We start from the raw sequence: 239,126 nt of genomic DNA, 5'->3' as shown, positions 1-239,126 counted from the left end.
GATTACTTAATGTACATACATACATAAGAATGAAAGTATGACCTAGTGTAAAAATAACGTGTTGTGACGTTAATAACGTATGTAAAAGTAAAAATTATAATATCAATAGCACAGAGAATGGAAGGGGAGAAACAGAAGTTTACTGTTGTAGGATTGCAATGTAAGCGAAGTGGTATAATATCATTTGGAAGCAGACTGTGATACATTTGAGATGAGTACAGTAACTCCAGATAATTGACTAAAAATAATGCATGTTATTCTAAAAGACGTAAAAGTTTTTGTCACCCTACATTCATGAAGTGTAGGAGTAAAAATAGTCCTGAATTATATTTGGTGTTATTTTAAGATTTTTCATCTTATATGTATGCACGACATAGGTTCACACGTTTTTTTTTTTTTTTTAGACTTGTCATTCAATTTTGTAATTAAAAATAAGCTAAAGATAAGAACTATCTTACTACCATACAGAATCCTATATAATTATGATTGTTTAGACTCATATTTCCCAAACTCTTCTGTTTTATAGACCAGTAAAATATACTGACCATAATCAGTAGGCTGGTATATATTAAAATTTTTTTTTTTTTTTTTTTTATAAATAAGGTTTTACTTTTTTTTTTTTTTTTTTTTTTTAAGTTTATTTATTTTTGAGACAGAGAGAGAGCATGAACGGGAGAGGGGCAGAGAGAGAGGGAGACACAGAATCGGAAGCAGGCTCCAGGCTCTGAGCCATCAGCGCAGAGCCTGACGCGGGGCTGGAACTCACGGACTGCGAGATCGTGACCTGACCCGAAGTCAGACGCTTAACCGACTGAGCCACCCAGGCGCCCCTATTAAAATTTTTTTTAATGTTTATTTATTTTTGACAGAGAGAGAGAGAAAGAGAGAGAGCGAGCATGAGCGAGGGAGGGGCAGAGAGAGAGGGAGACACAGAATCCGAAGCAGGCTCCAGGCTGTCAGCACAGAGCCCGACGTGGGGCTTGAACTCACAGACCATGAGACCATGACCTGAGCCGAAATCGGACGCTCAACTGACTGAGCCACTCAGGCGCCCCTATGCTGGTATGTATTTATTAATTCTTTAGTTTGTCAGAGATGACATAAAAAATTAGTAACAATTATCTGTAACACTAGCATTTCATTTCATAAGGACATTTTAACAGCACAACTTTTCACGATAAAAGACTATGGTTGATTATCCATAAGAAACCTCAACTTTGATGCATTAATTTTTCTCACTTTTCTACTGACGGGCAAAAATTTCAGCACCAACTCATAGACGTTCATAAGCTAGTGTTTGTCACCCCCTGGTTTTCACCCTTTTCTCCCCTCCAGCCCCTGTTAGCTGGTTCATTCACCAGAGGGGCCCAAGTGTCCATCAAAATACTCGTTTCCCCTCCTAAAGTGCCCCATCACCTTTGCAAGCTTATTCTCCCCCATTTAAATTAAAGCTACCTATCTTTTCAGACTTTTTACCATGTTTGTCTGGCAACTCAAACGGTTTTCCCCCTAAGAAAATTTATGCCAACACCATCTTGGAAGAAATGTCTTTTCTTCCTGATAAAAACGAACAAAAAGACTGTTGGAACTAAAAAAGCGAATTCACTGAAGCTGTAGGATACAAAGTCAACACACAAAGATCAGTTGTGTTTCTACAGGCGAACAATGAACAACCCGAAGAGAAAAGTAAGAAAACAATTCCATTTGTAGTAGCATCAAAATGAATAAAATAGGAATAAACTTAACCATGAAAACAAAACACTTATACACTCAAAACTATACAATTATAAACTGAAAGAAATTGAAGAAGACACAAAATAAATGGAAAGGCATTCAGGTTCATGGATTGGAAGACTTAATATTGCTAAGGTGTCTTTGCCATCCAGAATGATCTACAGATTCAGAGCAACTCCTACAAAAATCCAAAAATAGAAAAATCTACCCTAAAATTAATATGGAACCTCAGGGACCCCCCAACTAGCCAAAACAACCTTAAAAAAGAACAATGTTGGAGGTCTCACACTTCCTGATTTCAAAACATATGACAAGGCTGTAGCAATAATCATAGTTTGGTGTTGACATACAGACATATATAGTGGGTACGCAGCTGACTCAGCGGGAAGAATGAGACTTTTGATCTCAAGTGTTTGAGCCCCATGTTGGGTGCCGAGATTATAATCAATTAATCAATCAATCAATCAATCCAGACATACAGACCAATGGAATAGAACACAGAACCCATAAACAAAGCCCCCTCTTATATGGTCAAATCAAGCATTCCATGGGGGAAAAGGCAGTCTTTCAACAAATGGCACTTGGAAAACTGGATATCCACATGCAAAAGAATGAGGTTGAACCCTCATGAACCCTTTATACCATATATAAAAATTAACTCACAATGGATCAGAGATTTACATGTAAGAATAAAACTGTAAGAATCTTAGGAGAAACATAGGGGAAAAAGCAGCTTTGCGACATTAGGTTCAGCAATGATTCCTTGAACATGGCACCCAAGAGCACAGGCAACAAAAGAAAACCAGATAAATCAGACTACATCAAAATTTAAAACTTCTGCATGAAGGGGCACTATCAACAGAATGAAAGGACAGCCCACAACGTGGGAGAAAATAGTAAATCATCTATCTGATAAGAGGTTAGTATCCAGCGGCACCTGGGTGGTTCAGTCTAACTCTTGATTTCAGCTCAGGTCGTGATCTCATGGTTGTGGGACTGAGCCCCACATCAGGCTCTGTGCTGACCGTGCAGAGCCTGCTTGGCATTCGCTCTCTCCCTCTCTCTCTGCCCCTTCCTTACTCCCACACTCTCTCTCAAAATAAATATAAAAAAAGGAGGGCAGTATCCAGAACATAGAAAGAACTCCTACAACTTAAAAAAAAGACCCAAACAACACAATTAAGAAACGGACAAAAGACGTGAAGAGACGTTTCTCCAAAGAAGATACACAAGCGGTCAGGAAGCTCGTGAAAAGATGCTCAGAGTCACTAGTCACAAAGGGAAATGCAAACCGAAGCCACAAAGGAGGTGGACGCCACTCTACACTGCTAGGATGGTTATTACAACAAAGGAAGAAGTGTCGAGGAGGACGGGGAGAAACTGGAACCCATGGCGAGGGTCTAAAGTGGCGCGGCGGCTACGGAAAACCATACGGCAGTCGTTCAAAAAGTTAAAAACAGAATTACCATTTGGTCCAGCAACTCCGCTTCTGTGGGTAGTCCTGGAAGACCCGAACGCCGGGGGTCCCGCAGGTATTTGCACACCGACGTTCACGGCAGCGTCATTCACAGTAACCAGAAGACAGGAGCAATCCAGGTGTCCGTAGACGGACGAACAAACAAAATACGGTACATCCATGCGACGCGATATCATCCAGCCTTAGAAAGGGAGTTCTTACACCTGCCACGACACAGAAGCACCTTGATGTATATGCTGAGGGAAGGAAGCCAGGCACGGGACAAATACCATGTGGTTCTACTTACAGGAAATTCCTAGACACATCCAGAGACAGAAAGTACAAGGGTGGGGGCTGGGGGCTGGGGGTCAGTGTTTAACGGGTGCAGAGTTTCAGTTTGGCAAGATGAAGGAAGTTCTGGAGACCGCCGGTGGTGGGGGTTACACGACAATGTGAATGTGCTTTATGTCCCTGAACTGGACACTCAGAAGCGGTTAAAATGGTGAATTTTATGTTTATTTTCCGATAATTAATAAGCGGCTAATAACCGCACTTACCTTGCAATAGTGCTTGGAGAACAAGGGGCACCCGCCACATGTGGCCCCCATAAACAAGCCTGTGCTCTGGCCTCCCAACTCCAGGTCCCTGATCTTTCCAGCTGGAGCTCCGCTGAGGAACACCCTCCTGCCTGTTCGAGGGCTGGCTTTCCTAGAAACCAGGGGCAGCACGGAGGGCACGGTGTCGTGAGCCTGGCACAGAACCCGGGGCCCTCAGTACACCAACTTCCCTTCTCCGAACACCATCCACACACGTCTGCAGCCACCACGCCCCCCGGCCGACTCTCCAAGGGCTACTCCCCACTCGGAGCTGGAAACCCATCCTCTGAGGGCCACCCCCTCGGGGCTCACGGACCCATCTGCCTCTGAGGACAAGCGCCCAGTATAACGGCCCCACCTGCGGCCACCCACACAAACCGGAGCCCCCACTATCGTCTACACTTCTTACGGCACACTGGTTTACATGCCTGGGACTGGACTTCGTGGTGAGACTGCATGAAATCAGCTGCAGGCTTCCCCTCTGTGCTCGCCTGGGGACAACAGGGCACAACGAGGAGTAAAAGAAAGGTGATGCCTGGGAAGGGCTTGGAGTTCTGGCCCTGGAAGGGGTCTTGCTGACCAGACCCTGACTTGGGTGAAGCTGTCCTCACAGCAGACGAAGCGCTTCCCAATGGAGTGAGTCCTTAAAATTCAGAATCCTCATTTTACGATTAAAGCAGCAACTGCCATCCCTCCCCAGTCCTGCTTCGCCGTTTCTCATCCTCGGACATGAGTTACACCGTGTGCTCAGGAACTGCCTCCCCCTCCATTCTGCACCGTCCACCCCACCCACAGGATGAAGGATGCACAGGGGGAAGGACACCACGCTGGTGGGGTGGGGCCGCCTCCCCCCTGCGTACACAGGTCCCTTGGCAGCCGCCCTGAGGTGGGGAAACCAAGCCGAAAGGGACCAGATTCCCAGACATGTCTCACACCGTCAGAGTCAGGACCAGCCTCATCGCCATCACAGATGATGCTGAGCGTGGGTCCGGACCCCCAAGTTCCAAGCCAAGACCCCTCCCAGGCGTCACCTGTCTGTCCATCCCCAGGAAGCCACCCTGAAGCACGGCTGTGTTGGCCCAGGGGGCTCGGTCCCCGAGGGGCTGAGGGACGCTCAGACAGAGGAAACAAGCATTTCCATACATGTAAGAGCAGACACATCCTTTTATAAAATATTTATTCTAAAAAAAAAAAAAAAAAAAAAATCACACTGTACAAATTTAGATAGAACATTCTCTCAATGCTCATATTTATAAAAATGTGAACATGACAGACTGGAGTGAACGGACAAACTTTTCTTGCTGTTTCTTTTTAAATTAGGAAGGAAAAGGTTTTTTTCCTGGTACAATGATAGTAAATGTCAAGAAGGCGTCCGAAGAGCCAGCCGATGAAAAGCCTCAGATTCACCTGCCGCCCCCGGGGCTCAGTTTTCTCCCGGCGGGATCTGAATCCACCGCGTGAGGAACGGCGTCCCTGCAGGGTGACGAGGCCATGCTGACCCACATCCAACGCGCAAGGAGATCCCGGAGCCAGTTACGTACAGCATAAAAGTCTGTGCTTAGAGAAAAACCAGCTCGACTTGTTCATAATTTCCTGTTTCTCTAACAAAGTGGGTTTTCTGTACACTTGTTACAAAGGTCTGTACAAAAGCACAAGGCTCCTGTGAGGTGTCATTTCTGGGTTAAAAACGGACAATATAGAATTGTCTCCTACAGTTCCATCTGTACACTCACACGCAGGAAGGAGTACGATAAAAAAGGTTTCACAAAGAAATTCCAGACCGGAGAGTCCTGGTTCCTACAAGGGAATTTTAAAAGCCTGGACGTTTCCGCTCTGCCGCCGTAACAGGCAGCTCCTCTAGAACTCCATTTACCCGCGTTTGCATACGGGCTGTCGGGGCCTCCATGAACACGGCCGGTGAAGCAGAGAGGAGGCCCAGCAGCCGGCGGGCATGCTTCCCATTCTGGGCGGCAGGGCGGGCGCGCTCACAGCCACGGGTGCCAGGCGGGGTCCATGCGGCACAGGTTGTCCAGGCTGTTCGCGGCGGCCACCAGGGTGTTCACTTTGCTCTCCCCGCCTTCGAACTGGGCCAAGTTGTGCAGGCGGGTCATGATGGCGGTGACGGCCTTCTGCACCAGGGAGACCAGCTGCTGGCTGTCCATGTTCTCAGGCTGGCCGGCGGCCGAGAGAGGAGAAGAGGTGTCCTCCTGCGTTTTTTTGTGCCAAGCAATGATCTCGTCCCTAAGCACGGTTTTCAGGATGCCATCCACCTGTGCCAAGAGAGAACGAGATGATCCTGGATTAACCAGGAGCGACCCAGAGGGGCAGCTCCCTAAGGAGACGGAGCCCGAGCACAGTGAGCCGTCGCGGCCGGTCAGCCCCAGCACCCGGGCCGCGGCGTGTGCCTGGCGGATGCGTGGGGCTGGCCCCCAGGGGTACAAACCACCTCCTCACTTAGAGCAGCGAGGGCCCAAAGGCACAGGGTTTGGTCTGGTCTTCTGCAAAGCCGGAGCACATGTGTCCAGGGGCACCTGCTGCTGTCATGCTGCTTCCTGGTGCCGAGCGTTTAAATGAGCACCTGCACACCTGACAGGGGCTTGGTTGGGCAGTCCCGTTCCCAGCACCGCAGCTTAGAGTGAACACCCCTTGCCCTTATGGAGGCTCTGGTACTAACAGAGAAATGTTCAACATGCCCGGTGGTGACGGGCACTGTGCAGAAACAGCAGGTAAGGCGGGCTCAGAGGGGTTTGCGGGGGGTGGGGCTGGTGACAAGATCACATTTGGGTGGAGACAGGAAGGAATCAAGTGGGTGTCACAGGACAGGTGTCTCACGTCAAGGAGGGCCATCCCCGGGCCTCCGCGTGGCCACGGCACAGACTCAGGTTCTAGCCCCAGCTCCACCTTCTTGCCTGGGTGACCTTGATCGATTTACTTAGCCCTCTGTGTCTCAATTTCCCTGTTTATATACTGGGCATAGTAAGAGAGCCTCCCAGATGTGTTTTTATTTAAATTTTTTTTTTTTTTAGCGTTTATTTATTTTTGAGACAGAGACAAAGCATGAACGGGGGAGGGTCAGAGAGAGGGAGACACAGAATCTGAAACAGGGTCCAGGCTCTGAGCTGTCAGCACAGAGCCCGACGCGGGGCTCGAACTCACAGACCGCGAGATCATGACCTGGGCCGAAGTCAGCCGCTTAACCGACTGAGCCACCCAGGCGCCCCCCGGATGTGTTTTTAAAAGACACTCCTGTACAAAATGGTCTATGTTTTAGTGAACTTAAAAGCATCCTCTACATTTAGGCTGTTAAGAAATCTGGGTCCAGAGTTTGGAGAAGGTGGCCCGACTCCTCCTCATCTTGGCCAGCACCATCTACACAAGGAACAATGCACGGTGCTACTCCACATTGTACCAGGCCCGTGAGAAATGGGTAGTGCTTCCTTCTTCGTTCTCTTTTAAGGTTTTCAAAGTAAATGCCAGTGTAAGGACTGCCCTATGATGTTTCCAGAAGTGTAACGTTGCTAAGTGAGGACTTCCTGTTCCAAGCCTTATGCCCCAGCTAAGTGATGGTCACAGCGCAGACCGCTCACTCATGGAAGAGCCACCGGGCTGCTTTTCCTCCTATTCGTACTCCTGTTCCAGGAAGCACTCCTCGCTAACAGACAACCCAGCACTGAAAGCACAAGATGTGTTTGATGTAAAGTCTGTCTTCACAGTTAAGCATTTAGCTGACAATCTTACAACTGTCCTGAGCAAATTTTTTGGAAAAGCAACTGGTATCTGCAGGCGTCTCTAGACACAAACTGCTCATCTGTGGGGAAAAAAGGTACGACCGGTCTCCTAAGTTAGAAGAAAAATAAGTTGCGTTCAGCCCCCCACCGTGAAGAGAGAATAACTGCAGTGGTGAAGACGGGCTTGGAGTCAGTGGGAATTGGATTCGAATCCCAGTCTGCCTTCTGCCGGCGGCACGAGCTCTGAGCTGCCCACCTTGCCCGCCAGCTGGACAACTGCTGGGAGAGTCTGAGGAGAGGCCGCCGAAGCAGCCGGTGCGGTGCTGGGCAGGGACGGCGCCGAGAGGAGGGCAGCGCCATTCCACACCCGCCTGCGGCCGGGGCATGTCCTACTGCCACGACTGTCCTCTAGGACCCATAACCGCGGTGCCAGGAAGGCGGCACAACCCTACAGACAGTATTTCTGCCCTTTTAGAGAAGAAAGATGTACATAAACACAAAACGGATACCAAATGGAATAAACGAAACCGGCAAGCAACAGTGATAGTTGGGGAAAATGATCAGTAGAGGCTTCTGACTCCTTTTTGTTAAGTGCTTTGAGACAGCAAAAACTTGAAACGCTTTTTCCAAAATGCAGAAGCTTTAACTGTGCAGCCGCAACACTCTCCCTCCGTACTGGCAGACCAGCAGCTGTGAGGCCGCGCGCATACAAGTGACCCCAGCCGCGCGCCACACCAACCAGCCACCGTGGCCTACCTTGAAGTTGGGCTGGGCGAAGCACCGGGCGACAGCGATCATGGAGGCTGTCAATGGGCCGGAGACGCCGATGGTGGTCAGAAACTCGGAAATGTTGGGGGTGAGGCGGAAAGGGACGGGACGGTTGGCATCTAAGTCCCCGGTCGCGTCGTTTATATCAAATCGGAAATAGGCCACGTTCAGTTTGCCGGTGTCCTAAACACCAGAAGGAGACACTTGTGGAACTGAAACCACACAGCAGAGGGGTCTGGGGAGAGGCGCCGTCTCCTCACACCCTTTACCTGAGCGATCTGTAACATCTCGGGGTTGAGTCTATTTAAATGCAAGACGAACTCTGCAAAGCCAATCAGGGCGAGCTGGATGGTGAACATCTTCCGGAACGTCCAGTAGTCCGTGGCGTTGGGGAACGTGTGCAGAGCCCACTCCTTGAGCATGCTGCGTGGTACCATGTTACTCTGAACCTCCTTGAGGATGTCTCGGAGGACCTGCAAGGATAGATCACCGCATGATACCTCCCTCCAATTCGGTCGTTTTTTTTTTTCCCCAAGAGGAAAACTCTCCAACTGTAGTTTTGTACTTGCTTGGCACCAACAGAATGAATTCTATTGAGAAATACGTATGTGATGTTGTCTGACTAAATACAGGGATGTCAATTTCCCTCTAGGGCTCCACACCGTATGCTCAAACCAACACCACTGCCATCTGAATAAAAGCCTTAAGAGCATGATGCGTGATATCTGTCCTGCCAAGAATTTAGGCAAAATCTGAATACCGTAACCTGCTAACCAGAGAAAACGCTACGCCGGTTAACAGAAAGAACAAATAGTTGGATGACAACAATTCACACCTTAGACTATTAAAGACGAAAGGTGTGTAACTGAAGGAGCTAGTCTATCAAAGTAGAGCAGGTGTTACACGACACTTTAAAGTGAATTCTGTGCTGGAGGACTCACAACACTATTTCAAACACCACTGATTCAGAGACAGTCTCAATAAAAAGTCTGCCGAGTTAATTCCATTCTTGTTAGACCAAATGGTAAAGGCACAGGTCTGTTCTGGGCTAAGTCCTACCCATGGGGTCTGACTAGCCACTAAAATGCAGGCCCTAAGCAACCAAGAACCACAAAGACCATCGAGAACATTAGCAAACATCAGAAACTTAAAAAACAAAACAACACAAAACAAAACAAAACAAAAAACCCTTATATATACCTTGGAAAACTTTTTTAATCTTTCTTTTTTTTAAACGTTTATTTATTTTTGAGACACAGCGAATACAGCATGAATGGGGGAGGGTCAGAGAGAGAGGGAAACACAGAATCCGAAGCAGGCTCTGAGCTGTCAGCACAGAGCCTGACGCGGGGCTCGAGCTCACGGACTGTGAGATCGTGACCTGAGCCGAAGTCGGACGTTTAACCGACTGAGCCATCCAGGCGCCCCTGGAAAACTTTTTTAAATTCTGGAAATTAAAGGCTTATTACAACAATCTGAGTAGCTTTCACTCAAGGGAAAAAAAAGGCTGAATCTTGTTGACAGTGATCTTTGTGGCCGTTTAATTATACCATTCCCATCTACCCAGCTCCACAGTGGCTTTGCGACCATGACAGCTGTAGAAACCAGCAGCCTAACAGCCAGGAGTGGGCAAAATGCGTTCAAAAACCTCATCTCCAGAGAAGTGTCACTATTTGACTTATCTGGCAGTTTCCTGTGGGTGGGGGGGGGGGGTGGGGGGGGGTGGGGCTGGGGGGAGGGAGAAGCCCCATTTATTGGGCTTGTGTCTGATCGAACTTCGAGTCCAGCCAGCGAGGAGCACCCTATCCGACAGGTGTTTGCCGAACGCAGTCAGTGACGACCACGTCATCCTGCAGATGCCCAAGGCAGTGATGCCAGCTGCAGCACAGAAGATGATGGCAGACAAGAGGAAGAGTGAGGGAGTAAGATGACCACAGGAGGCTTCGAAAAGCTTCGATATATTCTTGAGAATCTAGAAGGTCACTAGAAGGTCACGAAAAACCTCAGAAAGCCCAATGCTTCCACTTCTGGTTGACCCTGATCTGCACAACAGGAAGTAGAAGCTAAGGCAGAACATAAACTACTTGGCCAAGTGGAAAGCATGCCCCTCCCCCCATAGAGGCCCTCAAAAAAGGCGGAAGGAAGACTTATTGGTTTAAGCATTTAAGCATTTAAGAAAATCTGTCAAATCATTAGCTAAATGAGCAGAGACTTCAATGGCTGCATATGGCAAAAACAGAGAATTTACAAATCAGTCCAGGAAAGTCACTAAGCAAACAACAACAATAACAAACCTTAGGGAAAAGGATCTGATTTCTGGAGTTAACATATATTATTAAAAATGTCCAGTTTTCAGCAAAAACGAGATAAATGAAGGCTCAGGAAAACATAGCCAATACACAGGAAATAAAGTGAAACCACTCGTATCAAGTCACTTGCATCCAGAACATACAAAGAATTCTCAGCATCAAAAACAAAAAAAACAAATCATACAATTTAAAAATAAGCAGAGGGCTTTAATAAACATTTCCCCAAAGAAAATATGCAAACAGCCAATTCGCACACGAAAAGTTGCTCAACATCACTTGTTATCAACCAAAATGAATGAGAATGACGATAAGAAAAAGAGATAATAACTGTAGGCAAGAATGCAGGGAAAAGAGAACCCTCATACACTGCAATCACCTGGGAAAATAGTCTGGGAGTTCATGTAATGTTAGACATAAACCTTACCACGTGACCAATCAATTCTACTCCTAGGTATGCATCGGAGAGAAATGAAAACATATGTCCGTGTAAAAATATATACACAAATGCTTACAGTCCTTAGCACGGGCCATAAGTCAAAAAGTATCAACAATCCAAAAGTCTACCAACTGATGAACGGATCAATTACATGTGATATAGTCATACAAGGGACTATTATTAAGCAATAGAAAGGAACAAACTACTGATACAGAAGCAGGGTTCAATTTCACCACTACGGGATCATGACCTGAGGCGAAATCAAAAGTCAGGTGCTTAACCAACTGAGCCACCCAGGCGCCCCTCAACTGTTTTAAAGACAGATTGTGGTCATGACTGCACAACTCTGTGAATATGCCGGAAACACTGAATCGAACATTTTAAAGGGTGAATGTTCAGGGGCGCCTGGGTGGCTCAGTCAGTTGAGTGTCTGACTTGATTTTGGCTCAGGTCATGATCTCATGGTTCCTGGGATCAAGCCCTGGGTCTGGCTCTGTGCTGACAGCACAGAGACTGCTTGGGATTCTCTGTCCTCCTCCCCTACTCACATGTGCTCTCTCGCTCTCTCTCAGAATAAACAATATCACACAAATAGTTTGTAAAACACATGCAACGTCATGTAAATATGTATTTGCAGATAGAGGTCATCAGTTTCCATAATGTCAAAGACAAATAAATGCAGTCTTAAGAATAGAATCCATGCATCTTGCACAAACACCTCAGTACTGTCCTTGGTCCACAGAGTGACCAGGCAGTCACCTACACCCTGATGAAGCCCTGACACCAATTCCCAAGGGAGGCCACGAGGTCTGTCCACAGACACCCATCAACAGACAGGTTCCACTCGTTTTGCCTGCACAAAGGTAGGAGACTTGCAACAGAGCCCGAGGCCCGGACCACCTCAGGCCCTGCCTGTACCCTGAGCACTGCCCAGGCGGGTGAGGCAAGCACCCTGTGGGCTCCATCTTCCTAGAAACAGTCTTCCAGGTCCCAGGCTAACTGAAGCGAGTCCCTGGGAGGATAGAAGCAAGATCAGAGCTTCCAGCTTCGTGGCATCTCTCCTAAAAATCACGAGGCCCTCTCGGGAGCCACAGGAAGGACCACAGTGGCTTTGGGGGAGCAGGCCAAGATAGAGCTACCTTCTGGTGATGCACACAATCCCGCACAAAACCTCCTCACCCAGACCCCCACCTGCCCTGCTTTCTAGCAAGGGCAGGAATCTGCTGGTGGGGACGGCCCTCCACCCACCTGACGAGGCCAGAGCCGCGCGGGACTCCTGTGGGAGGCACTGTGCTCCCACACCAGGCGACCAAAACAACTGGGCCTGACTCGTTTCAGGGCTCGCCACTTTCCACATTTAAAAAAGCATACACAACACAGAGGCCGTGGTTCACCCCGGCCCTGGCCGCAAACCAGAGGAGCGTGAACGCGGACTGGATAAGCAGCCTCATGTCCCTCAGAGCAGGTCTGGCTGCCAGAGGAGTTTGCCGTCAAGTTATTCTGCAGCAAACGTCACCACATCAGGGGCCATGGTCGCCTAATTCTGACCACTCACAAGTCCAATGAGGGAGAAAGGTCCCTCTCAACCGCCCGCTACCCCTCTAAGCGCTCGTGTCGGGGGAGCCCCGCCACAGAGCGCAGCCGGCCCGATTCGGTACCTGGTGGCTGGCCTGGGTCCCGCGTGCCTGCACCGTGGCCAATCTGTCATAGTAGCGGGAGATGGGGTTGTCGTGCTCGATGCCCTTCTTCGCACAGCGCTGCTTGTAGATCTCCACGAGGGAAAGAGAAGAGGGGTTGTCCTCCACAAGGCGCATCTGAGGGGACACCGCCACAACTCGAGGAACTGAGGAGAAAGGAGGAAATGACTGAGACGACGCCAGGGGGCAGCGCTCGACTCCACCTCCAGGGCCGTCTTGGGAGGAGGTCACTGGGCCCTTCACGAGCAGAGGACGGGGGTGGGGGGAAAGCTGGAAGTCCCACACCGCGTACCCGCTCAGCACGTGGCACGAAGCCCAATCTGCTGAGCGACGGAGCCTGAGCCGCCAGCATCTTTTGCTTAAGACACAGATGAACGGAAATTCTTTAGAAAGCAATCTTTAAAAATCGGAGACTGCCAACCTCGTCCGCTCTTCAGAGGTCCCCCCCTCCATCGGCACCCTGTCAGGAGAAATCAATCCTCCCACTCACTCCGAGGCAGGAGTGTGATTTTGTCAGGCGGTCTTCTGGCGTCGGGGATGGCTGGGCCCCGTCTTCAGGAAATCAGGAAAACGATCCCTCACATCGTTTTCTGTGCCTCAGATAAGTTTCCAGAACCAACCTGGTCATTCTGCTCAGTCACTTTGTGGAGCTGTATGGGCAGTGATGGGCACTCTTTATGAAGCAATTCACCCCACATGAGGATAACCCACGTCATGACCACACTCAAGCAGAAAGTGTTGGGTATGGCTGCCCTGGAGCCAGATTGTCCACACTTACATCCCGAGGTCTGTTTTCCCAGTGACGTGACCTTGGGAATGGTCACTGGACTTGTATGAACTTCAGTTTCTTCATTTATAAGTGGGACTACAATATGTACCCATGGGGTTGCTGGTAGATTAAATAACACTTTAAAGATATTAGATCAATGGGGTACCTGGGTGGCTCAGTCGGTTAAGTGTCCGACTTCAGCTCAGGTCATAATCTCACAGTTCCTGAGTTCAAGCCCCGCATCAGGCTCTGCACTGACAGCTTGGAGCCTGGAGGCTGCGTTAAGTTCTGTGTCTCCCTTTCTCTCTGCCCCTCTCCGGCTTGCGTGTGCTCTCTCTTTCAAAAATGAACAAATGTGTGCTCGCTTTGGCAGCACATATACTAAAAATGAGCAAATGTTTAAAAAAAAAAGTTTAAGAAAGTTAAAAAAGATATTAGATCAAGGAAATATTATTAAAACTTTTTTTTTTTTTTTTTTTTTTAAAGCAAGCTCTATGCTCAACGTGGAGCTTGAACTCACAACCCTGTGATCGAGAGTCACATACTCTACTGACTCAGCTAGCCAGGTGCCCCTGAAGACATTTTGTTGAAGATATTTTGTAGAAAGCTGAGTAATTTCCAGAAGATAGCAAACAAAGTGTGCCAGCACAGGGTCACGGCAGCAGCCGCACTGGTGCTGCGGGGGTGGGGAGGGAGTGGGAGCTATGACCCAGTATCTGCACCAGCCTGTCCCTAGGCCACAATAACTGCTTGCGCCTGCCCTGAGTGTCAGCGTGGTACGTGTACACAAACACACCCTCCCTCTCCAAATACACACACACACACACACGCCTCTGACTTTTAACGAACATAGGTTTAATTTGGTCTAAGCTCAGTCAAACCACAGCTACTGGCTTGTTCCATGGTTTCAACCCATAAAGACATCCCACAGTGACTCAAGGGCATGTATTTGGACTGTCATTTGGTGCTGACCAAGAGGTTGTTTCTTTGGAAAAGACAAAGGATCATCTATTACCCACAGATGTAATCAACACTACAGATCACATCACGTGCATGTTAAAATGCATACAGTTTTCTGTATACTCTAGTTCCTCAATTGACTTATTTGGGGGATAGTGAACTTTAGGGTGAAAGATTTTAAGTCAAAACGGGTTGGATTCTTAGCCATCAGAAGAAAGTTCCCTATGGGACTGGCTAATATGCATTGCAGTAGGCTCCCAACCTCAGAGGTTAGATGCTAAAATGTTTCGACCGTGGTTCTCTTCTCTAAGCGGGATCACAGGCATCTCACCTCTGCCCGTTACAGACAGAAACGGCTCACTCATGAACCACCCAGGACAACTACGTATGGAAAGGCCTTACTCGGAGGCTACTGGTGGCCACCTGGCCACGACTTCTGTGGCGTTCACAGGCCTTGCTGACTTTCCCTTGCACCGCATTTCACTCCACGAAGGCTCGCTCCAGCAGGGGCCGTGCAGTGCACTGTGAGTTCCAGGAGTCGTTTGAAGACCGCACTTAAACACACTCACAACACGCTGCTAACACGCCCACGACAGGCCCGGTGCCAGCGCACGTTTCCCCAGAGCACGGGTTCCGGGCGAGGGAAACCAGCAGCGTGCACAGGCAGGCACCCCCCCTTTCCCAAACACTCATCAGAGCACCCGTCTTGCAGTGAGAAGGGAGCAGCTTCTTCCCGGCACAGGGTCCTCATTGCAGAACCCTCCCTGCTTGGTGAGCTTCAGGGCATTCTCAGTTCCCCAGACGGCACACGGGAAAATCCGCAAAGGCTAACGGGACCGGCTGTGTGCCCCCAAAGCGCACCTGTCATACCTGTGAAAAATAAGTGCCTCTTTGTGGTTTCCTTTCTCTTCTCCAAACAGGGGTTCAGCAGCCGGAGCAGCTGCAGGACGCGCTCCTCTCGCCGGGACTCCGTCAGGCAGGCGTCGTTCATGACGAGGTACGGGTAGATCTTGCCGTTGTGCCCGCGGATGTACAGTCTCCTGGCCGCCGTGTTGTGCTTCTGCACAATTTCCACCCTGGGCATAAACCTGCCCAAACAAGCACACGATGAAACACCAACTCCCCTTCCTGAGGCTCGACTTCCAATCCTCTTTGAGAAGAAAAGGGAACTTTACCAAGACAGCACTCGGAATCGTCACAAAAAGACAGAACGCGCAGCTACAGAGGTCACTCTGACCAGGTTTAAATGGTACGACGGGATTTTATGACATGGGGGAAGACATCGTGACACAGGGAAAATCAAAGGCGGAAGAGCAGAGGACGCTGTCGTCGTAAAACAATCGGGCCCCAGGCTCCGACTTCAGGAGCTCCAGATGGGCAGCTGACTGGGCTCTGAGCACCCAGCCACAGAGCCGGGGGACAGGACGGTCTGGCACAGGGGCCATTGGGGAGCAGCTGCCCCAGGAGCAGGCGTGAGGATGGACACACCCTCGCCCTCACCTCCCTCCCGTGCGCCCTGGCTACGGACGGAAGAGGAGGAGCATGGTGGGCGGCCGGAAGAGGGAGTCAGATTTGGAGGACTGGGAAATCCAAGTCCAGATGCACGAGAGAGCAGAGCTCCGGGTCTGATTACGACCATTTGTTACCACACCTTCTACGTTTAAAATAAGATACAGTATACACACTAATAAATTTTATAATTGCCCAATTCTGCTTTGACTGCTAAGCTTTAAAAGTTTTACAGACCGATAACCTATCATGTCCAGTTCTGTGGAAATTAGAAAAGAGCCTTTTAGAAACAAAAGAAACACAAAGGGGACACAAGCAAGACATTTACCCCAATCAGTTTGACCAGAACCCTCTACCGTGCTTGATGGCTCAGATCCGAGAACAATCTCTCGTTCTCCCACTTCAGGGGCCAGAAGTAACCAGAACGGCAGCCCCAGGTCTGCCCTGAGGCCAGTCGAGCAGCTCACTTACCTAGCAATCTTGATGTAATAATGTGTCGGCTTTGGCATCAGAAATTCCCCTGGAATTTCTACTTCAGCGGTCTGTGCTGAGAAATTGCTCAAAAACCGGCACTTTTCTTCTATGAGGAAGAACTTTGGAAGCTGCTTGGTTTTAGCCTCCAGGATTTTGATCCACTTTTTCAACTTAGAGATAAGATTATGTAGCTTCATGGATCCCGGAACGCTGAAGTCAAAATCTTCAAAATAAAACGCAATTAAAAACATTTTTAGTCATCTGGGGTGACCCGGAATTCACTACAAAATCACGCTCAAGAGCGTCCCAGAGAGGAAGCAGGAATGTTTTACTCTATACCTAACCTGGAGCAAAGCATTTTTGCCTCTCCCACTCTTTAAAGTGTAAGCTGAAGACTGACTGAGTGATGGGGACCCTCAGGTGGGACCGGTCTCCCCCCAAGGCTGGAGGAGGGAACACATGGAGCGCCGACAGGAAGTCTCACCCCCAACTGTCACAGGTTCCTTTCAGGAAAGGATGCGGGGAGCACCCTGAGGGGCACGGGAACCCAAGGGGCCGGCAGCCCTACCTGAGAGCAACCACCACAGTGAGGGGCCAAGGCAGTAATCCAATCCAGGCAAATGCTAGGTTATAAACCGGTTCATCAGAAGACATTTAGACAAGAAACTAAAGTGCCAAACATGGAAAGCATGCATTTTATATTTAAACAAATAAAAATCCCAGATGACTGTGTTCCTCAGATTTTACTGAGACTCAGTATTGAAAAGGCAATTAAACTGAAAAGTCCGTCTTCAAAAAAGACCTCGACCCCACACTGATGAGCGCCACTGGTGGGAGGGGCTCCACGTGACTCTCGCTCGCAGGAGCCCGAACATCAGGATAAGCCGCACCGTTTCTGTGGGAAACGGACCCCGAGGGAGCCACCATCCTCGCGCCGACAGGACCGGGATCTGTGATATGGCAGGGTGACCTCTGCACTCAAGCCGAAGGGCTCTCCGGAGCCTCTTGCAAACGCTCTTCTGCAGAGTTAGGTCGTGTGGGTGAGCCTGGTGCAGTCCTGAGAGGCACGCCCAGCCCAGACCCCGGTCCCCTATCCAACCTGCCTCCCCTACCAGGGTGCTGCAGGCTGGACCGATGCAGGAAGGCGATCGGGGGTAACCGATGTGCCCGGTGAGGGCCCCATCGACACCTACACGGGCGGCCCAAAGGCATCAGAGGGGCTGCGGCCGTCCAAATGCAAACCCAGCCTCCGCACACCCAGAAGCACCGAAATCCACAGACCCCCGGGTCAGCCCTGTGGCCACGCCCACCTCCACCCTGAATCCGAACACCTGGCCACCGACCCGATCTCGATCTCCACCCCCGTTATTACGTGATTTCACAAACGCTTAGTAACAATCTCTCGGCAGGCATCCCTTTGAATTGGCTTTTCACACTCGGCATAACCCAAGGCTCGTCCAAGTCACTCAATCAATGGCTAACTCCATTCTGTCAATCTTAAGCGAGCACGATGCATCACACACTCCCCATTCTTTTTTTTTTTTTCCTCATTAAACTTTTGTTTTAATGGGTCTCAAAATTCTGTGACAGATTTTTGGTCAAAGTTGTTTCCATTAAAAAGTACTGATTTTAAAAACTAATAACTTAAAACTGCCACACACACAAAAAACAAACGGTCCACAAAACATTCTCCTTTCCTTCTGAAGGTTTTACGATGCATTGTTATCATTAACCAGTCTTTTACCATTAAACTTAAATGGCCAATTGACACAAACAGTTCTGAGACCGTTCTTCCACCACTGATTAAGACTGGGGTGGCAGGTATTGGGGATAACATTCATTTAGCCTTCTGAGCTTTCTGGGCAGACTTGGTGACCTTGCCAGCTCCAGCTGCCTTCTTGTCCACTGCTTTGATGACACCCACAGCAACCGTCTGTCTCATGTCACGAACAGCAAAACGGCCCAGAGGAGGATAGTCAGAGAAGCTCTCAACACACATGGGCTTGCCAGGAACCATATCAACGATGGCAGCATCACCAGATTTTAAGAACTTGGGACCATCTTCCAGCTTTTTTCCAGAACGACGGTCAATCTTCTCCTTCAGCTCAGCAAACTTGCAGGCGATGTGAGCTGTGTGACAGTCCAGCACAGGTGCATATCCGGCACTGATTTGGCCTGGATGGTTCAGGATAATCACCTGAGCTGTGAAGCCAGCTGCTTCCATTGGTGGGTCATTTTTGCTATCACCAGCCACACTGCCACGACGAACATCTTTGACAGATACGTTCTTGACATCGAAGCCCACGTTGTCCCCAGGTAGAGTCTCACTCAAAGCTTCATGGTGCATTTCAACAGACTTTACTTCAGTTGTAACACTGACTGGAGCAAAAGTGACCACCATGCCTGGCTTAAGAACACCGGTCTCCACTCGACCCACAGGGACAGTACCAATACCACCAGTTTTGTAGACATCCTGGAGGGGCAGACGCAAGGGCTTGTCAGTTGGACGAGTAGGTGGCAGAATGCAATCCAGAGCTTCAGGCAGTGCGGTTCCACTGGCATTGCCATCTTTACGGGTGACTTTCCATCCCCTGAACCAAGGCATAGTAGCACTTGGCTCCGGCATGTTGTCACCATTCCAACCAGAAATTGGCACAAATGCTACGGTGTCGGGGTTGTAGCCAATTTTCTTAATGTAGGTGCTGACTTCCTTAACGATTTCCTCGTATCTCTTCTGGCTGTAGGGTGGCTCAGTGGAATCCATTTTGTTAACACCGACAATAAGTTGTTTTACACCCAGTGTGTAAGCCAGAAGGGCATGCTCACGGGTCTGCCCATTCTTAGAGATACCTGCTTCAAATTCGCCAACACCAGCAGCAACGATCAGGACAGCACGGTCAGCCTGAGATGTGCCAGTAATCATATTTTTGATAAAGTCTCTGTGTCCTGGGGCATCAGTCACATGGACTGATGTGTCACATAGCACTCGCTGGTCTCGAATTTCCACAGGGAGATATCAGTGGTGATACCACGTTCGACTTTCAGTTTATCCAAGACCCAGGCATACTTGAAGGAGCCCTTTCCCATCTCAGCAGCCTCCTTCTCAAATTTTTCGATAGTTCTTTTGTCGATCCCACCACATTTGTAGATCAGATGCCCAGTAGTGGTGGACTTGCCCGAATCTACGTGTCCAATGACGACGATGTTGATAGGAGTCTTTTCCTTTCCCATTTTGGTTTAGGTTTAGTGGTGGTTTTCACGACACCTGTGTTCTGGCGGCAAACCCATTGTGAAAAAGCACACACTCTCCATTCTTATTCTCAGTTTGGTGCCACTGCAAACAAAATGGCTGTGACATTCATGGACGAGTTCGTGCAGGGAAAGAAGTCTTCATTCTCTGGGATAAATCTGACCTGTTTTTGAGCTTTCTCCCACCTCCTCACTGGGTTAGGTAGCAGCCAGCACGTGCGATACTGGCCGAGGATGGGATTGGGCAACTCTTGCTCCCTTGTGGGAACTAGAACATGGTGCTTGGACCCAGAGATGGCCCTTCCTGGGAACGGGTGACCAGAGGGGATGCAGAGCTCGGAGTGAAGTATCTGAAACGCCCACACTTGGAAGAGGGTCAGAGCCTCACGGCGGTCGTCTCTCACAGTTCAGTTTTTCAAATTTTTTTTGCATCGACACCCAAATGACTTGTCTCCCTCTGAGTGTTCTGTTTCAGATGACATTTGATTTAACCAGCAGACATTTTAAGGTAAAGACATACTAAACAGGGGCACCTGGGTGTCTCAGTTGGTTAAGCATCCAATTCCTGATTGGGGCTCAGGTCATGATCTCACAGTTTGTGAGTTCGAGCCCCACATTGGGCTCTGTCTGCGCCGAGTGTGGAGCCTGCTTGGGATTCTCTCTCCCTCTCTCTTTTTGCCCCTCCCTCACTTGTGTTCTCTCTCTCAAAAATAAACTTAAAAAAAAAAAAAAAAAAAAAAAAAAGACAATGTCCTATTTTTTAAGTAAAATACAACAGTCTCCACAAAATTCACCTCAGACTTTTCCTTTTTCAGGAAAGACTGACAGCATGTCACGTGAACATCACAAGGAAAATAATCTAAGGTGACCAAAGTGCTTCAGGGTAAAAGATAGGAAAAGCTCGTATTTTATCGCTCAAAGAGCATCTTCTTCAGGGTGTGGGATCAGCAGGGGAAGCCCCTCGACCTTAAGGCGAGTCCAGTGTTACCTTTAATGCCCAGCTCACACAGCAGGGGAAGACACCCAGGGGCCCCGGGCTGCCTGGAATGATGGCAGGACGCACCCTATCCTGGATGGATCAAAAGTAAGTCATGGCTGTAGCTGCAAAGCACCCTGTGTAATTAGTGGGACATATTTTCTTTTATGTGATTTCAACAGAGTCTACACAGCACAGGTTTCTAGCCGTGTTCTCTGTGACGCAAGTTGTTAAAAGATACTTTAGACGCACTGAGCCCCGGTGCTCGCCTGGGCTCCTCCGCCAGAGGGCGGGCAGGTTGGCAGGGTGGTGGCAGGACACAGGTGGCAAAGACAGCCTGCGTGGGGGACACGGTCAGCCCCTGTGCACACACGCTGTGGGAACCAGGGCCCCCGTCTGGCAGATGAAGACTGAGGCCACGGGAGATCGGACCACCTCGCCTTCAATCACACCAGGCTGGAGCCAAGGTTCATACTCCTGGGGCTCTCGGAAAAGGCCTGGATCCAAACCAGGGACAAGTGATGACGATACGACCTCCTGGTCATTGTGCCACCTGAATCCACTATGAGTCTGAGCCCTACTTGTCACCTTGAGCCCACTGCCTCACCTCACACTGTTCAATTTTCCTACAAAAACCAAGTGTGGAGGGGGGGAGGGGAGGGAAGGGCAGGTTTAGCCTGAAACCCTCCTCTTCCCCACACCCTCCATCCCTCAGGCGGAGCCTGGTTCCAAACCTTAACCCTTCACTTCAGAGAAGGACGGGCAACCACAGGCTGGCGAGAGTCACCGTGACCTTGTGACCTGAGGCTACATTCTAAACAGGGTGCAACCAGCTCACCCAGTAGAGTGCTCACGAAAACAAAGAACTAGCTGGCTGAGATGTTAAAGACAGACCAAGAACAGCCAAGTGGAACTCTGTAGGTATAGGGAAGGGACTCACCGGTTGTGAACTGGCCCTTTAGCTTCTGGAAGACAGGGTCCTGGGCGGTGGCCTGTGCCCGCCTGGCCAGGGACTCAGAGGCCGCGCTGGAGAACATGGTCGAGACGTTGGACACGTTCTCTAGGCCCACTCCGAACGTGCTCACCAACTTCTTGACAAAATTTAGAGTGTGGGGGGTAATTTTGGCATCCGACACCGCTCCGCTTTTCTCAAATGCAACAGAGTAACATTTCGCCAGGCCCTGCTGGAGCTGCCTGAGAACCTAGTGGAAAGAGACCCAAGACAATGCGCAAAACAGAGCTCCCAAGTCAAGCGGCTAACCAACCACACGGCACCTGCTTGGCAGGTCCCACCACCGCCTCCCGGCACACAGCCCGTGTAAAATCAGACAGCACAGAAGGGACAGAACGCCTGTGCACTCCACGGTGTCAGCTGAGTTTTTAATGATGGGGACTAAGTGTCTTGAACATTAAAAAAAAAGAGAGAGAGAAAGAAAAAAACCCAAGCCAAAACTCCACTTTTTGGGTCACACACATACCCTTCTGTTGTCGGAAAACCCTTTCTATGCAGCTAGTTCTGAAGTTACTGCTGCATGTCTGACACACACACAGGTAACAGTAACAAGGGGGCCTCTGGGCCAACAAGATGAACATCTAGAGAACAGGGCTCATCACTCTGTCATCAGCTTGCACTGCTAACACCACTAAGGAGAGGGCCTGGCTGTGGAAAAGCTCACTGGAGGACCAACTCCGCCTCTGCTACCTATACCTGCACCCAGCGCACACCCACCACCACCGCGGCCCGGGGAACTGCTGCTAAGCGATACTTAATTGAGCACAGTAATAAGCACGTCAAGGCCAGCAGAACTTTCTCAACTTCACCTCCTTCTCAAGTTTCCTGTTTCAAATATTTGGGGCTGCATTAGTGCGCAAACGTTAACTATCTGCTTACTCTACGGCTCGATTCGACAACACAGACATAAATGAGCAGGCACCCAATCTGAAGGCAACACGGCCCAAAGCACACGGGACGACGGGTCCTCTGCACGTACCTCTTCGTGCCAGTTTTCTCTGAACCAGACCATCTGATCGACGATGCCTTCCAGGGAAGACAGAAGTGTTGGGTGCAGTTCTCGCTGCATGTGCATGATTCGGCTGCAGCGCCACATTGGTGCTGTTGCTCTTATGGGCCCTGGATCTGATGCAGAATGGGACTGGTTACCCACTGAACTTGGCTGCTGCTGTCCAGAATCTGAGAGCAACACACACAACGCCAATGTCAGCGCAAAACTGGCCCGATGCGAGAGCTCGGTGCTCTAGAGGACCCATCGGCCAAAGCAACGCTGTTCCTGCCGGCGCGTTAGCGCATCACGACAGCCGGCTCCCCGGGGGCTGGGTGGGAGCCGCCCCGGCTCCGCGGAGAGGTGCACCGAGGGACTCAGGCCCGCAGAACGCCACTGCCTACAGCCTGGCCTCCAATGTGTCGGCGGAAAGCGAACGGGCCCGTGTGCTGAGCGGTGAAGTGAGGTGAGGGTGCATGAGTGTTCGTGGTCCTCTCCTTTTTAACTTGGCTCAAAGCTTGAGCATTTTTTAAACGTTTGGAAAAAAATTCTTCACATTCCTTGCAGACAGGTCAGGGAATCTGAACGTACTTAATGGGCAAGTCTCCATGTTCTCATTGAGGAAAGCCAGACCATGTACGTTAAAAAGGTATTTTTAAAAAATACAGTCATCTGCCACGTGAGAAATACGTCGTAGAACCCAAGGGCCGTTTTTCTAGCTTCGGCTCAGTCAGAAGAAAAAAACCTTAATTTTCAAACGACCACACCACACATCCACCTGGGTGTGGTGGCCGCGAGGCCAGCACAGAGACGTGCGTGCAGTCCCTGGCTCACCCAGCCCATCAGCCGGGGATGCAAACGTGCCCAGTGGGTCAGGTCACCTTTTTAAATAGTCTCTGCCCTTGCAGCATAAACGACCGGCTGTTAAAACCGTCCTGAAGCGAAGGGGCTTCAACTGCTCACACGGTACCATGTGCAGTGGGCAACTGAAGCCATTAGTGAGTTATTCACATACGAGTACTGTTCAATATGGATTAAAACCCTTCTGGTTTGAGTAAATTTTCACAACTGGCAAGACTGCTTTCTATGCGGATTCTTCTGGCAGCAGAAGATATTTCTTACAAAGGACACGTACAGTAGGTGACACTTACATTGCTTACCAGGACGCGTTACTGAACTTTACAATTTGAGGTAAAAATTTCATATATTTTTTTCTACTTATGGCCCAAATCACTCAGGTAAACAAACCCTATTAAACCACAGCAACGGCAAACCATCGACTTCCCTCAGTGATCAGGTTTTGCCTCCCAGCCCCGAAGTGTCCTCTCACTGGCTAGAGACAGACAGGCTGAGGGCGGGAGCGTGTCCACAGCCGTCGGCACATGGAATGCCCCCACGCAATGAGCCCTCCGCGGTCTGGCCAGCTGGCCCCGCCCGAGACATACCGCTCTTGTAGCGTTCCCGCTGCTCTATTTTCAGGGTCAGGTACAGGGTCCGGATGGGAAAGTAGACCGCCTGGGGATACACGCGTCCAACCTGCTCAGAGACACGGAGCATAAAGAGCACTGCTCACCACTGTGCTTCTAGATGAGGACAATCTGTATGGAAAATAACTTGTCGTTCATAAATGGGCGGGGGTCTGCATCTGGACCAAGGAGGCAAAATACTATACCACTGAGCTAAGACATGAGTTTGGATTAAACAGCAGGTAAAATACCTAGTTTCCCTCGAAAGGTCTGAGAGAGATCAACGTGGTGCCCAACTGGTTCTGCCTAGGGACGGACGGTTAATGACAGAGAAACCACTTTCGTTTGATTTGGTAAATCTGAGGAGGGCAAAACACACTGGTCCCTGGATCCTACTTGGGTAAGTAACAGGGAAACACAAAATGACACCAGTCAGTCTTTCTGTTAGGCAATTCACTGGGAACCGATTCTATTAGGTTCATTAGTGAAGAACTTTACTGTACGTGACGTCAGCAAGGAGGATGCTGAAAATTTTCTATTTAAGATAAGAAACACCAGTCTTACCAAACTGGGGCTTTATGGCTTCCTCAAAAGGTCTGAATAGCTACTATGATGTTACTCACACTCTTCAAAATGTGCCCAGAAGACACCAATGACATCTAGCTCTAGACGTTCAATCAGGACAATACCAAATGGACTGAATCGAGCAGATAAACGTCAAGCAAAATGCCAGCATCCAGGAACATAGCTGCAGTCTCCCGAGGGAAAAAGTAAAACCATTTCTGGGTACAACGTGGATGATGCATCTCATGTAAAGACAGAGGAGTGTCATATTCCTAAACGCTCAGTTGGGAGCCACTTCATTCATGAAGTCAGTCGCGGGGCTAACTTGACAGAAAGAAACACAGTCAAGGGGACTGTACATGAGACAGAACAGTCTCCAAACGTCTACTGTCTGGGTCCTTCCTCTACCCAGCAGGCTTCTCACAGAAGAGGGACAATCTGAAATCATCTCAACTAATGGTCATGAGAGCCCACAGGACCCCAGTGTGTCCCATCTCCAAAGCCCGTCCCCAGTGCACACAGCTTTCACCCTGCACAACTGCACAAGGTGGGACAAGGCTACCATTATGCTGACTTCAGTTTGGAGGGAGGCTCCAAAGGGTTCCGGCACGATGATGGGAAACCAGCTACGATCAGATACGCATCTCACTGTATCTCAGAGTAACCACTAGTAACTGTTCATTTTAAGAGAACGCTTGTTTCATTTGCATCTTTATGTGGCATCATACGCAAGCAAAAAAATTGGCATTTTAACACGTAACAACCGAGTGGCTTATTTCACTGCGACCTTGACCTATTCTTCAATCGCTGCTTTTTTTTTTCCTTAAGGCTTTTATTTTTTGAGAGAGAGAGAGTGAGCGAGTGAGCAGGGGAGGGACAGAGAGAGAGGGAGACACAGAATCTAAAGAAGGCCCCAGGCCCTGAGCTGTCAGCACGGAGCTCAGAGCCCGACACGGGGCTCGAACTCACAAACTGCGAGATCATGACCTGAAGTGAAGTTGGATGCTTAACACACTGGGCCACCCAGGTGCCCCTAATTCTTCGATCACATCTAACTGTGCTTCAGATCAAGTGATGTCTAAATGTGTACATCTTCCTATCTTTCACTTATTTTCAGTGTTTTGAGCATGCACCTTCTTTCCAGAAAAAACAATGTGAAATGAAGACATAATTTTCTTGTGAACAAAGAGACCTTGTTATTCGCACCTGGCTAATAAGGTTCAAAAGCAGCTTCCCCTCGGAGCCAACCAGGCAGGTGAGCAGCTGGGGGATCCAGGCCAGCCACTGGATGGGCGGCACGCCGATGCAGTATTTGTCGACAGCATCTGCCAAAGTATTTTTGTCGTCATCAAAACTCAGAAGCCACAGCACCTAAGACAGGAGGAAAAATCCTAGAGGTGAATAAAGATTCTGAGGCCCTTAATCCGGTGCCTTTTCCCCAACATAGCACATAGAATAGCCTTATGGGCAATGTGTGAAAAGTACGTACGAAATGGCCAATGCTGCTAAACTTCACGTATAAATCACAGACGGATAAAACCCCAAGTGTGCACACGGTCCTTATGTAGACTCAGCATTACTGCCAATCATTAACTGCCCCAACCTGCCGGCGACCAGTGGCCAGTGACCTCCGAATTCACACTCATGACCTCACCAAAACAAAAGGGCCTTTTGCCAAAAATCTCTGATGAACAGCACCCCGGCGTCAGGTGGGCCACACGCGGCAGCCTGGTGTCCACTGTCTGCAACAATTATATTGAGAAGTAGGCAAATCCGAAGTCAGATACTTAGGCAGCTTCTCTGCATCACTATAGCTAGTCTGTGTTTCTAGGGTCACTTTTAAATACCAGGTGCTGACATTCATTCCAGATGTTGACGTCAAATCAAGGAATCCTAAGAAACCCAAACCCTTAACGGACAAAACAGAAAAGCAGAACTTACTCCTACGTTTTCTACAAGGACTAATTCTGGGTTTTGTTTCTGTTTCTTGAATAAATTGATAAGAATTACGTAAGTAAAAAGACGAGAAGCCACGCTGAGGAAGCAGCCTCAGGGTCAAGCAGTCACCCTCGGCATGGTCCATGGCACGGTGCTGGGGATATGGGACAAGAACTCTAGCAGCTGTGACCTCACCCTGCAGTGTCTGTGGAAGTCAGAGGATCTCACGCCCCCTGCGACTAGAGCTGGGCAGCTCTGTGACCATGCGCACCTTCCCTGCAGGTGAGATGTGAGCATCTATGGGGTGTCCGGCAGGTAAGCACCGCTCCCCCCACCCCGCCCGCCGACAGCCTCCCCGGCAGTCTCCAGAGGGAGACCCCACAGAGAACACTGGACTCAAGTTTTCTTAGTTCGCAAATGGAACCATGACAGATGCTGTCAAGAGTGATGGGGACCGATGGTGCAGGCGTGAGACAGTCCCCCCCCCACCCCAGCACGGATTAGGAAACAGCCGATTCCTCGTGGAAGCCTTAAGGCTACTGGAGGCCTTCGGGGAAAACCGGTTCTTTCGTTCTCACCTTGGCTAAGTATTTCCTCGATTTGCTCTCATTCTGATGCCGGCAGGCATGCAGGTAACAGGTGATGGCGGACACCCCGAGGTGCAGCTGCCGCTCCTTCACGAAGATGTTCTCCAGGTAGTCGCCCCACATGGCCCAAGCTTTCACCAGCACGTCGTGCATTTGTACAGCTGCAGAAAAGGCTTTGTTTGCTTCCTCAGATCTGAGAGGACACAAATCAGAGCATAATTATTTTTAGGTGAGCTTTGTGTAACATAAAACCAAGCATTTTAAGATGGATAATTCAATGGTGTTTAGTACACTCAAAATGTCATACAACTGCTACTCAATTGGGTTCCAAAACACTGTCATCATCCCAAAACGAAACCCACACCACGGAGCAGTCGGTCTCTGTTTCCCCCAACCTTCAGCCCCTGGTGACTGCCAGCCAGCTTTCTGGCTCTGTGCCTTGACCTTATCTGCATGGTTCGTATAAACGGGATTATGTATCACGTGATTTTGCGTCTGGCTTCTCTCAGCACAGCGCCTGAGGTTCACCTATGTTGTAGGCAGCGTCAGCCTCTTGTTCCTTTTTACGTCTCACTTCTGTCCGTTGCACTGCTTACCCATTCACTTGAGCTGTTTTGCCAAGTTTTGTCTGTGCCGGTACTGTGCATAGAGCTGCTATGAACACTCGTGAGCAAGTGCCTGCTTGAGCACCATTCCTTATTCTCTTGCCTATGCATCTAAGACTGGAATTCCCAGGTCATAGGATAATTCTGCATTTAATTTTTTGAGGAGCTGACAAACCATTTTCCACAGTGATTGCACCATGTCACTAGCTGCAAATAAGAGACGGTTTTGCATCTTCCAACAACGTACAAGACACGAAAGAACTAGATATTCCTGGCCCTTGTGAATCTAAATGCAGATCGAATCCAACCGCATGAAAAGGATCATACACCATGATCAAGGTCAAATGAGATTTATTGCAACACAAGGTGGTGATCAACAAACAAAAAGTCAGCCCATGTGACGCATCACATGAACAGAATGAAGAGGAAAAACATGGAGCCCATCAGTTGGTGCAGGAAAAGCATTTGATGAAATCCAACACCCTTTCATGATAAACACGGCCCACGAACTAGGTATGGAAGGAAACTACCCTAACAGAATAAAGGCCACACACAAAAAGCCCCTCGGTAACATCACAGTCAGTGCGGAAAGGCTGAAAGGTCTTCCTCTATGATTAGGAACAAGGCAAGAACTTTCACCACTTCTCCTGAACTCAGTATTCAAAGTCCCAGGTAGAGCAATTAGGCAAGAAAAAAGCAAAGGCATCCAGATTGGAGACGAAGATGTACAATTATCTCCATTTGCAGATGACGCGATCTTATGTAAAGAACACCCCCAAGAATACACACACACACACACACACACACACACACACACACACACACACACAAAACGATCAGAGTAAATAAACACTTCACAAAGTTGAAAATGTAAGAGAAGTATACAAAATTCAGTTGTATCTCTATACTTTAGCAATGGAGAATCTAGAAATAAAGTTAAGAAAATGATTTACAGTAACATTAAGATCTTTTAGGAATCATTTAACACCAAAAAATGCAAGACTTGGACGTTAAGAGCTATAAAACACTGTTAAATGAAACAAAGATAAACACCTCTTGTGTTCGTGAATGGGAAGATTTAATATCATTATGATGACAATATTCCCCAAGTTAACCTACGGATTCAAGCTCTACAATCCTGGCTGCCTCTTTTACAGAAATGGATAACCTAACGTTCACGTGGAAAAACGTTAGCAACTCCAAACAGCCAACAATATCGAACAAGAATCAAGCTGAAGAACACTTCCCTGTTTCAAACTTTACTGCAAAGCAACAGTGAGCAACACGGTGTGGCAGCCGTGTAAGGACAGACGTACATCAGGGGATGGAACCGAGTGTCCAGAAGCAAACCTGGATTCCTCTGGTCGACTAACTTTCAAAAAGGGTGCCAAGGTCATTCTACGGGGAAGTAAGTCTTTTCAAGGAATGGTGCTGGGACACAGTACGTACAAGTGCCAAAGAACGTATCTGGACCACTACCTCATGCCACGTATAAAAATTAACTCAAAATGGTTACAGACCTAAATGCGAGAGCTAAACCCGTAAGACTCTTTCAAGAAATCACAGAAGTAAATCTTGTGACCGTGGGTTCGGTGGTGGGGTCTTAGCTATGGCATCAGAAGTACGAGCAGCCTAAGAAAACGGATGCACTGGACTTCGAAACGAGAGGCTGTGTGCGTTGTGGGCACCGGCAAGAACATGAGGCGTTGCAGTGACACACCCGACAGAGAGACCTTCGTCCACACGTGTAAGAACTGGAGCTCGAAGGTAAAAAGTCAGATAATCCAACTAAGAAATGGGCAAAATAACCGAACACACGTCTCCGGGGAGAAGGATAGATGCTCAACACCACCCACCACCAGGAAAAGGACGGTCAACACTGCAGCGAGGCACCAGCATGGCCGTGATCAGCAAAGTGGGAAATAATGAGTGTTGGCAAAGATGCGGAGAAACTGGAAAGCATAGAGACTGCTGGTGGGAATGTAAAATGGAGCAGCCACTGTGTAAAACCGTTTGGCAGATTCTCAAAAAGGTAAGTGCCACGTGACCCAGTGATTTCACTCTGAAGTATGTGTCCCCAAGACCAGTGAAAGCACATGCTCACACAAAACCTTGTACGTGAATGTTCACAGCAACATGACTCACAGCAGCCACGAGCAGAAACCATCCAAATGCCCATTAACTGTTGAGCAGATAAATAAAACGTATAGACACACAGTGGAGCGTTCTTTACCCACAAAGTGGAGCAAAGCACTTGCATCGGCTGCAGCACAGACAACCCTTAAAACCATGATGCTGTGTGAGAAGCTGGGCACAAAAGGCCACAGACTGTATGGTTCCGTTTATACGAAATGTTGAGAATGGGCACGTCATAGAGATAGGAAAAGATTAGCAGCTGTCAGGGGACAAAGGAAGGAGAAAATAGGGAGTGACTGCTAACAGGTATGTGGTTTCTTTTGGGGATGATGGAAAGGTTTTAGAAATAGCAGGTGGTGATGTGTACAACTCTGTGAATGTACTAAAACCCACTGAACCGTATGCTTTCAAATGGGTTATTTTATGTCATATGAATTTAAAACACTAAAAACAACAAAAAAAAAAACCAAAAAAAAACCTTTTACTTTGACAAAATCACTTCCTTATTTAAAATAAGCTAAAGAAGTAACCCCTATTGTTGAAAACGTGAGAGTCTGAGAGCGCTTCAAACTCTACATACGGCATCGAGCAGCATCTTGTCAGTATATCTCATTTGTACACTTCTTATAAAACTTCATCTGATGTGCATTTCTGCAAAACAGGATTCTGTGACCTTTTTCTGTAATGCACCAGATGACAAGCAGGTTTAGGCTTCGTGGGCCCAACAATTTGTCACAACTGTGGCTGTAGTGTGAAAGTGGCCACACAGGCAGTGTCAGTGGGGATCGGTGTGTCCCAGCACATCACTTATAAAAACCAGATCCTGGCTGGGTTTGGCCTGCATGTTACTACCGACTGGTCCCCTGCTCTAAAACAGGAAATGTCTCCATAAAAGGAATGAAAGAAATCACCTCTGGTCCAAAATGTCATGCTGCGAAAATGGGGAAATGAATCCATGCCATCAGCATTTTTGTGTTCAAGCAACTCATTTTTAAAAAAAAAAAACGCCTCTAAGTTCTATACATCAAACTGGCTTACCAATCTGCCGCAACTTACGATCTTCACAGAGATAGGACACCTGAAACATCACACCTGACAACTGTCACCGAACCATACAGACTTTGAGCTTCACAGGCACTTCAAGTTATAAAAAACTATTTACATAATCTGACGAATTTTCCTCTTACTCTCCTTCTACGTAACATACATACTTGTTGATCTGAGCCAAGAACATTCCCTTCAGGGCGTAAAACTCAGCAGTCATCTCTTTTGTGAAGTATTTTAGGTTTGTAGATTCAATAACTTCAAGGCCCTGTTTAAAAACAAACAAACAAAAAAAGTAGGAAAAGAGTTACTGAAATTTCATCAAAATATTTAGCTAGGCGGTAAGCCCTAAAGGTCATCAACAAGTGTACGTGAAGTTGACAGCAGACCTCGCCCACCACAAACAGCTCTAGATGGACAGACAGACAGCTCCTAAGTGAATTGCTAAATGCCAGATTCAGCGCTGGACACCTTAAAGGATACTGTTTTTTTCTATAACTTTATGCGTCTAGTTCGTCTCTTCGTTTTTATTAACGTTCCTCTGATCGTCGTCAAAATCTCCCTTATACCCTCATAATCAGTTTTTCATTTTCTTTCCTTACATAACCTTAACCAAGCGTAGTATAGAGCTGAGACCATAAAATGTACTTCAAACGCTCCAGTGCTTTCCTTTCCCTTTCGGTTTTTGAAAGGACAGTCTCCCACTCGCGACGCTGTGCTTTCAGAAAGTTCTGGCTCGCTTTCCCTACAATTTGCACCAGGAGTTCGCACGTGGGCACTCGCTCTTCGCCAGACCGCCTCAGCAAAGGGGCTTCCGCTGTCACTGTACCTGCATACACTCGTTCTTCCCCATGACTCCTGCCAGCTGGAGGTAGCATTTGACTTGCTGTCGAATCTTCTGGAAGCAATCCACAATAGGCACAGTTGGAATAGTGTGAATACGACTTAGTATGTCCAGAGCTACATTGACCAGTCCTTGTTTTCGGGCAATTTTCCCATACTGGATGATCGCAGAAGCAGACGCATGCACCCCGAGCATGGCATTGTTTGAACTTGGATCGTGCTGAGAACTGTTTTCATATGCAGTTACAATCGCTAGAGAGCAAAGAAAAGAGCTATCAGTCTCCGCGAAACATTTCTCAAAGTGTTCCACGATAAGGCTTAAATAAAAAATGAAAAACACACACACATGGCTTATGAAAACGGGAAGCTCTGTGATAAACCCGTTACCTTTCCTTGCATTTTACACAAAGAAAGTATTTTACGCAAGAGTAAGGTGTAAAAAGCGCTGACTAGTGAGCTGAGCATTTACCATTGTGGCTAACTAAATGGCAAAGGTGGCTCTAAACAGAAGTCTGGCGGGGTGAGGGGATGAGCCAAAAGGCCCAGGAAAACTGGAGAAGCCTCCACACGGCCACCTTCAAGTGGCTCTTCCTCGGGGACCTTCACAACGAGCGCCACACCCCGGAGCTCCGATCCCCCGGCCTGCACCCCAGCAGCTCCTGTGCCAGCAAAGTGTTAACAGGGTGGGGAAATCTCCCCACCTTTCACTGCCTTCACTTCTACCCTTGCCATACCAACCACCACCTACCCAACCTGCCAGAAAATAGAAAATCTGGTAAAAGAAAAAAAAACACGACAAAACCAAGACATGAAACCAGAACAGTGGGGTGTCTGGAAAATTACATGATGAATGCATGCCGGACCAGGTAGGTTTACCCTGGTAATGATGCTGCCTCCACATGAACACGCTGCTCCAGTGGGACAAGTCATCAGACACGATGGGCAGCCGGTTCCTCCAAGTCTTCACCACCGTCTTCATGTCATGTAGGCTATTGTTCCGGCCCAGGTTGGTCGGCTGCAAGCCTGCGTTTATTTGTGCAGCTTCCTGAAGCTCAATGATTTGCTGGGCTGCCTGAATGGGACCGGCAGAAGGGATTCCACGGTAAGCATTGAAGGGCACATGAGGAACATAAACCAGAGCCCTTCAGCAATCCAACGACTGTCAGGCTGTCACAACTCACCGAGGAAGCTCTCCAGCTCGTATAGACACCTCAAGGCCACGCTTCACTTACTCTTCACCCCAAAGTGTGCTCTTGTGCTCCCCCGACTTTTAAAAGCTCAGCTCTGCGGCTACCGCGATAGGAGAGGGACGACAGTGGTGTGGGCAGCACACCTTGCTAACGGCAGTCCCCCCACACTAGTTCTTTCCCATTCCCTCTGCCACCAACGAAGTGTGGCTCTCCTACCGAGCTCAGACCACAGCAGCCTGGCCCCCTGCCCTCAGGCCCTCCTTCCAGCAACTTAAACCCATAGCCACACCATGCATCTGAAAACAGGATTCACAGGTGATCCCTTTGGGCTGGCACATACATCTTCAGTCATGTCTCTCGTGGGTCTGTCCAATTCATTGCCCTTTACACCCTGATGAGCTGCTGGCTCCAAACTGATGGAAATGCCCTGGCACAATCCCGATCCTATCCAAATCCTACCTGGAAGGTTCTACTCCCTCCCACAGGGATTTCTCCCTTCTCTGAATCCTGTGTTTACTCCCTGTCCTACCACACGGCACTGAATTCCTGTTTTAAGTTTTGCTTCTTATGGCTGCCCTCTCTCCAGCTGGATGCTCCTCTGGGGCAGAATTTTTGTTTCAAAAGTGTTACATCCTCGCCAACATGGCACTAGGCTTGGCACCTGCTAGCTCGTTGACTGAGCTTAGTGGTAGACACTGCCTGCATGAATCTCTGCTCTCTATCCGCACCTCAAGTTCAGGGCATTGCCTTCAGTGTCCTGAAACCTCCCTCTCACCAAAACCTCACCAGAAACCCAACAGTGGGGTATTTCTTTTACAACAGCTTTACAGACATACAATTAAAATATCACTGAAATCACTCAAGTTTTCAGTTCAGTAGTTTTTAATATATTCTCAGCACTGCAGAATCATCAACAGCACCTAAGTATGGAACATTCTCATCACTCCCCACAGCGGCCCTGGACCCGTTCAGCGGCCTCGCTGCATCCTTCCTCTCCACGAAGGTGACAATCACTGGCCTGCTCTGTCTCCGTGGAGTGCCCTATCCTGGGCACTTCTCGTAAGTGGAGTTAGACGGCATATGGCCTTCTGTGCCTGGCTTCTTCACTCAGGGTATTTCTAAGGCTCACCCACCTGTACCAGGACTCCACTCCTTCATACTGCCCAGACACGCCACTTTTTATCTACTCGTCAGTGGAGGGTCACGTGGCTAGTTTCCACATTTTGGCTATTTAATGTACACTATGCTGCTGGGAACATCGGCGTACAAGTATTTGTGTGGTTGTGTTTTAATTTCTCTAGGACTGAAACAGGTGTCATATGGTCATTCTACACTTCATATTCTGAAGAACCGGCAGACTGTTTCCAGGCTATTTTATAATCCCACCAGCAGTATAATGTGGGTTCTAATTCCTCCACATCCTCACCAACATGTTACTGCCTTTTTTATCCTAGTAGGTATGAAATAGTATCTTGCCATGGTTTTGATTTGCGTTTTCCTAATGACTGATGCTGAGCAGCTGTTCCCTTGCTTGTAAGATCATCTGTACATCTCCTTTGTAAATGAAATTGGGTTCCTTATCAAATTTGGGCAGTTTTCAGCCCTTATTTCTTCAAATGCCCCATCAGCCCCTTTTCTGGCTTCATTCCTTCTGGAATCCCTACTATGGTAAGTACGTTGGTACACTATTTCTATATTATTTGTAAAATGCACCCACTTAAGTCTCTGCTCAGTTAGCTCTGTGGTCAGCTAGCTAACCAGAGATTTCCCCAAAAGACCAAAACCAGTTAAGTCTCTCGGCCTTTGCTGAGGGGCCGTGTGCCTGCCCTGGCATGCATTTGACACTCAACCAGGCGATTTTCAGTCCTGCCTTAGCTGTCACTTCCTGCTTATACAGAGTCTCAAGGGCAGCCAGAGGGGTGGGAAGAAGGGGGGTCTATGGAGAGAAGCAGCACATGTGAGGGGCTGTGGGGAGAGACTGCGTCAGAGCTGAGCAGCTGAACAGGTGGCCTGTGTGGCTGGAACACACTGTCAGCAACAGGGAGATGACCCACAGAGGAAGAGGCTAAGGCACAGGCTAGACCGGCAATCTTAAGGGTCTCTGAGGACGCAGGACTTTTTAGGCTGTGCAGTGGCATCACACATTGATGGTGGCACAGGGGACGTGAAAGAAAATGCCTAGAGCAAAATTAAGAATCCTCAAAGTCACTCGTGGGATGTCATCTGTCATTTATAGGCCACAGAAGCTCCCAAAAGAGAAGCCACATTTCATCCCTCAGGATTGAGACTCTGGCCTTCCTTTCGCTGAGAACAGCTTGAATGAGAGAGGACAGGACAGGTGAGAGGATCTTCCTCTCGGTCATCCAGGTCAGTTTACGGACCTAAGCCTGGCCAGGGGGTGGCCTGCTGTGACGGCCCCCGAGACTGCCCGAGGACACGCGCGTACCCACCTGGAGAAGAGGCGTGTGCACGTGCGACACCACGTGCGGCAGCCGCCGCCACTCGCGGATGGCCAAGCTGCTGGCCATCTCCACCAGGCGCTCGATGAAGCTGAGCTGCTGCTCCTCGGGGTGGCAGATAGCCAGGTACCCGCGGTACATGTTGACCTTCCAAGCCATCTCTTTGGGGCAACTTACTTCCACCTGGTGGTGAAAACACAGTGCGTGGATGCAATGGGCAAACTTCCTTTCAGTGTGAAGGGTCAACATGGTAGGCCGATTGTTTGGGAGCCAATTTTACAAGGAGATAAACAGACATTAAGCCATGAATAGATGCTTCTTTTCTTTTCAGAAGTCAGGCATGTAGGTTACATTTCCTAGATACTCTCCTTTTCCCAAAACCAGTGAGCACCCAAGTCTCTACAGGGTCCTCACTTTAAGGTCATTAGTGATTCCAAAAAAGAGGGAAACTGATCGCTGTTGTGATAGAAAAGATTAACGACCACCGCTCGGCTACAAAGTCAGCCAGAGAATTTCCAAAGTATTAAATATACGTTCACCTCCACTCGGATCGATATAATTTTGAATTGTTTCCAGTTCATAACTGTTAGCCTGAGAAACTAATCTAACTTGTTCCATGTTATAGAAGGAAGCAAAAGTCGATGGTTTAGGTTAGGAATATGAGAAAACACTCATAAATTTCAGTGTCACTTAATTTCCCCTAGATTTCTTCTATCTTAGTTATCAGTTCTATTATGAAGCAGACTGAGCCCAGAGCGGTCACATTTCCTCTCGTTGGCTCTGACCCGGCCCCCCCTCCCCCCCCATGGCTCAGAGCCACGTAAAGGCTCCACATGCTCCCCCTTTCTGCCCTGGAAAGCTCTATTTGCCAACCACCTGCTGAAGAAAGCATTACAACTTGTCTCATTTGATCAGTCTCTTACAGAGCATTTAAAAACAAATGATAAAAAAATTAAGGTCTTTTCAAAATAATCTCTGTGTGTTAAGAAGAAAGCATCTCTCCGCTGAAGGTATTTTATAGGATTCGATGTGAGACCAACGTAACATTCGTTCTGAAGCATCGTTAGCAAATAAACCCGATACACATTTTAGTGCCCTGATACCACCTAAATCACGCAAGTATGACGAGGGTGGTGAAGACAGCGCCATCCTGCATTCATAGAACTCTCTGGCTTTTTTCTGACACCTCACTTCTTCAAGCATGCTCACATTCACAGCCTCTCTCGATCTCAATAACCCAATGATGGAAGAAATTCAGGAAGACAGACTTGTCGAAACATGTGCTTCTAATACAATCCTCTAAAATCACACCGACCTCACATTTTCTGGACTTAAACACTATTCAGGAAGATGGGCTTTTGTCAATCAGCACACCTATCCTCCGTAAACCAAGAACACAGGCATCTCTTCTGTTTCCTATGCCGTTTATTAACCCAAACCAAGAAATAATGGTACTTCTGCAAGCAGCCCTGGAATCACAATGCACAGGAACGAAAACAGAAGTCATTTGATTTTTTTCCTTTAAGTATTAGTAAACGAGTAAATAATTTTGGACTATGAAGACTACTTGAATTACTTGAATTTATTGCAGATTCCTAAGAATGTTTATTCACATACTTTGAGCTTTTTCCTAATCAGCATGTGCCTTACAAGTCTTTGGAAAATTATCAAGTGCTTCTGAAAGAAGAAATTCACTGATCAGGTTATGGATAGCATGACGCTGTATGTATTTGGCTAAGTGAAACCCTGGGAAGGGAGTAAAAAGGAAACATCAGATCGAGCTATAAATATTTACTCAGTAGAACGTAAATAAATTTTGTCAGAAAAAAAAAAAAAAAATCTGTATTTTACCCATAACACGAGACTGGTCATCTCTGGGAGTAACAAACTCCCTGCATCAGATGAGCAATTTCCAGATCCCAACCCCAAAGTCAAGCCCTGTTCACACGGTCTGCGACCATCTCAGTTCCATGACCTTCTACATGTTTGTTAAAGAGTAACATCAGGAACCACAGTAACCACAATACAGGTTAAAATTCTGGACTCCTCATTTGCGAGAAAGCAGCCCCATAATCCCACGTGCTCTTGCCATCTCCAAATGACAAGAGAAGAGGAAAATCAGTGGTGTGGATGTAACTAAACCCTACTGGGAAGAAGGGCAGGTGAGGACAGGACGGTAGCACTTCCTTCAGCTCAACCCCAAGCATGAACGTCACAGGGAAAAGGTGGAGAGCCGAGGAGGAGCAGGGAAGGAGGCCGAAGGGGAACAGGAGGAAGGGCCCAGATGACAAATGAGGAGCAAAAAGAACGGCTGCATCCGAGGACTGCCTAACGTGGGGTCCAGATGACACAGAGTCGTACCGTGCAATACTGCAGCTTTCGGGGCCTGATCTCCCCCAGTGGAGACAGAGGGAGCTGCACCTCTGTGCCCACCTTCCCGCTGGGTACTCAGTTCTGCTGGATGGAACTTCACCTTAAAAAACGTGGAGCTCAGGGCGCACCTGGGTGGCTCAGCTGGTTAAGCATCCGACTCTCAGGTCATGACCTCACAGTTCCCAGGATCCAGCCCTGTGTCGGGCTCTGCACTGACAGCATGGAGTCTGCTTGAGATTCTCTCTCTCCCTCTCTCTCTGCCCCTTCCCTGCACTTGTGTACCCACTGTCTCTCAAAATAAACTTAAAAAAAGAAGTGGGGCTCAACCAAGTTAATGACTCAAGTTCCGTTACACTACGCTGCTTTCACTCGTGCGACACAGAACACACTTTGTAACACCACATCACTCAGCAGACCTTACCGCCAGGCCCGGCCCGGGATGTGCCCTTGCTGCCTGCACTTCCAGCCGTGCTTCTGCACCAAGTCCGCCTCGACGGACTACTACTTAATCTAACGCCTAGATGGAACCGATCCAGGAAAGGGGTTAGAGACGACCAAAAATAATGCCTGCTTCCCAAGTGCTATTTTTCATCTGCCAAAATGCCCAGTTTGTTCTAAGTGAAGAGAACACTCTAGAGACTTAGGGCTTTGTGGAAGGGACCCATGCGGCTGTGGAGAACATAATCTGGGCCCAGTGAGTTATCAGGCAGCAGGAAAGTGGCCTCACCTGCACCAGTGCCTCCTTCATGGCGGTCCAGTTGGACACCCGCCAAGCACACTCGAGGACGAGGTAAGGGTTTATGTGCCCTTTGGACTGGCCATACTCCGTCAAGGCTTCCCATTGGTTCAACTCCTTCGAGCACCTAGAAGACCAGGGATTCAAGAGCACAAGGTCAGTTACCAACACACTCGCAGACTGAGACAGGGCAGGAGACAAGACATTAAGTCGTTTGTTGCCATTCCACAGAAGAAAACAGAAATTTTCCCCCCAGAGCAAATTTTTCCCCCAAGGTGCCCATGGCAGTGAGCCACCCGCTCTCTGAAATAACAGCTCCCCCAGAACACCAAGGGCTGCCCGCCACAACACAGTGGAGAGCTCGGAGAACTGGAAGAAGTTGTTCCTTTCTTCATAATAAGGCCATAGCGAAAGTAGCGAAGTCCCCTTTTAAAAACACACATGAGGAAATTTCAGAGACTTTTTTTACTGGATCTCTTCACGGACTCCTGAATGCATCAAGCACGCTGGCGTACCGAATCCAGTGGTCCTCCCAAAGCTGGTACTCTGGGAAGATAGCAGGGGACGCGTTACTCCTCTCATGCTCCTTCTTGGCTTTGTCCATTGCCTTCTCATAAGATTCTTGTGCCTGGAGAAGTTAATCACGCTCTCAATTATTTAGGACAACCTGGATCTCAGGCCTGGGGGTGCCCTAAGCTCTTCTCTAAGATCATTGCCACCCGAGAGGCTCCACGTCCACAGGGAACAGGGATGGCCCCCGTACCTCCCGCCCCCTCGCCCGTCACAACAGACAGTGTAGAGACCGCCGAGCCCCAGGATGAATCTCTCTGTCCCTCAGTGAGGACAGCAGAGCCCAAAGCTCGTGCCTGTTCTGGAGTTTCTGCGGCTCAGTGTCCTACACAAGGCCGAGAGCCATATCCTGGGACAGCGGCCCAGGCTACATACAAAGGACAAACACGAGGATTAAGATTTCAACACTGAATGTAATCTACCTGCCACTTCCAACAGGACCACTGACTGCAGATAAAAAGCATCCACGTTAGCAACTAACAGTAAAGGATCATGGACTGAGTTTCAAAAATGTTTGTGTCATGTATGTGTGTTTCTCTTCAACTGAGATTTCAATCAGAAGGCCTTTCTACGCAGGGTGTTTCAAATAAACACGTGAACTTATTTAACGTGAACTCTGACTTGACAATGTTAGAAACCACCTCTCCTCCTCCATCCGGCTCAGCCGGCTCATTGGACACTGGGTGGTGGCTACCTGCTCAAAGAATCCGTGCTGCTCGTAAGCAATGGCAGTCGCCGTCTCTGAATACTTGCAACGCTTCTGCCACAAACCAGCCCACATATCTTCCTCTTGTAACAGAGAGTACAGTTCAGCTAGGGAGTCCAGGATCTCCTGAAAACAGAGCATGGTTTCTTGAGTGCTCCTGATAAAAACCTTTCCTCTTCCTCCCAATAAAGCAACGTCACTGGGCTGTAACTTAAAATCGCTCAGGAGAGGCTTACTGAAACCGTGAGGCCCCAGGCCAGGAAGACGTGACCCAGAAGACAAGGTGGGCCTCACCTGCTGGGGTGGAGTTATGCTCTCCTGCTCATAAAATTCCGTGGTTTGCTTCGGCTTAATCTGCAGACTCAGACCTTTCTCAAAAGCCTGGTGCTCCAGCATTAACGTGGACCGGAACCAGAGGTTGTGTGTCTTCCCCAAATACTTCAGAACGCAGGGCCTGATGGGAATTGGGGGGACACACTGGGACATGGCCTCGACGAAGCAGTTCAGCGCGCTGGGCTGACAATCCCGCTGCACCTGGTGGCTGCCGCTGCACAGGAACGGGCTGATCTCACCAGCCAGAGCCTACAAGCGAAGCACACGTGAACTGAGGTCTTTGCTCTCTTACACAGCATCTGACAACATTTGGGGAGGATTCACCATTAGTGAATGAGGCGTGGTTGCCTCATCCTTTGAAACTGAGCCAAGATTGTTTTCTTTCACCGAGATTTATCAACACCGAAAACCACATCTTCCAAAACAGGATGTAAGACAGACTCACGTGCTGCTGTCTGTCGGACAGAATTTTCCACAATCTGGGAAAAAGCTGGACCCACGTCTTTTCTGCCAGTGTTGTGGAAATGTGACAGAGCTGGACAAAAGCGCTGAGCAGTGCTCCCGTCTACGGAAAGAACAAAGGTCCATGTAACCACGCAGGGGGTCTCATGTCCACGCTCAAGATACTGCTATCTCTGCTGTCTCATGCTTTATCAGACACTTATCCACTGTCAAATTTTCAAAGATCAAGCGTCACAGCAGAGCATAAACACAGATTCTGAGCATGAGGAACCCATGGGTGCTTAGGAGTCAGTGACGTGCCTACATATTTTTAACTTCTTTTAAATGTTTATTACTGAGAGAGTGAGCGTGCACACGTGGGGGGAGAAGCAGAGACAAGGAGACAGGATCCAAAGCAGGCTCTAGGCTCTGAACGGACAGAGAGCTTGATATAGGGGCTCAAACTCATGAACCATGAGATCATGACCTAAGTGGAAGGCAAATGCTTAACCGACTGAGCCACCCAGGCGCCTCTACATTTTTTGACTTTTAGGGCATTTTCTAACTTTTAAGGGCATTTTCTAACATGGTTCCACCACGTCCAAAAAGTATAAACGCAATGCTGACACAGATGTGTTAACAAGAGGCACAGGGACTCCATCAAAGCTGGAAACATGAAAGAGGAAAAGAGGAGGAGCACATGCACAGAAGGGAAGTTCTTGGCCAAAGAGTACAATTCTGCAGAACAGATCAAGAACTGAAGATCCAGAGTGTCTGCAGCTGACGGCCGGCGAGATGGAAAGAGCCAGGGTCAGGAACTAAAAGCCTGGATGGTGAATCAAATCCACAGATGCCTCTGACTTTGTCCACAGCTTTGCTGGTTTTCAAAGTCTGAATCGGCTGCCGATATTTCCTACAAACAGGCAGGTTTCAAGCCTGCTGGAAGCCCACTGGGCCCATGGGGCACACCTCCCCACAGAGACAGGGCTTCAGGGACACATGCGTCATGACCAGGCTCTCCTTTCTCCAACAGCAAACCGAGGAAGGGAAATCACCCTCATGTCCACATCTACTAAAAATGCAGAAAGCAAAGCTACGAACATTTCAAGGAACATGGGTGAAAACATTTAATAAGTGAAGAATGCTCCGGTTTGGTACTCGGGCTGCCCCATGAGGCAGACGGAGATGAAACGACCACGGAGGACCTCGGTGGCTGCCCCTTCCTCCCCGGCCTCGGGGGCCTCCTGCCTCCAAGTCAATCTAGCAGAGCCGGAGCGCTGAAGGGCCACACGTGTTCACACACCTGCTGCTCATCTCGAGCCGTGAGTCGGGGATTCCACAGGTCCCCGGCCTGTACTCATTCACACACTGTCACGGAGAGGCTGGTGGCTCTGCCAACGCCAAGGAGAACAGGAGGGGACGCTGGCGTCAACACGTTTCTCACAGGGAGGAAGACAGCCAATTCTGGGACAAGACGCCCAGGGCAGAGAAGAGGGCAGGAGCGCCTGGTTCCATGAAGGACCCGACCCATTCACGTGCCTCCTAGTCCCTCTGGACTTAGAAACAAACTGTCTGGAGGCACCGACTGGCCCCTGACCACTTCACGGGTGGAGGGGCCTCGGGAAGGAAAATGTCAAGGTCAAACAGACTTACAAACGCAGTGACTTATAACCCCACCTTGCTCTACAAAAAACAGAAATATGAAAAATAACGTCCATCAACACGTGATAAAATAACATGAACGCCACTCTGACTTCTGAAGCCTCCTGGTGGCTTTCACTGTTCTCCACAGCACTCACCAGCCCACACAGCCACACCGATTTTACCTCTGTTTATTATTTCCCCCAGTAGAACAGGAGCCCCACGGGGCTGGTCCTCTTGTCTGTTTCATTCAGTTACACGAACTGCTAAAATGTACTCTGATCTTTCACAATGAGCTGATCATTAAACTTACGCCAAAGCAACCAATGAGTCAGTATCTACATGGTGACTTATCATGGCGACTGTCAGCCAAGAAAGGCCTTTGGGTTTGGGGGCACTGACCCACCACCCTTCTTTCCAGCAGAAATGACAGGAGGGACAGGGGCCTATCAAGTCTTCAGTTGTGAACAAAAGTGTGTCACCTACATGTAAGAATGCTCTGCTTCCGTTCTGTGCACAGGAAGACGAAGTGTTATGTTTATCCACACATAAACACAGTGATCACTCAGATGCAAATTAAAAGTTTGATTTAACGCACAAATTCAGAATAGGTTACCAGAGAACTTTAAATGTACAAATTATCTGTGACAAGTAGTTTGTTTCTCGTTTTTTTCACCTAGGTCCTGATTTGAACAGAATCATTGCTGTTTCTTTGTAACACTCTTCAAAAACAACTTGGTGTACTGGCCTTAACCAATTCTTGTAGTCTTTAACTAAAAATCATCACTTCTATAATTAACCTAAGAGTCTGAGGAAGTCAAAAAGCTTCTAGCTGGCTATATCCCAAAACAGATGCATTTGGGGGCGCCTGGGTGGCTCGGTCGGTTGAGGGTCCGAGTCTTAATTTCGGCTCAGGTCATGAGATCGATGGAACCCCATGTAGGGTTCCGTGCTGAGCCAGAGCCTGCTTGGGATTCTTTCTCTCCCTCTGTCTCTGCACCTCCCCAACTTGTGCTTTCTCTCAAAAAAACCCAGAAAACAAAAAACAAAACAAAAGGTGCGTCTGGAGGACCTCTCCCTACAAAGTGAACTTCATTTACCATGTTAACCTATTCTCATTTTCTTTTTATTGCATTTGAAAAATAATTCAGCAGTGTCTCATCTTATATTTTTAGTAAACAATTTCATCCTTTCTTTCAAGGGACAGCAGTGGGAAAATTATTTTCTCCCATAAGATACTCTAATTCCTTCCTCAAATCTTTACACAGAGTATCCACTTTAGTCTCACAGAATTATGATAGCGTCAACTGAAAAAAGTGAGAAAATACGTCTAATTTGTAGAAGAAAACTTCACACTGCCGTGGGGTAATCCTGCTCTAGGATTCAAAATATTCAGGGGAGAAGACCACCACCGTCCCTCGGAAGCCACACAGACCTTCACCTCCCGAAGAGTGTCAAGGAATTTGTCGTGTCTGTTGGTTAACATGTGCAGTTGGTTTCCGATGTCCTTTTCAGAAAGCTCTTTGGTTTTGGGTGTGCTGGTCTGGTCTCCCGGGGCCAGCTCAATGTCAATCTCCACGTCCTGTGAAACAGAACACAAACAGGCAAAAACAAAAAGTCAGACAGTTAGAGAAAACCCAGTAAACAGCTCTTGCAAACTCCTTGTTACAGTTTTGGCAAGTAAAATTCTAGGCAGTTTCCCAGAATTTTAAAACTATGTAAATACTTTGAGCTCTAAAATAAACAAAGCAGATGGACTAGATCAGACTTCTCTCTCTCTAAATGACACTATGGAAAGATCACGGTTTTGCTCTTCTATTTGGATTGTGGAAAGCAAAATGAAAAAGTGCAAATTCTAAACAGTAAAAATAACAATGATAAGGAATTACAGCCTATCATTCCTCAAAATGCAGTACAGCTGCCTCGCTCATTCAGATTAAGAATATGGTCAGGGTCACTGCACAGAACCTGTTGGCACGATGTTTTATAGGACTCATTCCTAAAAAGGAATAAACCCTTCTTTCTGTCTGAAGCCTCTGAGAAGTCACAGCCAAAATTCAATCATCAAGCAAGCCTCTGAGTTATCAACCATTTGGTATGTGCCCCTGAAAAAGCACAACAATGACTTCCAAGTTGGCAATTTACTTCATACAGGAGAGTAAGAGGAAGCAAAGATTGTATCACTAGATCATTTAGTGTTCAGCAACAGAAGGAGATTTTAAATTCTTATTTGATAATAGAATGAGTAGATATCCCACATTCAGGAGTGGCATCAGACTACCCTTTCAGAGCAAAGAGGGTGCCTCCTTTTGCAATCCTGGGTGGCTGCTTCTAAAACCCAGCACTCCGGGGAAAGACTGAGCTTCCAAGAGCAAACAACCTAAAGGAGACCCAAGTTTAAAGGTCTATGCCTGGAGTAGTGGCGGCTACTCCTCATGGAGCACTGAGGGTCATCGGGACGAAGACCTCGGCCTTGCTAGCCAGTTCTGGGCTCCAGGGTTGCTCCCACCAGGACGAGGTGGAGACTTGGGAGGTTCACAGCAGACTGCTGGTAGAACCTGCTGGAGCCCTGGGAGGCGTCCCTCCCTAGGGCAGTGCTGTTAACACAACACGGCTTCTTCTCACTTGGGAGAGAAAAATCACCGAACAGTAGAATAATCTGTACTAAGCAAGACTAGCTCACAATAAAGTGATCTATCTCGAAATTAAATGGCAGTACGAGATGCTTATCAATTTAACCTAAGTGTCTATCAACAGATGAATGGATAAAGATGTGGTGTGTGTAAGTACAATGGAGTATTATTCAGCCATAAAAAGGAAAGAAATCTTGCCATTTGCAACAACATGGATGGATCTTGAAGGCATTCTGCTAAGTGAAAGAAGTCAGACAATGACAAAAACCATATGTTCTCACTTATATGTGGAATCTTAACAAAAAAAAAAAAAATCTTACGGAGAACAGACTGGTGCTTGCCAGAGGCAGCAGGATTAGGAGAGGGCAAAATGGGCCAAGGGCGGGGGGGGGGGGGGGGTCAAAAGGTATAAACTTCCAGTTATAAGTCAGTCATGGGAATGCAATCAATGTATAGCATGGTGACTATGGGTAATGCTACTGTATTGCATATCTGGAAGTTTCCAGGAGAGTAAATGTTAGAAGCTCTCATTAGAAAAAAAATCTGGTAACTGCATGGTGACACACCTTAACTAGAGGTATCCTGGTGATCATTTAGTAATATATACAAATATTGGATCGTTACATCGGACACTTGAAACTAACATAATGTTGTATGTCAGTTACACCTCAATAATAAAAAAAAAGAAACATCTAACTGAACGGAGGTACCACATCCAGAACTTTCAGGTAGAGACAGGTTTTAATACATTGCTCTTGCCCTCCCAACCCCCCCCAAAATCTAAGGCTGATATAAAATTCGTCCACAGAAATGGGAATTCTGCTGTGAAAAGGAAGGACCACACAATCTGGAGCATTACTTCCTCTTTGGACTCGCTGTTCTCTCGCTCCCGAGGCTCCTGCTTGACATGTGTGACCATGGCGAAGGCCGCTCGGTCGTGGCTGTCAGCCAGGTTGATGACATTGGTGATAGACGGGAGCATGGCTCCTTGGCAGCTGGTACCAATGGGAGTGCTCTTCTCACACACCGCCAGAAGCAGCTGAAAAGGATTTATGAAAAGAAGACAAACCTAGAACATTAGCCTGGCATTTGGGGTGCAGGGACCCATGGTTGACACCTAGTTCTCACAACTGGCACACATAGGGTGTTGACTCGTGAGCCCAGAGCTCTGCTTCTCCCCAGCTCAGCCAGACAAAGGGTCTGAACTTTTCCTCCAGACACCCCTCACTCGGCACCTCTGACTCAGTGTCTAAGCAGAAATTCAGTATTTTTCTCCCCTACCAGACGGGCTTCCTCCTGCCATCAACTCCTGCCCAGACTAAGTTCCTAACTCATGGACTTCCTCTTCCCAAATCATCTCCTCACACACAGCTGACTCAGTGCTCTTCTCCCTGTGGCCCCCAGTGGCTTCCATGGCCGCCAGGGGACAGCGCAAGCTACTCAGCATGGCTCACGAGCTCGTCCCTGACGTAACACTCGTACCCACACCCAATACTTCCACGACTATTCCCCACCTCCCAATATGCTTTGCCACCTGGCCTTTGCCTCTTGACCTGGCTGCCCCCCAAACTAAGCCACTCTTGCCCCTGCCCCGGTGGAGCTGAAGTGTCAGGGGGAAGGACAAGCCCAACATCAACACGTAAACAGACACATACTAACAAACAGAAACAGAAAACGACGACAACAACCAATAACCCAAAACCAAACCAAAAAAGATACATACTCACTGTAAGAACAGAGCCAAGAAAAAGGGAGACCAACAGAACAAAAGGGTGCCCCTTTTAGCTTAGGTGTTAAGAATGTGGCATGTCTGAGAACACAAAAGGCCAGTAGGGCTGGAGACCACTGAGGGAGGAGGGAGACAGGGAGGTCGGTATTGGGCTGGAGAGAGGAAAGGGTCTGGTCACATGGGGGCTGGAAAGACATGTCCTGGAGGCTGGATTTTGTGCCAAGTATAAAGGCAAGGAGTGACACACACAATCAGCATTATTAAGGACAATTTTGCAACAATAACAAAACTGGGGTGGTGAGCAATGATGGTGGCCCCAAGAGGGCAGAAGAAGAAAAAAGGGTGAGAAGCAGGTGGCCCTGAACTGGTAACCCCTGGCGACGGACCAGATGCACAGGACAAACGAGGCAAGGAATGGCAGATCCCCAGCTTGTGCCCCTAAAGAAGATTCCACAATCTTCTATCTCATTAGGCAAAGTAATTTGGTAACCTTCTAGCTTCACTTGTAAACAAGCAGACTAGAATTATCTGCATAGCATCGATAACTGATGGGAAACTAGGCTGCCTGGTGTAGTAAGCAGATAACTAAGCCAATGAAAGGCAGTGGATATGAACAACAAACAAGAAAACAGAAGTCTCCCCACAATCCTGTTAGAAACATCTGACCATCCACTGAATAGGTCTGATCATTTCACACAGGCCTCTGTCACTGGCATGCTGGCCCCTCACACTAGGGGATCAAAGTCCGTGGCTTTGTCAGGCTGGTCTGGCCTGGCTGCTCTACCTTCCTGCTCTAAGAATGATGAGACGTGACACAGTACATTAAATCTCCAAGGGTGCATAGACAGAATTTACAATTTTCACACTTGAGGAAAAACAAACCTCTGGCTACACACTGAAGAACACTATTCAATTTTCTAGGAGCTTAAGACCACCCCTTAAAAAACCCCTCGAGCTGAAAACAAAGCTTTAAAAGTCTTTTTTTTCTTCCTGGAAGAGAGGACAGCAGTTTATGGTGGAGGTTTCTAATTCATCTCAGACAATGTTGATGCCTCCTGCTTCAGTGCCCTGCCAGGGACGGCGAGCTGAGCCCGTCCTACCTCAATGCACTGCTTAATCCAGAAGTGGTTCCCCATGGCTTCCCAATTCTGGGAACAGGTAACGTAAAGCAGGCGCTCGTATACCCGACGTTTCATAGAGTTGTCAAAAACCTCGAAAAACTTTGCCCTGATGAGAGGCTGGGCGCAACGCAGCCCGGAGAGGAAGGCTGGCTCGAGTTTCGCAGTCAGCTCACTGCCAGACAGCGTCTCATCCCTGAAATGGAAAGAGGAACACGGGGTGGAAGAGCTACACCAGAGGGGGACTCTGCAAGCCGGAAGCAAACAGGCAGAAAACAAGAGGGCGAGAACGCTCCTAAATGCCGCTACGAAAGCCGAGAGTGGATCATGAATTACCACAGGCTGACGCAGCATTTGAGCAAAAGGTGCGTTAATGGCACAAAAATATGTTCTGGGATTAAGTGTAGGTATGTTTAAAATTTAACCATCATGAAGAGATTCAACGTTACGTAGGTTAATTAAAGAACATACTGTAGACACATACGTGCAATGTTTGGTTAACTGCTGTCATTCATTACCTGTAGACATAGTTAACGAGGTCTAAAAACTGGGCATTTAATTCAAGGTCTTCCGGAAAGCGCTTTTCTATGTAGGCCATCATTTTCACAAGCAAAATGGACTTCTCCCGGAGTGTAGGTGTCTGTATGAATTGGGTTTTTTTTAAAAGAAAAGGTCAATTACGTCTATTTGAGAAAAAATAAATTCAAAAGCATTTCAGCCATCTTCTTTATTTTTTAAGCTCCTAAAATTTTGTCAAGTAAAGTAAGACGAGTTCATTTCTAAATGGAAAGAGCCCGCCTCTGGCTGTCTGCAAATCCTTAAAATCAAGACAGCTGCCAATCTGATTTTCCTAGGGGCTGCAGCTCACTTTGGAGAGAAAGTAACTAAATTATCAAACAAATCAGAAGTTTACAATCATCTTACTAAATTCAGTAACAGTCCCATATCATTAATTTTTTGGATGCTTACCTTTAGCACCACAAAGACTAAGAAATAAGATTCATTTAACATCTTAATACAAATACACATTAAAAAGAGTGACCGGTCACCTTGAGCATCTATTTAAAATCTGTTAAGTGCCATGAGAGAAATCCATCTTAAGAAAAAATCCTGCGAATGCCAACATGGGAAAAAGCGTTTTGCCGGAGAAGCGTGAGGAGAAGAGCTGAGCAGGCCATGCTTGGACTTCTGCCTGCACAGCAGCAGGTGCCTGACCCGAGCACAGCCCTCTCGCTGCCCACCTGACTGGCTGCCATCGGGGAATTGTTTTTCACCCACTCTTCCACGATTTTCACTACAGCCCGGAGGATTTTGGCATCCGGCGACTTTTCAATGAGGGAGGTCAGGATGGCCTGAATGAAGTTCTTCCTCATCTCCATGCTCATGACGGCCAGGCGCGTTTTCACCAGCTCCAGACTCAGCATCACCAGCTCGCCTGTTCCTGCTTGTGCAGAGAAAAGGGGAGCACCCCAACAATCCACATGATGCATGATGTGGCACGTCAGATTCTGTCCCACCCTGCCCCCCAAATACTCTCCTGCAAGAGGGGCCTCATAAGCGCCTCTGCACGGGCAAGGGGACGATGGAGCGGATGGACCAGTGCCGGACACCCAGACACAGGCAGTCCTCAAGCCATGTTCACAGGACTTCTGCTCCGATGGGCCTCTAGCAGTGGTGCCAACTCTGGGCACACATGGCCCCGCCCCCGCAACCAACAACTTTATCCCTCAGGATCCTGGGGCCCACTGCTTGGGCCCAGAACCTGCAACTTCATTTTTCATAAGGCATAAAGATCTGATTATGCATTTGGTTTTACAGCAAAACCACTGGATAGCTCTCACTTAGCAGTGAATGCCCCACATAAATATCCAGCCCGCTTAAAAATTTCCTCATCCCTACATTCACAAATTTGGAATGTAATTCATGAAAAAAAAAATTTTAATGTTATTTTTGAGAGAGCAAGCGAGCACACGAGCAGGGGAGGGGCAGAGAGAAAGAGGGAGACACAGAATCCGAAGCAGGCTGCAGGCTCCAGGCTCTGAGCCATCAGCACAGAGCCCAACGCAGGGCTCGAACTCGCAGACTATGAGATCATGACCTGAGCCAAAGTCAGAGGCTTAACTGACTGAGCCACCCAGGTGCCCCTGGAATGTAATTCATTTTAAAAACGAGTCTCACTTTGGTTTTATATGAAATGCTCACAACTTCTTTTTTGAAAGCAAACGGAGAGTGGACTGCACAAAAAAAAAAACAGGAATTCACGTTGGTTTCAGAATTCAATCACACAGCAGCACCCTTTAGGTGTTCCATGAAGTCTGAGAAAAAGACGTGGGGGCCCTGGTTGTCACCTGAGGTAGCTTCTGTGCTGCCCGACGCTGCCTGTGGGTTCAGGTGCTCTCGGACCATCTTCTGCAGGGAGCGCATGAAGACCGAGATGAGCCGGTCGATGTAGCTCGGGTTGTTGCTGCAGGCGGACTTGAGGATCATAAGGGTCCCTAAGAGGTAGAAATCAGTGTGTTCAGTTTTAAGAAAAGTTTAAAACTCAGTAATCAACAAAAATGGGCTACTTAAAACATTTTAAAGTGTACTAAATAAAAATGTGTTGTTTCTGACCAAGTACGGATGAGCCCCAAGTGTCAACATTAGAAGCTTTTGTCCACACACATTATACTCTGGAGCACTGCATTTTCACTCCCAATTCTGAATTCACGGTCCACACCAAGCACGGGAGCCGATTTTTATGCTTTGGTAGATACAACGTTCGTACCTTCAGTTCTGGATTTTATCCTTGTTATAGCAAACCACCCTAAGTGAAATTTATTGTCCCATGATAAGTTTGGGCAAAAAAAAAAGAGGGGTGCCTGGGTGGCACCCCTGGGTTAAGCATCTGACTTCGGCTCAGGTCATGATCTTGCGGTTTGTGAGTTTGAGCCCCGCATTGGGCTCTGTGCTGACAGCTCAGAGCCTGGAGCCTGCTTCAGATCCTGTGTCTCCCTCCTTCTCTGCCCCTCCACTGCTTGCACTCTCCCACTCTCAAAAATAAAAAAAAATTGACATTAAAAAAAATTGAAAAAAAAAAAAAAAAAGAACAAGAAGAAAAAAGAAAATCCTTAAAAATAAATCTAGACTATTTGGACATGATAAATATTTTAGAATTCAATTTGTACCCCATTCTGAAAAACCGAGTAAGATCAGTAAAAATCCAGTAAAAGTCAACAAAACTAATATCAGAGCATGAACACTGAGTATGTGCAAAAAACGTAATCTTTCCTGACATTTTTTAGGAACATCCTAACCCTGACCTACACATGAAATTTTAAGTTTGTATTCACGGTTCCCATTATAGACCAATATAAGGGTATTCATTTGCCATTGATGGGTGCAATCATCACAGATTTGGACAATTTTAGGCTTGCTTTGTTAAAAGGCTGAGTCTCACGAGAGAGGTGACACTTGGTGATGAGTCAGTAACTGAGCCCTGGGTCTAGGGCAGGGAGACTGGTGTGACAAGACTCCAGGCTGTAGCCCCACTGCTGCCCCCGGCCTGCTGTCACCCCCACAAAGGAGGGAGGCAGGGCCAACGGTGGTCAGCTCTTCAGAGTCCTCCAGAGAATTAAGAAGACATTCAAACTCTGGAAGCCAGGCTGCGAAGCAGGACCTACTACACGACCCGCCTTAACAAAAGTCACAAAACGATTCCTCAACCATCTAAATCCACCCGGTTCCAGAAGAGAGCCGGCAAGCTTGAATACTAAGGGATACAATTTTAGATAAATTTATCTGGTTCCCGAATTTCAGATAGCAAGTAGCAAGGGTCTGGAGAGCAAGAAACTCATTAAGATGTAACGTATTCAGTTTGCAGATTCAGATGCAAGTGTGTGCATGATAAAGCTACCTATGTGTTTAGATACAAGTACACAGAAAAAAAGACACATCAAGACGTTAAGAGTGAATATTTACTAAGCAAAGAAACTTTTAGTTTTCCTTCTTTTGTATTTTCAAAATTTCATACAATGACTAAGTTAAAAGAGCATTTTTAAACTGCTAACCCTAAGTCCGTGACTTTCACAAAAAGCAGAGTAAAGTAGCTACGCATTTGACTTCTGAGTATCTGGAGGCCCAAGTCGTCCGGCTGCCCCGATTACCTGAAAAACCAACTCTTGTCTCACCTGGGGCAGCCAGAGCCTCACCACGTAGACAGGGACTAGTTCTCGTCTTGGGAGTGGCTTCAACACGGGTGACCGTATCGTGAAAGGCAGCAATTACACATCTGTGCACACTGCTTTAGCAGCGGCTCCGTGTGTGACGTGAAGCCGGGGCAGCAGGACCCGCACCACACGGGGCAGCTCCCCCACAACCCAATCCTGCACCTGAGGCTGGGGCGGGAGGAACCGAGGGAACACAGACGTTGGTTGGGTGGAGGCCGTTTCCCTCAAAGACCACAGGGGACTGGGGCCTCATGTGTACCAGGCCACACACGACACCTTCAGTGCATGTCAGCTCAAAGCTCCAGCTGACACCCTGAGCCTTTCCGAGAAGGAAAGCTCGTCCAGAGAGCACAGAGACCGACGCCAAAAGGAACCGCTGCTACAGAAAATCTAAATCGGACCCAAACTCACCAAAGAGCTGGGAGGGATTCGCATTGGTGGCCTTCTCATAGTTGGTGAGTCCTTCATAGATTACCTTTCCGACGGCCGCATAGAGGCACTCCAGCTCTTCGTACTTGGAGGCCACGCTGGAAGTGCCTGAAACAGAAGCGAGAACCTGGGCCCTACGGTTTAGGATCTCAGGCCCATCAGGGCACCGGGACATTGACCTTCCTCACACTAGGTCTGGAGCCTTAGTTATCTTGGGATGTGGAACAACTGGCATGGGTGCTTCTCTCACACTGCAGGACTTGTGGCGCTCATCTCGGAGAGGATTCCGACTTTACAGAGCTAAGTGACAACGTTTTATCCCCCAAGCTTTCCCGGAGTGCACCCAAGATCCACTCAATTACAGTATGCCAAAGTTTGACCTCGACCGTTTGACAGTGGACAAAACGCTGTAACCCAACTTCCTTTACTGCCTAAGGAAAGTCACGTTCGGCTGACGAGTAACAGCATTTCCAAAGCAAAACAAAAACATAATGCAACGACTGCCACCGTTAAGTTCTTAGGTCAAGAAAAATTTTTTTTCAAAGAAAGATGGAAAGCCCGAAGCAAACGCTCACTATAGTAACCGGAGGAGGAGCACTCTCGAGTGACAAGCTCCGTGCCCTCCCATCTACTGAGGCACCAGAGCAAAGGTCACCTACTTGGCTCTGTTGGGAAAATGCTCATTAGGCGGGAGAGAAGGCTATGGACCGCTCGGAGAACCTTGGTGTTCGCGCACGTCATGCACGCAGCGATCCCACGCTGCAGAGGTTTGAAGCTGCTGAGGATGGCTGGAGACTGCAAGACAGTGAGCAAGAAACCCAGAACTTCCAATCCCGTGCAAATATTTCCATAGTTGACTTGATTAGGCTGCTCCTGCGGTGGAGAACACAGGCCACACACAGATGACGTCAACACTCCGGTGCCATCCACTACACAAGGATCACATTTTATTAATACAGGAGGACTTCACATTTCTTTTAACAAATTTGCTTTAAATATTTAGTCAAACCCCTTTTTAAATGCTTATGAAAGACATTAATACTCAATATTAAAAATCTGAAAGTCATTAAAATCGGGTCTAAAAAATAAAATTCAAATATCCTTCCAAAAGGAAGTATCTTTGAAACTGTGGATCTTGAAATCAATCTAAAAGATGACGTCATAAAAAAAAACAGTATTAGAAAACAGAGTATTGCTTCTTGAAACTTTTGTCTCTGTGGTTTACACACATACACAGATGCCTTGTCTATGTACTGTGTGTACACACTGGGTTGTGAGATAAAATCTTCTCACACTTACTATGGGAAAAGAGTGGAAAGTCACCACGAGCTGGGCACGTTGTATGATGGAAATGTTAGCCTGTGACGTGGCAGAGGTCGTTCACTAATGGCTGAGCTTAACTCAATGCAACTGCATTGGATAGGGAAGTAGTTTGACCTTTCAAAAAGAAAAAGAGGATGGGGCACCTGGGTGGCTCAGTCGGTTGGGTGTCTGACTCCTGATTTGGGCTCAGGTCATGATCTCTCGGCTCCTGGGATCAAGCCCCACATCAGACTCTGTATTGACAGTATAGAGCCTGCTTGGGATTCTCTCTCTCTGCCTGTGTCTCTCAAAATAAATACATAAACTTAAAAAAAAAAAAAAAAAAAAAAAAAAAAGAAAGAAAGAAAAAGAGAAAAGAAATATACAGAAAATCCTGAAGTTATATGTCAAGCTAGAATCAAAGCATATACTGCAGACAGGCAGCCTATGACCCCCTGTTTTCATGGTGCAGGTAATCTGTGCAACCTTTTAAAAAAACTCGGACAACCATATTAGTCTTTGCCATGCAAAATAACAAATGCTTAAAATCAGTCTGCAGCTGCCCAGAAATTACAGGATCATGGTTTTTTACAGAAACAGACCAAAGACCCACCAAATAATCAGCAGCATTAGCGGCTCATTTTTTTAACCCTTACCCCCCCCTTTAGTTTATTTATTTTGAGAGAGAGAGAGCACGTGAGCGCATGCCCAAGTGGGGAAGGGACAAAGAGAGAATCCCAAGCAGGCTCTGTGCTGTCAGCACAGAGACTGACGCAGGGCTCAAACCCGTGAACCGTAAGATCATGATCTGAGCCAAAGTCAGACTTTTTTTTTTTTTTTTTTTTTTAAATATTTATTAGTTTTGAGAGAGAGACAGCGTGTGAGCAGGAGAGGAGCAGAGAGAGAGGGAGACACAGAATCCAAAGTAGGCTCCAGGCTCTGAGCTGTCAGCACAGAGCCCAACATGGGGCTCGAACTCATGAACCATGAGATCATGACCTGAGCCAAAGTCGGATGCTCAACCGACTGAGCCACCCAGGCGCCCCCGAAGTCAGACATATAATTGACTGAGCCACCCAGGCATCCCAGGACTAATTTTATTACCTTATTTTATGGTGCTCGATCACAAATTATATGTCTGTTTTAAAGTTTTAAGTTTATTTTAGAGATTGTTTCATACACCAACTAAAATTGTTTATGCCAAGCCAGTCGAGAGGTCACTTTAAGAACAGATGCTTCAAGATGCAAGAGAACTATCATGTTTTCAAAGCTCTTTGCTGCCTGGGGCTGGGGACATGAGCTCAAGTTTTAAGATCTTTTTCAGGGAGTAAAACTCCCTCCCTCTCCTTAGCAGCCAAGATTGGCCAAGAGAACGGAGGATTTGGGGTTTGGTGGCCCAGCCCCAAGATCGGGTGGCAGCGACAGACACATCCACTTACCACACTCATCAGGAGCTTGTCAAACCACTGCAGTTTGAGCTCAGACTTGGACCACATGTCTGGGCGCAAGGCAGTCTTCAGGAGAGTCACACACCGGCGAGACAGCACCTCCCCAGGAGACCCCGCAGTGTTGGTATTGTCGTTAACCTGGAAATCCACTTAAATTCAAGGCCACGTCTCGCTGTGACACTGCCTCTCGCCCTGGCACCCGGCTTCCACTTCACTGCCACCTCCTTTCCCACCTGACTCAATTCAACCTTCCCCACTTCAGGGACTCTTGCCGACAGGCCCCCCCCCCCCCCCCCCCCCGCTCTCTTGCTGTGGGGTCGGTGGGGATTTGCACTCATTTGTGGGAGTGACGGATTAGCGTCAGGTAGCTCCCCAGGAGCACACCCAAGCTCCTCCCACGGACCTCACAGGCTGGGCCTGGCACACTGCAGCACCGAGAAGGTACTGGCTGAATTATTCAGCAGATTCTTTTCAGTACTTTGAAGCCCTCAATGGTTTTGCAAGATCTACTATTCTGTTTAGTAATCATACAAACTTAAGACTCCCAAATTCTACAAAAACTACCTAAGAAAATTTCATTTACAATGTTTTTTTTCAAATTGTTTCAGAAATAGATTCCCAAGAAATACATGAAAATACATATTGACATAAATGATAAAGAAATACAAGTTTTAAAAGCACTTAAATTACTAAACGTTGTGCACAATTTATGGAGGTCGGATCATCCCAGCACCTTTTTACAAGATGTACTTGGAAGTTAAATAATCTGCCCAAGGTCACTGGCCGACTGCCATGTTGTGTCAACACCAAGATGACCTTAATCATGAGACAGACCAATATTTTACCATCGCAGAAAGAAAAAAAATGTTTTTAAAAATCCCATCACTTATAAAACAAGCAGGTTTCAGAAACGTTAGCCTGTTATGAAATCAGTGGAATGTGGTACAAGAGAGCTGGCCTCAGACCTTGGTTTGTCTACATTGTTCCTGACTACACTATCAGAGATAACAATCTAGAATCTATTAAGCAGTCTCTGCTCTGAAGAATCTGTAACAGAAGCCTTTCAAAAGCTGCACCTGACAAGCCACGCGGATGAGGAAGTTCACCACTGTGTCCGTGTGCTGCTTATCAATGGGTTTGGCAAGAAGGGAGTCGGCTCCAGGCAGCGACTGGCTCCTTCCGAACACCTAGAAAAGGCAAGCAGAGCATTCTCAACAATGCGTCCAGCTGACAGGGCGCGGCCTTGTACAGCCAGCTCGAGGTACACAGTCCTCCTGGGGGTGGCGGCTCTGGGCAGTGGGGAGACCGGCGGCAGGCACGTCTCTGCAGACACAACCGACAAAGTCGCGAGGACACCAAGGCGGCTCTTCATACGGAGCAGCAGCCAGGAGAAGAGCACAGACAAAGCTGCTCCAGGCACAGGAAAAGGAGCCAGTGGATGAGTCCCAAGTGAACAAAGACCCTGGGGCACTCCCGAAGTGGAGGAAAGGCCTGTGTGGCTGGAGCATCGTGAGGAAGAACGGGGTGGGGGGGGGGGGGGGGGGGGGAAGGGCAGGGGAGGCACGAAGGCCATCAGCAGGGCTGAGTCACACAGGCCTTGAAGGCCGCAGCCCCAGAGAGGGCTTGGCCGGGGAGAGACAACCTAACCTACTGCTTCTTCAAGCTTTTTCTTTTTTTAAATGTTTATTTTTGAGAGAGAGTACGAGTGGGGGAGGGGCAGAAAGGGCGACCGAGAATCCGAAGAGGGCTCTGTGCTGACAGCCAAGAGTCCAATGCGGGGCTTAGAACTCACAAACGAGCCATGAGATCCTGACCTGAGCCGAAGTCGGATGCTTAACCAACTGAGCCACCCAGGTGCCCCATCTTCAAGTTTCATTTTTAAACGATGTAACAGTACAGAGGCCCCAGGCTCCCTTTACTCAGCTTCCCTTAGATTCTGACAAGAGGCAGCAGGAGAGGAGAGAGGAGCTGGGAGGCACTGCAGTCAGCAGGGGAGGTGGCTGGGCGCACGCCAAGAAGGGTCCGCGGCCGGGTCAGCAGGACCTGACACGTAAATGGACAAAATCCGTGGCCCGAGGTGTGTCTGACCTGAGCACAAGTAGAGACCAGTAGAGGGGAGGGACGGTTCAACCTCAGGCACAGAGTGACAGAGCCATCACCTCAATAAGGGCTGAGGAGAGCGAGCAACCCCCTCCCTGGCTCTCTTGTGTTCTCCAAACAAAACAGAACACATTTGTTCACTTTGAAAAAAATGAACACAAATGGGTGCACATTCTCGATCAATTTTCTTACCCAAAGCGTTTCTCTCGATGCCTCCCTGCAAGGAATTAGCCATTCTCATTGGAACTCTAAGGTATCAAATACACACGTAAAAAACAAAAAAACAAAAACAACCGTGTCTGGTGACATGAGAAACACGGCAAGTCCTAGGTCACTGGGGTTCTACCTGTGAGTGCAGCCTTTCCCAGCTGTGTCTCAGGCACGGTGCTGGGCACTTAGCCCACATTCGGAATTTGTGGAATGAATGAAAGAAGCGCAGAACCCGTAACAGAAAGCACTCGATCTTACCGCGCTGATGGCTCCAGTGGCCGTCCTAAAGCGTTTCACTTCCTGGGCGGAATCCACCGACAGGCCTCTTTTAATGGAAGATGAAACAGAGTTGACTCCTTCGCCACTTGAATTTGAGTCCATGTCTGAATCCGGCTTAAAAAACACACAGGTGTGACTTTACAAACTGATTTCTAGGGAGAAGCAGAAGGAATTCAGTCTGGGACGACGGGACAAGTCTGGCAGCCGTACCTGCTGGTCCTTGATCCTCTGCAACTCCCACTTGATGACGACTTCAGACAGGTCCACGGCCAGCCGCCTCTGCTCGATGGTGACGCTGGGCGTGAAGCCCAACCTCTGCATGGCGCTGACCATGTGCTGCACCAAGTGATGCCGCACAGGGTAGTAGACCTGCGGGTACGGGGCCTGGGTCACACCGGGACCACCGCCTCGCGACTCCAACACACATGCGCAAGCGGGCACACACACACGCATACACCCCCACCCCCCAATGGACCAGAAATACCTTTAGTAAGAGATGACTAACCACGTTATTACCGCAAACAATTAGAGATAAGCAAGAGGTGAAAGCAAATGCCTGACCGCGCGGGACGCACCCCCTATGGTCCTCCGGTGCTCTCAGCGTGTGCTCCCCAACCCCTGTGGTGCTATCTACGCACCTTAAAGTGCTGCACGATCAAATGCAGGATGTGAACGAGCTGCGGGACCGTGTGGCCCTCCTCCACAATGATCTTCCTCGTCCAGTGCGTCAGCATCTGGTGCCCGTCCTCCATCCTGGCCGGCACCGCCGGAGTCAAGATGGCCATCGCCTGTCTCACGATGGCTCGAGCCTCCATCGCATGAGCCTTGAGGAGACTGTGAAAGACCTAAAACAGGGAAGAGGTTCTTACACACGGTGAGAACGAAGGCTTGGAGAAAGGAGATGAGAACAATCACTTTGAACCGAGACCGGGTGTTTTTGCAAAAACGGTTTTTACAAAATTGCTTAGGGCTGTCTTCTCAGGAAACAACAAAGCTGCTTTCTCCTTCCTTAAGTTTTGAGATGAATACGTTATTCCTCCTCCTACCGAGCTCCCACTTCGTGCCCGTGCTGGGCCAGGGTGGAGCACACAGAGGAAGATCTGGCTCCTTACAGGGACTCTGCCTCGCGTAACTCATGGGAAGTTAGCTGACGTACAGGGATCATTTCTTTCACCACAACGTGACACGAGTAAAAGGACTGCCCTCAGAGGCAGTCTTGGGAAAGCGCAAGTGAGAGGTGACGTCCTCACGTTAAGTAAGGTCACGACACGAAGACCACCTGATGGGTACGGAAGATGGAGGGGGCAGGGCAGGTGCCGGAGATCAACAGGACTCGCCCATGCCCCGACCGGGAACTAGAGGGCATCGCAGATGGTCCCTGCGTCTCTGGCTGGGAGAGCAGCGCCCCAGAGACGTGCCTGTGGGAGGTGATGACGGAGGGGCCGCTGGCTTTGTGGTCTGGGGTGTAACACCTCAGAGGTCACAAGACGAAGTGGTCAGAGGAAAACAATCAGGAGTGACCGCACAGAAGAGGACAAGGACGATCGCTTAGGCAACGTGAATGGGACAAACTGAGCACTAAAGCGTACTACCGCATTTAATTCTTAAAGAGACAACACTAAACGCAGGGTCACAAACTTGCAACTGCAAAACAGAAACTCAAACCCAGGGCGGCCTGGCGTCAAGGCCTAACCCCTCCGGGGACTCGGAGAAGGGTGCTCATCGTTGGCAGAGGATCAGTACGGGATGAGGGTTCTAGAGTGCCTAGTGTCTTTAACTAAGGAACGGGCTGGGCCCTTGCAGAATGGTTTCAATGGACCAGCAGGTCAGAAGCCAGGCTACAACGTGCAGAGGAGCAGGAGATGGGCAAAAGAGATGCTTTGCTGTTTCAGCAGCAAGGCCGCAGAGGGCCGACGGAGCACAGCAGTAACTGCGGGGCGGGGGACACAGTGAGCGGTCATGGGAGGGTTCACGGTGTTTGTAACACGGCAGAAACCAGCTATTTTTAAACGGTGCCGGGAAGGACAACAGCAAAGGAGGCTACAACTGCGGAGGGGGGTGGGGGGAAGCGTGTGTGCAAATCTGCCCAACACCTGGGGCGGCGGGGGGGGGGGGGGGGGGGGGGAGAATGGGAGGGCGCCCCGCGGTACCTGAAGGACGATCTTCTTGTGTATGGCAAACTTGGCAATGATGTGCGCCAGAAGCAAGTGTCCGCTGTATTTGCAGGCCGGGTCCACGCAGGCCTTGGACAGCAGGCAGGGCCACGCGAAGGTCATGAGGCGGCGCAGCTTGCTGTTGCGGTTCTTGTTGTTGTCGTGGATGTGGTGCGGGGCGTGCTCCACCAGCAGCGTGGCGTACTGCAGGAGGTAGATCCTCAGCGAGTCCAGCATGTCTGCCTGCTTCTCCGGGTCCAGCACCTGCGGGCAAGACCAGCAGAACGGAGCTCGGGTCCAGGCCTGAGCCGTGTCACCAGCCAAGGGCCACACGACAGGTTTACACCTTCAAACACACACGCACCAGTGCGCGCCTACACACACACACACACACACACACACAACATCAAGCTTTACAAGAGAACCAACGAGGTCATGCCCATTTTCCCATTATGTGTGCAGATCAGAGACTCACGGAACGAATTTCACTGACGAAGGGCGGGCTTACAAGTCTGAACACAGTGGGTGAAGGAGCTTCAGGGGAAAAGGAGGGCCTCTTCTTTAGGACGAGATTTCTTTTTTCTTTTCTTTTTTTTTTTTTTTAAATTTTTTAAAAAAATTATTTATTTTTGAGAGAGAAGACAGAGCATGATCCGGGGTGGGCAGAGAGAGAGGGAGACACAGAATCCGAAACAGGCTCCAGGCTCCGAGCTGTCAGCACAGAGCCCAATGCGGGGCTCGAACTCACAAACCACGAGATCATGACCTGAGCCAAAGTTGAACACTTAACCAACTGAAAATCAGGTGCCCCTGTTTCTTTTTTCTTTTTTTTTTTTTTTTAACGTTTCTTTATTTTGAGAGTGAGCAAGCACATGAGAGCGGGGCAGGGGCAGAGAGAGAGGGAGAGAGAGAATCCCAAGCAGGGACGCAGAGCTCGATCCCATGAACCATGAGATCACAACCTGAGCCTAAATCAAGAATCAGACACTTCACTGGCTGAGCCACCCAGGTGCCCCAAGGACAGAGTTTCTTAATTTCCAAGTAGTTGAGATTTTTTGCCTAGTCAGCTGTTAAGTGTCTGTCTAGTCCTTATTTTGCAGTATTATCGTAAGAAAATGCTACCTGGAAAACAAATCTCTAAAGAAATTGTTACAGTTTTCTGTCATCAAGTATCGGACACATTTCTGTTTCATGAATATGAGAAAACATGTCCACCCCGAGGAATAACCCGCAGGTCTCTACTGAATCAAGTGCGCTGACTCTCCATTCCAGGCCTAACTACATTTTCTTCCAGAAAGTTCTGAAAGGCTGAAGTCTTCCACCACAACTGTGTTTTTACTGGGGTTTCTCTGGCTCCCCGAGTCCCCTCTCCCCTGGACCTGCTGCTTCCCGGCAGCCTCTCCCGGGGCCCCCACCTGCCCGGTGCCACTAACCCTCACCTGACCTCGAAATCCCAACTCCTCACTTGTGCTAAGTCAGCAGCATCTGACCCAAAAGACAGTCTAGAGAAGGCAGCACAAGAGAAGGGGCCGCATCTGAGGCACCATCTCCCCCAGTTGCCCGGAATGAGGCAAGTGTCAATATGGGGACCCAAAACAATTCCTTGGGCTCAGCTCTCATTCCTAGAGAGAGCGGAGGTGGGGTGAAAACTGCAGGAAGGACGCCCGTCTTCAGGAACCAGTAAACTGCCAATGGGAACAGTCCCATCCACTTGGGCCCCAGGACGGAACGGTGATGGAAGGAGTGAGAAAACCGGGTCCTCCTAAAGGGCGTTCAGACAACACCCTGCAGAGGAATGCCCGTTGGTCACAGCACTTCAACAAACCATGTGTATACAGAACGCTCTACCAGCCTACAGGTGAACACAGCACCTGCAGGCAAAGTTCAAAGGCCAGGCCAGCATAGGACAGCCGAGGCACCGAGAGGAACGCCGGGCAGCCATTTCTCAAACACGTCACTCAGGAAAACCTCTCTAGCACAAACCGGAAACGCTACTGTAAACATACAGAGACCTAACACCTAAGGTAACCTCAGACATCCCTGCTGCCACATTGGTCTCGTTAACTTGACAATAAGGGTCATGGTGGCAACTAGATCTGGTCTGTTTCCACTGACTTTTAGTAGATTCTTTTGCAAAAGTGAAGACAAAAACCGTGTGTCAAGACTCTAACCAGCAAGAGGGATTTTTACAAAACAACTCCAACATCTAACTGTTTACTGACATATGTTCCGTTTCTCACTGGAATCTATTTGTGTGGAAAGTCAGTTCATTCTGAAGTATCCTCAAAAAAATGCACTGCATTCTAATATGACCAACGCAATTCTATAAACCAATGCAACTGTGGAAGATTAGAACCTTAGGGAAATAAGCTTATTTCAGCGAACCCATCATACAAAACACGCATGCACACACACTCACACGTTCTCTCTCATCTACTACGTTGCTTTTCATGCCAAAGCACTGATAGTGACACCACCTTGGTTATAAACACACTGGTGATGCTCTCCGGGTTATCGCCTTCTGGGTTGGGAGGTCCTAGGAGCTGCTCCCCGTCTCCCTTCTCAAAGCTGTATAAGAAAGCAGGATTCAAGATATGCTGCAGAACCTACAAGAAAACGTAAACATGAAGGAGGAGGAAAACAACGTTGTGCTCCGTGCCCTTTATTTCTTCACTAAGGTGGGTAGGGCCCCCAGGGTTTGCTTGGACAATGAACCCGTGAAGCGAGATCTCAGTCAAGGGTGTGACCCATCACCTGACTTTGACTCAAGCAGTCAGCAAATAAGGTGGGTCAAAATAGGAAGAAAAGCGACTTGAGTCTGTCTATTCTTCTCGTGTCAAACGAGGCATTTACTAAAAACAAGGACTCCAACAACCTACTTTGCAACACTGGCTCACTCTGGACCCGCCGTAAGTTTTTCAACGGCGGCATCTTCCTCGCCAACAGTCCAGACTACTAGTTAAGTGTCCGCAGAGGCATAGCAGAACACAAACAGTGCCCCTGGTTCCCTAGAAAACTAGCCCCGACGCCCACGGCAAAACAACAGCCTAACCGTGAGACTCACCTTGGCTTTCAGTTCATCTCCAAAGTTGGGGTCGCTGAAGTCCACAAAACGGAAAAACAGGGCACGCTTTTGAGCGATGCTGTAGTTTTTGGGAATCTCTTCCTCCATGTACTCTTTCAGGAACGTCATGTTGCAGAGAAAACGACCAGTAAAGGCCCGGAGCAGCTGGAACAGCAATTCTATGTCTCCATAATTCCTTCTGCAGGGTCAAATGAGAGAACAGGCTATGTTATGGCTGCTTTCGCGACAACGTGGGTGCCGCGTGGCCAGTGGACCACGGCTGAGCACAAATTCTCAGAGGGGCTCCGGTGTAGCTTACTGGGGGGAGGGAACAAGTCACTGGACAGAAAGCAAAACGGATGCACCCACTTGCAGTAATTCAGCAGACAGTAGGCCAGCAGCTTGGGCTCCTTCCAGTTGGTGGCAGCCATATTCTCCTTCCGGTGTCTCTCTTGAAAGGTCTCGCTAACCCACACACGCCTCAACTGGCTCACCAGAGAATGCTGATTGGCCAGCCAGGAGTCATCGTTTTTAACTATAATACTTATGATCTGTCAAAGAAGCGACAATTAGGGAACTGGCGGGGTTCTCTAAGCATCTCACCTGAACTTTGAAGATTTCAGGTGTCTGGTGAGGAGACGCTACCTTGATGGCCTGAAACTGGAGGTCCAGGCGCAGGGTGCTGGTGCTGGGCGAGCCAGGGCGCACGGCGGTCTGGGGGCCACCGGGCAGCAGCAGGGTGATGAACCTGTTGGGGTTAGCGGCCAGCACATCTCGCAGAGGTCTGGCATCTTTGTGTTTTAAAAAACTCTGAAAACAGAACAAACAAGCTATTTTAAGCCAGTCAGGGCTCACAAAGGGTTTAGATGAATGAGCACTATGGTTCTTTCCAAATCTGTCTAGGCAGGCTAAAAAGCTGCTATAAGCACCCTTTTAACAAAAAGCTCCTTATCGGTAATGATACTTCGTGACTGTGGACTCCATAATCCTAGCAGTTCATTCATTTGTTAACACCACCCAAATCCTACAGAGAGGGGTTCCTTGGCCCACACTTTTCCACGTACACGACAATGAGGTTTCTAACACTTGGATATGTTACAGAAAAAGAAAAGCAGGGCACTGAACAACGAAGTATGACTTTCGGATTGCAGAGCACACCGGCTGACAGGAACCTGCAGGGACACTGGACACCAGCTCCCCGTGTGCCTACCATAAACATTCTGCTCCACTGGGGATCGTTCAGTGTGGCTTCCATCATGAACAGCTCCACCGTCTGCGAGGGGTGCCGAGTCAAGAACTTGATGAGAGGCTCTCTGAACGGACTGCCGGCCTAGAAAACATGTGGGTGAAATAGCATCCTCTCAGGGCTTGAAGCTTCTTAGGTCCACCAACCTACCATGGCAGGAGAATGCATTTGTCCCTCCTCGTAACAGTCACAAGCGAATACTAGCACGGAACATCTTCGTGCTGTTAGAGTACCCCATCTAAGATATGACGAAGTGAAAACATCACAAGCCAACAGATGGTGGAAGAATCAGAATGAACCCCAATTTGACCATTACCTCAATCAACATAGCCCGTTCTGTTTTCATCACAACCTCTAACAAAGGCTTGACGAGAGTCTGAGGTGCAGCTGGGATCAGATGAAAAAGGTTTATAATTGCCGAACAAATTTTCATTTCCTAGTGAAGAAACCCAGAAATTACAAAACAGGCCAATTAATTTTGCCAGCCAGAGATCTCAACATCACTACAGACCCTACAATGGTCTAGCTACATTCGCAAGGCTAGCCACCAGAAGCAAAGAATTAACATGTAAAAAGCCACAATTTACCAATGTCAGATTACTGCTGTGGCCCAAGGAAACTAACTGCCCTTGGCCTTCAGATTTCATCTGTCAACGGAGGGAAGAGGGAGCTGTGTACCTGATGTGATTGTGCTGTGTCTGTGTTCAAGAGCATGGACAAGTGCTGGACGTGACCTGACAGGCTGCTACGCTAGAGCCTCATGGAGGAGGGAACGAGCAAGCCTGTGGCCGGGGGAGCGTGACATCACGGGGTCTGCTTTGCTGTGACATCACGGGGTCTTCCCAATACACTAAGTTCTGAGGGCACAGACTTCTTTTGTCCTCAAAACTTAGCACGAGAAAAGCCTTCAAAAAATCCTTAAGTATTTATCCTGAAAGTTGAACATGAACATAAATAAACGACTGACCACGGTACTAAAAATATTCGTCAACCAGACCTACAGATGAGGCTGACAGATGGCTCTATGGAATCGTACAAAGAATGTGAAATGCCAAGATTTCTGTACTTTTCCAGGTGCTGACAGCTCAGTGGTCAATCGCTCCCAGTCCCACTTTCCATGCTCAGTGTTGGCTCCCACAGTTTTTATCCGCAATTCAGAGATTCCACGTGGCCAGAAGTACGGCCACGGAAGGGAAGACTCCCTGATGTACACCCCCCCGCACCGTGTGCAGTAGGATGTCCGTTACTCTAAGCACAGTAAAATGGGGATGATAAACACCCGTCAGGAGGGGCCCCATCCCAGGAGCATCTGAGATACCTCCGCAAATGCCTTGACAAACCACAAGGCCAACAGTGAGATGGGGAAGAAACGAGAAAACATGGCTCAGTGTCACCCCACCTCACCTGTAGAGTTCTCCGCTGAGGAATTCCCCAGAACACAGAGCAAGGTCTACTCTGAAATTGTAACATTCTAAGAATGGTACTTTCGTATCGTGGTTTACGTTTTCCAAGCGCGGGCACAAAATCACTTCTTTTGGTCTCCACAGCATCACCAGAAGCCAGGACTGAAAGATGCTATCATTCCCATTTTACAGCAGAGGGAAAGCTCAGGGTTCTGACTGTCCAAAGTCACGGTGTCGGGGACTACGTCAGTGTGGTGTGCATGAGCGAGAGATGCGGGGGGACGAGACACGGAGGGGCAGGGAGGTTTTAAACTCTGGGCAGGCAGCCAGGCACTCAGGTGTGTGCAAGAAAACAGCTCCTCTCAGTCCCTAGCAGGGGTGATGTTCTTTGTGTAGTTTCCTCCCAAGAGGCTGTTAGATGTAGGAGTTCATACCATCATTATGAGAGCAAAACCCGGCTGAATCTTAAACGGTGTTGACATACTGCGATTCTAACATACAGAAACCAGAGAACTTGGACTCTTGCTTTAAAACGTCCTAATAGGTAACATGCGTGGCATCCGGACAGTTCACAGCAACGGTACTGATACAACTCCGCCACAGACAGACAATACGGCTCACTGCACTCCAAGGCACAACGCACTCTGTCCACCACAGAACCACAAATCACAGCAAAACCAAATACGACAACACCCCCTCCTGGGCCTCCACTGAGATTCTCACCTCTACCCCTTCCATGGCAGGCTGAACCAAAACAAAAATTACAGCATGAAAAAAGGCAACAAAAAGGTAAAAAGAACAGAAAAGAAAAGAAAAATATAAACCGTTCTTCACAATGCAAGTCATAAACTGACTTTAAATAGGGTTGTTCTCACCTCAAACTGACAGAATGGAGACAAGGAACATCTCCCGCACTCGGAAATGCTTTCCTGAGGATGGGGAGGAAAATCATCTTTTTTTCTATTTATGTTATTTACATAAAAACTTCCCATATACTCATACACAGTAAGGATTATTGGGGGAAACAAGACAGTAAAGACAATGATGAAAAAGCACAATAATTAACAAATGCTCAACAGCAAAAAAGCACACTTTCCACCCTTCAGATGTCAAAATAGAGCCCTTCAGAGAGTGTAGAATGGAGCATATCCCTTCCTTAAATCAAATTTGAAAAGCAGGAATTTTGGAACTCTTGCCCAGGGGGAGAAACTGTCAGACCCAGTTGTGTGCAAATGCACTTAAATATCTGTTTCTATTCGGAGTAAGTTTTCATGTACAGCACTGTCGTTAAAGAATTTTTCTTTGTCTTTCCCAGCTGTAGCCAGGAGAGTGCCAGGTGGTTTAGCCCCATCAGCCGGTCACGGTGACACAGCCCCCACACCCAGAAGAATGCACAGATACCTGGGTCACTTTGCCAAGTGAAGCCATGCATGCCAACACAGACACAGCTCCACAAGCGGTTGTGAGTTCTCCCCTGGGGGGGGTTCGATGTTCAAACGGGAAACCTTTCCCAACACGGTGCTAGTGCAAAGCTCTGATCATCAGGGTACACCCAGCATTATAAATAGTCAACTATTTATATTTAACATGTCTTCAGTTAGAGGTTCTCCCTTATGTAATTATTATTTGGGGATTCAACCAAATGGGGACAACCTATGTTCTGAGATCCATTCCCAATCGTGAACAACATCCATAAAAAATGACCAGAGTTCAAGAACAGAAAGGTGGCTTGGCCCTGGGCTGAGATGACGAAACCGTGGGCACGCTGCAGGCAGACCCCAAACACCATGGCCTGAGGCCGCACCTGCAGAGCTGGGTGTTCCCAGGCCTGCCAGGAGCACGCTCCCAGGATGGATGGTCACCATGTTTCCCACGGGAGCTGGAAGATCTCCCGAGGCCCACAGCTCCGCCCCCTGCCCACTGCCCCATCCAACGAGCCCTCCAAATGACTTCCATCAAACTTTATGGAATCTTTCTGATCTAATGGAAGGAATTCACCTGCCCCTTAGGTTTTTAAATGTTTATTCTAGAATCGTGTGTTTTGGGGAATTAACAGCCTATTATAAAACAAATATAAAAAATTTAGAGCAAAAATACCTAGCAGATGAGAGATGGGGAGGAAAAACAATAGAGGCACCCGTACCTACTCCCAAGAGTTTAGGCTTTTATTTTTTTTTTTTTTTTTTTTTTTTTTTTTTTTTTAAATTTTTTTTCAACGTTTTTTATTTATTTTTGGGACAGAGAGAGACAGAGCATGAACGGGGGAGGGGCAGAGAGAGAGGGAGACACACAGAATTGGAAACAGGCTCCAGGCTCCGAGCCATCAGCCCGGAGCCTGACGCGGGGCTCGAACTCACGGACCGCGAGATCGTGACCTGGCTGAAGTCGGACGCTTAACCGACTGCGCCACCCAGGCGCCCCGAGTTTAGGCTTTTAAAACCCACTCTGCTCTCCCCCACCAAGAGTTCCTGATATTCCCCTGTGTATACTGATAACAAACCTTCAAAGAGGTTATTATGGTGGTATTAACGCTCCTAGAAAGTTTGGAATCCTGGATTAGTTTTGCTCAGCTGGCTGTTTAGAAGCAGCAGGAATCAAGACTTACATAAACAAAACACCTTGACACAGAATGGTCAAAACAAAGCATAATAAAGCCAAAAAAAAAAAAAAAAAAAAAATTCAAGTTGGGATGAAACACAGCATCCAACAAACAGGCACAGAATACAGAAAGCCACGTTGATCACGCCTCTGAAGAGCTCTAGCATTCCCTCCTTAGGACACTGCCGTACAATTTCACCAGGTGTAACAGGAACTTAGGGAAAACATGATCCTACCGATAGGACAGTCATCAACTTAAAAAATATTTGAGAAGAATATTAACATATACAAATTAGATTCAAAACAGCAAGAACCGTTATTTTTAACAGCAAAGTCTTAGAATGACCAACGTCAGACATGTAAAAATATTTAACTTAAAGTCATAAAAATGTGTTTCGAAGTACTGGCTGTTTGATTTTTGGCAAATAGCTGGGGTGGAGGATTGAGACCCATAAACATACACACCAGTACTTATGTGATGCTTTACTGCATTATCCTTACTGTTTCAAGTCCTAAAATCTATACTTAGTTTTATGAGGCAATGATGATGGAAAGCAATGGAAAACAACAGCTGAGGAATGCACCACCATGCAAACAGCAGCTGCCAAGAACAGTCTAGAAAATACACTTTGTACACTTTAAAGCAAAACTAGAATTAAAAGACTAACATTTCAAGCTTCCCAGAATTCTCATCAATGAAAATGTCATATTAAAGTGAACAAGAGATTTTAAAGAAATATAAAAAGGAATGTTCAATCATCCAGAAAAATAAAAGGCAAAACGTAATGCTAATAAAATATGGTCAACAGTTCCTATAAACTAGATTTCTGACCAGCGTCTTAATTAAAAGCACTGCTCTAACACTAACACTGGCAACAGCAGTGCCGGGCACAGCTGCCCTGCCCCGAAGCGAAGAAGTCACTCACGTTTCCGTCGCTCCTCTGGCCCCCTTTATGGGTGAGGACCACCACTTCCATCCACTTTCGTAGATGTTGCTGTTGAAAAAAAACCACATTCTTAGACATTTTTGCCTCACACAGGATCATTTCAAGGCCTTGCTGTTCTTAGGTGGAAGTTCATATGTAACCATGAATTTCCGTCATATTCAATGTGAGGACAGCAGCATTCATGTTTGAAATGGCCCAACCACCGAACTGGAGAAGAGAGCAGTTGGCATTTGCGTCACTTCTAGAAGGCTGAGTTTATGCTGGTAGAGTGGAAAACGTCCCGAAACTCGGCCATTCTGACGTTGGGATTTTACTGCTACCCTCTCACTACCACGTCCCTTTGCCCTGAAGCTGTTCATGAGCACCTCAAGGAGCCAGGCGAGGCACCCTGTGGAGAAGGAACAAGCCGACATCATCCCTCCTTGTTTGGCTTCGGTTCCAGTGGGGAGAATAAGGTAAAGTACACAGGTGCCTGCCATGAACAGTCACGGCAAGGGGTTGTCAAAGAGGAACAGGCATCAGCCAGATAAGGGGGTCAAGGTCAGGGAGGGCCCTGCTGAGGCAGACACTCCAGAAGCACAAGGGAAGAGCACACCAGGCAGAGAAGAGGAGAGATAAAGGCCCTAAAGCCACGAATAATGTCTGGCTGAGCAGGAGGGGGCACAAGGTGGGTGCGGGGGGTGGGCTGGGAGATGATCATGGATCCCATCTAGTCAGAGGCTGTACAATTAGTGCAAATACGGAGCAATTCTATTCTGTGCAGGGCAAGGGCAACCTTTGTGAGCTAATAATAAGATTCCGTGTTCTGCGGCAAGAGCCCGAGAAGAGGGATCCCCAAGCCCGGAGTAACTCTGGCCCGGCCTGGGTGTATGCTGGCCAGCCTCCCAGCCACAGTGGCCGGCAAAACCTGGCAGGTAAGCGCTCAGAACCTATAGCTAAAAGCCCAAGAGCATACAAATAACTATCTTCACTGTCCCACATGTCCAAACTTGTCCTTCAAACACTGATGCCCTGTGGGGAATTAACTAGCTGTTTTAAAGGAGACTCCGGGATAAAAGAGGCTTGGGGACGGATGATATGAATACACCTAAACGCTTATAGAGCCAGTGCTCCCAAGAACAGGCAGTGAGAAACACTAAAATACACACACTTTTAAAGAAATTAAATACACTAAGCTAACAACATTCTGCCAGTAAAATTCCTGGAAAGATACTAATCACCAAAATTTTTAAGGTGGTTATCATGAATGCCTATCCTACACACCGAGGTGTCTTCGCTCGTAAAATTATACCAAGGGCTTGAGCTGTTCTCCTCAAAAGCAGATCATGCGTGTGGCAAGACAAAGGCTCAGTGATGGAACGCGGCTCTGAAGAACATACACAGAAGGGCAAATGTGTCTGTCCTTGACCAGCGTACCAGCCCTGCCCGAGAGCAGCAGGCACGGGCACAGGCACATCAGGAGACCCATGCCGGGAACACGAAAGCAGAGTCGGCACGGACACAGGCTGGTCTCTGGCAAGGTGGGTGTCAAATGAGAACGGCCACACCAACAGCAGCTTCAGTCTTTCTTTATCCAAGTACATCAACACTCTCTGCTCCTAGAGAAATTTTCACCATTCTGAAAGCAGCTGTAATGCCAGAGCAGGGGGAGGGGGGATCCCCTACACAAACCAGAAACACAAACCCACGGATTTGACTTCCGGGAAAAGACTCCGGGCCTAAGTCAGGAACTACAGGCTGTGAGGTAGTAAGTCTCTTCACGCTGTTCTAAAAGGTCTGGGTAACGATGTTCACCAAATGAATTCTCAGCTCACAGCAAATCTGAAGGATCAGACTGGCTGTGAAACAACCAACGGATCACAAACACGTTGCTTCCTGCAGGCCTGCAAAAGCAGCGAGGACAGCTGAGAGGTGAGAGAAATACAGAGACACTGAGGACACGCACAGACCTCACACACAAGTGTGCCAAGAGCTGTGACGTGACGGAAGATAAAGAGCATATCTGATGTGCTCTCGTTAGGAGGCGATACAACTTCATTTACTGGAACCACATCTGTGAATGTCTGTACTGATGTAAACTGGTGGGGGGTGGGGTGTGTGTGTTACGCTTGGATGCTTAATGGGAAGGCGGCTTCCAATCTGGAAAATGTATTTCCATGTAATACCCTGTTTCCCAGTTCTACTCCAATAGGGCAGCAGCTACAATTTTTAGGACCAACCGTAATGCTACCAATTCCCAGATAGGTGTTTTGGTGATTGTTCGCTGTTTCGGGGTCTGCAGATATGAAGAAACCACACGTGAGGTAAAAGCGGTGTGGTCCTCACACATCTGCACCCCACACACGCTCTATCTGTACCTGTCTACTCCTGTCTACGGCTGCGGAAAACCTGTGCCAGAACCAAAACGAATACCTTCAATATTTTGAGATATCTAAATGGTCAAAGGCTACTTAAGAAAGAAGCATGCCAAGTACATGCACATTTGCAGTAATGTGCCACGAAATCCAAAGTTATTTGTAACCGTCTACCTCCCAGGAGCAAAACTGAACGTACACGAAAGTTAATAGTTGAACCTCCTTCAACTGCTTATGCTTCAAATTTAAACAGGGTCAAACAGGTATTTTTATTTGCATAATTATTTCCTTGGTATCTCTAAAAACCCAAAATACTTCAAAAGTTCTTACACATGTTCCACTATATCACTGTCTACGTAACAGCAGAAGACTGGGAACAACCTAGATGTTCCTCAGCAGGGGAACAGTGAGACAAATTAGGGCACGTCCACGTAAGGGAATAGGAGAAAGGAGTAGAAGAAAGAAGCACTTCATGTTCTCATCTGAAATGATGAGTCGTAAACAAAGTAACAACTGTGTATACGTTGTGCTTCCTTTTGAGGGAAACAAAAGAATATACCTATGTCCTATTTTGAGTATAAAACATCTCTAAGGGACATACAGGAAACTGTTAACACAGGAACCGGAGGCGGCCACTGGAGGACAGGAACGAGGGGGGGTCTTTCACAATAACCCTTTCTTGTTTTTTCTTAATGTCTGTCTATCTATCTATCTATCTATCTATCTATCTATCTATCTATCTATCTATTTATTTACAAAATCAAGAAGATATTCATTTGGTACTTATTTATTTTTTAAATGTTTATTTTTGAGAGAGACAAAGTGAGAACACAAGCAGGGGAGGGGCAGAGAGAGAGAGGGAGACACGGAATCCGAAGCAGGCTCCAGGCTCTGAGCTGTCAGCACAGAGCCCGGATGCAGGGCTCGAACCTACGAACTGTAATATCGTGACCTGGGCCAAAGTAAGACACTCAACCGACTGAGCCACCCAGGCACCCCAATATCTATTTATTTTTGAGAGAAAGAACACGCACGCATGCAAGCAGGGGAGGGGGAGAGAGAAAGGGAGAGAGAACCCCAAGGAGGCTCTGCGTGATCAGTTTGGAGCCTGACAAGGGGCTCGAACTCACGAATGGTGAGATCATGACCTGAGCTGAAATCAAGAGTTGGGTGCTCAACACCCAGGTGCCTCCCCCTTTCATGCTTTTTGAATTTTAAACCACGTATATGTATTACTTAAAAAAAATAACTTAAAATTTCAGGCTGATTAGAGAGTATTTATGCATTTGGCTTACCATCATCTGATCACAAAATTTATCATTGAAGGAGTTTGGGAAGAGCCTGGTAACTGAAGTGAGACGATTCACGACATTCAGTGTCAGGCTTCGATAATCCCCCAGCATCATCAACAAAGGCCGCATATGTGTATGAATTTGATCTACTTCTATGGTAGCACCTTCTAAAAACTATTAAAAAAAAAAAAAAAATTACAAAGGAAAACAGTTAACAGAATATACTTTAAAACAGAATGAGCTCATTCAGCTCTAGCAAGAAGTGTGTGTTTTCCTTGGAAAATGGAATATTAACCATATACGTTCTGGAAGTTTATGATGAAATGAACGAGACTGCTCATTACTAGTTAATATTTTAAAAGGCTCATGAGGACCATGAAACAAATAGAGACGTTATCAGAGTGCAGTGTGTACGAAACAGAGACTTCCAGGCACACAAACGAGGTGAACAGGATGAACCTAAAGGCAGAACTCACACCCGTGTGCGCGCACACACACACGCACTCACTCACCTTTCTCATACAGGCTTCTCCAGCCTCCTGCAGCTCACTATTCGTGGAATTCAGGGCCTTGAAGAGGGCAGCGATGATCTTCTCCCTGGACTGAGGAAGGTAGTTGCAGGCAGCAAGCGCATCTTTAGGGAGACAGATCAATACAATTTCATTATTAACCTGAAAATTATATGAATAATTTCCTTGTCTAAAGGCTCTTCTTACCAATCAACACAAACTATGAATCACTGAACCACCTCCCAAGTGTCCGACCTCAAGAAAGACAAAGGAATACATGGTCTTCTAGCTCACGTACATGTTCAGGGTTATCTAGGAGGGAAGTCAACAGCCTGTCAGAAAGGCCATGATAAATATTACCCGGTCCAGACAGAAGGAAGAAGGGCTGGAGGGGGAAAAGCGGGAGTGCGCACTGACACCACTTCCCCCAACCTCACATGGGGTGAGAGCATGGCTGAGTGTAAGCAGACGAATGCTGAATTGACAGAGGGCTGGCCCTGAACTCTAGTGGTGAAGGGAACACACACACACAGCCCGGCTTCTCTTCCACTATCCATGTCTGACCAGGCAGCCTCCTCCCATCTTGGGGAGTTAAAGGCTGTGAAAATGCAAATATTCATAGAAAAGGGGACACACATTAATCCCACATGTTAGCTGAGAGATAACATCCAAGAGTAATGCCTGTTATTAGCCAACAGGAAAGAACAGCATGCAGAGAAAGCAATCCCGACACAAGCAAAGATTCCAACCGTGGCTGCGGAGCACCCCCCTCACTCCCACCTGCTGTGTCGTCCACACCCCAGCCCCTTGCTCAAGCACAGGTATAATGGTCTGCCTCTTACCTCCTCTACCCCTAACTCAAGGAAGATCTTGGCAATGTTTTATTAGGAACGTAAAACCCAACAGAGCAAGAGAAAAAGTCAACTAAAAAAAAAAAAAAACTCGTACTGGGTATTTATATATATATATAGAAAAGAAAAGAAAAGAAAAGAAAAGAAAAGAAAAGAAAAGAAAAGAAAAGAAAAGAAAAGAAAAAGAAAGAAAGAAAGAAAGAAAGAAAGAAAGAAAGAAAGAAAGAAAGAAAGAAAGAGAGAGAGAGAAGGGGGGGGACCATTCTAAGTGAGAATTCAAAGGAGTAAAAATTCAACAGTGTAACTGACGTTCCTCACAAAAGCCTAGAGGTGGCAGGATTCTCAAATGCTATGGAGCCACTGAGAAGCCTATACAGGTTGTAGTAAATCTTACTGTATACTCCGATTTGGGTGCAAATGGCAATATATGAAAGCTATGACAATACTTTTGTCTTCTTTTTAATGTTTTTTTTATTTATTTTTGAGACCAAGAAAGAGCATGAACAGGAGAGGGGCAGAGAGAGAGAGAGGGAGACACAGAATCCGAAGCAGGCTCCAGGCTCTGAGCTGTCAGCACAGAGACTGACACGGGGCTCAAACTCACGGACTGTGAGATCGTGACCTGAGCTGAAGTTGGTCACTTAACTGACCGAGCCACCCAGGTGCCCCGAGAGCTATGACAATTCTTAAACCAGAGTATCAGAGTCATGACAGAACTACAGAATAGAGATTTAATTATTATAGGGTAAAATGCAACATTTATAAGAGTAAAAAATTATTGAAATCCTAATAATCCTAATAATCTATTGACATCTCATTATGTAGTTTCACAAATACTTTTTTTTCTTTTTTTTTTTTGAAGAAAGGCAGACTGCCACGTGCAGCGCCTCATTTGGATGTGTCTGGAGTCTTGGAAGCTTGACTACCCTACATTCTCCTACAAACACAAGTTTTTTGATTCCACCTTAAAAAAGATAAAAAAAAAAAAAAAAAAAACCCAAGGAAAAATAAGATAAAAACAGAGAAGGCGGCAAACCGTAAGAGATTCTTAAATATAGAGAACTGGCGGTTACTGGAGGGGCAGTGGGTGGGGGATGAGCTAAGTGGGTGACGGGCATTAAGGAGGGCACTTGTTGGGATGAGCACCGGGTGTCACATGGAAGTGATGAATCACTGGGTTCTACTCCTGCAACCAATACTACACTGTACGTTAACTAACTTGAATTCAAATAAATAAATTTAAAAAAACAGAGGGGCGCCTGGGTGGCTCGGTCCGTTGAGTGTCTGACTTCGACTCAGGTCATGATCTCACAGTTTGTGGGTTTGGGCCCCACATCAGGCTTTGCACTGATGGTATGGAGCCTGCTTTGGATTCTGTGACTCCTTCTCTCTCTGCCCCTCCCCCACTCTCTCTCACTCTGTCTCTCAAAAAAATAAATAAACATTATAAAAAAACAGAAAAAGCCACTGTCTCCCTGCACCTTCATACTCATGACTTAATTTTGATTAACTTACTTAACGCTGCAATTCGCAGAGGTACGAGTGACGGAAGGCTTTTGTAACAAGGCAGCTTTGTTAAAGCGGAGTCCTCAGCCTCACATAAATTTAACAGCTGTAAAAGATACAATAATTTTAGCCTGCTCTTCCTGTCAAGACACAATAACCTTGAAAATAACAGAACACAGCAATCTTACACACACACACACACACACCACAATCAACGAACTAAATTCAAATCCTAGAGAATTTAATACCAAATGGAACCGAGTTTCCTTCTAAAGCAAACTCAGCCTCAGCAGTGAAATGAGACATTTTCTCACCCATTCTGATACCGTAACCTTTTTTCTCTACACAGGGGACCACGTGAACTGCAGATATCATGGTGGCAGGTACATCTCCCTCCTTATTCAGAGCTGCTCCCCAATGCCTCGGGCCAGTGCTCAACAATCGTGTGTGCTCTATAATTCAGCATTTCAGTGGTGATACTAGTTTGCCCCCCCGCCAAGTACAGAAAAGTGCATAAAGAAAGAAGTTGAAAGTCACTGGGAATACCATTAGTCAGAGATTCCTGTAGCTACGTTTTATGTTTCTGGACATTTTATCACAGGCCAGCATATATTTATACGTCTAATACCTAAAATACCACATATGTGGTTCTACTACCATTTTCCCCTTCTTACATCTTAAAAAAACAGTATTAACTTTACCGTTTTTTCCTTAAAGATTCCTACCTAGTGAAAGATTTAAAACAGCAAAAAAAGGACAGAGAGTAGAAAGCACTTCAAGCCACCACCCTATTCCACTCCATCAGCACTACTCTCCTCATATAAAACACATGTGTGCACGCACACCTACAGACAACTGTATCTGTATCTACATCTAGACAGAGCGAGTTCCGAACATGACCTGTACCAGGATCACCCGGGCAGCTGGGGAAGCTTGCAGGTGGTAGATTTGTAGGTCTGACCCCAAACTTCCAGGGAGAGGACTCCAGAGGCTCTATTTTTCAAAAGATCCTCACATGTTTTGTGAGTACACTCACAGCTGGTACACAGCTGGTACACTGATTAGCACTTGGGAAACCAGACACATTTGCTGAGATTTATCTCCCAGCACTACTTAAGGATCTGGTCTTAAGCTCAGTGAGGAATTTTCCACACGGGTTAAAACACATCTACCTGGATCCACCAAAAGGAAACTTCCTCCCATCCTCTGGTGGCTCTCCTAGAACCTTGGACAGGTCCTATGAGCATCGACTCTGACACAAGGGACGCAACAAGGTATAAAAGATCAGAGCTAGACCACGTGATCATACAATCGTACGTCCAAGCAAATACATAGGACTTAAAGACTCAAGAGGCAAATTTTTCATACCTGGAAATTCAAACTTAGTGTGGACTGAAAAAACTTGCTTATGACCTTTGCCTCAGTTTACTCTGACAATGCCTCCAGAGTATGATTCAGGTCTTAAAAAAGATCAGTCTAGAGACTGATCCCCAGACCAACATTGTATTCTAAGAATTAATGCTTAGAATTTGATTGTATGTATAGTTCAATTTGTTTCTCACTGTCTAATGTCACCCCATACTGGGATGTTTACAGAGACAAACACTTGTTAAGATGCCATCTGCCACTGCCCAAGATGAGGATCGTCAGTATCTGTATTTCATGGAGTGCCATCAGGGCCAAATAAAGGCATTCCTGTGAAGTAGGTTCTCCACGGTGCACGGCACATTCTTAAGTGATGAACATATTCAATAAACCGGCCCTTGCTCTGAGCCAGTCTTACTCTGGGCACCAGCTGATGACGGTGATCAGAGCAGGTGGTACATCTTTCTCCAGATGACATCTTTAAGGCCCTGGACAGCAAGGTTCCTCGTAGAGGGCTCACACAGTTCTACGGACTCGGAAAACAGCCACACGTGGTTGAACATCTCTGGTCACCAGGCCTGTCACGTACGTACCTGTGCGGCGTGCTGGGCCAGATTATGGTTGGTTGCCTGTGGTCGCCACCTATGCCTTCTCTGAATGCTGCCTGACCAGTCTTTGCGCACAAAGACAGGCTACCAGACACACGTCATCACCATCCACACCACGCCGCACCACCACCCCCCTACCTCTGTGTAGAACACCTTATGTTCCACCACGTTAAGATCCATTGTGAAGAGCCTGGGCTGTAGTGTGGTACAGAACGTGTTCCCCTCCATCAGGCCAATCTGCGCATTGGCAGGCTGGTGTCTGAGCAAATGCTTCTTGGGTGGGACCATATCCTGGAGGACCTGGGAGAGGAAAGGAGGAAGCACTACTGACCAGCTGTCCCTAAAAAGCAAATACTGCTCCTCACAGTACTCGAAAATAATTACCAATTTGAGAACCACGAGATAAAAAGTTATCACGAACGTCCTTTAGTTAGGGAAGGGAGGGGAGGTTCCGTGTGCCAACACCAGATCATAGATAGTTAAGTGTCAAATACATTTACCTCCTGAGTCTCCAGAGGCACTGCTCTTAAAACAAGAGTGACCAGACTGTACTACAGAGACCCAGGAAATGCGCCCTCTGTTCTCCTGACACTGACAACTACGAGTATAGCCACTGATACAAGCACGCCGCTTTCTGCCTCTGAGATCAGAGAGAGCACGTCCAGTAGCACTCCGTGAGGTGGACACACAGTTCCCAGTCATACATCACCTTCAAGTCAGATTTGAAGGAAAACTGTCTCAAAAGTTTTGCTCAAATGATCCTAATTCCAGTGGCAGAAATCTCACCTCTTTATGGGGCTCCATGATCACTGTCACACTTTTCCCAGTGACCTGGGCTAAGACCTGCAGGGAATGCATGGCCTGTTTTCTCACAGTGGAATTTGGAGAGGTGACTTCTCGAACCAAGTCATGTGTCACGTGGTGAAAGGACTTCTCCTGAGCTGCCACGATCTCTTCGGCTCTCTCTTCGTCTTTTAAAGGTGTCGCACACCTCATCAGAAGCTGCTCCAGGGTGGTCTTTGCCATGGCAACCGCCCCGTTGGAAACCTGCAGGCCAGGGACTCCTCAGAACGAAAAGGGCTGTGGCTGAGCACCCGCACCCCTTACACCAGCTAATTTAACAACCCCCGTTCAGTACTTCAGGGGCCAAGTCGCCTTCCTACAATTTCCATAGGTCACTCAGAAGAGAAAATGCAGACCTGGACACACTCCTTATATTTACGTGACAGACGAGCTGGCAATGCCCACTGTATTCTATTTGTTCGAGTTACACCTGCACATAGGTTCCGAAAAATGCAGCTTCCACAGAAACTCCTGCAACACCTGCACTATTTAGCTCTATGGCAAGAGTGAGTAGTAGTACTGTTTCCCTTTACAGAGAGATGTGCCGTGTTATGTACTCTGGCCTGTGACTATTCCTTAGCAAGGCAGACAGATATTTAGACAACCAGGGAGAGCCTATGGTGGTTCTGACCTGTCCTTTTATTAAAGATGCCATAACGAAATCTGAGCTGCTAGGAGAGCCCATTTCCAGAACTGCTTCATACTAACTATTCTCCAGGCAAATCAGTTTCTGGAACAGCTTGGTTAGGTTTGGGACCACCCATTACCTACCTCTCCAGTCAAGTCCATCATGACAAAGAGAAGCGCTTTGAGGAACGTCTGCTGGTTCTGGAGAACCCAAGTGAGAGGCAGCCGCTCCATGAGAAATTTAATGGACACCACACCCCCCAGCTTTGCATACCAGGCCTGCTCATAGCAACACGCACACAAGCGTTCTACGATGTAAGAAAACAGAGGCAGCTGGCAGGCCTGGGGAGAAAAACAGAAGCACAAACTATCATGTTACTGCAACTCTTAAACCACCAGTTTCCAGGCTACCCCGCAGGCACAAACACCCCCAAAAGAGCAGATGCTTCTCAGTCTTTCCTTACCCTCTCCTTTGAGCCCAGGATGATACTGGCAACATCAAATATCACAGCTAGTGCCACCTCTCCAATCTTGCAAAGCTCCTTTTCCTCGTATGCCATGCAAATGGCTATCGCATCAATAAGGACCAAGGGATCCATTCCTTTGGACCCATTTTCTTCACTGTGGAACATGGCTGTGCTGGGCTGGCTGCCCACCTGGTAGCAAGGAAGCAGGAAAGGACCTGAAAGAGAGGCAGCAGGCATGGGAGAAAGTCAAGGTTATTTCCATGGACGTTCTTGTCCCTCAAATGGCAAAACTACCTCATTTTTTAAATTTTTTTAACGTTTTATTTATTTTTGAGACAGGGAGAGACAGAGCACGAACAGGGGAGGGGCAGAGAGAGAGGGAGACACAGAATCTGAAACAGGCTCCAGGCTCTGAGCTGTCAGCACAGAGCCCGACGCGGGGCTCAAACTCACAGACCGCGAGATCATGACCTGAGCCGAAGTTGGACGCTTAACCGACTGAGCCACCCAGGCGCCCCAAAACTACCTCATTTTTAAAACACTTAAGTTTATTTATTTTTAGGGAGAGAGTGAGAGTGAGCGTGCGCCTGTGCAAGCAGGGAAGGGGCAGAGAGAGAGGGAAAGAGAAGATCCCAAGCGGGCTCTGCACGGTCAGCGCAGAGCCCCATGCAGGGTTCAAGCTCATGACAGCGAGATCATGACCTGAGCTAAGATCATGAGTCGGATGCTTAACTGACCGAGCCACCCAGGCGCCCCTAAAACTTTTTTTAAGTTTATGTTTTTAGGAGTCTCTGCACCCAACATGGGGCTCAAACGCATAAGACTGAGGATCAAGACTTGCATATTCTATCAACTCCAACAGCCAGGCACCCCTAAACTACCTCGTTTTCAAACTAGAGGTCAGGAGCTCAATAAAAGCTCACGCTGGTACTTTTTTTTCCTTTTTGAAAGAACTTTTTAATTAATAATTTATTTATTTTTAAATTTTCATCCAAATTAGTTAGCATATAGTGCAACAATGATTTCAGGAGTGGATTCCTTAGTGCCCCTTACCCATTTAGCCCGTCCCACCCCCCACAGAACCCCTCCAGCAACCCTCTGTTGTTCTCTATATTTAAGAGTATCTTCTGTTTTGTCCCCCTCCCTGTTTTTATATTATTTTTGTTTCCCTTCCCTTATGTTCATCTGTTTTGTATCTTAAAGACCTCCTATGAATGAAACCATGTGAGACTTGTCCTTCTCTGACTAATTTGCCAGCACTGGTACTTTAGACCAACTTCTGTTAAATTGCAATTACTTGTAAACTAAGTGGTCTAATTCACACTAAGGTGATTTTTCTGAATTATTTCCGTTATAAACAGCATTCTTTTCAGATTTTCTCGGTCATAACTCAAAAATGCATTAGTTTAAGATGAAAATCACCATCAGGTTCCTTGTTTTAAAAAAATTAGGGAGGGCTGGGTGCCCCGTCGGTTAAGCATCCGACTTCAGCACAGGTCATGATCTTGTGGTTCATGAGTTCGAGCCCGGCATCGGGCTCTGTACTGACAGCTCAGAGCCTGGAGCCTGCTTCAGATTCTGAGCCTCCTTCTCTCTCTGCCCCTCCCCAACTCATGCTCTCTCTCAAAAGTAAATTAAACATAAAGAAAAAAAAGTAAAAATCATTGAAGAGACCAAGGGGCACACCACAGAAATGACTGTGGGCTATGCTCTGGACTTCCTGACATACAAATAACAATTAAAAAGCAACTTGGGCCTGACACCCAACACACAGAAAATAATCTGCTATTAATTAATGCCTTGGAAGCACCCAGCAAGATAGGCATTATCAAGCAGCTTACAAGTCTGCTGGAAAAGACATTAACGGAGAGACACTGAGGAATGATCTAAAATAAACCTTACAGCATTGACTATCCGGGCCAAGAAAGCCAAGGAGAGATACAAGAGAGAAAGTTCTAGGTGTTCTGCAGTGTTCAAAGGAAGTTGCTTTGCTGCTCTGGAGGGTGAGGGGTCTTGGGAACACCTGCCCAGTGCCGGTCTGGGAGGAGCTGCAGAAGCTGGGAGAGTAAGTGTTCAGAAACTTACACAGCAACTGACAGTGTCAGGACATTTTATTGCCTTCTGCAAAAGCACCCATCCGGATGGATTAGGAAGAGAAGCAAAGAGACAAACAAAAGTGGCCCGTCCCCATCCAGAGCCTGAGGGGTGGCAGGGATGACCACTCCAGGAACCAAGAAAAGCACAAAGACTTGGGGGAAGCCAGCTGACAGCAGGAGGACAGAGGGGGAGGCTCGGCCTTGGAAAACAACACAAGAAAGACCGGCAACAAGGGGGACCACAAACTTTTACATGCAGAGTGCCCAAAAGTATTCTGCCCCCATTTTCATGAAGAACAAAGGGCCAAAATATTAAACGGACATATTTTACAAATGAAATGTGGTAACAATTTTTAAGTTAATGTTGCACCCATCACTGAAATATCAATTATCCGCAATAAGTGGGGATTAAAAAAGCAAAGGCCAAAAATCAACCAGCCAAACGGCTTCTCTGAAATACCACGCAGTCCTCGTGGAGCTTCGGAAGCAGCCCCAGGAAGTCACGCGAGCACTTGCACCGCCCCACTCACCGCACTGCTGGGCAACTGCCACCATCGTGTAGTGGCGGATCAAGCTGGCGACAAAGGGTAGGGCGCTGGGCCGGAGATCCTTAATGACGGCAGACATGAACGCCCCAGTCAGGGCCTGCTCAAACGTCTTCCGAGCTGGAGTATCCTGTGCTTTGTAGCGATGTGATATGATGACATTAGGGATGGTCTTTTCTGTAAAGCTGAAAGACAAGATTGGATCTGTCATCACAACACCAAAGTCCTGGCCTGATGATGTCACCAGCACTTCTGTTTTCATTTTCAGCTTGCCAACCTTCCCCTTGTTCAGACAGGCCGAAGTGCGTTCATTTCTCTGCTTTAAATCCAGTAACACCTGGATTCAAACAGGATGAACTTCATCAAAAATATCTATAACCGGGGCGCCTGGGTGGCGCAGTCGGTTAAGCGTCCGACTTCAGCCAGGTCACGATCTCGCGGTCCGTGAGTTCGAGCCCCGCGTCGGGCTCTGGGCTGATGGCTCGGAGCCTGGAGCCTGTTTCCGATTCTGTGTCTCCCTCTCTCTCTGCCCCTCCCCCGTTCATGCTCTGTCTCTCTCTGTCCCAAAAATAAATTAAAAAAAAAAAAAAAAAAAAAAAAAAAAAGTTGGGGAAAAAAAAAAAAAAAGAATATCTATAACCAATGGTTCAAGAGATCCCAAGTGTGTTCTACCTAATATGAGCACAGGCAAGGAATCAGAGCAAAATTACACTGTGGCAACAGATTTAGTATCTTTATAGTTTTTAAAGAAAGTGGATGTTGGACTTCTGTCTTTTATAACTAAGTCAAATTCTAAGAAATAAACCGATCACTTGGGGTGCCTGGGTGGCTCAGTCAGTTAAGCATCCGACTTTGGCCTACATCATGACCTTGCTATTTTGAGTTCAAGCCACGCATTGGGCTCTGTGCTGACAGCTCAGAGCCTGGAGCCGGTTTCAGATTCTGGCTCTCCCTTTCTCTCTGCCCCTCCCCCACTCGCGCTATCTCTCTCTCTCAAAAATAAACTTTAAAAAAAAAGAAAGAAAGAAAGAAAGAAATCCATCAACAATCAAATAGAAATGAAAACTCTTGAAGGCAGCTATACACCTATTGTATGTTGAACAATCACACCATGCCAAGGTGCCCGGGTGGCTCAGTCTTACGCGTCCGACTTCGGCTCAGGTCATGATCTCACGGTTCATGGGTTTGGGCCCTACATTGGACTCTGTGCTGACAGCTCAGCTTCAGATTCTGTGTCTCCCTCTCTCTCTGCCCCTCCCCTGCTAGCTCTCTGTCTCTCTCTCTCTCTCTCAAAAATAAAGAAAACATTTAAAAAAATAAAAAGAAAGGAAAAATCACCACGGGAACTATATCAGACCCGGTTATTAGAGGCCTCACTGACAGTACATGGACCACCCACCACCGATGCTCTGAGAAACGTGTAAATACAGAGCCAAAGTCCCCTCCCTGAAACATGTAACACAGAAAGATTAACACCCCCACATGATCACAAAAGACCACCACATAAGGTCATAGCAATAACTGATAAGAACAAAATATAAATATCACATGACAAGCATCTGGGGAATGGAAGGGTCACCATGGACCAGAAAAGCAAAAGATCTGCTGAATGTCTATCACGTGCCCAGCGCTAAGGATATAATGGTTCATAACAGGACAGAAAAGGCCAGGACCCTTGCTCCCTGAAGCTGACAGCCTCAGGAGGCAACAGTCAGACTACAAAGGAGGTAAATTCTAATCCTCAAGCACCCAGTTTCGCCTCTTCATTTTCTCGAAAAGCCCAGAGAAGCATCACTAGGCAGATCACAGGCTGATTTCCCGACTTGACGGAGCAAAGTCCTAGCACCGCGGAGATCCGGGAGGTGCTCTCCACACTAAATCCTGATGGAAGATGCACCAATCGCAGAAAACCACGTCCCCAACATACTTAGGGTGTGCGAGAAGCTGGTAGAGGGCATGTTTATTGTCCTCCAGACTCATCATCGCCACCAGGAAGCACTTGATCACCTCCCACGCCTGCCTTCGGTAGTAAGGCTCCGTGTTGGCACTCTTCAGGCAGTCTAGAGCGGTTTCGATGGCCTACGGCAAAGAAACACAAAAAGCGTAGTTTATGCAGAAATTACGTGACTACAAAATTCTCTCTTTACAAGACAAAAGAGCTTTCTTTATTTTGTCAGAAAACCTACACAGTTATACGTACATTTTATCCTGTTCAATTAGGTTGACCAGGAAGGCTGGGGAGGCATAATCATAAACAAAAATTCACGTGAAGCCTTTAACAGCTAAGAGATTAGCCTCAATGACAATTCTATAGCTATAAACCCTGTGAGCAGAAGAAGTGATGGGCGTTAAAAGATTCATCTAGGCTGTGTGTGAGGAAGCAGTGGATGCTGACAGGGCCAGCAGCCCTGCCCTAAACACTCACACACGGTCACAAAGAGCATGACAACAGGTCCTCACTGTTGTGCCCGAGCCCAGGGCACCGCAGCACTGTCCCTCCTCCCACCGCCTCTGCCCTGGTCACCAACAGGTAACAAATCATGTGGAGACAATTTCAGAAGCAGTAAGGATCAATGCAACCTTTGAGCCAATTACCTGCCAAAAGAACAGAGCGTTGTAACGTGCCACAAGTAGGATTATTTGTGAGAATTCGCCAGCACCTGGCTTGGCCATGAGCTCATGCCCTTGGCCCCGGCAGCCCCATCAGCTGTGTGGGGTGCTGCGCGCCCTCGGCCTCTGCCTGCTAGGAAGCCGGCCCCTCGTGCACCCGAAGTCTGTAGGGGAGTCCAGGAGGATGTGGGAGCCAATCTTCAAAACTTGGTTTCTTCTTTGGGGGAAAAACTACTTCTAAAGAGATTTTCCTGCTCTGCTTAGTCTATGCAGCATCAAATGAAAGTCAGATACCTTAGTTTTCATGACTAATACCAAGCTTGCCACTGACAGGGCTGAAGCAAATAGTCCTGGGTTAAGAAATTACCGACACTGTGGGAACATGCTTCAGACACAGGGTGTTCACTTCAGTGACTTGCAATGTAAAGGCAGCATTTTAGCTGTATTCTCTTAGGAGGAAACCAGTGCTTATTTGGCAAATATTTTTATTAAGGTTTGGGGGAGAAGCTAGGGTTGCGTCTCACCCTGAGGCCTGGAGAGGACACCTATCTACGGGCTGGGGGAGGGTCAGGGACAATGTGAGTGCTTGAGAAGTGGGGGATACAGGATATTGAGAGAGGATGATGGATGAGAACCCCAGAGGGACATTTATCCATGATGGGCATCGTTCCCCATAGATATTTAATAAAGCCTGATTGAAAAAAAAAAAAAAAAAGAAAAATTCACAGAACTCACTATGTGGGTAAGGTTTGAATACAGAGAAGTGAACAGGCAGAGCTCTACACTATGACACAACAGGACAGTTAGCCCTGAGCAAAAGGGAGGGCTTTGAGTGGGTCCAGGCCACGAAATGCTGGTTTAAGACCAGATCTGTCTGCAAGGAGTTCAGGAATCCAGCTGGCATCTGGCTTCCTAAAACGGCGGAATCACTTAGATGCACGTGGAGGCCTACTCTAACACCCTTTAAAAAAACAGCCAGTACGGGGTGCCTGGGTGGCCCAGTCGGGTGAGCGTCCGACTCTGGCTCGGGTTATGATCTCAGTTTGGTGCGTGAGCTCAAACCCCGCATCAGGCTTGCTGCGGTCAGTGCCGAGCCCACTTCAGATTCCCTGTCCTCCTCTCCCTCTGCCCCTCCCCAACTTGCATGCTCTCTCTCAAAAATAAACAAAACATTAAAAAAAAAAAAAAATACCCAGTATGTAACGACTAGATAAACACCCTGAAAAGACACGGTAACAAAAGACACTAAGGGTGGGTGGAAGAAGGCTGGCTCTACAATAAGGTGGAGAAGTCAACCTCAACAATGTACATCATGGTAAAGCGGACCAAGATGCATGTGACAAAGGACCAGGAGGGCTCGATGAGGTGAAAGGGGGAAGAGTTTTCAAAATGACAAAACAAAAGTAGCAGAGTGGACACTCGGGCATGGTGCTGGGCACACTGTCTGCCCATTTGCTACCCAACGGGACAGGAGTTCCAAATGGCAGATGGAGAGAGACCACAGAGCTGCCCGCAGAGGGCTCAGGAGCCAGGAGAGACAGCAGGTGCTACGTCTGGATAGAGAATGGGAGAAGTGGGGGCTCAGGAATGACAAGTATGGGATAAACTTGGGTTCTAATGACACTTGAAGTAAAGCCTGTTAGGCGGTGAAACGGACTCAGTTCAAGGAAGGGGTGGGCTGGGCGGCACTGTCTCCTGCTCCATCGGGAAACATGAAACTGCTCAAGGGTCCAGAGTTCCCCGGGCAGTACACCCCCACCGGCCTCCCGGTGTTAGGAAAGCCCCTTTGCCACCCAAGCTGGTCCCCCAAAACAGTTTGTCCTTTGACCTAGAAACTCCCTCCCAAAGGGCACCTGCCTGGCTCAGTCAGTAGAGCGTTTGACTCTTGATCTTGGGGTTGTGAGTTAGAGCCCCGCACTGGGTATAGAGCTTACTTACAAACAAAATCTTAAAAAAGAAATTCCCTCGCAAGAAAGACATGTTTTATTTACATATTTTCAAACAGAAACTCACTTTCTTAAAATGAAATGTATAGTATCTTTAAGAAGCTCCTGCAGATTTCCAAACTTACCTTCTCCATCGGGAGCTGAAGAGATGCTTTACAATCAGAAAACTCCACCGTGATACTGGGACCTTGAACCTCGGTCACAACATAGTGCAGCTTCTGGGACTCCTTCAACATCTTCCTGTTACTGCCACCAAATTTACCAAGTACACGATAGGCCACGTGAGAAATGCTATCAGCAGGATTGCGTAAAGTGCGCCATAAAGCCTAAAAACCAAAGTACTTTGATTAAAATCCTTGCAAGGCAAGGCATCCTCATGGTTCACAAATCAAACTTTTCAAGCTATAGAAAATTATACAGCAAAAATTCTTCCTCCCATCTCTGTCCCCCAAACACAAATTCCCCCTTATTGGGAGAAGCCAATGTTATTAATCTTATGTATCATCCCTGAAAAATTTTAAAAGAAAACGCAGATTTAAACATAAATGTTCTTCCACGCTCCTGAAACACACACAGTAGCATATGATAAATATCGCAGAGCTCAAGAGCAAGAAAACTAAGCAATATATATATCGTCTAAACATATATACAAAATGGGACCAGAAGAGGCATGGAGGGAAATGCTCTTTACTGTTAAAGTTCTTGTCCTGGATTTGATGGTGAGTTCTCAGGTTTTTACTTTGATTAATAGGCTTTATAACTTACAAACAAGATAAATTCCTACAAATAGGATATATAAACAATCTTATACATTTCAAACTTCATGTTAGAAGGGATGGTGAAGGGCGAAAACACAACCATGACAGGCCGCATTCTGGGAACAGGTAACAAGTACGCGCACCTTGTATCAGTGCATAAGGACCACACACACTCAACTGTTTCCAAAAACTCTTGTCAATCTTCCCACATTCTTTCACCTAAACTATCTAAGTCCTCCAAATTACTATGTCTGTCTAGGGGCACCTGGGCGGCTCATTTGGTTTAAGGTCCGACTCCTGATTTTGACTCAGGACACGATCGCACAGTTCGTGAGTTTGAGCCCCTCGCTGGGCTCTGCATGGACAGCAAGGAACCAGCTTGGGATTCTCTTGCTCTCTCTCTGTCCCTCTCCGGTTCATGTGCAGGTGCGGGCGTGCTCTCTTTCTCAAAATAAACTTAAAAAAAAAAATGTCTATTTTCTTAGATCACCTTCCATAACAATACCAGATATTAGCGTCTAACAACAGCCAACGTAAAATCTTAGAATTTTCTTTAAAGCAAAATTTCAACTTCTCTTATGTTCCTAAAGGTCCACCAAGGCCTGTCCGTCAGGAACCCCTGCTGAGAGGTGCTAAGCACCACCCCCCCCCAACCTCTACCACTCCACCCGGCTCCACCACTCTTCACGTACCCTCAGGAGAGGGAATTTCTGCTTAATCCCCCGGGAGGGGGTGGCACTGGGAGCGAGTGCTGGTTAAGGAGACCACAGAGAAACAGACTATGACACTTGTCTAGTGTGGGGGGCGGGGATTACTGGGGCTCCAAAAGCAGGAAGGAGCCTCGCCCCTGTCTCCCAGGACTGTCTGCCTCATGGAACAGCAAGAGGCCCATGAGCCCAGCCCCACTTCCTCCTCCCACATGCTGCTCACCCACACCTGGGTCAGGCCCAGGGTTTGCCTTCCAGAACCAACAGTGCCGTTCTCTCCTGAGGCAGGCTCTCCGTCAATCCTCCAAAGGATGGCTGGCAAAGTGGACTTGGAGGCCCTGACCCAACCGCCAGGCCCATCCTCTCCCACCTAGATGGCACACAGGGTCCCTATCTCAGGACTGGGGAGGAAAGTCTCCCAAACCCAGCTTCAAGTGCACACACTGCAGTTTCCAATCCAGACTCCTGTCTTTTAGGGTTACTGAGTCTCCATCCTTTGAAGCTGGCATTCGGACCTCTAGTTGGGGCCAAATACTCCAAAGCAGAGAGGCAGTATAGTGACAGGCAGCCTACACTTCTAACAATTACCGACTACATTACGAATCCGTAACGACAGCAAAACGTGAAGGCAAAACCTAATATTTGACATACAAACTCTAAGGAAGAAAACATGTTTTCAAAACCATCTCAATTATCTGCTTCATTTCCCTTGACCTGAAAGTGCACACCTGCACTTCCCTCAGGAGCGTGATTCTCTTCACTGCAGCATCCTGAGATCTCTCGTGGACAAAGAAAGTCTCTTCCCGGCAGCACACAGTAACCACAGCACCTGCCCTCACAGGTCATCAACTTAATGAGTCTGTGACCCTCATGAAAACCCTCTGAAAAAAGGGCAACACTGCAAAACAAATGTCTACTTAATACATATTTCTACACATCTTTTCATAAGCCAGGAGACTCATGAAGAAGTTAAAAACTACACCACTTCATCTTGCAGAGAGCCCAACACGGGGCGCAGGCAGCTCACTGGGGCGGGGGGGGGGGCGGCTGTCATTTCCGGAAACACTAGTCTAGAAGCCCCGGGAAAACCGGATCCGTGAGCGCCCGACAGCCGGCGCTGGGCCAGCCCCTGCGAGAACGCACACTTACCTGCATGAGCTCCGCGCGGACAGGCTGGATGTGGTCGTAGAGGAAATCGGGCTGCAGGTTGTCCACGCACAGCTCCAGGGTCCTCAGGCCTTGGCTGACCAGCGTCTGCGAGCCGTTGAGAGCAGACACCAGGGGATCCATTAACATGGGCAGGTAGGGCAGGAGGGAGCTCAGCCGCACGGGCACCGTGAGACACAGCTCCACGAACAGGTCCTTCATGTGCTGCTTGTGCAGGCCGCTCTGCAGCATGTTCAGGCCTAGAAGCGGGGTTTGCAGGCATCAGAGAAGAACATCACCCCCAGACGGGCCAGAGTTAATCGTACAGAATAACTGTTCCACCTTCTACTGTCAACATCAGCGCAACGACAGGAAGACGTTTTAGGTCTCATCTACTACATCAGCTAAACCTATTCTAGAACCATGACCCTTCTGTCCGTCAAGTTCATGGTGACAACAGCAGGCTGCATACAACTATAACGTAAGCTATGATACAATTATTTAGTGTTAATTAATCCTAATGAGATAGCTAATATCACACATGGATCTTTTAAGAATCATGTTGTTGTTTTTAACAAGCCCGATCCAGAGACACAAGACTCCAATAAGGTACATTCACCTCAAGCTTGAGGTTTACAACCTCACATGTTTTTTCAGGTTTCCAAGAGACCACAGTTGAGGTCTGCTATAAAATAAACTTTTTTTTTTTTTTTTTAAATCCACTTTCATTTCCTGCAAATGGAGAAGATCTTCCTTCTCACAAAGAAAACATCCCTACTTTTTGTGAGGGTAAGCTGAGCTCCTTCCTAACTGAAACATGTCAGATCAGGACCTGCCCTGAGTGCTCAGAGACCAGCTAGAAAGAGAAAGGCCTAGAACAGCGGATGCATCCCAGGCAGTGCAGGATGGAGAGAGCGCAGAGAAAAGATCGATCAGGGAAGGCATCACAAAGTAACAGCACTGGATTCAGGGTCCAAAGGAGGAGAAGGAGAAAGGTTAAGTTCCCAGAAGGGGATCCACTCGAACAAAACTAGGTAGGGAGAAATGAGCCTGGGGAGGAGGAAATGAGACCCCACAGAACAGAGGACTCAGGCTGGGGAATGACTGGAGATGGGGTTAAATAACGGATGGCGGAACTGGATCACGGGCCACCTTGCAGGGTGGACTCATGGCCATGTTACAGGCAACATGGCCGACTTTTTCCCAATGCCTCCTGGGTACTATACGTTGCAAATGGCTTTTCTTTAAGGATCCCCTTTAGCTCTATATCTTGAAAGCATTCCTGGTCACACCGGAATTGCAGGATTCTGGTTACGTAAGTTTACCTCAAAGTAAAAATACACACTTATCAATCAGCTTTGTAACTGCTTTTTCTCTTCTTATTCTGACTCTCTCTCAAACTAGGGATCCCTGATATTACTACTAAGCCACTAGAAACCACTTTGTAGACTTGCTTACCAAATGCTACAAAAATACAACCAAGTCCTAACCAGGGTGATGGAAACCTTCCAACTCCTGTTCAACTCTTGAGTAGGGAGGGGAAGGTCCATCCCCGAACAAGGGGGCTCCCTTCAAAGTCCTACTGCCTTTAAAGAGAGTGGGACACGGGAACATGAACACATGGACAGACACACACACCTCTGGCAGGGGATACGTACATATATCCCCTCACCGAGACCTTCATTGGATGCAGAGGATGAATGGACCCCACAACCACAGTCAGCCAAACCCATACATGCACACAAGACTAAAAGGCAACCAAAATCACTGCTCTGACCTTGCAGGAGGTTTGGTAGGAGAGGCAAAAATTCCTGATACAGGAGGTCATGGCTACCTCCCCCAATGGAGCGGAACAGGGCCCGGAGCAGCAAGAAGTAGTTATAGGGCTCTTTGGCAGTCTGTGCAAGTTCCATTGAGCTGTTCACGATCTTGTGCAGGTGGGGCTGCGCGGTGGAGAAAAGGCAAGTTAACACGCTCTAAATGAGGATGGGTGACACCCTCAGAACTCATGCTGAAGGTTCACTGTAAACAGGGATGGAAGGTAGTTCTGACGAGTTCACTCCTAAAGGCAAAACAAAACAAGACCTTTCCATCCTTTATTTGGCTCAGATTAATTTGTCTTGAAATATTATGCTGGTTTCCGCCAGGATGGCTGCAGAAGAAGCGTTTAATAGGCTCCTACGTTACTGTGCAGTTACACGATGTTGAAAAGGTAACACTCTGGAGCAGGAACCAGAGGGTCTGTCCGCTCTGCTCTGCAACTCAATATGGCCACTTCCCTCCTAAGACTAAATAATCAAACAGGATGAAGATGCCCATTTCCTAGAACAATCTAAACGCAGAAAGTAACCGAAAGGAAGTGAAACCTCACGATCAAAAAGGATACACACAACGTCTGGAAGAGCCTCAAAAATTGAGATCGTAAGATCTTGGGAGACTTAATCAAGAAATTTTCTTTAATAATAATAATAATAATAACAATAATAATAATAATAATAATAATAAAAGTACTCTATCAGCTTATAGTAACTTTAATTAACATCTAAAGCCAGACTAGCTTTTTATTTTGTACTTCAAATGCTGATTGTAACATGTAACAGGTTCAGCTGCACATGAAATGTTCTACAGGTATGTTTACGGTGAACTGTGTCACTGACATCGTTCCCAATTTGTTGTCATACGTGGCACAATGTACGTACGCATGTATCCCACCATCAGGTTTTATTCTGGTTTTGTTGTTGTGCATCTAATATCGGCAAAAATTAAATTTTTCAAAGACACCAAATTGTGTGGACGCATATTACAGTTAAGCGTTTGTTCTTAGAAAAATACAAGTATTTTTCTTTTAGAGGAACACAAAAGTAATGTTCAGGTTGTTGCTAAGTGACTGCGACAGAATGGAGAAAACCTGAGGGAGCGGTCACATAAAAACAGAGATTACTGGTGCTCCTGGTCACCGCCTGTACATTTACTGCTCCAGGAGGAAAAAAAAAAAAAAAAGGATCTTGTGTCTTCAGAAGGCCCCCCCCCCCCCACGGGAAGACATCACACTTCAGATAAAACTGCTGCTAATACTCAGCTTCCTACAGGAATTAAAATATTTTGCCTTAAGTGGAAATGAATTTTTATTAGGTTTTTGTGCCACCGTCTGCTGCCTTTTCAGTGGGACATGTAACCATGGGTAAGTTTTTTTTAGCCGTTTGCTACACTCAAGTAACTGAAGAGATGGAATTAGACTGCACTGGTCATCCACTACGTTAGGAGACATGTCCCTCCGAAACGGTCCTAGTAAGGGGTACCAATTAGTTAGAATTCATAAAGAGGAAAAACAAACAAGTGGTCCTGAAACGAAATGTTCCCCGTACTGCCAAGGAAGATAAGAACACGGCGAAGACACAAAGTTAGAGCGGAAGACGGCTGGCAGAATCAGAACTGTTGCAAAAGCCACCTGTTTCTCTTTGGACAAGAGAGGGTGGTAAAGGGATTTTTCCCTTGTTTTTTTCCCATCACTCCATTTTTAAAATACGAACGATGTGCTGTTTTATTTGTGTAATCCAGAGAAAGAAACTGGAATTAAAAAAAAAAAAAATTTAGTGGTGGCAATACTAATGACAACCCACTGCCTGCCACGGGCACTCTGAAGCTTTCATTTCAAATCATGGATGAATCCTCTGAAACGTTCTTCACATTTAGGCCCTTACTGGCCCAAATATCTATGAATTCAAAGAGCACTTCACAAATCTAAAAACAACACCTCCCGTTTCCGTGCAAATGGAGAACAGGAAGCAAAACACAACCAAAAACTCCCCAAAACAAAGTACACTTGGCTCCACGAGCTTTACCTTCAGCATTTGTTCGTTTTCAGCTGCAAAGAGGGAGACTGAGCCAAAGACCAGCTTGAACAGCTTGAGGTACAGGTTGGAGACCTCCACGCTGGAGCCCATCTCCGGCAGGCGGTCCAGGAGGTACTCCACCAGGATTGTGGCGAACAGAGCCGAGGTAGTAGGGTTCGCCAAGAAGGAGTTGGCAACAATCTGTCAAAAGGAGAAACGTGCTTGACAAAAACAATCCTCAAAGTAGCCTTAACACTAAGTAATGAACTTTCCAAAAACACAAAATCAAATCTGTAACAGACAGCACAGGAAATTAATTATCCACCCTAGGAAAAAAATTTGTAAATCTGCCAAGCACGGAGTAGGGCCGTTCACTTCAAACACTCACGTCCATTATTTTATCTTCACTATCAAATACCAGGAGCCTACATCTAACATATACTTAATTTCTACTAATGAAAGAAACTGATCCAAGACATCTTGATATTTTGAACAAAAAATATTAAGTCCTAACATCTCTCTAAATTTTTCTACCAGCACATCCTTAGGCATATCATTTAGAACACCCTCAAAATAAAGAAAATGCCAAGCGCTCCACACATCAACAAGTAATTTTAAAATCAACGTTCAAAGGATAAGACAGAGTTTTATACCTGAAGAGCATAATTTTTTGAGATTCTTTCCACCATGTAAGGGACTGTCGTCTGAAAGATTTCTTTAAACGTTAAGGGATTCATCATTGTGAACACGCCGGCGAAGTGTTCCAATACCTCCTTCTCCTCCTTCATTCTGACGGTCTGGCAGTTTGCTACTCGGATGTAGGTCTGTCCATTTCCAGCTATCTGGACCTAGCACAGGGAAGAAACCCATGGATGTTAAAACCAGGCGTCTCTGAATGTATTCCATAACATAACTGGACCAGCTGCATGTTTAAAACACAGCATTTGAATTACATAATAAATGTTCTCCCATCTTTTTAATTCTCTATTCTCAGCTTAGTTTTGGAAAATAATTAAAACAAGCAAAAAAGCTTTGCTAAGCGTTCCACACAAGAATTTAGTAAAACTTCCATCTTGCTTCCACTGCATTCCATGTACACAGACCGCCTCCCCAACCAAATGCTCACGCTGACACTTAAAAGGAAAATCTTCACCGTTAAAGCAATGCTACACTACAGAACAAGAGCAAATCTGGGGACACGAACACTGCAGACAATCCAAAACGAGCCTTTTAGGACCCCTTCCATCACATCACCGGCACCCTCATCCCAGAGGCGTTTCCCACACTTAGGAGCCTGGTTTGAGGGCACTTCCTTACCTGATAAATATCTAAAGCCTGCATTGCATATTTCACAAGTTTTATATAAATCTGAGTCTCTTTGGGCTGTAACTGCTTGTTGGGAATGAACTGAGCTTCTGGAAAAGAGAGAGCATAATCAGTTAAGGTGAACAACACCCACTCTGCAGAAAACATCCCATCTAAATAATTCAAGAGCGGAATTACCACCAGGTGCTTTACATGACGTTATGCCCCACGTGATGGTCTTGACGCCACAGACCAAGGTTTTTACCAAACTTCGGCAATCTGTGACCTGGAATGTCTGCTTGTCCTCTTTATCCTTTTCTCCTTGCTTTTCAAACGGAGGCACAGGGGCTGGGGTCACGGGGGTGGCTGGGGTCGGGGGTGGGGGCGGGGCGGGGGTGGGGACAGGCGCAGGGGATGGGGCGGGGCCTGGGGCCGCAGGGGCAGCGGGCACCCCGGGCAGGGCTGCCTCCACCGCTCCGAGTTCTGACTGAGGCTTGCACTTCTTAAAGATGGCAGAGAGCTGGTACCGGGCAATGGTGTGGAATTTGAGGACAAAGACCTAGCAGAAAGAGCAAGGGGAGAGAAAGACAAAAATCATTCTTCCACAGGCTGGCAGCCCTTCCAGGAGACAGGAGCAGCTCTCTGAAGCCACTTGCCGAAGAGAAGTGTGCCATCCTCCCCAAGGAGAACTACAGCGGCGTCCCTACCTCCACTGTCACTGTGAGGAATCTGGCTCAGAAAAGCTGGGGGACTTGTCGCAGAAGCCTGGACGCGTGGCCCAGACTACTCCAGACCCACACTATCACCTGCTGGCCTCAGCAATCACACTGTACTCTGTCCCCACGCACCCAACCGGGCGCCTCCCCTGGCTATACAGTGTGCCTGTAATCCCTCTTCTAGGTACTCGCCAGGAACCGTAGCATCTCTGTAATCCCTCTTCTAGGCACTTGCCAGGAACCACACAGTGTCCCTGAAATACTCGCCAGGAACAGTGTGGGGAGCGTCCACGTATCATTTACTTAGCGCTCACGACAATCCCGGGAGGCAGACACTGACTGTATCCCTGGCTAGGAGCAGGCTGGCACAGAGATGTTAAACACCTTGTCCAAGGGCACTGGCTAGCAGGGGATTTGAACCCAGGTGGTCTGACACCCGGGATTGAGCTCGGCAATCGGAAGGCTGCATGACCTGGTCAGCAAACCACCGGTACGAGTCCAGAAGTGGGCATCGGGATGAAAGCACGCAGGATGCCCACACCTCCCAGGAGAGCTGGTACCTCCAGCATCCGCATCAGGACGTCCCTCCCGTTGCCGCTCTCCTGCTCGCTCTTGGAACGGATGCAGTCCACCAGGTTCAGCAGCAGCTTGCAGGACATGGTCTGGATGCTGCTGGGCAGGGACTCGTCATCGATGTTCTTGGCAAAGAGCTGGACGGCGAGGGAGAGGTCGCTGAGGGGCAGGTGCTGACGGACGTGGTGCACGAGGTCGGCCAACGTGCTGTAGGCGAGGGGCCTGTGTGCAGAGACCCCCCACTAGTGAGCGTCCGTCCCAACATGCCCGCAGGGCCGCGTCTGCAGGCCACCACTTCTCCTACTACCTGCCCCAGGAACACAGCACAGGGCGGTGCACCCGGGGCACGCTCTCTAGGTCTTCTAGGAGTGACACCATCTGATGCCCAGTTGCAGGCTGGTTCAACCCCAAGCTACATAAAAAGTGTCTTTGTATTGGGGTGCCTGAGTGGCTCAGTCGGTTAAGCCTCCGACTCTGGCTCAGGTCATGATCTCATGGTTCGTGAGTTCAAGCCCCGCGTCGGGCTCTGTGCTGACGGCTCAGAGTCTGGAGCCTGTTTCAGATTCTGTGTCTCCCTTTCTCTCTGCCCCTCCCCCACCCGCACTCTGTCTCCGTCTCAAAAATAAACAAACATTAAAAAAATAAAAATTAAAGTGTCTTCGTATTTGTAACAATTTTACATGGCCATCACAGTGAATAGTCTACATCGTATTCAAAGTATTCTTCCTATTTTTCAAAAGATCTATCACAGCTCCCAAATTAGAACCAAAAAATTACTAACGTTGACTCATTTTACACTGTAAAAAATGATAAACTGTTAATTTTCTCCTTTAGAAAGAAACATGGTCACAACCACATTTATTTTATTAAATGAATAAAAAACAAAGACTAGAAGGAAATGCACCAAAATATTATCCATGTTACTTGAACTCCTTATGTAGAACAAAGAGGTTTGTTTTCTTCCCTTCTTTCTTCTCGTTGGGTACTTAAACATTCTTTTATAACAAAGAGATGCACTTATTACATGAATAGCAAACAAAACAAAACAACCCCAACAAAAAACCAATACGAGTCAGATCAAGTTGTCCCTACAACTGACATCAAGACAACTACTCTGAATCTTCCCTTTAAGCTAACACACAAAAACCAGCCTAAATCATTTCCAAATTTCCCGCAATTCTAAATCCCCACGGGAGAGTAAAGGTCTGTTGAGAACGTCTGTTGAAAGGCTCACACATGAAGGGCCAGGGCCCACCACACCGACCCCCCCGATTTAGCCAACAGATCTCATGGGCTGAATATCGTACCTGAGAGTCTCCCGAGCAGTATATCCTGATCCAATCAGTATGGATTCATCAAAGAGCTTGTCCATGCAAGGGATGAACTCTAGAACACAAACACCCGGTGCACACGTCACCAATTACACCCATGACACAGCAGGCTTCCTCACGGTAGCCAGCCTGCTGTCAACAAGCCATCTAGACTGGGAGACACGTGGGCAGGAGAAAATCACACGCGCTGTATTTCAGTCAAAGACCCCGGCTTTGCTGGGCCGTGGGCTGTCAAAGACACAGTTGGGATCACACGCAGAATCAGAGGACAAACCAGACCAAGGGAGCTTCCCGGCCCCTGGCAGAGAACCTGCCCCAGCGCTTCACTGCAGGCCCACCCCATCCTCCTCAGAAGCTGCCGCCATCGAGGCGCCTGGTGGGCTGAGCCGTAAGAGCACGTGACTCTCGATCTTGGGGTTGAGTCAAGCCCCACACTGGACTAAGTGTGTAGCAGTAAGTGCTATTTTTAAGTAATAGCAGTTACTTAAAAATCTTAGGGGGAAAAAAAAAGCTGCCACTATTGGCCCACACCTGCCTGGAGAAGAGGGGCAGTATCCTCTAAGTGCCCCTTTATTCACTGCCCTGGAGTCCTCCCCTTCTTAAACATTTTATGCTTACTCATTATGGAGAAATACGGAGAAAGAAGGGTATTTCTCCACATAAAGAACCAAAGTCTAGAAATTTTGCAGGGTTCTGGTAGACATAGGTCCCAACTCTCTGGATGAGTGAGGCTCACTAGGGTTCTGTCTCTAATCCTACAGGTGGAACCCTCACCAAACCCCCTCCCTGCTCCCCTGTGGGCCTGTAGAGCCAACCAGCGTAGAAACAGCTCGTCTTCACTCAGGGACAACTCACATTTCTGAGGATGTGCACAGAGGGCAGCAACCCACATTTTTTAGGTCTCTCTGCCATACACACACCCCCCGCCCTGCTGCCGGGAGCTCCGGCCACAAACATCCAGAGAATGTTTAGATTCTAGAACAAGTCTGACACCGTGGCCATCTTTGATAAGTCAAATAAAATACATCCTTCGCCAGCTAATAGCTATTAAGGGTCAAAGACACAACAGACGCAGAGAGGCACAGAGCACATCTCTGGCTAATTCCCAAAGCTGGGCAGCACAGGGACAAGTACCAAATGAAAGCAGTGACAAACTGCCCCTCTGAAGTCAGAGAAGGGGACATGCCTGGAATGTCCTCAGAGGTAGTCAATAGGAAGGAGGCACAGAAGGAAAGATGCAAAGGACTCAGGCACCAAACACTGGCGGGCTGGCTACAGACAAGCAAAGAGTGGGAGGAGGAAGTGGTAAGAAATTAAGGCGCAGGCACGAGTTCCCAGATTCCCTCCGTGACCCAGAATCAGAATCTCTAAGAAAATGGGTAACTTTGTGAAACAGCCAGGTTTTCTCAAACTACTGCTCTTCAGAATTCGTGCAAAGGGGTTACTATTTATTTAGTATCGTTTCAGATACCTTAAAATGTTGGTGGACGTGTAAATTTTACGTATATATACACATTCTTTGTATATTATACTAATATATAATACTACTAATATTGAATGTGATTAGGTGTGTCTTTTAAATAGACACCTTTGTAAGTTGTGATGTTGTTACCTAAGATACTTTCAAAATAAAGTATCCTAAAACAGCTTGTTTAAAAAAAAAAAAAAAAAAAAAATCAAACCCATCAGTAGAAAGACTTAAAAGGCAGGAGGGCGCCGGGGCGGGGCGGGGGGGTGCAAGGGAGGTGTAAAAGCTGTATTCAACACGACTGATGTGGTCAAACCCCAAGAGCAGCAGCTCAGAAATGCACCCGTCCTGGCGGCACAGCCTGAAGACCGAACCCGAGCCGCGTGGCTTCACACGGCCGGGCTGTGGGGGACGGAACACAGCCTGTCCGAGAAGCGCTCTGTCAGCGTTTCCACAAGTAGAAACCCGCTACACAGCTCCCCAAAGACACCCCCAGATCCTCCTCACTCGAAATGGCAGGAATGCCAACAGTGACCGAGAACTGCAGTGGAGAGATTTTAAAGTGTCCCGTGTAAAATTCTTCTATTTCAACAGTGTTCAGAGATGAACACGGAGAAAAAGCACATACAGCCATGGAGCCGTGAGTGGACAAGTCGCAATGGCCCTCAGCCCTGGAGGCACATGGGGGCTTTGCGCGGTGACGCTGAATTTCTCATCCTGGGTGCTGTTCACGCACGTCGGTTCTGTAATTTTTGGCAAAATCATACATTTCTTTTGTGCACTTTGCTATGTTACATTTCACACACACACACACAAAGGGTTTTAAAAATATCTATATTCTACTCAGCTATATCTACATGCATAACTTGTATTTTAATAACAAAAACATTTGAGCTTTATCATATTAGCTCACGTGTAAGCAAACTGTATCTTTCCCTTCATGTTTAAGAATTATGTAAAGAAAGTCCTATCTTAGTTTTATATATGTTCTGATTTACAAACCAGAGGCAAAAAAAACCCACTTAATATTGAACAATTACTGGGGGAAAAGATTATCCCCCTCAAAACATTTAGGATGGAATTTGGACATAGTAAATACAAAAATATTTTAAAATTATGTATCGGGGCACCTGGGTGGCTCAGTTGGTTAAGGGTCTGGACTTTGGCTCAGGTCATGATCCTGTGGTTCGTGGGTTCGAGCCCCACACTGGGCTCAGAGCCTGGAGCCTACTTCAGATTCTGTATCTCCCTCTCTCTCTGCCTCCCTCCTCAAAAATGAATAAGTATTTTTAAAAAAAATGTATCAATAATCGACAGAAAAAATATAATTATCAGATTAGCCAAACAATTATCAGTCTTATGCATCAAAACAGGACCAATCCCCCAAGTTGTTTCACAGCACGGAGGAAGAAAACAGTTTTTCTTCTCACCTTTCAAGGGTTATTGGCTATGAATCAACAAGCAAACAGTTACTTGCCATTTCAAAAGATATGCACCCAAAAGGCAGAGAAATACCATGAGATGCTGAGGACATACGCTACGCTAAGGGAACGACCACACTAATTATGAGACTGTTCGGACAACACAGAGAAACCTGGTGGCAGGCAAAGAGAGGCAGCCCAAGAGGGCGGAGGCAAGAGGCAGAGAAAGGAAGGGGAAAAGCAACACAACACAGCAATACAGAAAGAAGGACACATGGAGCCTAAAACAGCTGAGGGAATTAAAGACCCGCGGTCCCACCCCAAAGATGGTGACAGGTCCACGCCAGCATGGCCGCACAAACATCCCGAGACAAGGTGGACATACGGTTTCTTAGCTCTGTGGTGAGGATATGCTTTGCAGCGATGAGAAGTTCCTTTCTGAGGTGTGCAGTCTCTGCTGGGCAGTTTGAAAGTAACTGTAACATCCCTTTTACCATCTGCTGAGAGTACTTAGTCACCAACTCCTATAAAAAGAAGGAGGAAAGCAACAGTTACAGATAGGTAGTAAGAAAAGCCCCCATTTTATAAACTTCAAAAGAGTTCAGTAAGACTAAGCTTCTTTCAAGGGACCCTCATAAAGTGGTCATCCTAATAAGCAAGTATTATCCAGAAAGTTTTTGTAGTTTGCATGCATGCTGCCACAGTGGAAGGATGTACAGAAACGTAAGTAAGGGTTTCTTTTATATAATGGAATTACAGACAACTTCTTTGTACTGTTCTGTATTTTCCCAACTTTTAACAATGAATCTGAATCATTTCATCAGTGGTGAGAAAGCAGAAGTAAATATTGAAAATTTCCTAAGACCTACATCATCCACTCCGTCATCCCGTTAAGTTGTGAATGACACCAGAGACACCTTTCATCAACTCAGAATAAGCTCTAATCAGTTTCCTTTTGAGGCATGTTAAGAAGGCAATTCACCAAGGTAGCTCAAGCTGATTAAAATATCCAGGAGTCGGGAGCCTAGGTGGCTCAGTTGGTTGAGCGTCCGGCTTCGGCTCAGGTCATGATCTCATAGTTTGTGAGTTCAAGCCCTGCATCAGGCTCTGTGCTGACAGCTCAGAGCCTGGAGCCTGTTTCGGATTCTGTGTCTCCCTCTCTCTCTCTGCTCCTTCCCCGCTCATGCTCTCTCTCCCTTTCTCAAAAATAAACATTTAAAAAAAAATTTTTTTTTAATAAATAAAATAAAATATCCAGGAGTACCTAATTCAGATTAAAAAATTTTTTTTTAATATTTTTTATTTTTTTTAATGTTTGTTTATTTTTGAGAGAGAGACAGAGAGCAAGTGGGGGAGGAACAGGAAAAGAGAGAGAGAGAGACAGAATCCAAAGCAGGTTCCAGGCTCTGAGCTGACAGCACAGAACCTGACGCAGGGCTCGAACTCACAAACCGCGAGATCATGACCTGAGCCAAAGTCAGACACTTAACTGACTGAGCCACCCAGGTGCCCCAATGTTTATTTATTTTTGTGAGAGAGAGAGAGAGAAAGAGAGAGAGAGAGCGAGAGAGAGAGCGAGAGAGAGCGCGAGCACGTGGGCAAAGGAGGGGCAGAGAGAGAGGGAGACACAGAATGCAAAGCAGGCTCCAGGCTCTGAGCTGTCAGCACAGAGCCCGACACAGGGCTCGAACTCATGAACTATGATGAGATCGTGACCTGAGCCGAAGTCAGATGCTCAACTGACTGAGCCACCACTAATTCAGATTTTTGAAACCAAACATACATTTTCTTAGTATACGGTGTCATTATTGAGACAAATGCACTTAAGAAGGGACAAAAATAAGAATGCTTTCAAAGGTAGTTTTTACTGTAAACAATCTGGCATACGTTTCCATTTTCACTTTTCCTGAAAATAATAAAGTCTCTCCCTTAAGAAAAAATTTTAATTCACTGCTACAGGATAGATCAGGATTAAATTCATGCCACACTTTACAATAACTACAGTTACACAAGACTTTTATTCAAAAACGTGGTATGACTGATGGGAAATAAGGTGTCGTTTCTCTCTTTCAAGTTCTTCAAGACTGAAATAAGGACAGACTACAACTACAAGTGGGGGAAAAACAGAGACATCATCGCCCTCTCTCACCGGTTAATTAAGGATGCCATTTTTTATTTTAAAGTTCCAATCTCTCCTCATAACTTGCTGTCACACCAACTTCCAACAGCAAAACTCAATGCACCAAATCCATCCCCACAAAAACCTGTGCACCAGTATTTATTTATATCGGCCTTATCAACAATGGCCAGAAATGAAATCAGCGCATCTAGTGACAGAAAGGACATCAGTGGTAGCCAGGGCTAGGGGCCTAGAACGAATCACACCGCTGCCGATCAGTATGGGAATTCTTCAGAGGGTGAAGAAACGGTTCTAAAATTGGATAGTGGTGGTGACTGTATAAATCTCTATGAATACACTAAAAGCACTTAACTATACACTTTAAAAAGGTGAATTTTAGGATATGTGAATTATATCCCGATAAAGTTGCTTTAAAAAAAAAATCAGAAACAACCCAATGGTTAGCAACTGTGGAATGGATAAACACAGCCTGGTGCATCCATACCTTGTGGCTATAGACCACACTGTGACCCCCCAAATTCAGGCTGAAGCCCTCACCCTCACTGTGACTGGACGTGGAAACCAGAGTCTTTTGAAGGTAATTAAGACTAAATGGGATCTTGAGAATGAGGCCTTAATCCAATAGGACTGTGGCCTTAGAAGAGAAAAAGCAATCTCTCACTACCACTCCCCGCCCCGGGCAAGGACACAGCAAGAAGGCAGTGATCCGCAACCCAGGAAGAGTCCTCACCAGAAACTGAACCCAGCTAGAACCTTGATCGTGGCCTTCCCAACCTGCAGAACTGTGAGAAAACCGATATTTGTTGGTCGAGCCACCCAGTCTATGGTATTTTGTTAGGGAAGCCTAAGCAGACTAAGACGACTATCCACCAATAAAAATAAAATAACAAGGATGAACCTCCGCACTACTGCTAAGTCAAAGAAGCGACACCCAAAAGGTTACCCACACTACCCACCATAGGATTCGTTTTTTTGACATTATGGAAAAGGCAAAACTAGGGGCCACAAAGTCAGTGTTTGCCAGGGACCGAGGAGGAAATGGACAACATATAAAAGGGAATTTTGGGGGCGCCTGGGTGGCGCAGTCGGTTAAGCGTCCGACTTCAGCCAGGTCACGATCTCGCGGTCTGTGAGTTCGAGCCCCGCGTCAGGCTCTGGGCTGATGGCTCGGAGCCTGGAGCCTGTTTCCGATTCTGTGTCTCCCTCTCTCTCTGCCCCTCCCCCGTTCATGCTCTGTCTCTCTCTGTCCCAAAAATAAATAAAAAAAAAAAATAAATAAATAAATAAAAGGGAATTTTGGGGGTGGTAGGAATGTTCTAGATTTTGGTGCGTTAGTGGTTACCAACTGTATGAATTTGTCAATTCAAAGAACTGTATACCTACAAAAGGTGAATTTTACTGTGTGTAAAATTAGATCTCAGTAAACCTGCCTTAAAAGTCAGTGAACTTACCTGATAAATTCTGATGATATACGCTAAAAATGACAATGTTTTGATCTGAGCAGCAATAAAATCAGCATACAACTCCTTGTTGTAAAGCTTATGTTGCCTGAATGAGGAATGAATAGAATTTACAATATTAACTCTTAACTCTTTAGGTTATGTTAATATTAATCAAAGCCTACGATAATTACTAAGCCCCAAAAGTTTGATTTCTACACAGACAAAAACACAGCACCAACCAGTTCAGATTAACACAAAGGATTTAGAAGCATAAAAAGCAAGCCATTCTCCAAGCCGCGGCACGGCAGCCATAACGTGCACCCAAACAGCCAACGCCAGACTGATCAATGCAGCCAGCAGACTGCATCAGGGGACCAGGGGCTCCATAAAAGACCACAGAAAGGGCCACCGGGGCTTGTTACGGCTGATTAACCTCAGGTCCTGCCTTCCAATGACTCAGAGCCAGATGGGTTACAGTCAAGAGAGTAAGTGACAAAGGTCTTAAGAGGAATGCTGTTACATTTGGGGAAAGGCTTCAAGGGGGCCTCGCAAGATGAATGTGCACGGTTCACATACTCGGTGGTTAAGGCTGACAGGGAGGGGAAGGGAACGAGGGGGAGAAAACATTCCAGCACTCGGGCTGAAAGGCACAGCAAGAGCAGGGGCCTGAAGGTGGAGAGGCTTGGATATCCCACAGCTGGGAGTGAGCACAGGAACACGTAACGGGAGCTCTAAATTCACAAGACCCCCAAACCCACGGTTATCAGCTCATTTTTACAGAACAAGGAACTGAAATAACCATTAACATCATGACTGAAACACAAGTTCAAAAAGTCAAAAACGCATATCGCTTTACCAGAACTTTTATCACTCAAAATTTTCGTGTCTTACGAAAGACGACAGTAAGCATATTTTCACTTGGAATTAAAGAACCATGGCAGTGAGCCATGTCGCCGTCCGGAGAAATCTCACCTGGCTTGTGCAGATACCTGAATTGCAATGGTATTCATGATCAAGGGCACAAATTCAGCAACGACATTGTGGATATTCAGTTTGTAGAGCTAAAAGCAAACATATCAGATTTTCAGGCTCTTACACTCTGCTATAGCAAAATAATTTGGCATACCAAGAAAAACTCTTAAGACTCGTTACATTAGTTAGCACGTGTGCACCACACACGTTCTGTTTGCCACAGAAAATCAGAAATGAATTTTGTCATAAGAAGCCAAAACCCCAAGAAACTAGTAAGCAGTACACATACCTGATACATTAAAACAACAATAATGGGCAATTCTGCCAACACTTTCAGAGAAAGAGACCCTCTTGGGATGATGGAATGCTGTAAGACAGAAGCAAATGGGGCCAAGGTTATCACCATGGCACTTAAAATAACCCACCACTCAGCATCGCCCCAGGGAAACGAGGAGAAAGGAAAATACTGCCATATCTTTGTAAATATCTGTAGTGAAAGATCCAAACCACTTTGAAAATAAAGCACAGAGAACTGTTGTTTAATATAAAGGTTTTTACATACTTTCCAACGTCACCACCTATGGTAAAAACATCAGCAAAATTCGTCTAAACTCAGACATTCAAATCACCTGAGGAAACTTTATTTTTTATTTTTCAGGGAAATTTCCAATTAGTATCTATTATTTTACTTAAAAGAACAACAGCAAAAAGTACAAATTTACCCAGCTTTATTCAAAGGTATTTATAAACAGAGAGCGCTTACGATAAACATAAGAAAAAATTCACTAGTCTTAACATATTAAGAACTCCCAGCACAGGTGAGGAGAATGTCAGACACAGAGCTCCAGAAGGGGCAACGGACGGGAACAGACAAGCAAGAAAAGAAACACAAAGACGGACATCGAAACCGAGTTCCTAATTCAGGAGGAGAAAAGGAAAGAAAGCTTTCTCCAACATGTAGTTTCCTGTTTATTCTAGCACAAACTGAAACATGCTGCAAAACGGTGGCAGTGAAACAAATACAGACGGATAGTATCCTTGGATCAATCCTAATAACACAGCCACAGTAACTGCTCAGCACAGGTTACCTTTACGCCAGACTCGTCAAATACCTCACATCACCTGCAGACAATACTGGCATTACCTTCACAAAATCCCACCAGACGGGCTCGTCAGATAAGGAGATGGAAAATTAAGGACAGAACAAAAGCTATGTACTTTGCTACAGCCAAAAAAGCCTAAGTGGCGGGGCTGGAACATCGTCCCCAAGTTTTAAGCTTCTGTCCTCAGAGCCCATGCTCTCAGGTACTGAATCGCATTTATATGCAGCTTAAAGGGACGTCGTCAATGTCAAAGCTAAGGATGGAAGAGAGGTCACCTCGCCTGGGCAGCTGCTCTTCCCAACAGAGGATTCTGGATTTGCACTACTGTCTTATCATTTTATCTTCCCATCCACAGTGAGCAACAGTTCACGTTCAGGACTTGCGGGCTGCACAGCAGAACCAGTGACACTCTCAAGCACTCACACGCCTCTGATCTTAAATACCTCAAGTGCTTAGAGGAAAAATCCCCAAAATACACTAAAAATACACATGAAGAGTATCTCATTTTTTTCCTCTACCAAGTATAGGAGACATGGATAAAAACAAAGCAAAACGATGGAAAAAAACTTACTGTTCTTGTCTCACTGTCCTCGCGCTCTGGATTGACTTTCACAGCAATTGTTGTGATCATTCCAACCATTTCTGGGGGAGGGACTGTGTTCTCGGGGATCACCTGAGGGTTCTCAAAGTAGCGGTTCTGCATAGAAAGAGCAGAAATCATTCTTCCGAGTCAGACACAATATTCCTCAATGAGACACACCTGACACCTGATGGAGCAAACCCAGTGTTGTACGCTTTTCCGTTGCACTGATGCCATAGTACTTGGGGTCCTCTTTATGGACAAAGAGAACATGACAGCGACATTCTCTACCGTCAAGAATGGAAAACAAAAAACTCAGCCAAAGTAGTTTCTCCTTCTTTCCTGGCTGGTAAGAGATCAGGTGCATGGCATTACGTCACTACCTCAGTGGGGGGGGGGGGGGGGGGATGTAGCCCCTCCCTCTGGTGGTAGGAAACTCAGAGCTAGTCCCCACTGAATCCACTTTCCAAACAGTCTCCTACACATAGATCAAAGACAGGAATGGAAGCAAAGCACAGACATTTTTAAAAGCCAGGGCCTCACTGCCATCCTTAGTTCTGAACGCAATTTGGGCTTTAGATTAAATAAGACCACTTCTCATGAAAAGCAGCTTTACTGACTCAATTTCAAGTGTCAGCACTTGCTAACTCAGTAATAATGATAACTTGACAATTTCAGAATGCAACAAATGAAATTCTATACCTTCGTAGATTAAAATCCTTAAAATACCAAAAGGATATTACTTCTTTGATTTTTAAAAAATTCCTTTAAAGCTTAAAAAAAAAAATCTTTAGGGGCGCCTGGGTGGCGCAGTCGGTTAAGCGTCCGACTTCAGCCAGGTCACGATCTCGCGGTCCGTGAGTTCGAGCCCCGCGTCAGGCTCTGGGCTGATGGCTCGGAGCCTGGAGCCTGTTTCCGATTCTGTGTCTCCCTCTCTCTCTGCCCCTCCCCCGTTCATGCTCTGTCTCTCTCTGTCCCAAAAATAAATAAAAAACGTTGAAAAAAAAATTTAAAAAAAAAAAAAATCTTTAGAAAAACTTTGATACACGAACAGATTCATGCACAATGATTTTTACCAAAAATTTTTTACCAGTATTACTTGTGATTGTGACAGGAAGTGGAAATTGGGAAAACCAGCATCAAGGAGACAATCCAGGTACACGCACAGGACGGGAAATTATGGGGCCACTAAGAACTATGACTGCTGGCAGAGAGGTGTGTTACAGGATGTTCCAAACTGGTCCCAGTGGCACCGTCTATTAGGTGAGAGTCAGGTGGGAAGGAGACCGCCCTCATGCACGCCATGCGCTTCCACACTGCTGAAGCCACTGAGAAAGACTTCTTTCAATACAGGAAGGAATTTTAATGACACTGAAAAGGAATCTAAAAGCAGACACTACCTCCCAAAAAAACCTCACAATAGGAGTGCAACCATCTTTAAAAAGCGTGAAAAAAGTGAAAAAGTGAAACTTTAATATCAATGGTTGCTTACAAGTGAGAAAATTACAGACAATTTACCTTGGGTTTTTTGTTTTTTTGCAAATTTCTACACTAAAACACACTGCTTTTACGTAAAAAATGACGTACTTAAACAGTGAAACCAAAAGAACTCCTTTTAAATGGCTGATTTATCAACCTCCATTCTGACCACCACGAAACACTCCTCATCCTCAAATTTGCATTCCCCCCAATTATTCCTTCAACCCAACGATTCCAAATTCCCTTTGGAATGAGGAATAAATGTATACAAATAATAGATTCAAACGATATTAAAAACATACCACTACTTTTGGAAGCTCCTTGTAAATCTGTTTCACAAAATCCAAAAAATGATGAATCTGAAAGTAAAATTTTAAAAAGACAACATAAGAAATTTATAAACAGAAAATACAGTAAGTAATGCAAGTGCTAATAGTCTTAATGTACAAGAACTCATAAAACAGGCAGGAAAAATGTCCGACTCAAATTCCAACAGGCAATGAACGTGAACAGACCAAAAAAGAAATAAGAAGGAAGTAAGTTTCTAAATCAGGAAGAGCAAAGGAACAAAAATGAAAATAAATACCACTTATTGCCTTTCAAAAAGTACTACTATCCATGTGAGATGGAATCCAACCAGAGGGAGACTCTGCTATACTACCAAGGGAAGCATGAACCGCTCAAACCCTTCTGGAAATCAACTTAATGACAATCAATATCTCTCAGAAGCATTAAAACATTAACTCGCTTGACTTGATAACTCTACTACAAAACCAGTCTATGAAATAATTTGAACTGTAAACAAGATATTCAGCAATAGTCTTAACATAAAAATTCTGCAATACCTTAACTACCTAAAAACAAGAGCATCGTAAGAAAGACTACTACACATCCATTAAAAATCAACTTTGTAAAGAATTTTTTACGATTGGGAAAACACTCTTACGTAGGAAATATACATATACATAAGATGGGGACAAGGAACAGAAATCAAGACATCAAAATTGCTTTCTTAAGATGACAGGAATTCTATTTCATCTTTACTCTTTTAACTCCAAAATAATCTACGACATGCATTTACTAAAGTTAATGTTAGAGAAGATACTACCTTAATTATGACTAACAGCATGTTTAATGCTTACTTTGTAGGTACCAATCACTCTAAGAACTTAACTTTCATACTGAATTCTTCAAGCAATCTTTTGTGGCTATGTCCTGTGAGGGCGCTCATTTTATGGAAAAAGCTCCAAAGGGCTAGGAGCTGACCTAATGCCAATTACAGATGGTCAATTACTGAGTTACAGAGCTGAGATTCCAAGCCAGTTCTGACTTCAGAACCCACATCTCACACCCTTGCAGAGCATACAATGACTGGAGCCTTCCAGCACATCAGACCTGTAAATACCAGAATTACCCAAGCAGCCCTGCCAGTTTAGTAGTTTACCACGTTTCAACTAATGTACAAATTCAGCAGAATATTCATATAAACATGGACCAAACAAAAGTCACTGTGAAACCCATAAAGACTTTCCCCCAGACTGAGGCTATCCTTTTCTGGAAAGCAGCATGTCCCATCAATTCTAAAAGAGAGTATACAAATTATGCCAAAGAAAAAGCCTGTTGACATACTTTTATAAATGCTATCAGTCTAAACACTTACTTCTTGTGTGATGGGTGGCCTGAACTGTTTGTGTAGCTCGATAATGATTCTTAGACAAATAAGAACATTCTCTTCATTTTCCGTCTTAAAAAAGAAAAAAAAAAGGCATTTAAAAAGAGTTATACTTCTAAGGTTATTTTAATCTAAAGATCACAGGCTATTTTCTAAGCATTTTTCTGTACACGCACCCAACGTCAGCCAACCCAGATTTCATGTGTTGAACACAGAACACAGTAGCCTCAGACAAGAAGCTTTTGAGGTCTTTGGTGGACCAACGGAAGGGTATCCTGCCAGTGAGCTCTGGAGAGTAACACTCTGGCAAGTCACACCATGAAGGAAGGTCTTAATGGTCCAAAGGACGCTTTCTCGTTGCTTAAAAATACAGCCAACAGAACTGGTGAGCATACACCCCGTATTGGACAATCTGCTAAATCCTTTACGCTCTCTGAATGGGGGTGTCCTCCACATCTTACCTATGAGGAAGCTAAGGCTCAGAGAAGGTAAGCAATGAGGCTACCACAGCAGCTAACCCATGGCAGAAGAGGCTCTGAATCCAACTCTATCCCCCTCCGAAGCTCATCCTTCCAAGGGGCCCCGAAATACAACAGAATTCTACACCCGTTGGGACTAAGAAGCAAGGGAAGTTTTAGAGGTTAACATTAACAGGTATCAGGTGGATTCACCCGAAGAGTTTGAGGAACTCTTTAGCAGCATCTACTGTGCCTGAAGTAGAAGAAAACCAAAGGGCCCTGCACTCTGAGTCTGTCTACCTAAACCTTTCCAAACATTTCCACTATGTCTACTCAATTCCCTGCTGACTCCATGAATCTTCAATTAATATTTCTTAGTAATTTGGTTGGCAAAATGGACATTAAGAAAGTTTTTACTCATGCGAATCACAACTTCAGTGAAAAGGAAGTAAGCCCGGAATACCAGATTCTACAAGAAGAAAACCACTGAAAGTCTGAATATGGCTAAATAACAAGAATTCTCAAAGATTACCTCTAAAAAGCGAAACATCACAGATAGAACGTTTTTTGTATGAGGACGAAGATGTTCGTTGGTTGGTATCCTGTGAATTATTTCAAGGACCAGTTTCCGCAGTTGCTGGTGAAGAAAAATAAAAAACATAAATATCAGATCCTTCCAAGAATCCCAGAATAATTCTTTTATACTCTCCAAGTTACACGGCTGTCTGCACCCCACACTGAGAACCACCCAACTACAAGATGGACCCCATTTCAGGAACAGTCTTGTAAATTACTTAAACGTAATCCCAGGTACATACCGCAAACCATTACTTCAAGCTTTCCACAGTCGTGTACCAAATCAACCAAGCCTAACCTTCCCTCTTTGAAAACTTATCACTATTTCCAGCGGAAGGGCACGAGTGTGTGATTGCTGGCTGCATTTAGATGAAAGAGCACAACACAAACTGAACTTGGTCTGGGATCTCCCTCCATCATGTGTTTGGTTCCTATGATCCTCTCCCTGGTTGATTCTCTTGGGCCCGAGGACTGACTGCATCACAAGCTGACTAAGCTTCTGGAGTACGACTGTGGAGTCAACAACTAAAAGGTAGGTCAAATGTGTAGATCTTCAACTGGTACAACATGAAAATGCTTTGTTTAGCATTATGTTAACTTTTAAAGAGTTATTTTTAAGAGACATGCACTGAAATATTTATAGAAAAAATTATGATGAGACAGTCTTAAAATGATCAAGGTGGGAAGGGGGGGTGCAAAGCACTGGGGCGGGTACAGATAAAGCAAAACTGGCCAGAAGTTACGAGAATGGATGAGGCACTAGCTATGGAGAGGGTCACCTAAGGGATCACTCCTTCTTTTTGTGGATATATGAACACGTCTATAATACACAGTGTATACATGTCACCAGTCAGCAAAAGTAAAGAATTAAAACCAAGACATTTAACTGAAGAGGCATGGTTTGGGACAAAACTATCCTTACGTGACAAAACCTCTCCTCTATTATTTTTTAATGTTTATTTATTTTTGAGAGAGAGAGACAGAGACACAGAGTGTGAACAGGGGAGGGGCAGAGAGAGAGGGAGACACAGAATCTAAAGCAGGCTCCAGGCTCTGAGTGGTCAGCACAGAGCCCGACATGGGCCCAAACCCACGAATGGCAAGATCAGACCTGAGCTGAAGTCAGACGCTTCACCAACTAAGCCACCCAAGTGCCCCAAAACGTCTCTTATTTTAAAGTGGAACCCTAAGTTTTCTCACTTGTTTTAATTCATAAATGCTTGCAAGCCAACATTTTCTCTGCTCGCTGACATTTCTGAACAGATTACCTGGGCTGGTTTCTCCTGAAGAAACTGGACCTCCCCATCTTGAAGAAATGTGAGAAATCGGGGGATGATGTGCTCGAGGAATGTGGAATATTGAGGAGATGATGTGACATTCTAATTAGGCAAGGATAAAAGAAAACCCCGTTAAGTCTGCGTGTTTTCATATTTTCATTTCCCATTCACACTAGAACCTCAAAAGAGAAAACACTTTAGCGAGGCCAACAGTAATTTTTAATGCTTTTAGAGGCTTTTGTGATTGAAGTTTTAAAACTTTTTGAAAATTTTTTTTTAATGTTTATTTATTTCTGAGACAGAGAGAGACAGAGCATGAGTGGGAGAGGGGCAGGGAGAGAGAGACACAGAATCCAAAGCAGGCTCCAGGCTCTGAGCTGTCAGCACAGAGCCCGACACAGGGCTTGAACTCATAAACCGTGAGATCATGACCTGAGCCAAAGTCGGTCGCTCAACTGACTGAGCCACCCATGTGCCCCTAAAATTTTTTTTTTTTTAACGTTTATTTTTGAGACAGAGCATGAACGGGGGAGGGGCAGAGAGAGAGGGAGACACAGAATCGGAAGCAGGCTCCAGGCTCTGAGCCATCAGCCCAGAGCCCAACGCAGGGCTCGAACTCATGGACCACGAGATCGTAACCTGAGCTGAAGTCGGACGCTTAACCGACTAAGCCACCTAGGCGCCCTTAAAATTTTTTTTTTTAATGTTTATTTATTTTTGAGAGAGAGAGTGTGATGGAGCATGAGACGAGGAGGGCCAGAGAGAGGGAGACACAGAATCAGAAGCAAGCTCCAGGCTCCGAACTGTCAGCACAGAGCCCGACACAGGGCTCGAACCACAGACCACGAGAATAGGACCTGAGCCGAAGTCGGACGCCCAACTGAATGAGCCACCCAGGCGCCCCTGGGGTCTCGTGATTGCAGTTTTAAATTTATTAAAATGACCACTGCTTCTGAAATCCAATTTAAGAGCCCAAATGTGAACATTTACTGTTAAAAGTAGAAATACTAGCACTGTGGAAAATGTGGAACTCCGAGCCTGCTCTAGAAGGTGGCTGTGCCACCACCTGAGTAAGAAACTTCTGAAAGGTCATTTAGCTTCTAGATCTTACTTTCTTCAGGTGGAAAACCAAGAGCCTAAACACACTGACACCTCTTTCTAATCTGAAGCTAATTTATTGGTTAGATCTACATTAATTGGATTATAACCCAACCTAATCCATTATTTATCCCAGCACTGATTCTAAAAGAACAGAAAATGAAACTGCAGTCTGGAGACCGTGCAGTAAAATGGCTCCTAGAGCACTTTCTGGAACCCACTCAGGAAGCGGGAACCTTGGGCAGTTACTCAGCCTCTGTGCCTCAGCATCCCCATCTGTTGAGTATCCTATTATTTCCTGACGTAAGTAATCATGTAAAGACTACATGAGTTGAGGGGCGCCTGGGTGGCTCAGTCGGTTAAGCGGCCGACTTCGGCTCAGGTCACGATCTCGTGGTCTGTGAGTTCGAGCCCCGCGTCGGGCTCTGTGCTGCCAGCTCAGAGCCTGGAGCCTGTTTCAGATTCTGTGTCTCCCTCTCTCTGACCCTCCCCTGTTCATGCTCTGTCTCTCCCTGTCTCAAAAATAAACCAAACGTTAAAAAAAAAAAAAAAAAAAAAAAAGACTACATGAGTTGATATACAATGCAGCAAATGCTCTGCGGTAAATGCTCAATAAATGTCATCTGGTGTTATTACCAGAGCGCCGTGCTGTGGTAATACATTTTTTTTTATTCTTTCTCTCTTGGTCCTCACAAGCCCAACGTAAGTATTGTCTCCATTTCTCAGATAAAGAAGCTCAGAGAGGTTATAAACGTTGCTGAATGTCAGTCCGTCTGTAAGCTTTAGAAGTGGATGCAAATTAAGTCTAACAGCCAAGTCCCCTCCCCTGCTAAGGCCTCACTTGCTCATGCAACAAATTCTCATTGAGGATTCTATCACGTGCTCTGCGGGGATACAATGAAGAAAGTAGATACAATTCGTGCCCTCAGAGATGGGGAAGGCAGTCATGTGCTGGGAAGACCGATAAAGAACAATACAGAATTATGATGGAGGAGGTAATGGCAACTAAGGGCACATCTATAAATGGGACACGATGTAGTGAATGGAACCAAGGGCAGAGAACGCCTTCCCCAAGAAGCCACGTTTATGCTCAAACCTAAAAGGTGAGCAGGAGTTAGCCACGTGAAAAAGTGGAAAAGGACAAGGTTTGAAGAAAAACATACACAAAGGCACAAAATTACGAGAAAGCCTGGGTGTAAAAGGCACTAAATCTAGTTCCTAATGGGAGGGACGGGAGCAAGGGACTAAGTGGTTAAATTGTTACTGTCGCAAGAAGCATCTGGGCAGTTAACTAAATACAAGTGTCTCAAACTCCAGACACTGATCTGGGCTGAAAATAAAAGTGTAGGGTTGTCTATCACACTAAGGTAATCTTGGAAGGGGAATCTACGAAGGGTAAGACAGAGGAAAAGGCGAAAACCAGAAAAGAGTGTGGTGCCATGCAAAAATAACGCCTGAGCACCACCAGGTTCCCGGGGCGAACCCAAGGCTCCATTCACACAGTGCACCGTGGGGGACCCCACCGTGCCTCGCAGCTCCCCCAGAGCAGACTATGAATTCACTGGGAACAGGAACTGTGTTTGTCACCTCTCATGCCTAGAGCTTAAGACTTTTTAGGGAGATGCCCACATTCAAGGGCATAAGGTAGAAGATTCATGCTGGAACATTACCAAGGTTACCAAGAAACCCAGCTCATCCGCACATAAGCACATTAGCAACCACTGATTCCATAGCTCTCAAAACGTCAGTTTCAAATTTCTCCCATAAAAAAGATTCATTCATTCAACAAGATGCCCCGTTGTGCTGCCAGCATTACAACTTAGCCCCCAGCTCTTTGATCCGTATGAATTTTTCATGCGAGTTCTAACTCGAAGCTTTTATTTTCTGTTCTGAAAGATGGTCCATACGACATTTACTTAGATCACAATTTTATTCCTAAGTGCTTGAGGAAATTTCTAAGGCTCCTGAAAGCACTGGAATTGTTTTTAATTTCACTCGTCCCATTCAGACTTTCTTCCAGGGTGGAAATGGTGGCAATTCAGAATTACCTACCGGTGCTCATCCTAGTATTTAATTCTTTGAAGGGCTTAGTTTTCTGGATTTTACTTAAGGCAAACGTTCATATCATACAGATTTCAAAAGTCACTATTTTAAAAAGCCCGAAGTATACTGCTTTGGTAAACGTTTAGTTCTCTGGATTGAATCAACGCACCGGGGACCAAAGTCCAAAATTAACTTGCTAACAGCGAGAAATGAAACAAGAGGCAAAGGGGCCAGACACTTAATCCAGATAGCCTCGCGCCCACACTCAGAGGCCGGATTCAACTGCTTGTTTCGGCAGGTTCACGAGACCCTCCATGACTTGATCCTCTCAGACCCACTGGGGCTGTGGCTCTCACTTACCAGTTCTGCCAAAAACGCAGAACGCAGGCCTATCGTGTCCTCCCTTCCACCTCTTTTTTTAGTTTTTTTGGGTTTTGTTTTTAACAGCTTGCGTTAGCAGCTTGGGCAGAAAAGAAAGCTCTTTAGCTCAATCTCTAAATATCTCAGGATTTTTTTTTTTTCCAGCTCAGTTCAGGGCAACAAGTCCTTAACGTCTACTTAGAACAAAACTACCAAAGAAAAACTCCCACCAAATGGAAATACTCCCCATTACTACAGATCCTAGGGCATCTGATTCATCCCCACTGATTCCGACCTTTGCAATTCAAATGACCACGTCAGAAGCTAGAAACATTTTGTTAATTACATGACCTCTCTGAGAAAGGTTTTATTATCTCCACACGAAAAGTAAGAAAGGTGACCTTCTCTTCTGCCTATGAAACTAACAGCACCAGACTAACCATAAAGTTGGGCAAAACATGAGAGAACAGTTTTCAGGTGCTGGACAAGGGCCACGATCTCCAGAGGGGAGATTATATGGCCACCACGGCTCTCTGCTCAGGCGCGGATGCCCTGACAGGGGCTCAGCACGCTGGCGCCCAAGGACGGTATGATGGTCCTGCTGAGCTGAGGAGCAAACACCAGAGTTTCAGGCAGTTCAGGTGGCTGGAACCTGTAAAGGAGAACCCCAGAGAAACAGGAAGTACAGGGGATGGTCTTCTCTGAGTCCTTGAGACCTTGACTGAGGGCTGAGCTGCACGTCCAGGTAAGAGGAGGTAACGCTACCTGCAGCTCACCAAGAGGGACGAAGACCCATCAGGGGTCTAGCAGTGCTGGAGGATGTTGTGGGTCCAGCCTGGCCACACTGCACTTTCTTAACACCTCTTTCTCACCCCAGACACCCAGCTGAGCAAGGTCCATGCCCTAGAGTAAGGCCTCTAAACAAGCAAAGCCTCAAATCAACTTCTGATGATATCACCTGGAGCTGGAGTTTGGAGGCTAAATTCCACTGACTCAGAGAGACCTGGGGACCATCTCAGCCTTCCCACAGGTCCTCCATACCATAGCATAGAACCAAGCCTCTGCGAGTTCGAGGAGATCAGCGGGCCACTGAACTGCCTACCACAATCAACATATCAGCACTCTTCAGAGGGAGGGAACGGAAGAAGCTAGAGTCCCTATGTTCCACATACAATATTCAGCATACTCAAAAAGTCCCAGACGTGCAAAGAGGCAGGATCATGTGACCCCCCCCCCAGATTCACTCAAGACTTGAATGCAGTCATTATAAACGTGTTCCAAGAACAACAAAATGGGCATGAATGAACGATGATCATCTCCGTGAAGACCCAAAATCTAAAAAGAAGAACCAAATGGAAGTTCCAAAACTGAAAGGACAATAACTGAAGTAATATAAAAAATAAATTGAAATTTTAAAACATCTCAGCAAACTAGAGAGGACACAAAACACTCAGTGACCCTGAAGGCAGGCAGTAGAAATTATCCAATCTAAAGAACACAGACAAGGCAGACTGAAGAAAAGTACACAGAGACCTAACATGACACTATAAAACCGTGGAATGGGAGACTCAGAAGAGAGAAACTGCTCAAGGTCACGGAAGTGATTAAGTAACAGAGCCACAACGGACTTCCAGCTCTCACTCCACCTGTTATTATGTGAATACAACAAATCTACCACACAAGTGTGAGCACATCCTGAAAGCATATGCCTCAAAACGAAAACAAGTTCAACCACCAAAACCAAAGCAACATTCCTCAACATCACTTGAAGTTCACGGTCACTAGGTGAGGAAGTTGGACAATACTGTGTGCAGGTCAAATTTCAGTTCTGAAATGCAATAGGTCACACTAACAGAGAGAACGATTTCTGACTTACTAGTAAGATTGACAGAGGAGCAGTTGGAAAGCACATGTGAATATTCAGCTCACAAGAAAAAAAATAAATTAAGCTCATACCTCAAAATTTTCACTAACTTCTTGCATCATTTTTAACTTTGTTTCATCAGCTGTAAATGACAAAACAAGTCATCAGGTAATTGAAATTACGTTAAGGATCTTCAGAAAATGATAAGATTTAGGGAGTTAAGAGAAGCAATCAGATCTTATCAGTTTGACTGTCATGGTCCAACAGAAGGCACATAACTAGTTCCCTACCACCAGTCACACACACACTCATACTCCCAGACATATGTGTGCATGTATAGACAAGGGCACAGATATATACATACACACACACACACACACACACACACACACACACACGTGTGCCTCTTTGGGGCTCCAGCCAGCAATGCTCATCACTTTGCTTCTCCACAAGGCAGGGAATGGGAAAATTAGGATAAAAGCTGACATTACTATTTAACTCCAGGTGCATGTCATTTGAACGGAACAGAATGAGTCCCGATAATGTACTTCTTAACAACAGAATTGACTCACGTGTATTTACATCCGTGAGAGCTGCCACGAACTGAAGGTATTTTTTCATCAGAGTGGTTTGGTCAACCACCGTGGCCCCTTGTGTTGCAACAAATGCCATTTTTTTTTTTCAGCTGGTTTGTTTCTCAAGAGAAAGGTATCAGGTCCATGAGTTCACCCAGCCTATGAAAAGAAGCACATGGTCTGTCAACTTATTAAAGGCACAGGCTCACAATCTCTATGGAAAATCTTACCTAAATAACTACATTAAACTAAATACTTTTTAATTAACCCAGAATACTACTCATTCTTTTTGGAAAATGAAATTTACTTATATCCATTTTATCTATTAACTTCTAAACATGATTTTTATAAATAGATGTCCCCCTCCCCCCCTTACTGTATATCTTTCTTTCCCTAGGCCAGGGGTTGGCAAACTCTCTATAAGCCAGAAAGTAAACATTTTAGCCTTTTTAGTCTCTATCACAACACTTAACTCTGTTATACCCAATAAATAGTCATGGACAACACACAGACGAAAAATCATGGCTGTGATCCAGAGAACTTTTATTTATGGACACTGAAATTTCAATTTCATATAATTCTCAAATGTCATGAAACATTCGTCTTCTGTGGATTTTCTCAACCATTTAAAAATGTAAAAACCGGGGTGCCTAGGTGGCTCAGTCGGCTAAGCCAACTTTGGCTCAGGCCACGATCTCGCCGTTCGTGGGTTCGAGCCCCACATTGGGCTCTGTGCCGACCGCCCAGAGACTGGAGCCTGCTTCAGATTCTGTCTCTCCCTCTCTCTCTCCCCCTCCCCCGTGGGTACTCTGTCTCTCTCTCAAAAATAAATAAAACATTAAAAAAATAATAAAAAAGGTAAAAAGCATTCCTAGTTCACAGGCTATATAAAAACACACAGCTGAGGGGCACCTGGCTGATTCAGTCAGTAGAGCATGAGACTTTCGGTCTCTGGGGTGTAAGTTCGAGCCCCACGTTGGGTGCAGAGGCGTAGAGATCACTTAAAAATAAAAATCCTAAAAAAGAAAACAAAAACAAACACAGGCAGCTGACTGGATTTGGCAACCTCTATCCTAGGTGATTGGTTCTCAAACTTCAGTGTGCACTAAGACCACCAGGTGCCAAAGACGGACTTCCAAGCACTACCCAGAGACTGTGGTTCAGTGAGGGGCCCAGGAAGCTGTAAATCTTGTTTGCAGCTGGCACAAAGTAGGTACTTAGAAAATACTCCTTCAATGAATGAATGCATGCATGCATGCTTCAGGTCGTTGATGACCACACTTCAGGAGCTACCTCTCCAGGCTGACACTTGGTTTGAATTTTAAGAGCCCTCACAGAAGTATCTTGAGAACCTGATGAATTTGCTTTTACTCATCTTCCTTGTGTATAGAACTGTTTAATTCCACTGGGCACGAAGCCGCAGTTTCAGGACTTAATTTGCTTCTTCTGCCGACCTTTGAAAAGCCCTGCCTACCAGATGCACTCCCTTGCAGTTCACACTTGTGCCCCAAGTGATGGGGACACCCTGACTCCACAAAGCCTCTTCTGGCCACGGTCTCCGAGACCACCAAAAAAAGCACTTGGATGCAGAAAAGACGCCGAGAGGTGCTCTATCCCGCTCCTCCTGCTCCGGGCAGGAAAACTCACGGAGACAGAAGAGGGGGATTCCGTCAGCCCTGCTGGAAGACCTGACTACTTACTGCTTCCTCTTTCGGGCATTTCACCGAATGCCCCCATATTCTCATCCCTGGGGACCCAAGAGTCAGGGTGAGGGCCTCTCTGTGCCTACGAAACTTCGGGTCGTGCCCAAACTCCTTGGACCCCCTTTTTCACCGAAGTCAACTCTTCCATCGCCCGGGGCCCCAAGAGGCCAGGCACCGCGTTCTGCTGGGCCTGGGGGTGAGGGTGGGGGGTGGGGGGTGAGGGTGGGGGGTGGGGGGTGGGCTGAGAAGGGAAAACGGCCCATTCCGCCCGTCTGCGGGAGAGGAGTTCGATGATGCCGCCGGCCGCGGCCCCGACGGAAGCCCGCGTCCCCGCCCAGGTGGGAAGGCCGGAGCCGGCGCCGCGCCCGCGCACAGACAAACGGCCCCGCCGCGCCGCGACTGAGGCGGCGCCGCCGCCGGACCAGAGGGGGCGCTGTCGTTGCCGCTACCTTCGCTCTCCGCGCCCGACCGGACGAGCCAGGGGCCTGCGTGGAGGCCGGGAGGTGCCAGGCTGGCCCGGGGCGCCCCCGGGGGAACGGGGCCCCAACCTCACGCTCTCTCTTCCCGGTCTCAAACGGCTCTCCGCTTCCCTCCTTTTGTCGTCGTCCCCGGGCACCCAGCGTCCGCCCTCCAAGCCGTGCTACGGCGAGCGCCGAGGGCCAATTCCCGCTCCGCTAGCCGTCCGCCTCCCAGAGCTCCCCAGCGCCGCCAGGCAGCCGGAGGCTACAAGGCGGCCGCCGGCCCCCGCCTCCCGGGCTGGACCCCGGTGGGGGCTGGGAGGGGGGGGACCTAGGGGGACCCGGCGTACGGAGCCTACCTCTGTCGCTCCGCGGAGCCGCCGCACAGGCCTCCCCACGCCGGGTCCCCGCCGCACTGGTCCGGGCAGCAGCGCGAGCCTCCTGGGGCCGTTCCGCTGCCCTCCCTCGCCTGCCTGCGCCTGCCCGCGATTACCCTCACCTCGGCGGCCGGCCTCCTGCAGCTCCAGCCCGCGACCCCCAGCGAAGCCCCTGCAGCCACAGCCGCCGTGCAGTCCCGCCCCCGCTTAAAGCGGCCGCGCCTGCCGCGGGTGAAATAGGCCCGGGCGCGCCGCCCCCAAGTGGGTGCGGCCTGGGCAGGCGGCGGGAGCAGGGAGGGGCGTTGCGCCCGGGTGGGCCCGCCCGGCCCTTTAAACCTCCGCCTGCGTGGGCGGGGCCGCCGGCAAGGTTGAAGTGGGCAGGCAGGTGGCGGGAGTCTTCGGGCTCCTACTGCCCTAAATCTGACCTCAAGGAGCCAGGCCCGGAGAGGGTAGGGTAGGGACATCGGGGGCTGCTGCAGGGCGGTGGGCCCCCAAGGGGCTTCTTTAGGAGGCGGCGGTCAGGCCCGGGAAGAGTCCATCCCTGAATTGAACGTGGCAGTGGGGCGGGGTTTTCTCCCCCACCTCCTTCCTTTTCTGGGGTAGTTCTTAACCCAGTGGAAAGGTGGAGGCAAGCAGGGGCCTTGGAAAGGCGAAGGCTGGAAAACAAGGAAAGCCCTGGTGTTCTGCTCGGTGATTGTCGGCCTGATCATTTGTTCTGCGGCTACATCACCCAGAGGCTGGACCGCGCAGAGGATCTCTGTCACCTCATACCTGGCGGGCATATGTCTCTGGACCAGGATAGAGCAGTGATGAGAAGGAAGGAGAGTGGGGCATAACGCCCTGATGCCCAGGTGAGATGGCGTGGGCTGGACCAAGGGGCCTTAGAAGGGAAAAGTATTGTTGGGCCTCACCTACGACTCCATCTAGGATAGTGGTTGAATAGTGAACTGCTCCTGGTAACCCATGGTTAGGTGGACAGAGCATTAAAGTGATGACTTCTCTCCACCACTTCCAGGACCTGTAATCGCTAAGTTACGAAAGTCTTTGTATCCCCTTCCCAGACAGATACATTTCACACCTCGTAATAAAGACAGCTTGTAATGCCTGCAAGAAATCCTGAAGCCCTATTCAGAAGCATGCTCCTTGCTTGTTTAACGTTGCTACCCAAGAACAATCCTCTATTGAAGTGCTGGAATTTTAAGTGGATGCATTTGGTGTCACTTATTTCTACCCTGGGAGAAATAAAATGGGTCAGAACACCTTTTCCACTGTGGAAAAAGTTGCAGCCAAAATCACTCCCCACCCCCAAAAGTAGTCAGTCCAAAGTCGGGGAAGGTTGAATAATCTGAGAGCTGAAATCAGTGTGCAAACACTTGTTGTTTAATATTGTTTGGTGGGAAGGGGGTAGAGAAAAAAGCAGAGGGTAGACATCTTTTGATAAGTTTCAGATGCATTGCACAGGCTAGAGACCTATAGTTAAGCCTAGCTCTAACATTGGCTAAATCCCTACACTTCCCATGGCCCCAGCTTCTCCTAGCAAGGTACCCAAAATACTGTAATGATTTTCATCTCTTTTCTTGTCTCTCCCCTGAATTAGAGGTCAGAGACAGTGTCAACTCTATCCCTATCAGGTAAATTAGATCCATGACACCTCTGCTTAAAACCCTCCAAAGTCTTTTTAGCTCATCTTCATTCCCTGGCCCTATGTACCTCCCAACCTCATTCTTCATATTCTAGCCACGGTGGCCTGCCTTACTATGCATCATGCCCACCTTTGTGCCTCAGAGGCACAAAGCTGGCTCTTTGTCATCCTTGACCAGCTCAAATGTTACCTCCTCAGAGAGAATCTTCTTAAGATCCAATATAAGAAAACCACTGTTCCTTCCACCTCTCATTCACTGTCTCATAATACTGTATTTTCCCCCAATAGCCTCACAGTCTGAGTATCAGTTTCAGGGTGGCCTTGCATTTGGCTTCTGTGACATAGATACGACTATGTGTGACTACTGTAACATTATTCAATGCAATACAGATACACATAAAAAAATCTTATTATTTTGTTTTCTGCATTTAGTTCATTTATTTAAAAAGATTTTTAAAGACTTTATTTTTAAATAATCTCTACACCCAACATGGGGCTCAAACTTAACAACCCTAAGGTCAAGAGTCATACACTCTACCCACTGAGCCAGCTTGGAGCCCCTGCATTTAGTTTGTTTTAAAAGAAACTAATAACCAGATCTTTGAATAATGTTAAATAGTTAAATATCTGAATCTCAGTTTCTAACCTTAACAAACTTTTTTTTCCAAGCACAATTTTCTTCTCAGTTCCTGATGGACAAGCACAACTTTCCCAGGTCTGTAAGCAATTCTCATGATGACAGCCAACACTGATTGAGTGCAATGTCCAAAGCACTGTTCTAAGCATTAACTCAGTTAATCCTGGCAACATATGTCATAGGGAGTATTTCCGTTTTCAAGAAAAGGAAAGTGAGGCACTGAGAGGAAGTGACTTTCCCAAGGTCACATAACTCTCAGGAAGGATCCAAAGTCTCCCAGTTCCTAGGCCTGGTACTGTCCCCATGCTGGTGACTGATGCTTCTGTGGAGTGACACCTACTAGCATTTTTAACTTTATGGGGGAAGGAGAGCTCACTCCAATCTGTTCCCCCTCCATCAAGGTGAGATGGCAGTGTGGCCAGCGGGCCCATCCTCAGTGGGGACCACAGCTGTCACAGAGACAGAGGCCATACCTATAGGTGCCTTCACTCCCATGCTGCAATTCAAGTAGTGGCCCATCAGTGCCCACCAGGCCAGAGGGGCCATCCAACCCCCACCCCCACCCCCTCTGGGTGGGATCCCTTGCCCGAGTACAGAGGAAAGCAAAGGCAGAGCTGAGACAGGGATCCTGGTAACCAGTGTCCAGTCTTGAAGGCCAGACAGGCAGGCAGAGCCACCTTCCAGAAGGAAAGACATGTTCCGCTCCGTTAAGGCAGGTGGAAGCGCCTGCCTAGGCCAAGGCGTGTCCAAGGAGGGGCCTGGTCACTCCTCCTTGCAGTTCTCTGAGTGTCACAAGGCCCTCAGTGACAGCTAGGGCCCTGGTGTGAGCACGAGCCCATTTTACAGCAAGCACAGAGAGGAACGTCATGTCTCACGGTGGGCACCTGAGCCCCTCTCTCCGGGAGGATATGAGGCGTTTGCAGGCCCTTCTCCCAGGGCCTGGCACACAGTGAGAGCTCCAAGTGATCGAGGAGCCGCATCTCCAAATCGTGTGCGTCAAGAGGGAAAATGGCACCTGGAGAAGAACCGAAAGGGGCCTGCGCGCGGCTTTGCAGCGGTGCGCGCGCCTCAGGGGACGCTGAGTCAGAGCCGGCGGACGCGGGGCGCTGAGAGGAGGGGAGGATCGTGGGGAGGATCGTGGGGAGGATCGTGGGGAGGAGAGGAGTAGAGGGAGAAGAGGGGAGGGGAGGGGGAGGCGGCGCAGGCGACGGGAGCGCGGACTCGGGGAGGCGGGGGCTCGTGCGGACCGAAGGGGGTGCGGCGAGAGGAGGGAGGGACGCGGGGAGGGGGCGCGGCGCGGCTGACGCGGGCCGGGGTCGGCGCGGCTGGCTGTGGGCGGCGGCGGCGCGCAGCGACACAGCGTCGCGAGGCGAGGACGAGCGAGCGCCGCGCCCGCATCTCCCCGCGCAGCCCGCCCCGCGCGCCCCGAGGAGCGGCCGCCGCCGAGCCTGCCGCGTCCCCTCGGCGCTCCTGCCGCTCCCGGCGCAGCCATGGCCCCGGCCCTCTGGCCGCGCCTCAGCCGCGTCCTCTGGCTCGCCTGCCTCCTGCCCTTGGCCCCGGCTGGGGTGGCCGCAGGTAAGGCGCCGCGCCCTCCGCTGGGCCCCGGAGCGGTCTCCGGCGGGCGCTCCAGCCGCGGCCGCGGAGGTGGCGCCGTGCGCTCTGCGCGCGCCTCCTTCCTCCCGGGAGACCTCCGCAGCGCGCTGCGGAGGAGAGCGTGGCCAGCCGGCCCCTCGAAGCCCTCTCATCTCTCCCTCCATCCTTCTCCCCAGACGTCGTCCCGGCACTCGAGGGGTCTCCCCGTGCTCCTCGGTTCCCGCTGCCACCTCCGGATCGCCCCTGCCCTGGGAACCGCGCGCGGTGGCCGGTGCATCCGGGGGGATGGCTGGGGACCTCGCAGCCGCTGGGGGGGGGGGGGGGGGGAGCGGTGAGGAGGACGATGCGGGGACACCGGGAGTGTGCGGGTCGGTCATCACGCCACAGCCCCCCAGGGAGCGCGGGCAGGTTGCCCCGGAGCAGCGCCTTTAAATGTCGCCTTATCTGGAGAGGTACCCCCCCCCCCAATCCCCGCTCGAGGAAGACTTTGGCGAGGTTGCGATTTTAGAGTCCAAGAGACCAGTCTGCCATTTCGTCTTTGGAATGGTTTCCAAAATGGACCCCAAGCTAACAGGTTCTGCTGGGTGCTCCCCCCAACCCCACCGCCAGAAGGCCAGCATTAACCTTTCTGCCACATTTTGGTGACAACAAAAGGACCCGGATTGGAGAGTTGTTGGGGTGTGGACAGCTCTGGGGATGTGTTTGTGTTAAATATCCAACAGTTTTCATTACGCGCCCCCCCCTCCAATAACGGTAGAAAGAGGAAGAGATTTAATCAAAATTGTGAAAGAAAAGCCCCAAGGTAAAATAAAAACCTGCATCTTAGGGATGAAAATAGAATTTTGTGGGAATTATGTTTGGTCAGGATTACCTGCTTCCCTCCTGGAAATTCACAGAGAGACGGGGTCTCCTGTCCATTGGGTTTACCTGTGTTCAGAAGTGATCAATGGTGGCCAAAATTCTAAAAAAAAAAAAAAAAAGAAAGAAAGAAAAAGTAAATTAATTTTTTGGAGATCATGTGTGGTTTCCAGCCTGGCCTATTCGTGATGTGAGCCAGAGAGCCGGGAATGAGGTTGGGGAGCATACCTTCTCCCACAGGAAAAGCAGAGAGACTTGGAAGCCCTTTCCATTCTTCCTGGGGTCTGGGTCAGCCCGCACCAGGTGCCTCCCACACGAGAGGCGTAGGCCAGAGTCCTTGTCCTGGATCATTCATTAATTCCAGGTTATGTTCAGATTTCAGACGTACCCTGGGAAGTGTTTGAGGCTACCTACATGGGCAGTGTGAAAGAACTGACGTAGCCATTTTCTAGAACGTTCCAGGTTCCCACATGCTGTGTCGTCAGGGAAAATGCGCTCCAAGTGGAAGCCCTGGGGACCTGCTAGTGAGTGAGTGTTGCTTCTGTGGGTCAGGCTTCCTGGCAGTGGCCACTTTGCTTTGTGCTTTGACCCTTTCAGCTCTGGGCCACTCAGTGCACCCGTGGAGCCCCCTCAGCCCCTGCCTTAGCTGTTCTGTACTCCAAGGCCATGTCGCCTGGGCTCCCCAACCTGAAAAGATGGGTTTAGATGGGGAGGGCGATAGGACTCGGGCTTGGTTCCATCAGCCACAAGTGGCACAGCCTTCACGGTCCACTTGGATGCCCTGCGCCCTTCCGAGAGCCCTGACAGAGAGGAGCAGCATCACCAGGGGCGTGAAACATCTGCTTTAAAAAAAAAAAAAAAAAAAAAAGCTTGAGAAAAAATGTCCTTGGAGCCTCCTTCTGTCTGGACAGGTGTGGGGGCTCTTAGGAGCTGGGCCAGTGTCTGTAGCCACAGCCCTTCCCCGCCCCCACCCATCCCTCCTCCCAGCCAGTCAGTCTGCTCTCTAGTGAGTTCTATTCCCCTGGCAACGGATCTGCGTAGCGCTGACATGCGCCTGTCTCCAGTCTCGTTGCAGATGCTGGATGGCCATTAGCATGCAGCCGAATGTCCCTGCCACCTGCCAGCCTCGCTCTGGCCCACACTCCTCGCCTGGGGTGGGGGGGTGGGGGCTGGAGCAAGAGGGAGAAGGGAGGAGATGGTCTTTCTGTGAAGCCTGGCAGCCAAAGGGAGGGAGAAGAGAACTCAGCCCAGGGGAGGGGGTGGTGGGTACGGATCTGCTTGGTGACTCCAGGTAGTTCCATGGGGACCTCAATGCACTCCTTTCCCTCAGTGTAAAATACACACTGTATTTTCTTGCAGGAATTTCTGCCATAGCATCTGGAACTCTTTGGGATTAAGACACCACAGGTCCCGTTTTCAGTGCTAGTCCAAATGAGCGTACAGTCCAAAATATGGCTCTGGGGAAGGGGATTCAGAACAGGGAATATGTGACATGGACGAGGGGAAAGGCTGGAGCAGGAGTCCCTGGTGGGGGCAGGTAGTGCGGCCACAAGGCAAATGGGATGCCACTGAGGACTCACACTCGCTCTTGTCCCAGATTTGCTGAGTCTAGCGGGTCTCTCATGAGCTCCCTGAGGGCAGGAAGTGTGTCCTGTACTTCTGGGTCCTTCCCAGCACTTGTGGGGCACAAGGCAAGGGGCTCAGTCAGTACCACCTGGGTGAATGTTCTCCTGGGGCACTGCTAGGTGGGCTGGTCCCTCAGCCACACTCTTCTCTCCAGGTGCCATGGTCAGCAGCAGTGTTGAACACCTACTATGTGCCAAGCACTTTGTTAGGCACATGGGGAGATGAGGATAACCCGTACCCTCGAGCTTGTGGTGCACCTGCCAAAGGAGACAAAGAAACCTTCATGCCAACTCAGGGTTGGGACCACTGAGTGCTCAAACTGTTCAGAGAGCACTGAGGGGGTGAGGGGTTGCGGGAAGGCTTCCTGGAAGAGGTTATATCCCCTGACATGTAGGTGGAGAAGGGCAGTGAGGACAGCATGTGCAAAGACCCTGAGGCTAGGAAGGACAGAACATGGGGGAGAAGCTGTAAGAGTTAAAGCGGCCGGCCCCAGCATGGATGTGCCAAGATGTGAATTTGGACTCCACACTGAAGCTGGTCCATAAACACATTAGCGTGGAGGAAGGTTGTTGGTGGGGGTGGGAGGGATGATGCTGAGATGGGGAAGGAGTGGAGGCCGAGGGCCAGGGCCAAGGATGAAGCCAGTAATGCTGGCCTTCAGCAATGCTAGTAGTGATGAAGGGGAAGCAAATGTGCCTGGCTGGAAGGGGTAGTAACAAGGGCCTAGGGTAGATTCCTGGGACAGCTGGTCCCTCCAGGCCCAACAGAGAGCAATGGCAGAAAATGGGGAGGGGAGAACTCCAGACGGTCTAGAGCCAGCACCTTCCAACGGAACATTGTGATGAAGGAAATATTCTACGTCTGTGCTGTCCAGAAGAGTAGCTACTAACCACCCCTGGCTATGAAGCACTTGAAATGTGGCTAATGCAACTGAGGAACTGAATTTTTAGTATTGGTTAGTTTTAAGTAATCAAATTAATTTAAACTTAATTACCTGTGGCTAGTAGCTACTCTTTTGCTCAGTGCAGGTCTGGAGCCCAGAAAGTAGGTCTGTTACTTGGTTTCTTTTAGGAGGTGCTTAAAGCCAGGAGAGCAGGTGCGTGAGGCCAGGAAGGTGGGTGGGAGTGAGTGAAATAAATAAGCAGAGTGAGCCTTGCAGCCCCTCCAGCCTTCCTTCTGCATCACTTCTGGTGAGGCGTATGCTGTCGTAGGCTGGACGCTCTCGAACCTGGAGCCCTTCAGAAATCTCACCTATAGAGGAAATTTACAAATGACAGGAAAATAGTCACTAAGACACAGTAGTAATGCTATTGACAAGAGGGAAGGGTTCTGTGAATCAAACTATACAGGCTTGGGGCTCCTGACTGGCTCAGTCAGTAGGGCATGAGACTCTTGATCTCATGAGTCCGAGCCCCATGCTGGGGGTTGAGTTTACTTGAAAAAAGAAAAAAAAAAGATACACCTGCTTGATGGATTCTCATGCCAGTAGTGAAATTCACATTAGTGCAACCACAGACATGACACATGAGAAAATAATTCAAAATTTGTGCAGAGTGTGATTATGTCTCAATTAAAATAAATTAAAAACTTCTAGGGGCACCTGGGTAGCTCAGTCAGTTAAGCATCCGACTCTCAGTTTTGGCTCAGGTCATGATCTCACGATTTTAAGAGTTTGAGCCCCGCATGTTCCCGCATGTTCGAGTCCCACATTGGGCTCTGTGCTAACGTGCGGAACCTGCTTGGGATTCTCTCTCTCCCTCTCTCTTTCTCTGCCCCCTCCCCTGCTCAAGCTGTCTCTCTCAAATAAATAAACTAAAAAAAAATTTTTTTAATAAATTTTAAAAAATTTAAAAACTCCTGTGCGTCAAAAACAGACATGAGGACAGCAGTATGGTTGTAACTGTTGTCCTTAGGAGGTAGGATAATGGGACACGTCTACTATTCTTTACACGTACGTATTACTTTTATGATGGAAAGAAACCTTATTTTAAAAATCTTACCTTGCTTGTATGACAAAATGTTGTGCAGCTATGTAAAGCAATCAAAGAATAATGACTTCGGAAAATGTCCATGATACAGAATTGGAAACAATGGAACATGTAATTCCAAAGTACAAGCATAATTTTTTTTTTTTAAGTAGGACATGCCCAAATTTGGTAACAGTGATTGTTACTGGTTATTTTAATTTTTTAAGTTTATTTATTTATTTTGAGAGAGAGAGCAGGGGAGGGGCAGAGAGAGAGAGAGGAAGAGAGAGAATCCCAAGCAGGATCCACGCTGTCAGCGCAGAGCCTGATGCGGGGCTTGAACTCATGAACTGTGAGATCATGACCTGAGCCGAAACCAAGACTCGGATGCTTAACTGACTGAGCCACCCAGGTACCCCAATTATTTTAATTTTTAATAAAATTTTTTAATTTTTAATTTTCTCTATTTTCAGTTTACAAGCAGTCTTCCCTTCAATGTGGTAGTTGGGAAGGGAGTGTTACTTAAAAGCCCTCTTACCCAACCTCTGTCCCATATGCTCAAGGCCCTGTTCTCTGCTGGGATCCTGCAAGACTAATTCCCAGGTTCCCCGTAAGAGCTGCATCCTCAGGATTTCATTTCAAGTCCCCCAAGGAGTCAACTGCTGGTGTCACACAGTTGCTGCATTGTCCCCAGCAGAAATCCCAGAGGTCGCTTGGAACAATGCAGTCCGGTCAGACCATCTGTGATAATGAAGATATTCTGTATCTGTGCCAATATGGCGACCCTTAGCCACACGTGGCTGTTGAGCGCTTGAAATGAGGCTACCGTGACTGAGAACGTGGGCTTTAACTTTTGTTTCACTTTAGTCAAAACTCAGACAGCCACGCGTGGCCAGTGCGGATCTAGAACCTCTTCCTTTACAGATTCAGAAACCGACCACGATGGAAGAGGGCTTGGCTCGAATCAAAGTGAACCTTTGTCCCAAGGCTTGTTCTGTCACTAGGCATTAGGACTCTTACAGGGTCCAGACTCAGCTTTGTGTTTCAGATTGGAGTTTTGTTTGACATGTAGTCTGGTCCAAAAGACCAGGTAATAGAGGGCATTTTTTGGCAGCTAATCCCTCCTGTGACATACATTGGCAGTTATTTTCACAGCTGAGAAATAAGTCTGGCCGGGTCAGGCCTGTGTTCTGGAAGGCCCTGCTTGGCTGGCATAAAAAGAAAATATATGGAGTCAGTTGGGCCTGGGTTTGAATCCCAGCTTGACAATGAACTAGCCATATGACCCTTGGGCAAGTCACTTGAGCTGCCTGGGCCTCAGTTTCTCCACTTGTAGAATAGGATAATAGAAGCCAGCCCAGACAGGGACAGTGGGGTTCCTTGTCACACCTCTCCTGAAATAGTCTTTGTCTCTGGGCTTCCAGGGCTATATGAACTCCGCCTCACCACTGATGGCCCTGCCACCACAGGGGCGGAGGTGACCATCACAGCCAGCCTGGTGGCCAATGAAAATGGCAGCCTGGTCCTGCCTTCCAACACCCGCGTCTACCGCTTCCACTGGATCCATACCCCACTGCTGCTCACGGGGAAGACTGACGAGGCTTTCAGCTCCACCATCCACGCCGTGGGGAACGTGCCCGGGGACTTCCCTGTCTCCGTCTGGGTCACCGCTGCCGACTGCTGGATGTGCCAGCCCGTGGCGAGGAGCCTCCTTGTCCTCCCCATCACAGGTGAGGACCTTTTCTGTTTGCTACTTTGCCTTCAAATTTGGGGCAGAGGAAAACATCCAGCCTGGTCAGTAATCACATACATAAACCCAAAGTAGACTCATGGTCCCTTCTGTGTTTGTTAACAGAGGATCAGAAAATGGCAATACCCACTGCTGGCAGGGTTGTGCTGCAAGGGACACTGAAAGCAAATGTTGCTCCTAGGGGTACATACATTAACACAGCCCTCTGGAGAGCAGCTGATTCATATGTATCAATGGTTATGCACTATTTCAGCTTTTGGTCTGTCCGTTCTCATTCCTCCCACCTTCCTACCCCACCACTGCTCTCTCCTTCCAAAAAGGCCCTGCTCTCTTGGAGTATATTTGTCTTCAGGAAATGCATTTCCATTTGGGTAATGCTTTGTGCACAAAAATGTTCCTGGCAGGGGTGTGTGTAATATCTAATAACGGAAGAAAACATTAGCCAAACTAAGCATACAGCCGTAAGGGAACTAGCTAAGTATATGGATATAATTTGTATAATGAATAACAATGATCTTTCCAAACAACTGATAATGTTCTGGGGAATACTTGTGGGTATTAGATTTTAAAAAGCAAAGCGCAAACTTCTATAGCCAATTTGATCAACTGTTTAATATATGCATGTGTACGTAATACCCCAGCTATTAACGTAGGCACAAATGCTTTGCAGTTCTTCAAAACATCAACAATAGTTGTGTTTGAATGATAGGCAGTTTCTTTTTTTATTTTTTACTTAAATGTTTATATTTTTGAGAGAGAGAGAGAGAGCGAGAGCGAGCCTGCGCCAGTGGGGGAGGGACAGAGAGAGACGGAGACAGGATCCGAAGCAGGCTCTGCACTGACAGCAGAGATCCCAATGTGAGGCTTGACTGTCTCACAAACCGTGAGATCATGGCCCAACGTGGGGCTCAACTGAACTCACAAAATGTGAGATCATGACTTAAGCCAAAGTCGGAGACTTAACCAACTGAGCCACCCAGGTGCCCTAATGATAGGCAGTCTCTTTTGTTTTCATTCTACTTTTCTGCATTTTCCAAATGAGCTTTATCAGGCACGCCTTACTTTCTGCTTTTGGGTTGAAAAAAAATGAGTACCTAAATTTTTTTTTTTTTTTACAGACAGAGACACAGAACGGTGGTCCTTACCCAGCCCAGCATACTGGGTACAGAGCCAATCAGTAGACATGCTCATTTTTTTTCTAGACTCTAATAATTTGAAATATCTCTCAAAAACTTCTTTCAAAGCCTACGCATTTCCTTCTGGTCCTGGGCATCTTTTGTGCTAAGAGAGTTCAGGATCCTGGCGAAAGGGGTGCAGGAGCAACGCTGAGCATGTGATGTGTGCCATGAGTCTGCACCAGTGTCCGTGCAGCAGAGGCAATGATGTGGGGGGCGTGCGCCTCTGTGTTCAGGGACCCGCAGCGTCCTCTCCTGCCACCACCCAGCCCTGACAGCCAGAAGGGCAGGGCAGGGAGAGGCTGTCCTGCCAGTTAGCATGTGAGGTCACTCCCTGGCTCCGCCTTCCCCTTCCCTTGGTGGACTCACCCACCTTCGGTCTCTCTCCCAGAGCTCCTCGTGGGGAACCTCGTTGTCTCCCAGAACACCTCCCTGCCCTGGCCCAGCTCTTACCTCACCAAGACAGTCCTTAAAGTTTCCTTCCTCCTCCATGACCCGAGCAACTTCTTCAAGACCGCCTCATTTCTCTACAACTGGGACTTCGGAGATGGGTATGCTCTTCCCTCTTGATGCCCCAAAGTTTTGGCCTATGGGTGGTGGCCCCATTGTCTCATGCAGAGTGCTCTGTACTCTCTGACCTTCACCTACCCATTCTCTCTCTCTCTCCAAACATTCCTTCAACACCTGCTCTGTATCAAGCTCGGGGTGTGTGGGGACCAGTGGTGAGTTAGTCACAGGACCTGCCTTCTAGGTGCCTGCAACCTAGTAGAGGAGGTCATTGGTGCCTCCAGACAGCCTTTTAAGAAAGGTCAGAGTAGAATTTTTCTCCATTTGACTCTGGAAGGACGTACCTGGGTGATGGCATGTGAGATTATATGCATGTGTTAGAACTCGGGTGTTATAGCTTCATTTCTCCTGACTTCTCTCCAAACAAGCCAGGCTGGAGGAGGCAGGTCAGGAAGTGGGTCAAGCACTGAGCTCTAGCAGCTCCAGCAGCCAGCCCCCAGATACCCTGAGCTCATGTGAGGGTGAGTGCCCCGTGGAGACCCCTCACTCCACTTAGGTCCCGTCAAGTCCCGGGCTGATGGTCCTTCCCACTCTATTCCATATTTTTCCGCCTTTCACTTCTTGGCGTTCCTTATGATATTTTTCAGTCTGGCAGAGAAACAGACCAATTTTCCAAGTTCATCGAAGGCTTAGTAATCTTTCTCACGCACCACTCCTCACCCCCACGAGACTTAGAGGCCCAGCATGCTTTCTTATGTACAGTAATCAATTAGAGAGCAAAGTGGGGACTCCTCCTAATTATAGCAAAAATAGTTCATAAAACAAACACAGGAACACACTTACCTGGAAATGGGCAAGATCCCATGTGAAGAAAACAATAGGGTGCCAAGAGGTATCAAAGATTTGAGTAGATGCGTATGTACATCATGTCCAGGACCAGGATGCTGAATCTTAATATTGTAAAGATGCCCATTTCCTTCCAGTTATCCTGTAAGCTTGATGCAAATCCAATAAATATTCCAATAAGTATAATTTCTGGAATGTGACAAAGCTTCTACAGTGCATCTAAATTTGGCGCGTAAATACACACATATACACACGTACATATATTCGTATACACAAATGTATATATACGTGTGTATGTATATAAAAATATTTATAGTTATAAACATATATGTGGTTTTAGAACATAAAGAACATCTAGAACATCTGTCTCAAACCAGGGGACAGCATCTATATTAATTAGGGGCATTTCTTTTAATATTAAATGCTTTATTTACTATTGTTACTATATTTGAACATTCTTACTAGCCAATGAAATAAAACAAGAAAAAGAAATGAGATATAAATATTGTAAAGCAGGAGACAAAAACATCACACACAGATGGCCTAGAAAACACAAGAGACCCAACTAAAAAAATCTTAGAACTAAAAAGAGATTTTAGTAATATGGGTGCTTACAAAACGAAAATCATAGCCTTTCCATATGATGGCAATAGAAAAAATCTTTCACAATAGTTATAAACTGTAAAAGCTGAGAGAATGAACTTAGCCTAAAATTGTAGGATTTATGTGGATAAAACCACAGATTATACCTAGAACCTCAAAAAGACTTTTAAGAGAGAATTTCTGAATATTGTCAGAAGGAAAAAAAAGATCATCAAAGCAGAACAATGATGAATGGGGTTGGGGAGAAGAATTAGAAATACACAAATGTATTTTAAAAACTACAAATCACAAAAGTGTGTTCAGTAGAACAAAATGGAAAAGGCAGACACAAATCGAAGTTTTTTTTTTTTGTTTTTTTTTTTTTAAATTTTTTTTTTTCAACGTTTTTTTATTTATTTTTGGGACAGAGAGAGACAAAGCATGAACGGGGCAGGGGCAGAGAGAGAGGGAGACACAGAATCGGAAACAGGCTCCAGGCTCCGAGCCATCAGCCCAGAGCCTGACGCGGGGCTCGAACTCACGGACCGCGAGATCGTGACCTGGCTGAAGTCGGACGCTTAACCGACTGCGCCACCCAGGCGCCCCACAAATCGAAGTTTAAATGCACATCTAGTATATTATAACAGTGGTATTTCTAGCCAGTGAGTAAAGACATATTACTTATTTAATAAATGGTATTAGGACAGTGGGTTAACTATTTGGAAGAAAAACAATCTGATCCTTAACAAGAGCAATTCCAGATAGATTACAAAGTACACATAATGAGCCAGGACTAGATTGAAATGTAGATGATCCCCTGCAATTGGATGACTTGGCAGTGGGGAAAGCATTTTGTAAGAATAAAAACAGGCAGACACTATAAAGGAAAAAAATGCTAGATTTGGCATCACTAGATTTAATATCTGAGTATGAAAGAAGTAAATCAAACCAAAAGACAAGGTTAAACTGGGAGAAAATATTTGGAAAATAGGTAAAGGTTTGTTAAACTTCATATATAAAGAGCATTGAGAAATCAACACAAAGATTTTCTTTATTGTTGTTAGACTTCCTTCTGAAGTAATTCAGGTAATTGCAGGAATTTATATACTTTACATGGAGGTATGATTCTCTATTACAATGAGAAAAGTAAGGCTTACATTTCTATACATAAGACATCTAGAATTGAGATTTAAAGCCAAGTATGTCTTAACTCCAAAGTTCATATTTTTTTTCCCTCCCAGGATTGTCCTTGTCTCTAATGCAGGGCCTCTTTTAGATTCCTGGCTGAAGGGGGCAGAGCACTTCCTGGCAGGTGACAGGCACTTGTTGCTGGGAGTTCTCCTACCTGTCACTTACAACCACGAGGATGACAGGCAGCCACTTGACCCAAGCACAGCTGACCTTGCGTCCTGGTGGCTCTGGGGGCTGCTGCTGTGATGACCAGTGGTTTTCTCACAAGGCATTGGGGGCTGAGCTTGTCACCCCGCAGACACCCCCGACTCTGAGAGGTCACGTGAGTCACTTCCGTTGTCTCCCTCCTGCCACCTTACAGCACCCAGATGGTGACTGAAGACGCAGTGGTCTACTACAACTATTCGATCATTGGGACCTTCACCGTGAAGCTCAAGGTGGTGGCACAGTGGGAACAGGCAACGCAGGATGCCGGGAAGGGCATCGTGCAGAAGACAGGAGATTTCTCTGCCTCCCTGAAGCTGCAGGGTGCGTCCCTGGGGGCTGGTGCAGGTTGAGCACGTGGCCCCTTGGGCAGCCCTGGGCACCACTCCTTCCAAGGTTGGATCAGGCGCAGATCAGAGGGGCTCTGGTCGGGCCCCGGATTGGGCTTGGCTGTGCACCCCCTGTTCTTGTTCCCCTGGCATCCCCTCTGCGTGGTCTGTCATCATCCCCGCTTCTAAGAGGGCACTGAAGGCCACAGAGGAGGTCACGTGGCCACCAGACCCCAACCCGCCTCTCCCCGACTCTGGCAAGAGGGGGCGCTTGGGCCCCTGTGGCAGATTTCTCCGTGTGCTGCCGGGCAGGCTAATGGGCCAGGTGCTTTCCCCACGGTGCCCAGGCGATGGGGGAGGGGCACTTACACCGAGCCAGCCCTTGGTCCTGGTTCCCAGAGCTCCGCCTGCTTCCTCCAGTGTCCTCACTCTGAGCAGGCTCTGGAACCTGCTGCTGTTGGGGAGGCAGGACCCAAGCACGCCCGGGACAGACCTCCCACCTGCCCTTGGAAGGGAGAGCCTGGGGGAGGACAAGGCGGTGGTCACACGGCCCCGAGCTGTGGGAGCGCTGAGACAGCTGTCCTCAGTCTCCGGGTCTAACGGGGCCCCTCTCTGCCTTTCAGAAACCCTTCGAGGCATCCAGGTCTTGGGGCCCACCCTAATTCAGACCTTCCAAAAGATGACAGTGACCTTGAACTTCCTGGGGAGGTGAGTGAACCCCACGGTGGACAGCGGGTGACGCATTGCCCTGCCCATACTCTCCCATGGGTGACCCTGAGCCTGCTCCATCTCCTGAGGGGCCCCAGGTTTAGGGGCCGGGGAAGCCTTATGCCACCTTGCCCTGCAGCCATGGGGGAGCTGCGGGCAGGGCTCCACACCCGAGGTCCCGGGGAGGGAGCACGGGCCCTTTAGAGCTGTCTGCGGTGTGGGTGTTGAGGCAAAGGCAGGTGTGGAAGCAGCCGTGTGAAAAGCCCTCTGTGTGTGGCTTCGGTGTGCTTCCATGGCCTCAGAAAGCAGACCGTCCCGGGTAGGAACTGGCCTGGCCGTCAGCAAGAACAGCCTCGGGCCGAGTTTGTAGTAAGCAACAGAGAAGCTGGACATGTTCTCTGCACAAGGGTGGACGGAGCTGCAGAGGTCAGCGGCCGGGGCCCAGCCCTCTGAGGACCCTTGTCCCTTAACCCAGGGACATGACGGCGGGAAGCAGGTCTAGATGGGGAGCAAGCAAAGTGACCAAGGAACGAGGAAGATGCGCCATGGGGCTGGAGTTGGTCTTTGGAGCTTTCCGGGAGCTTTGGGGGCAGGGGCTTGGTCCTTGAAGAATGGGGTGGGAGCTACTCGGACTCAGCAGATGTGATGGTTGAGGGGGCGGGGGGGGGGTGTTTTACCAGCCTGTCCCCGTTTGCTTCACTAAGCCTGGCATCCTCTTGGGCTCTGGGACCATCTTATGTACCTGTACCGTCATGTTCCCTTGTCTGGAAGGTGTAAAGAGGAAGGACCACCTAGTGGACAGCTAGGTGTTCTGTCCTGAAAAGTACACTGAAGTTCACGGCTGCCTGGCCTTTCTCAGACTTGATCTGTGCTCCCATTCCTTGCTGAGCCGTATTTTTAACTTTTTATTTTATTTATTTTGGGGGGTGGGGGAGAGAAAGAGAGAGAGGGCGAGAGAGAGAGAATCCCGAGCGGGCTCCGCACTGTCAGCCTGACGTGGGGCTCGAACCCACGAACCACGAGATCGTGACCTGAACGCGAACCAAAAGTCGACTGAGCCACCCAGGCGCCCCTTTTGCGGAGCCATTTCTGAAAAGACACCCCCATTTCCCCGCAGCCCTCCCCTGACCGTGTGCTGGCGTCTCAAGCCCGAGTGCCTCCCGCTGGAAGAAGGGGAATGCCACCCGGTGTCCGTGGCCAGCACGGCCTACAACCTGACCCACACCTTCAGGGATCCCGGGGACTACTGCTTCAGCATCCGGGCCGAGAATGTCATCAGCAAGACGCATCAGTACCACAGGATCCAGGTGTGGCCTTCCAGTAAGTGACCCCTCGTCCTCTGCTCCCGTGCCACCCAGGCCGCAACACAGTCAAGCCTGCCACCGCCAGCAGTATGCTCCCTCCAGCTGACCCACCAACGTGACAGTCATCGCTGAACCTCCTGGCCCGTGCCTGTACCTCCCCCAAACACCAGGGCCAGAGCACCCCGCGGTTCAACCACCACCACCCTCGCTGCTGCCGGCAGTCCCCTCCCCTCCCCCACACCAGTTGGGATGCCCACCGTCTGGACCACGTGCCATTGATCCATGCTGTCCAGCACCATCCCGGCTTTGTCTCTCTCTTGCCGCCATCACTCTCGCCACCGTGTCCTTCCCACATGTTACCAATGCCACGCTGTCCCCATCATGAATGCTGCTCCCCTAAATAAGCCACCACGATCACAAGCCTCCCTCCTCCACCATCTCCCCGATCCTGCCGCTGTTGCCACCATTAAAACCAGCGTCCCCAGTGGTAGCCTCAGACCCTCAGGATGCTGTGGTTCTCCTGGGGAGTGGGAGGTACTCACAAAGGTTCCTGTCATTTGTAAGGATCCCTGGCCATCTCCCCTGCAACGAATGCTCTTCTCTGAGTCATATCAGGCCCGGCCACTGGCTTATAGTCACAGGATTGGCCAATGGCGGCGTGAAGTTCTACCCTTCTTTTCCAGGGGGGCTTTTCCGTGACCCCAGAAAAGCACTTCCTTACAGACAGGAGAAAGTGGATGCCAGAACCCTGAGGAAGGGTCTTTCAGGTGCCCACCCAGGTCCCAGCCTCTAGGGTACACAAAAAACCTTGCCAGCCGCACTTGCCCCCACGGTCAGCCCGGCAAGTGCCCCGGATGCTGCCACTGTCCCCTCCAGTCTCCCCAGTCCCTGTCTGAGCCATTGGGCAGATGCCGTGCTCCACTCTGGGCCCTGGCTGGCCTTGTGGAGAGACTCTGTGACCTGTGGCCATCGTCAGAAGTGTTGGGCCCTGCCTCCCCCAGATCTCCTGGGCACGGAGTGCCTGGGCTCCCCCTGAATTGTGCAGAGAAGATAGCATTCTGGGTAATCAGTGCTGCCTTTTCTTGGAAAGCACAGCCTCATGCCTTACTGTGGCATCTATACCAAGGGGCAGGGTCGGGGAGGAGTGAGGGGAACCCATACTTGCTGATCACCTGCCGTGCACCTGACACATTCATGCCCCTCACTTCATGGCGTCCCCGAAGCAGCCTCATGGGTCAGTGTTAGCGTCAGAGAGCTTGGTCAGAGCTAGGGTTCGAACCCAGGACCGCCTAACTGCAGACACTGGGTTGTCCCTGCTCCCCCGTGCAGTTTCCTGACAGGAGGGTCAGTGAGTGAGCCCAGGGCTGGTGGAGGGGAGAAAGCAAAAACAGGTCACGAGGCTGCTTGGGTGTCCTCACAGCATGGCTTCCCATCCCCAGTGCACATCACCCAAGAGAGCAAGGAGGCAGCTGCGGTGTCTTTTATGGCCTGGACTGGGAAGTCGTCATTCCTGTCCTGTGCTGTTCGGTAGGAGCAAGCCATTGAGTCCAGCCCACACTCAGGGTACACCTCTTGAAAGTGACTGTCAAGTAATATGTGGACACGTGTTATTTTTATTTTTTAAAGTTTATTTATTGGGGCACCTGAGTGGCTCAGTTGATAAAGCATCAGGCTCTTGGTTTCAGCTCAGGTCACGATCTCACGGCTTTGTGGTTTCGAGCCCCGCGTCAGGCTCTGCGTTGGCAGCACGGAACCTGCTTGGGATTTTCTGTCTCTTTTTGCTCCTCCCCAACTCACGCTGTCTCTGTCTCTCTCGAAATAAATAAACTTTTAAAAAAATAAAGTTTATTTATTTAAAAAAAATTTTAGCGCTTATTTATTATTGAGAGACAGAGCATGAGCATGGGAGGGGCAAAGAGAGGGAGACATAGAATCTAAAGCAGGCTCCGGGCTGTGAGCTGTCAGCACAGAGCCTGACATGGGGCTCGAACTCACAAACCGTGAGATCATGACCTGAGCCAAAGTCGGACGCTTAACCGACTGAGCCACGCAGGCGCCCCAGAGTTTATTTACTTATTTTGAGAGAGCGCATGTGTGTGCATATGCGTGTGTGAGTGGGGGATGGGCAGAGAGAGAAGGAGAAAGAATCCTGAGCAGGCTCCGCCCTGTCAGCACAGAGCCCTATATAGGGCTCGAACTCAGGAACCATGGGATCATGACCTGAGCCAAAATGAAGAGTTGGATGCTTAACGGATTGAGCCACCCCGGTGCCCCACGTGGACATATTTTAACGCCCTCACACACCCCAGCTTGGTTTTTGTAGAATCCTAGATGAGATTCTCAATGCATGTACATAAGGAAAAGATAGCTCCTGTGGGGTTTGACTGTCCTATGCCCCATTGTGGTCTGAGAGCGAGCCTTCTCCACCAACTCCCCAGACCCATGACCTCATCCTCTCTCACTCCAAGGCATCCAGCCGGCTGTCTTTGCTTTCCCGTGCGCCACACTTATCACCATGATGCTGGCCTTCATCATGTACATGACCTTGCGGAATGCCGCTCATCAGAAGGACATGGTGGAGGTGGGTATTCAGGGGGGTGGAGGCCGGGACACCAGGCTCCGACTGGAGAACGGGACCCGGAGGGGGTCTGGATGTCAGAGTGAGGTCCTGGGGCTGGGGAGGATGTGCCCAAGAGGCGCTCAGACTGGGCCAAGTTGAGTTGGCTCTTTCCCATGTGACTTAACTCCTGTGCTCACCCCTTTCCTAGCAGCTGTGCCCCTGGTAAGGGAGAGGGCAGCCACCACGGGGAGGCCCAGAGAGCAGAAAAGCCAAAGGCACGGGGAAAGCACTGTGTGTCTCCAGGCAGCTGAGCTCATAAGGCCACCTGAAGGGGGTCCGGCAGGCGGGTGATTGACCCATGGGGTTTTGTTCACCATAGGTGGCTGATTTTGACTTTTCCCCCATGTCTGACAAGAACCCGGAGCCGCCTGCTGGGGTCAGGTGCTGCTGCCAGATGTGCTGTGGGCCCTTCCTGCTGGAGACTCCATCTGAGTACCTGGAAGTTGTCCGCGAGAACCATGGGCTCCTGCCGCCCCTCTACAAATCCGTCAAAACTTACACTGTGTGAGCAGCCCCCAGTCCCGTCTCAGCGCTAACTGACTGCCCGCTGGGCGCTTCAGACAGGGTGGCGTGTGCCACCGAGGAGAGGGGTTCATGTGTGCGGGGCTGTCCATCCTGCTGGCCATCCATCCGTAGTTCCAGCTGCCGCCATGGGCCCCCCCCACCTCAGCCCCACACCCCTGCCATCAGCCCATCTGTACAGTCCAGCCTCTGCTGTAAGCCCCTCTCAGTCAGCCCCACCCCACCCCCTTGCCTTTGAAGATCCCCAAGCAGGACCCCCAACACTCGACGGGGTCCCTCCTCTCTCCCAGGCGTGCCTGGCTGCCCCTCACCCATCCTTCCCATGTCGGCACTTTGGCTGTCCGTCTGCGGTTCGGGCTTCCCTCCCCCAGATGGCCCTGCCCAGGTCAGAGAACCAGGTGGATGGTCACCAATGGTTAAGGCTATGTCACAAAAGGTCGTATGTACGGAGACAAGTGCATGCGTGCACACACACACACACACACACACACACACACAACATGCATCACACAGGCATCTCAGATGATTTCCTCTGTATCAGTTAATGTTCTCTGGGTCCTGAATTCGAACCAAAATGACATCTGACTTTTTCCATTTGGCCCCCACAGCTCCTCATCCCGGTCCCTCCCTTTGTGCACTGTCCCTGTGGCTCCCGGGTCCCATTTCCTGCCTGCTTGCTGTTGGGTTGGGTGCGGGCAGGGCTAACGCTTGGTGAGTGCGAAGTGCTTTCAAAATAGCGCCTTCATCCAGTGAGGAAGAGGCCTCACAGCAAAGGAGGAGCACGCTGGTGGGGACGTGGGTTCACTGTGGGAGACGGTGTTCTTGCGTGGCCTTGGGAAGGAGGAGGCAGGACTGGAGGGAGCCCGAGGGGGCTGGGCAGTGGCCCGCGGAGGGAGAGCACGAGGAGAGGGCAGGTGCAGTTGTAGAGAGAGGCTGCAATGAGGCCCCAGCACAGCCGCGCAGGAGCCTGGAGTAAGTGGGCCCTGTATGGGGCAGGGCCAGGGCTGCAGGGGCAAAACCCCGTTGCCGTAATCTTTGCTGTCAGACTTTGTGCAGACAACAGCACTCCTGCTGTTTCCAGCTCATTCTCATGAAATACTGCCATTATTGCTGAATAAAGCTTGTGTGTTCTCAAATAGCCAAGCATATGCCAGGCAGCCAGAGTCCCTTTCTTTTCTGTGCAGGGGGGGCGGTGGGGAGGGGGTTGGGCCTTGTGGCAGCAGGGCATCCCCTCTGTGTTCTCTGGCAGGTGTGGACGGAGCTGCTGTCTGGGGTGTCGGGGACCAGTCAGTTGTGCTGACTAGTCTTCCTTAAACAGCCACCAGGACTCTGAGGCGGGTCTCGTGGAGGCGGGTCCGGTTCCATCCCTTCCTTCTCCCCCTGTGACTCCAACATGCAGCCAGGTTTGAGGCTCCGAGCAGACGCTAGATGGAGTGGGGAGGAAGGCTGCGCTCAGGGGACTTGGAAACGCAGAGCCTTGGGCCCCACTCCCACCTGAGTCCGCACCTGCCAGGGGCAGCCACCTGTGTCCCCACAGGCCCGCGGGAGTCCTGGTGCCCCATCAAGTGTGAGCGCCTCTGGTCCCTGCAGGGCTTCTTGAACTTGGATGTGCCTGAGAATCACCAGAGGTCTTGCTAAGCCACAGACTTTCATCCGGGAGGTCACGAGTAGGGCCTGGGATTCTAGGTTTCTAACAAGATTCGAGATACCGCTGATGTTGCTGGTCCAAGGACCACACTTTGAGTTGCACGCTCTGAGTCCGCTTCTTCCTAAGCTCCTTTTCTTCTAGAAGAGGTTTGGGCTTTATAAAAAAAAAAATTTTAACATTTATTTTTGAGAGAGAGAGAGAGCATGAGCAGGGGAGGGACAGAGAAAGAGAGGGAGACACAGAATCTGGAGCAGGCTCCAGGCTCTGAGGTGTCAGCACGGAGCCTGATGCGATGCTCGAACTCAAGAACCATGAGGTCATGACCTGAGCCAAAGTCGGGCCCTTTACCGACTGAGCCACCCAGGCACCCCCCCTTCCTTTTTTGAGACAGAGTGAGCAGGGTAGAGGGGCACAGGGAGAGAGAGGGGGAAAGAGAGAGATGGAGAGAATCTCAAGCAAGTTCCACACTCAGTGCAGAGCCTGATGCAGGACTTGAACCCACAACCCTGGGATCATGACCTGAGCTGAAATCGAGAGCTGAGCATTCAACTGACTGAGTCACCCAGGTGCCCCTGGGCTTTTTTCTTAATTACCTCTGTTCTCCCACCACCCTCACCACCCAACCCAGCCAGCGGGTGTGCCCCAAGCCCCAAGCTGGACATGGGTAGGAATGAACCCCAACCCCACTGTGGCTGTCCCACTCTGGGAAGCCCCACGTTTAATGAGCCAAGTCATTGGGGGAACTCTGTCAGTCTTCAGCATCATTGGCATATGGGGCGGATGCTGCCACCTACACCTTTGCTCTGCCCCCGGGGTCGGTATGTCAGGCCTCAGGATGAGAAGGGACCTGAGTGTGTTGTGGGGGACCCCTGTGCCTTGGATAACGTCCGAGGATCAAACAAGACCTTGGAGAAAGCTGGGGGAGAGAGGGGGCTGTTCTTGCCTTGAGTTATTTTAGTGTGCTCCCAACAGATGAGGGCTACGTGTCACACGTCATTTAGAACCACTCCCTGCTGGGATATATACAGCTTCTGTCCCTGCACGCGCCTTCAAGAGAACCCAGGATTAAGACACCTAAACTCCACCCAGAGGAATTCAGAAGGGGTTGTCCGGTGTTAGTCTTACAGAAGTTAAGACAGTTAAAAAAAAAAAAAAAAACGGGCACCTGGGTCACTCAGTCGGTTAAGCGTGCAACTTCGGCTCAGGTCATGAATCTCGCAGTCTGCGGGTTCGAGCCCCGCGTCGGGCCCTGTGCTGACAGCACAGAACCTGCTTCAGATTCTGTGTCTCCCTCTCTCTCTGCCCCTCCCCTGCTCGTGCTGCCTCTCTCTCTCTCAAAAATAAATAAAACATAAAAAAAGAATAAAAACAAAACAAAAACAAATAGTCACCCACATGAAAGAGCTAGAGAGAACCACTGGGACAGAAATGCAGGAAAAAAACGGAGCGGTAGAGGAAGGGGTAACTTTGCCAACCGAAGATGCACACAGCTGCAGTCCAACTCGGGAGGAAAACATTCCGCCTGCAAACTTTGGGGGTACGCAGGCTGTCGGGTGCAAGCTGGGCCGACAGGCAGAGCTGTATACTTTGCAGGCCGTCTCCTCACCCTGAGCAAGGCGGGTCTTCAAGGTGCCCCTGGATTGTTATGCGGTCTCTGCCCACTTCCCTCTTTAAAGGCCTCATCTCCAAATACGGTTGCGGTTGCGCAATGAGACGTGGGGGGAGGGGATTTTGGAGGGAAAATAGATTTCTGTTGTTTTAAGCCACCCGGTTTGTGGGATGTGTTTCCGCAGCCACAGGAAACCGATGCCCTTCCCCGTGTCCGCTTGGCAGCTCCGTCTCCCGCTGCGTGCCCACCCACCCAGCTAACGGGTCCGGTGGCGCCCGACCGCTTCCCCCGCCCTGGCGGAGGCCTCCCCGCTGCAGGGCCCCACTCCTCACCCTGCCCCAAGGCTGCGCGCAACTGCACCAACTGTCCTCGTCCACCCAAACCCCTCGGTGTCTCCCACCTCAGAGTCCTACCGGCGGCCCGTAGGGTGGCAGGACCTGGCCCTTTGGCCTCCCTGCCCTCACCCCCTACTGTTCTGCCTTCCTCGGGGCTTTGCTTTGCCTGTCCCCCTGCCAGATGCTCTTCCCTACACAGGCACAGGGGTCCCTCCTGCTCAGTACCACCTGCTCAGTGAGGCTGACCCCCGCACTCCCTACCTCCTGTACCTCATATTCCCCACTCCCAAGAGCACAGATCACCGTAGAGCATACTGTTCGTTTTACTAATTTATTTGTTTAGCCTGCCTCCCTCCACAGAACAAAAACTCCAGGAAGGAAGGGCCTTGGACTACTGCATTTACTGTCTGTAGTTCCAGCACCTAGGACAGTGCCCAACACGCAGCAGGGGTTCGTTAAGTATCACTGGGAAGGGAGGAAAAATGCCCTTCCCCCTTTTGTGGCTTCACAATGTCCGGAATGTAGGAAAGAGAAGATTCTAAGGATAGGACTCAGTATCTCTCCCCAGATGGTCCAGAAGGACAAATGGTCTGGAAGCCTCTGTTTGGGTCATGGGGTGATGTCCAGGTGACAGGATTCAGAGGTCTCCCTGCCTGTATCCTGGAAAGAGGGACCGTTATCAGTTGCGGGGGGCAGGGTGGTTCTTCTCTGCCTGGAGGACCTAGAGCTGCCTCATGTGACAGCATTTCAGAAATTGGTTCTGTTCTTTGTCAGCCATCAGAGCAGGAAGCCACTGGGCTGGCTTCTGAGCATGATGCCTCGTTCTGTGTTGAACGAGGTCAGAGGGTGGGAGCAGGGAGGCAGCCAGGCTGTGGATGGTGTGGCAGGGGCTGAAGGGGTGAGTTTGGAGGGGACCTGCTTGGCATCTGGCCAGGGGGCTGAGGAGGAGCTGGGGCCACCAGGCAGGGTTTGGGCCAGGGGCTTTTACCCTGGGGTGCCCGACCCCCAAGGGACCCATGGAGCGAATTTGCAAGCTCGGGTGGGAGAAACTGCATCTCCAACGTCACTAATCTTTAATCAAATCGTGGCGTTTCCATCCACCACAAATCTAGGCAATGCCGTCAGCAGTTCCCATGGCTTTGCCTTCCATAGAAATCACAAGTGTTTTCACAAAACATTTCAATTGTTTCGGGTCTCCCCAAACGTCCTCTATGCTGGCCACGTCTTCAAAATTACATTTGCTGTTAGACCTGCTGCTGGGTCTTATTTCACTAAGGACATATATTACAATCACTATTTTGATAACTAACTGTATTTCAGTATAGTTTCCTTGGAATTCCTATTATTTTATATTAAGTTTTAAAAAAACTTTATTCTGAGGGTTTGAACCGGAGAGAGGCTCATGGTACTAAGAAGGCTATCAGGCCCCCTAGAGAGGCCCTAAGGGCACGGGGGCAACAGGGGGGGACTTCATTTTCTTCTGGCTGTTGCCCTGAGCATCTGACCCAGGAGACGAGGCGGGGCCACCCACACTAGCCTGAGGTCCACCTGCAGTGCCCAGTGTGGCCAGCAGGTGGCAGCCCCACCCAGCCATGCTTCCCGCAGTTTCCTCCTTCCAGTGGTGGCTGGCAGGTGCCACAGCAGGGGACACAAAGGACACAGATGGTGTGGGTCCTGGCAGCTCTGTCAACTGCAGACACGTGCACAGCTGTGCACATGCACGAACACACAGGCACACGCCACACACATGTGCATACTCACACTCACACAATTGGAGCAGCCTACCTGGGAATCAGCTTCCAGAGCATTCAGCCCCTTCCAAGACAGAGGCATTCCTGGGACTCAGGAAGAGGGGACCCCCTTTGTTCTGCATCATCTTTTCCTTCCCTAATAGCCTTTCTGAGGTGTCCACAGGTCAGCGCGAGCCAACGGCTCCAGCCACAGAAGTAACCTAACTGCAGCTGAGGCAGGGAGGGGGCTGCAGAAGTGGAGATCTGAGGGGTCGCCAGGTTCCCAAGACCTCGGGCAAGTGACAATCCTAGCCTTCGTTTTTTTGTTCTGCACAATTTGTGTGAAGAGTGAACTCTTTCAATCCAACAACGGAAGACAACCCAATTTAAAAAATGAGCAAAGGACTTGAAATAGACATTTCTCCAACGAAGATATACAAATGGCCGTTACGCACATGGAAAGATGCTCAACATCATTAGTCATCAGGGAAATGCAAATCAAACCACAATGAGATACCACTTCATGCCTACTAGGATGGCTATAATAACGACACAACAGAACACAACAGGAACAGAAAATAATAAGTATTGGCGAGGATGTGCTGGTGAGAATGGAGAATGGAAAATGGAAAACGGTGGGCGGTTCCTCAAAAAGTTACATGCTTAGTGTGTGGTGATTCCACTCCTAGGTGTATGCACCTAAAAGAACTGGAAACAGATGCTCAGATACGCACTCATGACAAATGTTCATAGCAGCACTATTTGCAATAGCCACAAGGTGGAAACAGCCCAAGCGTCCATCAACAGAAGAATTAAAAAATTGTGGGGGCGCCTGGGTGGCTCAGCCAATTGAGCATCCAACTCTTCATTGATTTTGGCTCAGGTCACAATCCGAGAGTCATGGGATGGAGCCCTGTGTTGGGCTCTGGGTGTGAAGCCTGCTTGGGATTCTCTCTCTCTCTCTCTCTCTCTCTCTCGATAAACAAACAAGTTGGGTTGTGGTGTATACACACAATAGAATATTATTCTGCCTTTGAAAGGAATGATGTACTGATACCTGCCATGATGTGGACTGACCTTGAAAACACAATACTCAGTGAAAGAAGGCCACCTATGTGACTCCATGCGTATGGAATGTCCAGAATAGACAAATCCATAGACAGAAAGCAGATCAGTGGTTGGCCGGCGGTTGGGAGGGAGGAACAGGAAGTGATAACTTAGCCGGTAGCGGGTGTTCTTCTGAACCGGTGAAAACACTTGGAGACTAGAGACAGGGGTAGTGTCCAGAATGCACTACTGAACTGTTTGCTTTAAGACGGTCAATTGTATGTTACGTGAACCTCATCAACTCTTTTTCAATTAAAAAAAAAATGACAGTGAATGGGTGCATCTTCCAGGCGTTCATTCAGAGAACATCCCGGCAGCATCGACAGACCCTATACCGAGGGCCCAGCAGATCCAGGCGCGCACGCTTCTTTCCCGGCTCGCTGCCTCATGGCAAGAGGCTGTTGTGGAGACCGAAGATGAAGGATTCTGGAGGAACAGGTGTGAGTCGAGACAGAGGGGCGCTGCACGACCCTCCTGGGGACTCCGCCGTCTTTTCTGGCTTCTGACCAGATCCGTGTCGCAGACGCACACGCCCCTCGCTGGTGAGGGATGGTTCCTAAGTGAACTCCTCATCAGTGGGTATCTTTCTGACCCCCCGTGGCCCAGAGGCGGGAAAGCCATCTCTGCCTCCCTGGCAGCATCTCTCATCTGCTCGAGGGACCTTCGCCCCCTGTGATGAGGGGCTGCCTCGCCCCCGCAGGAGGAAACAGAGCTGGGGTCACGGAAGGAGTGGGAGCAGAGGCCACAGGCTGGATCCCTACACACAGACCCTGGAGAGACAGGGAGGACTTTAGGGATCCAGGGTGTGCTAATCATTGTGCTAAACACCCCTCCCTCAGTGCTGGCCAGCTGCTGCTCCCAGCTAGGACCACTGTGACAGCAGGCTCCCTCCACATCTACTTCTTCTGTCTCTGTGACCAGCTTGCGTCTCTTCTTTTCTGTACACTGCACACATGCATGCATGTGTATGTGCCTGTGCCCATGGGTGTGCATGCATGGGTGTGGGTCCAAGCATGCAAGTGAATGGCACACCGAGTGCTCTGGGCCTCGGGAGTGGGATAAGATGCTGGTGACGACCCTCACACAGTGGCTTCTGGTGGCTGCCGGCCACCCTGGGCTCCTTGTCTCTGACACCCGTCGCTGCAGTCTCGGGCCTCCTCCACGTGACCTTCTTCCCCCACGTCCCCGAGCTCCTTCCTCTCACAGACACCAGCCATCAGATTCGGGCCCCACTGGAAATCCAGGATGATCTCATCTTGAGCTCCTTAACTAATTACACCTGCAAAGACCTTATTTCCAAACAAGCTTCACTTTCTGAGGCTCCAAGCGGACATGATCTTGGGTGGGGACACTATTCAGCCCTTGACACAGGCCAGACCTGGAGTTCTCCAGAACCTGGTGACATGTGTGTGTGTTTGGGGGGGGGGGGAGGCTCCTGGGGCCCCCAGAGTGGGAGCTGAGACCCCCAGACCCGGGAAGCAGGAGCGTGAAGAATCACATTCGCTTCAAGAGCTGGTGATGCAAAGCATGCTGGCCACATTGTAAAGTCATGAGAGTCATATGTTGAGTTAGTATTTCGGAGACCGTGGTCAGAGCAGAGGTCCTGCCAGCGGAGATGTGGGCCTAGCTTTCCTTTTCATTTCGTTCCCCGCCCCCCGCAAAGCCCCAGCGTGCATCCCGGAACAGGCAGCAGAGGGTGCTCTAAGCTCTTCTGAGAGGAAGCCAGCCGCAGAGCAAGGTAGGGAAGGCAGGGCCTCCCTGGCAGAGTGGCTCCCACTCAAGCAGGAGTTTCCGTCCCGCCCCCGCCCCTCCCCCACCCGTTCCCCAAGAGTGTTCCACTGGGCGCTGGGCCACCCCCAGCCTGGTCCCAGAGGAGACTGGAGGGACATGACAGGTGCCAACAGAAACCACAACCTCTGGCCCCAAGCAGAGCTTAGATCAGCTCACTCTTCAGCTGGAAAACCTCAAAGGCACCCCCATCACCTTTAGCACCAAGTCCAAACTCTTAGCTTGGCATTCAGGCTACTCCTACTTGGCTTTCCCGCCTCGTTCACGGTAACATTCCCCCTTTCACCATGATGCGTGTGGTCTAACCACACCCCCAGTGCTGTCAGGGCTCACCCTTCATTCATTCGGCATGCTCACACCTTGCCAAGTGCTGGGAACGCAGCCATGAACCAGCAAGGCCCGGTCTCCTGGGCTTTCCATCCCCGGGATGACCAGCCAAGAGCCACAGAAACGGCCACCAATGTCAGGGACTGTCGCTCCTGCTGTCCCCATGCCTGCCTGGAGAACATGCCCAAAATCTGTGCAGAGCCCAGCACAGGGCCTGGTACAGAAGAGGCTGACTTTCCTGACTCCAGCCCAGACCATAGCGACGAGAGTTCTGGTGACCATGTGTGTGTGGCTCTCCTGGCAGAAAACCACAAGGTTTCCTCCCGGGCCCAGGTCTCCCAGGGAGACGCTCTAGGCTTCTCAGCTCAATGGGGCACAGACCGCGGCAAACAGTCCAGCCAGTGCCTTGTTACGAGCAACACCACTAGCTATTAGCTATTCCCAGGGCAACATGCTCACTTCTGCCCGATTTTAACAATTAGGACCAAGATTATTGCCCCTGATCTCTTTACTCCTGTATTTCGTTGTGGACACAATGAACATTTTTGCTATCTTCAGATTCAATCTGTTAATGAGAACACTGTTCTGACTCCCGACAATGTGGATTTTTACCTAAGCCCCGTGCTCCTGCAAAACAGCAGCTCTTAAAGGAACCCCCCACCCTTTGTGTTCGGGAAAATGACTTGTTGCAAAGAATGAACCTCCTCCACGTGACGTAGAGAAGACTCATGGATGTCCACCCCCCTGTCCTTGTTTACCTATGACAAGGACAGACACAGACCCTCCAAATCCCCTTTTGTGGACTCATAAATGATTACCTGAACTGTGTTTCTCCATTGGTCAGTCAGAGCCAAGGGCTTGTTAACCAAACTTTGGTTACACGTCTCTCCTTCCTCGGGGCCGCTGAACTTCAGTCCTCAGCCTGGATCACCAGTCAGCCCCTCCAGCAACCCCTGGAATAGAGCTAGGCCTTTGCTGACCTTCCATCCCACTTTCCCACGCCGGCTCCTTTTTGCTTTGTTTGCTCCCTTCTGCAGCCGAGAGGCTCTCTGCCTCCCCCCAGACAGACCCGATGGCCAGAGCATTCTCCCTCTCGCATAAAGTCTCTCTTACGAAGCCTGGATTTGTTTTTATTTGACACTCTGGAGGGAACAACGGGAAGATGGTTGCCGATGACTCAGATCATCAAGCTTTAGGAGGGTGGAGCAGCTGATGCCCACCTGCCTTAGGCTGCACGTGCGGGGGCTCACCGTGTGTTGGGGGAAGGGCATTCGTGTCCAAACAAGCCAACACCAGCATTCCTAGGAACGCAGCACAGCTCAGCTGTAGCCTACTCAGTCATTCTTACTAACGAATGGATGCCTCCCTCTGGGCTCTGCACCCCCATCTCCCCAGTGGTCTGGCCTGGAGCAAACCCTCGAGTTCAGCATTCGCCACAAAAGCCAGAAAGCCGTGATCGGTGGTCCTCTGATACAAAGACCTGGAGGCAAAGGGACACTGAGGCCCGCTTTTGTTTCAGAAAGGGCCGAAGAGCTGGGGGAGGGGTGGGCCAGTTGGGATTTGACCTCCTGGCTGGTTGGCTTCTGTGGGGCCCTGGTGGGCTCCCAGCTGCTGCTCCTCAGGCCTTCAAAGGGGTCCACCTGTCCTGGGAGTAACAGAGGCTGAGCTGCAGGAGCAGCTCTGACCACTAGGGGGCGCCCAGGGTCGAAGACTGGGGAGGGAAGGCAACCTCTCTCCAGCCAGCAGAGTAAGCCGGGGGCAGGACTGCCTAGGCTCAAATCCTTGCAAGCTGTGTGGACTTGGACAGGTCGTTTTGTTCTTCCGAGTCTCACTTTCCTTGTCTCAACCGGGGGAAAGAACGGGGCCTGCCTAGGAGACTCTGTGCCACGTGGCCCATAGTGAGGACCAGGAAACATTAGTGGACACCAATAGCACTGGTACTGTTACCAACCCCAATCTAAAGCGGAGGAAACTGAGGCCCAGAGAGTCAGAGTTACTGGCACACGAGCCAGGGTGAGCCTGTCCCTCCCGGGACTGGCTAAACATCTGGTTGTCAGCACTTACCAATCAGGCCCTCACAGGAAGTTCCAGGACCTTCCACGTCCCCTGAGCCCGAGATCATACGGGGACAGGTGGCCCCCTGCCATGTACAAGGAAGGCTGGAACCATGGACACAGGAAGAGTCCCAGCTGAGCCACATGTGGCCACTGACTTCTCTGAGACTCAGTTTCCCTGGAAACGGTGCCTTGGAAGTGGATGGGAATTAGGTGTGGGGATGTATGTACGTGAAAGCTCTTCGTCCCCAGAAACGTTGGTCCCACCTTCAAGCTCCTTGAGCGCAGGGGTCGAGTCAGAGGTCTTGGTTCCCAGCACGGAGCAGTGTCTGCGGTGAATATGCCCTAAATACAGGCAGCCATGTCTCTGGCCCAGGGCACAGGGGAGGGAGCGGATCGGTAAAATAGTTGCCTGCGGGCACCAGAGGCAGAGGCAGCGCAGGGGGTGATGGGAGTTACACAGCTAGCACCTTTCGGAGAGCAGAATCCTCTGGTCCCAGGGAGCAGGCTGGGGCCACTGCAGAGGCTGGAGGGCCACGCTGGGCCAGCGCTGCCCTGGATGCCCCCGAGGCGGGACGGAGCCGGGTGCCTGGATTCTTACCCAGGACCTCCGCCTTCTCACAGGGCCCCGCACGGGGGTCTGTGAGGTGCACCCCAGCTCTGGATTTTTCCCTGGGCGCTGGGTGACCTTCAGAAGATTGCACTCTGTGATTTTCCTCATAGCCCAGCCTGCAGCTCCATCTTTAAAAATAGCTGCAGAAAAGCCCATTGCTTATTCAATGAGCTCTTTTGTTAAAAAAAAAAAAAATGCCCTGCAGCCTCGGTTTGTTTAGTTCACAAAAGGCCCACTGCGATTATCAAAGAGCCAGCTCGTTAAAGAAAAAACAGGATGCTGGGAAGGAGTGGGAGAGGGCAGGGGTGGGGCGGGGTCCAGGGCACAGGCCTGGATCTCAGTCCCCTCTGGAGACCCGGGAAGTCGGTCCTCCTCTTGGAGCCTTAGCTTTTTCATCTGCATGGGGATAAAAAAAACAATAATAATGCCAGGTCCTGGGATTCAGAGCTGAGCAGGACGCGGTCCCTCCCTCCACCTGCCTCCCTCTCCGCCTCTGCCCTCCCCACCCAAACTTCTGGAAAGAATCACGCCCACTCAAGCCTCACCTCCCTCTCCCTCCCCTGCCCACCCACATCTCCACTACACTGCTCTTCCCAAGGTTATCAGTAATGCTCACGTGGCTAAACGGACATTATTGGACAAATATTTGTCGAGCGCCTCCCGTGAGCCAGGGGCCTCGTCTTGCCTGGTGCTCAGGTGCGTTGGGTCCTGGGAGCAGCCTGTAGCTGGGGCTCAGGGGTGCAGGAGCACCGGACTCTGGGGGTCCCAAACAGACCAGGTGAAACAAGAAAGGGATTTATTTCAAGAAAGGCCGACACCAGGACGAGAGCACACTGGTGTCTCAAAGACTGTGCCCAAGCACGGAAAATACTTCCCAGTTTCTATCAGGAAAATGCGGGACAGAGGTTGGGGGTTTGTGCAGGTGGGGCAGCAAAGGCCAGGTGGATCGCTGTCTTGGGGTCAGTCACGTGGGGTCTTGCTGGCTCAGGGCAGTTCTTACGGTGTGAAGCGGGTACTCTGCCCACAGGAGCTTTTGCCAGAATTCAAACATAAGCGGGAAAGATAAAATTTACTCATTAGAAAGTCTGAGATCAAGGGGCACCTGGGCGACTCAGTGAGTTAAGTGGCCGACTCTTGCTTTCAGCTCAGTTGTGATCTCATGGTTCCTGAGTTCAAGCCCCGCATCGGGCTCTACACTCATGGTGCGGGTCCTGCTTGGGATTTGTCCCTCTCGCCCTCTCTGTCTGCCGCTCCTGTGTGCTCTCTCTCTCTCTCTCTCTCTCAAAATAAATAAATAAACTTAAAAAAAAAAAGTTTGAGGTCAAAATGAAGGTGGGTGACATCCTCTGCCAAGCCCACCCTCCCAGAATCGCACAGACCCCGTGTTCCCTTTGGTTCCCTCCCACCCTGCTGGCTGGGCCTTCTGTCTCTCTTTCCCCGACTTTCTCTCAGTGGAGGGGGCTACATGCCCACCCAGCCTCTGTTCTGTTTTCCTTAGGACGGGGTCCCATTTTTTTTTCTGGATCGCCATGAGCCCAGTTAAATGACTACATTTTCCAGTCCCCCCACAGTTGGGGGTGGCTGATAAGATAAAAGCAGAAGTTTGGGATGAAATGTCTGCAAAATCCCCTTGAAAGGGAAACAGGCAGCACCCCTGTGTCCCTACAGCCACCGTTCAAATCCAAGCCACTCTCCTGTCTGAGCTTGATGACAATGGCTTTCCAACTGGTATCCCATTCCACTCCATTCTCCCCAAAGCTGCCAGGAAGATCCTCCAGAGGCATCACTGCTCTGCTCAAACACCTGCCGTGGCTCCCCATTACCCAGGAAGAAGTTCAAAATCCATGTTGAGCCAACAAGACCTCCATATCTACTACAGACCTCTTGGTTCACTGCCCATCTCTCTAAACCCTAGTCCTACATTGTCTCACTGAAATAAGTTTGACCTGGGGCACCTGGGTAGCTCAGTTGGTTAAGCATCCGATTCTCCATTTTGGCTCAGGGCATGATCTCATGGTTCATGAGATGGAGCCCCATGTCAGGCTCCACGCTGCTCAGGATTCTCTCTCTCCCTCTCTCTCTACCCCAACCCTGCTCGTGCTCTCTCTCTCTCTCTCAAAATAAAAATAAACTTAAAAAAATTTTTTTTTAAAAAGAAATAAATTTGAGCCATGTAAGTCATTGACAGTTTCCTAATGGCCACATTTAAAAATGAAAAGAGGGGCGCCTGGGTGGCGCAGTCGGTTAAGCGTCCGACTTCAGCCAGGTCACGATCTCGCGGTCCGTGAGTTCGAGCCCCGCGTCAGGCTCTGGGCTGATGGCTCGGAGCCTGGAGCCTGTTTCCGATTCTGTGTCTCCCTCTCTCTCTGCCCCTCCCCCGTTCATGCTTTGTCTCTCTCTGTCCCAAAAATAAAAAAAATAAATAAATAAAAAAATTTAAAAAAAACGTTGAAAAAAAAATGAAAAGAAACAGGCTAGATTATTTTAACAATATCTTTTTTAGTGCAATATACTCAGAATATTATCATCCCAATATATGATCAAATATAAAGTTTATTAATGACATGGTTTACCTTTGTTGTTTTGTACTGCGTCTTCACCATCCGGTGGGCTTGTTTTCCTCTGAGAGCATATTTCAACTGGCTCTGTATTTAGATTTCATAAAATGTGCAGTTGGAAACTGGATTCATACACCCGAGTTGTTCCCAAATAGAATTAATAGCCTTCCAGGGGGACCTGGGCGGCTCAGTCAGTTAAGCATCCGACTCTTGATTTCGGCTCAGGTCATGATCTCACGGTTTGTGAGTGCGGAACCTGCTTGGGAGTCTCTCTTTCTTTCTCACTGCCCCTCCCCCCTGCCCATGGGCTCTCTCTTTCTCCCTCAAAATAAATAAATAAATAAATAAATAAATAAATAAATAAATAAATGAAAACTTAAAAAAAAAGTCTTCCAATGACTGAATTGGAGATCCTTTTTTCAATTTCAATTTTAATTAATTAAAATAAAATAATTGAGATTCCATTTCTCAGTGGCACAGGCCACGTTTCAAGTGCTCAGCTGCCACCTGTGGCCAGTGGCTGCCACGATGGACAGCACAGCTTGGGGTCTCCACCAGCGCTGGCTGACAGACTTTCTGAGATGATGAGAATGTCCTGGACACTTGCCCTAGGCGCTGTCTGGCACAGTGTGGCTTTTGAGCACTGAGGCACTGAGTTTTTAATTCTGTTTCATTTTCATGGATTTCAACGTAAAGGCCACACTTGGCTGGTGGGCCAGCTACCCTACTGGGAAGCTGCTTTCATTCCCAGACCTCTCGCCTCCCAGCATTGGCTCCCAGTCTTCTTCTTAGCTGAGTCTTTTTAAGTCATCTCTACACCCAACGTGGGGCTCGAACCCACAACCCCAAGATCAAGAGTCACGTGCTCTACTGACTGAGCCAGACTGGTGCCCCTTGGCTGAGTCTTAACAACAATCTGTTGTCAGGTTACTGCCTCCCCCTCTCTGCGGTTCCCCATCACCCTATTTTGTTTCCCATCCCAGTAATGGAATTAAAACAAAAAATGTTTATTTATTTTGAGAGAGAGAGAGAGAGAGAGAGCAGAGGAAGGACAGAGAGAGAGGGAGACAGAGGATCAGAAACAGGTTCTGAGCTGTTAGCACAGAGCCCAATGCGGGGCTCGAACCCACGAACCATGAGATCATGACCTGAGCCGAAGTCAGACACTTACCTGACTGAGCCACCCAGGCGACTCCTAATAATGACATTTTTATCACAATGAATTGTTTGCTTTTTCTTCCTAGGTAGGGGGTGGGCTCCATGAAGGCATGGGCCATATCTGTCTTGTTCAACTCTCTGTGGCCAGTGTCTTGGGACTAGCACATAGTGGGCATTCCATAATACTTACTGAGTGAAATAGTTAATATTCGTAAATGACTGAAGGGCCACGCTGCCTAAAATTCCACCATTATTCCCTCTGTGGTGTTTAAAAAAAGAAGGGAAGAAAGAAAGGGAGAAAGAGAAGGAGGAAGGAAGGAAGGAAGGAAGGAAGGAAGGAAGGAAGGAAGGAAGAAAAGAAAAGGCCCAAAGCAGACTCACTTGCCCCAGGATAGTAAACTTAGGACTGCTGCAATGTCAGGGGTGCCTGGGTGGCTCAGTCGGTTAAGCATCTGACTTCGGCTCAGGTCATGATCTCGCGGTTCGTGAGTTTAAGCCCCGAGTCGGGCTCTGTGCTGACAGCTGACAGCTGGGAGCTTGGAGCCTGCTTCGAATTCTGTGTCTCCCTCTCTCTCTGCCCCTCCCCTGCTCATGCTCCATCTCTCAATAAATAAATGTTAAAAAAGAATTTTTTTTAAGACTACTGAAATGTCAGCCCCTCCAGAAGTGGAACTTCATTTTTTAATTTTTATTTATTTTTTTAATGTTTATTTTTTGAGAGAGAGAGAGAGACAGAGCATGAGTGGCGAAGGAGCAGAGAGAGCAGGAGACACAGAATCTGAAGCAGGCTCCAGGCTGTGAGCTGTTATGACAGCACAGAGCCTGACGCGGGGCTCGAACCCACAGACCAGGAGACCTTGACCTGAGCTGAAGTTGGACGCTCAACCGACTGAGCCACCCAGGGGCCCCTAGAAGTGGAACTTTAAAGCGATCAGTCTGGAATTTCCCCATCAGCATAGTGAGGTATGATAAGACCACATCTCTTCCCTGAGGGAGGATAACCTTGACTGAAATAAACCTTTCTTTTCTTTTGCTAATAACCTCCTTGCCCTGCCCCCTGCCCGTAAAAGCCCTCCATATTGTACAGCTCCTGGGAGCAGATATCTGTCTGATACTGGATGGGATGCTGACCGAATCACGAATTGTTGATTAAAGCCAACTGGATCCTCAAATTTACTCAGTGAGTTTTCGTTCTGTAACAGTGGTCGCGCATTGTCTTTCTCTTCTTATAAAACCTACGTCCTCCCATTTCAGGCCAACAAATTCCTGACGCGATAGTACCATCCGCTTTATATATCATGGCCACTACAGTAATAGTTGCTGCGTATTGAGCTCTTGCACTGTGTTAGGAGAATGGCTGGAAGCACTTGACACGTATTAGCTCACTTAAAACTCACATCGATCCTAGGATGGAGGCTGTGATTATTAGCTGCACTAAGGCACAGAGAAGTGGAGTAACTTGCTCAAGGCGACACAGCCAGGAGGAAGCGGCCGAACCAGAACCCAGGCAATCTGACTGTGGAGGCCATGGTCAAATCAACCATGAGAAATGACTTTCCAGGTCTTTTGACCACGACCCACAGTAAGAAGTACATTTTACATTCAGACCCAGTACATCACACACACACACACACACACACACACACACAAACACACACACACCCTGTAAAAGTTTCACAAAGTATTACATTATTGTAATTCTGTGATTCTAGTATAATCTATTTTATTCTTTCTCATTTAAAAAATGCTGATTGTGACCCACTGAAATGATTTCATGGCCCACTCCACTATACTATTTTTACAAACATTTCATCGGAGGGGTGCCTGGGTGGCTCAGTCGGTTGAATGTCCAACTCTTGATTTCAGCTCAGGCCATGATCTCATGTGTCATGAGTTCCAGCATGGAGCCTGCTTGGGATTCTCTCTCTCTCTCTCTCTCTCTCTCTCTGCCCCTCCCCCTCCAAAATAAAATAAGCAAACTAAAAAACCCAAATATTTTATTAGAGAGCATTTCTTTTTTTTTTTTTTTTTTTCAACATTTTTTTAATTTTTATTTTTGGGACAGAGAGAGACAGAGCATGAACGGGGGAGGGGCAGAGAGAGAGGGAGACACAGAATCGGAAACAGGCTCCAGGCTCCGAGCCATCGGCCCAGAGCCTGACGCGGGGCTCGAACTCACGGACCGCGAGATCGTGACCTGGCTGAAGTCGGACGCCTAACCGACTGCGCCACCCAGGCGCCCCATAGAGAGCATTTCTAACACATAAACGTAGAGAGGAAAAGTGCGACCCCCCCTTCCTGCCATGCACCTGTCACCAAACTTCAACAATTATCGGCTTGCAGCCAATCCTGTTTATTCTCTGCTCACTTCCTCTTCTGTACTGCTTTGAGGCATCTCTCACACTTGATTTCATTTCAATCTGTAAATATTTCGGTTCTTGTCTGAGTTCGCTGGGGCTGCCACAACAAAATACCACACAGACTGGGTATAAACAGAGATTTATCTTCTCACAGTTCCGGAAGCTGGGAGTCTGAGATCAAGACTCCGGCTGATTCAGGTTCTAGTGAGAGCTCTGTGCTTGGCTTGCAGTCGGCCACCTTCCTGCTGTGTCCTTACATGGCCTCTCTTCGGTGCATGGGTTTTGAAAGAGAACATTCTGGTGTTTCGTCTTTTTTTTTTTTTTTTTAATGTTTATTTTTTGAGAGAGTGAGAGAGTGACAGTGGGAGAAGGGCAGGGAGACAGAGGGAGACACAGAATCCAAAGCAGGTTCCAGGCTCTGAGCTGTCAGCACAGAGCCTGATGTGGGGCTCGAACCCACTTTGATCTGAGCCAAAGTCAGCCGCTTAACAGACTGAGCCATCCAGGCACCCTTCTGGTGTTTCATCTTATAAGGACACTAATCCTGTTGGGTCAGGGCCCTACCCTGTGCTCTCATTTAACCTGGATTATATAGGCCCTATTTCCTAATACCAGTCCCACTGGGGATGCATCAGAGTTTCAGCATATGAATTTGGCAGAGTGGGCAGGACACAAACATTCAGTCCATAACAGTTCTCTAATGCTTTTGGCAAAAATGTCCTCCTCCAAGGGGGAGGAGGATGGGGACGCTGAGTACCTTGGGGACTGGAGTGGAGACAAGACAGGATGGTGCTAAATTCTGTCTGCATCATAGTCTGGCACCCCCGAACCTAGAGACAGGGAAAGGGGTTCCCAAGAGACATCCAGGCCCTGCCTGCAACTGAATTTTGGCTGCATCAGAGATCCCAGCTCTAACAGCCAGGAAAAGACGCTCATTCAGAGAGCTGGGGATTCCAAGAGCTTCGAGGATTCTGGGGTGTTTAAGGAAACCCCCACTCATAGCTCAGTGCCTGGGAGCGCCTGCTGGCCCCACGGGCTGGGATAAAGACCTCATGCCGAGTCAGGAGACTTGGGGTCTCTGTTCCCTGGGAACACTCACTCATGGCGTGACTTAGGCGAGCTGATTCTCTCTCTGGCCTCAGTTTCCTCTCTGTAAGAAAAGGGTTTCAGATCAGGCACACACTTCCCTGGATTCTCACCACCACAGCTTGAGGTTGGGGCAAACACCAGCAGGTTTCTCCAACATGTGTTTCTAGAAGGACCAAGAGATCGACTGCCTTGAGGAGGGCTGAGAGGGTCCCCCAGGGCGGGGCTGGAAGGGGGTGTGTTCCTGGCCTTAGCGGTGTGTGGGGCTTGTGGATCTGGCAGATTCCATTTGGGGCAGGGATGGGGGATTGGAGGGACAAGGGGCTGGGGGTGCAGCAGGGACGGTCTTTGTTTGGCCAACCCCTCATGGGCCTTCTGATGAAAGAAGGGCCTTGGTGAGGCCCGAACAGGGGTAGGTGAGGGCTCTCTGGCCAGGACGGCCCCAGAGGAGGACTGGCCGCGGGCTTGCCTCGTTTTAGTTTAAGGACGTTGGAGGCTGTGACGGAGCCAGGCAGAAGTTCACGGGCAGTTCAGCCAGTCCCTGAAGCTCCAAAGATGTGATGCCTGGAGGAAAAGGGCGAGCTGGCTGAGGAGACCAGACGCAGGGCGGATGCAGGGTTCAGCGAAAGCAGGAACTTGGCGCCAGGGGGGGCTGCAGCCGCGTGAGCCTCAGCGGAACCCGCCCGGGGACAGCAGGCGGCTGGCGCCCCTCCCAGGCCCTGGACAGGGGCCAAGGCCAGTTTTGTGAAAATGTAGCAGGACAAGGTGACCCCAGCTGGCCGGTGGGCGTGGGGGTGGCAGGAGGGGCGGACAGATGGTCCGCCAGTAGAAGAAAGCCTACGTGGGCCGTGATTTGGGCTGCGTCCCCCACGCCCGCCCGCGCTCCTGCCCCGCCAGCAGGTATGTGCACCTGCGCCGGTGTGCACGCGGGGGGCACGTCCGTGGACGCGCGCAGACACGCCCGCTGCAGGCTGGCGTCCCTCCCTCCCTCCCCCGGGCTTTACCACTGACACTCTCTGTTCCTAGAGGTGTGTTGTCCTAGAAATCCCTTTCCATTCAAGGATTTCTTGGATGCTGCAGCCAATTTTCATTCCTGCCATGGAGTTCCTCCACAGACTCTGCCAGGAACATCTCTTTCTCATTTATTTCAGGCGCTGGAGAGGCAGTGAGAGGGAAGAACCCTGCAGACGGCTCTGCGGTATTTTCATCAACATGACAGCCTCCTGAGCACGTACACTCTGGAAGCCAGCGCCTGGCTCCAGAACCGGGTCCTCCTTCCTCTGGCAGGAACGGTGACACCAGAGCGCCCCCCGTCCCCCCGGGAGGCAGGGCGGCCGGGCGGTGGGCGGGTGGCCCAGTGAATCTCCCTCTGGTCCGGCCTGGTCCTCCCCAGTCATGTGTCCCATGAGGCCAGGGGCCATGTCCCCCCAGACCTCAGAAGGTGACCTTATTTGGAATTGGGCCTGTGCAGATAGAGTTAGTTACGGGACCTCAAGAGGAAACCACTCCAGTTTTAGGGATCATTTAATCCAATGACTGGTGTCCTTAGAAGAAGAGGAGGTGACACAGAGACACACAGGGGAGGAGGCCATGTGACAGTGACAGTGGAGGAGAGGTTGGATTGATGTTTCTGCAGGCCAGCGGCCATCAGAAGCCGGGAGGGAGGCATGGAGTGGTTTCTCCCTCCCAGTCTCCACAGGGGATTGAGAACTTGATCCTGGACTCAGGCGCCATAACCTGCAAGACGATCCATTTCTGTTGTTCAAGCCCCCCAGTTTGCGGCGATTTGTTAGGACGGCCCCAGGACGCTTGATGCGGCCCCGAATGGGAGAAAGTGGGGGAGGGGCAAGGAAAGGCTGCTCTCAGGGCCACCACGGTGGTTGAGGGAACGAACAGACAAGGCAAGTTGCCGGTGGCCTGAGAAAGATGCTGTCGGAGCAGGGACCTTTCTCTAGGAGCTGAAAGCAGAGAGTTGCTCTGGCAGAAGCTTCTGGAGGGGAAGGCCTGTATTTGTTGCCTAGGGCAGCTATAGAATTACCACAGACTCAGAGCTGGTGAGTTACAGAGGTGCTGAGGTCCTCGTCCTGGGCTTACGGTGGCTAAAAACAGCAGAGATATCTGTTTTTAAATATAAATTATAATTATATATACAATTAGATTATATAAACATATATATAAATATCTTTTTTTTTTAATTTTTGAGAGAGAGAACATGAGCAGGGGATGGGCAGATGGGGAGTGGGGGCAGAGGATCTGAGGCAGGCTCTGTGCTGACAGCAGCGAGCCCAAGGTGGGGCTCAAACTCACAAACTGTGAGATCACGACCTGAGCTGAAGTCAGATTCTTAATCGACTGAGCCACCCAGGTGCCCCCGAAATTTCTTCTCTTCTAGTCCAGAAGTTAGCGGACTAGGTTAGGGGATAGGTCGCAAGTCCTCACCTCTGACCTCAGTGGCAGAATTCAGGGATTTCCAAGGCCACTCTCGTTTCTGATACCAGTTGCAAATTTGGGGGTCCCCAAGACTACCCTCAGGTTCCATTAATTCACTGGAAGAATTCACAGGACTTGCTGAGAGCTGCTGTACTCATGGCTATGGTCTATTACAGCAAAGGACAGAGATTCAGATCAGCTGAAGGACCCTGTGGGGCAGGGTCCAGGAGGGCTCCCCATGCAGAGCTTCCGGTTGTCCCCTCCTCGTGGAGTCAAGGACAGTGCTCACATTGCCCAGCAACAACATGAGACCACATGCATGGAGCACTGTCCACCAGGGGGCTCACCTGAGTCTTGGTGTTCTTCATCGGGGTTCAGGCATATAGACGTGGTCCATATGGTAAACAAAAACCCTCTTGTCAGGCGGGACATTCCAAGGGCTAAGAGACCACCTCCCAGGAGGTGAGGACAAAGACCAGGATCAGGTTGATTCTTTACTAGACACCTGCCGAGGGACCTCAGGTAAGCTGCTAAACCTCACGGCACCTCAGTTTTCACGTCTGCACAATGGGTATGTAGGTACCTTCCTTCCAGCATGGTCAGGAGGATTTTGAGATGGCATCAGTGAAAGCTGCTGGCCAGGCCTCCTTGGAACACAGGTTGCAAGGACCTCGGGAGGAGGGCAGTGCTGGCTCAGCCCGATGCCTGACTCACAGGTGATTCAGCCCCAGCCTCAGGACGACGAGATCTAAGGGTCCCCGGCCAGGATGGGGGCTCTTAAGAGGTGAGCTGACAGCCCTCGCTGCAGAGTACGAGCTGAGCTCATTATGTGTGGACTTTTTGATGAATTATAAAGAGCCCAAGCCTCACGCTGAGAATGGAGAGGGAGAGATGTGAGGCCACTGGCAGACGCGGAGGTTTTCTTTCTGAAGTGAGAGGAATTCTGGTTCTTTACCAGGCAAGTCGCACCTTTGTGCAGAATGTCCAAGCAGGCTCAGGCCTGAGAGGCGCCGAGCCTGGAGACGAGGAGGCCCATCAAAGGGAAGGCAGCAGGCAGGGCCAGGTGTCAACAGTTCCTTTTAGAGGACCCTCTGCTCTGTTAGAAGTTCGGGGCTGTGTGACGACGAGGAGAAGTGCCAATCTCCTCCCTGAAGGTGTTTTTCTCTCTCTCCCCCAAGACAGGCACGAGGCTTTGCAGGAGTGGAAGGCCAGGCTGGCCGGCGAGGGCTCCACGGGGCAGCCCTCCTGAAGACGAACACTCAGAAGGCTGGTGGGGTCCCTGATCTCCCACTTTCCTGCCCTTGCCGCCTCTTCCTGTCTCCTGAAACGGGCTCCCAGTGGCCTTGGGGAGAGCCCCTCATCTCCTGTCAGCATCGGTCCACCTCCATCCTGCTCCTCACAGCCTCCCCATCTCGGGTGTTGGCAGCTCCATTCTTCCTGTGTCTCAGGCCACGCTTGGGCTTGCTCTGGATTTTGCTCTCGCTCTTCTTCAAATAGCTCATTTATTTGTCAACAAATCCCACTGGCAGCTTTCACACTTTATCCAGAATCTACCCACTTCTTTCCACTTCTACATGTCCTAGCCTGGGTCCATGGCATCACCATCTCGTCTGGATTACTGCCATACCTTCTGTCCCATCCCCTCGTGGTCTGGTCTCAGCCCGTTAAAACCTAGGTGGATTATGCCTCACCCCTGCCCCAAAGCCCCCAAGTCTCCCAGTGCCCCTCAGGGTTTCCGACTTACTCTCTCTGGACTCCTTGTACTGCAGCAAGGGAATGTCATGGGCAGCAGGGATCAAGGGTATGGGAAGAGACGCCCATCCTGTGACCAGGCACCAGAGTAGGACCTGGGCTCGAGAGGTGAGCTGACTCCATTCAGGTTCTTCCCCTCTCTCTACAACCTCTACCAATCCGGGAAACAGCCCCACAAACAACCAGCGATCTGCTTGTGGGAAATATGCTGGCTGCCATTTTGCTTCATGATGGCAGCCAGAATCCCCAAGAAAACTCTAAATACACACACAGCACTTGGCTCCAAGTTCTTTTTGTGATTTGACTCATGTAATCCAGACGACGGCCCATGAGACAGGTTAGCACTATTATCTCTAGATGGGTAGGGTTTCAGTATGTTCTCTTTAGTATCATTGCAAGGATTGTCAATGACAATGAATTATTTAGAAATTCTTCCTGGGGCAGACAGACAAATGTGCAACCCAACTCACCTGGGCTAGAGCACAACCCTCCCTTCCTGTGGTCAGCTGGGGCTCAGTAGCCACTTGGCTTTGGAACTAACTTGGGAGGAGTTGATATCCCAGCCTCCTCATTCCAGCTGAGCACGGGGCAGAACATCTGGCATCTCTGTCACCATCAACACTTGCTAATCATGGGGCAGGATTGCCACCATCATAATAACAGCTGGTGCGAGTTCTGGGCTTGCTATGTGTCAGGCCCGCTGCTAAATGCTTTGCGAGATCTGTCTGCTTTAATCCTACCAACGATTCAGCATCATGGCCCGTGAGCTCCGTTTCAGATGAGGAGACCAAGGCTCAGAGAGGCGGAGTAACTTGCTCCTGGCCACTTGGTGGCAAAACTGCAGAGCTGGCCCTGATCCTGGGGGATTCACTCTGAGCCCCCTGCCCCACTTGTCCCCACAAGGGGTTTTTATCCAAGGCAGAAGAGACCTGCAACCCCACAGGGAAGTCAGGGAAGACGCTCCCTTCCTCCATTGCTGGGGGCTCTCCTCCCTCTCTCTCTACTGTTGAGCGGCTCTCTGTCTAGCTTCCTGTGTCACTTTCCCTCCACGTTTCCCACAACCTGCCAAGCCCTGGGACCCCAGGGCCCCCTATCACAGTTTTCCAGCAGCCTGACCACCCCTTATCCAGATTCCAAAGGCTCTACTCTGGGACCAGTTTCCAAAAATACACACAGACTGCAGCATGTGGCTGAAGGGCAGAGCAGCTGGGAATTGGTGGGGGCCGGGGATGTGCAAGAGTCCTCTGGTAGCTCTCTGAGACGGAAATTTTTACCCAAACTTGCAGAGATGAGGTTAACACCCACTCCAGACGCTGAGGCCCATGCACGGGGAATGGATGTCTGGGACATCTAGTCTCCCAGGTCTTACCTATCACCTCTGTCGGCCCTAGCAATGGTGAGGCAGCTCTTTCCCATTGTGAAGGCAGCTGTGTGTGCCGGGCCATAAAACCTAATGCATCTGCCACGGGGAAGACATTTTAATAAAAGCCACTATCCACCCTTCTCAAGACAGGCTTGTCTGATGAATAGCTCGGATGAGCCTAATAAAGTTATAGGTGAATGGAAATTAGGCCTTTAATGGGCCCAGTAGCAGCTGAGGATTGTTCACATTGCCTTTTTATGAGACCAGGATAAAACTGCCCCCTCCTTCTTCATTCCTTCAATTCTCCCCTCGAGCAAAGGTTCTCATAGCTGAGACCTAGAATGTTCCATTAACCTGTTCCAATCCTCTGATCTTCCATTCCTTATTGACCAGATGGGCCAAGGGGGCATAGACTCCCAGGCTGCCATCCTGGGTTGAACAGCCACCTGGCCCTGCACTCCCAGCATCGTCTGCTGATGCCCAAGCTAGGAGTGGAGAGGGGCGGGGCCCGCTGAGCTCAAAGAAAAAGCAAGTCTGTGTCTGCGAGAGCCGATTTCTGAGTCTCCACCTCGGCCCGGCTGGGCCACACGCTCCTTGATGGGCACCTGGAGAAACTGTCCTAGAGAGGAAGGTGCGGGCCTGGGGGACACCAAGAGCCGGGAGCGAGGCTGTGGACTTCACCGCTGCTGTCAGCTCTGGGCAAGTTCGGGAAGAATCCCCCCGTCCCCCGTGCATGAATATGAAGGACGCCGTCTGTTTCCGCAACGCTCTCAATTGCAGCCTGGATCCCAGCTGGGTGTTCCAAGTTACAACCCAGGTCCCTGATGCTGGACTCTTCCAGCCTATGCATGGTGCTTGCAGATGTCCTGGCCAGTGGAGCCTCATGCGCCACCACGGAGCTTGCTTTTGGGGGCCGTGGGTCTGCATGCAGGCTCCACGGAGGCTCTGTGCATGGAGACCCTGCCCCCCAATCCCGGGCGGCCCCTGGATGTGGGTGGGCATCTGCGAGTGCGCGGAGACGGTGCCCAGGACCCCGGAGCCGGGGAGCTGCCCAGTTACAATCAGGACCTTGACCTGTCAGCTCTCCTGCCCGACCTCGCTGAGCTGGCCTTGCAGCAGGTTTCCTTCGATCGCCAGAGTCCTCCACGAGTGCTTGACATGGCGTCTGGAGGTGGGGGGCACTGTGGTTGTGTGCTTTGTAGACCCATTATGTCAGTCTGTTTGGGCTGCTCTAACAAACTACCACAGACTGGGGGGTCTTATAAACAAGGGGAATTTCTTTCTTATACTTCCGAGGCTTGGAAATCCAAATGAAGGCATCAGATTTGGTGTCTGGTGAGAACCCACTTCCTGGTTCCTGGATATCTATCTCCTCCTTGTGTCCTCACACAAGGCTGAAAGGGAGAGGGAGCCCACTTGTGGTCTCTTTTATAAGAGCACTAATCCCATTCGGAGGGCTCCACCCTCACGATTTTGTGTCAATTAGGATGAAGGAAAAAGTGGAGACTTTTCTTAAAATGACCAAAAGGTAGCTACATGCTTTTCAGAGTACAACGTTCACGGGCTTCAATTCTCCCAAAGGAGCTGCCTCCTAGGCAGGGAGTTTCAAAGCTGCTTCTTTGACAATGACCTCCAGAAAGGTAGGTCAGAATGAAACACAACTATCGGCAGAGGGGGGCGGCCCGGGGTGCCTGGGTGGTTCTGTTGGTTAAGCGTCTGACTTTGGCTCAGGTCATGATCTCGCGGTCCACGGGTTCGAGTCCTGCATCGGGCTCTGTGCCGTCAGCTTGGAGCCTGGAGCCTGCTTCAGATTCTGTCTCCCTCTCTCTCTGCCCCTCCCCTGCTCATGCTCTGTCTCTCTCTCAAAAATAAATAAGCATTAAAAAAAAAAAAAAACCTGTCAGTGGGGACATCTCCGTATCTCATGTTTATTTTTCAGGTTCACCTGACAGTCACCATCATGATAGGTGCACCTCAATATTCACCCACCTGGCCAGGAACAGCATGTCAGGGACCGACGGTGTGAGTTAGACGTGGAGTCCACACCGAGGGTGGGAGGGGCAGATGATGTGGATGCAGGTGCTCAGTGCCCAGGATGGGTAAGAGCCCTGGGGCGGGGGGGGGGGGCAGTGCAGAGGACAGACATGAACCCCCTAGGAAGGCGTCTGCGTGTGAGTGGGTGTGAGCCTCAGCAGAGGCTGTGGGAAGGAAGGGAAGTTGAATGGTCTCCACTTGTTGAGAACTTTGGATCATTTGAATTTGACTTTGTAACCATCTATAAAGATGTAGTCTGTCAAGGGAGTGAATGATGTAGACAAGATTGCAGGGAGAAGGTTCACACGTTGCTTTTAAAAGTGCTTCAAGCCCTGCAGAGGACTTCACAGCCTATGGACGAAGTCAGCTGGGGAGCAGGCGGGTGACCGAGCAGCGGCATGTCGACCCTGCCTGGTGATGGGACCTGGACTCTGACAAAAATCTCGGTGCCGCTGACGCCAAGAGATTCTGGTTTCATCAGCCCCGGGTAGGGCCTGGGCATTGGGATTTTTTAAATCTCCCTAGATGATTTCACTGGAGGTCAGGGCAGCTGGGGTCTGCTTTCAACTCTGGCCCTGCCTCGCCGAGTGACACTGGTGTCCTTGCTGAGTTCTGGTTTCCTTCCATTTCCCTACATGGAGGCAGAACTACGTACACAGCGATCTGTTCTATGTCATTGGGGACACTGATGGTCGGTCATCCCTGGCTAGCAGAGGTGGACGTTCAAGACGTCGTGGAGAGAAAGCCACCAAGGAGTAAAGGGCTCCTATCCTTCCTCCTTCGGAGGAGGGAGACGGCACTCCCGACAACTCGCGGGATTCCTTGCCTGCTCTCCAGTCCCACAGCCCGATACTAGCTTCCCTTCCGTGTCATAGCTCACAGCCACCCCACCAAGGCCTGAGACGTCTTCAAGAGCCTTCCCAGCGCGGGAGCAAGGGGGAGATGGGACTTCCGGGCTTTGGCCTAGTTTCCCGGCTCCACTGCTGCCCAGGGGCCTAGGGAGCTTGTGATCTGGTGCAGTGAGAGCCTTTGGTCTATGCCCCAGTTTCTCCAGCTTGTGGGTTTGGCTGCCCTCCTGTAGCCTGGAAAAGTGAAGCCAGTGACCCCCCTCTGGGGCGTGGGTTTGGTTGCCATGGAGACGCTTTTGCCTCTCAGCCAGCTGAGCCCCAGTTCTGCCCCTCCAGCATCTGCCCAGACAAGGCTGGCCCCACTGGGCAGAGCTCCCTGCTCAGATGCGGTCCCTGCCAGGGGAACGGGGTGGGCCCCCCAGCACAGAAGGGAGTCCAGCTTTGCACCAATGACAACAGTCATTGGTGAGTCAGCTATGCTGAGAGCTTAGGCCTGCCAGGCTCTCCACAAGCACCTCCAGGAACTCCCCCATCTGCCCCCCCCCCCACCCCCAGCCAGGGAGGTGGGTGCCGTTAGAGGGCAAGGCTGCAGCCCTAGGCCCAGGCTCGTCAGCACTGTGGACATCCGGGGGACACTGTCCCCAAGCACGTTCGATGACCACTAGTGATGCCCTGCCAATGATTTCTCAGGCAAGATGGATCCTGGTGGTTGCTAAAATGTCTGTGTGGGGAAACATAGGGCGAATTTTGCCCACCTCTGAGCCCTCAGCCTTGAGAGAGCAGCACAGGGCCACGAAGGCAATCAGAGATGGCGCTTTTTCCACAGGTTCATCAGTGCCCTAGACCTGGTGAGGCCCCAGCCAGCAGGCCGGGCACCACCACTGAAATCGGCTCACCTTTCTGCCTGGTCCAGCCTCACCCGTGGCCTAGCTGGCCGTGCTGGACTCAACATGCTCACCCACCTCCACCGTCAGCCAGGGCTGATGAGGCTGCAAATGAGACTGATTACCGGGTGGGACCCAGTGGTCCACCCCCAGGGCCCGGAGTGGAGGTCTTGGCTATTTGGGAGTAGATGTTGGGTTGAGTGGGATATTGGGTGTGGGAACTCTTCGTAGGGAGATATGCCCCTTTCTGTTGGAGAAACAGCTTCTGTGTTTATTAGCTGCGTGACACTGGGCAAGTGCTCTGGGTCTCACTTTCCTCCTCCAAAAACTGGAGCTGGTAGTGATGGAGCTCACTTCATGGATCATGAGGATGATGAGAAATGGTGCAGCAAAGGGGTGGACGCTATCAGGGCTCAGAAATGTTAGTTCTGAGGATTATTAATACTCCTGCATTGATGGATACACATGGCTGCTAGGCCCCCATAAGTCCAGTGGGGAAGGCGGCTTAGACCTGAGACTTGACTCAGACGTCCATGGTGAGGACCCTGCACTGGCCATGGCCATGGCAGGCAGGGGATTTCCTGCAGAAAGACAATTCTCCAGACTTGTCGGTGGGACGCAAGCTGGGAAGTTAGTGGGTTTGTGTGAGCCTCTACCCTCCCACTACAGCCCTGCGGGAGGTGGTTTAGCACATTGGTGAGCCTGGGCTTTGGGGCCCAGCCAGAAATGGCCACAGAGATGCTTCGTCATAAACCAGCCCAGGGCTCTGTGGCTCACAATAGTAAGCCCTTATGCTCATGCTCGTGGGCCCACAATCTGCTGCGGGCCCCGGAACCTGGCTGGGCTCTGCAGGGCAGCTCTGCTCCGTATGCAAGTGGGGCCTGGGTCTGTCCTGTGTTCATGTTGGGGCTCAGGATGAGGGGGCCGTAGCTCCTGGGGGTGGGGCAGGGGGAAGCGCTCCTCACTGCAATGGCAGAAGCAGAAGAGGGCTGGCACATTGTGTGTCTTTGCTCTTCTAGCATCTGCTTGGATCCCATTGCTTGGGTCACCTGGTTAAGCCCAAAACTAGTGGGTGCAGGAGTAGAAAATGCCCTCAAAAGCCCAAATGATCCTGCCACTCAGCAGCTGGGCAGCTGTGGGCACTTACCCTACTTACTGGGATCCTCATTTCTTTCACCCGTAAAGCAGGGAACCACGCACAGCATGTGCTGGCTGTGGACATGAGCCAAGACAGGGCCTGGAGGGTTCCAGTCCAGTGCTCACACGAAGTGACTGTGGCTGATTACCTGGGGCATGTGTCAAGGCTGGCAGGGCTGGGGCTGCCTGTGAGTCCCGGGATTTCTGCTCCCGGGGTTGAGTGAGGCTGGCGGGGGGTGGGGAGGTAGCTTTCTTCTCTATGTTCCAAACAATGAGAGGTCAGTGCAGCCAGCTCAGTGCTCGTGGTCCACAGGGACACAAGGGGCAGAGAGTCCTGATGGCAAACATTCCTGAGAGGATGGGAGGAATTTTCCTAGGATGCTCCCAGCCCCAATTTCTGGTGCATCCCACCCCCCAACCTCCCTTCGGTGGAGCTACATGCAGATGTATGTATGTGTGCATGTGGCATTCATTGGCACGGCGACGACCACTGTAGTCACTCCTTACGGCCCCCACCGCACCCCACACCCGGCCCCGCCCATCCCTACAGCACCTTCTTTCTCTCTTTCAAGAGCCCTGGGAGGACCCTACGGAGTCACCAGACGCTCATTCAGCAAATGACTGTAGTATTGGACCTACAGACAGGACTGGAGGCTGGCTGGTGCCAGGCCCTGGGGGTGGGGCACGCGGGGCTTTGGCCCCCTCCACCGCCTGAGTCTCTGTCGCCTGAGTCTCTGTCCTGGCTTGTATGACGAGGTTGGAGCCTTCTCTAAGCATTCCTGTCCCTCTGGCCTGGCCTGTGGGCAGGGGGCCACATCTCATTGATGTTTCTTGTATCTGGATGGCACAGTAAAGGCTGCTGGCTGGAATGGAGTGGTGGCCTCCCCACAACATCGCTGTCGCCTCCAGGGCAAGTCCCGGTCCCTGGCAGCCCTGCCTGGAGAACCCGTTTCATAACCAGTGTGACCCCAGCTCCCACACCCTCCGGGGCTCAGTACTCTCCGTCTGGAAGTCAGCTTTATTTATTTTTTTTTTTTTAAACTTCTGCTGACAGCTTGAGAATCTTGTGATTTATACGATTAATATGAGAAGCAACATCATTATTCTGTTAATATATTATTCATTTCACTAGTGATCTATTCTCTCACACCCAGCTCCGAGAGTCAATTTTCCCTCCCTGCTATTTTAATAGAGCCGCATTTTAAATGGCGAGAACAGTACATTAAACATGTATAAGATGTAATCTCATTTCGAATGCGCTCTTCCAGTGGGCCCACCTCATAAGCATGAAGACAATAGTACTGCCTGGTCTTATCGGGGGCCCACTCTGCTGGGCAGCTGAGGACAAGGTCGGGCTCTAATTAAGGAATATGTTAAAACTTCTGATTCAGGCCTTAGGCTCATCGGCAAGGGGAATCAGCCCTATCCTGAGCCACCTGGATTGTGCCCGCTCCAAGGGTCTCCTCCCCCGACCCCGCCTCTGATAATGTGACATTTGGGGGGGGCGGGGAAGAGGTGAAGGACGGGTTCCTCCCTTAAGAGAGTGGGGCCCTCATCTTTCACATAATTAAAAAGCACTTGGGAGGGCGGCAGCCTTCCTGATGAGCTCCATTCTTTCCCTGATAAACCATAAACCAAACTGTAAATCCATCCCAGGGGCGGGGGCGCTGCATGGGAACCCCGTACGGTCCATCAGAATCAGCCCATGTTGGGGGAGATGAGTTCTCCATGCCAGGTCAAAGCAGAGATGCAAGGGACCTCTGAGATGGTCCAGACGCATTAGGTCGTTACTGCTGGAACGGGGGGATATGAGGGAGCCCAGGTGAGGGGTCCTGACTTCGAATAGCTTCTGCTTGACACAGATCGGTGACTCACCCTAGTTTGGGGCTGGGAGGTGCCCCAGAGCCTGGCAATCGTGCTCTATGGGCACAAAGCTGAGAGCTGTTATTTTGAGGCCACCACCGATGGCTGCCTGGAGGGCAGGGTGTTTGGATGGCGTAGAAGGACAGACAGAATTCTGCCAGGTTGGGCTCACTGAGGAGGGCAGTCAGCGGCAGCAATGACATGAGTAACAGCGTGGAAGCAGGGTGGGGCCAGTTTACAGAGGACTTCAAACGATAAGCCAAAAAGCTTGGACCTGGTACGGGCCGTGGGGAGCCACTGCAGGTTCCAGAGCCGAGGAATGACCAGTCAGACCTACACAGCGTCACATTTCAGGACCCCACAGTTGTCCAGGCACCTTCTGCAAATAGCTCAGGGCGATGATGGGGGTGGGGGTAGGGGTATTCCCGTGCTTTTTTTCCTCCACAAACTCCTATATATCCTTCAAGACCTCATTCAAGTGGCCCCTCCTCTGCCAAGCCTCCCCTCACTCCATTCTCTGAGCTGTGTCCAGCCATCTGCAGATAGTGACCAAAAATCAGCCGTGGCTCTCAGAGTGTGAGCCACAAAGCAGCAGGTGACAGTGGACAGCAAACGAATGTTGCAGAATGAGGCAGGATGGGGGCCTCAGTTTGGGCTCCTCTAGAAACACACCCTGAGACAAGGCGTCAACTGCTAGTGATTTATCTGGGAGGCGTCCCAGGGGCCTTTGCGAGGCAGGGATTGCAAGGCGGCCAATGAAAAGTGAAGCAGCCGGTTTGCACAATGGGAAGCTGAAAGCTGAAAGCTTCTGGGAAGACGTGGGAGACAGTGTGGAGCATGCACTGTGGAGTTACCCACCCGGGGGGTACGGATGCACCGGGGCGCCCAGCAGCCGCCGGTTGAAGATGGGCCCTGGAGACTTCTGGCCAGCTGCGTGAGCAGGAGCAAGTCCTCAGGCCACGAGACATGGAGGCTGCCAGCTGGAATCGCGGTGGCCTGGGGGGATCCGGGTGCAGTGCTGGCGGCATCTGTCACAGAACCTCGCAGGAAGGCCAAGTGTGCGGTCACAAAGCTGGGACTTCAGAGAGATGTGAGCGGGGGGCACATGTCCGGTCCTGTCCTGTCCTGTGGCTCGATCACCACAAAACTGTTCTCTGCCGAGAACAGGCTGGCCCAGCACACCGGCCAGGACAACTCATCTCTCTCTCCCCTTCCAGGTCCAGCTCCCGCTGCCTCCTGCACTGGAAAAGGGTCCTGGGTAGTGGACACGCGTGTCACATCGGTGAACAATCTGGAAATGGCTTCTCCATCGGCCTCCCACAAGTCTACTTCCCATGGACAGGATGTAGGGAGATTCTGGCCTTGGTGCTGAGTCCCGGGACCCATCACAGGATGTCAGCTGGACAGATGAATGGTGGCCATTCCCCAACATGCAACACCCATGTGCCGACTAGACCAGACATTGTCCATGGGGTGACAGCACCCCCAAGACCTAAAAGTTGCTTTGGGAGGAGGGCGCAAGCGAGTCGAAGCTATTGCAACAGTTTGTGCTGGTCCAAAGCTCAGTGCTACCTCTAAAGTCATATTCCCTGGGATTTAATTTCATGGGGGATGCGACGATTACTTAAAAGATGTCTAAAAAGTCTCTTTAGCAAGGTGATAATGCGAAAAAAGGTGAGAAGTGCTGGCCTTGACAGAGATGTGTGATTTCTGCTCACATACTCACCCGTTCATAGCTCTGCACCAATCGCACTTACCTGACTCGGGAGAGGAGCTGGGGCTGGGGCCCAAGCCCGGGATGAGGTGTCTGTTGCACAAGGGAGGAGGGGCCTTTGAATCCAGCCCCGCCCCCCAGCGCATTGGAATGCTAGGGCCTCCTGGCCCCAGCAATCCCCTGGCTGCTGAGCTGAAGGGCCACAGGGGCCCTGACAGACACGCCCCTGATCTATCCATTCCTCCCTTGTCGAAAGCCACAAGGGTGGTCAGGTCAGAAATGGCTCTTCCTCTGGCCGGCTTTCCAATGTCCCTTCGTTCTGCTTTCTGCTGCCTGAGGACCAGTGGTAACAACCATCCCCAGGGAGCCAGCATACGATGCTTGATTTTCTTCCCCGGCAATTTGAACATTTCATCTAACTTTCTGTTGCTCGCTCGGCAAACCGGCAGAAAAGGCCAGAGCACCTCCCTCCCAGCTGAATGGTTGTATCCCCTTGGTGGTCAGCCCTCTGCCCCGGCCCCTCCCCAACCCTGGAGCTCAGGAGCCACGTGGCCTTGGCTGAGAGAAAGGGGCTGCTCCCAGCCCCACAGCCTCCCTGGCATCAGATGTGTGAGCGTGGACATCAGGGCTTCCCATGAACGGCTCAGCCACCTGGCCCATGCTCCGTGGCAGAGTGGCCACCGACGCTTTTCTGTCATCACCAAGTCCTTGGGTCAAAGCGAGTTCTGTGGCCTTTGTTAAGTCACCTCACTGCCCTGGGTGGGCAGGTAACGGCTGTCCTCACCTACAGCTCACCTGTGGGCTTGTGCGTCTGGAGACGGCTGGGGCCTCCCTGGGGCGGGGTCTGCCGGATTCTCAGGAAGGGTCAGACTCTGGACCATGAGGCAGAGGAATGTGGCAATGAGGCTTGTGTGGGCCAGCCTGGGAACCTGGCAGGTGACTTACCATGACAACTCGGGCACCCAGGGTGGATCTGGGGGCTGGGGCTGCTCTCTGCTGGGCCCAGGCCACGGGGACACCTGTGTGGGGACTGCCACCTCCAGAGCCAGCAGCCTCGAGGCCACCTGACCATGGGACGATGAGGAGCTGGAAAAGGCTCATGTGGACGGGGTCGGGTTCTCCTCCTCTTGCCTTTCTGGCCCCACACGGGCCCACTGTGTGGCCCTGGGTAAGTCCTCAACCCCCCCCACCTGCACCCCTGGAAGTGACAGCTGTGCTGGGGGGCCTGACAACCCTGTGATCCGGAGGCACCCCGACTCGTCATCATGGTGGGGCCCAGCCCTGGGCTCTGGACTCTGGGAGTTTGGCCTCTTGGGTTTGATAAGTGGCAGATCTGGGCGCTTGGGAGAGACCCCTTGGTCTTTGTGGTCTGAGCTTGTAGGCCCTAAGCCTGTCCCGGGACTATTGGTTCCTCTATCTTCCCCTGCCTCTCTCCCTCTCCTTTCCTCCCCACGTGCCCCCTGCCTGTCACCCCCGCTCCGCCCTGTTAATGAGTCCCAAGGAGATGCTACGTGCTGGTGTCCCCTTTCCCGTTGGCAGACGAGAGGCCCCGAGAGCCCCTGGCAGGTTTGGCTCTGTTAAGTGAGGCCCTGACTCATGGTTTCCATGGCAATGGCACTCACGGTAACAGCCTTGGCTTGTTGCCAGGGCAGATGACAATCGTGACAGCCAGTCAGCCCGAGTCCAGCTGTGCTTGCAGCCAGAGGGGACAGGATGCTGTGTGGGGGCGGCTCTCCTGCCTCTCTCTCTCTCTGCCCACCCAGGATTCAGCCTGGAGCGCTGTGCCCCAGAGGGCCACTGTTCTGCCGAGCAGGGACGTGGGTACTTAGAAGGAGCCCTGGATGGGGACAGGACCAAGGAGCAGGCCAGACCAGGCCAGTGCCTTGCTGGCAGCACCTGCCCTCTTTGGGCCCCGTCTACACAGAGGCCTGGGCTGGACCACCCAGCTGCAGGACCCTCTGAGAGCAGGTGCCTGCTGGGTGTGGAGGGACCATTTCCCCTCAGCACAGATGTGAGCCCTGTCCCTGCCTGTGGCCCTTCCTCCTCCACATTCTAGCTGCACTCCCTGGACCTGGGTGACTGGGCTCAGTGGCTTCCCTGTGACACTGTGGCTCTCAGAGGGGGCGCTAGCCCTCCTTGGAGAAGGCTTATTGTCCTGACACAGGCCGGTGTCCCTGGAGACCTTCGTCAGAAGGGCGACCTATGGGATCATGCCGAGGCCCATAAGCTTGAATCTCTTTGGGCCCTACTGCTTCCAACAATTCCATAATTCTTAGTTCCAACATCAAAGAAAGGACAGCAGAGTAGAGATGGTTGGAAAAGGGAGCCTCCCCAAAGAGCCTTGATCCCAGTAGACACACAAACACGTGCTTCTTGGGGTCCTTTCCCGCTGAGGTTTCACAAAGGATTTTTCTGCAGATTCCAGTCCCAAAGGAGGTGGAGTGTGATTCCTGTAACTGCATTTCTCCACTGCCAAGTAACAGACTGCTCCCCAACAGCCATTCTGTTCTCTCTCCCAGTCCTGTGGGCCGGCGGGGCTCAGCAGGGCAGTTCTTCTGATCCCCCTGAAAGCCTCCAGAGAGAGGCTGGGCTGGTGTCATCCAGGGGCTCGACGGGACTGTGAGGCCGCTGGGCTTCTCCCTGCTCCGCAGGGTACAACAGCCTGCCTCTCCGGCTCATCTTCCTGGAGGGGACCTGGACTTGGTAGATGGGTGCACAGAGCTCCCCAAGGTGCAGGGTCCAGGAGGGGAGCAGTGGAGGCCGGCAGCCCTCTGGCAGGCCAGGCCCGGATGTGGCACATTCTAGTCACAGGGTCGGCTCCAGTGGGAGGAAGACCACGGGAGGGCATGAACACCAGAAGGCCGTGGTTCACCGGGCCACCAATCCCATCCACTGCGACAGGGCAGTGATTTAACTCCTGGCTCAGTGAGTGGTGTCCTTAAAAGAGAAGAGGCCCGGATGCATGCATTTGCACACAGACGCCAAGTAAAGCCATGTGGAGGCAGACGTCAAGAGTTCGTGTCCAGAGTGAGTTGGTTGTGGAGCAGGGAATTCAAATCCAGATTTCTCAGGCTCCCAATGCAAGACTCTGCCACATCTTCGCAGACAACAGGGGACCAAGTGGCCATTTTCTCTGAGGCATTCAGAGGAAGGCTTTGGGGTTGAGGGGGGGGAACACTACCTCTCAGCCTCCTGGTCCCCGGGGCTGCGGCTGCTTGCTCGCAGAGAGCCCTGGCCCCCCCGCCTCATGCGTACTGTGGGACCCATCCCCCTCCCCACTAAGGATGCTGGTGGTTCTGGGGGTCCTCAGGGGCCCCCCTAAAGACGCATCCACCACCTCTCCTTCCTGGGCTGAGGCCTCTGCTGCTTGAGAAGCCACAGGAAGCTGCCACTGCCCGGGGTAGCCCTTGTTCTGGTTGCCTCGTCCCAGCCCTGGAAGCTCCAGCAAGCTAACAAGCCACAGCATGTCGGGCGCCTGGATGGCTGTTGGTTAAGCATCCGACTTTGGCTCAGGTCAGCATCTCACGGTTTGTGGGTTCGAGCCCCGTGTCAGGTTCTGTGTTGACAGCTTGGAGCTTGGAGCCTGCTTTGGATTCTGTCTCCCTCTCTGCCTCTTCCTCACTCGCTCGCTCTCATACTCTCTCTCAAACTGAACATTAAAAACACACACACACACACACACACACACACACCACAGCACAGCTCAGTGACTTCCCACAGTAGACATCTACTTGTCTCTCACACCTGAGCCCGACGTGGGCTCTGTGGCTGCTCAGCTCCACACGGTCATGCAGGGGCCCAGGCTCCTTCCAGCAAATGGCCCCACTCTCCCCGGGGTGGGGGGCCTGGGATCCAGGGAAGGAGGGAGGGGAGAAGGGTTTGATGAGCCAGGCTCCCAGGGGGTGGGGGGCTGGGAAGCACAGTCCAGCTGTGTGTCCAGGAGGCACGCACTAGACAGTCCCTGCTCCCAGGACCACGATGCACACAGATGTCCGCACGCCAAGGCACGACCTGGACGTGGAGGGGAGGGCCTGAGCGTGAGTCCTGGAGAGGCCTGGAGGGGAGAACTGGGGGGAAGAATGCCATCCTTGCAGGAGGCACAAAAGGACCTTGTCCTCTCTCACCATTGGCCCCTGGCCCCGGAGCCTGTGGCTGGTGCTCAGGGCAAGCTGAACTTGCATGCCGGTCTTGCCCTCCAGGGCTGGCGCTGCCTGGCCTGTGGCCCCAAGGGACTCACATCCTGGGCCTGGTGGCACAGGGAGGCAAGCCTGGACCCCAGGCCGGCTGCTGCAGTTTCCAAATCTTGCCCCTGGCCAAGTCTGCCTGTCCGCACCTCTCCCACTAAACCCCCTGCCCCTGGCCCTGATACAGCTCCCACCAGCCCATCCCTGGAGTCCCCCATCAGGCTAGAGCCTGCCCCCTGATCCCGGCATGGCAGTGGAGGTCATTCCCGCCACCCCTCTGGAATTGGTTGGCATTCAGTCCTGGATATGAGCCCCGGTCTGTTTGTACAGCGTGGGGGCTGGAAGTGAACATTTCTCCCCAAATAACAACATCAACAGCAACCTGATTCAAACTGAGCCCGTGCCCGCTGTGAGCTATTAGCGCCTCCCCGACGGGGTTGGAAACTGGCCGACACTGTGGGTACAACTGACCCTCTGGGGGGGCAGGGACAGGGAATGCAGACGTGCAGGGGCAGCTGAGGGAATGCACCCACTGCTCGGGCTCTCGGGAATGTTGCTGCCGCCGCTCGCTGGGAAGAGGACACGCTCGCTGCTGGCCTGCCGTCCAGTTGGCTGGACGGTGCAGCCCTGTGAGTTCCCCCAGAGCTGGCTTCTGGGGCAGGGGCGGCTCCTGGGCTTTCCAACCAGCAGCATTTGCTGAGCCCAGTGCTGAGAATCTGGCCCTGGGGACCTGCCACAATCACGAGGGGACAGGGGTGCTCCTCAGCTCCGGTCATCCCCCATGCTCAGGGTGTCACTTCAGTTCTGGACCTCAGAGGCTGTGTGATGTAAGGGGATTAGTTCAGGTTCAAATCCTGGCCTTACCTCTGCTGGGGGACCCTGAGCCAGTCTGCCAACCGCTCTGAACCTCGATTTTCTCATCCATAAAGTGGGGAGAGTAGCAACTACCTTGAGAGAGTGTCTGGAGGTATTAGAAAGCCCCTGTATAGCATCAGCACCTGGAACACTCCAGAAAGCATGGCTGCTGTTGTCATGGCAACAAAGATGATACAGAGGACAGAGAGGCTCCCCTCCTCCACCTCCTGCCTGGCCTTGTCCAGTTGGATCCCAAGAAATGAAAGGAATACGAGCCACCTCTTTTGGGTTATTCGTTTTCAGAAAACCTATCTTGGTGCCATTTTCATCTCTCCCTGGGTCTCATCTGTGAAGTGAATGGTGGGGGCCCCCCAGGCTCAGAAGTGTTGGGGTGGTAGGTCCGAATCATCAGAGTCCACCGCCCCCAGTGCTGACTCTCAGGGGGCAAGATGGGGCACTTCTAATTTGATGAGCTCTCCAGGTCACTAGGAACCACCGGCCAGGCAACAGCACGGGTGTCTGCTACACTGCTCCAGCTGTGATGCTCTACACGCGTAGGACACGTTCATCCCACGCGTAGGACACGTTCATCCCTCGTGTAGGACACGTTCATCCCTCAAAGGGAACTGCAGCCGGCTGCTGTCCTGGGACAGCCCTTAAGGACCATCCGACTCTCGTACAGGGGAGACAGAGGACCAGGGTCAGGGAGAGATAGGCTTGAGCCGCAGCTCACAGCCTTACAAAGGCTTGACGGACACAGAGCTGCCCTGTCCTTCCCTCATGGCCCTCAACCTGAAGCCAGCATCCCCTGCCCTGCCCACCTCTGTCCCTACATGTGCAGTGTCTAGTCTGCATGGCTCACACCTCCGCCGGCCTCTGACACAGCTGGACACAAAGGATGGGTACAGCAATCTGGCCCTCCTGTGTGGCATCGGCCTTGATGTCTCCCTAGGGCCTGTAGCTCCGGACGTAATCTCGTGCGATGGGTGCCCAGGGCTATGTCTGTCTGGTGGTCTATTGGGATTCAAAGTGGGTCTTTTTCCAGACCCCAGGGTGGGCTGCCTCAGCATGAGGACCCCTGAGACCACCGGTTCTGGGTCTGCCCGGACACAGAGGGGGTGCTCAGTAGATGATCTTGCTCACTCTGGAGAGAGCAAAGCCCCTTCACCACTACCGAGTTGTTTAATGTATTCACTTTTCCTGTGGTACGACACACATAAAATAGACCATTTTCACCATTTTTAGGCGCACAGGTCAGTGGCATTAAGCACGTTCACACCGTTGTGCTCTCCTCACCACTATCCATCTCCAGAACTTCTCCATCTTCCCCAAAATGAACCTCTGCACCCATTAAACTCTAACCCTCCATTCCCCTCCCCCTCAGCCCTGAGCACCCCCCATCCACTTTCTCTCTGTACTGACAGCTCTAGGGACCTCATACAAGTGCAATCAGACAACCTTTGTCTTTCTGTGATTGGCTCGTTCCACCAAGCTGTGTCCTCAAGGTTCATCTTGTTGTGACACGTGTCCGAGTTTCCTTCCCTTTTCAGGCTGAATAACATTCTATTCTATGTGATAGACCATCTTCTGTTGGTCCACTGGTCCGCTGATGGAAATCTGGTTGCTTTCTCTTGTAGGCTTGTGTGAGTAACTGAGAGTTAACAGCGCTAAAATCAAGTATTTCTTCAAGTCCTCGCTCAGCCCTTCCGGGTATATATGCAGGGTGGAAGCGCTGGGTTGTGTGGTGATCCCACGTTCACCTTTGGGAGGAGGTGCCGTTCTGTTTATCCAGCGGTGGGACCACTGCGTGTTACGTTACAGCGGGGGGTGGGAGGCAAGGCGAAGGCAGAACAAGTTCAGAGGCGAGGAGCTCAGGCGTCACCTGGAGGTGCTGGAGAGCTATTGGTACCCAGACCTCATCCCCACTTTGTCCCAAGCAGCTTTAGTTTGGAGCCATCCCTGGACCCCCTATGCTCCCCAGGATGGGTCCTGGTCCTGGGGGAAGCCTCCCGGAGCTGGCCAGGACCTCAGTGACCTGTGCACATGGGTGGCTGCACCCAGATGGAGACAGACCAAGAGCTCACCTGTGTCCTGAGGGCCAGCCAGGCCCAGGGGACCCAGGAAGCACTTCCGATGGTCATCTCACCTCCCTCCCCACGGCGGCACCCTCTTTTGCAGGTGTTTGTAGGAGTCTAGGAGCCTCTGGCTTTCCAAACACAGAAGCCCCTTCCTTCACTCATGTCCCCTCCAGCCCACTCATACATGGGTGGCTGTCCTCTTGAGCTCAAGCAAATGGTGCCCCTTTACACTCCCAAGGACCCTCTCATCTCAGGCACTCATGTCCGGCAGGCCCGCGGTGCCCTGAGGCCCGGTTTTGCTTCCCCAAGAATCACGTCTTGAGTTTGGCCCAATCACAGACAATCTGTTCTAGTTCACCAAGAAACACCCAGTTAAGCGTTGCTTTTCCATGATTAACTACCGGTTCTGCTCTTCAAACAACCTTCCTACTCTCCAGGCCTCAGTTTCTCTACTTGCCAGGTGAGGAGGTAGACTCAAGTTCTCTGAGGTGCATTCTAGTTCTTTCTTTTTGACTAAGTGGCTTGACTTTTCATGATTATTATTTTTAGTATGATTTCACTTCTTTTTCAGGGAAAACTTTCACAATGCCATTACTCACCCAGTCTTACACAGGCTGGCACAATGTGACCTGCTCCAGATGATTCAGGGTCACTCAGCAAGCTATTGTTCTGAGGGGTTGGTGCAGATCTCCCTCTGGGTGCATGAGCATGGCAGGCTGGCAGAGCTACGAAAGAGAGATTTGTGGTAGGAAGAGAGAAAAAGAAACGAACCAGTATCTGTAAGAATACTGCATACCAAACCCTGTACCCCCTCTATTAGCTGTCTACTGCTTTGTAACAAATTGCCCCAAGAGCAGTGGTTTAAAACAACACACATTTTTTATTTCATGTTTTTCTGTGGGTGAGGAATCTGAGCACAGCTAGCTGGGAGAGTTCAGCTGATAACCTCTCGCTGTAATCAAGGTGTTGACTGGGGCTATGGTCCCATCTAAAGGCTCAACTGGGGTGGGTCCACTTCCACATCCAGTCACTTGGCTGTTGGCAGGATTCAGTTCTCTGAGGGCCTCAGTTCCTTCCTGGCTGTTGACCAGGAGCTGCCCCCTGTTCCTTGCCATGAGGTCCCTCCAGAAGTTAGTTTACAAGATGGTGGCTCAATTCCCTTGGAGGGAGGGGAGAGACAAAAGTTGACAAGCAAGGTTGAAGTCACAGTCCTTTTGTATCCTAATCTTGGAAGTGACAGTTCATAACTTTTGCCATGTTCTATTTGTTTTTAGAAGTGAGTCACCAGGGTAGCCCACACTCCCCAGACCCCTGTGAAATCTCACAGGGCTTCCCACCATACTCCCCATCTGGCAGGATTTTTTATTTTTAGATAAGGCTCGAAGCCATGTCCTGATGCATCTCGTGGATGTGGATGCTGGATGTGAACCCAGGCTTGCTGGTTTCCAGGCCCACGCTCTCCTACTTACTCCTACCGATCTCCCTTTCCCACTTAGCCACGACTGGGGGACTGCCACCTTCACAGGTTCCCCCACCCATCCTGCCGTCCCACACACGCAACATCAGAACCTTCACTGCACACATAACCGAGGTGGGAGCCAGTGTAGTGGGGACCCCTTGAAACCTCATGCCACACAGTGCATGTCACGTGGGGGGCAGCTGGGCCTGAGTACCTCCAGCTCTGCGTGGGCTTGCTCTTGGTTCACACTTGGGTGGGACAGATCCGCATGTGCTGAGCACCAAGAGAACAGCCCTGTGGCCAATGACAGTGGGAGCCAGAGCATAAACTGCTGGCTTCTGTCTACTTCCGTCTACATTTGACTCCTCCAGGGACCTCATGTAAGTGGAATCATGCAGAATCTGCCTTTCTGTAACTGGCTTATTTCACAGCACAACGTCCTCAAGGTTCACCCATGTTGTGGCACATGACCGCATCGCCTTCCTTTTTAAGGCTGAATACTATTCCATCGCGCGGATGGACCACATTCTGTTTATCCACTCATCTGGTGATGGACGTGTGGGTGGCTCCCACCTTTTGGCTCTTGTGAATGATGTTGCTATGCATACGGGTGTAAAAAATTTCTCTTTGAGACCCTGCTTTCAAGTGTTTTGGGTAAATACCCAGAAGTGGAATTACTGCATCATATGGTAGCTCTATTTTGAATTCTTTGAGGAGCCCATCCACTTCCTGTAGGCACTGCCATTTATGAATCTGCAGGGGAGCCAGGTGCATGGGGGAAAAGTCTAGCATTTCCTTCAAAAGGCGTTGGCAGCATGGCTCGGGCCGCGGAGGTGGGCGAGGCCCATCTGCCTTCTCACTTCCTTCAGGCTGTTGCTGGTGAAAGCTGACACTTTGATCTCATCAGATTTCCAAGGGAAAGAAGAAAGGAGCTTTGATGGGTAGGCAACATGACACGAATGCTCCTCGGGAGAAATCTCATGATTCGGGGAAGGAGAGATTTGGAGGAGGAGGGTGGCCTTTGCTCCATTCTGTGCAATCCGGGTCCTGAAGCTTCACCCCAAATGCCGCCTATAGCTTTTGAGATCCACCAGGCAGGCCAGGAAAAAGCAGAAATTCCGTTACTCAAAGTGTGGTTTAGTCGGGGCAAGAACTCGGCTCTGTGCATAATGAACAGACACTGGCTACCGCGCCCCTGTAAAATGCATCAAGTCAAACCGTCTGGACTCGAAACAATTGTTTCCATACACACAGGCCTCCAGGGGGGAGGTCTACTGCAATCCAACTTTTAAATGTAAAAAAACAAAACAAGAGCCTTAGTTGTATTTTTGGTGCAGAAGATTATCACCAATTTGCTGACGGTTTTGGAAACTATCTTCCAATGGATATGATGTGTCAAAGTTTCAGGGAAGAAAGGACATCCATGTGTGGTGGGAAGATGGGCCAGTGCAGACCAAGAGGACCCCCCTTTTGACACAACCAGCTTAGAAAAGCCTGTCTTGGGCTTGGCCAGATTTTTAAATCTGTGGGGAGAAGGGGAGGCCACCAGAGAGACGGCCAGGAGATGCTATGAAATCTTCTTGCTTTGTAAGGAAACCTCCCTCTTCTGACCCTTCTCTCGGGCTGCTGGGCCCTGAATGGAGCCAAGAGCCTGCCCGCTGCTTTTGGGGCCAGGTCATTCCTGGCTAAACAATCCTGAGGTGCTCTGGGGGCATGCAGGGAGGAAATCTTGCCAACAGGTTCAGGTCAGGAAAAAGAAAGTCAGAGGGGCAGAAATTGGGTTGCCTCCCTGCCCCATGACCCAGTGGACTCAAACACGGGAAGGAGCACAGAGGTAGGTCGTGACACCATGACCCCGTCACGGGCCGGAGGTTCCGCTGACATCCCATGATCGGCACTGGCCGTAGGGGAGCAGGCCTGGGATTCCTGCCGCAAGGCCCCATGAGTCCATCATCAGAAGCTCTAGGGAGATCCAGGTTTGCACAAGGCCACACGCTGAACTACCTCCTCTCTGGAAGAATTAACTATGAAGCCCAGGACGGCTTCCTGGTGGACAGAAGGGCAGACTGAGGAAAGATGCCAGAACTCTGCAGTGTTTCCTATACTCTGTCTCTGTCTGCCTTCTCAGCTGCCCTAAGGATGGGAATCATGCCTCCTCCTGCTTACCAAACACCTTCAACGTGTCCAGCAGTCTCTATGTAGCATTTCATTTGATATGGACTGAATTATGCACCCCCCCCACCCCAAATTTGTATGTCAAGGCCCTAACCCCCCAGGACCTCAGAATGTGACTGTATTTGAAGACAGGGTCTTTATTTATTTATTTTTTTAATTTATTTATTTTGAGAGAGAGAGAGAGGACGTGCACACAAGTGGCAGAGGAGCAGAGAGAGAGAGAGGGAGAGAGAAAATCCCAAGCAGGCTCCGTACTGTCAGCATAAAACCTGATGTGGGGCTTAAACCCACAAACCGTGAGATCATGACCCGAGCGGAAGTCAGAAGCTGAGTCTATTGAGCCACCCAGGTGCCCCAAAGACAGGGTCTTTAAAGAGGTGATTAAGTTAAAACAGAGTCATTAAGGTGGGCTCTAATCCATTCTGGTTGGTGTCCTTGTAAGATGAGATCAGGACACAGACACACAGAGACCATATGAGGACAAAGGGAGAAGACGTTTGTCTATAAGCCACTGAGAGAGGCCTCAGCAGGAACCAATCCTCTTGACACCTTGATCTTGGACTTCCGGCCTCCAGGCTGTGACAGAATAGATCTCTGTTCTTCAAGCCTCTCAAGTCTGTGGTATTCTGTTATGGTGACCTGAGTTAAAGAATATATCTTTTTTTTTTTTTTTTTTTTAACGTTTATTCATTTTTGAGAGACAGAGACAGAGCATAAGTGGAAGAGGGGCACAGAGAGAGGGAGACACAGAATCTGAAGCAGGCTCCAGGCTCCAAGCTGTCAGCAGCCCCAGGTGCCCCCAAAGAATCTATCTTTTAACCCCCCACAACAGCCCAGGGAGGTGGGTGGCGTGAACAGCAGGGAGTAAAAGGTCTGGTGAGGTCAGACCCTTGCCCGGGACAGCCTGGCAGAGCCCCCCGAGCCAGTGGATCCAGCAGAGTCAGTTTCTTTCCTGGGATCGTTCCAGGCTGGACAGGCAGTACCCGCCTTGGCTGGGGTCTCCCTCCACCGCGACCTGTGGCTGAAGTTGTTTCTCCTCCAACTACGCCCTGAAACACTGTGTCCTCGGTGACCACGTGGGCTGAATCGATGCCTTTGTTTCCCAATTCATGAACTGTAGGCGGCAAGAACGAGAGCCGGGCAGCCGGGCCAGGGTCTGAGCCAACAGCATTGCTTAGGTCAGCGAAGCGCGAGCCAGAGGGTCCCTGGAAAGTCTCGGGCACTTGATGGTGGCCAGTGGCGTGGCTTAAAGGCTAAGGGACGGGGCCAGAACAGCCGTGTCTCATCTCGGTGTGTGGGTCTGAACCGGAGATGGTGGCAATGTTACAGCACAGACAGGGCCCGTCTGCTCCACACTGAGCCCTTTGTCGACCAAGGCCAGACCTCTGGCTGCTGGCTGTGAAAATTCCAAGTGCTTTAAAGTCCTACCTTAGGAAGTTTCTACTGGTGGAATTTATAGTTCACATCCATTTTCAGACCCCCCCCACCCCCCTAGTGACAAGCAACGGGCGCCTGTAGCCTATACCAACATCCCATCAATACCTACCTCCCCAGGAGCTCCAAACATGTGTCTCCTTCCCAGAGACCTTAAAACCCCATCAGTATCACTGTCCCCATGGGTTAAAGAGAAGGCAGGGAAATGCTCTTCCTTCTTGAATTGTGTTATTTATTATTTGTTTTCCTAGTGGTTCCTGCTTCCTGGAGACAGCATCATCACGTGTATGCCTGGTATGTGCTTTCTTTCCTGGGGGCCGGGATGCTGGGTGGTAAAGTCAAAGACTGGGACTTCCCCTTGGAGAAGACAGAGCACTTCTGCTGCGTTGCCCCCAAGAATCCGTCATAATGCATCAGGCACGATTTCGTCCGTGGAGTTTGGAGTGGAACAAAATTGCTTACCCATTTGTATTTCAGCCATGTGCAGGCCGTTCCTTCATCTGTAACATCATCTTCAAATAAAAAGGAGAGTGCTGGGCATGCCCCTCCCCTCTCTTGATCTTACACACAGTGCACACACATACGTTGCAGGCACTGAGATATTCAGAAGTGCAATGTGCTGGGAGTCAGACCTACCCAAGTTCGAACCCTGGGCCCACCACCTACTTGTTATACCAGCAGGCCCAAGGAAGCAAAGACCACCGTGACAGCCTGGGAGAGGGCCCGTCACGACAGAAGCCCGAGATAAGGCACTGTCCCATAGCCTGGGGCTGATGAGAACCAGGAGCCAGATGGATGAGCCTAGTGGTCTTCCTCTGCTCCTGCTGAGCGGGGGAGGAGAGTTGCGGGGGGGGGGGTTGTCCAGTGTCTTTGGCCCTCAGGGTGGGGGGCAGGTACTGGAAGGAGAGATGTGACACAGGATTGTCAAAGAAATGGCAAATGCCAACACAGTATGTGACCACCCAGAGCTCTAATGGAGGGTTCAGAATCTTGGCTCCATGGTGGGTCTTAGGCATCTGTAAAATCCCCAAAACTATTTGCAACGGTGTGTGTGTGTGTGTGTGTGTGTGAGAGAGAGAGAGAGAGAGAAAGAGCACGTGAGTGCATATAGCCACGTGCATCCCGTGGGGAAGAGCATCCAGGACTCCCATCAGGGTCTCACAGTGGGTCTGTTGCCACCACTCTCCCCAAAAAGGCTTAGAATCACTGCCTGAATCACCTCCATGGCCACCCGGGGCCCTGCCCGCAGCGCACCTGTGCGAGGGTGGTCTGTCTGCCCCCATAAACCCCCACACTCCATTCTTCACACAGCAGCCAGAGGAGCCCCTTGGAAAAGTCACAGATCTTGGCACGTCCTGCTCTGGCATAAGGCGTCCCTAGATTATCCCTTTCTTTTTGCTAAGATCCGTACCTTCCTCCATGGACAGCAAGCCTCCTGACGATCCTGTCCCTTCTCAATTTCTGTCCTTTGTCCTACATTCTCTGCTCCAGCCACTCACAACCCCCTGGGTGCCCCATCTTGGGGGGAACCAATACTCCAGGTTTCCTGATATCATGGGGCTTCCCAGGTCTCAGGGCTTTCAATGCTAAACTGGGACAGTCCCAGCGAACCAGGACAGCTGGTCACCCTAGCTCCATTCTCTCCTTCCCCTGGCATCACTGCTCCCTCCTCATTAGCAACCAGCCACCCTACCCACCCCGAGTTACGTGCCCCTCATCTGTGCACCCAGAGAGCCCTGTCAGAACACCCACCCAGATGAACTATAATTGCTTATTTAATCATCTCTCTTCCTGCTGCCTTATTCACGGCAGCATCCCTGAACCAAACACATGATACAGATTAGCTGAACGATGTGTGTGGTTGGGGCAGGAAGGAGTGGGTGATTCCATGCTGAGCAACCCCGATGTTCCCTTCCTGCCCGGGGATCTGCCTTGCAGCTCTGTAGCTCTGGCATCAGTCAGGAACATCTGATTGCCAGCAACAGAAAAACGTTCCGAATACCGTAAGCCTCACTCACTATTAGGGGGCTTGAGGCAGCTGAGAGTTGAAAGGGAAGCCGGAGGGGGGTTCCCCCAGGAAAATCAGCTGGTGGGTGGAATATGGCAGGCCTCACCATAACTATGGGATTCGAATTTCAGGGACGTGGCATCACATCGGCATCAGGGCCAGAGCAAGTAGGGGTGTTGTGACTGATGCTCCCACAGTATTAGTCCATGATGGCTGCCATTAAAAATATGACAAACTGGGGCACCTGGCTGGCTCAGTCATTAGAACATGTGCCTCTTGATCTCAGGGTTGAGAGCACGAGTCTCATATTGGATGTAGAGCTCACTTAAAAAAAATACCACAGGGGAGCCTGGGTGGCTCAGTTGGTTAAGCCTCAGACTCCCGGTCTCAGCTCAGGTCATGATCTCGTGGTCTGTGAGTCCAAGCCCTGCATCGGGCTCTGTGCTGACAGCGTGGGACCTGCTTGAGATTCTCTCTCTCTGCCCCTCTCCTGCCCACTCACTCTCTCTCTCTCTCTCTAAATAAACTTAGAAAAAAATGTTTTGAATACCACAAACTGAGTGACCTACACACCATAAATGTACTGTATCATAGTTCTGGAGGCTGATATACAGGGCATCGGCAGGACCATCTTCCCTCTGCAAGCACTGGGGGAGGCCCATTCCCGGCCTCCCTCCCAGCTTCTGGTGGTTTCCTGCCTTGTGGTAATATCACTCTAGTCTTTATGTGGTGGCCTCTCTGAGTTTGTGTGTCTCTGTCTGATTTTACCCCTTTTACAGGGACACCAGCCTTATTGGATTAAGGGCCCAGCTACTCCAGTATGACCTCACCCTAACTGATGACATCTGTAATGACTCTATTCCCAAATAAGGTCACATGCTCAAGTACTGGGGGTTAGGACTTCAACATACCAATTTAGGGAGGGGGAGACCACTCGACTTATAATACCCACGAAGACAGGGGATAGGGAGAAAGGAGGTCTCTCATAACCAACTGAGGGTGCCATCCCCAGAAAAAGGGAGAATGAAGGCTGGGTGGTTTGACAACGGGTGCCCTGGTGGCTACATGACAGACTCCTTAGCTGATCAGGTGATCAGCATGGCAGTGAACACCTTTGTCCCACCCTTTAGGGAGTAAGAACACAGACTTCAGTCAAGTCCACCCAATGCACCCACTTAGCGGTGAGCTAAGTTACGAGCACCTCTTGCTGTCCAGCCCTGTGCAGGCACTGGGCTATGGCAGTAAAGAAGCCAGACGATGGGGCGCCTGGGTGGCTCAGTTGGTTGAGCGCCCAACTCCTGACTTCAGCTCAGATTATGATCTCACGGTTTGTGAGACCGAGTATGGAGTTGGGCTCTGTGCTGACAGTGCGGACGGAGCCTGCTTGAGATTCTCTCTCCCTCTTTCTCTGCCCCGCCCCCTCATGCACACACGCACACACACACGGTCTCTCTCAAAATAAATAAATGAACTTTATATATATAAAGAAGCTAGATAAAATCCCTGCCCTCTTGGGACTTCTATCCCCGGACCTCTGATGATCCCCTTCCAGAGGGAAGTGGGGCCTCACCTTTCCCACCGGCGTCCTTCCTGCTGTGGTATCAGTGCTCTGAGACAAGATCCCTACAACACTTCTCCTGGTGGGGCGGGGGCGGGCGCGAGGTGGGGAGACAATGGCCACATGAGGTGTCAGCCCCTACCCCCACCCCCTCCATCTGTTCCCCCCCCCTTGTCTTTGTCTCTGGAACTAAAACAGGAGGTGAGTTTATCAGACACAAATTGCTCAAGGACCTCATTCATTTTGTGCAGTAATTAAATAGAAGCTGTTTGGAAATATGATTATAGATGGGCCCATCAAAGCAAATTAAATCTTTGAAGAGTAATGGCCTAATTAGCTTCCAGATTCTGCCATTAAAAAAAATCCAAATGCCCTATTGTCCCAAACCAAGAAATATCTGGGCCCAGCTGTGAAAGGCATCAAAGGTGGTTGTGGATTCCGAGGGGAAAAGGGACTGAGGGTACAGACCCATTTATCAAGATTAACCTGGCTGGCCAGACCTCTGTTCCTTGTTTATTTATTTACTTGCTTCACAGGATCTTCTCGGTGGACATTTGTGCACAAAGCATGCACTCTGGGAGTTCTTGGCTCAAACTCCTGGCCACCCCCTCCCTCCCCTTGCTGCCCAGACCCTGGGCTCAGCCTCTTTCCTTTCCTTCTTAAAGCTGACCTCACACACCTGTCCCGTTTCCTCAAGACCAAGCCTGTCTCCGCAGCAGTCTGCCCCACGCCAATCCTCGTCACTTTCAGTTTTCCCACTGACCTTGGAGATAAGACCGATGAGGCCCCGGAAAGTTCTGGGATGTACGGGAATGTCTCTGGTCCTGTTCCTGGGTGAGCCCGGACTTTGGGTAAAGGATGCCCCTGTGGGCCCCGGGGCTCCTCTCTGCCCAGCTTCCCGAGGTGGGGCACACGCTGCCCTTGATGGTCACCCTTCAGCTCCCCTCTTACAGTAGCTGTAAACGTTCCACACGTTCCCACGCGGAACAGCGCTTTTCTCCCTGGGCCAAGGCCCCGGACAAGTGTCCAGGCCTAGCCAATCAGAACACTTGATTTCCCTGGCCAAAGTGATTGGTCAACGTTGGGCATGTGACCCAAGCTGAGCCAATCAGAAACAGGGTTCCATGTGGGCTTTCCGGTAGACTGGCTGAGCCGGAAGTTGGCGTTTGGACGACCGCGCGCGGGGGAAGTCGCCCCGCAGGCCGGAACCCTGCACCCTCCTGGTCGGGAGGGAGACCTCCCCTGATTTTCGGTTAATACATGAGCCTTTCATTTTTCGCTTCTGCCGGTTTGAGTTGGAATGCCTGCAGTCGAAACTGCTCGAGTTCAAGCTTCTCCCTTTCAGTGCCCGCAACCCAATTGCCAGCACATTGGTAGCCTCATGGGGCTCCAGCTGGGGACCCCCTTCTTTGCCCCCACTGCCCAGGAGAGTGACTGTTTTGGAGCTTCATCCCTACAGGTCCCCTCACAAGCAGATAGGACTCCCTCTGCACCCCCGAGATTGGGTGCTAAGACCCGTGTTAGAATTTTATTAGGAGAAACACTTGTGGGAAAAACTGGGGTCCCCTAAGCCCACGATGTAGGGTGAACACTGAGGGAAGGCAAGAATGAGGGAGGGGCTGTGGGGTGGAGCATCGTAGGGTCTTGGCAAGGCTGTTGGGGAGGCCTGGAGTCCTCAGTCACCAGCTGGGAGCAGCATGTCCCAGAGCACAGCACTGGGGGTCCTGGGTCAGTCCTGCTCCCTGCAGGGGGAGGTCTGCGAGGAGACTCTCACGCTGGGGGTCTTACCCCTCCCTTTGTAGGATCCCCAGGCTGGACCCTGAGGAGCAGGGCTGAGTGCCAGGGCGCCCAGCCTGAGCTGCTCCTGATGGGGACCCTCTGTGCACCAGGGGCCAGCTCTGACTTGACAGCAAACTGTATCTAATGACACTTGTCTGTTGCTAATAAAGGACTTTGGAGCCTCACTTATTGCCTGTGTGTTCCCTGCATCGGACGTAACTTGCTGAGCTCAGTGTCTTGGGCTGTAAAAATCTCTCCTGGGGGTGTTTTGTGGATTGAAGTCATTCACCCACTCCTTCATTCATTCTTCATTCACGTGTTCATTTGTTCCTTCACTGCTTGCCAGGTGCTTTGGGTGGCCAGTTGGAAATGTGGAAATCAGAGTGAATGAGTGGGTTTTGGGCACTGCCATCATGGAGCTAGAGAGTCTAGGGGGGAAGACTGATCAAAATAAAGAAAAAAAGTAACAAAATGATTACCACCGTCATGATCAAGAGGGATTAGCTGTGTGTGTATGCTGGGTGGGATGAAAAGGGGTGAGGGAAGGGGCACTGCCTGGGAAGAGGGGTGAGGGAAGGGGCACTGCCTGGGACGGAGTGGTCCTCTTTGAAGAGGTAACATTTATAGCTGACATTCAAAGGATCAGGAATGAGCCCCGGGGGGGTGAGAAAGGTTGGATATGAACAAAGGAGAGGCTGATCCTCTCCTCTCTGGGCCTGGAGAGCTGCAGTTGTGGGGTGTAGGTCACAGAACCACAGCCCTCCAGTGGTGGTGAGAAAGCTAGGCTGGCCTCGCCAAAGGAGAGGTCTGGTCCGGAGCCCTCTGAGACTCAACCTGGGTGCCCCATGTTTGCTAGCAGGTGGCAGAGGGAGAGGGGACAGGGCTAGTCTCCAGTAAGAAGAGTCACCAGCCTGGAAGCCCTGTGGGTTCCTTTGACCAGAGCCTTGAACTACCTACCTTCTCCTCATCAAGTCATTGTAGATAAGAAGATACAACCACCACTGATTTAATAACAGCTTGGGGCAGGGGGCAAAATACTGCATCAGAGATGATCACTGGTCGTGAGATACATGCAGATTTCAGGAACATTAAAATATGGGAGGAAACAGAATCTTAGAATCAAGGAAATGCAGAAATTGTGGAGTGAATTGTGGCCCCCAAAAGATATACCTAAGTTTTAACCGCCCCCCTCTCCGCCATAACCTGGGAATATGACCTTCTTTAGAAAAGGGATCTTTGCAGATGTAACTAAGTGAAGGATCTCGAGATGAGAGCATCCTGGATTAACAGAGTGAGCCCTAAATGCAATGACAAGTGTCCTTATAAGAAACAAGAGAAGACACAGGCATGTGGGAGAAAAGAGCCAGGACCTGAAGTGATGCTCCTTCAAGGAATACCAAGGATTGCCAGCAACCTCCGGAAGCCAGAGACCTGGAATGTATTCTCCCTCAGAGCTGCCAGAAGGAACCAACCCTGCTGGTACCTTGACTTTGGACTTCTAGTCTCTAGACCTGTGAGAGGATGCAGTTCCGCTTTTATAAGCCCGCTCGCCCCCCAGTTTGCGACACTTTGTTACAGAAGCTACAGGACACGAATACAGCTTCGAGATGGGGAACAATTTCCCAGAGTTTTCAGAGAGGTATAGAGCGGGGCTCTGGGTGCAAAGATGACACAGCCAAAGAAGGAGCCTGGAGATGTGCCCAGAAACCAGGAGGTGGGGAGGCCTGAGTGCCCAGGGCCCTTAGGGTACCTGGCATGGCTCAGTGCTCCCCAGAGGACAGGCCGGGCCAGGGTTGGACCAGGAAATGACCGTCCCTGGAAACATCTGGAATGGCCAGCTGAGGCAGGGAGGCATCTCCAAGGCCCCACTTTCTTCATTATGATGCAGAACCAACAAACACACATGGTAAAAGTTAATACTGGACACTACATGCCGGCGTATATGTGTATTATCGCCTGTAACCCAGCAAGAGGACAGTCTGTTACTCTCCCCATTTTATAGCCAAGGAAGTTGACCACAGAGTCATCCAGTAACTTGCCCAAGGTCACACGGGTGGCAAGTAGCAGAGCCAGGAGAGGGGCCTCTGCTCCCATCTCCGTGGCACTGCCGGGGCTGCTGCTAATGACCTTCGGGGCTGTTCCTGGAGACCTTTCTTCCCCTCCCGGGGCCTCAGTCGCCTCACCAGAAGGGAGGGCGTGGACTCCAGGTTCTTGAGCAAAGTGTGCACCACAACAATCAGGGAACTTCTGCAAAACCCACCCGGGCCTCTCCCTGTGAGCAGAGATCAATAGTGTGCATTTTGTACAAGTTCCCTGGGTGCCGCTCCCAGGGTGGGTCTCGAGAACCCCCAACCAGGAGAATCCTCTGATCCTCCCAACATCCCAAATTCCTCCTGAGGAGGCAGCTGGAGCGGAGAAGGTTTGATTTATTCATGTTCATTACGGGTTAGCTTTGCGGAGTTGTGGGGAGATGGGCTGGCAGGCCGGGTTGCAAATGAAAGCCAAACGCATTCTAAATTATGAAATGCACAAAAAACCCCGGAAACCAGGCTCTTTCATTCAGATCCGGAGGATTGGATGCCGTATCCTTGGCAACGAGGGTTGAGAAAAACAAGTCTTTCTCCCGCCAGTGTGGAGAGGCCCAGGCTTCCATGTTAGGACGGGACGCAGGGCCTTTCTTTGGCCTCCTGTGCTCGGCTCCGACACTCCCTCTGGATCAACCTTGTGTGTGATTGTTGATTTGTGGGGTTGGGAGGGAAGCCAGAAAACGGTGCAATTGGAGAAACTTTCCGGACACGGCATGAAAAACGCAGACCCGAGAGTCACGTTGATCTAATTTCCGCAAAACTGTTGCAAACCAATTCCCATTCCCCGATTTCCTTAATCTTTTTGATAAATGGGCCCTATAATTACATCTCCATTCGAGATGTCCAAGAACAAAGACTTCAAGCCTGGGAGGTAAAATAGTTGCTTTGTCATCGCATTATTCAAAGGCGACAAGGAACGCGTTCAGGATAAATTTTGCTTTTCGTTTAATTTACCCCGTATCGATTTTCATCGGTGCGATTTAAGCAATTACCTCTGAGCTAATTCTTAGTTAAGAAGAAGTTAAAAGTTGCACCACGGGGACATTAAGATCTTGGAGCTTCATGATATGGACGGAGCCATAGAGACCGGGGATGTAGCTGCCACTTGTCTCCATTTCCACAAGGTAACGATCCCGTAAAATGGCACAGGTTGTGAGGGGAGGGGCAGCCGCTGTTCGAAGAGGAGGTCCACGGCCCACGAATGTGGCGTGGGGCTCCACATTATAGGTGGATACCCTGAAACACGAGAGGGTTAAGTGTCCCGAGATGGGTGGGAGCTGTGATCTGCTCTGCAGGATACCCCACCCCCTTAGTGTATGGGTGGATGGGGCGGGTCAGGGATTCACAGACTGTGAAATAACGGTGAGTGGAGGTATGGCCTCCGGAGGGAAAGGGGAGAAAGCCTGGAAGTAAAATAACAGGTGCCACTTAATGAGCTGTGTTGGGAAAGGCAGCCATTTGGTCCCTGCTTGGTCACATAAGGATGGACCCTGGCCTGGAACCCTTCTTTCTCAGGAGGTAGGGAGCCCGCGCAGGCTGGGAAGGGATGATTGCCTCGCATGGGGGGACCTTTACTTATTTCAGACCCAGTGTGTGTTCCTTCGTTCTGCTCAGCGTGCGGGTCAGTGGCCCTCGGGCGTGCCCGCGGCTGTCTGTATTTCAGACCCTACAGGGGATGGGTTGGGGCCCTTCCACTGCAGCAGGAAGTGGGGTGCGGGCAGCCCATGGGGGACTGAGGCACAGCAAGGGGCTGGCGCTTGTGCATCTGTCCTCTCCAACCTCGCTGCGAGTAAACCCCGCCCCACCTGACCACCTGAGCTCGGTGTGTGTGTGTGTGTGTGTGTGTGTGTGTGTGTGTGTGTTCTCCGTGGTCTCCGTCGTGCACTGGTCTCTTCCCTGGGTGGTACTTACTGCCTTCAACTTGGCTGCACGTGTGTCACACTCTGTCCTGAGGCATCGCCTGGTCGCCCAGTGACGCGAGAGACAGGCACCCTCTCTCATGCTCACCAGCACTCTGTGCTCCTGCTTCATCACAGGAAGAGACCGAGGCTCAGGGCGGGATGTGGCTCGAGGCCTCGAGAGAATCTCATGGACACGGTCAGCGTTGGGTGGCACAAAAGGCGGAAGGCGCCTTCCAGGTAGGGGACAGGCACACGGGAGACCGGCAGAGAGGGAGCCACGGGAAGCAAAGGGCAGGGGTGCAATCCACGAAGGAGGGGGAGGGCAAGAGGGGGGCTCTCCCCAAGGTCAGGCATTGACCTTTTCTCTCGTAAAGTCTCGATCTCTAAGACAGTTCAGAGGCTTGGAGGAGGCCAGGAATGTTAGGGAGGGTCTCCGCCCACCGGCGCCCACTGCCCCTTGGCCAAACCTCTGCCTGGCTCTGTAGGGGTCCAACTGGAGGAGCCCCAGGGAGTGGGGAGAGAGTGGATGCCTGCCCCCTCCATAGCCCTGACGGGAGAGGCGTTGAGGCTGGTCCCTGGCCGTGCAGGAGTGGGCCCGCTTTCTCTGACCAAGGGCAGGCAGCGAGTGGCGGCTGGGCAGGGTTCGCATTGTCCCCAGGGGCATCTCCAAGTCCGGAAAGGAGGCATCAGGGTGGGGGTGCTCCACCTACCAGGTCATGTAAGCACAGGGCCTTTGTGCTGAGGCTTTTCAAAGACTAAGAAAACATTTGAAACAGGGAAAAGCTATCGCTGGCTGTGCAATATGGAAAAGAAATTGCAAAATCCGAATCAATACCAATTTAATTAAACATCTACAAAACGTCAAAAAAAAAAAAAAATAGAGGCGCCTGGGTGCTCAGTCAGTTGAGTGTCCGACTTCAGCTCAGGTCACGATCCCAGGGTCGTGGGATTGAGCCGGTGTCGGGCTCCATGCTAAGCATGGAGCCTGCTTGAGATTCTCTCTCTCCCCCCGCCTCTGCCCCTCTCCCTCGTGCTAGTTCTCTCTTTCTATAAAGTAAAATAAAATAAAATAAAATAAAATAAAATAAAATAAAATAAAATAAAATAAAATACACCTACAAAATGTCACATCCTGGCTGCTGGTCAGCAGGGACGCAGGTTGACTCCCAGGTGGCTGCTTGTCAGGGGTACTGAATGAGGAGCACGGGGACACATAGGTGCTGTTTCCTGAGGCCACCGTAACCAGTTACCACAAACCAGATGGCGTAAAACAATAGAAATGTATTCTCCCACACTTCCGGAGGTCGGTGTTCCAAAATCAAGGTGTTGGGAGGGCCACGCTCCCTCCAGTCTCTAGGGGGTCTCCCCCCTTGCCTCTTCCAGCTTCTGGTGGTTTCCCTCCATCCTTGGCATGTGTGTGTTGGCTGCTTCACTCTGATTGGTCTCTGTCTGTGTCTTTGCACGGCCGCCTTCTCTGTGTGTACTTTTTTCTGTGTCGTGTCCTCTTCTTATAAGGACACCAGCCATCGGATTCAGGACCCACCCTAATCTAGCATGACCTCAAATGAGCTCAATGACATCTGCAAAGACCCTATTTTCAAATAAGATCACAAGATCTGAGGTTCTGCGTGGATGTGAATTTTGGAGAACATGCTATTCAACACACTACAGCCTCCAAGGTAAGAGTATCTAGGGGCCAGGAAGGACAGGAGTGGTCTTAAGGGGAGGGACAGGGCTGTCCCTTCAACCTCTGAGATGAGGAATAGCGTTGGCCCTGCCCAGGAGCCAGCCCTCCTGGCTGACCATCACCCTGGATGCCCCAGTGGCAGGGGGAGGTTGGAAGAAGATTGAGAGGGCAGAGAAGATTTCAGGAAGGGATGGTGGGGACAGGGAAATGGGGCATATCTGAGAGCAAGGATATACTAATGACAGAGATAATAAGAGTCAACATTCTTGAGTATTTAATGTAGACAGCTCTGTCCTGTTACAAGTTCTAAGTCATTGAGATCTCCTACCTGCCATAGAAAACAGGTACTGTTGTCATTACCATTTTACGGAAGGGGACCCTGAAACAAACTTGCTCAAGGTTACGTAGCTAGCAAGTGGGAGAGTGGGATTTGAACTCAGAACACTGGCAGTCTGGCTCTCAAGCCTGTACCCATTCACACGGCCCAAGGCCGTCTCTACATGGAAGACACAGAGGCAGTTTGGATGGGGGAAGGCGAGGGGAAGACAACCCCCCTTCACCCTGAGATGGGGGGCGGTGGGGAGGAGCGAGTTTGGGGTGTGTTGGGGGGGGGCAATGAGAGAATAAGTCCTTCTGGGACATGTTGAGTAGGAAGGGTCTTGGGACACGACGGCCACGGCTCAGTAAGCGGCCAGGCCCTCGGGGGACATGGAATTTGGGTTTGGACGGTTTGATGGGAGTTTAGAGACCGAGAATCTGAATAAAGCAGAATATCCGCCCCCCCCCCCCGCCCCCCGCCAAGCCCCACCACCCATACACGTACACTCTTTCCCTCAATAGCCGGGCCCTCACTCCCACCTCTTTTCCTGCTTTCATACACAGCTCCCTTGACAGCCTGCCTCCCTCTGCCCGTGTGGACGCAGCAGCAAACGACAGCTATTTTGGGACCTGCTTCATCTGCACGTTATTCCTTCCCCCACTGGTTCTATTCGCATCAGCTACTTGGCACAAGGTTTTGAATTGTTGGTTTTTGCGCTAAATTCATTTCCCAGAAATGTCAAGCATCACCAAGGCCAAGAGCGGGGCATGTGTTGTTCTCTGTCTTTTGTTCTGAGGCTTCTCTTTTCATGCACAAATGCATTCTGTCATCTGGCAGCACATGGGACCCTGTGCCTTGAACTAAGCCAAGAGCTGCGGCCCCGCCCCCACCCCCCACCTCCCAGCCCTGCCAGGGCGGCCTCCTGTTTCAGCGTCCTTCTGACATAATTGCTTAGTATTTGATGAGGGGAAAGAGGAGGGGCCGTCTAGGCTCTCCAACCCTGAGGGAACTGTGGAGCCAGGGCAACACCCCGGGGCAGAGCCGGACAGACACCAGCCTGAGTTCCCTGCAAAGGTGGCCGCAAGTCTGTGTGATACGGGGGCCAGAAAGGGGCCTCTCCTCCCTTGTGACCTTATTTGGAAATAGGCTGTTTGCAGATGATCAAGTCAAGATGACATCATCAGGGTGGGCTCTAATCCAATACGACCAGCATCCTTATAAAAGGGGAAATTTGGACACAGAGATGCATACAGAGGGAGGACAATGTGAGACAGGAAGAAGACAGCCATCTACAAACCAAGGAGATCCCAAAGAAGGGGCCAACCTTGCCAACACCTTGATCTTGGACCCCCCAGGCCTCCAGGACCTAGAGACAATACGTTTCTGTTAAGCTGCCTAAGTTGTGGTTCTTGGTTATGGCAGTCCCAGCAAACAAATGAAATAGCAATTGTTTTATGAAGAAGCATCTCCCCTGGGAGATTGGTAAGGAAGTGGGGGGTGGGCAGGACCAGGAACGGGAGGAAGCCAGCAAGAGTGGGATTTCAGAATCGTGTTGGGGAGCATGAGATGTCATAGAGGGCCATGGAAACAGCCTGCGGCTCATTTTTGCAATACGAAGACCTTACATTACATAAATTGTGACCGGCCCAGAGACATCTGGGCTAAGGGGAAAATAAAACACCCAGCTCCCTTTGTCCTTGACCTATCCATCCACCCATCCACTCACTCACTTCAGAAAGCATTTATTGAACGCCTATTGTGGCTGAGACTTGCCAACTAAGAAAGCTTGAGGAGATTTAAAAAAAACTTTGGATGAGGGGCGCCTGGGTGGCTCAGTCGGTTAAGCATCTGACTTTGGCTCAGGTCATGATCACGAGGTTTGTGGGTTCAAGCCCCACGTTGGGCTCTGTGCTGACAGCTGAGCCTGGAGCCTGCTTCGGGTTCTGGGTCTTCCTCTCTCTCTGTCCCTCATCTACTCATGCCCTGTCTCTCTCTCTCCCTCTCTCAAAAATAAATAAACATTAAAAAAATTATTTTAACTTTGGGTCAACTATTTTTATTTATTTTTTTAAATTTTTTTAATTTTGAGAGAGAGAGAGAGAGAGAGAGAGAGAGAACATGAGTGGGGGAGAGGAGCAGAGGGAGAGAGAGAGAGAGAGAGAGAGAGAGAGAGAGAGAGAGAGAGAGAATCTCAAGCTGTCTCCACACTCAGTGCAGAGCCCAATGCAAGTCTCGATCCCAAGAACCGTGAGATCATGACCCGAACCAAAATCAAGGGTCGGATGCTTGACCAACTGAGTCACCCAGGTGCTCCTGGATTAACTATTTTTTGTAAAAAGTTCTCTCTATGGTTATGTCATCAGTTTCATATATAGTATGGTTCATTTTTTGTTGGGTTGTTGTTGTTGTTGTTGTAGTTGTAGTTGTTGTTGTTTTTATGTTCTTAATCATTTGGGGGCATTTCCCTCCAACCTTGTTGAGTTCATTTTGGATACCAAAGTGAAAACTGTATAAAAAAGGTATAGTCAGAGAAGTAGCCCCCTTGGGGTAGCCAATTTCATTAATTTTGAGGTTACTGTCTGATGTTTCTGTTTGCAAAAATTAGCCGATATTAGTCAATATATAGAGCTGATTTATATATATATATTAAATTAGCCGATATATATATATATATATATATATATATATATATATATATATATATATATATTTCCTTTCTTTTTTATACAAACAACAACCACACAGTAAATACTTTTTATACTCTGCTTTTTCCACTTAGCAGTGTATCCTGGAAACCACTCCATATCAAGATATAGAGATCTTCATTTTTTTCAACAAGTGCATAGTATCCATTATGCGAATGTACCACAGGCTTTTCAGCCACTCTCAGATGTATGAGTGTTTATTACGGATAATGTTGTCATCACTTACCAGTATATCTGTGTAGTATCATTGGAAGTGTATCTTCAGGGTCGATTCCAGAAACTGGGATTGCTGGATTGGGGGAAAATGCATGAAGTTTTGTTAGCTATGATCAGATTTCCCTCCATGGGAGGGTTGTACCATTTTGTACTCCTACCAGCAATGTATGAAAATGCCTGATTATAGGAGGGGGAGTCCTAAGGGGCAGATTTACATAAGAGCTTCATTCTGTGATGCTCTGATGGCATCCCTCTACTGATAGGAAAATCCATCAAAGGGAGGGATGGAAAGCAGAGAGATGTACATGCATTTGTCTGCAAGATGTTTTTTGCTTGTATTAGGCAGGGTGAGGGGCTCCAGAAGAGTTGGGAATCAAACAGCCTTCTGGTTCTTGCACAAGAGACCCTGTTCCTTAGGGAGACATCCTGGGAAAACATCCTCCCCCAAAACACCCTGTCGGCTGTTCCCTCTGAGAGGCAGGATAGGGAGGGAGACACCACAGGTCTCCCTTGTGAAGACAGCCATGATGAAGACAGCCATGACAACTCTCTGCTAACTCCTAGAATGAGTGAGTGAGGGGGCATCAAAATAGTTGACATCACCATGAATTGGGCTTTGGTGTTTGTGGATAGACATGGCCATATGCCAGAGCAGGCTCCAGGGTTCTGTAGGACCCCTGCCAGCCCAGAGATGACCCCCTTATAACTGGTAAATCAAGAGAAGGTTTGGGGGTTCCAGGGGAGTAGCCAGGACAAGCAACACTCAGGAAGCTTGGAGGAGAGGCCATATGCCATGTCACAGTCTAGAACGTTGACAACCTCTGGCATGGTACCAGAGCACACCAGCTATTTCAGTTATCTCTTGCTGGGTGTGTTAATTATCTACTGCTGCATAACAAATCACCCCAAAACTTACCAGCTCAACATAATGAACATTTATTATCTCACTCGATTTCCAAGAGTCGGGAATCCGGGAGTGGCTTAGATGAATGGTTTTGGCTCAGGGTCTCTTGTGGGTTGCAGTCAAGATGTTGGTGGGGTCTGCTGTCTTCTGAAAGCTCAACTGGGACTGGAGGATCTGCTTCCAAGATGGCGCACTCAACATGGCCGTTGGCAGGAGGCCTCAGTTCCTCACGTGTGGATCACTCCCTAGAGCTGCTTGAGTGTCTTCATGACATGGTGGCTAGCTTTCCTCAAAGTCAGTTGTCTGAGAGACAGAGGGGGAGAAGGAGGCGGGGAAGGAAGCAGCAATGCCTTTAATCACCTAGTTTTGGAAGTCACACACAAGAACTTCCTAATGCTATTCATTAGAAGTGAGTCACCAAGTCCAGTCCACACACAAGCAGAGGAGAATTAGGCTCCTTTTGGTGGTGGTGGAGGGGGGGAGTAACAAAAAACTTATGGACATATTTTAATCCACCACACTGTATAAGAAACCACTCTACAAGCTGATGGCTTAAAACGACAACCATGTATTTATTCTGTTAACTGGACTGGGCTCAGCTGGAAGTTTCTTCTGCTGGTCTCATCTGGTGTTCCTTGTGTAGCTGTGGTCACTTGGGGGCTCAGTTGGGGTTGAGAATTTCCAGATGGCTTCACCCATATGCCTGGCACTTCGGCTGGGATGTCTGGAACAGCTGAGGGTTGGCTGAGCACATCTCTCACCCCAGCATGGTCTCCCCAGCAGGGTGTTAGAGTTTTAAGAGGGAATCTTCCAAGATCACAAGCCCTAATCTGCATGTGCCCTTTCAGGACTCTGCTTGTGTCAAGCTCCCTTACATCCCGTTGGCAATAGCAGGTCACATGGCCAAGCCCAGAGTGGGAGAAAACCATACAAAAGTGTGAATGCTGGGGGTATGGTCCATGGGGGAACCTCCATGTGACTGTCCTCACACTGGCCATGTGCCAATCTATAGGGGAAGGAAAGAAAGAGAAGGAATGGCTTTTTGGCTAGATCTCCAAGTCTGTCTCCTCTCCCCTCCCATGTCCACAGGATTCTGCTAGGTCCTAATAACATCTGATAAGCAGGTCTGGGTCTCGGGCTCTTTGGGGGAAACTTTGGTAGAGCAATTCTAGAGTTCTTTAAAAATATGACAACAAAGAACCTCTTTCGACAGAACTGACAGAAGCTTGAATTCTGGGGAACAGAAACATACTCAAAGTTACACCCTTAGGGGAAACAGTTTCCTCTGAGTCTACTGGGAGGACAGGGCTCGGGGGAAGGATTTGGAGGTGATCAGAGTTCCCCTAAAATAGAAGGCAGAGTGGGAAGCTACCTACATGACATGTATGAGTAAGGCATTGGGGCTGGGACTAGGAGGTTGTCTCTTATCCCCAAATAATCCTTTTCCTAATCATGCTTGAGATTCCTCCAGATTATAAACTCATCTTTAAATTGAGTGGGAAAGCCATGAGGTCTGGAGGTTGTCCACACTGTAGTGTGCATTTGTCCTATCCAATTGCTTCTGTATTTTCACTTCACTCCATCCAAGCAAATCAGCCTTTGGGTGGAATGAGGGCCTTGGTATCTGGGCAGAAGATCTCCCCAAAACAAATGCCAGCTGCTTTTCAAGTCTGTCTCCACCTAACCTTCACTGTCTTAATATGTCTCCATCCTTGGTGATATACTCTGTGATTCCAGAAGATTTTCTGGGAAGTACAGTTATGTATTTATGTTGTTACTTATTCAATTGTCCATCCATCCACCCATCCATCTATCCATCCATCTACCCATCCATTTATCTATCCACCTATTTTCAACAGGCATTTTTGGTCTATACCTTGGGAGGTCACTATGTGGGCACATGGACCTCAGTGTGACCCAAACATGGCCCCCACAGTTGATGAGCTCACAGTCCAGAGCACGAGTGCACACAGGCCAGTCTACACCATCAGTGGATGTTCTGTTTTGCCTGATGAGCTGGTCACAAAGAACAGGAGACTCATGAGTGCAGGCTGAAGCAAGATGGTGACTGGAAGCCTTGGGAAAGGTAGGACTATTGGGCCTATTGGGTGGGCTATTGGGTGAGCCTAACCTGGTGGATCTTCTCATCCTTGAGAGGCATCATGAGACACTGACCACCCATGGTACCCTGGAGCCAGACCACCTGAGTTCACTTTCTTACTCCTTTACCAACTCATGGTGTTCTCTTCAGCAATTTACTCACTGTCCTCATCTATGAAGTGGGGATTCATTCATTCATTCCAAATATATTTACTGAGCACCTACTATGTCCCAGGCCCTATTCTAGGCTCTTGGGATCTGTGAACAAGAGAGAGAACCATTTCCGCCCTTGTGGTGCTTACATTATTTTGGTGAAAAAGACCATACGCAGTAATACTGTAAATGGGTAAAAAATAGAATGGATAAGTAAATAAATACACATAAAAATGAATAAGTGAATTAGAAGGTGATGAGTATCATGGGAAAAGAAAAATATCAAGCAGCGGGGGATGGAGAAGGGGAAACAATTTGAAGTTTTAAAGAAGGATGATGGTCATTGTTCCATATCTAGGCTTGGGTGGTGTTTACCTGGATGTATTTGTCAAAACTCATTGAATTACACACTTAAGCTCTATGCCTCTCACTGCCTGCAGATCACACCTCAATAAACAGAGCATTTAAAAGACAGTGCTCAGAGTAGACCTCGTTGAGACAGTGGGGTTTCTTTTTTTAAAGTTTATTTATGTTATTTTGAGAGAGACAGAGACAGCGCAAGTGGGGAGGGGCAGAGAGAGAGAAGCCCAATCAGGCTCTACACCATGAACACAGAGCCCAATGTGGGGCTTGAACCCACCACCCATGCGATCATGACCTGAGCCGAAACCAAGAGTCGGACGCTTATCCCACCGAGCCACCCAGGTGCCCCGAGACAGTGGGGGTTTCTAAAAAGGAGGAGGTAGGGAAAGAAGCCAAGTAGGTGAAAGGAGTCACAACAGGCAGAGGGAGCGGCTAGAATAGAGGTGCCTACAAAGCCACCTGGTGCTACAAGGACTGATCATACCCACTTTGGTTGATGGATGGGTCAGCTTGGACCAGAAAGGACAAAGAGATGGCTCTCAGAAGCCCCTTGAGTGAGTGACAGGGAGAAACGTCAGACCCTCTGATATTGTCATTGTTATTGCCGTTAATGAGGGTGTGGGTGGGGGTGGGGTTCTGCCACTTTCTAGATGTGGGCACTGTCTTTCCCTGCCTTCCGGGTATGACCTGGGATCCTCCAAGAGCCTTCCCCACATTTTCTGGGTTTGGAATGTTTTCTGGACATCACAGGAAGAAACTTCCATTATGTAACACTCTGTGATCAGACACAGTGGGTTGGATTTGAGGTTTTAGGTTGTATCTGAAGCAAAAGCAGCTTTCATTTCTAAGCTTTATTGAACTTTGTTGTGCTTTTTAAAAAAAAAAAATAATGACCCATCTACAACTTCTGAACAAACTATAATAAAAGTGACAAATATTGGTACACCGCACAGAGATTGTCACTTTGGATTTACTGCCCCTCCAACTTTTTCTGGCGAGTCTCACTAAATTTACACTTTGGGCCTTAATCCATCACTCTATCTTTTAATGCAACATCTAATCTCACCGCTTCTTTTCTTCCTTTAATACGGTTTCTCTTGAGGTGTATTTGCAGGACTGATTTTTATCATTTGTAATGTGGTTAAAACAACGCGTTGGCTATAAATCAGAGCCATTATTGGGATGCTTGAGAAGTCGTGTTAAACACAATAAATTTAGTGTCTTTGATTTTCTGGGAAATCTGACAGTAGAAAGAATAACCGAGGCCCCTTTGAACTCTGGGGATGGGAGAATCATTCCTTCAAGGTAAAAATCGAATGCTTTCTCCAACCTCAAAACCTCCATTCCTTGAGACCAGGATTCAGACTGATATCAAGCAGTGGGTCGGTAGAGTCCCCTGGGAGCCAGATAAATCTTGGTTTGGATCCCAACTCAGTCACTCATGTGCTCTGTGACCTTTGGCTAGTCACACAACCTCTCTGGGCCTCTTTCCCACTTTTAAGATGGAAATGGGTTGCTGTCTCCAAGGTTATGAGAAGTAAAAAACAGACCCGTGGGGTGTACCTAGTACATACATGTTTGTTTACTAAGATGATCCCTCAGGAGTCAAGGCCTCCCCTCTGAGTTGGCCCCTGGACTTGACTCCTTCTGGAGGAAAAAAAAGCAGCACCAAACATCAGTTGAGTGGAAGCCTCCAGGGTCCACACCTGCAGCCCTCACTCCTCCAACAGGATGGAGGAGGGTCCACGTTCGGCTTTTTGCTCCAACTCGGAGCCAGATGCCGAGGATTTCAGGGCTCCCAGGCCCCTGTCCCTGCTTCTAGTGCCTTCCCTAAGGTGACTCAGAATTTTCTGGGGTCTCCAGGGAGGTTCCTGCCATCCCCAGTTGCATCTAGAAGGAAACCCACTCCAGCCCACAGCGCTGTTTACAAGAGCTAGGTTGTCCAAGGCCTCTCTTCCTGTCTCCATTCCAGACACCTCAGCCAGCCCCCCATCTTACACAGAAGAGTGAGGCTCCCACAATGGGCAGGAGGGGTGCCTGTGTTCCAGGCAGACAGGTGCCACCAGCCTGGGTTCATCATCGGGGTCCTGATACCCAGCTCCCGACGGCTTTGCATGGTCCCAGCAAGACGAAGACGGGACTCCGCAACCACCCCCACGCTCATGGCACACCGAAACAGGCACGTTTCAGGACCAGAGCATAACATAACTGCGGTAAAACCCGGATGGAGGCTGTCCACCAGACACGCGCGTATCTCTCTATCCTCCCCTCCCTCCATTCATTCACCTGTCATCCTGAAGGCTCCTACCCTGCGCCAGCCTATGGATCAGACCTGGGATGCTACTTCTCTGGCTACTGGGCTCCTTGCTGTTTGCGCACATGGAGGCATGCTGGACCTCAGGGCCTTTGCACTGGCTGCTCCCTCTCTCTCTCGGATGCCCCTCCTCCTAGACTTCAACACAGCAAGGAGTGTCCAGTCTAGGGGAAGGCCAGTCTGGACACAGATGACCCCACTGGGCTGGGGTCAGGGAAGGTTGAGGGGCTGGGAGTCCAGAGCAGGGAGAGAGGGCTCTGCCTGAGGATCAGGGGCAGGTTTGAACAGGCAAGGATGGGGCCTAGGGGAGGAAGGGCCTTCCCTCTCCTGCATGCTCCACTCATGTTCTTCTAGACCCTCCTCCACATGTTTGCTCACTCCAAGCCCTTCAGCAGGTGCCCCCAGAGCTTCCGGTCACCTTTCCGAAGCCCCTGGCCCTTGGGGTCCTGCTTGTGTCACATCTTCTCTAAGAAACGGTCTCTGGCCCAGCCTAGCCCAGCACCTTCCTTCCATCCTCTCCAACTGTGAAGTCCTGAGGTGGCCTTGCGAATGGCCACATGGGTGATGGCATCTCTTACAAACCCGCCCCTATTTACTGCAGATCCCAGAGTCGCTCCTGCAGCCCTGCCCCTGGTGGGGAGGAAGACGAAGGGGTGGGGGGACTCAGGTGCGGTTGCCCTCCTGCTGGAAATGAGGCCACCTCAGCCTGGGAGCTCCTTCCAGAATCCACACAGCTGAAATCAGGGTGATAAATGGTGCCCGGCATTGGTAGCAGCAAAGACGTTGGGGAGCATACATTTCACAAAGAATTAGTCACTCTAAACTGCTTTATTTAGTTTGAACTTAGAATAGTGCCTAACTTATTCAGCCAGGGAGGGGGAGGGAGGGGGCAGGAACGGGTTGCCAGGCCCTGCATCAGCCTGAAGGAGTCACGGGCGGGAAAGTGGTGACATCTGTCTGGGGGTGGCCGTTGGTAGCTTGTGGGCCGCCTGGATTCCTTCTGAATTTGGTAAAAGCCCCCGGGGATGTGAGCGGCGAAGGCACGACTTGCATCAGGAATGCGCCCTTTCTTTCTACTCCCGCGGTGTAGACGCAGGGAGGTGCCGGCATTGCTGCAGCCGAGAAAGCTCTCCCCACCCCACCCCCTGCTCCAGTGGCCCATCTGCCTGCTCGGCTGTGCGGCACGACCTTCCTGGGCTCCCTTCCTCTCGAAAACTCAAAACTCGGCCCCTCCAGACGCCGCTGGAGCTCTGTGAGCTCAGTCCAAGCCCCTGGGAGAATTTCTCCCCCTGGCTTCCTGGACTGTCTTCCTACCCTGCAGACAGGTTTCTCTATCACTCCCTAAGTCCTAACCAGGCCCCAGGGCTTGGGCTTTGGACCTCTCCCTCCACTGCACTCCCTCAATGACCCCCGAACGCATCCCTCTGACACCTGCAGACCCACACGCACAATCGCCTTTTTGACATTTTCACTTGAGTGTCTGAAATTTTCCAGCCCCAAACTGAATTCCCAGCACCTCCCTGCACCACCCGGAGCCCTGCTGAAGGACGTCTCCACCTAGGTTAACAGCCGCTCCAGCCACTCCACACTCAGGCCCCATCCCTGGAGACCTGCCTGACTTCCTTTCCTTGTTCACACTCCCTGCCTAATCTGTCCTTCCAAATGTATCCAGAATCCACCCTGCTCTGCTCCCACCCAGTTCCCAGCCGGCCTCCTCAGCTGCATTTGCATTTCCCAAATCCACCTCTGTCCCTGCAATCGAATCTCAGCAGGCAGCCAGAGGGAAAGCACCAGGTGGGGCCCTGCCTCTTCCCCTCCCTTTTCTGTCCAAACCCTCTGAAGGCTCACCTCACAGAGGGAAGTTCTTACAAGGGCGGGCAGGACCCCACTTCCAACCTCTGTCCTCTTTGCCTAAGCCCCATCTGCGACTGGTCTCCTTGCTGCTGGAACACACGAGGCATGCGTGACCCCAGGCCCTTTGCGCTGGCTGTCCTCACTGGTGGACCCTGGTCTCTGGGACATCCAGCGGCTCGTTTCCCTTCTCCTTCAAATCTCTGATGGCACTTCACCTTTTCAAGGAGGTCCACTCTGGCCCACCCCCTTAAGACCCCACCCCCACCCCGCTCCCATTCTCCAGGTCCCTATTACCTTCATCTAGTTTTAAATAGCATTTACTATCTCCTAACACACCATCCAACTCACCTAATCGTTACCTTTACAATTAGTTATCCCTGCTAGAATGTACGCTCCACCAAGCCAGGGGTTTGGGCTTCTCCGTTCACTGCTGTGTCCCCCGTGCCTAGGACGGTGCCTGGCAGGTAGCAAGTACTCAATAAGCGTGTCCCGGATGAAAGCATAATGCCAGGAAGCCCCAGCTAGACCTTAGGAGAGCCTGTGATGAGCCCGTGTTTGAGCCACGAGGCTGTAGAATTTAGCCGGCTGCTTGCACGGTTCCCTTGACGAGGGCCAAGTCCGAGGACTCTGCTCGCCCACGCCCGGGCGGGTTGTGCTGACTTAATGGGGCCGGCTGCCCCCCCCCCTCATCACCATCGCCTGCCGCTGCTGAGGCCTGGCCCCCGACCCGATGGCTGCCTCTGCCATCTGGGGAGCGAGCACACTCTCGCAAAGCTGATGCGAGGGTCGGGGAAGGCAGCAGGCACTGGGAGCTCCGACTTGCAGCCTAAAAAAAATTTTTTCCCCATTTTCTTTTCTGTATATATATAAAAAAACAAAGTCCGAGACTTCAGAAAAATGCAAAAATCTAGCGGAAGAAAAAAGAAAGCCCCGAAAAGGGGGAACCGAAGCGGCAGGCTTAGGGCGGCACATCCGCGGATCCCGTGGGGGCCGCTGGCTGAGACGAGCCCCAGGTGCCCGTCAGGTGCCGAGCCTTGCCCTCCACACTCCGCAGCTGACTGTCCTTGATTCTCAAACGACCCAATGGGTCTCTGGGGGTGAGGTCTGTGGTCTCCCCCTACTCAGCTACCGGTCCCTTTTTTCCTGGTTATAACACCCCCTTTTCCTCCCCTCGTCTAATAGTTTGGGGCGGACCAGCAGGAGGCCCGGCGAACACGCGATACAGGACGAGTCCGCGTGTGCCAAGTTCTGGGGTGAGCACGTGACCTAACAGGACGTTGAGCAGATTCCGCGGAGGCCGGGGCACGTGACCCTCTCGGCCAATCAGTGCTAGCCAGCACTCTGGCTAGAATCGGTTGGTCCAAACAGAGCAAACCCCAGGCATTGCTTCCTACGGGTCCGTGCCTCAGAGCTTTCCCCGGCTGGGGAGTGAGCTCACCAGGTGCCAGGAGTTAACTGGATGGCTGGATGCGCAATGGTGGGCAAACAGCCCAGCTCCCTTGCCCCTCAGGTAGAACAACCCTGGGGCACGTGCTGAACAGTCTCCCTGGCTTCCTCAGTGGGCCTAACCTCCGGGTGCCCGTAGGGGCAATTTGCTTAGCAATGTACTATGCTGAGTGTTTCCCTTCCCTGTCTCACTTCCTACCTCCCCAAACTCCCAAATAAAAGATTTTCACTCAAATATCTGTCTCAGGATCTGTGTTAGGGGAGTGCAGATTCAAACACAGGCACAGAAGAAGGAGCCCATCCACACAAAACCAACACAGAGGCTAGTGTGGCCCAGAGAATGAGCCTTGAACACCAGGCTTGTGCCCCTTGATCCGACTGTGCCTGAAGTCCTCACTCTGGATGTTTTAGTAACTTGAATCCTCACATTTTTCCTTCTGCTTAAGTAACGTTTGAGCTTGGGTTTCTTTTACTTGCAATGGAAAGAGGGCTACTAATATTTCCATATTATTGACGAAAAACTGAAATTAGGTGAGCAATCCAAGCAGATTCTTCTACCCAAGCCACAGCAGCCAAGCCTCCCTATGCTATAGCCACTGGCCTCGTGATGGTGGGGGGTGATCCCTCAGGAAATTGCAATAGGGAGGAAGGGGTGAGAGTTACAGATGGGGCCAAGGCAGACGGATGAGAAACGTTTTAGCTTCCACAAACATCTGTTGAGTTTTTGGTGCATGCCTAGCTTGGAGTCTTCAAATTCTGGGTGATACAGGGGACAGACAAATGCAATGAAGTTCCAGAAGCTGTGGTGTCAGCTGCTGTCTTCCAGATCTTGTAGCCTTGGGAACGGGGGGCCCTGATGCTGGGCCCAGCTCATTAAAGTTGTGGTTGGCCTGCAGGCGGGACTGTCCCCTGTCCCTGAGTGCAGGCCACAGCATCTCCTAATGACTCCTGTGGCCCCTTGCTGAGGCTGCTGGTTCACCCTCCACCTCCACTGTGGATGGAGCTCCATTCTGGGTGGCCGTTCTGTGGACCAACACTCACCACGCACCGTAGGGTTTCTAGCTGGTGGGTTTGGGGAGCTATTGTAGACGGAGGTGCCCGTTGAACATAACCCGTGAGCTGGAGGGTCCTCCACCTCAGATGGGCCCCTGTAGACCACCAGCTGGCCGGTACCCTCTGGTAACTGCGCATGACTTAGAGCAGAGCACAGTGGCTGGGCCACAGAGAAAAGGTGTTGGTGGAGACAGAGCAGGCAGCAGGATGGAGGGACTCTGGAGAAGCAGAGTCTGATGTCTTGCCCCATTGGGCAAGGTGGTCCAAGGGAGCCCGGGCCAGCAAGCTTAGCCAGCCCAGGCCAGGAAGGGGGTTTGGATGGTCTCTGTGAATCCTCGAGCAAGGTGTCAAGGGCAGGAGGTAGGTCCCAGTACCTGTCTCGCTTTGACCTGCTCAGTGTGGTGATGCACTTGGTGGGACAGAAGCCTGGAGTAGCTGCTGGTCCTTTTGCACTGTAAGGACAGAGTTTGTCCGAGAATATAGCCAGCTCAGAGGGCCTGGAGTCAAGAACTGAGGATAGATAGATTACTGAAGACCCATTTTGACACCTGGATCCAACTATACCTGAAGCCAATATTACCCCTACTCCTAAATCTTCACTTGTATGACCCAAGAGATTACTCTTCCCCCCACCCCCACACTTCATAATCAAATTGAGCTGAATACTTTCTGTTACTTGCCACTGGAAGAGTTCTAATATACTTTCCTCTTCTACACGTGAGTTTATTCACCTGTAAAGTGGACACAGGATCTCTCAGAGAGGATTCCAATAACCTAGTATATAAAAGAACTTGTAATTGACTTTTTGAGAGGCAAAGAGAGCAAGCAAGCAGGGGAGGGGCAGAGAGAGAGAGAGAGAGAGAGAGAGAGAGAGAGAATCTCAGGCAGGCTCCATGCTGTCAGCACAGAACCCAAAGTGGGGCTCGATCTCACGAACCATGGGATCATGATCTGAGCCGAAATCAAGAGTCAGACACTTTACCGGCTGAGCCACCCAGGCATCACAAAAGAGTTTGTTAATTGTGAAATATTGAGTGGCTTTGTGGGTGGGGACCTCACACTTCCTTATTATAGAAGGAGACTGCTGTGGAGGCGGGGGATTAAAGAATGGACAGAGGGTTATCTGGGGTCCCGAGCCAAAGCCAGGTCAGCAAGTGCCTGTGCCGTGGTGCAAACACCGCAGGGTCCCCTGCATCCCACCCCCACCTGCACACAGTAGGTACAAAGCAAATGAGAAGAACTATTTCCCCGGGGGCGAACGAGGTATGTTTGTCGCTGAAAACATTTTCATAACATACTTGTTTCCTCCCTCGTGCCTTGGGCTTTATGAATATCCTCGCTCATTCTGCCTGTGAGTCTGCGGCCAGATTTCTTCGCTAAATGATGAGCAGGGATTCTGGAATGTTCAGAAGAGCCCCAAGCGGGGTCCTATGTGGGAGTCAGGGATGCCCCAAGGCTGCGAGGGTGCGAAGCTTTCCATGCAGAAGGCCTGATCAGGCCCGTAAGTTGGCAAGTAATTAACTTGCTTAATGAAGGTGTGCAGGTGCAGGGCTCCTGCCCGGGACGTGCTGGGGAGCCGTGTGACATCTGCCACCAAATAGGTCTCCTGCCCTGTGGTCACTGCCTGTCAGGGGTTGGTGGGAGCAAACTAATTAGGCAGTGGGTTTGGGAAGCGTAGCCCCTTGGAGCAGAGGGCTTGGCACGCGGGAGCCCCGGGTGCAGGCAGGGGGCATGGGGAGCACGGGCTCCCTGGGACGCCTGCCCCTTGTGGGTTTGGGATGGAGGGGGAAGAGCTGCCCGTGCCCGCCAGGCTGCAGGCAGGCGAGCTGGAGCCCACAGGCTATTTCTCACCGGCCCCACCGAATTCTGTTTCCAGAAATGATGGGGCAGCCTCTCCTCCTCCCAAACCACAGGCACGAGATGCAGAAGCTTCCGGAGAATGCCAGTGCCCTTCCCTGGACCGGGAGGGCCTGTTTCAACAGCCTGCATGGGGCAGAGACACCCTGCACAGTGGCCACCCCCTGCCAGACAGCCCTTGCTCCTGAGAGGCCTCCGTCCTCGTGGTTGGTGGGGGGCTGGGTAGTGTGGGGAGCACAGGGTCTGTCAGGAGCGCTGGGTGCTCCTGGGGGATGTGACAGAGAGGGAGACTGAGGTCAGGGCTGGTCAGAGAAGGCCCTTCTGAGGAGATGGCTTTTATGGGCTGAATCACGTCCCCTGAAAATTTATATATTGAGGTCCCCAGTACCCCATTACGTGACTGGAGACAGGGCCTTTAAAGACGTGAGTAAGGTTTGGGGCACCCGGTGGCTCAATCAGTTAAGCGTCTGACTTCAGCTCAGGTCATGATCTCGCGGTCTGTGAGTTCAAGCCACGTGTGGGGCTCTGTGCTGACAGCTCGGAGCCTGGAGCCTGCTTCGGATTCTGTGTCTCCCCCTCTCTCTGCCCCTCGCCCGTTTGTACTCTGTCCCTCTTTGACTCTCAAAAATAAACATTAAAAATCAATAAAAAAATAAAGAGGCGAGTAAGGTTGAACGAGGCCATTTGGTGGCCCTAACCCAACGTGGCTGGTGTCCTTGTAAGAAGAGGAGGTCAGGACACAGACGTGCACAGGCGGATAACCACATGAGGACGTGGGGAAGACACGGCAATCTGCAAGGGATGGAGAGAGGCCTCAGAAGGAACCAGTCCTGCCGACGCCTTGATGTTGGGCTTCTAGAACTGTGAGACAGTAAGTTCCCTTTTAAGGCCCCAGCCTGTGGTACTCTGTTACGGCGGCCTGAGCAAGCTGACACAGGGTCTCTCCGTGAAGACGGGAAATGAGGCACCCAGACCGAGGGCCGCCGGTGAGGGGCGGGGTCGTGTTCCCAGTGCGAAGGGGAGTGAGGGGCAGGACCGTCCTGCTGTGTCCCCGCCTCCCTCTGGGCCGTGGGGCAGGCCCAAAGCAGGGACACTGGATCCAGAGAGACGGGACAAAATCCCGGGGCACCTCCAGCGTGAGACACAGCTGAAGGCTGTGGCAGTGGTGGCCCTGTTCACGTGAAGCAGTTTCTATCTGGGGGGCTGTGTATCTATGCACACGAAACCCACGACCTCACAGAATCCACCTGCCGAGGTCACGGTGGGTCCTACAAAGGAGAAGAGCCGGGCCCGGCTGAAGGGGCCTCGTGGTGGAGGAGCCTCACAGGCAAGGCGGGCTGCAGCTTGCAGCCCTGGGGAGCCGAGGGCTTTGAGGCCTGCAGGTGGTGTTGGTTCAATCAAACTGAATCGGCCCCGAGCTACCTCTACCCAGCTGAGGGCTGCACTCGGGCCACGCTGGCATGAGGACCCAGGTTCGAGACCCAGCTGTGAACGGGGGCTGGGGGGTGACGCTGGGGGCATCTGGATCCACACTTCTGTCTGTGACCAGGCCTTGTAAGGAACATCCTCTCTTCTGATGAGCCACAGCTCCAGGCCAACAGAGCCAGCCTCGAGATTGAGCCTGAACTCCTGGGCCCTCCCCACCACACCGGCCTGGCAGGTCAGGGTCTCGCCAAGTGTTGCGAAGGGCTGGGTTTGGGGATGGTTCAGAGTCCTCCCGAATGGCTAATGTGTCTCCCCGAGTGCCTGACACATCCCCAGGCCCCAGGCAGAATCTGGCTTCTCTCAGGATAATCGACAGGGGTCTGGATGGGAAAATGTATTTCCAGCTTCAGCTCTACCTGGGGCACACCTGGCCCGGGGCCTGGCTGTCCCTTCCCCGTGTGCCCTCAGAGCCAGCCCTGGGCTGCTGCCTTGTGGCCCTGCAGGTGTCCTTCGGGCCCACCGGGGAGAGCGGGTCCTCCCCTCCATCCCTTCTCATCACCACCCCCTTCACGGTCTGGCCCCAGTGATGATCCTAGAACACTCTTTCCTCAACTCACAGGCCTTCCCCGGCTCTCCATTACCTGTGGCATGAAGTTCACACTCCCCACTGTAATCACCACAGACTCAGCTGTCCAGCCTCCTCTCCACCCGCCTCCTACCTGAATCATGCCCCATCTGCCTGTCTTCTCCTCTAAAGCAGTGGAGTGGGTAAGGAGTGATCACTCACAGATCAGGAGCCTGAAGGTCGGGGAAGGTCGGGGTTGAGAGGTGAGTCAGTCCCGGCCACACGGTGAGTGATGGCACAGCCGGGCTCAGATTCCAGGTCTGATTTCAAGTACTACGCTCCGGCCTCACCAACAGACACGCCCACAAACAGGGTCAGGGGTGTGGATTCCACACGGCACCCTGAGACTTTGGGCCCTGGGTGCTGGGGGTCCTGGAGGAGGAAGGAGATGGTGAGATCAGAGGATAATGGATACGGGGCACTTGGTCTGGAGCTAACTCCCCACCAATAACAGTTATGGTGATTATGACGTTAACTCCAGGGTCCCTGTGTGCCCTTGCACTCTGATTGTTCATCCTCGGCCCCCCGTCCCCCACCCAAACACAGAACAGCTGCTGGGCGGGGTCCCCTGGGACACCGGCATTAGTGTTTCTTTTTCTGTGACAGAGTTTTTCCGCTCAATCCGCATACCTGTCAGATTGGGGGACATGCCACATGACTTGTTCCCTTGTCACAGCAAGTCCTCGGGCCCCGTGACCTTGACGAGCCCTTCGGATGCGCCCAAGAAGCCCGACTCAAAGGCACGAGCCCATCTGCCTCTGATGAAAAGCAAGGGGTCTAGTTTATTTATTTAAAAAAAAATTTTTTTTGGGGCGCCTGGGTGGCGCAGTCGGTTAAGCGTCCGACTTCAGCCAGGTCACGATCTCGCGGTCCGTGAGTTCGAGCCCCGCGTCGGGCTCTGGGCTGATGGCTCGGAGCCTGGAGCCTGTTTCCGATTCTGTGTCTCCCTCTCTCTCTGCCCCTCCCCCGTTCATGCTCTGTCTCTCTCTGTCCCAAAAATAAATAAAAAACGTTGAAAAAAAAAATTAAAAAAAAAAAAAATTTTTTTTAACATTTATTTATTTTTTTGAGAAACAGAGAGAGACAGAGCATGAGCAGGGGAGGGGTGGAGAGAGAGGGAGTCACAGATTCCAAAGCAGGCTCTAGGCCCCAAGCTGTCAGCACAGAGCCTGGTGCGGGGCTCAAACTCACAGACCTCGAGATCATGACCTGAGCTGAAGTTGGTCGCTTGGCTGACTGAGCCGCCCAGGCACTCCCGTCTAGTTTATTTTAGTTTAGATATGAGCCCACCGTTTGTCAAGAGATAACTGAATGTGGGGCGTCGAAGGAACACAATGAAACGCTCTTCCAGGCTGTGTTGGGAACAGGTGTGCAATCCAAGCTGCCGTCTGCAGAAGTGAGGGTTGGCTGCGTGTGTATTTTGCATTTTGAGCAGGAATAAGGGTGGGACACACCCCTGGGACGGTGTGCCCACAGGGTATCTCCACTGGAAGCTTCCAAATCACCTGCAGAAAAGGCTGGGAAAGAGAAGAACCACGCAGCGGAGGGCGGGGACCTGATTTCTGGTTGAATCTCAAGCCTTGCTGCCGTGCGTCCAGGCATGTCCGGGCTCGGCTGCAGGCTGGCCGCCTGGTGCCTACCCCCTGCAATGTGTCCCCCAAATAACTGCCCCCCATTCCCAGCAGTTCAGATGATTACAGACACCCGCCTCCCCGCCCAGCGCTAACAGCCGGTGGGGCCCGTGATGACACGAGGCTGTGGCTGGGAGGTCGCAGGGAGCAGGGCTGGCCGCTGAGAGGGTATTAAAACACAGCTTTTAGAGGTGCCATCTGTAACAATATCCCGGATAAAAGCCCTGGTCCCAGGGTCCTGTGGAACCGCTCTGGAGGGACACAGGGTCCCCGTGGGAGTGGCAGCTTCACAGCAGCAGGGCTCTGACTGCCTCCGGGTGAGGCTGCGATGCGGGCTGGATACCGCCGTGTTAGGGCTTCAATCGCGTCTCCCACCAAATCCGTATGTTGAAATCCTAAACCGCAGGACGCCCGAATGTGACCTCGTTTTGGAGATCGGGTCTTTACAGAGTTAAAATGACATCATTAGGATAGGCCCTAATCCAATATGACCAATGTCCTCTTAAAAAGGAGGACTTATGGGGGCGCCCGGGTGGCTCAGCCGGTTAAGTGTCTGGCTCTTGATTTCGGCTCAGGTCACGATCTCACGATCCCCGAGTTCGAGCCCCACTGACAGCATAGAGCCCGCTTGGGATTCTCTCTCTCTCTCTCTCTCTCTCTCTCTCTCTCTCTCTCTGCCCCGCCCCCCTCAAAATAAATAAACATTTTTAAAAAGATACATTTAAAAAAAGGGGAGGGGGGACATGTGGACACAGGCACGTGCATGCACACATGCCTGAACATGCACAACACCGCATGAGGTTAGGACTTATGTCGCCACAAGCCAGGGAACTTCCAGAAGCTTAGAGAAAGCCTTGGAACACGACTGTCCCTCGCAGCCCTAAGACACCTTGAGTGGGGACTTTCACCTCCAGAACTGTGAGACCGTGAACTTGTCTTGTCAAAGCTGCACAGGGTGAGGGTGCGTTGTTACAGTAGCTCGAGCCAATGCATGGCTGCGGGGTGCACGGGGAGTGGGGGGAACCCAGGATGCGTTGGGAGCGGGTGTGTCACAGCAGACCTCAGGATTAACTGTGGGGATAAGATGACGCCCTCCCACCCTCCCCTCAAGCAGCTGAGGTTAGGGACAGTCTCCTGGCACAGACTTCCTGCCCCACCTGCTCCCAGGATGCAGTAGGGGGCGGGGGCTGACTTGCTTGGATAAAAGAAAAGCTGCAAAGAGCTGAGGGAAAGATTAAAGTAATGAAGAACTAGCTTCCTGAGATGAGGGTAGTTGTTCTCCCTGAGAAAGCAGGGCCCTTCTCGGGCCCAGCCTGGACACGATGTCCCCTCCCTGGAGAAGCCCCCGGCCAACCCTGCTGCATCTTGCACAAGTCACTAGTGGGCTCCCTGGTTGGAGTGTTTACCGTCTCCGTGGAGGCTTGGACCCTGTACCAACCACAACAGAGAGGGTGGCCCCACACCACGCGGACACCCACTGCTGTTTCAGCGGGCTCCCTGCTTGGGCATGGACCCCGGATGCCCGGCCTGGCCCCACTGCAGACATGAGGCCTGGTCCCCCCAGCCCACCAGGGAGACCCCGAAGGCACCGGGGCCCCCCTTTGCTCCCGGCACAGGGCAAGTTCTATCTGGTGAGCATGTGCACTGGGTGTCGGTGGGGTCGGGTAATGACATCGTCTCTCCTTCCAGTAGGGACTTTTGTGGGGCTGGGGATGGTGGGCGGGGGGATCCAGGACAGGATGTAAGCAAGACAGAAATGTCCAGAATCTTCTTTGTCTTCCAAGTTGGATTGCATCCCCCCAAAAGGATGTGTTTAAGTCCCAACCTCAGTACCTGTGAATGTGACCTTATTTGAAAACAGGATCTTTGCCAGTGTAATCAAGATGAGGTCATCAGGATGAATGCTAATCCAGCATGACTGGTGTCCTTATAAGAAGAGGGCACCGTGAGGGGCCACTGGGTGGCTTGGTTGGCTAAGCATCTGACTCTTGGTTTTGGCTCAGGTCATGATCTCACAGTTTGTGGGATTGAGCCCCACGTGGCTGCTTGAGATTCTCTCTCTCCTCTCTCTGCACCTCTCCTGCTCGCACTCTCTCTCTCTCTCAAAATAAATTAAAAAAAAAGAAAAAGAAAAAGAAGAGGGCACAGTGAGAGGCCGGTGCAGCTCCAGGGGTGAGGGTGGAGAGACGTGATCGGATGTGTGTGTGATTTGGGCAACATGGGAGAAGAGCCTGGCCTCTCTGGGCATCTCTGGCTCAGTCTGCCCACAGGTAAAACCTACGCAGTTAGTCTTTCCTCCCAGGGAGGAATATCACCTTGTGTCTAAGGAATTTGACTTCTCCCAAAAAGAGGTCTGGCCTTGATCCTAGCTCCTACGAGGTAACCTTTAAGCACTGGGAATCTCCCAAGTAATGGAAGGGTCTTTGTTATTCATGGGACCCTCAGGCCACAGCTGATCATTTATGCTAATGAGGTGACTCTGGTAGACTCCTAGATAGCTTAGGTCTAGGGGATGGCTCAGGGTGGAGGCTGGCCACAGTGGAAAGACCAACCACATGATTAGAGCCCTGGGGGCTTTCAGGCATGTATTATTAGACTGACCTGTGGTAGGGGAGGGGGCTGGAGACTCAGCTGCGTGGCCAGGGGATTCAGTCATCCCTATACAGTGAAACCCCAATAAAAACTCAGGACACTGACGCTCACAAGAGCTTCCCTGACTGGCAATATATTCTTTGAGCGATCGTCACACATCACAGCTGGGAGGGGGAAACACCATCTGGGACTCAATGGGGAGAGGACCGCAGAAGCTTCAAATTTGGACTCCTGCCCGACTTTGCCCTTTGTCTCCCTTTGTTCTAATAAAACTGTAACAGTAAGTACAGTGTTTTCCCGAGTCCCATGAGTTATTCTAGTGGATGATCCAACCTGAAAGACCCTGAGCTTGAAGTTGGGGTCTTACCCTTGCCTTCTGCTAATGCCAAGTTCAACTCAACATCGCCAGGGGGCAGTGAGGGGAGAATGGGGCTGGCTCAGGTGGAGGACCCCACCCTGCCGCCCAGAGCAGATCAGTGTGTATGCCCCAAATAAGAGGAGCAACCAAGACATCTCATTATTAGGCCATCCCTTCCTCTGCTTTTTCCAAGTTGAAGACAGAGCCCCAGCCGCTCTACCTCAGCAGAAGGCTAATAAAAATGCAAACACGAGTCCCTGGTGGTGAGAACGGTTTCCCCATCACTAGCACTGTGTCCCCACGTTCCTCTTATTCTCCTCTTAAAATATTTAAGGAAAGAGTATGTCTAGACTCAAATGTAATTCTTGATCTGAAGATGCCCTTGTGGTAGAATAAGTCGTCACATAAAAAAGAGTCATTGTAGGTAAGGAAGCCCGCACGATGATCCACCTTGAAGCAGATCAGCCTTTTAAGGGTCATCGTGGTCTTGGGGGGCAGGGACGGATGTCTTTTCTTCTCTTTCCTGCATGGCCTGGACTCTAGACTGAGATACACAGACAACTCCCTTTTCATGCATCCGAGCCACCACCGGGGTCCCTTAATCCTGTGGTCATTCAAATAACGTGGGAGACTAATTGCACCCCAAAATCACTGCGTTGGAAAATTAATTTCTCTCATTGTTTGAAAACAATTTTCCGGGTGTTTCCTGGTCAATTTAGAGCAGGCTTAAGTCCTCAATTGGTTTCTTTTCATCTCGAAATGTCTGATGGATTCTTCTGAGGATTCCACTTTGAAAACGTAATTGACCGTATACAAAACAAAGCCGTTGATGGCTCTGTGACAGTGTGTGTATATACAATATTTGATGGGCTAATTTTACCACATTTTAATTACAACACTGGATGGTATTACAAATTTGTGTTCAATTAGGCTCAAGCCATCAACTGCGGAATACATTATAAATTTTGTTAAATCAGCCCAACTGATGTTACAAGCTCCCCTGTAATAGCAAGGATACTGTTGTCAGATGAATTTAACCCCCTACTCTCCATCCAGGCTTGGATTTGTCGCCGTCAAATTGGCTAAATAAAGGAATAGCAGCCTTATAATGAACATGAGCATGGACAAAATCAAAGCATAAAACGTATAGCAAAGGCCACCATAGATCTGTAATGCTCTCTGCCTGTGTCTCTACAAGCTACAGAGAGAGGTCACACAGGCAAATCGCAGTCCTGCCTTGGAGAAAAGAGAAGGCATAGAAAGTTTCAAGTCAGATTTCTGTGAATCTGACCCACCTAGCTGCTCTAGAGTCTTGATGAAAAGTTCTCATTAGAAAATAAAGGGGGATTAAGAACTGGGGTGGATATTACTCCTGTGCACCCATCTTCTGTTCTCCTCTTCCTTCCCAGCTCCCGGCAGCTGCGTCCTTGCTGTTAGCCCCGGTCTGGCTGATGATGTACGAGAAGCGGCGTGTATCACTTCCAAGCCGAGGCACCGTAAAGGAGGCACCATCCCCCAGCTTCTCCTTCCCCTGTCTGGATGGTTGAGAAGGCCCCCCATCAACCTGGATCCCTGAGTGACTGCATGGAGAAAATATATCCGGTCCCTCCACTGGTCCTGCCTACATGTGCTGGATATAGACTGTGAACTAGAATGAAATCTGTGTTGTGTTGAGTCGTTGAGATGTTAGGGTTATTTTGTTAATGCACAAAGCTTCTCCTATACTGACTAATACAAGAACTTTAAAATAACAGAAATATGGTAAGACTCAGTGACAACTCCAGTTCGGACCATCACTTTATTGTGTCTCTCCTGAGAGAGCTTTGATGAAGGCACTGCAGTATTTTGGAGGGCTTTGCATTATTATTTTGGCCCTTCATGCTCAGTGTACAAATCTGTCTTAAATTGTTCCTTGATACCTGTGTTGCCCTGGGCCATAGATTTGATTGACCTGACCTTCTCAGGTCCTATGTTTATAAAATATGGCTAGACCGGGGCACTTGGGTGGCTCAGTTAGTTAAGCGTCTGACTCTTGCTTTTGGCTCAGGTCGTGATCATACGGTTCATGGGTTCAAGCCCCATGTCTGGCTCTGTGCTAACAGAAAGCCTGCTTGGGATTTTCTCCTTCTCTCTCTGCCCCTCCCCTGCTCATGTTCTCTCTCTTAAATATTTTTTTTTAATTTTTTTAACGTTTTTATTTATTTTTGAGACAGAGAGAGACAGAGCATGAACAGGGGAGGGACAGAGAGAGAGGGAGACACAGAATCGGAAACAGGCTCCAGGCTCTGAGCTGTCAGCACAGAGCCCGACGCGGGGCTCGAACTCACAGACCGTGAGATCATGACCTGAGCTGAAGTCGGACACTTAACCGACAAGCCACCCAGGCGCCCCACATGTTCTCTCTCTTAAAAAAATTTTTGAGAGATAGAGAGACAGATCACAAGTGGGGGAGGGGCAGAGAGAGAGAGAGAGAGAGGGAGACACAGAATCCGAAACAGGCTCCAGGGTCTGAACTGTCAGCCCAGTGCCTGATGCAGGGCTTGAACCCACAAGTTGTGAGATCATGACCTGAGCCGAAGTCGGATGCTTAACCAATTGAGCCACCCAGGCACCCCTAAATAAATAATTTTTTTTAAATGAGGCTGGACTTCATTCATTCATTCATTCATTCATTCATTCATATAGTCTAAACATCAGATATGTTTGGGACTATGTTAGGAGCTGCAGGGGAATAATTGTAAGAGCTGACAGTTATTGGCAGCTTGTCATGGGGCAGACATTGTGCTGAATGTTTCACAGGCATTGTGAGACTTCATGCTCCCTCCCCCTCCCCATGTGGCAGGTACCCTCACCCCCATTTTACAACAGTGGGAATGGGAACCAAGGAGAGTAGAGACTTTGCCCAGGGAGTCCCCACAGGAAGTGACACAGCCAGGGTCTACACCTGGCCTCTTGACTCAAAAGCCTAGGTCTCAGCCCAGACCAGTGGCAGATGAAGCCCCCTCCTGCTGGCCCCATTTCTGAACCACCCGCTAAACCCTTCAAAGCCTCTCTGCTGTTCTTAAGATCATGGCTTATACCCCTACCCTGGCTTCATGGGCCCTGGTAATCAGGCCTCTGAGGCTTTAGCGCTGTCTCCTCAACCCCTGTCACTCTGCCCCATCTGAGTGTCTACCTAAGAAAACTTCCCTCCTCCAGGGCACTCCCCCAAGGCTACATTTCCCACGAAGCCTCCATGGTCCTACTCCCCCACTGCTTAGTGTCTGTTCCTCATGTGGCCTCATTTGTTTACTCCTGGTTGGTCACTTCACGGGCCCAGGGTCCCTCATACTTGTCTCCCTGGCCCAGCGCAGTGCCTGGTGCACAGTGGGGTTCAGTGCCCATTGGCCTAGTTATATCCGAATGCACCTACTGGGGGTGGAGGCATTCCCAGCAGATCCAGAATGGTCGTCAGCCCTGCACTGGGGCCACCACGACCTCAGTGATGGCAGACCAACTCTGAGAAGTGACATCTATATACATATATATATATGTGTGTGTGTGTGTGTGTATACACAAACACACACACACACACACACACACACACACACACACACACATCTACATATACATCTATATAACCCTGGGCTCAGCGGCTCCCCGGAGTCCCTTCCCCCATTAACAGAGAGTAATGGCTGCCTGCAGGTGATTCGGCACCACCTACTCCCCAATAGCAGCCATTAGCACTCCTGTCCTTTGTGGTTAAGAGGACACAGCCGAAGGGAGAGTTGAAAAGAGCCACTTCTCTCCATCCGAACCCAGCCCAGTTCCTGGATCTCTCCAGCCATGTGTGTCTCAACAAAGCCACCGCTTCCTGGGTCCACCCAAGCTACTGGATCAGAAGCTGGGGACGACATTTGTCATTTCAAACAGATCACCAGGTGGCCGGGGTGAGGCCCGGATTCCAGAACTGAAGTCCAAAACCTCCAACATCAAGACGGCGGTATTTCCCAGGGGTTATGAAGCTGGAAGATTCTTCCTAGAAGGTGACCATCTCTCCCTGGGGCAGCTCTTCTCGGTCCTGGTGTGGTTTTGAATTATAGACTTTCTGGGCCAGGGCCAGGGCAGTGGTATTTTTTAAAGCTCCCAGGTAAGTCCAGTGTGCAGTCAGGTTAAGAACAGCTCTGCTGAGGGGCACTGAGCAGAGACAAGAAAGAGGGGAGGCTGACCCTCTGGAAGACGATCGAGACCGCGCTGCCTTCTCCCTGCCTCCCCAGCCTCCAAACATGAAAGATGCTGCTATCAGAGGAAGGGGACAGAATATTCTGAAGTTCCAGCCGATGTCCGGAACCTGCATTCTACTGCTGAGAAGGCGTCACTATGGGATGTCTGCTGATTGCAGGGTGTACAAACCGGCTGCAGGTTGATGGAGCCCACTTCCCTTCACCACGACCCCCTGCAACTTTGGCCCTGCCTTATAACCTCATCTGTAAAATGGGAATATTATCTCCCTTGCCAGGCTCCATCAGGACTCCAGCGTGATCGTAGTCACAAGTGCCAGTTAACTGCACAGGACACATCTTTCATTCACTTGGTCACTTGACAAACATTGGCTGAGCAGCTTTGGCTTAGGGGGGCACCGGGCTGGCGGTTCAGCATTGAGAGTGGCCGATGTGCAGCCAAAATTCCATCGATTGGACCCATTGTGAGGTCATGGGGTCCTCTCTCTCTCTATATAAAGTATTTGTAGGTCAGCTGGTGGGGGGAGACATTCCAGAGACAGGCCAGGAAAGCGGGCATTTAATTTCACAGACCACTGATGGTGTAAGAGTTAGGGAGGCTGGTTGTCTGGATTTTAAAATTAAGTTTGGCCAGAGATTTAGCTGTTAACACTTCTCCCTCCCCTCTTTTCCTCCTTCTTTTGGTGTCTCTTTTCTCTTTCTATTTTCTTTTATGGATAGAGTCCATTGTACTGTTATCAGCATTACTTGTCATCCACTATTTTCTTTCCAACAATAAAACCCTCCTTGGTGTCTCCATTTACAAGGATATCTGGAGTTATTTGCATTCTGACAGCTTAAATCACGCGTTTTAAGACCGGTCACGAGGAAAGCAGTAAATCTATGACTTAGCTTCAGTCCAAACAAATAACACAAAAAGGTCTCAGATCACAGCAATAAACACCAGCAGTGCTTGGCGACTCATTAGGGTTCAAGATTCATAACCGTGATGGACAAGTATTTTAATAGAAAGAGAAAGGGCAGTGGGAGACCAAAACGTTCCTTTTTCTTCCTTTTGTTCCTTCTTTTCTCTTTATTTAGGCCTCCTGGTTGTGATTTTAGATGATAAGTTCTCAGGGTGAGAGAGATCTGAGGCTTTCTGATTTTGATTTGTAAATACAGTCCGAGATGTGCTTACACAAGCAGAGATGGCAGGAAAAGGAAACGGGAGTGAGGAATCACTGGGTGAGTCAGAACCACGTCAAAGAAACTCCCACTCCATTTCCTTACTAACATCCCACCTTGTTTGGGGTCAAATTATCCTCTATTTACAGAGCTCTGTGACAATCCGTGATTAGTTATGACATCACCATAGTACCTCTCTTTGTGCTGGAGTGCCCCGCTCTGCTCCGGCACGTGTGGATTCAGATACTGTAACGGTCACCCATGGCTGCATAACAAATTCCCCCAGAGTCTTGGCAGCATAAAACAGTAAACATTTATCATCTCACACAATTTCTGTGGGTCAGGAATGGGAGCGCGGCTTAGCCAGGGGCTCACTAACAAGGTTCAGTCAAGATGGTTTTTGGTGCTGTCATCATCTGAAGGCTTGACCCGGACTGGAAGATCTGCTCGCTCGCATGGCTGGCAAGCCAAGTGTTGGCTGCTGGTGGCATTCGGGCCTCCCCACAGGGTACCACCTCACAACACGGTGGCTGGTTTCTTCCAGGGAGAGTGACCCAAAAAAAAAAACAAGGCAGAAGCCACAAGGTCTTACTTAATCTAGTGTCTCAAGTCATGCTGTCATTTCCACAACATCCCAGGGATTATGCAGGTCAGCTGTGTTCAGTGTGGGAGGGGGGGGGGCCTTCTTGGATAAGAGCCACCACAAATACAGAAGATCTTCCCCAAGCTCCCTGTGAATGGGTTAGGAAATGCTTTGAAGAACATCATGTACAAGCCACAACAAAGCCCGTCCCCATGTTTTCAGGGGCTTTTCTTTCAGGAAGGGAAGGAGAAAAGCATGGCAAGCAGGTTGTATCTTGCATGCTCTTGGATATCAATTGGTGGGGCTATCTGGAACAATGGAATGAATAGCACCAGTCTGGGCTCAGCAGGAAAGCATGGTGATCAATTGGCGATGCCTGCCACAGGCACAGGAATGGGGACTGGTGACACAGATGCACCCGTATTGCTCTGACTTACCATAGCCAGGCTCTCTGGGGGACATAGGAGCAGTCAGTCATAGTAACAAGCAGCAAGCACTGGGTTAATTATGATACCAGGTAGAGTCACAAGACCCCACCACCAGACAGCTGTGGAGGTGACCATCCACTGATGAGCAGCTTGGGAAGAGGCCCTCCCCACCAAGAGGCTGTTCTGGTCCCAGAATCACATGAATGAATCACAATCTCACGAAGCCTAGAACCAGAAACCTCCCTAGAGGCCGTTAAGTCAAGTGTATTGTGAACAGTTTTTGGTTTCAGACCCCTTTAAAACAAATCCCCTCCAGGACCACATACAAAGCAGGTAAAGATAGAATTGTTCAGGTGGAAGTGAAGTGGGAGCTTGGAGCCTGCCCGCTCAGACTGCCCCTGTGATCATCACCAGGGTCTCTGATGTGTCTCTGTTGGGGTTCCATGGGGTATGGTTTGAAAACCACTGATTTACCCCATTTCCTCCATTTTACAGCTTAAAAAAAGGAGTCCAAGAGAGAAGCAGGGATTCTCAAGAACATGTTGGGAGAGGGGTTCCTGGCTTAGTTTTTGCAGCGTTGGGTCCCTGGATGGTCGTTGCTCCAATGTGGGCATTACTGAGGTGGAGGGAGATCTGGGGCCCCCCAGGGCGGGGCCAGTGCTGGTGGCCCTCTGCTTAGCAGCAGGACTGACAGACAGGCGGGCTGAGGTGGGGACCAGTGTGCCTGGGATGGCAGCAAGGGCAACTTCTGCTCCTGTCCCTTCCACTTTCAACATCCTCGACACACATGTGCCCACTCATGTGCATTTATGTCACGCACGTCCAAACCCGCAGGCATTGGGGATTTTTTATAGCCTAATGAGACAGTGTTCCAAGTGTGTTTTTACCTTTCCCCAGCTCACAGAATGAAAGCAGCAGGCTGGGCTTCTGTGCATCTTCCACCAAGGGCTAATTTAGTTGTGATTTGTGGCAAACATTTATGGTTTAATAAAGTGACTTTCCGGTTGCTGTGTTTATCACAGCTCAAGTGAGGAGCCTCACGGGGGAAGCATCTGGGGCTGATAATTATTAAAATAAAACCACTTTTGTGAGCCATTCTGTCAAGCTCCTTCAGTGACTCAACCTCCCCCAAGCCCAAATGTGAGAAAAGAGAAAGATCAGGGAGGGGGAGGCTGTGCCCAGGCAAGGGGTCATGTCAGGAAGGGTGTCCATGGGGCAGGCAGGACAGAGCCCTCTCCGTGTGGTGACTAAGGAAACCACCCTATGTGCCACCTCTTAGCCACAGAAGTGGCACCAACATTGTGACCACGTCATATGCAGAACATATAGAAATGACTCTGCTTCACTTTTTTTTTTTTGTGAGATCTGGGCATCCACAGGAGCCCTGACCTCCATGGGTTTTGGGGTATAGGCTCCATTCCAATAAATGGGGACCCACCACTCTTTGGAAATCAGAAATTTCTGATTGCAAATGGTCACAGGCTGAACTGGGCCCCCTTCCCAATTCGTATGTTGATGTCCTAACCTCTGGGCCCCCAGAATGTGGCTGTAGTTGGTAATGAGGTCTTTAAAGATGGGATTAAGTTAAAATGAGGTCAGTACGGTTGACCCTCACCAATAGGACCAGTGTCCTTATAAGAAGAGATTAGGACGGGTGCGTGGGTAGCTCAGTTGGTTGAGCATTGGGCTCTTGATTTCAGCTCAGGTCACAATCTCATGGTTGTGAGATGGTGCGCTAACAGCACAGAGCCTGCTTGGGATTCTTTCTCTCCCTCTTTCTCTCTGCCCCTCCCTTACTCTCTCTCTCCCTCTCTGCCCCTCCCCCTGCTCGGGCTCTCTCTCTCAAAATAAATAAATAAACTTAAAAAAAAAAAAAAAAAGAAGAGGGGCACCTGAGTGGCTCAGTTGGTTGAACGTCTGACTTTGGCTCAGGTCATGATCTCGCAGTTCATGAGTTCGAGCCCTGCGTCGGGCTCTGTGCTGACAGCTCAGAGCCTGGAGCCTGCTTCGGATTCTGTGTCTCCCTAGCTGTCTGCCCCTCCCCTGCTCATGTTCTGCCTCTCCCTCTCTCTCAAAAATAAATAACATTAAAAATATTTTTAATTAAAAAAATTAAAAAAAAAAGATACTAGGTCACAGACACACATGGACAGAAGACCACTGAGGACACGGGAGAAGAGAGTCATCCACATGCCAAGGAGAGAGGCCTCAGGAGACACCAACCTGCTGACACCTTGACCTCAGACTTCCAGCCTCCAGCACTGTGAGAAAACTAATTTTGGGTGTTCAAGCTGCCCGGTCTGTGGTATTCTGTTATGGCGGCCTGAGCGGAATAACTCTCACATGACCCATGGAGATAAAGTAGCCTGTTTCTTCTCACTAACTCAGACCCAGTGCTCGTCTGAGAATGTCAAGGATGCTTGGGCTGGAAGGATTCTGTCTCAAGGTCAAGTTAGCCAAGACTTTTAATATAACATTGTTGAAGATAGTAAGTTTTTCAGGCCCCTGAGGACTCCAGAGGGTTGTTGCTGAGGTAAAGTCTCCTTTCTGAGAGCTGTTGCCTGCCTCACCTAAGACAGGAGGAGGCCAGAGGAGTATTAATAGGTCTTCAAAGTCATTCGTTATTTGTTGTTGCATATAGCCATTCAACAAACACCAATTTAGCATCCAGCCCTATAGCCTACTAGAGTTGATCCCAGCCAGCAGAGGGATTTCCTCTTCCCAGAATGTGTTCCTTTGATTTCCTTGTAAAAACTCAGGCTTTGGGGCTCCACCTCAGGGCTGATGACTCAGAACCTCTAGGGGCGTGGATCCCTGGGAATCCACCTTTTGAATGTATTTTCTGTGCGATTCTGGTGCAGATGAGCGTTTGAGAGCCTGTGCTGCACCGTAACCCCAGTGCTGGTCATTTGGCCTCTGCTCAGACTCCCAAGGGGGCCTGTCTCACATGCTGTGGCCGTGACAGGCCATGCATTTCTTTCTCTTGGAGCTGAAACCCGCCTTCTGCGGCTTCTATCCTAGGGTCCTGGCTGCACCTTCCAGGTCTCCCCCCTTCCCAACGCCCTTCGGGTGTCTGAGGACACACATGTGGGCCGCTAGAGGTGGAAGAGAAGAGATGTCACTGAAGGGAAGAGCAAGAGGGGAGAGAGAGACAGATAGGAGAGAAAGTGCTAGAACACGTGGGTGTCTCCATTCCCACAGAAGGGAGTGATGGGGAGATAAGCCAAAAATGAGACAATATTTTACAATTTTCACCTCTGTGCTTTTCTTTTCTGGAAGTCAAGGGCATTCATACAGCCTCAAGATGAACTGTGATGGTCGAGGCTGAGTTTCTAAGAGGAGTTCCTCTTCAGCTGAAGGGTACTCAGGAAACAGTCCTGGCGAAAGAAGCAGAGAAGATTCCAGAAGAGTGCCACCCAAATAGAAATAGAATATGGGCCACATTGAAAATAAAGAATAGGGGCGTCTGGGTAGCTCAGTTGGTTAAACGTCTGACTTGGGCTCAGGTCATGATCTCATGGTTCATGAGTTTGAGCCCCACGTCGGGCCTGCTTCAGATTCTGTGTCTCCCTCTCTGTCTGCCCCTCCCCTGTTCACACGTTCTCTCTCTCTTTCTCTTTCTCAAAAATAAACATTACAAAAAATAAGGTCACCATTTGTGTTAATTATCTATTACCTCAAACTTAAAAGAACAAAGGTTCTACATGGTCTCTGTAGCTCAGGGATTCCGGAGGAGCTAAGCTGGGTGATTCTGGCTCCCGGTCTCTCATGACACTGCAGTCAGGTGACCAGCCCAGCCTGCTGTCATCTGAAGGCTTGACTGGGGCTGGAGGAGCCCCTTCCATGAAGTTCACTCACATGGCTGCCATGTTGGTGCTGACTGTTGGAGGGAGGCCTCAGTTCTCCACAGGGCTGTTGGAGTATTCTGCTGCCATGGCGGCTGGCTTTGGCTACAGTGAGAGAGCTAAGATGTACAAGGTGAGGCTACAATGTCCTTTATGACCTGGACTCTGAAGTCACACTCCCTCATTTCAGCAACATTCTCTTAGTTACACAGACCAGTCCTATCCACGGAGAGAGGACTACACAGTGTGAACTCCAGGAGGTGAGAAAGCCGTTTTTGTTTCAGGAGTGCATGTGTAGCTCATGTTGGTTCCAGAACTTTCTTTGAAACCCCTGGGAGAGAAGTGGTCTTCTCTACCAGCAAGGCCCGTAACTAGGTAGAAGGCCTGCGTAATGCTGATTCTAGAATAGCTTCTCAGGACTTCTCATGCCTTGTGCATTTATTTAACATGTATTTTTTTATTATAAAAATAATATGAATTCTTTATAGAAATATTCTAAGATTATTCCTAATCTTGCCACTTAGGGGAAACTCTTGCTAACATCTTGGTGTATTTCTTAGTTTCTTCCCCTCGGTCTCTGTCTGTCCATGTCTGTCTGGCTTTCTGTCTTTTCCCACCGCCCCCCATCCATCATCCTTTTTATAGCGAGACATTTAAGCTGATCTCGTTCCTGCACATCTTCTGTGGCATAAAACTAAAAATAATAGCTAATGAGTCATGGTATCTCCAGGCTCTGGATCCCCAGCAACCTGGTGGTTAGGGGCTTGGAGCATTCTCATTACGACTCCAGAACAACCACGTGGGCCCTGGTCTACTTGTTACCCCAGGAGCTGGCAGGACACCACTGGGGCCTCAGCCTTTGTTGGGGTCAACGTCAGAGCCTAGAGGCCCCGCCTGGCATAATAAGTGGGGAGGGGTACTCCCTGCCTCCAAGCCTTTGGCAGATCTGGCTGTGGGTCTAGGGAACAGGGCAGCTGTGAATTCTGTGAGTTCCATGGCCTGGGGCAGGCTGGCCTTCAAGGGGGTGATGCTCACATTTGCCCTTCTGCACTGGATTTTTTTTTTTTTTTTTTTTTTTTTTTGAGAGAGAGAGGGAAGGAGGGAGGGAGTGCAAGTGGGGGAGGGGCAGAAAGAGAGAATCTCAGGCAGGTTCCACATTCAGTGCAGAGCCTGACACGGGGCTCGATCCCACAACAGTGAGATCATGACCTGAGTCGAAATCAAGAGCCAGATGCTCAACCGACTGAGTCACCCGGGTGTCCTTTCTGCACTGGCATCTAACGCGTGGCCTCTTCCCGGGGTCAAATTCTAGTTGCCTCTGATGGCAGCCGGACGGACTGAACTGTGGATGGAGCAACTCTCTTGACCCCTCGCACCACTCCTCCCTCAGAGCTGGGGCCTGGCTCCCACTGATGTGCACAAACCTAGCCCTGCCAGAGCAGGACACGCAGGGGGAGGGGCTGGCTGGCGGGGGTGGTGCACAGGGCACCTGGGCTAGCTAGCCGCCCGCCTAATCCCAGCCTCTTTCCAGCCAGCCTCTCCCTCTTTCCACTTTCTTTTACTTTTGGTTCCACCCACCTTTAGGCCCTACCAGCTCATGTCTACACCCCAACTCTGAGTCACCCCTGCCTTCCAGCCCGCTCTCAAGCCCCTCATCACTAATTGCTATCATCATTCGCCACCACACCTGAATTTATGCTAACGAGGTCACTCTGTGTGGGCCCCTAGATAGCTTCAGGATGGGGGCTGGTCCCCAGAAAGACTAAACATGGGACCAGAGGGTGAAGACTTTTATGGAGCACCTGGGTGGCTCAGTCGGTTAAGCGTCTGGCTCATGATTTCGGCTCAGGTCATGATCTCACGGTTTGTGAGTTCAAGCCCCATGTCGGGCTTGCTGCTGTCAGCTCAGAGCCCGCTTCAGATCCTCTGTCCCCCTCTCTCTGCCCCTCCCCTGCTCTATCTCTCAAAAATAAACATAAAATGATTAAAAATTAAATAAAATAAATTAAACAAAGAAGGTGAGAACTTTCAGCCTCACCAGCCCCTCCCCCCAGACTATGGGGAGGGGAGGGGTGCTGGAGATTGGGTTATAAACGTGCATCAGCTCCTGGGCTGGTGAACACACAGACTCACTGGGAGGGTGGTGCGCCCGAAGAGGACGCGGAAGATCTGTATCCCTTCCCCCACACCTGGCCTCTTCCTCTGATTGTTCTGGAGTTGTATCCATTATAGGAAACCCAGTAAATGTGAGCAGTGTTTTCCCGAGTTCTGTGAGTTGTTCTAACAAATTATCAAACCTGAGGAGGAGGCGTGGGCACCCCTGAATTGACAGCCGGCCAACCACAAGTGCAGGTGGCCCCTGGGACTTGTGACCGGTGTCTAAAGTAGGGGGCTAATCTTGTGGGCCTGAGTCCTTAACATGCGGGCTCCGTGCCAACCCTGGGAGTTAGCGTCACAATAAGACTGAATTGCAGGACACGCCATTGGTGTGTGGGGAGTTGGAGAACTGGATGTCAGAGAAGACATTACATTTTTGGTGTCGGGAAGGAAAAGGACATCAGACAGTCCTCGTAAACGGAGACATGTGGGAGCAGATATGAGGGACCAGCCAGAGATCTGGGGGCTTCCGGTGTGTGGCGAGCCCACTCCGCCCACGAGCCCGGCCATGTAATGGGCTGCACGTTTGTGCCCTCCTGCTTCTTCCAAGGAGCGGCCAGGGTCATGGGCACCGGTGGTGGGGTCACCACAGCACGTGAGCAGCAAAGCTGGGGACCCTGGTGCTTTGTTGGGAGAATTTACTGGATCAATCGAACAGGCAGCCTCCCAAAGTGTTACTTCCTCTCTTTTGTTGTTGATGAGATTCTGATGTTAACTCTACCAAACGTGTCTCATGCTGCACATACTTGGAAACTGGCTTTTTATGTTGCTCATTTAGAGAAGAACGAAGCCTTCCTTGGAACACAGGTTGCAATTATTAAGTCACAGCCAAGGAAACACTGCTGATATCTCAGGTTTGCAAGAAAGCGGGAGTTAAGTTATTAATTTGGAATCTCGTATATCAAGGCCATCGGTAACCTCACCCCTGTGTTCTTGCCATGAGATCTCGTTCCCGCTCAAGTGGGGATCCATTTTTCATCCAAATAATTCTTAGCTCTGTCAAAATAATAATCTAACCCCTCCCCCATCTCAGCATGAGTTCTGGCCAGGAAAAAGCAAAGAAATTTCTGTTCTCAAATTCTTCCTCTGAGCTAAGTAGGCCAGCATTCATCAAGAAATACACAGAATTTGTTTCCTTAAAAAAATTGGTTTGGCTTCTTTCTTGTTCATTCAAAGAGAACTTGTCTGACAAAAGAGAGGGGAAAAGAGAAAATGAGGGACAGATCAGGGAAGGAAGGAAGGAAGGAAGGAAGGAAGGAAGGAAGGAAGGAGGGAAGGAAGGAAGTTAGGAAGGAGGGAGGGAGGAAGGAAGGAGGGAAGGGAGAAAGGAAAGTGGTTCGATGCTCTCTATGGCTTAGAGCACGGACTCTATCACCAAAGACGCCTGGATGGGGGGGGGGGGAGGGGGCGGGGAAGAGTCAGAGATCCCTGGGGTCTCCCATGTGTTCTATGACATCTCAGAGTCTCTATTTCTTTCTTTTTTTTTTTTTTTTTTTTCAACGTTTTTTATTTATTTTTGGGACAGAGAGAGACAGAGCACGAACGGGGGAGGGGCAGAGAGAGAGGGAGACACAGAATCGGAAACAGGCTCCAGGCTCCGAGCCATCAGCCCAGAGCCCGACGCGGGGCTCGAACTCACGGAGCGCGAGATCGTGACCTGGCTGAAGTCGGACGCTTAACCGACTGCGCCACCCAGGCGCCCCTCAGAGTCTCTATTTCTTATGCATTAAATGTGAGTTATCAAATCCATTTCACAGGATTATTATGGGGATTAAAATAGGAAAGAAATAAGAAATGTCTATAATAAAGAAAACAAATAATTCCGTAAAAAATGGGCAAAAGATTTGGGCAGACCGCCAAAGGTAAGTACAATTAACCCTTGAGAAATACAGGTTCGAACGGGTCCACTTATAGGCAGATTTTTTTCCCAATAAATACATCACAGTTCTGTAAATGTAATATTTTCTTCCCTATGATTTTCTTAGTAACATTTTTCTTTTCCCAAGCTTGCTTCATTGTAAGAACACAGTATATAATAATAACATACAAAAGATGTGTTAATTGTTTATGTTACCCGTAAGGCTTCTGGTCAGCAGTAGGCTGTTCATAGTTAGATTTAGGGAGAGTCAAAAGTTACATCTGGATTTTCAGCTAGGGGAGGGGGGTTGAGGGTCGGCGCCCCTAACCCCTGCATCGTGCAAGGGTCACCTGTGCATGGACGGGCAAAAAGCACCTGAAAAGATGCTCAGTGTCATTAGTCATCAGGGAAATGCAAACTAAAACCACAAGGAGACATGACCTATTAGAACAGCTAAAATAAAAAATATTTTAATTTTTTTTAATGTTTGTTTATTTTTGAGAGAGACCGACAGCGTGTGAGCTGTGGAGGGCAGAGAGAGAGAGAGATCATGGAATCTGAAGCAGGCTCCAGGCTCCGAGCTGTCAGCACAGAGCCCGACGCGGGGCTTGAACCCATGGACTGTGAGATCATGACCTGAGCTGAAGTTGGACATTAACTGACTGAGCCACCCAGATGCCCCTAAAATAAAAAATATTTTGAAAAGGAGAGACTGACAGCATCAGATGCCAGCAAGGACACAGAACAACCAAAGTTCTCAGTCAACGCTGGCTCGGTCACCGTGGAGGACAGCTTGGCAGTTTCTTAAAAAGCGGAAGCCAGACTTTCTCACCCTGAGGCCCGCGGACATTTGGGCCTGAACGCTCTGCCTTAGGGCCTGTCATGTGCACCTGCCGTGTGACAACCAAAGATGGCCTCAGTGTTGCCAAATGTCCCTGAGGGTCAAGATCACCCCCAGTTGAGAATCAGTAACTTAAAGTACTTAGCATTTGACCCAGCCAGCACAATCCTGGGCACTGATCCAAGAGAAATGAAAGCTTATGTCCACATAGAGACCTGTGCTCTGATCTCCACTGCAAATCTGTCATAATCACCCCCAAACTGGAAACAACCCAGGCATCCCTCGATGGGGGAGTGGATTGACACCCTGTAGTTCACATGTAAATCACATGTGTATTATGCTGAGAGAAACCAGAAGTGAAAGGCAACCTTCTGCATGAGTCCATCTATATGACAATCTGGAAAAGAAAAAACTCTAGGGATGGAGAACACATCTGTCCATCTGTCTGTGGTTGCCAGGGTGAGGGAGGGGGAGTGGTTGATTCCAATGGGGTGTGAGGGAGTTTTTTTTAGCACAATGGAAATGTTCCGTATCTTGACTATGGGAGTTACACGCTATAGGCATTTGTGAAAACTCTTAGAAATGTCTAAGTGGAGAAGTGAATTTTATTGTATGTAAATTATGCTTGGATAAATTTGATCTCAAAATGAAAAAAAAAAGGAGAGAAGGAAGAAGGGAGGTGGGGAATAGGGTGGGGGAAAGAGACAGAAGAAAGAAAAAGATAATGCTCAACAAACATTAAGCTTTCTAAATCATCACTGTTTTAAAAACAGAGAGACAAGAAGACAAGGACAGTCAGGCAAGGACAGTGACCTGACACAGCCCAGCATTAAGCTCCGGTTTAGATGGGGAGCTGGGGGCACCCACCTGGGGAGATCAGGAACACTGAAGTTCCCCCACCCCAAAACTTTTCTCACATCACGCATCAAAGAGGCACAGTGTGGGGACGCCTGGGTGGCTGGGTCGGTTAAGTGTCTGACTTCAGCTCAGGTCATATCTCACTGCTCATGAGTTTGAGCCCTGCGTCCAGCTCTGTGTTGACAGCTCGGAGCCTGGACCCTGCTTCAGATTCTGTGTCTCCCTCTCTCTCTTCCCCTCCCTTGCTCACCCCCTCTCTCTCTCTCTCAAATATAAAATAAAACATTTAAAAAAATTAAATAAAAAGAGGCACCATTTGGAAGCTGTCAGTGTTTGGGGAACGCTTCGAGATCAGAGTTGCCCCTCCCCCAAATGCCAACCTACCCGGATGGGAAAAGGTGGGTGTGGGTGCCCGTCCAGAGCAGACAGCGTGAAGGGCCACCACCGAAAAGCCCTCCAGATCCCGGATCTCTTTTCCTCCTGCCACATCCAGGGTTGGATTTCTGTTCCAGGAGAGGGTTGTTGTCTCCCTGTCGGTCCCTCCTCCTCATGGTGAGGCCCCTGAGGACGGGAGGCTCCCCCAACTCACGTGTGTGTCCTGTGCTCCATATGGGGTGCGGGACACGGAAGGCAGAAACCTAATGAAGGCTTCCCGCCCGCCCAATCGGTGAATGAAGAAACGGACACAAATGTGAAATCGAAAAAGGAAATGGGTTTCAGCTCTACTGATGACTCTCTGGTTAGCTCTGTCAGAAACACGTCGAAACGGGCCGAGCTGAAGGCTGGCACCACGGAAGCAATGCCCAGATGGCCTCCTCGCTCTTGATCGTCAGTGTGGGTGTCGTGGCGTTTTCGCCGTGGGGGTCTGCCGGCCCAGCCTCCCGCCACAGTTCAGCCTCACACATCCCCTTCCCCTGCCTGCGTGGACAGCCCTGCGCAGGCGCTGGGGACTGAGCAAAGCGAGGCCCAGGAGGGCCGTCCCCAGGAAGCCGACATTCTCCAGGCAGGAGACAGCCCTCCATCAATCCAAGTGCTCACTTGGTTGGGCTTCCGAGGCCAAGTTCTGGGAGCTTCTGGCACTCCCATCTCAACTGGGGCGCACGGGGTTAAGGAAATCAGCTTCCTGGATTGTGTTCAGCAGAGAAGGCAGCTGACATCAACCTTTCCCTTAGCTGCCTTGCCCTCCGAAGACTCCCTTCTCCCATCCCTAGCTCTCTCTTTCCTCTCCTCTCTCTCCCCTCTCTCTACCTCTCTCCTTTCTCTCTCCTGTCTCCTCTCTTTCCTCTCTGCCCCCCTCAACCCCCACAGTTTCTCTGCCTCCATCTAGAACCCTATTGCAGAGGGAGAATGGGTACAAATCACAGTGTTTCCAAAACTGGGCTTTCAGCCCAAATGAACTTGTCACCGGATGGAAAGTTTTTCATGATAGATCAGCATGTGAGTTTTGGCCATAAGGCTGACAGAGTTCACATGGCTGAGGAGAGCTGCTGTAACAAAACCCCTTTCATTCCCATCTACTTATTTTATGAACCAGTCTGGTTTTTTAACGTTTATTTATTTTTGAGAGAGAGACAGAGCATGAGCAGGGGAGGGGCAGAGAGAGGGAGACAGAATCCAAAGCAGGCTCCAGGCTCCAAGCTGTCAGCACAGAGCCTGACGTGGGGCTTGAGTTCACAAACTGAGAGATCATGACCTGAGCCGAAGTCGGACACTTAACCGACCGGGCCACCCAGGCACCCCTGAACCAGTCTGTTTTTTAAGTTTACATTTAAAAAAAAAAAGGGGGGGGGGAAATCTGGGGCTCCTGGGTGGCTCAGTTGGTTGAGCATCTGACTTCAACTCAGGCCATGATCTCGCGGTTTGTGAGTTCGGGGCCCTGTGTTGGGCTCTGTGGTGACAACTCAGAGCCTGGAGACTGCTTCGGATCCTGTGTCTCCCTCTCTCTCTGCCCCTCCTTCGCTCGCCGTGTGTGTCTCTCTCTCAAAAATAAATATACATTTAAAAAAAAATTTTTTTTAAACAGGAGAAAAATCAACGCTAAATTCTGGGTCTTTGCAGCAAGGGTTATGCTCATCCACAGATTCCCGAACTAACAGAATAAAGACAGCCTCATCCAACTCACTAAGAGATGCAGTCCTAACAACTTTTATTTTTATGCTTATAATTATTTATAAAGATGTGCGATGAATTGGTTTTGATAAATTGGATAGTCATGATGGTACTGTTAGTTCAAACCCCAGAAAAAAAAAATTTAACTCTGGAGCTTTATGGTCACAGGTAATTAAAAAATGTAATTTTAACTTCTGTACTTTTTGTTGAGAGAATTATGTTAGGATGATTAATAAAATACTTTCAAGCATAAAAATATATTACGTGAGAATGCAATTTGGTGGAAGAAATGGAATGGAAATATGAGTTCAAGGAGAGACACAAAAGTTACAAAATTTTTGACTATTAAAAGAAGAGCTTTTTCGTGTATCTTCTAAATGAAGGATGATGGATATCAAATTACTATGGCATTTAGGTTTCATTGGATACATTTAAGAGAGTGATATCATAGTATTATTTTTACAATGTTAAGATTTACAAACTAAGACATTTTATCCTTTGCAACCATTTAAACTCATGAAAAAATTTGAAGTCAACTAAAAATACGTGAGCGATACAAAGCGTTTCTCCTTGGTGGTAGAGGAAGGTACATAAGCCAATAATAATAATAAAAGATGATTGTCCTCAGAGACCTCCTCAAGGCTCCTACTTCGAGGCCATTAACTGTTCTTTTGCAAAAAGTGCTAACAAGTATCACTTCCCAGCCCACAGCTACTAGAAGAGTCCAAATAAAATGAGGGGAAGTGAGAGAGAGGGGACGTCTGCCTGCAGGAGGGATGCCTACAGATGAAACAATAGTTACCTGGCAGGAGGAAGGAGACTGGAAAATCGAAAACGGGAACCTGAGTGCTAAAGGCGTCCGTGCTTTCAGGTTGGAGCAGACGCCTCACCGTCTTTCCACCTGCTAGGCTGCTCCAATGACAGGTGGGCAGGCAAGAATCGTGTGGCCGCCATCGCTGTGTTCGCTGTAAAAGGCTGAGCTACCGTCCGGAAACACTGTCGGGGAGAATACGTAATACATTTCAGAAACATTTTCATAAAAGCTCTGAACACATAGGGGCGCCTGAGTGGCTCAGTTGGGTAAGCGTCTGACTCTTGGTTTCAGCTCGGGTCACGATCTCACAGCTTGTGAGTTTGAGCCCCGCATTGGGCTCTGTGCCCACGGCGTGCAGCCTGCTTGGGATTTCTCTCTCTCTCTCCCTCCCTCTCTGCCCCTCCGCAGCCTGTTCTCTTTCTCTCTCAAAAAGATAAATATAGGGGCGCCTGGGTGGCGCAGTCGGTTAAGCGTCTGACTTCAGCCAGGTCACGATCTCGCGGTCCGTGAGTTCGAGCCCCGTGTCGGGCTCTGGGCCGATGGCTCGGAGCCTGGAGCCTGTTTCTGATTCTGTGTCTCCCTCTCTCTCTGCCCCTCCCCCGTTCATGCTCTGTCTCTCTCTGTCCCAAAAATAAATAAAAAACGTTGAAAAAAAAAATTAAAAAAAAAAAAAGATAAATATATACAAATAACTTTAAAAAATAGTGCAGATTCCTGCCCCCAGGCCTAAAGAATCAGAATCTCTGCAGGTGAGCATTAAGAGTCTGAATTTCTAACATGCTCCCCAAAGTGTCCTCATAAGAGAGATTCGGAAGGACGTTTGGCACAGAAGAGGAGGAAGCCACGAGACCACCGAGGCAGAGGCTGGAGCGATGTTGCCACAAACCAAGGAATGGAGGCAGCATTGGAGGCTGGAAGAAGCAAGAATCAGATCCTCCCCTAGAGCCGCCCGAGGGAGCTCCGTCTTTCCAGCACCCTGAATTTAGACCAGGGATGTGGGTTTGAACGTCTGGCCTCCAGAATGGTGAGACAACAAATTTCTGTTGTGTTAAGCTACCAAGTCTGTAGTCATTTGTTATAGAAGCCCCAGGAAACCAATACAGTAGGTACCCTTATTCTCTCCCCATTTTGCAGACAAGAAAACTGAGGCTCAGAGATGCTGTGTCAGGGCCAACTTTCCCTCCCTGCTCTCTGGAGGGTGATTCTGGGTCCAGGTCGCTCCCGGGGCAGCTGCCCCAGACAGGCAGGCCAGGCTGACAGCGAAGGACCCCTCAGATCCCAGGAGGTGCTCGTGACCTCAGACCTTGAGACACATGGTCAAGGAGCAGGGGGCCACAGACACCGCTCAGGCTGCTGGCGCCACAGGACCTCCACTTTAGGGCATGTCTTTGAACACCTGTGGAAAACCCTTTCAACATGTGCAGTGCAAAACTCTTGGCTCCTGGGGACCGAATCAGTGGGTTTGATGAATTGGACAGATGACTAAGTCCCACGGGCACACTGAGCCCTCAGCCCAGAGGGGCATGCCTTTTAGCAAAAAGCAAAACTTTTCTGTAGATGAGCCTGCAGCGGCAATGGTGAAATTTGACCTACTAGGAGTTCCTTTATGGCCACTTCAGTAAATGCAAGGTTTGTTGATAAGCCACACCCTCGAGAACAAATTTAATTAACAAAGCCATGGAAGCCGGGGACAAATTGGCCTTAAAGACACACAAAGGGGCTGCGGGGGTGGGGGGTGGAGTACCGGGCTGTGGAATGCTAGCAGCTACTGAGAAGGTTTGGAGAGGGTGGTCCCTAAAAAAGGCTGAGGCATCGGGAGAACTGCCTTGGGAGGCATAGGGACCCTGGGCATACAGGGCTGGGCAACAGGGTTCCAGAGAAATCATCACAGAGGTGGGGGTAAGACATTAGGTTCACTGAGGTCCTCAAGCTGGCCATGTGTGTGTATGTATGTATGTATATATATATATATATATATTTTTTTTTTTTTTAAATTTACTAGTAAGCATAACATATCAGGCAAATTTTTCTTTTCTGGGGGAAAAAAATCACTTTTTTCTTCCACTGAGAGAAAACCCATTTGTTGATCAGATATTTTAGCCAATTAAAAATTAACTTCTGAACTTGGTTAAAAAGTTATTACTACTTTGGGAAGTTCACTGCATCTTAAATTAAAAAAAAAAAAAACCAAGGCTTTCGGGGCACCTGGGTGGCTCAGTGGGTTAAGCGTCTGACTTCGGCTCAGGTCATGATCTCACGGTTTGTGGGTTCAAGCCCCGTGTTGGGCTCTGTGCTGACAGCTCAGAGCCTGGAGCCTGCTTCTGATTCTGTGTCTCCCTCTCTCTCTGCTCCTCCCTCACCCATGGTCTGTCTCTCTCTCAAAAATAAACATCAAAAAAACATTAAAAACAAAAGCCTTTTTATTAAGGAAAATTTCAAATACAAATAACAATAGA

The 239,126-nt window shown here is 49.7% G+C and overlaps 2 protein-coding genes, 5 long non-coding RNA genes, 2 other non-coding genes and 1 pseudogene across 30 annotated transcripts; 4 read left to right on the top strand and 6 right to left on the bottom strand.

The window, feature by feature from the left end:
* Positions 1 to 4,977: 4,977 nt before the first annotated feature.
* Positions 4,978 to 120,342, bottom strand: TRRAP (transformation/transcription domain associated protein). 13 transcript variants are annotated; one of them, XM_058710945.1, is made up of 73 exons: positions 120,197 to 120,342; positions 117,674 to 117,835; positions 117,194 to 117,243; positions 111,728 to 111,838; positions 110,416 to 110,520; positions 109,414 to 109,497; positions 108,056 to 108,112; positions 106,266 to 106,391; positions 104,881 to 104,958; positions 104,592 to 104,680; positions 103,629 to 103,725; positions 100,423 to 100,561; positions 97,125 to 97,203; positions 95,805 to 96,039; positions 94,727 to 95,087; positions 94,541 to 94,638; positions 93,877 to 94,071; positions 93,233 to 93,424; positions 91,168 to 91,333; positions 89,394 to 89,650; positions 86,905 to 87,105; positions 84,151 to 84,302; positions 82,209 to 82,408; positions 79,580 to 79,797; positions 79,260 to 79,457; positions 78,432 to 78,692; positions 77,784 to 77,945; positions 75,682 to 75,778; positions 73,319 to 73,440; positions 72,810 to 72,980; positions 69,140 to 69,208; positions 66,491 to 66,544; positions 66,339 to 66,359; positions 64,529 to 64,648; positions 64,177 to 64,296; positions 63,612 to 63,776; positions 63,336 to 63,517; positions 62,967 to 63,165; positions 62,380 to 62,508; positions 59,900 to 60,166; positions 58,388 to 58,594; positions 57,960 to 58,118; positions 57,729 to 57,863; positions 56,237 to 56,347; positions 55,152 to 55,298; positions 53,070 to 53,283; positions 52,393 to 52,518; positions 50,122 to 50,268; positions 49,015 to 49,214; positions 48,292 to 48,413; positions 47,756 to 47,969; positions 45,786 to 45,965; positions 43,729 to 43,875; positions 40,657 to 40,776; positions 40,173 to 40,460; positions 39,867 to 40,004; positions 39,118 to 39,230; positions 38,594 to 38,729; positions 35,485 to 35,676; positions 32,721 to 32,916; positions 31,831 to 32,096; positions 31,169 to 31,269; positions 27,208 to 27,409; positions 25,898 to 26,062; positions 24,107 to 24,197; positions 22,653 to 22,852; positions 21,602 to 21,863; positions 16,434 to 16,659; positions 15,324 to 15,541; positions 12,686 to 12,870; positions 8,552 to 8,755; positions 8,271 to 8,465; positions 4,978 to 6,056 (listed from the first exon to the last, which is right to left on the bottom strand). In XM_058710945.1, exons 2-73 carry the CDS (start codon positions 117,771 to 117,773, stop codon positions 5,772 to 5,774), a joined length of 11,619 nt encoding a protein of 3,872 aa, XP_058566928.1. In that variant the 5' UTR covers positions 117,774 to 117,835; positions 120,197 to 120,342; the 3' UTR covers positions 4,978 to 5,771. The 13 variants fall into 13 exon arrangements, with proteins under 13 accessions (XP_058566928.1, XP_058566920.1, XP_058566929.1 ...); XM_058710937.1 differs by having other exon boundaries at positions 32,688 to 32,916; positions 49,015 to 49,217; positions 50,122 to 50,275; positions 52,400 to 52,518; XM_058710946.1 differs by having other exon boundaries at positions 22,653 to 22,798; positions 32,688 to 32,916; positions 49,015 to 49,217; positions 50,122 to 50,275; positions 52,400 to 52,518.
* LOC131501188 (elongation factor 1-alpha 1-like) lies at positions 17,984 to 19,682 on the bottom strand (annotated as a pseudogene).
* Positions 69,978 to 77,546, top strand: LOC131501190 (uncharacterized). The gene is made up of 5 exons (XR_009256681.1): positions 69,978 to 70,074; positions 74,007 to 74,136; positions 75,029 to 75,203; positions 76,022 to 76,055; positions 77,269 to 77,546. It is a non-coding gene; the product is annotated as an uncharacterized LOC131501190 (long non-coding RNA).
* Positions 117,326 to 117,549, bottom strand: LOC131501770 (small nucleolar RNA ZL1). Its single transcript, XR_009256897.1, has one exon. It is a non-coding gene; the product is annotated as a small nucleolar RNA ZL1 (small nucleolar RNA).
* A 116-nt stretch (positions 120,343 to 120,458) lies between the features above and the next one.
* On the top strand, positions 120,459 to 121,477 carry LOC131501191 (uncharacterized). Its single transcript, XR_009256682.1, has 2 exons — positions 120,459 to 121,065; positions 121,276 to 121,477. It is a non-coding gene; the product is annotated as an uncharacterized LOC131501191 (long non-coding RNA).
* Positions 121,478 to 123,755: 2,278 nt separating this feature from the next.
* On the top strand, positions 123,756 to 141,423 carry TMEM130 (transmembrane protein 130). 4 transcript variants are annotated; one of them, XM_058710951.1, is made up of 8 exons: positions 123,756 to 124,068; positions 129,962 to 130,267; positions 131,854 to 132,013; positions 134,950 to 135,116; positions 135,745 to 135,829; positions 136,947 to 137,149; positions 139,602 to 139,714; positions 140,073 to 141,423. In XM_058710951.1, exons 1-8 carry the CDS (start codon positions 123,984 to 123,986, stop codon positions 140,259 to 140,261), a joined length of 1,308 nt encoding a protein of 435 aa, XP_058566934.1. In that variant the 5' UTR covers positions 123,756 to 123,983; the 3' UTR covers positions 140,262 to 141,423. The 4 variants fall into 4 exon arrangements, with proteins under 4 accessions (XP_058566934.1, XP_058566938.1, XP_058566936.1 ...); XM_058710955.1 differs by having other exon boundaries at positions 123,757 to 124,068; positions 140,109 to 141,423; XM_058710953.1 differs by lacking the exon at positions 123,756 to 124,068 and adding an exon at positions 124,415 to 124,538 and having other exon boundaries at positions 140,109 to 141,423.
* Positions 141,424 to 178,875: 37,452 nt separating this feature from the next.
* LOC131500953 (uncharacterized) lies at positions 178,876 to 189,433 on the bottom strand. Of its 2 annotated transcripts, XR_009256548.1 has the most exons (3): positions 189,188 to 189,433; positions 185,525 to 185,754; positions 184,924 to 185,370 (listed from the first exon to the last, which is right to left on the bottom strand). It is a non-coding gene; the product is annotated as an uncharacterized LOC131500953 (long non-coding RNA). The 2 variants fall into 2 exon arrangements; XR_009256547.1 differs by lacking the exons at positions 184,924 to 185,370; positions 185,525 to 185,754 and adding an exon at positions 178,876 to 180,515.
* A 3,785-nt stretch (positions 189,434 to 193,218) lies between these two features.
* Positions 193,219 to 208,050, bottom strand: LOC131501119 (uncharacterized). Its single transcript, XR_009256650.1, has 4 exons — positions 207,155 to 208,050; positions 200,035 to 200,325; positions 199,129 to 199,191; positions 193,219 to 194,946 (listed from the first exon to the last, which is right to left on the bottom strand). It is a non-coding gene; the product is annotated as an uncharacterized LOC131501119 (long non-coding RNA).
* TRNAQ-UUG (transfer RNA glutamine (anticodon UUG)) lies at positions 198,019 to 198,103 on the top strand. The gene has a single exon. It is a non-coding gene; the product is annotated as a tRNA-Gln (tRNA).
* A 1,892-nt stretch (positions 208,051 to 209,942) lies between the features above and the next one.
* Positions 209,943 to 230,349, bottom strand: LOC131501019 (uncharacterized). Of its 6 annotated transcripts, XR_009256578.1 has the most exons (5): positions 227,865 to 228,401; positions 227,444 to 227,565; positions 213,843 to 213,970; positions 213,375 to 213,584; positions 209,943 to 210,079 (listed from the first exon to the last, which is right to left on the bottom strand). It is a non-coding gene; the product is annotated as an uncharacterized LOC131501019 (long non-coding RNA). The 6 variants fall into 6 exon arrangements; XR_009256577.1 differs by lacking the exons at positions 209,943 to 210,079; positions 213,375 to 213,584; positions 213,843 to 213,970 and adding exons at positions 222,994 to 223,908; positions 230,331 to 230,349 and having other exon boundaries at positions 227,865 to 228,138; XR_009256575.1 differs by lacking the exons at positions 209,943 to 210,079; positions 213,375 to 213,584; positions 213,843 to 213,970 and adding an exon at positions 222,994 to 223,908 and having other exon boundaries at positions 227,865 to 228,264.
* Between the last annotated feature and the right edge of the window lie 8,777 nt (positions 230,350 to 239,126).

The sequence above is a fragment of the Neofelis nebulosa genome, chromosome 18, assembly GCF_028018385.1.
Source record: "Neofelis nebulosa isolate mNeoNeb1 chromosome 18, mNeoNeb1.pri, whole genome shotgun sequence".
In the NCBI taxonomy this organism is placed as follows: Eukaryota; Metazoa; Chordata; class Mammalia; order Carnivora; family Felidae; genus Neofelis; species Neofelis nebulosa.
This window is presented reverse-complemented; position numbering and strand designations above follow the sequence as displayed.

Bases quoted from the DNA above. Each gene is read 5' to 3' on its own strand.
- TRRAP (XM_058710937.1), bottom strand. From the start codon at position 117,773: ATGGCATTTGTTGCAACACAAGGGGCCACGGTGGTTGACCAAACCACT. The intron at 117,244-117,673 runs GTGAGTCAATTC...TGTCATTTACAG, and splicing joins TCTCACGGATGTAAATACAC to CTGATGAAACAAAGTTAAAA. The intron at 110,521-111,727 runs GTAATCTGTTCA...TTTCTTCACCAG, and splicing joins TTCAGGAGAAACCAGCCCAG to CAACTGCGGAAACTGGTCCT.
- TMEM130 (XM_058710951.1), top strand. From the start codon at position 123,984: ATGGCCCCGGCCCTCTGGCCGCGCCTCAGCCGCGTCCTCTGGCTCGCC. The intron at 132,014-134,949 runs GTATGCTCTTCC...GCCACCTTACAG, and splicing joins AACTGGGACTTCGGAGATGG to CACCCAGATGGTGACTGAAG. The intron at 139,715-140,072 runs GTGGGTATTCAG...TGTTCACCATAG, and splicing joins ATCAGAAGGACATGGTGGAG to GTGGCTGATTTTGACTTTTC.